We start from the raw sequence: 247,771 nt of genomic DNA, 5'->3' as shown, positions 1-247,771 counted from the left end.
GCTAAATAAATAAAAAGAAAATAAGATGAAATAAAAAATAATAATGAATAAATGAGAGAGGAAAATAAAACCAATTTGCTTTTTGCCTTTCTTCCATGTTTTTGAAATAAACTGCACCAATGAGCTCAGGGTTCAAAGGTTGAAATACTTGCGAAAGGCGTCTGAAAGCAGTGATGTCGCTCCAGATTTCAAAGGGTTAAAGAAATGCAAATAACCCAGTTGTTCGTAACTCTGGGAGTTTGTGCCCCTGGCCAAGAAATAGCTCAACACAAAATGGTTAAACATACAAATAGACTGTGTTTTTATCTTTGTAAATTGCAGTATATTTTATCACAATACTCAGCATATCACAACATATTTAAAATGGCAATAATATTGTATTGTGATTTAAGTATCACAATAATATCGTATCGTGGATCCTCTGGTGATTCCCACCCCGAGTGTGTAACGACACTGTTACAGTAACCTGTGGATAACCTTCCACGTAATGCAGCGTAACAACAAATTTATTTTCGGTAGCTGTCGACGTAACGTAGCTCTGATATACGTTAATGTGTGACAGCTTTTGTCTTCCTCCATGTACGCCAGATGAATCAGATATGTTTGAAAAACACTGGGCAAGTGTTGCAAGAAGAAAAGTTTTATAAGTCCTTGAGAGGTCACGTAAAAGTTTTGAAATTTTGTCAGTGAAAATGTGGGAACCCTGCTTGATGCTAAGCTAACCAGCTGCTAGTCGTAGTTATTCGTGTATTTCCCAAAATGTCAAACTATTCTTTTGTTCAAATTGTACTTAACATGTTTGCGTTGACGTGTTGACTTGATAAGTTCGCGATAAATGATCTGTGCACAACACAAAATATATAAAAACACGTCAGTTCATGGAGTGTCCACTTTATAAGGAACACCTTTACAGTCTAATACAACTGTTCCACTTTTATGACGCCTTTAATATTCGTTTTCTATTAACACTGTCAGAAATGTGTAACTTAAACTATGTATTTATTACTGAGGTCATAGTTAGAGATGGTGTTGTATTGGGCTACATTATATTCAGAGGCATTTCTGATATTCTAATATAATCCAGCACAACATCAGCTTTAAAGGTGGAGTGCAGAACGTTTGTCTCCCCCCTCTGGCAGGGAGAGTAATTACACAAACACTGTCGATGTGTGCCTCTGATATATGCCTAAAACTGAACCTCATAAAGAGAGATGTTATAGAACAACAGTTGTATTCACCGCATTAGATTGTAGAGGTGTTCCTAATAAAGTGGCCACTGAGTGTTCTGCCTCTGGCGTACTTGTGTCATAAAGAGATCCCTTCGCAGTCAGTACAAACAGGAGGAATCATTACAAACAGCTCATTACATATGAACATGTGAGTATTGTGTGAGGACAGACTTTAAAACATGTGAAATTGTCCTTTAAGTGTGCATGTCAAAGATTTTTTTAATTCTGTTTAGTGTTTTTTAATTTTAAGGGCCATTTATTTTCTGTCCATGTGTCACCACTCAAACTTTTCATAAAAACAAAAAACTCAATGAACTTGTTTTAAAAAAATGTTTTTAATGTCTCCTCAGTCTGTTGTGTCTTCCTCCAGTAACATACGACTCATATATTTTAGTACAAAGACTGGCAGCAGTCCAGAGCTGTGAGGTGTTGTAGTCTTTTCTCTGTGTGAAACCAAAGCTCTTCTCTGATATTTATATCTTCGCCCTGCACTGTACAGTTCAACACCAGCTTTTCATTGGTTGTTATTTTTTAAATAAAGTTGTTTTTTATATATAAAAACATTTGTTAAGTGTTTATTTATAACTGCGGCTAAATTATTTCATTAAGTTGGTGGGGTTTTTTTGGTCATAAAGGGATGGACATGGTCAGCAACAATACTCAGGTAGGCTGTGGTGTTTAAACCATGCTCAGTTGGTACTAAGAAAATCTCCCCCACACCATTACACCACAAGCAGCAGCCTGAAGCGTTGATACAAGGCAGGATGGATCCATGCTTCCATCTGAATGTGGTTTTTCCAATCTTCTATTGTCCAGTTGGTGAATTGTAGCCTCAGTTTCCTGTTGTTAGCTGACAGGAGTGGCACCTGGTGTGGTCTTCTGCTGCTGTAGCCCATCTGCTTCAAGGTTGGACAAGGTGTTGTTGCTTCAGAGATGCTCTTCTGCACACCTTGGTTGGAACCAGTGCTTATTTGACTTCCTGTTGCCTTTCTATCATCTTGAACCAGTCTGGCCATTCTCCTCTGACCTCTGGCATCAACAAGGCATTTTGGCTCACTGGATATTTTCTCTTTTTGGGACCATCCTCTGTAAACCCTAGAGATGGTCGTGCTGAAAATCCCAGTAAATACTCCACCAACAACCATGCCACGTTCAGTCACTTAAATCACCTTTCTTCATCATTCTGATGCTCCGTTTGAGCTTCAGCAGCTTGTCTTCACCATGTCTACATGACCAAATGCATTGAGCTGCTGACACGATTGGCTGATTAGCTATGTAAGTTAACAAGCAGTTGAACAGGTGTACCTAATAAAGTGGCCGGTGAGTGTATATAGTTGTAAAATGTCCATTAGAGAGTGTACACACTTTCTTGGCCAATAAACCAGTTTCTGACTCTGATGTTGTTGGGTGTCATTTTGCAGTGCCAGAAACAGTGTCAGAGTGAGACCTCCTGCTCCCGGTGCTCTGACAGCTGCGCTCTGTTTGCTCGGTGCCTTAAAACAGCGTCAGAGTGAGACCTCCCGCCTGAAACAGCGTCAGAGTGAGACCTCCTGCTCCCGGTGCTCTGACAGCTGCTCTCTGTGTGAAACGGAAGACATTTTGAGCTGCTGCGGTCGGTCCGGTTCATTATTCTAGTGTCAGCCTGAAGTCAGGGCTGACGTGCTGGAGAGTCAGTCTCCAGTCTCGAGCTGAAAGTCCGTGAGAAAAAGACGGAGATTTAACGAAAAGACAAGTTGTAGTTTAACCGGCGTATGTGTAGCACAGCTAGTTAGCTTCGAGCCAGCCTACAAAAGCTAGCAAAGTCCTAGATGCTCGGTAGTTAGCGTCACCTAGCTGGCCTGCCCTCCTCCTCCACCTCCTCCACCTCGACAGCCGCAGACACAATGGCTTTAAAACGAATTACCAAGGTAACGGACTTCCCCCTTTTCCCCTCACATTTAATTAAAACCAGAGTTTGGCGGTTGAAGCTTTCATAGCTGATGTTTGTCAGCCGTTAGCTTGTTAGCTAGCACAGTTAGCTTTGTGAGCAGCTGCTACCGATGACACAACATATGACACAAACCGTCAGATTACAGCTGGGCTTTACTTTGAGACGTGTCGAGTTATTTTCTGTGTGTTGTGTTTCGGTGTGTCTCTGTGAACTTGAGGCAGGTTTTTGGTAAAAACCCCCCGCGGCGGGTGTTGAAGGTCTCAAATGAAACAATAAACCGGTGTTAGCTTTAGCTTGAGGCCTCTCACTGAAATGTTTTGTAGTTCATTTAAATAATTGTGAGGTTACATTCATCTTACAGACACCTGCTTTTGTTTTGTCCACGTTGAGTTTCGGTTTTCAGTTACAATGAAGTTTGTCTTTCAAGTTTACAGTCAGTAAGTGGAGGAAGAGCTACTGAGGTATTTTACTAAAGTAAAAATAGTGTACAAATACTCTGTTACAAGTAAAAATCATGCATTCAAATCTCACTTTGGTCCAAAAGTATAGCATCTACTCATCTACCCATTTCATGTCTATCACTTTACAGATGCAGCAGGTAAAGGTGGAGATCATTTTAATTACATTTTTATATACTTCTGTGTAGTGCTGGTTAGGACAGTCAGGCAAAATTAAACAGTTAATAAGGTCATAAGGACAAAAGTGAGTAAGATTTATTATTAAGTAGATTTTCATTGACAAAGAATTTGCTTTGTTTTTTTGGTGCATACATTAAACATACAAAAAACACATTTAAATAGGCCAAACAGAAACACTCAAGAACATAAATATAGGTTAGAAAAGATACTACAAAAATATGACAAAGATATTAATTTTAAAAGTACCATAACATCAAATATGTATCATTTTCCCCCTTATGTGTTATTAAACTGAATATTTTTGTATTATTGGTCAGACCAAACACATGTGGAACCATCTAAACATTGTGTGAGGTATTTAAAATGCTGTCAGGGAGGTTTTGCCTGTTTAACCCTTTGGGAGACACAACAGGCTTTTTGTTCTATTTTGCACACTGTCATAACAGTGAACTTGAATTTAATGTGTGACACTGCAGATGAAATTCAGAGAGTACTCAAAATTATGTGATGTCATTAAAGCTGCATTTGAAATAGTTCGTTAAAAGTCCAATAGACAAGTATGATTTTTCTTTTACTGTACCAGAAAATAAGAACTATGTTCTTGTTCACCTTAGTGTGAGTTCATGATATCTACATATGGAGCACATCCTTGTTTATGGAGATCACCATGTTGCACCGCCATGTTTCTACAGTAGCCCAGAATGAACAAACAAAACACTGGCTCCAGAGAGGGCCATTCACATTCTCACATCAGCCACTATAGTGAGAAACCCATTTGCGACGAGCAGCGTTGGAAAAAGACAGATTTTGTAACGTGAAAATGAATGGACCCAGTTGAAATTACCAGGTCCGTTTGTTTTGGAGAAGTAAAGACCTCTGTGGATAATTCACCTCCTGGTAAAAACCTACTGAACAACAACATGATGGTGAACTAAAACCCTTTGGTGTGAGTACGAAACAAGACATTAGATGACATAATTTTGGGGTTTGGGAGAGACAGACCGACATTTTTCAACATTTTAACACATTTTTGGATAAAATGATTAGTTGACTAATTGAAGAAATAATCGACAGATTTGTCGACAATGAAAATAATGGTTAGTTGCAGCCCTAGTCGCAATCTGCAATCCTCACTGCTAGACGCCACTAAACCCCGCTAAATCTTACACCTTGAACCTTTAAGTAACTGATAAATAAATGTACTACAGATAAACACACACAAAGTATAATACAGTCAAACTGAAGTCAAACTTTTTTAAAAGGAAGTTTGGCAAGGTTGGAAATTAACTATATCAGGTGGATTCCAAAATAATAGATTATTGGTTTTTTGGCCTGTAAGAGAAACAAGCAGCCACTTAGATTTCTTTAACCAGCGTTTGGCTTGTGACTGGTGCTGATTTCCAACCCTGAAGGTTGGACAGGTGTGTAGCACACACTTACACATACTGTACATATTTGTAAGGGTTGGTTGAATCTTTATGTTTCAACAATGCTGTGGTTAGCATGTAGCCGGGATATCTTGGAGAAAAAACATCTGCTTTTTGAGGTGACCTCTCGCTCTACTAGTAGAGTGCACATGTCCTTTGCAGCGGCCCAGGTTCGATACCAACCCGTCGCCCTTTGCCGCGTGTCATTTCTCCTTTCTTGTCACTCTTCAGCTTTCAACACATCCACCACAAAGTTCACTGTATACCAGTGGATATCAGTTACAACTCATCTGATTAGGGCTCTGCCAAACTTTTACATTCGAACCATCTTTTGAATACAGCTTCAAGTGTCTGTTGTCACATTTTATGACGTAATTTAAAAAAAAAAAAATAAATCAGACAAAATCCTCAATTTGAATAAAGTTATACTATCATTACTACATGTGTGTGGGGAGAGCAAACAGTTTTTTCCTGCAGTGAAAATGTTGGTGTTACTTCTAAACACCAACAAACATTGTTTGAAGCAGGATGTTTTGTCAGAAGTAAACTGTAAATTTTGGAAATGATTACAACTATCTTCTTATCAAGAAATCTGGACATTTTAGCTTTACAACGCTCTGGAGTTACTGGAAATGCTTTGGTCACATTTTACCTTTATAAAAAAATTGTGGCTCCTGTGATTTGAAAATTGCATTTGACTATATTACAATTGCGATAATATTTCACCTAACTGTGCAGCCTTGCGCCACTGGAATCTAGTAAAATAGTGCAAATAGTTTAGTACTAATAATGTAAGTGTAGCCTAACCTTTGCAGAAACAACAGATTCAGACAGATTAAATTGACATGCAAAAATGCAGAAATCAAATGTCAGTGTTGTGATTGAAACTTCAGAGCATGGAAATATTCGGTACAGCCATAAATCCGATTCATGTGGGAACAATGATCTAGTTTATTGAAATGTTGTCAGCTGTATGACACCCAAAAAGGACAGATTTTTAAAGGTAATACTCATGACCTTAACATGTCAAGGAAATATTATAAGCACCTGTTTTTCTCTCTGGTTCACTTTGTGTGTGGCAGCATGTGTTTTAGTGTCTCAACTCTGGTAAATTTCAACTTGACTTTTACATTCTTTTGCGCAACAGAAACACTTATCTGTGAAAAGAATCAAGCAGTTTACCTTCTTGATATTTTTTAAATTAAAAACTGTCTACCATGACACTATTTCCCCTGGTATTCATTATAGCTGCTAAAAAATAAAGTAAAGGAGGAACCAGTGGATCGAAGGAGACGTATTTAGTGCAACATGTCTTTGTTTTTGTCGAATGGATTGAAAAAGTAATGAAACATTATTAAAAACACTGGTAATAGTGTGAGGACTTTAACACGAGGGTAAATGTCTGCTCTCCCAGCTGCTTCTGTCACAGTCAGTGTCTGAATTCCTGACCATTTTCTCTCCTCCTAAACTCAGTCAAATCTGAAAGATGAGCCGTGTGTGTGCCGAGCCTGTATGTCACATACCAACACACACACAGTTTGGCTTCAGGCAGACCTGCATGCTGGAAATACAAACCTCTCGTCCTATAAGCAGCCGTGTGTTTTCACCCCCGCTCCACTGATATATCCTGATCTGGCCTCCCGACTCTTCTGTCCACACGACTCGCTGAGTAAAAATAGGCCTGCTGCTTACACATCAATAATGACCCGTGTGTCTCAGTTTGTTTTTAATGCTGCATTCACATGGGAGACACAAGTTCAGCTTCGTGTCTCAGCTGCCGGCGTTAGCCTTCGAAATAAATATGTCTTTGTAGTACTGCGGGGCTTCTTGAATAGATTTCCAATCAATGATTTGGTCGATGCAATTTCAGAAGAGTGAGAAATGTCCAAGGGGACGTCTTCAGATGTCTTGTGTTGTCCGAACAACTGTCCAGAAGTCAAATATAATCAGTCTACTGTGATGTGAAAAAGCAAATCTGAGACATGGGAGAACAACTGGAGGTTGTTTAGTAAATGACATTATTGATTAATTGATAATGAAGTTGTAGATTAATGTAGATCTAAAATGAAGCAATAATCATTTTTAAAAATCGATTATTGCTTAAATTTTTTTTCTTCGTCTTAAAATATTATGCTGAATGTCTTGAAACAAGCACTATGATTGTATCAGTTTTGATGCCCATTGTTTACTACTTTCTGATAATTATGGACCAGTTGATTTCATTGAAATTGACTGGTAATGAAAATAATTGACAGTTGCAGCCATTAATTAATTAACTAATCGTGAGCACCATGGTGTGAAGTCCACGTATGTTTTAAGAACCCAAATGCCAGAAATGTTTTGGGAATTGTATGTTTCTGCAAACCACATATGTTACATTAGCACGTTATGAAGTCGTGGATATGTTGAATCTTTATGTTTCAACAATGCTGTGGTTGACATGTAGCCGGTATATCTCGGGGAAAAAACATCTGCTTTTTGGGGCAACCTCTAGCTCTACTAGTAGAGTGCATGTGTCCTTTGCAGCAGCCCAGGTTTAATACCAACCCGTCGCCCTTTGCTGCGTGTCATCTCTCCTTTCTTGTCACTCTTCAGCTGAGCTAATAAAGGCCAAGAAGCCCTAAAAAATAATGTTAAAAAAGTGCCACTGTGCTGCAGGAAATGCAGCAATGTCTTTAAAAAACAACAACCATTTTTTGTTCCACTGTCATGCAGGAAATGCAGTGATGTCTCCATAAAAACCAACCGCCTTTTTGTGCCACCATCCCGACAGGATGTGCAGCAGTGTCTCGGGAAAAACAAAGACCTCTTATGTCACTATTCCGGCAGGAAAACAGCAATGTCTCTCAAAAAAATGACCAGTTCTCATGCTTAAAAAGCTGCTGGAACTACAGTGAAGGGACACCCATGTTTGGTGGTGCCATTTGTTTCATGTTGATTCCATAAAAGTGTGTTTTGAATGTGATTTGTCGCAGTGAAATGTTGATTGTGACTTCAGTCAGGCTCTAAGTATGTTTGGTTTTGAGGCCTGGTCAGTGGTAAAGTCTCCAGGTTCTGACAGAGGTGACGGTTTGTTGCTTTTCATCCTCCTCAACAAAATAATTACATTTTTGGGGCCTCGGTATGTTTAGAGGTAGCTTAAAAAACAATGACGGTTTTACTGTATTGGTCAAATGCTCATTTCTGACGTATAAAACTTTATTAGAAACACATGATGTGAGGTTATATCTTGGATGTGCACCTGTTTGGTTTTGTTGAAATATCTCATTCATAAATTTTAAAAGATACCTGCACTCTTGATTCAACAGCAGGATAAAGCCGGCTTGTGGGTGAGGTTGACATGTTTGGTTTGTGGTTGAATGAAGCCGATCTGTTAACAGACATCCGTGATAGCGTGTTGACAGATGTCACATGTTGTTTGAACATGTGAAGCCTTGACAGACAGGCGCTGCTGGGTTCTTTATCTCCACGTAGTAACTCTATTTCCTTATCTCATCTGAACACAACTGGCTTTACTTGTCGTTCATGGTGTTTCAAAACACTCACTGACTTCTGAGAACTGATGGAGTTAAAAGAATTTCTGCAGCTTCAGACAACAGAGGAAGATGTCAGCTCAGTAAACACGGGGTCGAGAAATGCAGAAATAAGAACATGGAAAGGAGAAGTTGTGGTTTTAAGAGAAGTTGGTGTTAGAGCTCATTACAGAAATATTTTGGTTAACCCATTGTTAATGATTCAAGATGATGATGTACCAGCTCATGGGCTGTTTAATTTAAGGGCTTTTTTAAGGGTAAAGGGTAAAAAAAAGGAAGCAGTGGCAGGGCTCTCCCAGCGCTTTTTTAAATGATGTGGTCCTCATGGATATGTTTCTATGACAACAATATCTTGACACTAACATTAGCTAGGTAGCTAATGTGACGCTACATCAACAGAGGGTTGAGGGTCTTCTCCCTTAGTTGTGATGGTAGACAGCAGCCTAGCTAGATAACCAGCAGTGACGTCAGCAACACCTTTCTTAAAAGTTAAGAGATTTCCAACCAGAAGCACTTTGAGCAGCCGAACACAAAAGGCGTGGCGCTCTGAAAAATAACGCTGGACGTGGCTTTTTTTTTTCTTGGACATACGCTCTGTCGTTATCGGAAACAATTGAAAAGACACCGCCGATGAGAATAAAACACAATGTGCACACTGGCACTTAAGGGCCTTTTAATCCATGCAAATAACTTGTCAAAACCTTTAATATATTAGTCCACTGATTATTCATTAATTAACCCCACATGTGTTGTCAGTGTCTAAACTTTTACCGAATAACAAAGCCGCCCCTGAAAATGCACCTTACCTGAAACACTAAGGTTATTTTAAGGTAAAATTCAGAAGTGCTTTTGGTGGTGATTTGTACATTTTTAAGAGTTTTTCTTTTACATTATCTGAAGAAAAACACCTAAGTGGGGCTGGATGATATGGAAAAAATCAAATACCAAAATATGTTTGACTAATTACCTTGATATGGGTGTTGGTGCAGTATTGTAGGGTTGACAACTGGTGCTTTCACAAAATATTTACACACTGTGTGTAAAGGCAAATAATACAACAGATAAATTACATCACTTTGCTGTAATGCAGACTTTAAAAACAGGTAAAGACAACACATGGGACGTACCCAAAATCTAAGACCATGTCTAGACTTATCTTGCAGTATCTTTATAATATTGATTTATTGCCCAGCAATACTCTTAACCTATTAATAGACCTCTTGACAGAGAATTATGGGATCGTCAGCTTTGAACTCTGTTGTCATCTAAACCAGCTGACTGCAGCATGGACTCAGTCAACAACACAAAACATGTAAATCAGACAGAAGTAGACTTGTTTTGAAGGTGATGTTTCTCTGTTGATAAGGTCGGGACTTCAACAGTTAACTCTTTCAGTTAGTGGTTAGTCTTTCCCTTTGTTAGATGAGCTGCAGCCTCGTTCCTCAGTGTGTTTGTTTGTGGCACCTGGCGTTGACGTTTTCAAAACAGGAAACAGTCCAAGAGAACAAAATGCAAAGCAGCAAATAACAGCACACAAACCGGAAACAAATGAGAGATGTTTGTTGCTTGTTTCAGTGGCAAAACAGAAAACGGGAATACTGGGAGAATGACGCGAAAAGAGAAAAGACATTTTGATTATTAGAATAAAAAAAATTATATACATCTTACTGGTAAACAGCTCTTTTATTTTGAAGGTTTTCGTGATTGATTGTGTCTTAACTCTAGACTTTAAAATCATAGTTAATGTATGTGTAATGTAAATTTCTTCTTTATTTTAACTTTATCTTTCTTCTTCTCTCTCTGTGTTTTAGGAGCTAACCGATCTGTCCAGAGATCCTCCAGCTCAGTGCTCTGCCGGACCTGTCGGTGAAGACAGTAAGATCATTTTCTTTTAGTCTTTTCCTCACATGTACAGAACAAACAAAGACACATACAGACTCTATTTTCTGTACACCTGACCCACAGTAAATGCTTTTGTAACCATTTCCATCCCCTTTTTTTCCAGTGTTTCATTGGCAAGCTACTATTATGGGGCCTGTAAGTATCAAACTGCTCTGACTCAAGTGTTATGTTAAATAAATGTCATCATGATTACTGGATTCATTATGACGTGACTGGATACAACTCAGATAGATTTTGTTCTGGAGTCTGAAGGGAAATAATGTTTTTACTAGACTCAGCACAGCATGACATAAGTTGTATTTATATAGTGCTTTTCTTTTGACTTGTTAAATATAACATCGGTACTCTACATCAGCAAAACAGAAACAGTCTATTTCCTACCCGACCCCACCCAAACAGAGAAACTAGAAATAAAGAGTGACAAAACAATCATGAGAGAAGATAAACAGGTATAACGCCTTTCACTTCCACATTTACACCAAACAAAAATATAAACGCAACTCTCTTTTTAATATATGTATATATATATATATATATATATATATATATATATATATATATATATAAGCTTCCATTTTTATGAGCTAAAATAAAAAAGTAAGACTTTGTATGCACACAGACAACTTGTTTTTCTTAAGTTATGTGCACTAATTGAGCACTTCTCCTTTGCCAAGATAATTCGTCCACCTGACAGCTGTCAAGATGCTGATTAAATAACATGATAATAACACAGGTGTGTCCTGGGCTGGTCACAATAAAAGGTCAAATTTGTGCACAGGATTTGAGAGAAATTAGCCTTTTGTGTGCATGGAAATAGATATGTTTTTAGCAAAAACAAGAGTGCTTCATTTTTTGTTAAGTAAAATCCTGCCACTCATGAGAAAGTATTTTTTTGGCTTGTCTGTGTCCAAAATATTAGTGCCAAAACTTTTTGACTCACTGGCCACAGGGGCTGAAAATCCACTGGCCAAAATAGTGAATAGTCTTTTTGCCTCACACATACATTTGTTTTAGTAAATTTTATTGAGATAATCAGGTATTACGGTGAATACAAACTTAAAGAAGAGGCCAAAGCAAAATCTGAAGCAAAACAATTTCCGTATATTAAACAATTCATCACCACAGCCTCAGTATGACAGTAACTTCCCTCTAGTAAGCAGTGATGCAGTGTGTGTGTCTGTGGCTTTTACTCTGAAAGGTAAGAACAGACAGAGTGAAGCTGTAATGCACTGCCGTTGACAATGTGGGAGTCAATAAAAAAGTTTGTCGTTTTAATTCAGACTACAGATGGGAGCAACTCATAACTCTCAGCTATACTTTAGCATCATGATAGTGAGCAGCAGACCGGTGGCAAGTGATATTTTAGCAGATCAGCTGACATCCGGTATGGTAAATAGTGCCAAAAAACTAGGAGCACTTGAGACGATCAACTTGAGGCACCGTTTACACATGTGTAAAAACACATTTGTAGTGTGTGTGTGTGTGTGTGAAACTCTGACACTGACAGCAAAGGAGCCGCAGAGCAGTGCGCTTCTAAATGACACCAAAATGCGGTGCAGACGCAGCATAGTTTTTTATTATACGTCTGTTTTGGTGCGAACATTTACCTGCCTGTGTGACGGGTAGCCTTCTGATTTCAGCCCCTGCACACATCCACAGTGTTCCCATTTCTCGAGGGCCACCTTCTGCGTCCGCTAGAAAGTCTGTAGTGACGATAGAGACCTTCTTCACAGAATATAATTTGACTTGTCACGGCAGGGAAATCACAGTTGTAACTGATTTCATTAACAATGTCTCACTTCCATCAGGTGTCATAACAGTGAGTCAGCATACACAATGCCAACGCTCTGGAGCCAGCTCACCTGGATGGGATGCAGTTGTTTTTAATGTCATTAATTAAACCTGAGTGTTTCCTGCTTTAACAAACCAAATTATCTGCTGTGGAAAAGGCTTTTCAACAGACGTTTGCTGCAAAGTTGCAAAAACATTCGAAATACCTAGCTACGTCAACTTCCTAATCACCTGCAAAGCGCTTTGTTCAACTGTTGTAGATGAAAGCAGCATCAGTTCAAAGATGTCAGTACGAGCTTCTTGTTCAGGCAGTGAAGTGACTGATCTATGTTTGGGTCGGACAGTTCAGGGGACTCCATGAGAGGAACAATCCACTCTGGAGCTCCCTGAGAACAGAGCTGTTCTTCTGTTTACATTCACACTGCGTATAGGAACACTGAAGATGAGGCAAACTGGCCAGTGGTTGGTAAAGCCGGTGCTGCCTTGACAAATATGGTCAATCAGTCACCACTCAGTTGCATCACTCATGATTCCTCTTGTGCTGTGAGAATATCTACTCCTAAATAAGAACTAAAAAAGCCCCTTAAAACAGAACTACAATTGTTCCTTGTTTTTGTGGTGCTGACACAATAACAAAGGGGGGATTCTTGAGAACTATGAAAAACTTCCGTTGGTCCAAAAACGCGTCAAGTTATTATTCGTCATATGCAGTACAGAGTACAGAGAGGCAGTTGTTGCCAATGAAAGCCTTACAGCTCAGGCTCTGTCCAACAGAGTTCATTAAATAAAAGAAAAGAGGAAAAACATGCAAGGACAAAATGGCAGTCTTTGACATAAAATATAGCAGAAATGAACAAACAACATGTAATATCAGATATAAAATATATATACTGTGGTCGACACAACAGTGAAAGTTTATGATGTACATGTGTCATGTAATGCACAATTCAAATTCAGTTCAAAACACTTTATTTGTCCCCAGTAGTATTACAAAGTATAAGTATGACTTTACTAAAACAATTATTAAAGCACAGTTAACGTGAAGTATTCTGAGGAGTGATGGTGTGTGAACATATGAATGTTTAACCTCTGTTCTTCTTCCTGTGTTTTTTCTGCTGCAGCCTGACAGTCCCTATCAGGGTGGCGTATTTTTCCTGACTATTCATTTCCCTACAGATTATCCCTTCAAACCACCCAAGGTCAGTAAGAAGCTCCTCTCACTCATCTTTCTGACGTCTTCAGTGTCTTGTTAACACAGACTTTATCACCTCAAAAGACATTGTTTGTTTTATTTTTTTGTAAATTAGATGTTTTCAAATGTGAGTTTTGGGTTTGAATGTAAAAACACAGTCTATATAAATTTCTTGGAGTAGGAAAGAATGATTTAATAAACCTGAATGATACTTAAAATGGACATGAAAGGAAACTAGATGTGATTTTGTCCTGTGAGCAGAATTGGTTACGAGGTGATGTCATGTGCGTTGCTGGAAAAAAATGTTTTTTATATTTTTAAATTTTCCTTCCAACTATAGTTTAGCTGTCTGACCTGAAACCATCAGGTCCTAACGCAGCATCAGGCTCAGGTGTGGTCATTTAAAGCTCTTTTTACACAGAGATCTTTCAAAACTGCCACAACAAAGACCCTTCATCACTCCGGCTTCACTTTTTTAGACAGGACCAGACCACGCTGGCATCATGCCGCCACAGTGTGTGATTTTAGACAGAATGCCGGCGTTCTGGATTCAAAAGAAACGTGACGTTTAAAACAACGTCAGCCTCTAATGTGACATATGACATACGCGCCGATCGGTGTTATCTAAACAATAACAATGGGATAATGTGGCAATAACAATAATTTACCGTCCCTGTTTTATTGCGGTAGATCTCGTCCTCTGCTTGGAGGGTAAGGACCTTGCGGGCCTCATTTCTTCCCACATTTTCGGTTGCTGTTCTTCTTTTTTGAGTTAGCTGCTAACTGCTAGTGGTGGGTCGCACACATAATATACCGTCAAAACCTCACACCCAGCCTATCCATGATCCCCTCCTACCAGCTGTCCCTTTCACACAAACATCAATTTAGCACTGTTACTACCTCTGCTGCCGGCTTTAAGGCGAGCCAGCTCTGTCTTCCACATGGGAGAAGAGCTCAGACTTTGCATTTAGGTGACGTACAGAAGCTGCTCTGATCTGTAAAGATGTTTCTCAGTGTTTCTGTTTCTTCTTCCCGTCAGGTCGCCTTCACAACAAGAATTTATCACCCAAATATTAACAGTAACGGCAGCATCTGCTTGGATATATTGAGATCACAGTGGTCTCCTGCATTAACTATCTCTAAAGGTGAGATGTGTGTGTGTGTGTGTGTGTGTGTGTGTGTGTGTGTGCGCGCATTTTGGGTTTAATTAATTTGGCTTAAAGTGATATTCATAAGATAAGATTCATATCGGGCATTCAGGCTTTACAAAACAAAAATGAGTGAACAAGAAAAGTAAAAATCTTTGGCTTTTACTTTATTCAAAGTTTTACAAATTTCACCATCAGTGAAAACATACTTAGTCATGTCTCAGAAGCCAACTTTGATTTCAGTTGTAAAAATATTGAAATGTCGGTGATGTTTTAAACGCCTGTTTTTCTGTCTGCAGTCCTTTTGTCCATTTGTTCTCTGTTATGTGACCCGAACCCTGACGACCCGTTAGTGCCAGAGATCGCCCGCATCTACAAAACAGACCCTGTTAGGTGAGTTCATATCTGTGAAATAAAAAAGAATCAATCTCATCACGGTTACAATCTACCTACCTACCTTTTTAGATGTACTGTATATAAATGGCGACGCCCAAAAGAACATACAGTCAATAAATAAAAGGCAGTGTTTCCCAAACATCAGCTCCTGTTTGTCTCCTGAGCAGGAAGGGAAATATATATAAAATAAACAAGACCTTTGCAGATAAAAATTTGTGAAATAAAGTAAATGACCAGTAGTTAAGTTCAAAAATTAAATCAAGAGCAAAACTTTCATCCTCCCTCATCTTTATGACGCAGGTAAGAAATTAACATACAAAATATTTAGTGTTTTTATATCTTTTTTTTTTTTCTCTGGAGGCTGGTGTTCAGTTTTTTTCGGGACGACTAATCTAAAGGGATAGTTCTGATTTTTTTGAGGTGGGGTTGTATGAGGTTGATGTCAGTCAGCACGCGCCCAGTTTGGAGAAGCAGACAGGTGTACTACCACAGAAGCTAAGCCAGGAGGAGACAACCAAGACAGCAGTAAATGAGCAACTTCCACCTATTTTGTCAAAGGGGATAGTGGCTTTAAAGCGAATTATATATTGGCTTCAGTTCCCTGTTGGACAGGGCCGTCTGACGGTAAGGTAAGGTGGTGAAAACGTTCTAAAGCTTCCATCACGACACTCCTGTCTGCTTCGTCAGACTGCGGGCATGCAGACGGACATCTACTGTACGTAATAAACTGACTGTAGATAAGTACCTCATACAACCTCGCTTCAAAAAATCCGAACTAACCCTTTAAATCTACCCTCAAATATAAACACAGTATAAACCTGAGTCTGACGCAGCAGCAGCAGCGTGGAGGTTTTTAACCAGAGTGTCTGTCTCAGGTATAACAGGCTAGCCAGGGAGTGGACAGAGAAGTATGCCATGCTGTGAGGGGTAAGAGCTGAGCTGTCGTCTGATTGGAGCAGAGTTAACTCACCTGAGCTGCCTGCTGAAGGAAAATGTTTCTGTAAAAACTTGAAGCACGTTGATGCAAAGCATGGCTCCAGATATAAAGTCAGTCTGAGCTGCTGATCTTTCATGTTTTAGCCTCTCGAATTAAAACTAGAAATCTTTTACATTTCTGCAAGTCAACAAAACACGTTGAGAAGACAATGTGACACTTAAAACACAAACTGTGACTGTTAGTCAGCAAGAATGTTTAAAAACTGAACTAAACACAGTGGCTGTGTGGAAGGAAGGAGATGATTATAAAATCTGATTATTAGTTTAAAAACGGTTCAGCAGGAATGAAAACTGAGCTAAAACATGAAAAAACAGTGACGTCGACAGTTTCTGCCTCGTCTGAATTAACTGCCTTTTTTTTTTTACCTGCATGCAGAAAGAAAGAGACACTTCAGTGGGTTTATTTTAATCAATGAAAGCGATACAATACTGGTAACATGAGATAATGACTTAATTCAACCACAGCACTAGTATCACTTCCTGCCTGGACTTTTGTCTCTGAAATAATTTGTTTTTCTCTCAACTATCTGTGTTCACATTAAACGTAAGTCAGGCTGAAAGTAAAGGAAGTGAAACATGACTAAATACTTGGGCATGTGATGCAGCATCACCTGGGATCACATGCAGTGATGGAAGTGGTACTCAAATCATTTACTTAAGTTATATATATATATATCATAAAAAAGACTACAGTGCAAAAGTATGCCATTACATGTAAAAGTTCTGCATTCAAATAGCTCCTAAAGTGAAAGCACATAAGAATTAGCAAAATGTAATAAAAGTACTTCTTCTTTGAGCCTTAAATGATGATTTAAATGAAAACATTTGACATGCAGACACAGCAACACTCTTTTACAAGAGGTCACAGACAGAAAAGGTTTTGGTTTAATCTTTAACGATGTGTTGAATTTCAGAAACAAACATTGTTTTAACATAAAATTAACTGAAACGTAACTAAGGCTGTTGAATACATTATAGTACAGTTGCAGAAAATGGAAATACTCAAGGAAAGTACCTTAAAATTATACTTTTAAGATGAATTAAAATGCAGCATGTAAGCCCCATTTCCACCAAACTCTTTCAGTCCAGTGCCTTTGGAACCAGCAGTAAGCCTTCAGACATGGTACCTAGACCCTCGGTCTGTTCAGACAGTCCTCTTAAATGTGGGCGGGGTTGTTGTCACTCACTGCTCCGTCCAGCACTCGCTGTATTTCCTCATCAGCGGTGACACAGATGGAAGTCTGCACCTGGTTTATCATCCACAGAACGAGGCTGCACGCCCACATTTTCACAACAAAATAGAACAGGCTGCAGTGAGAGTCTCTCTCCATGGGATATTTAAAAATAGCAGGTTTGTGCATTTAGTCCTTCTCAGGCAAGCTCAGGGGTTTAGTGTTGCTGTAGCCCACAGGAAGTGAGGATTAGAATATGCAGTTTGTATATTCCTGTCAAAGTTCATATATCTTTTTAAACACTCGAAGATCCACTCAAGTTGTCACAGTGAAATTTAAGGTGTGCTGATGGATTCATGTCGTCAACTCATGCATTGAGTAACATTACAAGTTAATGTTCCACCTTAAAAGTTGCCGGCAGTCAGCCCAGTGAATTAAATAGTTTCTCAGACTCCAGCTGCTGCGAGAGGCAGCAAAACATCCTTTCATTTTATAGTTATAGTTCACTAATATATGTAAGACTTGCCACAGTATGAACAGTGGTTACATGCGCCTCAAAACCAGCCACAGCTCAGCCCTGAGCAGAGTGACCACCTCACACTGACAGCGGGTCATAAGAGATGATGAGCGGGATCACGTCTGTGTGCGTCTGTACATTGTTTTACAATCTGCAGCAGGTTGTGTTGCAGCACTGAGTGTGTGTTGTGTTTGCAGGCATGGCATCGTCCCTGCTCTCTGTGAACAGCTGACAGACGTTGACTCACCCGTGTGTTTCTCTACCTGCAGGTACAACAAGACGGCTCAGGACTGGACTCAGAAATACGCCATGTGATCCATCTTCCTCTTCTTCTTCTTCTTCTTCTCACTCACTGCTGGAATAAACTGATTTTCTCATGTGGCCACGCCCCCTCCCCTCCCTCTCATCAGCCAATAACAGCAATTTGTTCATTATTTCTTTTTTGTCCTAAATGCTTTTAAACTCTTGATTTTTCTCTGCTTTTCAAAATTAAAGTAAAAAAAAAATAAGTAAACCAGGTGAAGGGCTGAGGACTCTGAGCTGTGAATGTGCCAACTGCAAAACAAAAGAACATGAAGCAGAGTGGACTGAAGAGAGAACTGTTACAATTATAAAATAATTTAATGCATGTCAGTGATTGGTTCATGTGCTGCTGAGATAAAAAACAAACAAACAAAAAAATACAAAAAAAAGATGATGACAGCTTTTTTGGGTTTTATTCTGTTTTTGTTTTGTTGTTTTTAGACGAGAGAGCCGTTAGTTCATCCATCATCCAACACTGTTCTCCTCTTTTTGCACTGAAGATGAAACTCAAAGCTCTCAACGGCTGATCGATCAACTAATAGCTCTGTGATGGTTTTTTTCTCAATAAAGTTGAACAAATTGCATTTTTTTTGTTGTACTGTTTTTATTTTCTTCTTTAATTTGTGTATTTAAGGCTGCAACTAAAGATTAATTATCCTTTAATCTGCAAATCTCTTTCTCCATTAATTGTGTGGTCAAAAAAAGTTGAAAAAATATTCAGTTAAATGTCACAGAAGATAAAAATAATCAACTTATATGATTAATCAGTTCTCAAGAGTATCTCTGTAGATGAATTGACTGTTGCAGTTCTTATTTGTATTGATTATTTTGTTCAGAAGTTTAATGATGGAAAATCTTTTCAGTTTCACAAAGCTGCTACAGGATGGAGGCCAGATTCATAGGTACTGGACTGTAACAAAAGCAAAGTGTCACCAGAAATACTCTGATCTTTACCTGAGTAAAATACCACAGTGTAGAAAGTAAAATCCTGCATTCTAAGTTCTACTCAAGTAAAAGTATTCGAGTATTACCAGCAGAATGTAATTAAAGTATCAAAAGTGAAAGTACTCAATGCAAAATGTCCATTGATGGAATGTAATCAAGTACATTTACTCAAGTACCGTTTATTCATACCCCCTTCTACCTCTACTCCGTACACACGTCAGAGGGAAATACTGTACTTTTTACTGTGCTACATTTATTTGACTTCTTGCATGCACAGAAAACATGAAGCATTTATAAAATATGAAGACAAAGGAGTAGAAGCGCTGCTGGGTCTTAGTAGTTGTCACACAGGTGCTCTTTTCAGGTGCACTGTGTTGACTCCATCTTGTGAGGGGCTGGTTAAATGAGTGAAGTATACTCTCAATCAAAAAATACAAAAAGCAAGTCTTCTAATAATAAAAAAAACCCAAGGCACACTGTAGGCTGTGTGCAAAAATTAAAATGCCTTTATTTTACATGGCAACATATATCAGAAAGACCATGCGTCGTGACTCACAGGTCGTCATCAGGGTCATTTGTAAAATATGTTTTGTTATAACCAACAGTTTATGTAAGTACATCTTAAATGATAATGAAAATAATCGTTAGTTAATAGTTCAACATGAGCTCCACCTCAACCAACTACAAGAGAGAAATTCTGCTTTTACATTAGTGTTTGAGTGATAACAATCTAAAGATATTTATATATATATATATATATATGTATATATATATATATATATGTATATATATATAGTTGTGTACATGTAAGTACATGATGACCTCACATAAATCCCAGCAGTGTTTCAACCTGATTGGTCCAGTCAGCAACATAAGTTAACACACAAATCAGCAATTGTCTTTTAAATCAATATAACCATAGCTGTGAAATAAATGTAGTGGAGTATTAAGTATAAAGTTGAATAAATTTAATGTATAATTGAGTAAACTACAGGTGCCTCAATATTATACTTAAGTACAGTACAGGCCAAAAGTTTGGACACACCTTCTCATTCAATGCGTTTTCTTTATTTTCATGACTATTTACATTGTAGATTCTCACTGAAGGCATCAAAACTATGAATGAACACATGTGGAGTTATGTACTTAACAAAAAAAGGTGAAATAACTGAAAACATGTTTTATATTCTAGTTTCTTCAAAATAGCCACCCTTTGCTCTGATTACTGCTTTGCACACTCTTGGCATTCTCTCGATGAGCTTCAAGAGGTAGTCACCTGAAATGGTTTCCACTTCACAGGTGTGCCTTATCAGGGTTAATTAGTGGAATTTCTTGCTTTATCAATGGGGTTGGGACCATCAGTTGTGTTGTGCAGAAGTCAGGTTAATACACAGCCGACAGCCCTATTGGACAACTGTTAAAATTCATATTATGGCAAGAACCAATCAGCTAACTAAAGAAAAACGAGTGGCCATCATTACTTTAAGAAATGAAGGTCAGTCAGTCCGGAAAATTGGAAAAACTTTAAATGTGTCCCCAAGTGGAGTCGCAAAAACCATCAAGCGCTACAACCAAACTGGCACACATGAGGTCCGACCCAGGAAAGGAAGACCAAGAGTCACCTCTGCTTCTGAGGATAAGTTCATCCGAGTCACCAGCCTCAGAAATGGCAAGTTAACAGCAGCTCAGATCAGAGACCAGATGAATGCCACACAGAGTTCTAGCAGCAGACCCATCTCTAGAACAAGTGTTAAGAGGAGACTGCGCGAATCAGGCCTTCATGGTCAAATAGCGGCTAGGAAACCACTGCTAAGGAGAGGCAACAAGCAGAAGAGATTTGTTTGGGCCAAGAAACACAAGGAATGGACATTAGACCAGTGGAAATCTGTGCTTTGGTCTGATGAGTCCAAATTTGAGATCTTTGGTTCCAACCGCCGTGTCTTTGTGAGACGCAGAAAAGGTGAACAGATGGATTCCACATGCCTGGTTCCCACTGTGAAGCATGGAGGAGGAGGTGTGATGGTGTGGGGGTGTTTTGCTGGTGACACTGTTGGGGATTTATTCAAAATTGAAGGCACACTGAACCAGCATGGCTACCACAGCATCCTGCAGCGACATGCCATCCCGTCCGGTTTGCGTTTAGTTGGACCATCATTTATTTTTCAACAGGACAATGACCCCAAACACACCTCCAGGCTGTGTAAGTGCTATTTGACCAAGAAGGAGAGTGATGGAGTGCTGCGGCAGATGACCTGGCCTCCACAGTCACTGGACCTGAACCCAATCCAGGTGGTTTGGGGTGAGCTGGACCGCAGAGTGAAGGCAAAGGGGCCAACAAGTGCTAAACACCTCTGGGAACTCCTTCAAGACTGTTGGAAAACCATTTCAGGTGACTACCTCTTGAAGCTCATGGAGAGAATGCCAAGAGTGTGCAAAGCAGTAATCAGAGCAAAGGGTGGCTATTTTGAAGAAACTAGAATATAAAACATGTTTTCAGTTATTTCACCTTTTTTTATTAAGTACATAACTCCACATGTGTTCATTCATAGTTTTGATGCCTTCAGTGAGAATCTACAATGTAAATAGTCATGAAAATAAAGAAAACGCATTGAATGAGAAGGTGTGTCCAAACTTTTGGCCTGTACTGTATATAAAGCTTAGCCTGCTACAACACTAACTGTGAACTTTCAGACAGCTGTGGAGGAAGAATTCATATATTTTACTTAAGTAAAAGTACTAAAACTAAAATGTAGAAATACATTCATGTCATACATTCAGAACCTTAGGCTACTAAAAAGAACAAAAGTAGGCTATTAGCATGAAAATATATTACAAGAAGCACTCACATACCTAAAAATTAATATTTACTTATTTACTTATCAATACTTTGTTATGAACAGAAAAATGTAGTAATATATATTAGTAGGAAAAGTAAACAGAAATCCCTGTGAACAACTGGTGACTTTCCAGCCCCTGTCTTTAACCCTGCACCTTCTAAATATTATCTTTTTATTCCTTATTTTAAATTGGTTCATGTTTGGGCATTGATTAAGCTCCACCTCCAGGCTGTACCATGACCTCACTACACATATGGAAATATAAAAACTTTTCCTGGTAGTGCGCTCACTATGGGTTTTGAAATTAGATAAATAAATTAAAAGATAAATAGATATAAAATATGATATATTGGATTATGATTATTGATGCATTAATGTGTTCATCACTTTAATGTTACAGCTCATAAAGGTGGACCTCATTTTACAAGCTTAATCTGTAATATACCTAATAATTCATTAGTTAATTATATGTTGTAGAAATAACTTTGATGTGGAAAGCATCATTGGGTAAATGTAGTGGAGTAAAAATATAATAACTCCCTCTGGGATGTAGTAGAGTAGAAATATAATTAAGTATCAGAAAATAGAAATACTCATGTAAAGTTTAAACATGTCAAAAGTATGCTTCATAAATGTACTTAGTTACTGCTCACCACTGAAGTAAACAGGTTGATAAAAAGCTGTTGTCATAGGTAAAGAAAGAAAAAGTCCTTTAAAAGAGACAGAAGAAGAAGAACAACATGGAGGAGAAGAAGAAGAAGAAGAAGAAGAGGCACCTGATTGGACAGAAGCTGACCAATGAGCTGAGGATACAAATGTCCTGCAGGTGACCAACTATTTCAAAACACCGCAAATAACTGTCCGTCCGATGAGCACGGTTAGGATTTAATAATTAATAAGGGTTAATATTAATGAAACGGTCGATTCAAATGTTGATAGAGTTCATTAACATTATATTTAAAACGACAATATTAACTTTATAAGTACTGTAAACGGACAGAGGGGCTAACTGCTGCTAGCTAAGGTTAGCTAAACTAGCTTAAAATAAACATTAGCTAACAGTTGGTAAATTTTAACGTTATGTGTCAGTTATATGTCATTTATCTGTTGTCAGGTGTGGAAAGTGTCTTGTACAATTTACAGTATTTACTTATGTCCATTTTGTACTTAATTATTCTTCACTACATGTCTAAGGGAAATGTTTCAGCCTAACATTACTCCTTAACTCCCTGCGCTACATTTATCTAGCTAATAGCTTTATTTTTTACTTTGTAGGCACAAAACACCTTAAGTTAGGATATTCCTTAAAGTCCTAGTTAGGGTTTCCTTAAAATTAAATTTGTTGCACAAAACACACTTAAGTCTTCTCCTAATGTTCACTTAAGTATTTATGGTTTTCTTCTTATCTTGGTCTTAAACTTAAGGAATCCCTAGACTGTTGCACCAAAAGACCTTAGCAGCCAAAGCAAGGTAAAAATAACTTAAGGTACCTTTGACTCTATCTTAACTGCAACATGACCGAATTCATGGTGATAAATAAAAGAAGAGGGATCAAATTTACTTTGTAGTTTGTTCTTTCTATGATTATATTCCTCCAGAAGTTTAATCATTTTCCTCCTCTGACCAGTATAGTGTTCTTGTCTTCTTTTCTCTCGCCATTTTTTCACCATCTATGAGACAACTTTGTGAGACGGTAACAGGCGTCACAAGTGTGAGTCCAAACAAACAACCTCCATGGAATCTTTAACCTCTGTAAGATCTCTTTCAACACAGTAAATGAGTTAATGCTTTTCCTTAATTAAGGAACCCTTTTCAGGGATTCTGTGCAACTGTGTAAGAGTCTCAGTGTCAGAGTCCAAAGTGACGTCTGCAAATTTTTGTTTTGTTTCAACTCAGTGTAAGATAAAAGAGAGAAAACATTTCTTTATTTTTTCACTATTTCTGCTTTAAAAATGTCTGAAATGATTCATTGATTATCAGAGTAGTTGCAGATGATTTTTCTGTCAGTAATCTAAGCGTTTAAATTCTGCAGGTGGTTAGTGTAAGTGTTGTTAAAACACCTTCAGAGGTTTATTGTTCAGAAAATCAGGGGCTTTGTGATTTGAATGCAAAATGACTACTTGAGACATGAACACTGAATTAAATTTTCTTTTTTCCAGGACGCAGAACCAGAGAAGCTGCTTGTGAGGAGACTGAGGTCAGAGGTGGTGAAATGAAGTCCTCCATCACTGACAAATATCAAGTTTATTCAGGTACTTTCTTTCTTTTCAGAGCCACATATGACACTGAGGTCATTGTGATCATGTCTTCTTTGTTGTTTGAACAACCTAAAGAGCAGTATATATTCTGCAGTTACACAGAAATGGTACATGATAGATTCTGAGGGGTGATTCTGGTTCTTTTTAGACTGAATTTCTATCTTAAACTACCAAATTAAAATGCTGTATAATAATGGCATTTGTTGTTTGTCCACCAGAAGTAAACTTGTGTGTGGAGAACGTATTGATGCCACATTTAGAGTGTTGTGTTTGATGATAAAATTCTCAGAAAAGCTGATAAATAAGAATATGACACACTTGCAGGTTTATGACTTGAGTATTTCTAAAATTATTGCTTTATCTCTGTGAACTTTTACTGCACTGCAAAGACATTTTGTAGTTTTTCTCTGGTATATTTTCAAGTTTTTACATATATTGTTGCCCACAATCTGATTATTGATATTTTCAAAATAGAACAAATAAACAACACAATAACATTTGGCCAGTAGTGATGAAGCAAAAGGTGAAGGTAGTAAGCAATGTAGAACAATACAAAATGAAGACAGGACAAATACTGCAAACCAAAAACAGAATCCAGACCAAGACTAAGGACATAACATTGAATTGATAATAAATTAAAAGTTAATTTTAATATTCTGATGTCTTCGCTGAACTTCACAAACTGCTGGTCGTTTGAACTCTCAGCTGTAGTGTTGTAAATCAGCAACAAACAGGAGCACAACAGCTCCTCATCAGGAGGAAGATGAAACATATTACAGCAGCTCCACAGTCACAATCAAACCTCACAGCCTGTTAGCGCCACCTTCAGGCCAGAACAATAAATTCTCCAAACTCAACTATGTTTTTTTTTACTTTTCTTCTGTATTCATTATTTTTTTATTGACAGAATTGTTAGTTGATCTGAAAGTTTTGATTTTTAAATAACTGTTTTAATCATTCGTCTTTCAAAACTCTGACTATCGTCTGGGTCCAGTTTCTTCAGTGAGGACTTAATACTTTTCTCTGGTGTAATGTTGTATATCTTATCGCTGTAAACTGAACATCTTTGGACCAATGGACAAATACGACACTTGAAGAAGTTGCTTTGGACTCTGGGAACGGACCTTAAGACTGAATCATTATTTTTGATTGATTATTATTGATATTAAATAGACTTGCAGCTCAAATGTAGTGTTAAATTCTATTTAAGCAGGAGTGTAATGTGCTGTTTTCTCCACTAGATGGCACTCTTTACCTTCTTCAGATGTCTTCATAGCCAGTGAACCTGGTTTCTTTTTTTTCTTCTACATTTAACAAATTCAGTTAGAAATGTCAAACATCTCAGTTTCTACCTTTTTTAAAAAAATCTTTCTGTCTGTTTGTCTGAGGTACGTTTGAGTTTTTATCTGCCACGACAGCCGGGCTGGTATTTTTCCACCTTATGTGTGTTAGTGTGTGTGTGTGTGTCATCATGGCAAGATGTGGTCCTGGTGGTACCTGTTGTAGTGGGAGCTCCCACAGAAGTTGTTTTGAGTACTTTGGTGTCGATATGTTTGTCTGTGGACAGAGTTTTGTCACAGCTGTGCAAGATGCAGTCATGAACTTCACAGGTCAAGGTTCAGAAGTGGGTTTGTTTATTATCGGCTTTCAAAGAAGAAAGACTGAAGTTAGTTGTCATGTCATTTTATCCACTGCGACGGTCCTCCTGTTGCAGCAGCGCCTGCTGTGTGTGTTGGTCTGTCTGGTTTCTATTGTCTTGCAGGTCCTGGGAGGCGGAGCCAATGAGTGCAACTGGGAGCACCTGGCCTGTCTCCCAGGGGCAACTTATTCAAAACCTGGTTGTTTAGTTACGTTCCTCGCTTCCTTCATCCCGCACCATGTTCTTGTTTAGTTGGCTTCGGCCTGGTTCGTAGTTACATCACCCACTCATTCTAACGTCTGCTGACACACTGAAACAGATTCACACACCTCATGACTTTACTATGTTTTTTAAATTATAGTCTGTTAAATAGTACATTTGTACACCTTTCAGTTTTATAACGGGTGTCGCCATTTTCTGTTGTGTCTTATAAGCCAGGCCATGACACCGCTTTGCTCTCAAAGTTGCAGCAAACCGTGCAATACGTAATCGGAGTCTCGCCCACATCCTCTGTTGCCACCCAACTAAACTCCTGTTTCCAGGATAATTGAAATGCTCGCCTGTGCTTTGGCTTGTCAACTTTGTGTTTACCTGCTGCCATTTTCTTGTGAATGCTTGTGTGCAACTTTTAACATAGCTCACTCCTTAGCTCAGTGGTTTTCAAACTTTTTGTGCCCAAGGACCACCAATGGGCAAAGCCAAAATCTCAAGGCACACCTGTATTTATATCTGTGCACAACAGCTTCTATAATGTGTGCTATCACTCATATCAGGACATACGACAATGAAAATAAGAAAACTAAGACCAGTAGCTTTAATGATACTGATACAGGTCGTCTTCACTGGTGATTTCTGGAATTTTGATGTGTCACACACTTATAATTCCCACATGTGAACGGCAACAAATAGGTTCCCCATGAAGGTTTTTTTAATTAAATTAAATTACATTTTTTAGCTCGAGTTTGCCTCTTTATAAGGAAATGGGTGCACGTGATACAGTCAATTAAAAATTCTTTCATAACTTTTTGTAGAGGCCCAGATGACTGTTGCAATAACAATGTGTGGTTATCATAAAATCCCATGGCACACCTGGATTGGCATCACGGCACCACACCATTTGAGAACCACTGCCTTAGCTACTTCCATCATCAGCTCAAGAAAAATCAATGTGCTTCACTCTTTTTTTTACTTCTCCCTTATTGCATCAAATGAGTAGCTAGATTTACCAGCCTGACGTGGCATTTTACTTGCCCTGTGCAGTCGGGAACACCTTATTGTTGAGCCCTGCAGGTGTGTAGCTTCAGCCCAGCTCAAAGACGAGTGCAGTCCGAGCAAGGAGGCTGGACGTAGAGGAGTAGGAAGTAGGGAAATGTCATGGGCTCCGGCTCACGTTTGTTTTCGTAGTCGTGGTCGTAGTCGTAGTAGTGTGTGTGTGAGTGTGTTTGTGTTTGAGTGTCAGCAGTAGGTGACTAATGTATTTGGACAGACAGACTCGGGCAGCTGGTTAGTGTTGAGTGTCTGGAGGCCATTGTAGGATATGTAGGAGTGTTTAGGGGCGTCTCGGGGGTTAAATGCCCCCTCAGATGGTTAAAGTGGGGTCATGACCCCCCCAGCAGGAGGTCTACAGGCTGCAGGATCCTCTGATCCACTGAGCTGCGATTCAGGTTGTTACTTCCTCCATTAAAGACACAATTTTCTCTTTTCGCCATCTTATTAGGTGAAGTTTGGTCTGAATGAGCTTCAGATTTGATGTTTTGTTTTCCACCAGATTGTTCTGAGATGTGGAGCTTTAAAGTTTCAGCATCTGTCTGATTCAAATGGAGAGAACTTTTTGTTTGAGATGTTATGGATAAAAACAAGACTGTTGAAAAGGATTATACTATATGTTTAGTTTCATCTGGGTAAAGAGACTCAGAACAGACCATTTAAATTAAAAAGCGAGCAAAGACTGACAAGATATGGTAAAAATAAAAGATAATAAAATGATAAAAATACAAATTGATTAATGGCATGACAAACATGTTTATAACACTTTAAAACCACAAATTACTTTGACACTGTAAATTTTGTGTTAAAAATCTGCTTTTACGTCACAAACTAAAAGATGTATATGAAACCATACAGGACAAATGTCTTTAACAACAAGTAACTTCATGTCAGATTTTCCCGTCATAATTTATTTTCATTTAAACTGTAAATTATAAATTAATCAGCCTACACGAGTCACTGTTCCCTGTGTGCTTCAGGACTTTTCCAAAATGTATTTAGGAAACAAGTTCAGTGGGCTTGAGTGTAGAAGTTTGTTGTATCTCAGTATGTGTTTCAAAATAATCTCCACTCAATGGCCACTTACTAGAAGTCATTATTTCTTATCTGAAATACTTTTGTCACCACTGAGTCCTAGATATCTTAAAATAACTGAGGAGCCCATCAGTGAGAGGAGCTGGTTTCTGTTTCCAACACAAATCAGAATAGTTTGGTTTTATGTTGAGCTTTCAGTCACATGTCATGGTCTTCATCAGTGAGTGGAGCTCTGATCAAGCTTTGATCATGAACCACTGCTCTATAATGCTTATAGAGCAGTGGTTCCCAACTGGTGGGTCGTGGTCCAAAAGTGGGTCACGGACCCATCCTGAATGGACCGCAAGTGACACAAACATGTCACATTTGTAAAAAACACACTTTACTTTTGAGTGCAGTGAATTTCCAGCACAGAGCTTTTATTTTGAAATCCTGTTTCCTGCTCTAGATCGAGTGAATAATGGAGTATTCAGTTAATATGACGATGAATGTATTAAAATGTGTGGGACTTGAACTAATGACTGAGGACAAATCTGGACCCTGTGGCTGCAACAGTTGGGAACCACTGTCGGTGGGGTCTGACATGGATAGTTAATGTGACACACCTTCAACAAGCTCCACCCACTGATGAAAACCATGAGATGCAGCTGAAAGCTCAGGAGGAAATGTATGACATTGAGATTGTTTTGTCACACAAGTGAATTCATCATCACATTGTTGGATTTCTCACTTTATTTACGATATTTTTTAAGCTTAATAATGCACCCTACTGTGTCAGTAATGCACAGAAAAATAGTTTAGTTTATTTCGGTCATTTTCCAACTTATAAAACTCAAATACGCAGGTAGATAGACAATGAAAAACATTAAGGTTAATGCTTTTTTATTATTAAAAACAAAGATAAACAAAAACAAAACAGGACTGAAAGGGTGTAGGCTGAAGACGGAGCTTATTACGTCTACCCTTTCAACATTTATTATTTTTGTCAGCTTCCTTTAAATTATACAGAACAACAAAAGAAAGTAACAGACACTAAGTATACATACATACATCATAAAGGCCTATTGTGTACCCCAAAATTCCAAATACATTTCATGTACGCTCTACATTCAGCAGCTACTTTGATAATTTAAGAATTGTTTCAGTCATTTTTAAGCAGAAATAAAGAAAACATGCTGAACACGTATCAGACATTTGCTCCGACAAAGCAAAATATTGTTTTGACATTTCCTCGATCTAATGATTAGTTTAAAAAAACAATCAGGAGCTTAATTGATAGTAAAATATTTGTTAGTTGCATCTCTAGACTGCACTTTAGTATTACTTCTACTTAATGCTTCATTTCACTGTCTTTTGTGTTTGTTTCTTTATTGTTTGTTGTTTTTTTCATACCTGTTTTTGTGTCTTAATTTTGTATTCAACCATTTCAGGAATACAATTTTGATCACAGCACAATACTAAGGACTGTGTTTGGAGAATTACACTAAATTCTACCTCAAAATGTTCGAAGTATAGACATTTACAAAATATATTTTTACTAATTTTTGGCAAATTTTCCCCCAGGTTACATTTAAACATCATCTATAATTTTAGCTCAGTTGATGTGTTTTTCATCACATTTGCATTATCAGCATTTGTTTTATTATTATTAGCTGTATCTGCGTGGTTGTGAAGATCTAAAATAGAAATATAATTCTTTAAAAAGCTCCAAAAGAAGTGTCTCCATCCATCAGCAGTGTCTACCCTGCAGTACCCTGTTTTGTCCACTGTGTGGCGCTGTGTGCCTGCAGACTGAGCTCCGCTGCTGCAGCTGCAGTGTGACAGAACAAAGTGCCATCTGTGTTTCACACATGACAGATTCTGCTGTTTATTATGAGAGAAGAAGAATTAATAAAGTCATTAAGTTAAAATAGAAAATAGATTTAAAAGCAGGTAGGTCTAAATTAGCAGTGCAGCAGTCAGATGTCCCTCTAATCCTGCGGAGGTGGAGTGTGTGCCGTGTTCTCTAAGGTTCTCTGTGGGGGCCACATGGAGATTTAGAGAACCTTTGTGTAAGGTTCTGCTGAGATTAGAGAATTATGTTCAGGCACTATCCCTCTTTATGAATTAAATGTTTACATTTCTGTGCATTGATAATATTTATGTGTGTTTAAACCAAAATCGTTCTTATAGTTCCTCAGTGGTTCTGTAAAAACCCAGCTGAGCAGGAGATCTTAGACCGAGATCCTCCAGAGGGGTCCAGTGCGGTTCGCAGGAGGTTGAAGAGTATCCAAAGGGGTTCTGAGGGTTCCTCATTAGATTCCAGAAGTGCTTGAGGCAGTTCCAGGGGTTCCAGGAGGAGGTGCTACGTGTTTTTAGCGGGTTCCTAAACATTTGGAGGAGATTCTGGGTGTTCTAAGGGAGGGTTGGGTAATTTTTAAGGACTTTCAGGGGATCTAAAGGAAGGTCAACAAGCTCTCAGAGGCACATCATGGGTTCTGCAGACATTAGAGAACGTTCTAGGAGTTGTTAAGGGATTTCCAGTGTGCTGAAGGAGGTTTCAGGTTATCCAGAGATTTAAGGAGTTCTGATTTAAGGTTCTGATCATTTTAAGGGGCTTCAGAGGATCTAGAAAAGGTGTTGGGGTTCTAAGAGGGTTTCAGAGGGTGTTGAAGGAGGCCTTTAAGGTATCTGAGTTACGTTCCAGGATTTCCAGTCAGTCACGGTGTCCCACGGGATGTTCAGAACAGGTCATCTACATGAGGTGCTGGTCGTTTTAAGAGGAACCAGGAGATCTAGAAGTGATTCAAGGAGCTTTGAGGCTTGTGTCAGGGTTCTTTCGTGGGTTCCACAGGCTTGAAGGATGGAGATTTTAAGAGCCGATAATAAGGGGCCCCAGCGTTCCAGGAGGTTCCAGGTGTTCTAAGGGAGTTTTTAGGTAATACTTAAGGTCCTTCAGGTGATCCAGAAGAAGTGTTGGGGGTTCTGAGGAGATTCAAGGGGATCTACTTAAATCCCTTATTATGGGTCTTGAGGTTAAAGGAGTACCTGGGGCAGTGAAAGGTGTTTTTAACAGGTTCCAGGAATTCCAGGGGAGTTTTCAGTAATTCTCAAGGTGCTCCAGGTGATTCAGAAGAGATGTTTTGGGTTCTGAGTTGATTCAAGGGGATTCACGTAAATCCCTTATTATGAGTCTTGAGGTTCCAGGTGTACTTGGGGCAGTGAAAGGTGTTTTAAGGGGTTCCGGGAATTCCAAGGGAGTTTTAGGTAATTCTCAAGGTGATCCAGAAGAGGTGTTGGGAGTTCTTAGAGGATTTAAGGGATCTAGAGGACGCATGTCTTAATCCCTTATTTCCGGGTCTTGAGTGGGTTTCAGGACCTCTTGAGGGGAGTCTTAAGGGACTTCCAGGATTGCTTGAATACAGGTTCCAGCTCCAGAGGAGGTTTTAACACTGACACATCATCCAGATCAGAAGAAGAGTCAGTGACACCAATAAAATAAAAAAATGAGCTGAAATGAAATTCATTTAGAAAATGAAACACAGATATGACACACAAGTTGTTAAAATTACTCGCGACCTCCTGTTGTGTGAAATGTGATAGAAAATGTTATAATTCCAATTATTTATAATTTGTAATAATCATGATGACATTTTTATATTTATTTGCAGCACCAGTTGTAGTGACATTAATGAAGTGTAACTGTATTTATTAAAGCGTTATGACTTCAGACATATTATTATTATAAGAATTAAAATGATAAAATATTTGTAATAAATAATAATTTTTACGCAGCGGACCGATGCGCCTGTTGCCGTCCGGTTTCTTATGCGGACCGTCTTCCTCTTCATCATTTTCCTCTTCATCGCCAACATGTTTGCAGCGTCTCATTGACTTTTTCTCTCCCCGCACAGAAATATTTTTCCAGGCTTTCCAGACGTTTCTGTCTCCCTGGAGGAAGGCAGCGGGCTAAAGGAGGATAAATATTTAATCAGCGCTGCTCTGGAGTTTTTGCTTAATTAGAGGAATTCTGCTTCTGCCACGAAAATGAACAAAAATGACTGCTGGAGATGTCAAAACCTCCGAAAACATCAAGCGGGATGATCAGAGACAGACAAAAATACTTTTTTTCTTATTCTTATTATTATGATGAGTAGTGTTATTGATCGAAGCTGCGAGGCCTGTTGTGTTTCATCTAAATACTAAAATTAAAGTCATATTTTAAAAGCTGTGTGAAATATAACAGTTGTATTAAAACACAGCTTATTAGCGGCTTCTCCTCCTGGTGTGTGTGTGTGCATGTGTGTGTGAGAGCGAGAGAGCGCCATATGTCCGTGCGTAAAAAAAAGCGCAAATTGGTGCCAAATTTGCGCGCCGCCCGTGTCAGTCAGCCTGAACGCGGGATGACAGAGGAGATTATTCCACATGAAACCAGTTAATCCCCCAAAATCTGAAGGAAGTCTGTGAGGTTGGAGGAAGTGAATACAGATTTCTGTTACTGATGAGGTTCAGTATTACAGTCTCGTATCCACTGAAATAAATCTGGAGCGGTTTTTTTAAAGTGAGCGGGCCTGAGCGGAAACAGACTCTGAAGGTTTGGATAAAGGAGATTCAACCTTCTGTCTGAGCTGTTGCTGCAGCCTGTCAACCTCAACAACTCATTTAATGACGGATTCACGCGTAAAAAGCCCACATCTCTTTAACAGAGGTGACAGACGCTGCCCGAGAAACAAGACTCGGTGTTAAAATCAGTGCAGAAGTGATGCGTAAATCGCTCAGGATGACTTGTGACTCTCCTGCGCTGCGGAGCAGTGGTTTGTAGACTCACCACATCAACAGATTCCCTCACATGCTGCGGGTTAAAAAGAGGTTTCAAACTTCAGACATGACTGAATATTAGACAGAAGCATCATTCACGTTCGTGCTGTTACATTTCACATGTCGCTGTGTTTATTTAGCAGTTTAAGAATGTGTCCATCATGCAGCATGTTTGCACCTTCAGCAGTCAGATCTGTTTATCTCATTAACTCTAATCTCTCCAGAGTTTTTCCTTTTTTTCTCTCCGCTTTAAAAGTTTCATTTTTTACAGTGCGCACGGCCGAACACGCGGAAACCCTTATTTGGCGTGCGTTTTGAAAAAACAATGACGCAACGCGCGACTTCCGCCAATAACACGCCAGAGGTGCGACCAGTATTCAAATGAGCTGTCCTTATTTGGAGGTGTCTCCGCCCCCTCCCGATCCACGCCGGTCCCCCGGGAGCTCCAGAGCCTCGGACCCCGGGAGAAGGAGCTCTCCGCCGGGACAGAGGAGCCATAAAGAGCCGGGGAGGGAGGGGGATGAGATTTCTCGCTGCCCAATCCCCCTGTTCCCCCGGGAGCAGCAGCCTTCCACGGTCCGTCCCTCCCTCTTGTTTGCTAATCATTTCATTTTACTCCTTTTTGAAGCGGTGGCTTGTTTTTTATCCCACTTTTCATTTTTCCACAATCCGCGGCTGCTCGCCTCCCTCTGATCCCCGGCTCTCCACGCTCCGTTCTCCCGGTGTAAGGCTCTCCGGATCCCGGCTGATTCTCGTCTCTCTCTTTCGGCTCCTCTGAGATGCTCTCCCCGCTCTCCGCTCCTCTCTCCGCCCTCTTTTAACTTCACAGAGACGCCGGTTTAAAGCCCGGACTGCTGCGAGCCGGGGCTGGGATCTAAAACAACCCCGGAGAAACCCAGAGGGATCCCGGGCTCTTCTTTGGATCAGGACCCGGTACTTTGGGGAAGCTCGCTCGTGTGTCCTCCACCCCCTCCTCCTCCCCTCCTTCTGCATCGCTCCTCTTTTCTCCACCTTAATCCAGGTGGTCCTTTGGCATTTTTGAGTGGCTGGTACAGGGAGGATTATTCTTCTTCTTCTTTCTTGTTTCTGGTGAAGACAAAGTTCCCAGAAGGACACTTTGATGTTCTCCATCCAGGACAGCCTCCCCCGGGGGGCCCTGACCATGAAGGAGGAGCCGCTCCCCACCGGCATGACCCCGGTCCGCTCCTGGATGCAGGGCGCAGGGATTTTGGACGCCAACACAGCGGCCCAGAGGTAAAAATATCACCAAAACCACTTTTCATCTCTCTGCTCCGCGGTGCCAATCGGTCCATTAATGCCACACTTAGAAAAACTCCAGCGTGAAGGTGAAAATCATGTTTGCATCCTCCAGGATCCGGGTGGAAAGTGACTTTCACGGAGGTTCAGTCCGCAGGGCGAAAAGACGAGAAAACAGCAAGTTTTAAAGCAAAGTTAAAACCAATGCACCCACATGGCTCCTGCTGCTCCTGCAGACAGAGTTACAGTCACAGCTTCACTGTCAGGTTGTAATTTAAGAAAAATAACAAAACCATCAGATTAAACCGAGATGACGAGCAGTGCACGCGTTTATCTGGAAAAAGGATAAAACCACTAAAACACAGAAAAAGCTGAAAACACCGAGGTGCAAACTTTTAGTCTGAGCTGTCAGATCAGCCACTAAATCATCAGCTGACATTTTGGGGACGCTCATGGCGCCTGGTTTACTTTTTAAATTGATGCAAAAGTGACCGGACTCAAAAGTCAAGCAAAATGTATTTGGAGGGAAAAACAAAATCTCGAGAAGCAGCATCACAACATGAAATCATGTCAGTCACAAATTGTCTCTCCTCCTTTTCTGTGTAATTCAAACCAGCAGGGTTTAATGGTTTCAGCGCTGAGCCGCAGCTCCATCACACCGTCTCCCTCCTCCTCTCCGACGGATACACATCCACCAACTGCCCGGTGCGAGCGGAGACACGCGCCGAATCACTTCCCTCAGTTCACATATCTTTAAAAACCGAAAGTTAACTTGAAGTAATGTTTACATCTCCCACACCGCGGCTCTGACTATTCATTTAAACAAATCTGACATGCAGTTTGGTGCTGCACGAACACGCCGCGCGCAGAGAGCGCAGAGACGCGGCGGCAGCAGCGCGGGGCTGCAGCCGCTGCACGCGACTCTTCTCTGGGATTATTAAACTACATTTAAAGCTTATTTAGGAGATAATCATAAGAATTAATACTTCACTATTTAATGAAGCCACACAGCGATTTTCTCTCTCCCTCAAACGCCGTTTACAAATTTGCGGTGGGTTGAATTTCAGAAACGAGAATTTAAGCGATATTTTATTTATGAAGCAACTCGGGGAGGAAATAAATCAGAATTTAAGTGGATCACAGGTTAAATTAAATGGTTCTTCAGCTGCTCACATGCAGGATAAAATAACTCAACGTTTGACCTCCGTGATACAAACACGCAGCCCGGCAGACATCTGACACACCAAGTTTCACTTTGACATTAATTGATTTCAGCATTTTTTAAAATAAATTAAGTTAATAAAGTCTCACAGAATGGAAGGAATGTTTTCTTCAAAGTGGAAATATGAATGACCAAAATCATATTTTTAAAAGTAAAATAAATGTGCAATTTAAAATAAAAATAAAAATCTAATTTGAGTTTTAAAGAACAGAAAATTCTCCCGCGTGTTTGTCTCCAAACTCCAAAGTTATTTCCGACACATCATGACGTTAATGACGAGAGTTGTGAGCGCCTAAATTGCTGAAGTGTGTCTCAGGTGAGCTGAGGTGAAATTTGACCGTTTTACTGAAATAAATCAATGCAGGATTTTGAAGCGCTGTCTCGGATTTAAATGACCTGAACAGAAGAGAGAAAATCCATCAGCTGCTTCTGGTGAGGCTGAAACGACCAACGCCGCATCCATCACCTCCGGAAAGGCGCGCAGGTCAAACTTTAACATAGAACCTCCTGATCCCCGCGTGCTTTAATATATATTTAGATTTGATTCATGCAGGATTTTTTTTTCTTTTGCACAATTCTTTAAATAAATCTCTTTTCAGCTGCAAAACCTGCAACAAAAACTATAAACTAAATTAGATGCAGTTTAATTTTCAGTGTTTAAAATCTAAGTTTCACAAAGCATCAGTCAGTGTGTAAATCTGAACCCACAGTCTTGCTGCATCCTGCAGCTTAATGCACAAACCAGCCGAGTTTCTGATTAAAAACACATTTTAAGCACCTGTTTCACATCAGAAGTCATTAAAATCCAACAGTCGGGACCTGAAACAGAAACTTTATTGTTCAAATATATTCACACAAAATACAAGACAGAGACAGAAATAGACACACAGCTAACGAGTTGAGCAAAGACAGCAGAGGAAATGTAACAGCTGTGAGGTAAGAGGTTTATAAAATCATGTTTATATGCAAAAGTAAACAGCTCCATAACAAACACATTATTTTCTTGAATAACTGATTATTTCTTTGGCCTATAAAAACTCATTAAAGAGTAAATAAATCACCAAGTTGACGTCTTTAAATGTTTTGTTTTGCCCCAAACCCAAAGACACTCAGTTATCTGTTATAGAAGATGAAAGAGAGACAGCAAATATTTATATTTTAGAAGCTGCAAACACAGAATTTTGGGCATTTTTGGCTTAAAAATGACTTTAAACAATTATTCAGATATTAAAACAGCTAATATTCTGTCAATCAATTTATTGATTAATCGCCTAATCCTCTCAGCTGTAATCTGAATATAGATTAAACAGCTGGTTGTTGTGCAGCACCAACAGTGCACAAGTACACAGCTCAATAGATGTAAAGTTTCTGTATGTGCGGGGGTGGATTACGTGTCTGTTAGTGAATCATCATATCATATATACAGTACATGCAGCTTACATGTGCACGGTGCTGCACAGTGTCTGTGTTACACTTTAATATATCTGATATGCATGATGCAAAATGAAGTTTATTTCTGCAGCTCCAAATCCCAAACTTTACAGTCTGCAGAACAAACTCCAGAGTGAAGAACTCGTCGCTCTCGTGACGTTAAACGATTCAGAAAGCTGCTGAAAGTGCAATATTTTAAAGTGAAGATTTAACAGACAGGAATCAGCTCTGATGAGAGTAAAAACAATAGAAAAAATATAAAAACAAGCCGTGCATTTAAGGTAGGAAGGCAGAAAAGAGGCAAACAGAGGCTGAAAAACTTTGAGGACTCCCTCTCCGTCTTCACTTCATGAATTTAAATCTAATTGAACAAGTTTGAGGCAGAAATCGTCGTCAGAGTGTGTCGGTGTGTCAGAGCAGCGTCTCACTTCACTCTGCTGTACATGCAGAGACATTTAAAGCTCACTGCAGAACACAATCCCTCATTTAAACACAGAAAAACTGAACGTTAAATAAGTGTTTTTGACCCTGAACAGATGAAAATGAAGCCTAAAATAAATTTTTAAGGGTTTATAAAAACCTAAAGATGATTTTGGATGTTTTTTGTTTTCAGTATTTTTGTCGGCTGGTGTCAGTTTGATGATCTTGTTTATTGAGCTGCACATTTGTGTTGTTTTTTTAAAGACAAGTAATGAAACTTCCAGATAACTGAGTGAGTGTGTGTGATGTGTTTCCTGCTGGGAGTGACAGGAAGACGCTTGTTTGAATTGTGCGTGTCAAACACAAAATCAAACACCACAAATTTGCCTTAGAGGGCTTTAGGATCTACTCAACATTAGACGCCCTCTGTGTTTGAATGAAGGGAAAACTCTGGGATTAAAAAAAACTTTTAATGGCGGGAAAAGGTAGAAACAGACGAGGGGTCGCTCCTCTAGCACTGACGGACACACAGTAGATGTCACATATACAATAAGAAGAAAGAAAATGACAGTATGAAGTGAATAAAGTATGTTTTAATGTGAATATTAAGTCTAATAGGTAAGATACAGACTGTGACATCTGTTGTATAGAAACATAAAGAGCTGACAGGCTGCGTTCACAACACTTTGTCTCTTTAGTCTGAGTCCATAAAACAACAGGTTTAAAAAACAGCAGCAGTTTGTTATTGAATCAATCAGATAATCTTCAGTCCTGTTATTGATCGTTGAATCATCAGGTTGAATTAAATGTGTTGAAATGAGAGCTTTGCTTTAAACACAAAGAGCAGACGAGCAGGTGGAGCTTCACTTCTGATCTTAAACTCCTCTTTAAATTCGTATTAATCTATTTTACTGAATGCTGATATTTATTTTGACTTTTAACTTTTTAGATTTTGAAGGAAAAGCTTTAAAAATGGCAACAAGCACGTCTTTGCTTCATTTCGGGGTCACGAGAGTGGACGTTACTGACAGACTGTGTGTATTATAAATGAAGAAATACATAAAAATAAAGAGCAAATAGAAATGCAAATGTGGGAAACAGGACTGCATATACATAATCTTTGAAATCAGGAGCTTTAGCTGTTTTCTATTGTCTTTGAATTATTCCTGAAGGTCCAATCATACCAGCTAAAAAACCTCAAAGTCATTTTGACCTGCAGTATTTAGTATTTGAGATCTTTTCTCCAAGAAATAAACATTATGTCAGGAGACAAAGGAAATGCTGAACCACACTCTGGATCCACAGTGGTCTCACTAATGTATATTTCCATTTACAGTGAAGCAAAGTTCCCACTTTAGGTCTGCACTTCCAGCACCAATGGTCCATAATGTCATATATGATAATATCTGAAATGTCTTGTATATTTATATGAAGTTTCTGCTCAGCAGTAAAAATCAATCCAGACTGTTTGAATCCTTTAACTAATGCTTCAGAGAAGTCTGTAGAAATCAAGAGATTTCTCTTTGGATCATCATCTTTACCTGTAACAGCACGTCAAGCACATAATAACTCCAGACAAGATGCTGAAAGTGCAAAACTAAAGGACACTAATAATCTAAACTCATGGTAAAGTAACAACATTAAAAAAATTACAAATATTTAGGACGTAAATGCAATAAAAAAATGTTTGTAAGATGCAAATGGAGGCGTTAAAGTAGCAAAATGTCCAAACTGGGTTATGTTTTTGACGAAGTCATCGTCAGAGTGTGTCGGTGTGTCAGAGCAGCGCCTCACCTCACTCTGCTGTACATTTAGAAACATTTAAATCTCACTGCAGAACATAATCCCACATTTGAATAAATTGTGAATCAGTAACTTTGACCCTGAGCACATGAAAGTTAAGTCTGAAGCTCGTCAGTCTGATCTGACGTTAATGAGTCAGATATTCAACATGATGGAAGTTCAGGTTTATTAAAGAGATTCAGCTCTTAATTGTGTTTTTAAGGGAAGATGCGGAATTAAAAATCACTTATTTAGGAGTTTATGATCAGAATGCGGAGATGATGAGACGATGAACATGTTTGTGTCTGCTGGAGTCGTCAGTTTGATCTGTTCACGTGTTGTTTTTTCTAGATCTGTGTGGATTATTTATCTGCGGACCTGAAAGATAACTGAGTGTTTGTGTTTAACTTTGTGCTGGGCGTCGCAGGAAGACGCTGGTTTGAATCCCCGTGTGGTGAAATCTGGCTGTGATGGCGCTGAATCGATGTCGGTGTCGTCTTTCACACAGCTATTCATGTTTTCTCTTTTTTTGGTTTTGTTGTACAAAAAAAGTCACAAGTGTAAACTCACATTTGTATTTCCCTGCTTTCATATGTGAGGTTTGGTGTTTTATTTTATTCAAACTCTCACATTCAAGATATTTTCCAAATTAAGTGAATCAAGTTAGCGTTTGTGTCCCTGCAGACCTTCATCAGGAAGTTATTAGCTTAAAATCACAAAGATTAGACGACAGGTCACCTCCGCACAGGTGGAGACACAAAGTTTGAGACAAACAGGACAAAAACCAAAAAACGTCCAGTGAAGAAATAAAACTACTATTTCAAGATAAGATAAAACTTTTTATCCCGAGGGAAACTGTTGTGCAGCAGCTGTAGTGTGTGTAAAAATCAAACATACACAATGTTAGAAATGTTAACAGGTTAATGATAAGACGGTAAAACAGCACGTCAACTCATGTTTAAGGTAATTAATGAACTTGTTGGTGATTTCTATCAAGAAAAACAAATTACAAAACAAATTTTCACATCAAGATGATTTTATTAGACATTAAGTGTGTGTCAGTTTATCAGAAAGGACCTGAGAGATTAGGTCCCTGTCGGACTTGAACCTGGGACAATACAGTGACACGGTCAGCTTCATGAACGTCTCATTAGGCCTGTCACTGTAATTATGTTATCAGCTTATCAAGGTCAGCAGAAATTATCAGGGTCATCTCCTCACGTCGGACAATGTGTTTATATACATGTTTGTTTGCATGAGAACATCACCAACATTTTAAGCAACATGATGTCAGAATAAACAACAAAGTTTTCCCCACCTTTATAAGACTGAGCATTTTTTACAGCGTCTAATCTGAAAGACAAAAAACCCCATCTCTGGTTGTGCTGCTTCTGTCCTCTCGACTGCACTTAGTGGCACTATCCCTCTCTCTCTCTCTCTCACACACACACACACACACACACACACACATGCACACACAGTGAGAATGAACCAGGTGAAGTGACGATGACCTCAAGGCGCAAAGATTTTTTTCCATTTCCAATATTGGAGGATTCTTAAGAATTAGAAGTTAATTGCTCTTTGAAAGAGTGTAGCTGCATCATTACGCTATTATATTATTATTTCAGTGGCTTAAAATGGTCATAAAATGACGTTAATATTGTTTAACGCCATTATTTCTGGGGCAAAAATAGTTATCGTGACAGGCGTAGCCCTCAATCACCTGGACGCCATACGTGATCCATTAAAAAGAAAAAATCTCCATGTGTGAACATGAGTTCATGTTTCAAACTTTTCTCATGTGTTAAAGATTAATTTCACCTGCAAAGTGTCGATGGTTCTCATGAGAAAACTGAAACATGTCCAGAAAATCTGTTTGTTTTAATCCACCTGTGACTTTTCTTTTTGCTGTTCTTGTGAAGGTGTGTCAGAGGTCAGAGGTCAGCGCTGCGCTCAGCTTTGCTGTTGTGATTTTAAGCCTGTTAGTGTCGCTTTAAAACACCTGTGTGTGTGTGTGTGTGGGTGTGTGTGTGTATGTGTTTCACAAATTATATTTGTAAGTGTGAGTGTGTGTCTAACAGTACATTGAGAGTGCTGAGGTTGGAGTTTGTGTTCATTCACAAACTTGCAGATAATGTTGTGTTATTTTTTTGCAGCAGTTTGTACCGTTATTAGAAAGTGGACTGTAGAGAGTAAACATGGAAAGAAAGACACGAGGAATAAACTCATGTCTGACTCAAACAGGGCAGACTTTTGAAATCCTAAGACACCAGGATGCTTTTGTGAATGAAAATATGTGAAACCTGTTATAAAAACAGACTCAGCTCGGCCTTTTTAGAAGTCAGAAATACTTTGATCCCAGGTGGAAACTGGGACATGTGACAATTTCTCTTATACTGTATATCGGTGTAGAGAAATGACAAGAAAACAGAAATAGAAATAAGAAGTATGCAAAAAATAATTAGATTATGCTGCAATGTAACACAATATATGAACATATAAGAAATAAGAGATAGAAGTAAGTATGTAACTGCTGACCTCTCGTCACAAGTTGCACGCCTTCGTATGAGCTGTGAGCAGTTGTGAGGTGTACGGTGTTTCACAAAAATTAAACTTGATAAAAACTCGATTTGGTGCAACTGAAATTGTGAAATTCAGGCAAATAAAACACGTCCAATGTGTCGCACCTCAGTTCTCACCTTTCCTTCATCGGGGTGGTGTTTGACTTTCTTCATATGCAGTGTTTTTGATGAAGCTCACACCTGTCTGCACCTTTCTGTGTGTGTTCTTAAGATTAGAGATTCAAATGTGATGATTTCCTGCCCTGGTCGTCAAAGTGAGACCCCTTGTTGAGCTCCCAAACCCAAACCATCATGTGTAGAGATGTGCGCAAGTATAAATCCCACGTTGTAAAACAATACGATCTCAATAAACTCTCTTAGTATCAGTCAGATTATTAATCTGCTTTTCTTCTTCTTTCTTCTACTACTTGTTGAGATAAAGACCTCGTAAAAAAAAGCAGCTTTTTGTTTTGTTCTTGACACCAAAACTTCTTTTTATCAAATTATTATGTTTGTAACTGAGTCCTGACACATTCATTGTTTTATAAAGCAAATAATATCAGCATTTAACCTTCAGGTCATCGTCTTAAAACCGCCTTTGTGTCTTCTTATGATTAAATTCTGTAGTTTCTACTTTCTAATATTTGCCATCCGCCATGTTAAATGTTGAGAAAACACAAGTGACATCAATGAAAATAAATCCAAGACCTCATCGTTACGTCCATAACAAAGTTTGATGTGTTGTATTATTTAAATATTTTGTAGTGATTTCAATAAAGCTGTGTGTTAGAGTATAAAGCAGCGTTTGTCAAGGAGTTTTCAGGATGAAACGTCACTTGTTTGATGCTCGTGCAGATCTGAAGCCTTAATATTTCTTCTTTAATGACACTGAAGTTCATTGCTGATTGATTTGTGATGATTTAACTCTCGCTTGTAGATTTTTTAATTTGTTTTAAGGAAAATAGACTTTCAGGAGTCAATAAGAGGCAAAGATGATGTGTAATGATGGAGGTTTTTCTTGCTGTGTTGGCAGGTGTGTGTGTGTGTGTGTGTGTGTGTGTGTTGAAGCTTCAGGTGAACAGATTTCCCTCGACCCTCCCTGACACCGCTGTAGAAATAAGAAAAAAAGGGAAGAAGAAAAAAGAGCGTGCAGAGTGAGCGATCCTGCCCACCACTCCCCGTCTTTGTCCGCTGGGGTTAAAGGGAGGGTGGTGGAGGAGGTGGAGGTGTAGGGGGGGTTATAAACTACAGGTTCCCAGGCTCAGTGGGGGGAGGTGGGGGAGTTCAGGTAGTGTTTGGATGAGTTGAATAATCGTCGACGAGGGGATTCCCCACTTCGTAGGCGGCGTCATTCGTCACCGGCTCAATCATCGGGGGCGTTTGGCGTTCCACTCGGTGCTCCCCGGGGGCCGGCTGAAGAGCGGGTGGTTAGGGGGATCAGGAATTTGTACGTGGAGTCTGTAGAGTCTGGCAGTGATGGATCTGAGCGCTGAGAGACTTTTTATCAGAGAGCTGTAACTCATGACGGCGGCCGAGGAATGATGGAGGAGGTCAGCCAAGGCCTCGACCGCACACTACCTGTTTTTTTCCTACGCCTCATTTTAAACATCTTTATTCTCCCACCCGGGTGAGAACAAATGCACTTCCTCCTGCATTTGCATTTGTCAACACCCTCCCCCCTTCCTCCTCCTCCTCCTCTTCACGTACACACAATTAAACTCTCCTGAACGCCGCCTTAAGAACGTGTTAGATAATTAAACAGCCAGCAGATGCCGCGTCAGCCTCGTTACTGTAAATCCTCCCCGACACGTCGTCCTCATCGTCGTTGCCGCCACAATGGAAGTGAAGTTGACTCGTGTAAATAAACCGTCGACACTCGAGCCCGGCTCTTTTGTCTCCTCGTGGCCTCTGTAGAGTGTCAGCCTCTGCACGCCGCCACTCGGCTAATCAGAAGCAGCCACGCAAAAAAAAAGCTGCAAACAATTAACCTCGAGCTGCGTCTGAGAGGAGCAGGTGACCAGGCTAATGGGCTCGGCCGGGGCGTGTGTGTGTGTGTGTGTGTGTGTGTGTGTGTGAGAGAGAGAGATGTGTTTGGGAGGAAACAGCTGAGTAGAGAAAACATGCAGCTGCATTAGTTCGTCTCTCTGTCCTGAGAAGTAAAATATCAAACCATCACAGAAGAACCTCAAAAATTCTTCTTGACATCCAAATCTGAAGAGACTGTGGCACCAAAGAGAAATAATTTCCAACCAAGAAAACATTTGGAAACAGCGCCTTGACCAAGAAAACCCAGATTTACAGAGCCCTGAATGCACCACCACTCTGCAGCAGCTTTATTCACTGAATTCCCAACGCATCACAGTAACCAGTGTGTTATGGATAAATGTAGAAATATAGACTTTGAGGAGTGTTGAGGGAAATCTGATGGCAGAAACTACTAAAAATATTATTAGTTTCAGTTTGTTAAACCTTTATTCACCAAATTCCAATCGAAAACTCAGCCTTTTTACATTTTGTATCAGACTTACGTCTACTTTTCTTCTTTTGTCAGTTGTATTAATATGCCAGTAGAGCAAACAGATCAGAGAAGAGTCAGATTACATCACTGGAGCAGAAAAACACAGATATTCTGAACCCTGAATGCACCACAGTGAACAGAATAAATGAATAAGTAAATGAAGAAAATGTTCAAAAGAATCTGATGACAAACTGTTCTAATCAGCATTTTTACAGCTTTATGAAGACATTTTGTTTTTACTCTTCTTCTTTACTCAGTTCATTTTAATATGTCGAAGAACAAATTCATCAGAGATTAACTGGAAGAAAGCAGGTTACATTTCTTGAGAAGGAAAGTCAGATTTGCTGAACCCTGAATGCACCACAGTGACCAGGGTGTTATGAATAAGTGAATAAATAAAGACTCTGAAAGATGAAATAAGTCTAATGACAAAAACTTAAAAAAAAAACATCTATTTTTCTTTTGTCATTTGTTTTTAAAATCTCGGCCGAACAGACCAATGAGGGAGTAATCAGATTACATTGCTAGAGCAGTAATTCAGATATCCTAACCTTTGAAGGCACCACAGTGACCAGAGTTTGATGATCAATGCAGAAAATAAAATGTTTAAAAGAACCCGATAACTTCTTTTACAGCTTCTTTCACCAAAGTCCACTGAAAAAAATCAGCATTTTTATATCTTTATTAAGACATTTTAGGGTTACATCAGCAAATCAATTGTCCTAATACATCAAGCACAGCAAACAAAAATCAGAGGACTTGAAAGTAATCAGATTACGCTGCTTTATCAAAGAAACCCTCAGATTTACTGAAGCCTGAACGCACCACACGGACCAGAGTTTGATGATATCAGGCGAACAGATGCTCAGTTTTACTCCCTTCACATGACTCGCTGTGTGAGTTTAATGCTACAACATGTTACTGGACTGTAAACGTTAATGATTTGATTGTTTGACGGAGCAGCTTTGAGTTTTAGTATTATTAGTATCGATGTGTGTGTTAGTGCCATCACTGGTGAAGCTGCAGAACAAACAGCTGCAGGTCGGAGTTTGACGTCCACGAAACCTGCTTTTACAATGTATCTTCACACATTGAACACCTCACAGAACGTACTAATTAGCACACACACACACACACACACACACACACACAGTCGGTCAGGAGTGTGTGAGTGCGTGCAGAAGCCCTCAGTCTAAAGACTAATTTGTTGGTAATTGCAGCATGACAGGAGCAGCCATTTCAGCATCGAGCCACCGTTTCCCCGAGCCAGTCGCCCTAATTAGGAATGACACACGCTATTAAGGTGCACAAATGGAAATCAGTCAGCGGGCGTTTCCTCCCCGACGGCACCGCCACCGCCATCGAACCCACAGCGGGCCCCCAACACACCAAAAACCTCCCACAATGCACTTGTGGATGGAGACAGCATCCTCAAATCAACATAGGAAACAAGCGTCAGTTTGTTTCCGCAGCAAAGCGCCTTAGACATATGAATGAATACATAAATCAGATTTAGTCATGTAATCTGATTACTTTTAGTTACCCTCAGATTCCTTTTACTCTATTTGATGACAAAGAAGCCAAACCTTAGAAAGACAAGAATTTCTTAGAAGTAAAGGAAACACGAAATGTTAAATTGGTAATTTTTCCACTGGAGTTTGGTGGTTAATTAACGAATAATTCAGAATGCAGAATGTTCACGTCATGTCTTCATAGTGTGATCACACTGAGACGATCATTGATTAACTGAGCCGTGTATCACTTGATATTCATTGATTGGTGTTTAATTATTGATTAGTGAGTTTGGCTGTTGTTTGAGTGGAGTAGATTTGATGTGGAGTCTGAAGACGGAGGAGAAATTTAAGTTAAACTGATGAACTTGATCAGTGTTTTGATTAATCAATGAAATCAGGAACAAAGGAGGAAGAGGATGGGTGATGTGGGCGGTTAACAGTTTCATCCAGTGACATAACAACACACACACACGCTCACACCCACACACACACACACATACACACACACACACGCTCACACAGATACACACCTGTTTGGTTAGCTCTTATTAACCGTGTAATATGAACTAATGAGTTGAGGCTGAAGCATGGTGGGAAGACAGCATGCCCAGTGTGTGTGTGTGTGTGTGTGTGTGTGTGTGTGTGTTTGTGTGAAGGAGAACACACAGGCCTGATTGGATAAATGTATTCATGTGTAATTGTGCAGCCCTGCATAAATCAACACACACACACACACACACACACACACACACACACACACACACACACTGTACATGAACAATATGTGCATATTTTAACCGTCCAAACTCAACTTCCATAGCAATTAGGGAGGAAGGTGTGTGTGTGTGTGTGTGTGTGTGTGTGTGTGTGTTCAGTACTAATTACGTTCATACTGGACGATCAGCAGGACACATTAACATCTAATGTCAACACTCAGAGCCAAAAACAAAAGTCATGTGATGTCAGAAAGTTAAAAAAGTGGGTCATGTGTCGGCTCCTTCTAAAACCATTCACATGATTATTTTTATATCTTCCACTTCTATTAATAATGTTTGTCCATATTCTTCATACATGGATAAACTACCTGTAAGTTTGTCATCCAGACTGTTCATACTGTAATTTTATGAAATGATTCTTGGGGAGTTTTTCCTTATCTGAATTAAGGGTCAGAGGACAGAGGGCGTTGTGTGCTGTGCAGGTTATAAATTAACCTGTAGGCAAATGTGTGATTCGTGATATTGGGCTGTATGACGAAAGATGACTTTGTGTGTAAAGAAATTAAAGCTAGAAACATTTGGACAGGGACTACACATACTTGTGGATATAGCAGCCACGTTTTAAACCATTTCCCCTCCTCTTTTTCAACAAGTACATTTAGTTTCAAGTTATTTATTGTCGCATGTGGAACAATTACAGAGAAGCTGGAGCGCTCAGTGGCTCAGTGGGCAGAGCAGGCGTCCCATATATGAACTAGTCCCTGCCGCAGCGGCTGCAGGCTTGACTCCAGCCTGTGGCCCTTTACTGCATCTCATCTCCCCCTTCACACTGAGACTGTCCTATCTGAAAAAGCCCCAAAAGATAATCTTTAAAAAACCCAATGATCATTAAATATGTATAAAAAGAAAATCATGCAAGTAGAAATTAAAATCCAAGAAGTTAAAATATAGGGATAAAATTTACAACAATTAAAAAATAAAATAATACATATGTGTGGTAGACAGCAGTACAGTAATTGCAAAATGAGTAAACTGTAATGTAAACAGGAATTTTGTGAATGTATATTTGTAATAAGATGGTTTGATTTCTTAGCAAAAAAAAAAAAAACATTTTGATTTTACATAGACTTTAAATAAATTCAATTATATTCACTTTATTTGTTCCTCAGTTGAAGCCAGCGAGCCTCCAAACAGGAAGTACACAATTCTGTTATACACATAAAACTAACAGAAAACAATAGTTTGTTTGCGTCTGCAGGCCACAGGTCGCCACATGAGCAGCATACAAACGAAACTTCTTTGTATAAGAGCTTAAAGTAAGATGGTGGTCATGGTGAAAAGAGACTAACGTTAACTTGTTGGTAGCGCTCAGCAGTGTTTTCCAAGTTTTCACAAATGGCGGCCATGTTTGTTGGAGTTAGCTTGGTTTCAGTTAGCATCTGTTAGCATCCAGTCAGTCTGGTTTGAATTCTGCTCAGATTAGATTTTACATTAAGGACTCGGTCACACGTGGGACTTTACCTCTGGCAAATATTCACCTCCTGTTAATTTCTGTAATGTGTGCGAATAGGTAAATAATACATTCACTTCCGACGGAAAAGCAAATTAGCATCTTGGCGCATCTTCGCATCTCATGAAGTTCAACTGTAGTGAAAATGAATTTTGGCCAGTGAAGTCGCAGCCTCCACCAACAGGGAAGATGTGGTTAAACCTGCTCGACTGTCATTGGCTGTAGTTTTATGAGAGAGCCAAGATGGAGGAGACATAGATTGTTGCTGATATATTGTTTGATATTGGCCATGAAAAATTCAAACTGTGTCACATGAGAGATGCATTCGCTCAGTGCGAGAGTCAAGCTACAACCTGGAGTGTGTGTGTGTGTGTGTGTGTGTGTGTGTGTGTGTGTGTGTTCCTGTCAGGGTGTGTTTGCTCAGAGTTTGCTTCCCATTGAATCAGATTTAAATATCTACTGTTTATTTGATTAACATCCTGGCAGCCAGCCAGAGTGTGAGTGTGTGTAAATGTCTGTGTGTGTGTGTGTGTGTGTGTGTGTGTGTGTGTGTGTGTATGCTGTATGGCTCATTAGGCTGGTGTGTGTGTGTGTGTGTGTGTGAGAAAGGCGGCAGGCCACGCTGGTTAAAGACTCAAACAGTGGTCACACTCCATCTCCTGTTTGATTAATGCCATGGTGTGTGTGTGTGTGTGTGTGTGTGTGTGTGTGTGTGAGAGAGAGAGAGAGAGAGAGAGAGAGAGAGAGGTATGTAAGTGAGCGTCCAGCAGTCGGTTTGAAAATATCTGGATATTTTTCAGTGTTTTCTTTCTGATAGTTTTAACATGAATCAGAGAATTTAAGGTCAAAATTAAAACTGTCGTCTTTAATTTAAAGACGTTTACATTCACGTTGGATTAACAGAGTTCGACTTGTGGCCAATTTTTAACACACAGTTTTATTTGAAAGCTGCTGGAGTAGCCTGTATGTTTAGGATGTCGTCCAGAGACTTGGACTTTCTGGCCTCACCGAAAACCAAAGAACCAAAGCTGGTTATCAGCTGCGTCAGTTAGTGTAATTACACGTCGAATCAACAGATGAAGGACAGAGTATTTAATCTGACATAAGATGAATCTCTGGGGAGATTAACAAGGATCCCAGCAAGTGTCTGTGACCATAAATCTGTGATTTGTTTCCACAAATTCATAAATTTTACCTCTATATATTTCATTTTGTTCCTTCAAAAATAAATATGTGTGCACATGTGAAGGTTCTGCCCTTAAATAACTGCATTTCTCAAATTAATATGTGACGTTCTCGCAGCAGTACGAACTGTAAAAGCTGTTTTTAAGTCACTTTGTGGAAAACTGCCTACAAATGACTACAAATGTTTAACACACAGTCTGTGGAGTTTGAAAGACATGTTTACAGGCAGGGGGCTCTAATGAAAGACACTATCCAGGTGCATGATGGGAAGTGTAGGATATAGTGTTTTCGGACTACACGTCAGGATATTTCCACCTCTGCTGCTCAGATATGGACCGTTCTAATCCGTCTTTTGTAAATCCAACACCTTTATGAAGTGCCATGTTCAGTTTCTGTTCTGTCAGAACAGAAACAACAGAAACAGAAACAGAGTGCAACAGAGACAGGGCCTGGGGCAGGTTCACTGTTTTACTTATTTTTCCCTCATTCAGGATTTTGTCAAAACCTGTCCAGTATTTAGGAAGTCTCAAGTCCTCATTTTGCTGACTGACATCTGACTTGAGTCCAAGTAGTGTCGTCATGATACTGGAATTTCTGGCTTTGATACAAATGATTTATTTGTACATGTTGATTCTGAATATTCAGTTGATTTTAATACTCATTTTCTGCTGTATAGATACGACTTCTTTGTCCTCGCTTCTCTCTGACAGCGAGTAGACACACACAAACACACACATTGCTGCAGTTCCCCCATAGCCCTGCCTCCTCTCACTCACTCCTTGCTGTCTTCTTGTCACTCATCTCATTTGCTCTGACAGCGTATAAGCTTCTGTAGCACAGTTTTGTTTTTTACTTGCACTTTATTGCCTTTTTAGTGTGTGACAGTCTCAGATGGTTTTTAACTTGTGCACGACTGCAAGAAGAATATAGTTTTTATTAATGAAAACGTGTTTTAATTATTGTTAATGTATACAACAATTATTCTGCTGTTCTCTACCTCTAACCAAGAGAAGAAAAGATGTCATCATCATCTTATAGCCCATATTTATCTTTTAATCGAAATCTCAAATTTTATACCCTCACTGTCGATTTTTTTTCCAGTGGTATTGGAAATAGTTTTGAATATGTTTTGAGAAATGGCAGAGCATAAAGGTCCAGGTGGAAAAAAAAAAAAAAATCATTTAGGATTTTACTAAAAGAAGGAAATCACCTGTTGATTTGTATATATAGATCCCAGGGGACATTTGTTTAAATGTGTAATTTGTGGTAGATTTTATTTAGTTTAACTATAAATATCGTAACAGAATCTGAATCTCACTCTGAGTTACTGTTGTTTTTGTTCACAAACTAAAGAAATGAGAGATCATTTTTCTTTAGTTTTACTGGATATTTGAAGGGAAACTGTAAACAACAACAACTTTTCTTGTCTTGGCCAGTAGCGGAGAACAGCAGCAGAATGACTGTAGTAAACATTAACCATAACTGAAAGCAGACAGTGCAGCTGGTACTGCTGTATCTATACTGTGGAAAATCAGTATTGTTTCCAGGTCTGGTCAGTTATGGAGGAACACAGGCTCGCAGGTGTTTACATCAGTAAAGTTGAGTTACCTCCTTCATTACATTTGTCCACAGCCCACAGTCCTGCTGTTTCAGACAGCGTTGGTGCTACAGAGGATGTTGTTATAGCTCTTGTCTGTTTACTGTTCTCTGGTCAGTTCTGGCTGCTCACATGCTGCTGCTGTTTCTTAAACTGATAAACAAACTAAAGCTGAACAGAGAGCTGCTCCAAAGAAAGCACATCATATTTGTTTTAGGCCTGTAATGTTTCCACCAAACCTAAAAGCCCTGACACACCAAGCCGATGGTCGACTGTTGGTCATCGGTGGGCTGTTGGTGAGCATGTGTTGACCTAGTCAGTGTGGTTTGTCCTGCACTGTTGCCCCCCTTGGCCTTTTTTTGGCTGATTCAGCATGTTGAATCAGCGACAGTGGAGCCCATTGGTGAATGAAATCCTTCTGATTGGCAGTTCAGCTCAGCGCAAGAGAAGAGAAATGGAAGTGAGGAAAGTAAACAAAGAGCTTAAGTCAAGAGAGCGTGAGATCAAAACAAACTTGTAATGTAAAGTAAGATTTTCTTTGTGATGGTTTGTGTTGTTTCACTGTCACAGTAAATATGCTTTGTTCTTTCAACATTGTTAATGTGCTAACTGGCTAACATTAGCGCATTAATGCCGCCAGTAGTCTTTGCAGTGTGTTCTTGTCCAACTTTTTTGGCTGAGACAAGGCGACGTGAAGACATGCAACAGTGGGCTTTCATTGTCGCTAGCTCTTTAAAGTCGGTTTGGTGTGTCTGGGCTTTAACAACATCTCATATATTTTGGCCATCATTGAAGCTTCATGTTTACGTTGAATGAAATAATCAAACCACAGACTCAATGTTTTAGATGTCTGAATCAAGGGGTTATCTCCGTGTCTGAAAAGTGAAGTCAATTTGAGGCGACTCCACTGGTTGCAAAACCAAGTCTGATTGTATAGAAGTCTTTGAGGAAATACTTCTCACGTGATTTAATACCTCAGGAAACATTTTCCTAATGAGTTGATGATCCAAATTGCTGGTTTCAAGTCTTCTTCGATACAGCATGATGTTCATTTAGTAAATTATGGTCCCATTTAGAGTAAAATAAACAACAAAGCAGGGTGTGCTTTAAGGCGTGGCGGTGTCTTTGGGTTCTCTGTCAGATCCACCCCTTCCTTCTCCGCACCTCCACCCTCTCGTCATAATGTGGTCATCTCTGGCTCCAAAACAAACAAAATGGCAACGACCAAATTGCCAAACTTCAAAACAGGAGTCTACAAACCAATGGATGACGTCACAGTGGCTACGTCCACTTTCTTTCTACAGTCTATGGGCTGCACCAGTCCATCAGACGGAAACATTCCCCACGTCCTCTGCACCATTTTATAACCATTATCCCAATATTCAACTTGAAAGATTTGATCTCTCTGAAACCTCTGAGATCTCAACTTGAGTTTAAAATAAAGTTATGTTGCTTTGAACAAAATCTGGATAAACAATTTGAGTTTAATTACGCAGGTGTAGAACCAGTAGGAGACATTGTTTGCTTGGATCTCTGTCTGTTGGCTGATCCTCCTTTTTAATCTGAGACAAGAAAAGATCAACCTCACAGGTTTTATTGCAATATTCAGGCGCTGAATTTATTCAGCGAGTGTGTGTGTGTGTGTGTGTGTGTGTGTGTGTGGATATGAACTGACTGCACACAGGACCGGCTGTCTTGCTCAGTAATTGTTTGCAGAGTGCTCGACACGACTCCCGCTGACCTTTAATTTCAGGCTTTGTGGTGGAAACGTGCAGATCGCCGGCCGCGGCCCTGTGTTTGTTCTGAGTGTGTGTGTTTGTTCTGAGTGTGTGTGTTTGTTCTGAGTGTGTGTGTGTGTTTATTTTTTTCCTCTGGCTGCTGGCGTGTGATTTACACTCCGGGCATGTTCGAGCGAGCCGTGTGCCATCGATACTGTTTTTATTACACCTTGTGCCAAGTGCTAACAGCCGGATACGAGGCGCTGCGACGAGTGGATGCAGCCGCAATTAGCATAATTGAAATAATAATAATGCTAACGAGCTTTCTGAGTGGAGGCAGAGCAGAGAGGAGAGGAGAGGATGAGCGGCGGTGGCGGTGGCGGCTTCGTCAACGTGGCGATCGGCTGTCTGGATGGCCGCTGCAGAGCATTGTGTGTAATTGGGATAATGGGTGGTTTAGTGGTGGAAGTGATGCTTTTGATGCTGGATGAAACAGGTGCCAAATTCACTGCAGTCAGTTTGTTTTATAGTTAAAACCTAAATTTGTATCAGGTCTTTGTCTCCATCAAAAATCAAAATGAGAAAAATCTGAATCAAAGGTACTTTTGTCAGGAAGCTGAAGTTTGGGATGCGGTGCTATAATACTGATATTAAAGGACCATTCTGTAAGTTTTACACACTTAACCACAACTGCTCTACATTTCTGTGTATATGTGAGTTCTAATAGCGCTTAAACATTTTAATTTGTATTCTTAAAGGCAGGAATATTCCGAACTCAATAGAAATCTGCTTGTGTAAAGAATTTTCTAGAATTCAGTGTCTTAATCTTTAAGCAAGAAAGTCAAGTTGCTTCACTACAGTTCACAAACATAAGATGAGATAAGATGAGTTAAACTTTATTGATCTCACACATGGGACTTGATGTGTCACAGCAGCAGAAGTACCAGGGTGTCTACAGGTCCTTGAAAAGTCTTAAAATGTCTTACATTCAATGTTACAACAATAAAGCCCTTAAAAGTCATGATATAGCCTTAAATTTTAATTTGTGAGGTCTTAACTACTACAAACAATCTATCTAATTTAATTTATCCATTTTTTAAATTCCTTTTTGTGAAAATGAGTGAAGCCTTTCTATAACTCCGTTTCCACCAGACTCTTTCAGTACAGTACCTTTAAAGTGACATTTAAGGTGTGCTGATGGATTCATGTTGTCAATTCATGCATAGAGTAACATTACAAGTAAATGTTGTGGTAGTCAGCCCGGTGAATTAAGTTACAATTTTCTCAGTCTACAGCTGCTGTGAATGTGGAGACAGTAGCCTGGTTCCAGAACTCTGAATCAGATCTGGTGTTCTTTGAGCTCTCCGTGGCAGAGAAATGTCTCCAGTGTGGGTGAGATGCTTGCATCTGCACTGTTTGTCACAAGTTGGCTAAATCCACTTATCGCTTTGATTGATACTTATTAGTCTTTGTGTTTGTGTCCACCTGATGGATTTGACTCCAATATTCTCTTTAAGCTCTACTTTTGGTCTCCACCAACTCCTGAGGGAAATGTCTGTCTCTTTAGCTGCTAAATGCTCCACTATGTTCAACAGCTAGTGTCTAACGGTGTCTGTCTGCTGTTTGCTGCTGAGCAGGTAGTTTACAGTGGCTTTTCACAGCTATTATCCTGAAAACGAGGCTATGAGAGCAATGACAGTGAACCAGAACAGGAAAGTTGCAGCCAGACAGAAAAACAATGAGCTGAAACTCACTTTAAAGCCGAGGGAAGCTGCAGATTCAGCTGATCAGTCTCTGGAAGTTTATCACTACAAGAGGCGACTAATTTATTTTCGTTTCAGACATTGTTGAGAATGAATGAATGAATGAATGAAGAAAAACAAAACAGACAATAAGTTTGATTATTAGTGGAAACTGAAAATACACAATTGCTTGAATGAAATCAGGTGAAGTGTTTCTGAAGGCAGCAGTATTAGCAGCATGGAATACAGCTGTTGCTCTTGGAGCAGAAAAAACAAAAAAGCAAAGACAGCAATTAATTTAACGTTACAGAGGTTAGGTTAAGGCAAGTAATGTAACTGTGGTTAAGTTTAGGAAAAGAAACATGGTGAGGACGTACCTTAAAATGACTCAAAGTTCAGAACAATGTGTAGGATCCGTACTAAAAATATATGTACAGACAAAAGCCAAAATACTGTGTGCCAAAAAATATTCAACAGTCTCTACAATCAGGCTTCCACCTCACCATCTGCGTCGCCAATTTCTCGTCTCCAAAATGTTCGTAAGCACGGGTCAAAGTTTCTCCCATCAAGTCCGATTTTATAGATCACAACTTTTTTGTAGAAAGTGGCGTACGCCTCTTTCAGGCCTCGTTATGTGCCCACACAATGTTTATAAATGAGATACCTGGTGAAAGTCATGGGGGAAAGTCCTGTGTTTTGTGATCCATCCATCGCCCAACCTGCCACGTAACTAGACTGCTCGGGACCACGTCCTACTTCACTTTCATTAGCACATCGGTCATGTGATTGCAGCACTATGTATGTATATGTAAATGTATCTGTAATATAAAATAGTTAAGATTTACTTCACCTTAACAAGAATTATAATGTATAATATTCAGTATCTTATACCATTCACATGGGAAATATCTCTGCATAATAAGTTCTTTAACTTTTGATATTTTAAGTACATTTTGCAGATGATGTGTTGTTTTACATTTTCAATGCTGGACTTGTGATGAGTATTTTCAGTGCAGCATTACTAAAAAGATGTTTCCTCCTCCACCACCGGTAGTATCAAAATAGCAACATGGATAAAAACAGATGCTTGTGGATGTTTTTTTTCTCACAAGAAGTCATTGAAAATATCTGGAAGTGAAAGTGTTGATGTCTGCCGTGCTGTGATTCCTCTCGGTGTTATTTCTTATTTTAACACTGTTGTTGTTTTCTGACACTCAGCTGCTTTATTCCCACCGAGCCTACTTTAAAACAGACTCTAACCTGACCGACTCACACCTGAGCTGCCATCCTCCTCCTCCTCTTCCTCCTGAGTCTCTCTGCAGACCCTCGACGCCATCGTCCTCCCGGCCAAACACTGCGAGTCGGAAGAATTAGCTTCCAACAAACTGGCCTACAAATGAGGCATTAAGCATTGGTAATGGAGGTGCAGAAAGGTCACGGCTGTATTAATCTGCCGTCTGGGGAATACACCCCTGAGCTGGGAAACACAGAGACTGAGAGAGAGCAGGCAAGCTTCCAAAAACAAACCCTGAGCATGAATAAATATTTATCATTGCCCGGGCGATCATATTGATCATAAAGCGTTTTAGGAAACAAAACGAGCAGGGAAATGAGATTGATGTAAAAATATTCAGCTGTTGTTTTGAGTGTTTCCCCTTTAGATGCTTTTAGGTTATGCGGGCTGAGAGCAGAGGTCGCTTCCTGCAGGAACATTGATTTTATTTCATGATCAACAAGGATTTTTATTCACTTTTTCCCAAAATCAGCCGCTGACATTGACTCACTGATGTTTTTCTCTTTACACACCAACTAAGAGCCTTTTTATAGTTTTGCAAATCTGATCCTGAAGCACATTCTGAGACAAAGACATTAAATCAAAAGTGTGATGATATCTGACCTCATCAATGAAACGAGTCAGCATTAGGAACAAAAATACATGTATAATCACATTAAAGGATGAAAATATTTTCTTTCTTTTTTAAATCAAATTGGCAATGAAGTCCATTTTAATAAACAAATGATTTCATGGTTCTTGATAAGTAGATTTGTTTAATTTTGAAGTTTAATTAGTATTATCTGTATGAACTCCTGCATGCTTGAACACAGTAAATAAAGGTACAAGGTGTGCAATGTGCCTGATTTAAGATGTCCTTAATTTTAGAAATAAAGTAGGGCATTTTACCTTGACATTTTTGATTTGGCATTATTTATATGTAGTTTCTGTAAAAACGTATTTTAGCAGACTTTGCAGATTTGTTACATGATTACTAAAATTATGTCGTCTTCAGAATTTTAATTTTTTCCCACAGTGTCCTTCAAATTCTTATCAGAACAGAAAACATGTATATCATCTGCATATAGCATAATTGTTGATATATAATTTATGTACAAAACATACAATGATGGGCTTAACATGGAGCCTTGGGGAACCCCATAAGTAACTTATAATTATTTTGAATAAAAGGTATTTATTTGGTGCCTTATCTCGAGGTAGCTACTGAACCAGGATCAGTTCAGATGATTCAAAAATATTATCAGCCTCCACATAAAATCACTCAGCTGGCTTTTAGTCCAGTTTATTGCTGTGTTTCATTTCTGTGGAGTATGAAACCTCCCCATCGGTGATTTGTCTTTGTCACAGCTCAGGTTTTGCTGCCAAATCACACATAATAATTGAGTAAACTTCATGTAACAAGTTAGTGCATGTGAAAATGAAAATGAGTTTAGACTGTCAGTTATTAGCAGGCATTACAGCCACCAGATATGGACAGAAATAAAGGAGATTTTTGAAGCATTCAGTTATTATTCAGTCCTCTGAAAATATATTATATTACATTCATGATGAGTTTATAGTGTAAACATCTAAACTTTTTAATGGATTGGCAATTTTTATTTTAACCTGTATACAGACAAAACACAGTCAGCCTGTTATCAACTCATGTCCATGTCCAAACATAAAAACAACCTTTATTACTTTTATTTACATGCTTTCAAATAATTTATTGAACCATTCTTTGATTGACAGAAATGCATCTGTTATCCTGTCAAAACAAGAGCATGTGTCTCAGTTTGTGTTTAAATTATTTATATTATGTGGCGTGATATGTTCAAACAGTTGGAAATGTGAGTTTTTAACAGATGCAGTGAGTTGGGAAGCGTCATATTTCATGGATGATAGTTGCTCACAAAATGCAGATACATTTAGGGGGTCCCATGTTTGCTCTGACCATGCTCATACATGGGTTGCCTAGTATGAGTTTTGTTTGAATTCGCAATATGTGTCAAAATAAGCGCAAGAAAATTATAGCATGTAACTAATACTGCTGTAACTTCCATAAAACGGGCACGCTTGCTGCTCCTTTCCACCTTCAGACAAATGTTAAAATGAAAAAGTTTTAAGTTGAACGGACGATCCCTTTCTCTAATTTCTCTTTCTTGTTTGTGATTGTGTCTCTGTGCATTCAAACTACTACTACTACTACTTATATCATAATAATAATAATAATAATAATGATAATTAATAATAACAATGATAATGATCATACATTTAATTTATAGAGGGCTTTTCATAGTACTCGAAGACACCTAACATTGGTTAAAAATGAACACAACTTAGAATACAGTAAATTACACACAACATTATTTACACATTTCAAACCGTTTTGAAAACATGAGTTTTGATGAGTGACTTGAATTTGGAGAGGTCGGTGCAGGCTTGAATGTGTTTGGGGCACTGCACTGCTTTGTGGCAGCATGGTGTAGGTGTGTTGTTTCACCAGCAGGTAAATACTTTACAGAGTCACGTAGAAGGAATGTGAGCTTGTACGTGTTTTATCAGCCACTGCATTGTGGCAGAAGTTAAATGTTGGTACCCACACTGTATTTTTACCTCCGCCAAGGAAATTTGTTTTTGGTTCGGTTGTTGGTTTGTTTGTCAGAAGGATTACGGAAAAACTATTGGCCCAGTTTTCCATGAGTTTTGGTCCAAGGGTGAAGCACGGGCTGAGGAAGAATGTGTATATTTTTGGAGGAGATCCAAGTCATGGGGTGGATACACAAATGATTTTTACTTTTGTTAACATTGTGTAACATCGCATAATGGGGCTTTTGGCTTTGGTGGAGGTCTGTGCTCTCTGAGTGCCCTTCTGGTTTTATGAAATTTTATTTTGATTTCTCAGTGATATGTTCTACACACTTAACACAGCAATAAAACAAAGGCCCACGATGTTAACGACAAAGCAAAACAAAACATGCAAACACATCTACTCCACATATAAAACCAACAAGTCAAAATCAGTCTTGTCATATCTGATCAGCTTAAATGAAATCTGTTAAATCTAAATAAACCTACATCATAAAGAACTCTTCAAGTACTGTTTATTTCCATGAAGTGCCACCATATTTTATCTTTCACCAACTGAAACTTCCACAACACAATCAGGACCCTTTAGAAACTGACTACGCAATTATCATCAGGTGTCCTCAAATGCAAGAAAGACAGAACAATAAGTGTCAGACACTTAATTTCCTGCATTCTGATGAATTCTATGCACCAATTTGTGCCTTTTTTGCGTCAGTTTATGGTGGAAATGTCTTTAATTTCTTCAAACCACACCCTCCTCTGCTCCTTTCATGTAGCAGATGATATACACCATGTTTTTATGAACTCAGTGCGGCCATTTTTACTTCAGGTGGTTGTGATGTCAAAGAATCACCTGTTTGTCCAAATGAAGATTTCCTTTTTTCAGGACTCTGTGGTTGTAAACAGCCTCCAAATGTCCCTTTAAGGACGTTACGATGCACCACACAGACATTTTATATATAATGTATGGTGACACATAATGCCCCCCCCCCCCCCCCCCCCCCACTCCCCACCCTCCTCCTCCTCCTCCTCCTCCTGCTCCCCCCTGACTGGAGGAAGAGTCTCGTCTCTCCTGGGTTTTGGCCTCTGTCTCTACAGTTTTTCTAGCTTTTATGTAAAAGGTCGCGCTTACAGAGTGGAGGACACACACACACACACACACACAGACGATAAATCAATTCAGTGCAGTTACCTCCCTGTTTCACTCACTATTATCACCTGAGTAGTTTTCCACTCGCTGCTCCTCCTCCTGCGTTTTATTTCAACTTTACACATAAATCTTTTCCATCAATTTTTTTATTCTCAGGTTATAAAATCTTTCCTGACGATGTTTCAGTTCCTGTCATGATTATTTTTGGTGTCATGACGGATCATATTTTCTCGGCCTCTCGGTCGTCTTTAGCAACTGATTTACAAATAAATGTGTTCGGAATCTACAGCACACTGCTGTCTCTCTCTTTGTCTTGTTTCCTGTGACTGTTTCACAATAAAAGCAACCTGCTGGTAGAGAGCTTTTAATGTGAAACAGCAGCAGAGGAAATAGTTCATTTGCATTAACAGTAACTTAAAACTCATTTACAGCTTTGATACTGCTGTAGGAAAAAAATAAAAAGTTGTGAAAAAGTCAAAAGTCAGCAGTTATAGAAGAGATGCTGAATAATACATACAGCATACAGCATCAGCATATGTTGATTCGACCTGGAGTTGTTTATGTGTATTATGTGTGTAATTATCTGAAGTTTAAGAATAATGAAATATTGTTTCTGTGTGTGTTTCAGTGGTGTTGGTTTAGCCCGAGCTCACTTTGAGAAGCAGCCACCGTCCAACCTGAGGAAGTCCAACTTCTTCCACTTTGTGCTGGCGCTGTACGACAGACAGGGTCAGCCGGTCGAGATCGAGAGGACTTCCTACGTCGACTTTGTGGAGAAAGACAAGGTGACGTATCCGACCCAATGTGAAAAATTACAGTTTACACACCAGTTCCTTTGGTACTGTGAACACACACACTGTAGTTTATTTTGACTCAATCCCACATACACTGTCCTGCTGACACAAATACTTACTAGAGCAACAAATGTGGATCAATCCACCAGTGAAAATAGTCCCTAATAAATGCATTATTGTTTAAAAAAAACTGCAGTGATCAGCTGTTTGAGGGAAATAATAAGACATTTTTTTAAAATCTTAAAACTTATAAATCCTTTTTCTACTTTAATAACACTTAATTGTTTTCCGAACTAAAGAGTTATGGTTTTAAATTTAACTTAGATGATTAACAGAGTCATATTAAACCAGCAATTTGCCGTTATTATGATGACTGGACAACAGTGTGTGTTTTAAACATAGACTGTATAAAATAATGGACGTAGCCACTGTAATGTCACCTCCTGGTTCGTGGACTCCCACTTTGAAGCCTTACATTTTGATCATCACCACGTTGGATCTTTGGAGTCAGAAGTGACCATATTTGAATGCAAGGGTGGCGCTAACCTTAACGCTAGCTGCTAGCTTAGTTAGCATATTGCATTTACAGCTGTAGTAAACTGTGGTTATTCTAATGCTAATATTTGCTAACCAGGCGCAACACCATTAAAAGAAAATATACTTACTGAAAAACTGAATATTCGACTGCTTAGAGTGTCTTTTAGTTCAACCAAATGCTGAACATAACTTTCTAAGGCAACCAAAATATTACAGTTAATGTAATATCTTTATATTATATTAGTCGTGCATTTGACATTTGGCTAAACTGGCTGTTTGGGAAGTTTGGGAAAATTTGAGACTTTTCTCTGAGGATCTTAACAACAACCAGCTGCTTTATTTAATAAAAACATGAATAATTTTTGTGGTGATGGTCCAGACATCTTGTGTGGAATTATGTAGACCACAAATAAGAGCCTTTAGTTAAATTTATAAAGAATAACATAAATATAAGTCAGGAAAATCACAGTTTTTTCCTCAGTTAAGTCCTAAATGAAACAATATATTTGTGTTTATAAAGATTTACGTTTTCAGGAGGAACCAATGGACGTGGGACCGAGTGACACAGACAGGAAGTCAGACAGTACTAAGAGGCAGACGAACATGACGTTGGTTCTGGAACAACAGCAGACTTAAAGTTACACCATATAAAAACACATACTACTACTATAACTACTATTAACACTAATAATAATAATGATAATGATAATAATAATAATAATTATAATATCCAGACAGGTTGAGGAGTGTTTGGTGTTTGATCGGCTGCCAGCTGGCACCAAAATCCTCCTCTCCACTCCACCCACTCACTCACCTCACCTCTGCTTTGACCTCTAGTCTCTCGCCCCGATACCCCCCCAACACACACACACACACACACTGGGACTGAGCCAACACTCCCAGGCACAGTTGGCACCAAGCGGCCGACTGACGGAGACTGAAAGGGGGAGAGAGGAGTGAAATTAAAGGGGAATAGAGGCTGAAAATAAAAAGAGAAGAAGAAGAAGGAGAGGAACGAAGACGGGGTGAGAGGGGGTCAAGAGAGAGAAGAAACTAAAAGAGACATGAGGAGGAGATGCTGAATAAAGGATACGCTCAGATATTTTCGGCTCTTATCTTAACACAGCTCTCACATGGGGTCTGTAATCATTCCTCCTGTCTGAAGTGATCTCTGTGAAACATGAAAAACTAAATCCACAGTTCTTCTTCTGAAGTTTAGAGCTGAAGATAAAATTAGACTTCTGTCTGAAAATCAAGGAAGTTCAACGGAGACTATATAACCAAAAGGACAATAACTTAGAGGCACTAATAACTCCTTCAATGCACATGTGGCATATTAATGTATTAAGTGTTATTCAGTAGTGAAAAGTAATTAACGACATTTACTCAGCTACTGGACTCGTTGAGGTTCTTGTTCCTTAAGTATTTCCATTTTAAGCTACTTTATACTTCTATTCCACATCTCAGAGGGAAATATTATACTTTTTACCGCATGACATTCACCTGACAGTTGTAGTTACATTACAAATAATTAATACAAAACATAATCAACTATTAATTGATGATGTATTATTATAGCTTAAATGACCCAGCAGTACACGAAGCGATTAAAAGCTTCACCTTTATCAGCTGGAACATTAAAGTGATGCACATGTTAAAGGGCCGTACACATGCTGCGTCTTTAACCGCCTGGAAAACGCGAGGTTGGACGCTTGGCACGACTTTTGTGCCTTTTTTTGAGCCATTTTTCATGAGCGCGATGGCAGGTTGCGTCTGAGGTTGCTAAGCAAGCACCGCATCATAGCCTATTTACCTAAAATCCTGAGTGCAGAGCTGATCTTCTTCCAGGAGCTGTTTATAAGTGTGTAGGCCTATTGTCTGTGGGACAGATATAAAGCTCTAGGTAGCCCTGCACTAACATGATCAACTGTTATTTAATTATCAGAATGATATTTACGGAAGAAGGGAAAGACATCGGTCAGCTCTGATTGGTTGTTCCTTGTCACATGACATGCGGTGCACGCTGCAGCATTCCGAAAGTTGAACTCGGTTTATCTGAAAGCACAACCAGCGTGCCCTAAAACATGGGCACTTGGGAATGCGTGCATGTCGCCACTGCGTCACTCTGGCAAATGTGTGTCTACATTTAAAACAATGAATTTGAAGGCCCAAAAAACGTGGCATGTGTACGGCCCCTAATGCATCAATAATTATAATCCAATAATATTTATTATTCTTCATAACCTTTTGGTACTTCAGATATATTTTGATGCAAATCACTTTTGTAGTTTCACTTGAGTAAAGTTTTGAATGTGGACTTTAACTTGTACAAAAATACAAAACAGGTCCGCACGCTAGAAACTGCTCCTTTCGGAAATTTTAATCGTATCACCACATGTGACTTTTCGGACACCAGCCCTTTATCAGACATGAGCAAGATAAGGAGACACACCTCTATATATACAACCAATGGTGGTCGCCCAACAGATCATGTGACAACACGTGTAGCTGTACAGAAACCGAGTACGACACATTGCACAGAACAAAATTACAGTTATTTCAGTGTTACAAAGACAGAGATGCAGAGCAGACAGTCAGGAGAGAAAGAGGGATGTCTGTTGTCTTCATGCCAAGTGTGAATCACATGACCACCTGCTTGTTGTTGGTTAGAGGTCAGAGGTCACAGTGACTGTAATAGCTGAAAAATTGAACTGAAAAATACATCTTGAGTTTATAAAATACTTAAAACAAGTTGAAGATTTCTGAAACATTTTTTCTCCACTTGTTTAAAATATAAGTATATAGAATAAAGTTATAATAATAACCAAATTGATTTACACCCCACTTTTCAAAACGTTACAGAGTAATTTACATGGTTTAAGGAAGAACAGAAGTATTTCAAGTGTGAAATTAAATAAAATCTGACAATCACAATATACAAAATAAAATGGGAAAAATACACCAAAGTAATATAAATAATAAAATAAAATAAAATGAAATAAAATAAAATGACAAAAAAAAGATAAGATACTGAATCAAAATTGTGATTTTGAAAAGAAAAGGTGACTTCTGAAGTCAAAAATAGAAGATAATGTTCAGAGAAAAGAGTTTGAGATTAAATTTTTTACTTAAAAGTTAAACATGATACTTTACTGTTGTCTATTTTTTATTTACCATGTAAACATGTTACTTTGTGTTTGATTTCTTTTACTAAAATTAATCGTTTTGATTTTGTCTCATAATCAAAACAATGAAAAATCTATATTTAGACATAGTAGCTTGTATATTATACTTTGTGAGAGATAATGTTCACTTATCTTGTATAATTTTAATAAAAAAAAGTGAATTTATTATTTATCTTTACTCTTTATCAGTTAGTCAGTCGTAGTAAGATAGATTATGGGCAAACAGTAAAAGTCAAACTTTGATCTAATGTGTCATAATTTCTATTTTTATTATCCCTTGTATTCTGTTTGTTGACAGAAATGTGCTACCATTCCTCAAATACTCAAACTACAGACACAGAATACTTGACCATAGTGAGGTTCTTACAGTACTGCAGCGTGTCCATGTACACATGTTTGACTTTCACAGGAACAGCTCTGACTGTGAGGACTGCAGCTGCCTGCTGAGTGCAGCATCACAGCCTGCTGCTGCTGGACGACTGTAAATGTTTTATCACACCTTCATCACAGTAACTCGTGTGAGTAAAGTGTGTGTCTGTGTGTTTGTGTGACAGGAGTACAACGGAGAGAAGACCAACAATGGGATCCACTACAGGCTACAGCTCCTCTACAGCAACGGTCAGAACACATCACCATAATATCATATTGATATATGACAAACCACACACACGTGATTTAACTGGTTTCACAGCAGTGAAGCAGTGTTAAGTTTGTAGAATTACTGGAAATTTGGTGAGTAGTTGTTGAGATATTGGATTTAACGTTATTGTTATCGCACAGATTAAAAGTACGGAGACTGCAAAGTTTAGCATCTAACCTGAAGTGCAACAAGCTGTAAAGTGCAGCTAAATGTACATAATGAACAGTGATATATAGAATAAATATAGGATAAGAGATTTAAAAACATATATATGAACATGTGTAGCAGTTACAATAGGCAGTATATGCAGTGCGGGTACGGGATGAGAATATATGTGACTTTATTGTGAAGCCCAATGAACAACACAGTAAGTTGAACATGGTGAATTTCCTTTATCAGGATATTCATAAATATGGTGTCCAGCAGCACCCAAAGAGAACGCTGGGTCTGTGATTAAATAAAAGACCCTGCAAAAACAGCGTGCACACACACCTACCTTAAAAAACACAAAAGATTTTAATCAAGCATTGACATATTTCACATCTCAAGATATGATGCCATTTAGTGTTGTAGTCACGTCCACCTAATCTGAGACCAAGTCATGACTGAGACCAGAGTGTATCGACGCTGAGTCATGACCGAGACCACACCAGCGCGAGTCCCACACTGCATGACACACTTAGAGTAAAATATGGAACATGCAAACCACAGATATTCCTCAAACTGATCTGAAATACCCACTTTCACATAAAAACAGCCACAGAAAACAAATGAGGGTCCATTTTCATTTACCTCTTTTATTGTCATATACTGTACATATGTGTGTATGTATAAGTGTAACATGGGAAATCTCCAAAGGCACTGCAGAGGTGAATTTTAAATATAAGAATTTTGCTTTGATTTCTCAGAGCAAACAAATACAAACAAACATTAGGGAGCTGAAATCAGTTTAACTGTCTTTATTCAACGCTCCTTTCTTGCACAAGGCAATTTAGAAATGTCCCCGCAGTGGTGGTCTTGGTCGATATTGAAATAAAATCCTGAGTCTTCTTTGTCCAAGATGAAGACGAGAGTAAAAATGCAACCAAGTAAAAAGTTAAAAAGTACTGCAGGTATAAGTAAAAGTAAACAGACTATTAAGACATTACATCTTGCTAAAGAGCTCCTATAAATGATGAATTATCTGGCAAGTTTGGGTTTCATTGTCAACATTAATTTCAATAGTTTGGCATCACTTTATCTTGATATTCAACCCACAGTTAATTATATTTATTAGTAACATTTCAACAGCTTATTAGTTGAGATCCAACAATTCAACTGTTGCTTTGTCTGTAGCTGTTTATCTATAAAGTATATGAGACAATTTACCACATATTCTTGTAGGGCCGGACGATATGACTTACTGTAAAAACAATATCACGATATGTTTAAGCTGTATCACGATACACAATATATATCTTGATATTTTTAAATTACTAGAGACTTTTAAATACAAAATCACTAAATGAACTACCGTCATGATAAAGTTAAAGTGGTGTTATAATTAGACAAGTCAAAGTGGAACTATGGTGCTTTTATTTTGGAGCGCCTGGCTTGTTTCGGGCAGGATGTGTCGATGTTTTTGCTGCAAACTTGAAGCTTCCCATCAACAGTTACATGTTAGCAGACAGTTAAACCCCTCTGTGCCTTCAAACATGAGTTTATTCACTGTGAGCTGGAAACAGACAAACACCGCTCCACCTCATATATTAATATTTGCAAGCCACATTGGTGCTCCATGTTCGCAAAATGTGACTAAATCGTAGTGATCTGGAGCCCTGCACAAACAACACACACACGCCTTGCTTGCTAACACACTCTCGCTCTGGAGAACGTTGTATTGATGGGCGGAGGAGTGTGTGTGATGTTTGAGAATCTTTCTTTTTGTGTCTGTGAGAGGGACGGAGTGAGGGAACTGAAACACGACCAACGCAGGTCTAATGCTGCTACCAGACACCCAATGTTTGTAACATTGTCATTTAATACATCGCGTGTGGAACAAGCTGTGATACATGGAATATAATCCATACAAAGCCCACCCTTAGATTCTCAGAATAACATTGTTAAACTTGAACTATGAATAGTTCAATTTAAAATTATTCTGAGAGTATGTTCATGAATTGTCACATCTACTCTGTAGATAATCTGTTAAATGTCGGCTGTAAAAACCAAAACAATTGAAGTGTTGTCTCAGTATATAAGCTGTTGAAGTGTTACAGATACTCCATTAACTATCTGTATGAGGACTGTCCAAATTAAGTGTTACCGATGGTTTTTCCTTTAAAATACTGGCTCCTGACAGCTAAACTTAATTAACGTTTTAATGGTTTTATTCAGGACTCCTGAATAACCCAAACCCTAATCGCTGGTTCTATCACTGCGTTTAATATCTGCACGAAAAATAAGAAGTTCCTGAAGGTAGCGTCACCTTCTGGATGGCTATCTGGAGAGAGAAACAGCACTGCAGAGTGATTTAATGTCACTGAGCTCACACAAGAAAATCAATCTCAGAAATTAAGAATGAGAAATTAATATACTGTCAAATGTTTTATCCAACTTGTTGTTGGTTTCTATTTTGCTTCCACTGTTGCCTGTTTCCACCTGACGAGTCCCTGAAACTAAACCTGGACTCTGCTGAGTTACTTCTACTGTTTTAATTAAGGTGTATCTGAAATTTGTGAAATACAGCGGAAACACAAGGAAGCAGTGACCAGCCTCGCAAAAGCTGAACGCGAATGATACTTATACAGCGTCTTCGATTTCGTGTTTGTGAGGGTCAGCGTGGAACAAAATGTTAACACAAATCTGCACACCTGTGTTCATCTGCTTGTCCAGACCTGAGTGTAACATGTCCTGAAATGTTTTGTGAGCCTGCAGGATAAAGAGCTAAATGGTTTCTGTTTGGTGTAACGATGTCACACTTTCTGGTTTGTCAAAAATGCTGCCAGTAACTGTAATGTCATTGAAGCAAGTTAGTTGAATATGAAGATATATTTTGAAGGATTTCCGTCCCTACGACCTGCTCACAGTGGTGGTAACACACGTTGATTGACAGCAAGAAATTAAAACTAAATTCGCCTTTTTTTAAATGGCAGTTGTGTAGGTCAGGTGAGCCTTTGTTCAGGTGTGCGGTATTGATTGATGAAGTGGAGGTAATGACTGCTCTCGCTCCCACAGGTGAAACTGTCTGTGTTGGTTTGCAGTTGAACTTTCCTGCATGAATTAGAGCTCAGAATTTGTAGAGAAGGAATTTATATTAAAGGTCACCTCAGCAGACTTATAGTGGAAGTGAACTGTGCAGTTTTTAAGACTGTGAGGCAGGAAAAAGTTTTTCATTATCAGCGCACACACACACACACACACACACACACACAGACATCTGGAATATCTGACAACCAACCAAACCTGAACTCTGTTTTGTCCATTGGGGGGAAAGTGGAGGGATCTTTTGCTGATTCAAAACACACAGCTCGGCTTTGTGCTGGCACGAGTCCAGAGCTGCAGGAGGAGGACGGCCGTAATGCTCTCAGACCCCTGCAGAAACACCAGATAAAGTGGGACATAAAAGAGCGTTTTCTTCCAAAGGGGGATAAATCACTCTAATATGAGTCGGCATCGTCGGATTAGCATCGTACGGAGGTAATTGACCTCATCTGCAACCCGGGACGGATAGCCGCCATTTAGGCTGCAGACTGCACAGCACTCAGAGCGCAGAGTGAGGAGTGAATCATGTCAATTAGAAAGCACAGGAAGCTGCGAGCAAACGGCCCGCAAAACAAGAAGAAGGGAAAAAAAAGAACCCCACAGCATCGAATACAATTAGAGCGACTCCGCCGCTAACAGGTGTTCCCTGCAATTTGCTTTCCTCCACCCCATGTCGTGTTTGTGTCACATTTACGCTCGGATGCATAGCTAATAAAAGACAAGCAATCCTGATTGATATTTAATTTGTCGGAGAATGAGGATTCCTTGTTATCCTTGAGGAAAAAGGCAGCGGGGGGGCGGCGGAGGGGCGGGGGGAGCTCGGCAGTTAAAGGCGGCGTGGCCTATAAATAATAAACAGCTCTGGAGCCGCGCTAATGTTTGTTTTTGCTGAGGGGGGTGTTAGCGTAGCCGGGACGAGATGACAAGAGCTACAGAAAACATAAATACACTACCGGGACATAAATAATAACAGAATTCATTTACAGAACATTATTAGGAATCTCTTCTTTCGTTCTTTCTTTCCTTTTGCATACTGAGATAAAATTAGCATAACAGGCTAATGCATGTATGTATGTTGGTGATATAAATGTGTCATCATGCAGTCAATTCTGCTCAGAGTCACAGATAATTATGACAGCAGTGTGTGTGTGTTTGTTTCAGCAGACTTATGGGTCTGTTTTGTGTTTTTGTTTCAGGCATCAGGACAGAACAGGATCTTTATGTTCGGCTGATAGACTCCATGACCAAACAGGTGAGAACTCACAAACTCAAATCCACTTTTTTTTTGACCCAGGAACGTTTTAACATGCTGCAGAATACAAACACTATAATATAGGTAGAAGGATGGTGCCTTACAGGAAGGAATGAAAAGTGTTAAATATATTTTAATTTGCAGCTTATTTAACTACATATAAGATGGATTCAGTTCATGTTCCATTATCATTTATCAGAATCAGGTTTATTGCTAAGTAGGTGTTCATGTACAAGGAATTTGCCTTGTTTTGGAGCATAACAATAAACATAGTAAGAATAAAGTACTGCAAAAGTAAAGAAACGTAAAGACATTTTTAAAAATCAACAATAAAAAATATAAAAAAATCGATTAAAATATGTAGAATATATGTCAGAGCTGTACAGGTTTACACAAGAATGTGCAAAGATTCAAAATATCTGAGATCCGAGCATTTGTTTGGTATGCATTTTTAATTTCTCCTAGTTATTTAGGATTAATAGGACATGCTAAGTATAAAAAAATTGGCAATGTCTCTGAACAGGAAGTAGATTTTGAAAAATTGATGTCCTGATGTGGCAGGCATGTCCAAAGACAGGCCCGGGCGCCAATCGTGACCCAGAGGCTTGTCTTTCAAAATATACCACATGTGGCCTAGTACACAATATTAATAAGTAATCAAGCAAGTTAATTTTGCATTTTTTTTGTCCACCTCACAATGACAGGACTATCCCACAGTCTGTAGTCTTAAACTAAGTAGAAACAAAGCAAGCAAACAAACAGTTACCAAGCAGCAGAAATTTGCTGCTCAGTGGCACAAATGGCCATAGCAAAAAAAGTAAAGTCGACAGCAAGGGCGAAGTTTTCTATATTTTAGTAAAAGATGAAACAGTTGGATTTTTTGTTTATTTTTTAATGACTAATGTGATGTGAGAGGCAGCTGCCCCCAGGTTTTCACATTATCTAATCTGGTCCAGTTTGGACACCCCTGTCATATGGAGACAATGGGTTTATTTTTTAATATTCACCAGTGTGTATTACAGTATAAAACTGTTTATTTGAATGTCTGAATATGATTGTGCAAAAAGAAAATTACAAGCAATGCAACAGTTGTTCAAGGTCTTGTAACTCTGTGAGTTAGCGTTCACTGTTCAAGCACAAAACCGTTCATTTCACTGCCTGAACACGGCTGTGCAAAAGCAAAATTGCAAATATGCAGCATATCTAAAAGCCATGTGATTTGTACATTTTGTAGCTCTGTTTGAATTTACCTTGCCCCATACTCCGAGCTAGGAATGTCCTTTTGTCTGTAGGAACAGAAATGCTGCAGAAGTCCCAGTGTCCTCAAATGAGCACTTCATAATGAAACAGCTTCGTACCTTGTTGGGTTTACCACAATTGGTCCAATTTATATGCCATATCAAACTGCAAACATTATTAAGCAAAAATAAACAGTTTTCAACCATAAAATTTTTATCAGGTTTTGTACTTGTCCTTTTCTGTGTTGGGACTGGCTGTGGACTGACCTGGCAGTGATGGCCGCCACCTTGTTTTTACACAGCTTAGTATATTTTGCTTTTTTTACCAATAGGTGGCACATTAAAAGGGTTCACAAACGAGGACAACAGGTCTGTGTTAAGCAGAATGAATTATAAGGTGCAGCAAACCCAAAATATAACATCTTCATATGAGAGCGCAGGAGGATATATTAAAGAATATGTGCAGTGTACAGAGATAATAATCCAAAGGAGTGTGTGTTGTAATGCATTGTGACAGACGTGAAGAATTTATGTTACAAAGCCAATTGATTATTTTCAAGCACCAATCAGTCAGTTCAAAGTTAAAAATGTATGAACTATAATAACTCATAAATTCACACACAGTTTTATGCATCTGATCTCTGGAGCCTGGTTAGCTTAGCTTAGCATAAGACCGGCAGCATTTAGCCTGGCTCTGTGCAAAGTTCAAAAACACATCTACTAACACGTCTAAAGCTCTGTGATGGACATGTTTATATCGTTTGAGTCTCAGCTGGTTTCCTGATAAATCGCTCCAGCATGTGACTCCCACTAAAACCACAAATTTCTCTGTGACTGTAGAAACATGTTCTTACCTTGTTACCCATAAGTCCAATTTTAAAACACAAGGGAAGTGAAACACTCATCAAATCAATCCTGTTTCTAACTTCAGATACTTTCGCAAGCTCTCTGGCTTTCTCTTAACCCTAAAATATTCAAATCAAATCTGGTTCTCCTTCTTCAGACTTAAACTAACTCTGAAAAACTCCCCTTCACTTGAAGAATCTCCTCAAACCCTTCGTCTAACTCTCACACCTCCTCCTCCTCCTCCTCTACACCCCTCTTACTTTCCTAAACTCGAGCAGCACTGATGTGTTTTCCTTTCCAGCTGTGTAGCTCGGTCTTTAGCTGACTCCCACTTTTCCGGTTTTCACTCACTCAGAACCCCCGTGTGGGATTTGAACCTGTGAATGGTTTATGTGCCAAGAAAAACCCCCCAAAATATTTCCAAATTCCAGTCGATCCTGCCAGCGACCTCCCGGCTTCATTCCTGAAGTCCACTCGGCTCCAGATCTCCCCTGTTCCTCACGCCTATGGCTTTACTGTACGAATATTCAACAGAGAACAATAATGTAAATGTTCTTTGTGCTTTAAACGACAACTTAAAACTTAATATTGGAAAATAATTAATGACGGAATTAAGAAAATCGATCATTTCATATATGTACACTCTCATTTCTGCAATGTTTCTGCACACTTCAACAAGATTAATGTAATGAGTGCAGAAATTAATCATTTGACGTAAGAGTTTATTTAAAAAAATACCTGAATACAAGTTCTCTCTTGGAAATCCTCACAGCTGAAACCCAGAAACCACCATGCACAGAACGCCTACAGTGGAATAACACTACCCGGCTCCAAAACACAACTTTTCCTTTTTTTCTTTAGGAATATTTCCCACATGAGCTCAAACTAAAACTAAAATAATAGAGGTCTGTGCAGTAGATTAAAGATGCAGGGTCCCTCTACAAGACAGGACCACGAGATTAAATAATAATGCTTCATATCTTGGTTTATATTGTACTTTATTGATACAAATTCCCAAACAGAATTGCAGTTTTTCAAATTGGAAAAAACAGCTGACACACAGTGAATCTGGAGTTCTGCAGCCACTGGGGGCTGTAATCCAGTCATGCTCTGAGATTTACAAAATTAATCATCACTCACTTACAAAAAATCTTCCAAACATAGATTGTTTCCAAACACCTGTTTAAGCCTCTACCCGTCCTCCCAGCTACACCTCCTACTTATTTACCCCCCCCCCCCCCCCCAAGTCATATCACCCCCCCCCCCCCCCCCCCCCCCGCTGGTTGGCCCTGTCGGCATGTCACCGATCGATGTACCAAGCGGCTCCTCGACAAAGCGTCAGCCATGGAAACCGATCAATAGGCCCTAATGTGGTGCAGCGACGGCACACTGGAGACAATAATCCTGACATCTCCCCCTCCATGACACCCCTCTGCCCCCCCCTCACACACACACATGTCTCCACCTTCACCTCCCACTACATGACACCCCATTGGTCGACAGTCAGACCTGACAGACGGGTTGGCAGGAGTCCCCGCGGATCGATAAGACCCCGTCGAGGGCCTGTTAGGGGCCCCGCGTCCGTTGGATTGTCAGAGCGAGGAGCGGCTGAATTAATGCAGATTGGACCGCAGAGCGACGCCGCAGCCGCCATCACAACTTTTACACAGCGAGTTACATCACACAGAGAGGCTGAACGGCTCAGTGTGACTTCAACTGTCACATCGAGAAACACATTTGTGAGCAGCAAACAAAAAGTTGGAGAAACAAATCTGAGACTCACTGAAGGCTGAACGGCATCAGAGTCTGCACACACTCAGCCAAACATGGAGGACACGTGTTTAAACTGGATATTTGTGGGGACACCCAGTCAAACTCTGCTGGAACCTGAAACCTCAACCAAAGTCTAAACCCTCAAATGGCCCTCGAAAAAAGTGCAGACAAGACAAATGTCCACACATTCAAAGTGTCCCCTCCTTCTAAAATTAATTTCCTTTTTGAGAAAGTGAGGACATTTTGGATAATTGAGAATTTTGTTTCTCTCGGAATTTTGTTGATTTTCAAAACAGTCCTAATTTTCTGAAAATAAATATTTTATATCTAAAATATCATTTTCCAACATTCCACTTTTGTGCTCACTTTCTAAACCATCCCCTTTTTAAAATCTCCTTACTTTCCAAAAACGTCTTAACTTTTCACAAGTCCTCACTTTTCGAAGAATATCCTCGATTTTTGTATCACTTTCTAAAATGTCCTCACTTTTCAGAAGATTTTCTAAATTTTCAAAAATGTCCCTCGTTTTACAGAAACTGCCCTTTTCCTGAAATAGAAACTTTACAAAATTGACTTTCCTTTCCAAAAGCTATTCTGAATTTTCAAAAATTTTCTGACTTAAATAAAAGATCTAGTAAATGTTCCAAATCAATCCCAGTTTCCAAAAGATTTCTCACTTTCCAGAAACGTTTTCACCAAAAAAAAAAGTTCCAAAAATGTCTTTCAGAAATTGTCCTCACTTTCTGAAATATATCCTCAATTTTTGTATCACTTTTTCTCAGTTCCTGAAAAAATTCTCCTCACTGTCCAAAAAATGTTCTCACTTAAAAGGAAACCCCTCTATCCTTACTCTCCAAAACAACTTTCTCAAAAGATGTCCTCACTTTTTGAAAATGTCCTCACAGTCCAGGTCTAAACCTGAAGCCGGTCCTCACAGAGATAGACATATACAGGGCACATTCTCACAGCAGAGACGTGGACGTTAACCCACAAACAAGCATGAAAGTGGACGTGCAATCACACACACTCCTGGGAGTCTTGCATCAGGAATGATGATGTATAAATATCGACCACCAAATCTACACACAGTATGGGGTTTGTGTGTGTGTGTGTGTGTGTGTGTGTGTGTCTGATGCAATCCACATCCCTCCTGGTCAAACTGGAGCATTTTAATCCAGAGGAACAGAGCCAGGATCAAGATCAATAATGCAGAAGTGGTCGTTATCCTAAAAGTATTGTACCCCAGGGGTGTGTGTGTGTTCGTGTGTGTGTGTGTGTGTGTGTGTGTGTGTGCGCAGGGCGGAGGTCTGTTTTGACTATAAAGGTGGATGAGGTAGTGGTAGGTCATCGTAGGAAAAGAGGGGAAGAAGGGGGGAGGACGCATACACACATACACACTTTCTCTCTTACTGGAGTTCATTTACAACCACCAGGGTATTACACACACACATACACACACACCCACACACACACACACACACACACAGAGCGGTCATCCGTCATCCGGACGCTGACATGACAGCTCGGTGGGGGTGAGGAGGGGTGGGTAGGAGGGGGGGCTTCATCCTGGGGCGCCGCCCGCCATCTGGCAGGGAATTCTGGGAAGGCCGGAGAAGGCTGAGACCACCAAAAGGGGAGGTGGTGGTGGTGCTGGGTGGAGGTGGTGGTTGGAGGCCATGTTTGACTTTGTTGTTGGTGCTTGGGTCCAATCACAGTGTGGCGAGGAGAGAGGAGGGGTGGACAAAATAAAAGCAACACTCGCACATATCAACACATCAGCTGTCTCATTAATTCACATAAACCTGACCTGCATAAAACAACACAACTGGTTCAACTGGTCCCAGTTTCAGTAAACTGGTTTATCTAAAAACTGAATTATGGATTAACTGGTCTAAATGTGCACTAAATGGATTTACATGGGCACTTAACTGGATCATAAGCTGGTTAAATGTCCAATAAACTGGTTTATCTGTAAATTAGTTTATCTGAAAAGTTACACCCAAAAACCAACACATTGTCACTCTGACCTCGCCACGTATTGGTTGTTGATGTTCTGGGATGCCGTGTCAACTTCAGCCTGTTACATGCATTGCCTGTTTTCAAAATACACTTCTGTTTTCACAGGAAATGTACAGTTTGCATTCAGTCTCTTTCAAAATAAAAGCACTACATCAGTACAACACCGCAAATTGACCAACAAATGGATGTTTTGCCAACACGCATGTAGCTGGGTTTAGGAAAACAGAACAGGATTTGGCTTTACAGTCTTACACAAAGCGAACACTGGCCTCCCGTGTGAAAGTTGGTGGTTGTTGGACCCATCAACCACCCCTCCTGCCCATCCTACTCGAACCTCCGCTGCCTTAACTTTCGTTGTTGTTCAAACAGTAGTGGCGGCTGGCTGTGTATCACCGATGTGAAAGGTATTTTTTTTGTCGGTATCTGACGCTGGAAGTGACTGACCAAGCACTGGATTTTGATGACTCTGGACCGGGTTCACATGTTTCAGGCAGGAAGAAATTCTTTGTAACATAGGTCACAGGAGACACAGGACTCTGTTTACTAATCAGTTGCCAGTATTCTCTGGCCCACAAAAAAGCTAAACTGTCCCCAACTTACTTTGCCGCAGAATCAAACGGCTGCAGCTCAGAGCGCCCGTAGCAGCTCTTAGCTCACAGCAGGCTGCACTTTGCCGCTGCTTGGTGTGTTTTTGGTATAAACTGGTTTAAATGCTTCTTGCCTCTCTTCAGCTCCCCAGAGCCAACAGTGTGGAACACTAGCTACCGTTAGCTTAGAAATCAAGTCCGCTAACGTCATCTTATATAAGCACACACCACACTACAGAGTCCACACATGCTGTGTTTCTGTTACATACATTTTGCAGCAGTGGCCTGGAGACGACCTCCACTTAGGGCTGCAGCAACTTGAATTCAGCTTCACACGACTGAGTGCCTTGGCTAGTTAAAAACAGCGCAGACTTATTGTGTTTCGAACACTTGCAGTAAATTTCCTTCACTGCCTTAATATATGCACACACAAGCGTGATTGCTGGCCTCCTCTCTTGGGGAGGGTCATACAAGTCAAAATAAGTTTGACTGATGCTTTTTGGACCAATCACTGGAGAGAAATCATGAAATTACATGACAAGGTGTCCGGAGCTGCAGTGAACACAGTATTCTGGACGTGTGCTGTTTTTAACTCACTGTATGCTGGACAACAGACATTTCTAATGCTCTTAAAGCATTAGTTTTTGTTATCAAATGTTTTGTCTGATGCCCAGGTGCTCACTCACACCTACGGACTATGAGCACGAGCAACGGGATGTTCACTTAATGGCTGACAGTGTCTCTAATAACAAGGATTTTCTAAAAGTTACATGCAGAAACTTTAACAAGTTAAAGCCGATCATAATCGTGTTAATATTTGACACTTTTGTAAAAAACAAACATTAAAAACAGACGAACCCTACAGTGTGCCTTAGATTGTTTTTGAAGGAGACTAGCATGTTATATTTTTTGATTCACTCCTGCAATGAGCCCTTCACGAGATGGAATAAACACAGTACACCTGACGTATCCAAAGAGCACCTGTATGTGACCACTGAGACCCAGCAGCACTTCTGCTCCTCCGTCTTCACATTACAAACAGACTATTAGTCTCTGTTATTTACTGTGAGTCAGAGTTTCACCCTCCTGTCTGTGTTTCTGTCCCATCAGCCGATCCTGTACGAAGGTCAGGACAAGAACCCAGAGATGTGCCGCGTCCTCCTCACCCACGAGATCATGTGCAGGTAAGACACAGTCATTAATGAACCCTGATAACGACCTCACTGGGACCCTCCTCAGTTGCTCTCTGTGCAGAACAGTTGCAGCTGTCGGACCTTTTTGTGGGAATCAGACCTGCAACTTTTAAATTCTTATTCTCAGGTGATGTGAAGCATCATTTAAACACAGCACTGTGTAATTATCCACCCTCAGTGTGATGTGTATGTGTGAGGTTTTTGTTGATGCATGTACAGTATGTGTGTGTGTGTGGAGTGTTAATTATGCCGCAGAGGAAGTGTCTCTGTGTGGTTATTAACAGCGTAGTTGTCACGTGTTTGACTGTCAGAGATGGAGGATAAAAAACAAACATGTTTTGGTGTTTCATGGTAGAATCAGTAACTGAACCTTTTGTACACGTTCAGAATATCAGAAATACTAATTCAGATATTTAAGTACAGTACAGTGTTGTACGCCTTTTTATTTGATTTTATCCAGCACATTGGTTTTATTTTATTCTCTCGTGCTATTAATTAGAATGTGTGTGACTGGAAAGACACCCAACAATATTTTTCAGTTTTTCAGGTTTAAAATATTTACATTTCTGCCCAACATAAAAATTTTACAATTATTTTACTCTCTATTAGGGATAGACCAATATGGATTTTTTAGGGCCAATGCCGATACCGATTTTTTTCCATCACCCTTAGCCGATGACCGATTATGGACTGCCGATTTTCTTGAGCCGATATTTGGGGCCGATACTGCTTTTGCTCCCTCAATTTACATCAAAAAAATGAAACAATAATAACAAATATTACAGGTCTCAAGTTTAAAATAAGAAACATTTATTGAACAGTAAAAAATACTAAAACAAGATGGAAAGTTGAGGTAGAACAGGTAGAATATTATTATTATTATTATACATTCAAATAAAAAAAAGAGTTCAGTGCTCTTAAATCTTCCAGTAATGTCTTTATAAAATAAACAAATATTTAAGCTGAAGCATAAATAAAACAACAACTACTGTACACAGTAGGATTCAACAGCTTTATTCAACTTAACCACATACTTTCAAATGAAAAAAAGTGCCAGGGAAAAATAAATCCGCGAACCCACGCGTGTATCGGCCGATGCCGATACAAGTAAAAAACTCAAATATCGGCCCGATATATCAGCCGGCCGATGTATCGGGTCTATCCTTACTCTCTATATTTTATTATTATTTTACGTCTGACTTTTCTTCAGATATTATAAATAATATTAACATCAAAGGCCTTTGAACTGTATTTTATATATCAAAGATGGCTTATAGATCATTTAAAGAAGTTACCGTGACAACACTTGTGTGTATGTTTGTTGGCTGTGTGTGTGTGTGTGTGTGTGTGAGAGTATTTATAAGAGAAAAAAGAGCAGCTGTTGGTTTGTCGTTCATCACACCAATCAACACGTTTCCTGCCCTGCGTGTCTCTGCTGTTGTCTGTGAGTTAATGGTTTTACTAGTTCAGACTCAGAAGTGAAGAAGAAGAAGAAGAGAAGAAGAGGAGCGAGGGGGAAAGGGATAAAAATAGGACACACACACACACACACACACACTTGGAGCTGGGGTCTACATTTTACATTGAATTTATTCAGTTCAGTTCCAACGTTCATGAATCAACCTGATCGCAGTAAAACCAACTGGTTTATCAGTGAACTGATCCCAGTTACAGCAAACTGGTTTAAGTGTCAAGTAAAACTAGTTTCATGTGCAGCAAACTGGTTTATCTGTACGTAGAATCATCTGCTATAAACTAGTTTACATGTGCATGTGTAAATTTGTGTACATGCAAACTGGTCTAAATGTGGAGTAAACTGGTTGACTTGTAGTGTTCACTGTTTTCGGAGGGTTGTTGTATAAGTGTGCAGTGAACTGAGTAACCTGCAGCTCAAACTGGTGGTTTACATTTAAATAAATTGGTACAACAAAACAGGAATAAACTGGTTTATCTTCAGTAAACTGGTGAATTTGTTGAGTTAAGTGGTTTATGTTTAAAGTAGTTTAAATGTGCAGTGAATGGATTTGCATTTGAATAAATTGGTAAATATATTGGGAGTAAACTGGTTTATATGTGCAGTAAATTGGTTAATCTTTAGAGGAAACTGGATTATGTGTGAACTGGTCTAAATGTGCATTGAACTGGTTAATCTGTAAACTGGTTTACATGTGCATGAATCAGAATAAACATGCAAAAGACCAGTTTAGATCAGCAGGGAACTGATTTACATGTTCAGTTATCTGGTCTGACTGTAACATAAACTTGTTGCATATAAACTGGTCGTGGTGTCCAGTAAACTGGTTTCTGTAAACTGGTCGAGGCGTGCAGTAAACTGTTAAACTGGTTTACATGTAAACTTGCAGATGTGCCTTAAATGTGAAGTAACTGGTTTACATCTGCAGAAAACTGGTTCATCTGTAAACTGGTTTTAGAGTAAAGCAATTTGAATGTTGAGTAAATTAATTTACATTTAAATAGATTAATGAATATATTGGAAGTATACTGGTTTATATGTGCAGTTAAGTGTTTAATCTTTAGAGGAAAGTGGTTAATCTGTAAACTGGTCCAAATGGGCATGAATTTGTATAAACATGCAAAACACCTTAAGGACTTTAGATCAACAGGTTTACATGTTGAGTTTTATGGTTTGTCTGTTGAACAAAATGGGCACTAAACTGGTTTCTGTACACTGGTTGAGGTGTGGATTAAACTGGTAAATACACTGATTTACATGTAAACTTACACCCGTGCAGTAAACTGGTTTAAATATGAAGTACATTGGTTTACATTTGCAGCAGAGTGGTTGAAGCAAAGTTTAGTCACTAATGTTTTAATGTCAGATGTTACACAGATGAAAGAGTCAGAGAACAGTTTGTACTTCACTCTTGGAGCTCTGTATTCAGAAACAGGTCAGCTGGTCTGTAGTTTGACCTCCTCCTGTTTTATCTCCTCCTCTTCTTCGCCCAAACTTCAGTATCTCTAAACTTCCCTCCTCCTCTGACTTTTAGTGGGGCGTCGAGCTCATTTCCCCCCTGCCAGATCCCTTCGATACGAGCTTCATTTCCATAATGACGGCTGGCTGTCTGCGTCTCTGAGCTTCAGTCATTATGTGATTGAGTGCGATTATTAACCAGCTTTCCCCCTGATGGATGCTGTGTTTCCATTCGCTAATGAGAGAGGGATCAGAGACCGGCTCACTCTTTCCATCTCTCTGTCTCTGTCTCTCTGCCGTCATGTGTCCCAGGTGAGCTCGTCTTTATGGGCATCCCTGTTGGTTTGTCTACCTGGATTGCACTCGGCAGGTTGCGAGCATGGAGCGGAGCACCTGTTTCAGGTGCAGGAACACCCTGTGACTCTCTTATGGGATTAACAGAATAAGAAACAACCTGAGTGCATCTCCTGTGTCCATGTTGGAGAAGACATTTTGTTCTTTTGGTTGACGTAACAAGGGTTAACATAGGGTATAGGGTTAACATTTTAAATCAACAGGAGATAGATTTTAAACTTTTAGGCACTTCTCTCCACTGGTTGGTGGACCTGAGAAGTGACAATGCTGGTCTTTCATCTCAGGCATTTTAAAAATTGGTTGTTCATATAACGTTTGTACTTATATTTGTTGTTTTTTCCTCTTTTATTTTGGTATTTATGTGTATTATACCAGTGTTTGGGAAGGACAAGTCTTTCATTTATTATCAAAATATATTAAATGTTTCAGTCTGAATTCATTTACTTCAGATTTTGATTTACTTGCAAAAAGTTTTTCTATAATTCTAGAGGTTTTTCAGCATTTATAAATGTCCCTGAATCCAAATAACCAAACAGTTAATGATCCCTCCCTGCCGACAGAGAGCAGAGTTAGATCCAGACAGCTTATCTCACCTTACCTTACTGCCACTGTGCAATAATTATGTAAACCTGGCGTTTTTTTTGTCAGTTTAGGTGAGATGTGTTGGCTGCTTTGAAAAATATATGTGTGTTCCACTTTGCTTGCCGTTGTCCTGTCATATCAGCATTAGTATGATCTCATTATACACTGTGACTTTCCTTCAGTTGCCTTCCCACATCCCTTTGGTCATACGTGTACAGTATGTGCACAGATTTGTTCACTTTTATTTACCTTCAACTCGTAGAAGTTGTTTTTTTAATTACGACTGTTTCATGACAGAAAATACGTTCTGGAGGAAACTTAATGTGCACAGATACATTTTATCAATCAAAATAATGAGACGTTTTAATTAACTGACAAGTTGCAAACATGACACTGAACACATCACTGAAAACATTTGGTTTCTGACAAAATCTCTGATCTTACAGCACAATTCGTGCAGGTAGTGACTGCAGCATGATTAAACTTTTTTATGTTTCAGTTTAGACTCACAGCTCCTGTTAAAGGTCAAACAAAGATGTTGGACCTGGTTAAATATTGGAACAGTTGACAATGACTCATAACATGAGACATGTGTTGACCTAATCAACATTAAAACAAAAACTACAGTCTTTTACTAAACTAAAATCCCTCTGTTGCCTCAGCTTAAAGGAACACTTGACCCCTAAAATGATTATTTGTATATCAACTACTGAATTTGTGAAGAAAATTTTGTTTTTCTCGCATTCCCTCAAGGTTGAACAAAAAATCTAAAAGTTGAGAGAATAAGTCATGGAGGACTGCGTTTAACAACAACAACAAAACCTTATCAAACTCTCTCTGAACTCTCGTGATCCACTTGTTTGCTCAGTACTAACACATTCATGTTTATTAAAACCTTACTAAATAAAACACTTTCACGTAAACAGTCTCACACACAGAGGAGTAACGCGCCTGGGCAAGAGAGTGCATTTGAACTCTCCTCAATGGAAGATAAATGAGACCTGGATTATACTGCATAAGCTGTGTCAGAGTTTGTAAACAGATGTTTTGATAAAGTTCTGCTGTTGTTTAACGTGGTTCCTGTTTACTTCATTTCATCAAGAATTTTCTTCATTTTTGGATTCTTCGTTCCCTATGGAGGCATGTGAGGCATTTTAACGCAACAATAGATGAGTAATTGATACACAAATGATCATTTTGGGCGTGAAGTGGTCCATTAAGTCTGACCTCTTGTGTCAAAGTCTGAAACTTTGTAAAACCGTCTCTGACCTACGACTCACGTGGGTTTTTTCTTCACACTTATTTGTGAAAAACAAAGATGTGCATTCAAACCAAATTTGTTGGGGACCAGTGAAGTTATATTCCTCATGTTCTTCAGTCAGTTTGTTTCAGAAATCCTTAAAAAATATTAAAATATGAAAACATCTTTCTTTAGTGTGCAGAAGAGGTTTAAGTCAATTTTTTATCTGTGTGTGTGTGTGTGTGTGTGTGTGTGTGTGTGTGTGTGTACGCGTGTTTCAGCTGTGACCTCTCCATCATATCATTGCGGCACATTAACCATTCTTAAACGGGCCTCTGCTGCTTTCCAAAAACTACCAATCACAAACCAGTGAGCAGCCAGGTTGGCACGCTGGCGTTGCCAGCAGGCTCCCGGAGGCTCGCCAGCTCCGGGCCGCTCTCCTCGCCTCGCGGCCACCTCGCTCTCCCTCGCTGGCTGCCAGGCTCCGGGCGATGCTGAGGAAAAAAAAAACAAAAAACCTGCTGCCGTGCTCACCGAGAGGAAGGGCGGCTTCCAGGCCAGGCGGCGCCGGCTGCTGGCTGGCTGCGTCGAATCATCAGGCCTGGCTGCTGCTGCCGCCGAGGCGTTCCAGGCCTTCGGGTAATTACAACACTTGCCCTTTGAAAGCGAGCCCTGCGCTGCCGGCCCCGTCCTGCTCGGTGTTATCTGGACGCTGTGATCCGAGCGCCGGCCTCTGACGCCGTGCTGCACCATCCTCAGGGAGCCTTTGAAGGGCTCTCTCAGCTTTTTTTATTTGTGTGATAGTGGAGCGCCGACATGCCCGGACAAACCTTCCCTTTGTGCCTTAAGTAGATTCCACTTGTGGCGACGTCTGAAGTGGCTGCTGAGCGCCGAGGAGGAGCAGCCAGCAGTAATGATGCTTGTGTGGCCCGGCCGAGGCTCGCCGGCCAAACTGGCTCCTGTGGCTGAATTATTTTTGGGGCTTGTGTGTTTATGTGTGTGTGTATGTGTGTGTTGCGGCTGTACAGCGACCTGAGGAGGCTCTCTGCAGCGGCGACCAGGGACGAACTCTCTGTGCTAAAATGAGTGACAGCGGCAACAACACACACACACACACACACACACACACTGTTTGTTTTATTTTTGCTGGTTTTTAGCCTCTCACATAAACACACACACACTCTCGGTTTCACACTCCCTCTCAGGTTTGTGTGTGTTGTTCCTCTCAGTCATTAGCCGGCCGTGGTGTTAGCCTGTTTGCGGCCCGGGGGGAAACGTCATTAAGGCGATATTGTGGACGCTCAGCCAAGGTTTGTTTTTGTCTTTGGAAAGGGGCCCCGGGTCCCTGGAGGGGCCCCGGCAGTGCTCCTGGGGTCCAGTTTGTTTATAACACTTCTTTGGCAGTTTGGAGGAGGTTGTCACCACAGCAGCACCAGTGGGTTTCCAATGCTAATTGGTCTCCTGGAACTTTCACTAATGGTTCCAAGTAGCTGGGGGAATAAATTATTGTGGCGCATTCTATGGCAACAGTCACACATACACATCCATACAGACACAGAGAGACAGCGGGGACACAAACACAGCGCTTAGTTTATGATTTTTCTGTACTTAGAGATCAAACGGCGTGATAAATGATTCATAAAGCGTCTCATTTGGCATTCGCAGCCTCGATTTGACGCTTGTTTGTCAAATGGCAATTTGATTCAGGACAGCATGGGGCGAATGCAGGAGCGTAATTGGACGTCGCGGGTCATATGCGATATGATTAATTTTTAAGAATTACCGGAAGATATGTTAATGACCCTCGCAGCGATAAGAAAGATGTGAATCCATTGTGCAGAGCAGCTTGTCAGACGGAAATTAGATCTAATGTGGAGATGGTGTTGTTGTTATTAATGATGGATGGATTCAAACATTTACGTCTCAGAAAGCTCGACTGATGTTCAGTGTTACAAATTCATTTTGACAAATTTCTCACATTGGTGTCTCGTTGGAGGATGAAAAATGTGAATATTTTGTCTGAGGCTGAAAGAGTGTTACTGACTGTGACTCCTGTCCTTTTCTTACATAAGAGTAGAGATACTATGGTTTATAATTGAGTAACACAGTTTACAGTTTATACTCCTCTGCTGTGTGTAGAAATCCTTTTATTTTACATGAAAGTATTATTTGCAAAAAGCATCTTAAATATAAAAAATAAACTCACTGTGCTGCAGTTTGGCTCCTGACAGTGGTAAATTATCATATATCATAATAAGGGATTATTACTACTGATGAATTTATGCCTAAAACAACATTTGTTGTATCGACTGAAGGTGAAGATTATTTTAACTTGTATATATACTGCTTAGTAATTTAATCTGTAACATTACGGTATAGTTTTTGAGTTGATTTCGTTTTTTTGATCTGAAATCGTGTCCATAGTGAGATTTGAAACCCTTTGATGAGTTTAGATTTGATAAAATAAACAAACAAAAAAAGAAGAAAAAAAATTGCCAGTCTCGCTTCACACAAAACAATAATGAAATTAGAACTAAAGTTGGATTTAAAGAAACAAAAAAAGGAGAAACAGAAAGTTCAAAACCTGAGTTTAAAAGTAAGAGCACTAAACAGCCTTACTTTAACTAGATACTCATCACATATATTGTATTTATATTTGTAGTTATCAGACAACAGATGAAACATCAGATTCAGATTTAAAGATTTACACAGAAACAGAAGGCAACATGAAACACAAATTATAAATGATACGGGAATGGTATTTAATTAGGTGAATAATAAATGAGTTCAGGATTTTTACAAAACAGGCTGCAGTGTGTTTGTTTTTGCCACTGACTGGTTCTATAAATGTTATGAACATTACATAAAGGACTGTGCAGGGATTCACTGATCTGGTGTGCTTGTCACTTTGTATAACCAACCTGACATCTCGCAAGAGGCGACTTGTTGCAGCAGTAAAACAATGGAAATGTTAGTGAGAGTTGGAGAAAGGAGCGCTGGGAAGAGTTTGTCCCATTAGTTATGTACGCTACATTTACACTGCCTCTTCAGGGTGGGAATTTTAAACCCTTATGCCGCCTCGTTGTTCTGTATAAATGGTATGATTAAGGAATGATTGGGAAAAGTAGCTGATAGCAGTTAGCGGCTATCTCAAAGAACAGCAGTTGAAAATGTCCGCAAATTGGGAAAACAGTGAGGTCTGAGCAGAGGACGAGATCAGCCCCCACATAAGAGAGATGGTAGATGACTGATATTGTCGTGATATGCCAATGTTATTGTTTATAAAACGCTGCTGAAATATAAAGAAGGGACTTTGTAGCGGCTCTATAGCGCCACCTCTGTGCAAAAATAGCTGCTTAGACACAAAAACATGGGACAATAGAGTCCAGGCTCAAAAATACCAAAATGTCCCTTTAATTATTGACTAAAAGGACAGTGTTTCCCTCTGACAGTAGCATTAAATGTAAATGTTACACAGAGCTTTGCTTACATAACTTGAGTAAGTGTGCTTGGTTACATCCCCTGACTGACTCTGAACCATGTGGTGCGTTCACTGACCCCCTCCAGCCGTCAGAAACTACACACAGAACATTCAAACCCTCTCTCTCCTCTCCTGTCTGTCTGATGGATATTAATGTGTTGGATTCAGTCTGCTGCTGTTCAACATGCCACACTGACCCACGACACCAAAACCCTCATTTGGCTCCACCCGTCCCCCGTGGAGCTGAAACAGAAACCCAGCGCTCCCTCCCTCCGGATGCCTCTACAGACTGCCGACCAGCTCCTGGTTCGGTTTCATGTTGGAGTCGGCGGGCCGGTTGGATAAAACACTCGGCAGCCAGTTTGCCCTCTGGCTACCTGGATGGCTGTTTTGGCGAGCAGCTGTCCGGCTGGCTGGCTGGTTGTCAGGGGCGACAGCACCGGGGGTCGGGGTGTGGGGGGGTCCACAGTGGTGCCTCCAAAGCTGGGCGTCGTCCAACTGTTAGTGACCTTGGCTTGGACCCCTCCCAGCTGGACAGAGAGAGACAGAGACAGAGTGTGTGTGTGTGTGTGTGTGTGGGTGTGTGTGGAGAGGAAACAAGGCTGCTTTTCAAAATAAAAGAATCTGATAATTTGGAGCCATTTTATTTTGCAAGTCTGTAATTTCCTAATAATTTGTTTGGTGTAATTTGGTATTAATTAATAAAAATAGACATCAAGTCCTGGTAAATTAGTTGTGCAGGTTTTTAAAGCAGTTGTGGATTTTTAGGCAATTTTCCTTAAATAAAAGCTGCAGGTCGCTTCTGGAGTTGAAAAGCTTTTAGCCTTTAGCTGCTCTGAGTTTTTGGAACAACGCAAGTGTTTTATGATGAATTTAAAGGTCCAGTGTTTCGAATTTAGAGGCATTTATAGAATATAATATTCATAACTACGTTTCCAGAAGTTTTTACCCTCCTGGAAATATGAGTCGTGTTTCCGTTACCTTATAATGAGCCATTTATATCTACATACAGGGTCCTCCTCCTCTACAGAGTCCACCATGTTGTTTCTACAGTAGCCTGGAATGAACAACTGCATCAGCTGCTGTAGTTCTTCTACAGGCTTGGCACAAAGTAGAAGTTTAGGTTGGTTGCTGCTAGAGTCCACTAAATTGTACACACTAGACCTTTAAATCTTCACTGTTTTTGCAACACAGTCTCACTCCGACCTCGTCACACATGGACGTTTGGTCATGGACTTTACACATCAATATATGAGGTGTACCCAGGTCACTGTTCACAGTGCTGTCACAGCAACCTGTCTGATTGATACTTGCTTTAAGATGAGAACACAGATTTTCTAGAGGTTTAAAATCTGTTACCTAAAGTTTGTAACTGTCTGAAATATTTATGCTGCTCTGTCAGATTTACTCTCTTGTTTTTTTTCATTAACAGAAATGACAGTGTAAGCTTCGACTGTCACTTTTTGTTTAAAGTTTGAATGTGTGAAAAAAAAACAGATATTTGATCTGTTCATGCACAACGTCTGCTCCTCAACAACACTGTAGTTGTTTGTGTTTTTTGTTTTGTTGATGCTGTGAGGAAGAGTGATGCTACGTCAGCTGGTCCACATTTAGTCCTGCCTGTATGAATGAATTTCTCTCTCGTGTAATGTCATTCAGAGATCCTGATAGGTAGAAAAAGTCAGATTAAACTCTTGATGTAAAATGTTTTAACACTCAATGTGTCATTTTCTCTTTCAGTCGGTGTTGTGACAAGAAGAGCTGCGGAAATCGCAACGAGACGCCGTCTGACCCCGTCATCATCGACAGGTAGGGACTCACCTGATGAGAAACTTGCCTTTCTCTCTCTACCTCTGTGTATCTGTCTGTCTTCTCTGTTTAAACACAAACACACAGTTTCATTCACTCTTTGAGAAATCGGGTTCAGGTATTTGTCAGACGCTCATTTCACATCAGGTGGTGAGAATGTGGAGTTTTGGGTTCATGTTTTCAGAGGACGTTATACAACATGCAGCTGGTCGACATCATTAAATCTGCTGGGAATTATTTGCTTTCATGTTTAAGATCATAAAATCTTTTGTTTCTTTATATATATATCGGCTGTTGTCTCAAGATGAATCTTGTTGTTTAACGCTCTCTGGTTGATGCCAGTGGATCGTTCTAACGCTGCTCACAAGACCAAACTCTGGTGGTTTTCAGCTTGTAACTACTGTTAACTCACTGCTGATGATCTCACAAATCATCAAGAATTCTTCCTCCCTGGTTTCACTAAATTTCAAAGAAAATCAACTAGTATGGTAACTGGCTGCAGAAATCTAATCCATCACACTCGATGTTAAATCAACTCTTCTCTTCACGAATTCCAGTTGACTGAAGGTCTGCTGACTCTCCACCATATTTCTCTTCACCCAGCTGTCTTCTTTTTACGAACACAGCCGTCATCATGTCAGATTTATTGTCTCTTCCTGCTTCTGTTTTTCTGGTGTCTCACTTCTTCCTCACCTCTCACTTCCGACACTCGACTGTGTGAATTGTATAATCAACACCAGGCGGAAAAATTCCGTTTAAATGAGGCAGTATAAGCGCAGACCTCTGATCAGATTTAATGTGACAGAGAGAGCTGCTTATCACTGTTATGTGGACATGATTTCCCAATATAACCTCTGTCATAGTAATAGGTTTCTATCAATGAATATAAACCTGGTTGTATTGGCAAAGATTTAAATTTACTGTGGTTATATTTGGAAAGTCCTGATTTGATTGTTTTTGAATCACTTAAGTTCACTGGATCCTCATTTTAAACAACATCAGACTTAATTCTGTGAACTTTATTCTTATTTCTTTAGATGAAAGTGTGAACATATTAACCTGGAACATTTAAACCAAAGTAAAACTTATACTCACATCCTCTCTGACAGAAGGCACAGTTGCAACAATTGAAATCAATAAAGGATCTTTTAACTGAAATCACAAAGGGAAAATAGACTTTTGTTTAAGTCCTATTTTAAATAGATATTTGCACACCATTTAATCTCTAATCCAGGAGGTTTTAAATTTCAAATTGTTGACTTTATTTGCCTGTATGTGCACATTTTCAACCCAGGTTAAATACAAGATGGGTGACAAGTTAAAGGAAAACCAACATGAAGTCTCTCAGTGTTGAGTCAGATCTTCACAACAGCTTCAGTGCTCCTCACCAAGTATGTGGATCTCTGTTGGAGGGATCATCCACAAGCTATTCCCACCTTTATTTGTTTAGTTAGTCTCCTTAAGATCAAGAGAGACCGGAGGACAGGAGACAGAAAGATCAACAAACATTTCTTCAAAATACATTTGAAGATGTCCCCCTCGATATTAAGCACATGTGCTTTTGTGGTGGTGCTTTGAGATCCTTTTAATTGAAATCTCATATAGTCTCATATTTTCGGGGCAATGGGGGGCGTGAGCAAGTAACAAAACGTGTAGCTCAGCATGTGACGTGGGAGGGAAGCCACGGCTGGTCAGTCCTTCGGCAACTCACTTGTAAATCGGCCCATTCTTCACTGTCCCCATCATCTGACGGTTAATGGCCTCTTCGTTTGCGAGGACAAGGAGGGCGCGCAATTCCTTGTCTCCCCAGTTGCTCATCTTTACAGTGTCTGTCAGGTTTGTGTTTCCCTCTTGCTACTAGCTGCTCGCTAATTCCTGCTATCAGCTGTTTCCTGTTTATCCACTGCCAGTGGCTCGCACGTGCGGCGTCATCAACAGCTCCTCCCACAAGAAATCAACAGCCCCTCCCGTGGCGGAAGGACGCCTCGTTCTGTTTAAACTAAAAGGGTTCCGCCAATGTGACTACTCTATGAGGCGGAAAATTGGGCACCTCAGATCAACTCGCCAGTCCAGCTCTGTGTGTCTTAACGCTCGCAGATTGCCGGCAAAACGGCCCAAAGTTCACGGAAAATCTGGCAGTGTAAAAGGGGCTAGATAAACCCCTCACTCCTCCACAGCTCCACCCTCTCATCCAAATATGGTTACTCCTGGCTCCAAAAAAAACCAAGATGGAGACGGCCAAAATGCTTCAAAACAGCAGTCCACAAACCAATGATTGACGTCATGGTAGCTACGTCCATCATTACATACAGTCTTTGGGTATAACATCGCCAAGGAGTCAGTGAGTTGAGCTGGGAGCTACAACTAGAGCCCAGTTTTTCCCCCTTATATTTGTTTACCTTTAGTCCAGCTGTCTCTAATAAAAGTATGTTGAGTAGCTATTAGTAGCTCCTGTTAGCAGTGTATCCGTGGACGTACAGATGACTATCACTGAGCTACTTTGATACAGATTCTCAGGCAAGTTCTGCCTTTAGAAGGAGCGTCTTTCTTCTCTGATTTCTAAGTGGATTTATGTGTGTTTAATTTAGATAAATGATGTCCTCGGGAAGTGTGAGTCAAACTGAATCTAAAGATGAGTTTCCTATCTGTGTGTTCACACACGTTATGAAGAAGAGCATAAGGACACTAAGAGTTTTAAAGTAGCTTAATCACCTCCGTGAGTTTTGTGTTGGTGAGCGGTCACATCAACAGCCAAACTACAATAATTAACTTGTTGTTTTTTAAGAACACCTGCGTGCACCTGTCCCTTTCACCTCACCCCTCCTCATCTCTCCCCCACAGCTTGAACTCCTCTGTTATAATCCTTTTAGTCAGACTACAGTAACTAAACCTGCTGCATTGACTTTCTGTATTTTAAAACTGATGCTTCATTTATTTTTTATCCAATGCCGCATAAAAAAAAAGAAAAAGTCCCTCAGTGTGAATATTTACTCCGACAGCCAATCAGACGATTCAAAAGCATCAGCATCACAATCCTTTATTAACACAGGGTTCGTCCTCTCCGTCTAATCCCTCCGCCCTCGGTGTCCTTGGAGTCGGCGGCTGTCCGTCACAGCGCCCGGCTGTGATTGGTCGGGGTCGCAGTGGTGGGAGCCAATGACCTCAGAGGGGGTCAGGAGGGAGAAAGAGGGGGGAGGGGTGGGGGTCAGCAACAACTCCATGTTGGCTCGTTAGAGAGGCCTTGGACTGCGGCCAGGACACACACTCACACACACACAGGTGATACACACTCATTCACTGTACCAGCGCAGACACACACTCTCTACATACAGTATATATGGCACAAACATGTTCATACATGCTAGAATGGGCATAAATCAGTGATCCTATATGCACATGAAATGTACACACCTATATACTGTATACTGTATATACACACACACACACACACACACACACACACACACACACACACACACGCACACTCTGGTCCGTCCTCTCACCTTGGGCTGAAGGTGTGTTCTGGTGTGTGTGTGTCTGATGGGTGTTTTTAGAGTTTTGTCACCTCTCTGTGTGTTCTGTCACACATGAGATAGACTCTATACATCCAACTACCCCCCCCCCCCCCAACACCTACAGACACAAGGCATTGTGGGTACTGTATGGTGGCACTCAATTGGGACTCTGTTGTGTCAGAACTGTCCAATACACCGTAATAAAAGAGATAAAATATATACATACATATATACATATACATATATATATATATATGTAAAAATGTGACTGTCAATACAGGTAACAAATAGTAAAAATAGTAATAAGTTACTTTATGAACATAGAGTACGTTGTTAATGTGCTTGAAGGGTCCACCTGCGTTCTTTTTTGGGTTTTTCAAATGGTAACTCCTACTCAGCCATTAGCCAAAAATTGGTTAAAGCGCTGACACCCCACCCCACATACAGACACCGTTCCCTGACAGTGCATGGAGAGAAAGAAAAGTGTTAGCTTGAAAGATTTAAGCCTTGAGTTGTAACGTGGTGCTATTAAACCTTTATTAAACCAGGTGAAGACACATTGAGATTCAATATAATACTGAATTTGTATAAACACATTAATAGATCCATAATCAGTAAAATTACTGTTTCTGTCAAAGGAGTCTGGTGGCTGTGGACGGGCAACACATTCTCACTCCGACCTCGTCACATATTGACGTTTGGTCATGGACTTTCCATGTCGAGATACACGTAAACAATCAGCCAAGTCAAGTTTACCGTTTTCGGTTGAAATTGTTGTCGTATACGCACATACACATAGTTGGGTTTAGGAAAAGAGAACACGGTTTGGCCTCCTGGCACCGGCCTCCTGGGTGAATTTGGTCCATCCACCATCCATCCTGCCTGCCCTAGTCAGACTTCAGCCGCCCTAAATCTCATCGTTGTCCCTCCGCATTTCCCCCAGATGCTGCCAGGCACAGTAAAACATTGACGGCGACGGACTGCGTATCATGCCTTTAGTTAGCAGCTTTAGCAACTTGAATTCAGCCAGCTTTTAACTTCAGATGATCCCAAACTATCTAATTTCTTGGCTCCTCATTATATTCTCTCTCCACCTCCATTTTGCATATCCATGTTATGAAATCACATCACCTGTCCACAGCTTGAGTGCATTGTGCGACGGTAATAATCATTTGCATGAAACACAGTGCGTTGATGTAGTTATATCTAATGAATAGATTCAGCTGCACTGCTCAGTTTGTATATCTAACTGTGATACAACCTGTTCAGTTTTATAGTATAATGCTGCTCATTCAGACAGCAGCACCGTGTTGTTCTGTTCTGTTCTGTGTTCACACTGATGTCAGTTTGTATTAAGTGACGTTCAGAACAAATTCTCTCTTTCTTGGTTTCACTCTCTGCAGTTCGACCGCTTTAATTAGGACACGACAGGACACTGATACTAGTCCACTAACCCAGGGAATATACACACACACACACACACACACACACACACAGTTATTGTGTGCATATTAATGGACACACAGTAACATGGACACACACATATATGTGCAGACACACACTCTGTGATTTACTGCAGCGCTGCTTGTTTCTCTGCATTTTAGCGCCTGTTAAGAAATGCAGGATTTATTACTGTGACCCCTCTGATTCACACTTACACACACACACACACACACGCACACACACACACACACACACACATAATATGGGGTGGGGGGTATTTTAGTGTGTTTAGTGACCCATCATGCAAATGATGTAGCTCAGTAGCTACAGTAAAGCAGTTTAATGTTGTGAATTCACGTCTCGCTGGAGTAAATCAAACTGACACACACACACACACACACACACACACACACTGGTCTTTGTGAGTTTCATGCTTTATCTTTGAAGATGATGCTCTTTTACCATCTTATTTCCCTTTTCTTCATCGTCTGTGATAATTTAAAACTTTTGTTTGAGGATTTTTAAATTTTCTGAGGATGATGACGTCATAAAATATGATGACAGACATTCCAAACTTTGTTCAAAAATCTCAATAGAAGCTTCAAATGGCATTTAGTGAAGCTCTACTGATTTTGCTTCATGCTTCAAAGCTGTGAAGGCCGACAGAAACCTCAGAGACGGAGAGGTTAGAGAGTGAATATGTATCTTAGTGATTTGGATGAACTGACCCTTTAACTTAAAACTAACAGAGCTTTACCCTCAGAACAGGAATCTGTTTCTTAGTTTTTAAAACTGAAACTGAAGCTAGAGTGTCACTGACAGGCCTGTGTGTGTGTGTGTGTGTGTGTGCATATAAATGCGTGGTGATGTTCCTCTCAGAGGTCGCTTTGTTTCCTCCGTTTGCCGGTTAATGGCCGAAATCCTGCCGAGGCAGCAGAACGCGGCGCTGACGGATCGCCGTAACACCGCCGTTATTACACGCTAATATTGCAATTAGATGGGTGGACAAGTTGCCCGAGCGGGGCAATAAATTGCCGCAGAGTGTCAGAGCGTACGAGGAGGCCGAGCTCTAATTACCCAGAACACACCTCTCCGCCCTCCCCCTCTCCTCCTCTGCTGTCTGACCATCACCCTCCTGCTTTAATGGCCGCGCCTTACATGGAGGTCACGACCCCGCCTTTACACTCAGATCACCACTTGTTCCTCCAACGCCATTTGCGGCTTTGATGTCATCTGTAGAGAGGTGAGTGTAGAGTGATGGAGAGAGACCTTTGACCTCTACACACACCATCAGCCTCCCAGTTCGTCTCCACCCTCCTGCTTCACCTCCTACAGGGACACTGCTGCTGTCAAACCCCTGATGTTCCCAAAGACTCTGAGCAGCAAGATTTATCTGTTATTTCCTGCAAAATAGAACAGAGTCAAATTATTGTTGACCGTTGAAAAGTTTATAATCTCCTGTCACAAAGCTTGATGTCTTGATGTCTTGCCAGTTTTGTTAATTAGCAACATTTCCTCATCGTGTTAATAGAAAACAAAGTCACACTACGCTTTCCCCTAAATGAATTTGCTTTTTCAAATTAGATGTAAAAGAAAAAAAAGAAATTCAAAATCAAACTTCAAACATTATTCTCGCCTGTTCTGAGACACTGAGGACATCGACTGAATGGAAGTTTGAATCATGTAATTCTTTTTATGGGGCTAAACGTTTTCAGATTAAAATAATAAGTTTTTATTTCTGTTGAAATAGTTATTATTGAAGGAAATAAGAGGAACATCAGTATAACAGCTGATTAGAAACATTTCATCAGTAGTTTTTAAAACATAAAAAGCTCAGTGACTACATTTCCCATCAGCCCTGTTGCCCCCCCGCCCTCTGTCTGTGAAGAGAATAAACACATTGCAAGTGATTTCCTTCATCTGCCATCTGAAGCAAATTAAGGGAAATTTAAGGGGAAACTCAAGGCCTCTGAGTTTTTATGTGAAATGGGTGTTTTTATTTTTGAGAATTAATCATCATTTGCAAAAAGAAAGTCCTGCGCGTCGTCTTTGTCTCCCAGTTAAGATGCTTTATCGTCTCCTGGGAGCAGGAACAGCAGCGAGGCTGCAGAGCGAGCGTCAGCACAGAGAGAGGAAGCTTTGATTTAAAGAGCAAGAAACAGCGCAGGGTTTTATACAGAGGACACCTCAGAGGTTTCTGTTGTTTTTATTAGTGTGTTCTCCTTCACGTCAGCTCTTTACTCCTTTATTTCTGTCCATGGAAAAAGTCTTTTGTTGGTTCATTCAGAGTTACATCTTTTTCTTACGTTTAGTCTCTTGAATCAAATGTGGATTCACTGATTTGTTTTGAAGAGTTGGACTTAAAATACCTGCTTTTGGTGGCACAATCATGGCAGGAGACGTGGTGATGTCTCTGCAATAACTGCACTTTTTTGCCACTATACCTGCTTGAAAAACAGCGAAGCCTCGTTTCAAAACACCTATATTTGGTGCCTAAAAAAAGCCACTGAAAACACAGTAATGGTTTGCTAAAACTCCATCAGTTCTGTTGTCTTTTCGGCAACTTGGCAGGCGTCTCGTCAAGATGTCACGTCCTCCATGATTCTCCTGGTGGAATTATCAGAACAGAAGTTGAAGAACTGTCTTGTTCTTTAAAAAGATGACTCAAAGCTACAAGAGGCCTGTGGACTTACGGCAGCTACGACTCCCAGGGTGCATTTCACCAACAAACATCCGATGAGGAAGCAAACAGGAAACCTTTGGAGCCTTCAGTGTTGTTTAAAAAGATGCATTCTGGGTAAAAATCTCTTAGTAATAGATACCGAGGTCTCGGCCTCAGAGTGGAAGATGTGCAGCTTTAAGTCATGTTTCAGTGAGTATATGTGTGCGTTGGACCCTATGGAGGGTTAACTCCACAGGGGGGTGGGTGACGGTGGAGATGGGGGTGGGGGTGGAGGTGGGGGTGGGGGGGTTATCTGCCCCTATGGACCCTTCCCAGCAATCGTAGCGTATTGATCGGGGCGAGCGAGGCCCATCGGAGCCGGCCAGATTAAGAGTATAGATTTACAATAAAAGCAGGACATTACTGGGCAGGAGAGGCTAAAATTGAAAGGAGAGGGAGAGGGGGGTGAGGAAGAGGGTGAGGAAGAGTCAGTCAGGGGGAGAGGAAGGCCTGGAGGTTGCTGCAGGGGGTTCTGGGTAGTTTGAGTGGAGGATGTGGGTGCAGGTCAACTGCTGCGACGCAATTTCAGGTTTATGTCGGTTATTGAAGGAAGCCGTTGTTACGGCGACGTGTTAATGGGGTTTTATAGCCCCGACATGGACCGACGACCTGCAGGGGCAATGCATCATGGGTAAAGTGGGATCAGATTGGACTGACAGTGTTTTATTTTGAAGGTCAATTCGTAGAGAGAGAGCTGCTGATAGATGAGAATTCATTCCAATATTCAATGTCTCCAAACAATTTTTAGTATTTTTAGGCAACAAAGAGGCGCTGATTGTTCCTCTGAAACTGTCAGTGATTAGAATTTGTATTTTGTAATTAAAGTATTTGAACAGAGGCATTGTGATTATATTCGGTGTCTTAAACCTTCGAGCCACAGGGATACTTTGTCAGTAATTACTTTGATATTCAACATTTTCAAGTGAAAGTAATTAAATCTCTAAAAGATGAAAATATAAAAACGTTGAGTTCTTGACCCACATTGGAAAAAAAAAATCTGGAGGCATGGGGACAGTTGATCGACGTGGCTTTAGTGAAAGACACCAGGTGCATTATGGGAAATGTAGGACCCAATGTTTATGGAGTAGAAGTCAGGATATCTCCACCTCTGCTGCTCAGATTTCTATTTTCAATTTAATTTAATTTTAACTACTAAATTACTTACATGCAGCTTTAAATAATCATTTTTACAGTGCTAAAATGTATTTAAAGGGAAACTTTATCGATTTTCAACCAGGTCTGTGTCACCGTGTTGTGAGGACTGTGCGCAGGTGAACGTTGTTCAGGTGCCCCTCCGTGCCGGCTGCTTTCTGACCTCCCTGCCTGGGCTGTGAGGAAAAGTCTTCTAGGTGACACGAAACATGTTGTGTCATTCAGTGAATATTGGATGGCACGGGTGGCGCCTTCACACATTCCCCACATCCAGGTGACACAGAGCTGGTTCAGAATTTGCAACGTGTCCCTTAAAGTTATTTTAATTGCTGCTTGTGTTTGGACAGCATTTAACATTTGACAACTCTGACATCTTTTGCCACTTTTTATCACGTTTTATCACTTTGTTGTACTTTTAGTCTTCCTAGTCTTCATTTTTGTTAATTGTTTCCCTAAAATCTTATTAACTTCTCTAAGGTGTTGTGATGGATCATAATAATAAACCAAACAATGTTTTCTGCATCAAATCCATGATTTCATGGAAACTCATTGATGTTTAGAAAGAGACGAGTTCCTCCAGAGAAGATCAGAGGCATTTTGCTGGTTCTGTTCAGTCTATTTATACCCATCATTTCCATTTTATTTTAAAAACATTGTTGTTTTCAGGAGCAGAAAACAACAGGTTGTGCAGATAAACAGATGCCGGCCACTGTCTTTCTTGCTTTCTTCACTGTGTGGGGTTGAGTCAGTGTTAAGACGTCCTGCATGTGGTGTGAGTTTAGGTTAAGTTTGTGTGTTTGCAGGTGACTGTGGGCTGTAAAATATATATATGGTGGCTGGACGCAGCAGCAGGTGGCCTGATGTTCACGCTGAATTATTCACCAACACACACACACATGAAGACACACACTTGGTTTACTTCTAAACGTTTTGGTTCAGACTCTCGGGTTAGTTGGGCACCTCTGTGAGTTGTAAATGATCTTTTGTTTAAACCCTTTGTGTGTCTCTTTGAGCACGACACTGGTGATGAGATTATTTTTGCAGCATTTTAAAAGTTGACTTTGAATTTGTACAGAAACAGAGAGAGGTGAGAGGTCAAGTATCAGCCCTGTTTTTAGAGTCATGTTTACTTTATGTGACCACGAAACGAGAATAGCTCAGAGGAATGACTAATGCTGTGTGTGTGTGTGTGTGTGTGTGTGTGTGTGTGTGTGTGTGTGTGTTTGACCTCTGCCTCTGTTTTCCAGAAACTTTCCTCTCTAGAAAAATGCAAGCACGAGTTGTTTGTTTATGTTCAGTAGAAGTGGAGGAAGTGAGGAAGAAGTCTCTTTTTCTTTCTTTCTTTCTTTCTTTCTTTCTGCCGAGCTTCTCTTTGGTTTCTCAGATGTGTGTGTGTGAGTGTGTGCTGGTTTGTGTGTGGTGGTTTGTGGGGCGAGGGGGAGTAGGGGGGTTAGTAACCTGTCTCACTGTGTCTGGGTGTCTCCATTAGGCCCCAGTGTAGCCAGGGGGGCCTGAAGGGGCCCTCGGGGCTCACTCAAGTTTGATGTGATCCAGGGAGAAATGTTCAGTGGCCCGGGGGTGCCCACAGCCATGTACCACAGGGGAGGAGGGGGGTGTTTGCATTCAGACATGATGGATGATGGAGGTGAGGTCACCTGGTGGACTCAAGAGTTCCTGAATGGATCCACATGAAGTCCAGATTTGTTGCAGTTTTTTTTAACTTAGTTTGGACAGATCATATCAGTCTTTCTCTGTAATGAAAAGGAGTACCAAAATCATGACTTTTAGTTGTTAATTTTACAAGCACTCAAAAAATGTATGGTGCAAACACATTTCTGAGCATTAGGGCTTCAGGTCACAATTCATTTCTCAATCAATTCATTGTTGGGTCCAAAGAAAGTGGCAGAAATTGGTGAAAAAAGTCTATTTTAATTTCTCAGAGTCCAAGATGAAGTCTTGGAATGTCTCGTTGTCTCAGACCAACAGTGCAAAACCCCAAAGAGATTCAGTTTTTGCGAATTAAAACAGATTTAACGAAACATTTTTATACAGTTGTTACAAAAACAGCCATCCGAGAGAAGTATTTATTCAGAGTATCAACTACGGATGCATTAGGAGAACTGATGCAGTGTTTAACGTGGGCCCTGTTCATGTTTATAGAAGTTGCTCGTTGGTGCATGAAGCCAAAATGGTTCAACTGCAGCGTATAACATTACCTGGATGATCTGGGGATTATCGGCACTACTTTGGCCCATAGAGCAGGCGCACTAGAGATTTATGGCGGCTCAGTGTTAGTGAGTGCGGCTGAGCATCTTACTTCCGCTGGACGAATGGTTAACTTTTGGTTTAGCGCTCCACCAACTTGAATAGGGATAAAATGATTTCAAAATGTCTTTAGAGTGAATGGATCCAACCCTGATAGTAAAACAAGTCATTTCGTAGGTTTTGTTGCTCAAAAAATGTATCCACTGATTTACAGACATCTCTGTTGCCATGTAAGTCAATTGGAAAGAGTCTTTTTAGTCCGCAGGTCATCACCTGACGGACCCCAGTTGTAATATCACTGTTTTGCCACCATAAACATTGCGTCAAAGCCCTGCGCACTAACTGGGGGCCTGAGATTGACTTCATGAATTTACAGCCAACCTTGGCTAAAAAACAGGAACAGAAATCCATCATTCATATCTGAGAGAAACTCCCATCATCTGGTCAAAGTGATGACATCTTAAACACAACACATGTTAAACAGAAAGAGCTGACTTTGGTGAAGGCCCTGAAGGCAGCATGGTTAGAGTCTGGAGTCCTGGTTCAGAGTCTTGAGTCCTGGTTTACAAGGACCACAGACTGAACCTGTCCCATCCCTGGGCCATCAGCTGGTTCCCACTTCCTGTTGCCTCTTAATTGGATTGAGGAATTACATCACCACCTGCAGGTTCGTTAGCCTCCTCAGTGTCAACATCTAGCTGTGCTCAGCTGGAAACACACCCCACACCCAATATCCTCCACCACCCCCCACCCCGAGCCAGGGCGGGGCGCTCACTAGGGGATCATGGGAACTTTGGGAGTCCCCCCCCCACCTCACACACCGTCTCCCCTCTTCCTTCCCTTCGTCAAATCCCCCTCCCAGCATGCACCTCACCCCCTCAAGGCAAATCACCTTGTTAATCTCAGTGCGTGCACACACACACACACAAACACACACACACACACACATACTACACACATCCGCTGGTGTAAACATCAGTCCTCTCACCATCACTAGTAGTTGTTTTTAAACACACCAGTCACACCTCTTCTCTCTTTTATCACTCAAAACAATTTTAATCCCTGAACTTGGACAGCTGATAAGAAATGCTCTATATTCCCCTCTAAATGTAAAATGAATAGTGTTATACAGTACAGGCCAAAAGTTTGGACACACCTTCTCATTCAATGCGTTTTCTTTATTTTCATGACTATTTACATTGTAGATTCTCACTGAAGGCATCAAAACTATGAATGAACACATGTGGAGTTATGTACTTAACAAAAAAAGGTGAAATAACTGAAAACATGTTTTATATTCTAGTTTCTTCAAAATAGCCACCCTTTGCTCTGATTACTGCTTTGCACACTCTTGGCATTCTCTCCATGAGCTTCAAGAGGTAGTCACCTGAAATGGTTTCCACTTCACAGGTGTGCCTTATCAGGGTTAATTAGTGGAATTTCTTGCTTTATCAATGGGGTTGGGACCATCAGTTGTGTTGTGCAGAAGTCAGGTTAATACACAGCCGACAGCCCTATTGGACAACTGTTAAAATTCATATTATGGCAAGAACCAATCAGCTAACTAAAGAAAAACGAGTAGCCATCATTACTTTAAGAAATGAAGGTCAGTCAGTCCGGAAAATTGCAAAAACTTTAAATGTGTCCCCAAGTGGAGTCGCAAAAACCATCAAGCGCTACAACGAAACTGGCACACATGAGGACCGACCCAGGAAAGGAAGACCAAGAGTCACCTCTGCTTCTGAGGATAAGTTCATCCGAGTCACCAGCCTCAGAAATCGCAAGTTAACAGCAGCTCAGATCAGAGACCAGATGAATGCCACACAGAGTTCTAGCAGCAGACCCATCTCTAGAACAACTGTTAAGAGGAGACTGCGCCAATCAGGCCTTCATGGTCAAATAGCTGCTAGGAAACCACTGCTAAGGAGAGGCAACAAGCAGAAGAGATTTGTTTGGGCCAAGAAACACAAGGAATGGACATTAGACCAGTGGAAATCTGTGCTTTGGTCTGATGAGTCCAAATTTGAGATCTTTGGTTCCAACCGCCGTGTCTTTGTGAGACGCAGAAAAGGTGAACGGATGGATTCCACATGCCTGGTTCCCACTGTGAAGCATGGAGGAGGAGGTGTGATGGTGTGGGGGTGTTTTGCTGGCGACACTGTTGGGGATTTATTCAAAATTGAAGGCACACTGAACCAGCATGGCTACCACAGCATCCTGCAGCGACATGCCATCCCGTCCGGTTTGCGTTTAGTTGGACGATCATTTATTTTTCAACAGGACAATGACCCCAAACACACCTCCAGGCTGTGTAAGGGCTATTTGACCAAGAAGGAGAGTGATGGAGTGCTGCGGCAGATGACCTGGCCTCCACAGTCACCGGACCTGAACCCAATCCAGATGGTTTGGGGTGAGCTGGACTGCAGAGTGAAGGCAAAGGGGCCAACAAGTGTTAAACACCTCTGGGAACTCCTTCAAGACTGTTGGAAAACCATTTCAGGTGACTACCTCTTGAAGCTCATCGAGAGAATGCCAAGAGTGTGCAAAGCAGTAATCAGAGCAAAGGGTGGCTATTTTGAAGAAACTAGAATATAAAACATGTTTTCAGTTATTTCACCTTTTTTTGTTAAGTACATAACTCCACATGTGTTCATTCATAGTTTTGATGCCTTCAGTGAGAATCTACAATGTAAATAGTCATGAAAATACAGAAAACGCATTGAATGAGAAGGTGTGTCCAAACTTTTGGCCTGTACTGTATATCTCACAGGTAACATGAAATGTTACATCATCTCTGACCTATAAGAGCAGATGTTCATGCACTCAACAGGGTTCTTGTGTAACATGCAGTAAATACAAGAGCATATCCCAGCTGACATGGGTATTACGTTAAGTTAACAAACAGTTGTTAACTAGCTAACGGTTAACTGTTGTTAATATTGCTATTAGCTAAAAGCACAAAGCATAAACAGTCTTAGTTACTTGAAAACGGTCCATCAGCCTGAAATATATCAAACGGCGGTGAATCATATCCTCAAGTATTAGATTAAAAAAATATATATATATTATAACAATCTCTGGGTCCATGATTTAGGGCTAACTAACTTACTAGCTTAAAGGGGCTTTATTCTTGTGCAGCAGACCCTACGCCATAGCCTACACACGCGGCCTACTGTGTTGAGAGCATTTATACTTGTGCGGTGATGTGTTTGTGTCACTCTGCAGTTACACCTCCAAAATTTCAAACACATGAACACAAATCAGCTTCACTATAACTCACAGCATTCACAGACAAACACTTGTCTTTATCTGGACACATTTTCCCCACAAATATAACATTCTAACGTTATTAGCACAAGCCTATGGCAGTTTATATTGTATAAATTAGCCTAGCGGCTAGCAGACTTCTCTCTACTCATATGAAGCCAGGGACAACAGCAACATTTAACAAAGGTAACGTTACAAAATTTGCCTTTATTACAACTCACAAGGTTCACTGACAAAACAACTGTCTTATACTAAACATCTTTTCCAAAGAAATACAACATGCTAACGTTATTAGCACAGGCCTATGGCATTTTACATTGTATAAATTAGCCTAGAGGCTAGCAAAGATTTCCTCTGCTCATATGAAGCCAGGATAAATCACACACAAGACTTAAAATGATATTTTTGTGGAGGCTTTATTGTCTTCACAATTTATTCTTTCCCATCTTCTTTAATATTTTATTTTATTTTATTTTAATGTCTACTTTAATATTTTATTTTATTTTATTTTAATGTCTACTTTAATATTTTATTTTATTTATTTCATTGTCTATTTTAGTATTTTATTTATATCTTCATCTTTATCTCTTGTTTCCATTCATGCTGTATTTCTATTTCTACTTTGCCTGGAGCATTGGAACAAAAACAATTTCCCCCCGGGGATTAATAAAGTGTTCTGAATCTGAATCTGAATCTGTATCTGTGAAATTAAAGTAAATAAAAGCTTTGTTTCCACTGTAGTTACATTTCTGGGGAGGTGTTTGTCAGGTTACAGCATAGGGTATCGCGATGATTCGATGCAGAAGTATAAATTCCGCCTTACCCCGGGTCGGGGTGAAAACAACTGGTGATGCAACCAGGAAATATCTCCGCAGACCAGACCGTCCCATATTGGAGACCATTCAGTTTGGCTGATGCGGTCTTCAAAGGACGTGGCCAACGTTAACCTCGAATGCCGCATCCTTCAAAGGCTGCAGTCCCTGATGAGACACAGCTAAAGTCTCTCTCTACTGGAGATATTTGTTTCTACTAAATGCACTTCATTGTCTCTTTTGAGTCGTCAGAGCAGCATCTGGTGGAATCTCCCCTCAGTTATTTTACATTAACTAAAGGTGGAGGCTGGTTGTTGTAGATGTTTCCAGAGAGGGATGGGGGGACCTCAGAGCAGGTGACTGCAGCCATTACAGTAGCTGAGATAAAAAGGTGAAGTGATGTCGGAGACTTGAGGTCTGAGTTTATTCAGCATGTTGTTGATCGGAGCTGCTTCAGTATTCAGAACATCAACTCTCTCTCTCTGTCTCTTTGCCACTCAGTCTCAAGCTCGCTCGCCCTTCTTCCTCCTGTTAATCACTCGAGTGTTTTCCCAATTAAGAATGCACTGATAACCTTCCATCACACACACACACACACACACACATACACACACACACACACACACAGAGCGGTTTAATCAGGAATATGAGTGCGGTGTGGCTAATTAAGGACGACCATCCGTGGGCTCCTGCCTCGCCAGCAGATGTGGGGGAGGGGAGAGTCTGTGTGTGTGTATGTGTGTGTGTGTGTGGAGGGGGGGGGGGCATGTTAGTGTGTTAGCAGATATTTGTTTGGCTCCTCTGCTACTTCCTGTCAGAGAACAGGATGATCACTGGTGATTGGTTAGTGGTCGGTTACAGACGGAGGTGCCGCCATGTTGGGAGCTAATTGTCTGACTCTCCTTCGTTGTTTTTGTTGATGTTCATCTGAACACTCAGATCAGTTTGGGGAGGTAACATCTCTTTCTTATCGGCTGCATATCATGCTGCCGTGAAAGGATAGCTTTTGGTCGGTGTTTGATGCCAGTGACCAAGCACCGATTTTCGACAACTTCGGAGTGAGATTAGGTTGGTGTGTAGCATGTTTTGAGAATTATCAAATACAGTCACACAAAGAAACCGGCTTTAAACAGTCTATTTTAAGATTCTATGTAGAACCAGGTGAAAGGTTCTCCAGAGAAGCTTTGAAACATATTAATTCCAATCTTTATTCCAAAAAAGAAAACAAAAACAAAAGAGCAAACAAATAAACAAGCAAACAAACAAAAAAAGCATTTCATACTCAAGACTTTTCCAGGAGACGTTTAAACACAAAATAAGAAAACACAAAAACACACAACCGGAGGCAGGAAGAGAGTGTGTAGATGAAATAATAAATAAACAAAACTGGTGTGTGTGTGTGTGTGTATGTGTGTATGTGTGTGTCTGCGGTGTGAAGAGTGAAATGTGAGGCGGGCGAGTCCAGACACGACGACAGCAGGAAGAGAGATGGAGATGGAGAGATGGGTGAGGGGGGTGAGGTGTGGATGGACAGGTGGGGGGAGGAGGTGGGGGTTGATGGAGGAGTGAGAATGAGACAGTTGGGGGGGAGACAGAGAGGAGGAGGAGGAGGAGAGAGAGGGGGCAGAATAAGAGGGTATTGATTTCTATATAAAGATGGGGGGGATGTGATATGGGGGGGGGGGGGTCGCAGGAGGAGAGGAGGTCACTGGGGAGGAGAGACGACGGTTTGGGTTACATAACGACTGAACCACCCGTCTGTCTGACTGTCTGTCTGTCCAGGCCTCTTTCACTCTGTTTTCTTGCTTTGGTTGGAAGAAGTGGACTTTTAAATCGAAGCTGTTTCGTCTCCCAGCAGGTGTTCAGGTGTGTTAAAGTGTCATCAGGTGAACTGTGTACTTTCTTTTTAAGGAGTATGTACTTCAGAGTGCTAGCTTTAGTGCTATCTATCTTCTCCACTTGCTCTGGTTACCTTCTTACACTGTAAGTAACATTGGCGTAGTTTGAGGCAACCGAAACGTAATCTACAGCTGTCTCTACCTGTCAGCAGGCCCTGGAGAGTATTTGCGCCTTTGTACACCGAGTCTGTGTTTTTCACCTGAAATTGTCGCACACCTAAAAATAAACACGACCTCACAGGTTTGATTTTCTGCATTTTTTAGCATCTGTCAAAAACCTTCAGAGACTTGTTTGACCATGCAGCAGTAAAGAAAACGTGGCAGTGATTAACATCCACAATAAGAAGGAGGAAGAGGTCGCACAGAATCACTTTATCACTCAGGTAGCCTAATTTCAGCATGTCAGGATGTAGGCGTTGACAACAGGACGTAGAAGATGACGACAGGACATAGGAGATCATGACAAGATGCAGGAGATGACGACAGGACATGGGCGATGGCAGTGGCATGTAGAGAGGGTGATGGAACACAGTAGATGACAACAGGATGAAGATGACAACAGGGTTTAGGAAATGATAATAGGACATAGGAGATGATGAGAGGAGATGGGCAATGATGATGGGACATAGTAGATGACGAGAGGACACAGGAGATGATGAGAGGACATAGGAGATGATGACAGGACATAGGAGATAATGAGAGGACATAGGAAATGATAACAGGACATAGGAGATAATGAGAGGACATAGGAAATGATGACAGGACATAGGAGATGATGAGAGGACATAGGAGATGATGACTAGCCTGACTGTCAGACTGAAGCTCCCAGAACCTTCAGTCTGACATGGCTTCCATTGAAGGCGATTTACAAGGGGGAGGGAATTTGATTTTTTCCCTAACCAATCAGTAGAGATCAACGACTCACCCAGAATCTGACGTCATTAGTATCCATGACTCGGGGTGCCGAAAACAAGCGAGCATTGCCCGTTTAAAATGTCTCTGTCGTCGTGCACGCCCAGCTGCATCGCCGTTAATCCAGTTTAGCAGCTTCCTTAATTTGGTCCTCCATTAAGGCGAGTAGTGGTGAAATACCTCGATAGCATCGTTAATGTGGTCTGTAGGATCTGTAGTGGTCGCCATTGTTGCTATCCTCACCAGTTACCCACCGGCGTACAGCTTGACATCAGCGTGGCGCTGATTGGCTAATCGCTAGACCCCTGGCGTTCATTGGTCCGTCCAGCGTTTGGACGAGATAAATTGCAAATTCAGTGAAGTATGCCAGACCAGAGATGCAAGCCTACTCAGTTGAGTGGGCGGGGTCTATGGTCTGGAACCAGGCTAGATGATGACAGGATATAGGAGATAATGAGAGGACATAGGAAATGATGACAGGACATAGGAGATAATGAGAGGACATAGGAGATGATGAGAGGACATAGGAGATGATGACAGGACATAGGAGATAATGAGAGGACATAGGAGATGATGACAGGACATAGGAGATAATGAGAGGACATAGGAGATGATGACAGGACATAGGAGATGATGAGAGGACATAGGAGATGATGACAGGACATAGGAGATGATGAGAGGACATAGGAGATGATGAGAGGACATAGGAAATGATGACAGGACATAGGAGATGATGACAGGATGCATAAGATGACAACAGTACATGGGCTATGACGATGGGACATAGTAGATGACAACAGGATGGAGATGATGACAGGACATAGGAGATGATGAGAGGAGATGATGACAGGACATAGGAGATGATGACAGGACATAGGAGATGATGAGAGGAGATGATGACAGGACATAGGAGATGACAACAGGATCCAGAAGATGACAAAAGGACATAGTAGATGAGGACAGGAGATGAGGACAGGACGTAGGAGATGTCAACATGATATAGGAGATGATGACAGGACGAGAGTGATGACAGCAGGATGTAGAAGATGATGATGGGACAGACATGAAGACAGGATGTAGGCAATGATGACAGGACGTGGGAGCTGACCACGGTATGTAGGCGATGACAACGGGACGCAGGATATGATGACAGGATGTGGGCAATGATGACAAGAAGGAGATGGAGGCAAGACGTAGGCTATGACAATGGGATGTAGGTGTTGCCAATGGGACATAGGAGATGACAATGGGACGTAGGTAGGTCATGAAGACCTAATTCCTGAGCTGGCATCACAGTAATGTAAAACTGACCAAATCAAATGTTCACAGTGAAACAAAAGCATAAACTGTAGTTCAGACTTTAAGGTGTAAAAAAGCTCCAACACTCCGTCTGCAGACGGTTTGAAATACAGTTTAATTTACAGACATTTAATATAATTACACATACTGAATCAGAGGGATGACATCATACATACAACTACACACACAAACACACGATCACACACTCTCAGCAGCACCTCTGAAGCATGACAGAGTGTGTTTCTACCTGCCGTACGGAGCCGTGTAATCCCTTCGCACCGCAGCGGGCGACCATCAGCTTCACTATCAGCTCCAAGCTAAACGCAGCCAGGATCAGCTGAGAGAGTGTGTGTGAGAGTGTGCTGGTGTATTATGGGTGTGAGCGCAACACGCCAGGGGGGGAGGCAGCGTCATCTATATTTGATGGTACACACACACACACACACACACACACACACACATACACACACGCTAACATGCAGCCATGAAACTACAAATCCACAGACACGAGGGTTTTTGACTGCTGGCCTCTCTTTGGACGCGTACATGCACACTGTGACATGTTTTCTCATCCACAAGCAGTAACACTGGCAGCACATAGAGTTGGTGGTGACTCAGCAGGTAGTTTGAGAGATCCTCTTCTGTTCGGACTTCAGGGAGCGTTTAAATTCTCCTGTTTGTCAGTGAAATGCATTGTGGGTGACGTCAGATTTCTACACATGGATAAAACAGCTCTGTTTCAGGAGGATATTGTCTCTGTGTAAAATAACTGTCAGCAGCTTTACTCAAAGTCTTTGCTTGTTATCGAAGCCAGACACATTTGGGCTGATGAAAGAAACATCACCGCTGGTTTTGGATCATTTTTCTGGTGCCAGACGTCTGAGTCATCGGCCACCTCCTCAGACAGATAATGAATGACAGGAAAAAAGAAACAGAAATTCAGTTTATTAGGACTCAACATCATGTTTTGGTTAATCTCTTTTTCACGTGAGCTTTATAAAGTGGATTTGAAAACAACCCTTTCCATTGCATATTTCTTCTGTATTCACATCTGGCAAGTTGTACACAAAAATCCACCTGATTATAAGGTCAGAGACAGATCGTTTCCATGGTTACAGTATGAGGATTATGAAAGTGATGATGGGACGTGGTCCACGGTCACCTGTCTACCACCACAGAGAGAGAACTGTAGCTGTTGCGGACACACCTCCCAAATTTAATGACATTGCGAAGCGCCAGCTTTGCCCCCCCCCCCCCCCCCCCCCCCCCCCACACACACACACACAAACAAAACACATAAAAGCACAAACAGTCATGTGATCGTCTCTGAACATCACCTGTGTGTTCACTCACCTGCAGCGTGAAGAAGCTCCTGGAACTGAGAACCAGCGTTAGAGGGGGTTTGAAATTTTGCTCCGACTAAAATCACATTAACACATCTACACACAAGTATATATAGTGTGTGCACGTGCCACACACACACACACACACACACACACACACACACACACACACACCTTCGCCTTCCCTGAGTTTTTCCAGCGTTACAAACTGTTGCCAAACAAGCAGCTCCACATTTTTTTTTTCTGTGAAAGCGTGAAAACAATCGAGCAGCTGAGCTGAGCTGCATCCTGCTGCTGCACACACACACACACACACACACGCACACACACACACACACACACACACACACACACACTGCAACTCACTCACCCACAACACAAATCAATACCAATTTATAATTCAGGATTGCTGGAGTTTGGGTTTTAGGGCAGCCTGGCTTCCAGCCTTCATAAATATTACAGTGTTATTGACTTGATCTCAATGAATTGGAGATTTTCTTCTTCTGCGTTTTTTTTTTCTTCTTCATTGCACCCCCCCCCCCCTTTCTCCCCCCTCCTTTTCTTTCGGGTCTTTCTGAGGAATAAAGTCTTCTTTATTTATTCTCTTTGAGTTGGAGATGAGACGACTAACGGGAGATAACGTGGTGGCTAATAGCCGACGGACGGGCTCAGACCCCCCTGACTGACCCCTCCCACCTCAGCGCACACACACACACACACACACACACACACACACACGCTGCAGCCTCGTCCGTTCATTCATCAGATGGAGCTGAGAGGATTTGTCAACCTCAAATCTCAACAAAGACTGCATCGTGTCGGACACTGATCACCAGGATCTGTGTGTGTGTGTGTGTGTGTGTGTGTGTGTGTGTGTCTGTCTGTCTGTCTGTCTGTCTGTCTGTCTCTGTGTGTGTGGAGGGACAAACACACGATAACACACACACACACACACAGTCAATTTAAATCAGTTCAGTGCCATTTAACCGATCTATTTATTGATTGATTTCTGTAAACATTCATATATCGTTGACACAAGAATTATACACATTATGGCAAATACACACATGCATGTACACACTGCACGTAAATATACTGTAGACACACACACACACACACACTCACACACACACACACACACACACACACACACAACAATAATGATATATTTTTTGTTTTTTCAGCGTAATTTGAAGACAGGATTTACCCAGAATCCTCTCTTCCTCCCCCTCCACTTCTCCTCTCCCTCACCCACCTCCCCCTGTCCTCCCCCTCCTCCCCCCTTCCATACAGTAAAGATGGAGGTATTGATTTTCCTCCTGACCACCAGCACAGTTTTCTTATTTTTGTCTCATCTGATCCGCCTGTTGACAGACACTAATGACAGACTGTGTGTGTGTGTGTCGGTGATGTCAATAAAGTATAGCAGTATTATGCTGATAAATGTAAAGCTCCCTCCTCTGCACCACTGACCTCGTCCCTGCGGTCTGGAAACACTGAAACACATTGTGCCATTCAAAAACGGGTGATTTAACACAAGACCAAGTAGATAACGTCCCGTCTCTTATCTCCCAAACAAGTAGCTCAGATGGGGTTATATGTAAAACTCTCACAGAGACTCGTACTCACATGTTCAGTGCCTGTTTTATCTGGGTATCAGATTCATGGAAATGTGCTGTTAATCATAATATACTAAGGAAAGTCGACCATCTAAATGACCTATTGACATGGAGAGTGATTCCTCTCCTTAGTCACTAAGCCTGCAGTCCTAAATGAAAGGCGTAGTGGTTGCAATTGTTGGTATGAATCCAAACCGGACATAAATATAAGAACAGGCTTGATTTGATCGACTAGCGTCCCCCTCCTGTGGTTATCAGACGAGAGTAGGAGCCATACGACAGGTGGCTGAAGTTCAGCATGTCCTCTGGGATGTGAGCAGTTCAGGTTGTCAGACAGCTGAATACTCCCTGCACCTGAGACTATACTCTTCATGGTTGTAAAGAAAAGAAGCTGTTACAGGAACTCTGTTTTCTTTACCAGCAAATAAATATAAGATGTCTTTAAATATTTGAGTCCTGCAGACATTGTTAATATAATTGATGGGTTCAGACACAGCATTTCAAATGTGTGTTGAATACTGATATCAGACTCAGTCCGACTGCGTGAAGCATCTCCAGAAATATTTTCCTCACAATTCATTAAAATGTATCTAATCAATATTGACCCTTCAAAATAAAAGCAGAGCAGAGGGTGGAAATAAAACCAGAAAGGAAAAAGAATGAAAATAAAATCAGGAATTTAAATAGAGACTAAAAGACCAGATACATAAACGTTCAGCTGATTGATCAGATGACCTTTATTGATCCTACAAGGAAAGAAGGTTTGAATAGAAATGAGGTTATTATGAGTGATTAATGAGATAAGAAGGATTTATTTTATGTGTTTCTATGTGTTGTAACCAGTCAACATTTAGACTGAAGTCAAAATTCCTGTCTGAACATTTACAAAACTACTACAGGGGAGGTCTTGAATTGTCTTGTATCGGATGTACTCAGGTATCAAAAATGTAAGTATATATAACTTAATGAATTAAACTAAATGAAAACAGCTTCAGTAAACAAGTAAAATACAATAAAATAAAAATCCAAGATCAAAAGCTGTTTGTAAAACTCCTATAATAATGAGGAAGACAATTAATTTAAAAAAATCCACCCGCTCTCACTCCAAAGTCGTTGAAATCTGGTGCTTGGTCAGTGACTTCCAGCGTCAGACAAGTAGAGTGGGCGGGAGGGGAAGACAGGTCCAACAACCACTGACCTTCACCCAGGAGGCCTGTGTTCACTTCCTCTAAGATTGTAAAGACAACAAACTCATAATGTGTTCTACAGTATTTTCTATGCAGCTCTTTATATCTTCCAATAACTTCACTCTAAAAAACTGCCTTTATTTTGGTTTTCACGCAGCAGATACTTTCTCAGATTGAGCTCTTGTGATAATTCTGCATAAATATCACATGCCATCACAACTCTGAGCTCAGTTCGCCATGTTTGCATGAACTGATCTTAACATCAGCTGATGACACTTAAGTGAGAACCGGAGGTGAGACAAGCCACAGTCATCCAGTATCTGCTTAACCTGCAAGAGCCGTGGTGACACATATACACCGGTATTACGCAGGCTGATTCTTCTGATATTATTTACCTGCGATAGAATTGGACTGTTTGGCCCATGAACTAAAATGAGTTTGACACCCCTGCTGTCGACCATATTATGGCAAGGTGTCATTTTAGCTTTAATTGTAATACCATAATCTACAGCACCAACATAATCAATAAATAACACACACCATCGATTAAAATAGTCACAGTGAGCTCTGCAAAGCTTTTCCCCAGGTCAGGAGACTCTCTGATGCAAACATGTTGGGATCAATGTAGGAACAGGCAAACAGTTTTTGCTTGTAAGGAGCCGGATTATATATTTTTTGATTGACAGTAAGGCACCAGTTGGTTGACTCTCCAACCGTGGGAGCAAACTGGTGTGTTGGTGGATTTTCATACTGCAGTAAAGTATAATGTGTGAATCCCTATTGTCACAGATGTGCACACACCTGTCAGGTCCATGAAGTTCATATTTGTGAATAAATGAAACCTGAATAAACGTTGTGAAGCAGGAGGATGTTGTTGCAGGAGGGATTGAAATTTGGTCACGACACCAGCACGCCGATCCTCCGGCTCTGCCCTTTTGGCTGATCGAGGATCATCTGCTGCCGGATAATCATGACTGAAATATTGAAGCGGCGGCGTTTTGGAGGCGAGTGGAGCTGAAATTTGGCACTTGGCAGAGCGATGCAGGAGGAGGGAGGTGGGGGGAGGAGGGAGGGAGGTGTGAGTTCATCCTCTGCCCGCCCGCAGTCGTCTTCCTTCAGCCCCGCAGTAAAACCCCTCTTAGTGGGTAGTGCCATCTGGCCGGGGCCCCTGGCGGAGGCGTAACGGCGCCCAAAAAACTCGGGGTCGCGATGCTTTACTGCCCAAGCCTGCCGCCTGCAGATGGCAGCGGGCGTGCCGCTGGAAAACGCCAAGGTCGCTGCGGCATGTGGCGCGGTGGAAGGGAGAGCTAAATGGCAGCGGGGACTGTGAGGGAGGGGGGGGACGGAGGATGGAGGTGGGGGGAGGCACCGCTGGAGCCATAGCAACATCAGGGCCATGCTATGCTACATTAAAGAGCAGCGCTAGCTCGCCATATGGGAGGGCTACTGCTATCAAAGCTAATAGCTATGTTAGCTTAATGCACACACACACACACACACACACACACACACACACACACACACACACACAGAGTAAGGTGGCAGCTGGTGGAGTGAAAAGCCTCCCAGTACAAAGGAATTTAATAAGAGAACAGCTGAATGAGACACAGACAGACAGACAGACAGACAGATGTCTCTCCTCATTGTGATGAGCTCCACACCTTCACTCTACCTGTCTGTCTGTCTGTCTGTCTGTCTGTCCATCCCACCTTTTCAGTTTCAGTTTACTTCATCTGTGAGACGTGTTTACACATTTGTTGCCAAAAGCACATGAAGAAAAATGATGGAAAAGATTGTGATTAAGATTAAAGAATGATTCTATTTAAATAGTCTTATCAATATAAACTAGAGGGGCCAGAAGAATACGAACATCCAGAGATGTGAGTCATGTTAAATGTCTCCTTTAGGACGAATAGTTCCAGTAGCCACTTTTCGACTGCAGAAACTTTTCCTCAGGACCCTTTTGAGGAACTGACTGCAGGGACCAGGTCAAAATTAAATTCTTGCGCCAATTTTTTACCCCTCAAAAAGTCCCTGATCAGTGTGTTTATACTTTCTGAAACTACAAGAACTTTCGGGGCGGGGTTTGTAGGGATGAATGTTGCTGATTGGTCAAACACACACAGCTGCTGCAGCTTCAACTCGTGCTCCACTTCATTCATTAAACAAGGGAGTATCGATTCAGGACCATTTTAGAAAGAACATTTCTCTTTGTTTGAAAACATTAAAAGTAAAGTTATGTGTTGGCTTCCTGACTCGGTTTTAGAAAGACAGGAAGACTGTGAACTGAGAAACAGCGCTGTGGTGTTGTGAAAGAAATAAAACTTTATTTTCTGATTGTTTCACATTCCAAATCACATATAAATAACCATTAAACACTCAACAGATGATTTACTGTGGAGGCAGACATTCTTAGTTTTGTTTTTCTCCTCTGCATTTCATTCATTATGTCCAACTATGCTGCAGCATGCAGCAGTAAATGTCACTGCAGGGTAACAAACAGACGTGCACGAACTGCAGGCTGCTGAGTGTGTTCACCCCTTCAACTATCAGCTCCTTCTTGTCCTGTAATGTTGCCCTTCATATGTTAGCGGACTAGTTTGTCTAATATTCACAGGTCGTTTGACTGTGGACTGTGTGTAATTTCTTTGAAAAGTAGTTCCTGGGATTAAATGTCCGGGGAGTTTTTGGTTGACACGCCGCTGAAGGCAGAACCAGATCAACCCACTACAGGGCCCATCAACCCCTCTGTGTTTCCAACTGTCTAACAATTTACTTTATTGTCCTAACGTGGAAACTGTTTTTGGTTTGACTACATGTTATTAAAAACACAAAGGGGTCAAACAGCAGGAACTCAGCATCAACAAACATGATTTTAAAAACATAAATACATTACAAGCACAACATATACTGAAGTAATAAAGCGCTTAAACTGGATTTTAACCCAGTGTCCCTCCTTAAGACGAGGCCCTGCTGGAGCACAACCAAATATTCAGTTAAATTAACACGGACCCTTTAAGGTCCTCTCAAGGGTCCCTGTTGTCCTCTTTACCTGGTTAATAATCCAGTTTTGGCCGCAGGAAGTTAACTCGAAAATAAGAGCTTGATTTGTGTTTTCAACACATCTAAAGAAGATTCGGCAAATCAGATTGGTAATAGAAATGTAGCACTTGAAGCAGTTCAACATTTTTGCTGAAGTTAATGCACTTGTGAGAGATGAGTGAGTACACCATTATCTGTATCTGTACATGTGCTCGAAATGGGCGGAGCTTAAACTAGAAGTGGGCTAATGAGAAGTTAGTCTTTCAAGGCTGACACTGATATTGGGTTGATCAAAAAAATCATTGCACACTGATTCCGATGCGTTTTATCGTTCGATTTGCTGTGAAAATTTGCAATACGTGACAAAATAAAAGGACACATTTCCTCCTTTGCCTCTCTCAACTGGAGTTACCTATCTGGCTGTCACCACTCTCTCCCTGTCTTTAATTTGGCACCACAGCTGCATGAAGGGGCGGAGCTGTCCTCCCTTTGTGTGTGCGGTCCACATCCTCCTCCTCTTCATCACCATCATCCAACTGATTATTACCATCTGACCTGTTGAAAGTGAGCTATTTGATTTATCAAATGATTCTGTGCGTCTCGTTCCTCTGACTTGTCGTGGATGTGTCCCGCTGCCACATTTTCTTCAGACGTCAAACGTCTCTAAAGGCTCTGACGGGTGCGAAAAACGAAGGAAATCGAAACCTGTTCTGGAAATTTCTATGACGGACAAAAATTTCGGACTTAAGCGTGATCGACACATCGTGAGGTCATTTTTATTTTTAGATGTGCGACAATTTCGGACGAAAAAACGGACACAGTGTGCAAAGAACTTAAGAGTTTGAACGCAAATGAGGATGTTCCTGTGGCTCAGAGGTCATCCACCAGTCGGAAGGTCAGCGGTTTGATCCCCGGCTCCTCCAGTCTGCATGTCGAAGTATCCTTGAGCAAGATACTGAACCTGACGGCTGTTCCATCAGTGTGTGAGTGTGTTAGAAACTGAGTAGCAGGTGGCGCCTTGTATCGTAGCCTCGGCCACCAATGTATGAATGTGTGTGTGTGTGTAAATGGGTGAATGTGACTCGTAGTGTTAAAAGTGCTTTGAGTGGTCGGAGGACGAGAGAGGTGGGATACAAATGCAGGTCCATTTACCATGACAACTACAGATAATGACGTATTTTACTTCAGTGAAACTTGGACATTATGTGAACCTGATTAGTATTAGACTTGACTCTAATTCTTGTAATTCACGGACCGTATCCACTCGCCAGAACGCACATATTTTAAGTTGCTTTAAATAAAAGCGTGAGCTAAATAAGAGAGTAGAGTCAAGGATTATGAGTTAGCGATTAGCCATTGACAGCGTTTTATTTTAATCAAATCTGGGTTTTTGCAGAATCGTCTTTCGATGTTCGCCGCTGCTGATGGGTTTCTGTTGCAGTTCTTGTGGTCATTTTCCACCTCTGACACAGAAGTATGGCGTCTATATTCAGACGTGTGTTGTTGGTTTCTCCCTCCAACATTTACCTTCAGAGTTAAACTGGTGCATTCAGACAGACTGAAGCTCCACCTGTCTTCTCTTGGTTCTGCTCACGTGTGTTCACTGGTCCCTCTTCGTCTCTCCTCCTCGTAGTTTCTTCTCTCCTTCCTCTTTTGTTCTGTTCATCTCTTTGTCTCCGTCTCTACACCTGTCTCTCTCTCTCTCTCTCTCTCTCTCTCTGTCTCTTTCCTTCCTTCATTCTCAGTGTCTCTCGTCCCAGGGCTCCGTCTCTCTCCGCCTGCAGCTGAAGATGAGACTGAAAATTAATTTGGGGGGTTTCATTAGATTCACTTTTTGGCCCATTTCCCCGGGTTTGGTCCCCGAGCACACACACACACACACACACACACACACACACACACACTGTCCATTTCAGCTCTGGGATGAAGGGAATGAGGAGGAGGAGGAAAGAGAGCTAAATTACCAAAAAACAGAGGTGTATGCGTACATGTGTGCATGACTGTGTGTGTCTGTGTGTGTGATGCTGTACTTTAATGATCAGGACCAGGATGCCCCGAGGAATCATCAATACTTCTGTCTCCAAATGAAGTTATGTGTATCTGAGTTTCTTACACACACACACACACACACACTGTTGTGTAGTCGAGGTGTTCTCGTGAGCTGTGAGAAACACGAGGCAGTGCAGCAGGTGAAAGGTGTTGTTACCGTGGTGACATGTTGCACAGAGGTGTGCTGCTGCAGTAAGAAAATGTCGCCTACCTGCTCACTGCTGGAGGAAGTACTCAAATATTTGACTGCAGTAACAGTAGTATCACCACAGTGTATCTGTTACCTGTAAAACTACTGCATCACAATATTACTCAAGTAACAATATTAGATATATATAATATACTTCAAGTACTAAAAATAAAACTCCCCCTCATGCAGAACGGTCCCTTTCACAATAATATATATTATATTATTGGATTATTATTATTACTGATGCATTAATCTGTTCATCACTTTAATGTTGCAGCTAATTTTAATACTCAATATACTACTGTATGTTTTAATCTATAATAATACATCATTATTTATTAGTGTAATTATGTTTCTAATAATCTTAATCTGCAAACTAAGTAAAATAGTAAAATTAAATGTAGTGCAATATTTGCCTCTGAGATAAAAGGGAGGAGACGTATAAAGTAGAGGAAAAAGTAAAATACAAGTACCTTAAATTACATATTTCACACATTGGCTCTATTTTAGACTAAAAATCTTCGAATCTTACTGTTTTATAGAGATAAAAATACCTAAAATAATGGAAATTAAGATGAATTGGTGCTTTTCATCGATGTCAGTCGACAACTTATGGAGAAGGGGTCAGATTAAATAAGTTTATACTTCCTCCACCTCCTTTTCGGCTCTGTAAATCAAAGTAACTATACACTGACAATTCCTTTTACATTATGCTTTTCATTATCTGTAAATATTATTATTATTTCTGTCTGTCTACTTGTTCATGTTGTTTTTCTCTTTTTACATGTTTGAAATAAATATCAAATATTAAATATTACACACCTGACAGTTTAGGGAAACATTTAGGCCTTAAAATAGGGGGATGAAATGTACAGAAAATATATGAATGAATAAATATTTTCAGAGATCTTGTAGGGTTTCTTGAATGCCCTGAAAATTGCAAATTGAGTTTTTTTGGTGACTCGTCAAACGTCTCTCAGGTGGTCGAGGTTCCTCTGAGGGAATCTGGACTTTAAATCCTCGTCTGTTTATAGATCCATTGATCAGCTATCTGCGTTTTTACTCTAATTGAAATCAGATCTTTGGTCTTCTCTTAGGCTTCAGGTTTTAGACACAGAACTCACCGTTCCTTAAAACCTCTTTCAACCAAAAACAGGAAAACACAGATGTATAAAACAGCAGAACTTTGTCCTCGTTACAACAGCAGATTTAATGAGCGTGTTTTCTCCGAGATGAAACCAGGTTTGTTTCTGCTGACCTTCGTCTGAACACACACACAGATCTCTGCTCTCGTTTTGTTTCTTTTAACACCTCAAACACTGGTTCAATATTCTCTCTGTCCAATCTCACCTGCTGTCACCCAGCACCACCTGCTTTCTGCTTTTTATTCTTCAAAGAATTTATTTATTTTTTGGGGGAGAAATCTTCGGCGTCTCCTCGCAACCTGCTCCGTCGCTCGCTCTCGGACTCTCACCTCCTCAGGTAGATTGAGTTTTCAAGGTGAACGTCCCATTACAGGAGAAGGTTGACAAATTAATTTGGTGGGCGCCTTGTTGCAGTGTGGGTAGCGATAGTGACCGGCCTGTCAATTTGAGAAATGAGGTGTAGCTCAGCAAGCCAGATGGGAGAGAAATTGAACAGCACATTAGCTAATTACTTATGCAAATCACCGCCAGTCGCTGCACCTTAACTTAAGCAGGCTGGATGACACTCGGGGAGGCTGGTGGAGAGTTTTAGCTAATGCTAATCCAGACGTACACCCCCCACCCCCACCACCACCACATCCACCCCTCAGCCCCTCACCTGCTGCAGGAGTGAAAAACCTGCAGCCGAGCAGAAAATAGATCACGCCATGTGAAACAAATATTACCTCACCTCAGTGAAGGAGACGGAAACACTGGGAACAAGTTAAAATGCTTCTGAAGTCTCAACTTTCTGTTTCATGTAGAGTCTATAGAGTAAAGACCTGATGAAAAACAAACCTTCACAACAAAGGACATAAAGTAAATGAAGGTAAAAACAGGTTTTGAGTATTTTAATTAAAAGCTTCTACACTGTCCACGATAACATCTTGTTCTCACAGTTTTCATGACTGAGTTTAGCTGTCATAAGTGCAGATTTGAACCTTTTCCAGGTTCTTTAAATCTTAAATCACAGAGACTAAGCTGGTATCTGATTCTTAGTGAATTAGTTAAAATTGTTGGATAGAAAACTTCATCTTTGTTTGTTGTTTGTCTTGTAACAGAAAAAACAAACCAGTCGCCAGAAGAACATGTTGGTGTTGTACGTTTCTGCAAACCATGAAAACTACATTTGCATGTTTCATACGAATCATATTAGCTTTTTAAAAGTGACGTATTATAGAAGCTTTGTCACTGGGAGGTTGATGGATGGTGTGATACTTCAGGGAGATGCCTGCCAAGCTGCAGACCACAGTTTGGGACCAGTAAACAACAAAACCAGTTGTGTTTCATCGAGACATTGCTGCGTTTCCAGGCGGCTTTTTAGGCCTCAAACATGGGTGTTTTTTGGGGACCTGACACTGTTTTTCCAGCTGTGATTGTGCCACCGAAACTTTATATTTAAAGTCAAACTATGATCTTTTTCTAACCATAACCACGTGGTTTTTAGGTCTAACACGGCCACATGTTAACTACACAATGTCAGTGTATCAGCTGGTTTGCAGAAAGGTACAACATATTTTCTGGCCATTTGGTTGAAAATACTGAACTCAGGTATTTAAGTAAAAGAAGAGTTTAGTTTCATTTTGAATAGAATAGAGGAGACTTGAACAGATGTTGACCAAAGTGACCACAGAATTTTAAGGCCCCCAAGTAAATCATTGTAGTTTGATTTTAGTACAATATGAACTAATAGCTCATTAGCTCATTCTTTGGCTTTGTCTTATAGAAGAACTTTGTGTGGATATCCAGGTATTTTACCGTTATTATTTTAGTTTAAGTGTTCATGTCGTGCAGATTCCTAAAGAAGAGTGTGACAGAAAATCTTTGGCCGTGATGTTGCAGTGTAGGAGTTGTGGTTGATTATTGGAGCTCAGTAGCAATTTTTTTGCCCCAGGCGCCTCTGACAGGTTAATTGGCCGAGGTCAGGATGCTCGTGGCTTTAACTCCAGTTTAAACAAATTTAATTCTTTCATTTAGATGAGTTAGGAAACAAATAAATAAAAGAGTGATGAAGTCCAACCTGGTGTCACTCCGAAGTCGTCGAAAACTGGTGCATGGTCAATGACTTCAGCATGATATGTGGCCGGTCGCCGTTATTGTTTAACGGCACCTGGTGCTGCCAGGGAGAAACAAGTTAAGGTGGCGGAAGTCCGTGTAGGACAAGCGTGAGGGGTGGTGAAGGGTCCAACAACCACTGACTTTTAAACAGAAGGCTGGCGTTTGCTTCCCATCAGATTGCAAATCCAAACCCTGTTCTTTTTTTCCTGAACCCAGCCATTTGCGTTTGTTTGCATTTGTTGTTGAAGGGTAAAAACATCAGTTTGCGGTGTTGTGCTGACGTAGAGCTTTTATTTTGAAAGAGACTGTATGCAAACTGTACATTTCCTGTGAAAACAGAAGTGTATTCTGAAAACAGACAACGCATATAACAGGAAGTTGACACGGCGTCGAAGAACGTCAACAACCGACACACCCAGGGTACCTTGGACGTCATATGTGGACGTGGAAAGTCCATGACCAAACAGGGACATGTGACGAGGTCACAGTGAGGATGTGTTGATGATTATCAGTTTTTTTCATCTGATGTGTGGTGGATGAAGAGTAGAAAGTGTCCTAAATGTAAATCGGTGAGTCGCAGTAAATATCTGAATAACTGCGTCACATCTGCACACAGGAAACACACACATGCACGTACGCACACACACACACACACACACACACACACACACCAGTCAACCTCCATTAGTTTATTAAGATTCCTACATTGACCATCAGGAGCCTCCTGTGTAGCTGATCCCTCCCCATCTGCAGACTAACTAAAACCTCCTCCTCCTCCTCTTCATCACTACCCAGCGTCCCGGCCTGAGACTCGGTGGCCAGGTGTTCATTTAACGCCTAACGGCAGCTCGGTAAGGACGCCCCTGAGTCTGCTTCACGCCGCCGCCAGCCGAGCGAAGACTCCGCTCTGCCAAAACTCCCCTCTCCCCCATAAACCCCCGTTACTCTCCTCCTCCTCCTCCTTTTCCTCCTCCTCCTCCTCCCTCCATCCTTCCCTTCTTTCTTTCCTTCCCTCTTTCCATTGTCTAAACTCGTGTACATTAACCTCTGCGGTGATGTCACCTCCACCTCCACCCTCGTCCTCTTCCTCTGCTGGTGATAAACTGTGCAGACGTCCAGCAGCTGGACACTAAAGGCTCCTTTACAGCTGGAGGTACGGGAAGCAGGAGGGGACACATTTGCTTCACATAGACAAGCAGTTTTTTATAGTATTAAACCATCCTGATGCTGAATTTTAAACCCGACTGACCCACGCAGCAAAAGATACAAACACTGATACAAATCCTTCAATAAAATCCACTCATGTTAAAGTATTTCAAGTTCAAATATACAGTTGAGAAATTATTGTGTTTTTGTTAATTTATACAAACCAAAGACATCATTTCTTTAGTTTGTAGTTATTTAGTGAAACATGAGATTCATTATGAAATAAAAGGTGAATAAAAGGAGAAAGGGAAGCAGTCTTGTCACTCATACAATATATACAACATCAGATTAAGTGTTCATCTCAACAAAAATATGATAATTTGAGCTCAAACATGCAAAACGAAAAATGAAAATTTGCCTCATAGTGTATAATTATGTCTCTTAGACGTTGTGCACTGTTCCGTGCCTTGGTGCTTTACTGGAGGAAATAAACTGCATTTACTTCCCAAAGTTTAGAGCAAACACACACATTGTAATTTTTTTAAACTGTTGATTTAATATATTTTACTCGTGAAAACCAGATTTTTTTTTTTTTAGTTTTTTTGTTGTTTCAAGTCTTAATCTCTACAAAAACATTAATGACTGTAACATTAGATTTTTTGTCTTTATTTCTCCCTTTGAAATCAAAACCTCCTTTTGTTCTAAAACTCCAAATATAAAGCAGTGATTGCACCATGACTAAGGTCAAAGTGAGAGTTTGATGTTTTTGCTGAACACTTCTTAATTTAAAAAGTATAATTCAAACCGTTTCAAATAGTTTTGAGGCAGCTTCACAAGGAATCAGAAACAAAAGAATGAAGCCTCAAAATGAAATACTCAAAATCAGTTACTGTTCTTGAACTCTTTTAACTGCAGAGATGATCCTGAACTCATCTGAAAGGAAACTCTTCGGAGTCTAATCTCAAAACTCTCAGACTCAACGACGTTAAACCAATTTGGAAAAGGTGCAAACATGCAGAAATGTGTTCTGTTGCGTACGCACTCTTGTTACAAAATACGCAGCTGATGTCACAGAGATATTTGGATGTTAAAATGCTTCACAGATACATAATTGTGAGGTTTTGTGCTTTCAGTCAATGTTTAGTTTGTTCATGTGGAGCAAGGATTCAACCAGATATCATCTTAAATAAACAGCTCACATTCACCCCAGAAACATCGCTGTATAGTTTATTTGTGCACGCAGCTTATTACGACACATCATTACGTTTGTTAGGCAGTGATCTCCAGTGGCCGTAGCAAGTATGACAGGAGCAAAGGAGGAAGTCATGCGGTGTAGTGAAAAGAGTGACAGAGTTCAAGTAGGGAGGAGGCTGAGGTGGATGGTTAAAAAACACAGGACTTTGACCCAGGAGACGGCTGTGTAACATATGTTACAAACCTACATATTTTAACCCAAACCGTGATATTTTACCTAACCCTAACAAAAGTGTTCGGACCTGTGAAGGTGTCACAATATGAAGCGCGTGTTGTTTAAAACTGTGACCGTTGGTTCAGTCATCATAAATGTCATTTTGGGAGTCATTAGCAAATTACCTGTTCTGTCATTGAGGTTTGAGGAAGTGTGAATTAGCATTAAAATAAACATCCAAGTTCTTTACATAAAAATGTTTAAATCTAAATATATATATATATACAGTATAAACAGAAGGTTGTTGTGGGTGAAGCAGGAGGCATGGAGGGGTTGGGGGTTGGGGGGGTTCTCTCCCAGCATGCACGGCATTCCCTCACCGAGCTTTACAGCGAGGCTTAGCGTTTTGTACGCGGACCGTCTTCCTAATCACACCGCGCTAATCCGACCTGTCAAAACCAAACCTGATGCTCCAATCAAAGACCCCTAGATCCACCCGCTGCATGGTCACCCTTTAATTAGCTCATCTAGGCCCCTGCTAAAGGATGCTGGGAAAAAAAATGGAGTGAGTGAAGGAGACAAAGACAAAGCGTGCGTTGGAGCTCCTCGTTCCTCTGGAGGCTCCGTGTCCGTTAAAATCGAGCCGAGCCGGGGGCGCCAGGCCACCTAGTTCGGAGAGCAGGTGTGTGTTTGTGTGTGTGCAGGTGTGCATATAGGAAGTGGGAATGATAGACTCGACCGTGTGTGTGTGTGTGTGTGTGTGAGAGAGAGTACAAGCATTGATCCATCGATCGGTGTCGGTGTGGCCCCCCGAGCGCCGGCAGGCTTAACTGTTATTACTGCTGTGGCTGTTTAGCCGTCAGTCATTAATTAATGCACTCACACTGTTAGCTCTCTCCACCTGTCAGTCACACACACACACACACACACACACACAGCTCAGTGTCGGGCCGAGTGTTTGATTCCTGCCTGTTGACGGTAATGAAGTGTGTGTCTCTGACTGGGGACTGAGGGTCAGTCTGCAGCCTCCCCGATCACCTGTCTGTCTCTCACCTGTCTGTCCGTCTGCAGCCTCTTTTGATTTCCTCCGTGACAAAGACGAGCAAAAAGCCCGAAGAACTACGTCTCTGTACTTGACATGTTTCATAATACACAGATAAAGATAAAGGCCCAGACGCACTGAAAGCATCTGACGTGCACATTTTGAATTGCACCTATCGCTTGAAATGGCCAAACACACATCAAACTGCTTTGTCGCACCTACTCCTACCTTGTTTCGATTTTGGAGCATCTTTAGACAGTGCTGGTGCCATTATTCTGGGTATTCAGCCACTGATAATAACAGCTCCTCCATCTTGACTTCTTGCTGCTTCTGTGACGCCCACTATTGGATTGGCCCAAGCCAGCCAATAACTGCCAGGAGTTGAATTAGGTGCTTCAGCTGCTTGTTTAGAGTCAGGAGAATATTGTGGTTACATGAAAGCAGCATTGACTGTCAGTAGGAGAAAAGAAACGACCTCTCCAACTGCTTTCTCATGAGTTTTCGAGACTCTATGATGTCATGATACATGTTTCAACAATGTCCAAATTGTAATTATGACTGGGGAGTTTATATATTGGATGTGAGGCTCAGAAAACTGCCTTCACATTTTTACACAACAAAGAAATTAGAAAAACAGCCAAAGCATCTTTTATAATCAGATCATTATTGAGTAGAACAGAATTAATAAATCACTCACACAAACACTCACTGAAAATCAGAATGAATACTAATTAAACAATCTGTCCTGCCACCTTTTCCAGGATTTTTGAGACAAAGTTAACAAGTTTAAACGCCTCAAAATTAAACATCCATCCCAGTTTTTGCTCATCTGAGCATCAGAATATGTTGGGGCTTTAGTCGAGCCATTTCATGAAACATTAACTCTCTCTAGTCGTCATAGTTTGTACAATACAAAAGAAAATGCCAGAAAACCAAACACAGTCAGATGTTCAACACAGATTTAATGAGTGGAGTGTAGCAGGATGTTTAACCCTCACACGACCAACGCTGCAATTGTCGTCCACTAACAGACGACGTCGACATTCACAAGCTGTAAACATGGCAATCTTGTTATGTCCATCAACCAGCCCACATGACCTGGATGTGGCGACATATTAGGCGTTTAAAGACATTCGCACGTACTTAACAATGTAAAATCTGCTCTGTAGGAACCAGACAGGAACACTGGATGATATTTATTACGATGCAGTTTTTTCTTTTACAGTATTTTACAGTAAATCTCAGACTTCATCACTTCTCCTTCGTCGTCTAAACACAGCGAGGATCCACTTCAGCTCCTCTCTGAGCAGGACAGGCTGAAGCTGTGTTCACAAGCTCTCTGTGTTCGTGCTCTGCTTCATGTCACAAATCACTTCACAACATTTGTCAGCCCTCGACTCTCCAAACTCCCTCGGGACGTCCCGAACCTCCCCGCCTCAGTACCCCTCCTTGGTCAGGGGAAAACATGTGTGTGTTTCTGTTTCTCAGAGACGCCACGGATCACGTCGTCTTTCTCCTGTGCGACTCCTGAACGAGTGCCGTTACTCTGCGCTCGTGTACAGAACAAGAAAAACAAACCTGATTAAGCTCACAGTGACTCTGTAATTACACCAATCTGTTGTTGTAAATAACAAACAATTTGTGTTACATGTTGGAAACATAATTACATCATTAGAGTCCTTTTCTTTTTCATTCCTGCACAATCTTGACTTTCCATAAAAAGCCGTTCGTTGCTCCAGTTTCCAACAGGAAGAGACCCGAGACAGCGGCCCTCCAGCTGTTTCTCGGGGGACGTTTGCGAGCGCTGCACCGGTATGCAGATTAGCCGTGACCTTGGGTTCACCCGCTCTGGTTTTCCACCCACCGCCTCACATCCAGGCTGCGACCTGCAGCTCCTGCAGCTGGATGCTGCAGCAGAGACAACCTGCTGCAGGTTTCAGATTCAGATCTGGATTATACCCACTGAAAACTGCCCGAGTCCACGTCAGTCCTTCAGTCCTGTTCAGAGGCTCTGACTTGAGTATTTCTAATACAGAGACCTTCTACTTTAAATCCACTGAATGTGAGAGGGAGTTGTGGAAGATCTTTTTATATTTATCTTCTTGGTTTTAATTGAGAAAATCTTGAATAATTCTTTCTTTAAAGGAATATTTCAATATTGTAGAAAATACACATGGTAGATGTTCAGATTGATACCACTCTCATGTCTGTACGTTAAATATGAAGCTACAGGCAGCAGCTGGTTAGCTTAGCTTAGCATAAAGACTGGAAATGGGGGGTAATGGGTTGCCTGGCTCTCTCCAAAGTAGGGTTGCAACAGTATGACATGGTAAGATAACCGTCTCAGAAAATATCTTGGTTTCATGGTATCATGGTACGCAGAATTTATATTGTTATCAGCCAGAATGAGCCTTAAAGGGATGAAAACAAAAGAGTTATTTTTGGTTAACCCAACATTTTATTACTATAATTGAAACTTTGTGTAAATGTGTAAATAGACTCCCCTTTGAAAATAACTAAAATAAAGGGGTGGATAAGTGCCAACTTTTATATCATGGTATACCTTGAAACCAGTGTATTGCTGCAACCCTAGTCCAAAGGTAACAAACTCCAACTAACATCCCCTTTAAAGCTTTGTGATTAACATGTTGTGCATCATTTGTTTAAAATGTACAAAAACTAGCAAGTAGAGACATGATCTAAACATTTAACTCTCAAAGAGCAAAAAATTGGTAACAGAGAGTTTGATTTAATTTGGAAAATCTGGATTTTGGATATCAGCTGTAGAGATGTCAGCCTTCTCTCCAATATAATGGAACTAAATGGCACTCGACTTGTGGTGCTCAAAGTGCCAAAAAATAATTAAAAAAAACCTCAACAAACAAAAAACTCTTTCCAGAAATCATGACCTGGTTACTCAAGATAATCCGCAGACCTTGTTGTGAGCGAGCAGTTTTACTGTAGAAACTATTTCCTTTCTACGGAACTAAACCTGTGAATTGAATCACTGTGCAGAAGGAAGCGTGTATCTACTGCTGACTCACCGAGCATCATGGGTTGATGCATGCTTCCTTCTGCTCGATGACATGGTGGTTGGTGGGTTGTTCTGCCACTGTGGGCAGCGTCTGAAGATCCTTTATCGCTTTGCATTGTGGGACAGTGGTGTCATTAACACTGCACTTTATTCAGACACTTCTTCAGTGTGAACACAGACTCAGAATCCAAAACTGGATTTAATTTATTTGACAGTAAAATTCTGTCTTATTGTTGGTGCTTTTACTTTGAGTACTAAAGTTTTTACAATTTACTGCTTTTATACTTTTACTTAAGTTCACATCAGAATGCAGTTTTGTGAGGCAGTGTAGGCATAGATTTTGGGGGAGACACAGGGGACACGCCCCTGTCAATATTTAGTATGTTTGTCCCCTTAAAAAACATGAAAGTAACAGAGGACTTTTATTTGGATTTACAGACATATCCAGCATAAATTGATGCAGAAAAATCACCGAAATGCAGGAATGATGCCTGGGGGAGGAACCTCTCTATTTCATACGTGTCCCCCAAATGTTGAAACAGTGCTTGCGCCCTCGTTAGGCTGCACTGTAACCACTGTGCTGTTGGTATTTTTTCACCCGTGCTTTGATTACTAGACAACTAAACTCGCCTGAAAGTTCCTGCACAAAGATCACCATCAGCGTCAACATTGTGTCTGCTTTTATTGCGCAGTAATGTTTCTGCAGTTTCGTGTTCGTCGCAGCTCTTTGAGCCGCTCAGCTTCCTGTTCCTCCCTGTCTTCATGTTTAGAGTGTTGCTGCATCTGTAAACACCGTGTCTGATGTGTAGAAACACAAACCTGCAGCGTTTAACTCATCTGATGATGTGTAATTGATCCTTGGAGGTTTGCAGCTTCCACCAACTTTATGATCCATGATGTGCAGCTTCCGGTCGGTGATAGAGCGACATATGTTTTCTATTTAAAGAGAGAGAGACAGAGCTGGATGTAGTGGGTGGAGGAGAGAGAGGAGAGGAAGTGGATGATGGGAGTTTCTCTTGGGAAACCTCATTTCTTCCAGCTGAGTACAGATGTTGCACCACCCGTCCAATCCCACAACCCCACCCCCCCAAAAAAACTCCTGACCTCTTCACCTCTGCACAAACTGTCAGCCGCAGCTCTCACTGTTTATTTCAGACACAAGCCAACACTCAGGGTTTAGTTTCTTCTGCATCGTTTTAACTTTTAAATACACAAAACATGATAAAGAATTGGACAGAAATCTTTAGAAACAGGTGTAGAGGAGAGAAAAAGTACAATCTGTTCATAAAATTACGTTTTAAGGTTAATGAAAAGTTTCCCTCCAGGTCATAGAGACTTATTTTCTTTTTCTACAGTTTGAGATGCAAAATGAACATATGTAAAAATCTAATGAATCTAATCTGACATGACTGACGAATCTAATGTCCTGTTTAGACCAAAGATTTCCAAACATTTGCAAGATGAAACAGGCAACTACTTGCAATGTGCCGTTCTGCCTGTTCACACCAAGTCAACTAGATGAGACAGCGTATCATCTCTAGTCAACAACTCTCTGTGCTTCTGATCTGTAACGTTGACAGGAAGTGACCACCATGAGACGGCGTATCATCTCTAGTCAACACCTCTCTGTGCTTCTGATCTGTAACGTTGACAGGAAGTGACCGCCATGAGACGGCGTATCATCTCTAGTCAACAACTCTCTGTGCTTCTGATCCGTAACGTTGACAGGAAGTGACCGCCATGAGACGGCGTATCATCTCTAGTCAACAACTCTCTGTGCTTCTGATCTGTAACGTCGACAGGAAGTGACCACCATGAGACGGCGTATCATCTCTAGTCAACAACTCTCTGTACTTCTGTTCTGATTTGCAGCTTTTCAGACTTATTTTGTGGCTGAATATAATTTGTAGCTTCTTAAAATCTGAATGAGGATAGTGATAGTGAGATACTGGCTACAGTGATGAAACAAAACCAGCATCAGATGGACTGTATTCATAATCAATACACCACAATAATATAAATAACCAGTGCCAATTCATCAGAAGGCCCACCTCTCAAATCATCCCATTGGACAATAGGAAAAAGCAGAGATGATGAGGGCTGCTTTTACGCTCTGAGTTGAAGTTCTTTCAACTTGAGGAGTTCAGAGCGCTCCGGCAAAAACATCAGGCGCCTAGAGCTCAGAAACACGAGGCGTGTAGCAACGCAAAGACAGCGAGCAAAATGATTCATTCTCGTTTAAAACAATTACAAGAAGCTGCCTCCAACTGCTGAAACAGTGTGTGTGTGATTGAGGCCTGAGTCTGTTTATTATTATGAGATATTTCACTTTACACGTCATAATTCATGAAGCCAATCTGATCGTGTGTCTAAAAATACCCAAACAGAAAAAGTGTGTGATCCAGTAATCAGTGTTTTTATTCCGGCTCAGCTTCATCCACTGATTTTATTGGCTGCAGTAACAGGAACAATGAATTATGGGATTTCATTGAGACGAGGGGTGGGGGGGTGTTGATGGGTGTAAACAGAGATAAAAGCGAGTTAATGAGCCGGAGCCTTTTATTGGATCTGACTGTGTAACTCAGTGTGTTTCTGCTGTTCAGCTAATTTGACAAACTGGAAGTCATCATTCAGAAGAACGGCTCAAGTCACATGATCCCAACAAGCAGCAGATCAACCTGTTAGGGGTCTCCCCACTGACCCTCCCCCAACACCTCCCTCTGTGCTTTGTGTGTGTGTCCCCTGTTCATTTCCATCAGGTCCAGTGCACACAGCTGACTGTAGACATGGTGTCAGGCTGCCTGTGTTAGTGGCAGCCCTCAGAAACATTTTGTGCGGCCCCCAGTCATGCCATGAAATGCATGCATTATATTTTAACTATTTTAACGTTTTCAATAGCTTGCATTTACTACTAGGAGACTGCATCAGACTGCTCCCCCTGAACAAACATCTGTCAAGTTTGCCGATGACAACTTGTAGAAAGCTACTAGAACTAGAACTAGAAAGCCTTTATTGTCATTGCAAAGGAATAAAATGAAATTAGTTGTGACACTCAAGTGATGCATTCCAACAAAGAACATCAAAACACAAGACACAGGACATTCAGTGAGGGTAAAAATGCAATAAATAGATACATTTAAAAGTATTTAAGGTGCAGCAAAGTTCTTAGTGGATGGCAGAATGGCAGTAGTGTCATTCTGACGTCAGAGTTAGTGCTGTTAGCGAAAGTTAGAGAGTTTAGCGGATAACTTTGCAAATGCAGTTTGCTTGTGCGGCCCTCAACCATATGTTGGCTCTCTTCATTGTCACTGAAGCCCTTTTTATACAGCGATTGCGCTAAAGAGCCGCTACAAAGTCCCCGTCTTTATGCTGCCTTTGTAGTTTTACATAGAACCAAATAATTGTATCAAATCACTCCAATGTTTCTAGTGTGACATATACCATACGCATCGGCAGAGTTTTATAAACAATAACAATCATTTACTGTCCCTGTTATATGGCAGCTGATCTCGCTCTCTGCTCAGAGGGTAAAGAGCTCCCAGACCTCATTGTTTTCACAATTTTTGGACATCTTTTTGTCTGCGAGTTAGCTGCTAACTGCTTCTAGCTGCTCATAAAATCTCCCAGTGGCAGGTCACAAACATATCACGTCATTATAACATCACACCTTTACACAGTCATCGATTTGGCGCTGTTACTACCTCTGCTGCTGGCTTAAAGGCGAGACAGTTCTGTTGCCCCACACTGCAGTTGTACCTTTTATAAACAACGATGAGGCAGAATAATGTTCCCACCTTGAACAGGCCGTGTAAAAGAGGCATCAGAACTCTGAGTGCCCCTGCTGTAAACCTTTTTAGGGCACTGGAGGCTGTTTGCACACGCCTACTCTGCCTGTGTGAAAATCCAGTCATGATCTGTTGATCAGCTTTGTCACTTTTCAGTTGACTGATGCCCTAATTATATTATAAAAACTACCCTCAATCTTCTGTATAATCAGTAACATAAACATAGTATGTGTGGTTTGATAATAAATGGACAAAGTTAATGAAATAGAGAGAGTAAAATATGTATGGTTATATATGTGACACCTTCAGAGTCAGACTGGTTTGGTTCTCTTGTTTGTCTGTCAGTGTTTTTTTTAGGATAAAGTGTGACTTTTGGTCCTGGCTCGGTTCAGGTTGGCTCAGCTCTGGTCCAGCTCTGGTCCAGCTCTGGCCCGTGGGGGCTGGTTGTGTCCTTGGTGTGTTCTCCTTTGGCCGGCCTGGTTCTTCTCTGTGGGCCAAAGCGACTCTCTGCCAGGTCGCACTTTCCCACTGAGAGACGATCAGCAGTGGAGCTGGCTGCACACTCTGTCTCGCTGTCTGTCTCTCTCTCAGTGTCTCCCTGTCTGCCTGTCTGTCTAACTGTCAGAGATTTGAGTCGATCACAGACAGATTCAGGCAGTTTGTTTGCAGGATTCTGGATTTGGGACAGTTTGAGTTCTTTTATGTGTCAGAAAATAATCCAAATAAACCTGAATTATGAGGAAGTTTTTCCTGGTGTGACAGGATATTTGACATGAGAGGACGCAGTGCCGTGTTTCGGCTCTGTGTTGGTAACTTTTAAAAGGTCAGACTCTGCAGGTTTTGTTCACTTCATTCTTCACGTTACGACTGATGAGTCATTCATAAAAGTACAAGAAAAAGCTGCAGTTAAAGCTCTGCTGTGTGCTGTGAAACTGGTTTGGACGGAGGTGAGAGCGTGTGTGTGTGTGTGTGTGTGTGTCCATGTGTCGGCCTAATAAACTGTGTCTCTGAGGAGGAGGCGGAGCTGTGATCTCAGTTCATTAAGTGACTCGGTCCTCTAACGTGTCACGGCGCTTGCTCACACTCGGCTGCTTTTTAATTAATCTTTATTTTTCCTCAGGACTCCCTCCCATTCCTCCTCCTCCTCCTCCTCCTCTTCCTCACACCCCCACTCCTCTCTGATCCTGCGTCGTGTTAACACCTCGCAAAACGCCGTCGAAGCTTCGGGGGGAAGTGTCGGTCTGCGTTGCAGTGCAGAGAGGAGGGACACGAAGCTTTTAGGGAACTGAAGCCTTTAGGCCTGATGAGCCGCCGTCAGGGAACCGTCGATGTGAAGGCGTCTCGATAAAGATTTGATTTGACGAGAGTTTCAGTATCTGCCTGAGCTGCTGCTGCTGCTGCTGCTGTGGAGGTTTTCCACTATTTATCAAACATTGAAGGTCCCAGCCTCCGGTGTGTTCTGACAGCAGCAGAGTTAAAGAGGGAAGTGTTGCTTTTCTCACCTGTAGGCTCTGCAGTGTTGAGTATTCCCTCTAATGTCTCTGACGGACTTTTCAGTTCAAACAGAAACTGTAATTCTGTGTAAATGATGTTCAATTTCTCCCAAAAGCCGCGCAGCATTGTTGGGCCTCTCGACGGCTGGAGTCAGGCTTTCATCTCCTCCACCAGGAGAGGATGGAGCTGATCTGGGACTCTGCCAACCAAATGGGGGACCGGGCAGCTCCTCCAACATTAAAACAACTCGATTGTCTAAAAGCAATCCTGAGAAAACGGCCTACAAATTTAATGACACTTATTATCTCAAAGGCTACAAATCTGCTTTGTAGTCTTTCCCCTCCAGTATACCTCCCCCTCCTCCTCCTCCATCTCCTCCTCCTCCTCCTCACCCCTCGCAGTCAGACATGTTGAAGTCTTTTCAGGTGCTTTGAGTAATAGTTTAACTCGTCTGTCGGTCTGTGGAGCTGATTTCTCTCAGGAGAAGACAGAATATAGGTCTGAAAAGCTAAAGATAAAAATACTCCTGTTAAGTCTGACTTCAATTCAGTCAGTTATAAGATCATTTTGTTTGTCTCTAATAATTTGTATTTAGTGGTTCTTACGTTTTAAAGGTTCAATGTGTAGGATTTAGGAGGATGTATTGGCAGAAATTGAATATAATATAATATGTTTGTTGAAAATAAAAACCGTTGTGTTTTCGTTACCTTAGAATGAGCGGTTTATATCTACAAAGGGAGCGGGTCCTCGTCTTTGGCGATCACCATGTTGCACCACCATGTTTCTACAGTAGCCCAGAACAGACAAACCAAACACTGGCTCTAGATAGGGCCATTCGTGTTTTCGTAGTAAGAAGCACCTTTGCAATAAGCAGCGCTAGAAAAACAGCCTGGTCTGTTTGTTTCAGAGAGGAAGAGACCTCTGTGGATAATTCATTCCTGGTAAAAACCTCCTGATCAATGAACACTAAAGGAATTCTAACCAGGAGAAGTTTTAGCTGGTTGCAATCTGTAGTCCTCACCACTAGACGCCACTAAATTCTCCTTAAATCTTGCACATCGGACCTTTTAATTACTTGACCTAAAATGGGATAAATCTTTTTTTTATAAATATAATTTGGGCTCGTTATGTCAAGTCTTAACTTTTTTTTTTTTTACTTAAAATCTGGACAGGTCACCAGACTATCACAGGGCTGACACATAGAGACAGACAACCATTCACACTCACATTCACACCTACGAACAATTTAGAGTCACCAATTAACCTGCATGTCTTTGGACTGTGGGAGGAAGCTGGAGCACCTGGAGGAAACCCACGCTGACACGGGGAGAACATGTAAACTCTGCACAGAGGGACTCATCCACCCTACATTCAAACCACAACCCCTTTTGCTGTGTGGCAGCAGTGTTAACCACTGCACCACCATGCCTCCCTGTAATTCCTATAAAAGGATACAAATGTGTAAAAGTAAAATTGTAAAGAAAACTGTGATTTGCCAACTCATACTTTGACATTAAGGCTTCAGAACTTTGACTCGTATCCCTTTAAGTTTGACTCAACAACTATAAATCAAAAGGTTTATTAAAAAACTTGACTTCCAATAATATTTCGATTTTTTTATCTTGTAGTTTAAAAGCGAAAGGTCATAATTCTGACCTAAAAAGTTACACATTTGACTTAATATCTTATAACTTTGGTTTACTGTGTCAAAATATGACATATTTACTTCAGATCTGGATTCTCACACTGAAGCTTAAGAAATATCATAAATGTGACATTATGTCGCATAATTTAGACTTTGAAGTCGCAATTTTGATATAGTATCTCTAATTAAAACCGTGACTTGCCATCTCATACTTTTGAGGTTGGCTTCCATATCTGACTGGCTACAGCATCAATGGCGTGTGTTTGCAGTGTGTGTTAGCAGCAGTGTGTGTGTTGGCAGTGGCGTGTGGTAGTGGTGGCGTGCAGGTGGCGGTGGTCGAGGTGCGCTTGGTTCATGCTGTGTAACACTCCTGCCCTCTGTTTGCGCTGACGGTGCAGTGTCACTGGTGACTGCTGGCAGCCAAAAGAGCCGTGAAAACAACAACCAAAAAAAAAAAAAAGAGAGAGAGAGGGATGGGAAGCTGCAGCAGCAACACTTCACCTCCATACGCTGAATCAAAGCCGGGGACAGGAAGTGAAAAATAAAACAGAAAAATGAAGCAGAGATTGACACGGAGCGCGCAGCACTTGACAAGCGTCCTCGTGGCGTTTGTTTAGAAACATTAAACACTCAGGACTGTTTTCACCTGCTCAGGCAGGCAGCCGCGCATATGGCCCGCAAGTTAAAAATAAAGACAATGCGCATACATTAGCATACATAATGCAGAGCGACCCCCATTTAATATGCAAATTCCCTGAAATATTACTGAACACCTTCTGTTCGGAGGGAATACATTTGAATTTGCAATTAGAATTATCCTGTATAATTAATGAAAAGCGTCAATTTTTGGCTGCCTGCTAATTTGATTAAACATGTTGATGAGGCGTTTAGAGGCGCCGCCGGATCGCAGGAGAAAAGAGATCCAGAGTGAAGCTCTATAGGATCTGGTGACCAGGTGACACCGACCTCCAGGAGGTCACAGAAAGGGGAGGAGTCCTGACCCAGGAGGAGGAGGTGGGGTCACTGTGATGTCAGCTGCGTCTGTGTGTGTGTGCGTGTGTGTGTGTGTGTGTGTGTGTGTGTTATACTGACAGCATAAAGTTAAAATGAGAAACCAGGATGTTGGCGTTGTTGTGAGGTAAACAGGAAGTACCTGCAGTTTGTAAACAGACAGGCTTCATGCTTTGTGTCAGCGCTGACTGTTTCACTCTCAGGGTTGTTTGCTGTGTCTGGATTTACCTCATACACACACACACACACACATACACACACACACAGACACACCGCAGGTTGCCGTGGACAACACACAGTATCTCTGACATCACCGTTTCCTTTTTTCCTCTCCTTGTCCTTTCTCTACTTTCCTCATCTCCTTGTCTTCTTTCTTTGTTTCCTCCTCTCCTCTCCTCTCCTCTCCTCTCCTCTCCTCCACTTTTCTCCCCATCTCCTCTCCTGTCCTCTACTCTGTTTCCTCTTCTCCTCTTCTTGTCTCCTCTTTTATTCTCTCCTTGTGTCCTCTCTTCATATCCTTGCCTGCTCTTTTTGTTTCCTCCTCTCCTTGTCTCCTCACCTTATCTACTCTCCTTCATTCTGTCTCCTTGTCCTCTCTCTTTGTTTCTTCTTTTCCTCTCCTTATCTCCTCCCCTCTCCTCTTCTTGTCTCCTGTCCTGTCCTCTCCTCGTGTCCTCTCCTTGCTTCCTCTCCCCTCTCTTATGAATATTAATGATATTTGTAATAAAGTGCGTCTCATTGATTGAGGTCTGTTTGTATTATGGAGACCTGATTATTATGGTCTGTAATGCCTCAGGACCACTCTGTGTGTGTGTGTGTGTGTGTGTGTGTGTGTACATGTATGTACAGTACATTAATAATAACAAAGAGAAAATTTATTTTACTTGAACATAAACTGTGAAGAGTTTCACATTGAAATAACAAACACAAGAACACTTGTTTCCTGTTTCTGTGTACGTGTGTTAAATCCATTTTTCTCTGTAAAAGAATGATATAGTTAGACATAAAGATCTGATTTTAGCACATAATGTATCACCTGGTGTTTGTTCATGTTTCCTCTGATCCTCTCTTCAGTTTAACACATGGCAGTGGTCTGTGGTGTCTGTGGGAGTGTCCGAACATCATCTGGTTCATGTCACTTTGTCAGTGTGTTGATTTGGTGGTTTGGAGTTTGGACGTCGTTGACAGTTCATCCCTCCACCTGTTTCATTAGAAAACACCCGGCCACATGTGTTAATCAACCTCAGTAGCATCACACTGGTCTGTGTTTAACATGAGCTGCTCACAGATGCTGGCTTTACTGCTGTTGGTTCACATGTTTCAGCATTAAGGGTTAAGACAGTCAGTGAATTCTGGAATCAGTGTAACTCTGATTTTTTGGGGAGAAGGATTGCGGTTCATTTTACTGTTGGGAGGGATCTGATGATGCAGTGTCAATGCAATTTCTCCGTTTTTTTTTTTTTTTTAATATTAGAGTGACGTGGCGATTTTGCACCTGTGAACAGTCACCCTAATAACTTTCCAAGGCTGGACTTTAGTATAAAGACAGTTGCATGGAAGCTTTGTTGAGGTTTGGCCGAGGTTTGGTACACGTTAGTCTTCAGTGAGTGAACACACACACATGCTGAGAGTCCCTCTGGTATTCTTCTTCAGAAAACACAGCAACAAACACTTCTGGAGAAAGTTCTTGAGAAATTTGTTTCTCTATGCTCAACTCCAGATATTGTTTCTGTCTTTATCTACCAAGTAGATGAGATGCAGATCAACACTGTAGGAATCTGTCCATCTCTCTTTGTCTCTCTCTGGTTGTCTGTCTCGGTGTCTCCCGGCCGTCTGGATGCCATTAGCTGTGAATGATTTCATCAGTAATCCACTTACAGCCGGCTGGAAATATGAAAAGATGGATGCTGACATCAGTCTGCTCTGTGGACGAGGTGTCTCTGTCTCTCTGGGCGGGGTAATAATAAATAAATGAAATGTGATATAAATTCAGATCGGCTGTGTTGTTTGACGTGCGGTGAACAGCTGAGCCGAGGTCAGAGTTGGTGGCAGAGTTTAGACGGAGTTTTCATGTATGATTTTATTGATAAGTTTTATTCTGTGTTTTGCTACAACTTTGGGGAGAAAATGTCCTGATAAGGGTTCAGCTGGGAGAGGAAGACAGAATTTGAAAATTACAGACAAGAAAAATAAACTTATTTTATTTAATTTGTATTTTTTATGTAGTTGGTGAATGCACAAAATCTAGATTGGCAGTTGAAATGTACCTCTTCATGTGTACCTCTTTTTACACACATGCATTAAATGAGAGGGTTAGTGCAGAGTCAGCTATAATACGGCGCCCCTGAAGCAGTTAGGGGGTTCAGTGCTTTGCTCAAGGGCACATTGGCAGTGCCCAGGAAGCGAATTGGCACATCTCCAGCTGCCAGTCCACACGCCGTACTTGGTCTGGATGGGGGCTTGAACCAGTGATCCTCCAGTTCCCAAGCCAAGTCCCCATAGAGCTGCTGCAGCTGTGTACATGGAACACCAGGCCTTCCTAAAAGGGTTTCGTTTGGCTGTGATTGAACAGTCTGTACTCACTTTATAATCTCGATATTTCAGTGGCCTTAAAATCTAAAAAACAGCAGTAAATTGAAGCTGATTGGTTCCAACTGGAAACTTAAATCTTAAAAAACACAAATAGGTTGTTTCATTTTGTAAGAAGTCTCAGTAATTTACCAAAACAGTCGGACACTTAAGATTTAATCAAACGAACAAGAGGAGACATGGACGTAGTTACCATGACATCCCCCACTGGTTTGTGGACTCCAGTTTTGAAGCCTCAAGTTTGAGGGGTGCCTGTCATAAATGGGGAAACTAGCTATAGAGACCAAAACCGTTTTTTGCACCAGGCTGTAGACATATTAATTTCTGCTGTAAAGTTGGACATTTTAACATGGGGGTCTGTGGGGATTGACTCACTCTTGGAGCCAGCCTCAAGTGGACATTAGAGGAACTGCAGTGTTCTGTGTTGGCTTCATTTTTCAGCCCTGGAGGCTGACGCTTGGTTTTGAGTAACAATGGAGCTCTAAAGCACCGAAGAAGATGATATATCAGGCTGTAAAGAACCCTGTGAGTCTTCAGTACAAAGTTTTTCCTCATGTTTTATAAACCAGTGTTGTGTCAGTGTCATCGATTTGTGTTTCCCATCTCCTGAACCTTAACAGTAACTACCACCAGTCATGTCAGTGATGTCTAACTGTGTGTCTACACAGGGAACACTTTTAGAGAGGGAAACAGACTTTAACACAGCACCAGCACACACTAGTCTGTGGCTCAGAACAGTGTCCAGTGTATTGAACCACTCTTCTGTTTGCTCCTCTGCAGCATCGTGCTGCTTTATTTTTTCCATGCACTGTTTGTTTTTAGAGTTTGTCCTGCTCCGCACAGATTCAGCAGTAAAATGGAGGTTGCTGTCACTGACAACACTGCTGCCAACCCTTTAAAAGCACCTACACAGTGTTTAGTATCACCTCCTGAGCACAGCCCAAATTTAGTTCCAGGAACTTGTCCTCAAAGAGGGCGGGGACCCGAGAAAACAAAAGAGGAATGTGGCTGCACATCGTGTTATGTTCCTGCACCCCAAACACACACATTTGTTCCAAGAGCCAGTCACTGGTGACGCCTCAGAGGGAATAAAGTCAGATATTAGTGAGTAATTAAATATTTTTGGTCTCTGTCCAAAAGAGACTCTGGGAGGACAGAAGAAGATAAAAGCGACTGAGGGCAGATCAAGAAAAAGCTGTCAAACCATCAGTGTTTTTAGTTGATTCACAATCAGGAAGGTTCGTTGTTCAGAAGTGAACAACAGGCGAGATGAAGCTTCACATCTGCTGTAGAACAAACACTTTAAAAACCTGATAAAAGACTCGTAGATGAAGCACGAGCAGCACACACAACATGTTGATTTAACAGGATGAGGATTCCTGTCCCGTCTCTCTCTTTTCTCTCTCAAATCCTGCCTCAGATATTCAAGCCTCCGTTGGCCCGAGTGCGGCCCAAGGTCAGGCCAGATGGTGCGGCTGGCTTCACCTTGCTGCTGACCGCTGGTCCCAGCGCAGCAGAGTGGAGCCGCCGCCAAACAGATGGAGAATAGCAGCGAGCTTTAAAAAATCTGCAGAGGAGATTCAGCAGGAAAACACAGTCCACGAAAAAACATGTTTTCTCCGAGCTGTTTGTGCCAATTAGGTGTAATTTTTTCTTTACTCGTTCTTTTGGATACATATATATATGTGTGCGCGTATGTGTGTGTTTAATTTGGCCGCACCATCCGACGTGGTTTGGTGTTGACGCCGACTTCAAAGGAAAGTAAATTACATTTACTTTGTAATGCTTGCATCATTATTCCTCCTCTTTATCAGCAACCAATCAGCACTGTGTCTGTGTGTGCGTGTCTGTATGTGTGTGTGTGAGAGTGAGTGTGTGTGTGTGTGTGTGTGTAGATTCAATACACTTCCTCTGTATTTAAACAGTATTATCAACACCACTACTATGACTTTAAGTACTTATACTTAAACTATCTCCATCTCTGCTTACACCTCATTGTGATCGATCTGGTGTTCAAGTCAGAAAGATTGAGTCCCAAGAAGCTAAATTCCCTGCAAATAAAAAACAAAATAGAAACTAATATTAAAAAATCAGTGATCACATCACATGAAAGAAAGTCTCTAAATATTAGTTATACCTCTACAGACTGCTCGCCCAGCTGGATGAATATGCAGAAACACATTGATTATATTGAGTAAATAAAGGATGAAGTAATAAGGCAAAGGGACAAAAAAAGGGTGTTGTCTATTGTGTACAAATACTGTAAACTTTACTTTATTGATGTCCATTTTTCAAACCAGACTGAGTTTGAAATAACACTGATACAACATAATGAAAACATAAAACAATTTGAACAAATTAGAATTTGATTTTCCATGAATGTGTGCAGGATGTGTGACAGCCATGAAATTTTAAAAATCAAAACTTCATTTTCATGTTGAATTTACATGACTACTGCCAAAATTAAATTGAATAGCAAACTAGACTTTTTAAACAAAACTATTCATTGAATATGCAACATAATTTTACATGCTTTGACGAAAAAACAACAACAAGTAAATAGGGTGCATTAACAAACAGTCGCGACAAGGCACCAACTGGACATTGGTTATGGACTTTCCACGTCCAGATTCGATGTGCAAGGTACCCTGGATGTGTTGGTTGTTGACGTTCTTCTGTGTCAACTTCAGCCTGTTACATGCATTGCGTCTTTTCAAAATACGCTTCCATTCTCACAGGAAATGTACAGTCTCTTTCAAAATAAAAGCACTACGTCAGTACAACAACGCTAATTCAAGTTTTTTTCCTTCAACAACACACACGTGGATAGGCTCAGGAAAAAAGGACAGGTTTGGCTTTGCGATCTTATCAGAATCAGAATCAGAAATACTTTATTGATCCCCGAGGGGAAATTATTTGCGTTACAGGTGCTCCTTGCAAGAGTGGAAAGATAAGTGAAAATATAAGAAATTTAACAATGGGACGTGAACGCCTGCCTCCCGGATGAAAGTCGGTGGTTGCAATCTGCAATCCTCACTGCTAGATTCCACTAAATCCCCCTAAATATTACATACTGGACCTTAAAGACTGAAGAAGCCATAAATGTTACCAAGCCACAAGGACACTCAATGATCACCTTGCCTTATCTTAACATTGACATTTATTTATTACTACTGTATTGAAGGAACTGACAACTGTTTGTTTTACTGAAATCATATTTATAATTTCATGTATCAAATAAATTGAATTGAATTTAAAATGAAAATGTGATTTCTATAAAGCATTTCTATATTAATAAGATATAATGAGTCTTTTTAAACACAATATAATTAAATAAAATGTAAAATCTAAATTAATGACACAAATAGTAAACACATTTTAAATAACATTAAAAATGTGTTTCTTTTGATATTGGTTGCCATAGACTTCCATAGGTGGCTGTTTCAAAGGAAGGAGATGATATAAAATCTGATGTAGAGTTTATAAATGTTGAGGAGGGATGAAAAATGGAAATTATTTGCATTAAGCAGACTTTTTTTTACATGTTAAACGGTGAGTTGTTCCTTTAAGAAACAGCAGCCAGAGCTCCTCAGAGACATAAAAAATAAAAAGGCTCAGTTTCCTCTCGGTGTTTGTAATTATTGAAGTTTCCTGTTCAGGTGACACACAGCAACATTTTATTTTCCTTCAGTCTGTGAGTCGTAGCCGCCACAGCAGCAGCAGGAAGAGGTTAAAGTGGCATGAAGAGATATTGAAATGAAATGGTTGGAAGGCAAGCCCCAGGCGATTATTCAAATGACCACGTTTTTTCCTTTAATTTTGGTTGAATAAAGCTGGACGTTCAACCATCAGCAGTCAGACACTTAATTAAATACCTCAGCGAGCCGAACAAGCCGACTGAAGCCTGTTCTGAATAGTAATGCACATAAAGAGAAACATTTGTCAGGCTGATAAGTGAGAGATAAATCTGCCGCTGCTCTCAACATCTGATCACATAAATAAACTAAATCATACCGACAGATCATCAGCACCGCTGCTGACTGACAGGTAGTGGGAATATTATTACTGCTGGTGCGAGAAGTACTGAGGAATTTTAAAAATACTATCTTTATTCTCATGTTGCTCTCACTTTGTTGAACTTGCAGTGGTGGTAGTAATAGTAGTTGTTAAAGTGACACTAGCAGTAGTAGTTGTACTGGAGGCAAAAATACTAACAGGTTGATTAGCAGTGGTAGAGGCTGAAATACTAGGAGTCGTATAGCAACAGCAGTAGTGGTAGTGGCGAAAATACTGTAGTAGTAGTGCTTGTAGTTGTTGCTGCTGTAGTAATTTATATTAACAAACTACTATTGAGTTTGTTTCTCTCTACATTTAATCCCATGTTGCTCTGTCTTTGTTTAACTGCCACTACTACTACTAGTGATGGTAGTAATAGAAAGTTGCAGTAGTAGTTGTTAAAGTAACAGTAGCCCTAGCAGTAGTATTAGAGACAGAAATACCAGTAGAGTTAGTAGCAGCTGTAGTAGTAGGGACAGAAGTATTAGTGGTCATAGTGGCAACAGCAGCAGTAGTAAGTGTAGTAGCAGTAGCTGTGATAGTGACAGTAGTATTAATAGTGGTAGTAGAAATAGTTATAGCGGTAGTAATTTAGATTTCAATACTACATGTAAGATGGTAGTAGAAGTATTGATGGAGTTTTAGTAGTAAATATACTAACTTTACTCTCATGTTGCTCTCACTTTGTTCAACTGGTAGTACTCCTAGAGGTGGTAGTAATAGAAAGAAGTTTGTTGAAGTGACATTTACAGTAGTAGTAGTAGTAGTAGTAGTAGAGACAGAAAAACTACTATGGTTAGTAGCTGCAGTTGCAGTAGTGACAGATGTCGAGGAATAGTAGTAGTGATCATAGCAGTGATGGCAGTAGTAGTAGTTTAGTAGTAGTAATGATGGTGGCTGTAGTAGCAGTAGTAAAAGTATGCTGCTGACTGATGGACTAGTTGGATTTTGTTGGATTTTTATTCCCTTGTTGCTTTGACTTTGTTCAGCTGTAGTGACAGTAGTAATCATGGTAGTACTTGTTAAAATGTCATGAACATTATTAGTAGTAGTAGAGGCTGAAATACTGGGAGGGTGAGTAGCAGCAGTAGTTGTAGGGGTGAAGTAGTAATGGCAGTGGTACTGGCAGTAGTAGTAGTAGTACCCTACAAGTAGCAGTCTAGTAGTAGCGGAGGAGGTAGTAGTAGAAGTAGAGGAAGTGGTGGAGGCAGTTTGGTTGTAGCAGTAGTTTTATTTGTTAGAGGAAGTTTGTGTTATTTCTTCTTTAAAAAGTTTGACAGTCTTGCTTTTAATGGTGATGTATTATTTTTCCTTTGTGGTAGTACATCAGTATTTAAAGTATTAACGGTATTCAAAGAACAAGGCTGGTGTTTTGTTGGACAGTTGCAAAGTACTGATGTGCAAACTTTTTTTTAATTAATGAAAATGAATGGCTGTCTGGAACAGGAGGAAAATACATCCCAAAACCTTGGAAAGAGTCAGTAAAAATAAAGTCTACATGATTCGTACTGAAGGAGCTAAAACCTGTCGAAAAAAACCTGGACTGGTCCTTTAATAAAGGATTTTTTTTCTCTGATGGAGTGAATGCAAAAGAAAACATATTTCACAGAATGTAAAACATTAATTAAAATCGTTAGCTTCTATCTGGGTTTGAATGTGGAGCAATAATTTAATCATGTTGTACATATTAAGAATTTACTGCTCAGGCAGGCGTGAGCAGCAAGTGTGTTAAATGAATCATAAAACTGGAGAGGAAGATGTTTTTTATAAATGAGATAGAAGTGCTGCTGAGAGGAACCATTACTGTGTGTAATCTGACCTTTAGGCAGATGTAACAGCAGGTTCTTCGGGGCAGGTGAGGTCACAGACGCCAGGTTAATATTTTATTGTAAAGAGCAGACATACAGAAATAATCACCTTTTATTCCAGTTCTTTTCTTCTGATGTGAAGCTTCTACATTAGCCTCCGCCTTCAGTAAACTACACATTTGACAAAGTCCCCCAAAACAACCAGGGATGCACCAATTTACCAGCCGATATTTGCCTCGCTGACTGCCATCGGTCTATCGGCAAATGAGGTGAAATTCACCGATGGCAGCGGCTGATGTTCTTCTGTTTTGTCAGCAAATTTATGCAGGTTAAAAAACAGAGCCTTTGTTGTAGAAGAGTTGTAGTTGTAGAAGTAGAAGTAGTACTGATGTTGGCAGGAGTAGTAGATATTAATAGTGGTAGTAGCACAGATACTACAGGCTTTGTACTACATTGTATTGTGGGGTTGTTAGCAGGAAGTAGTACACGCTCAGAAATCAGACCTTCAGATAAAATGCCTGACAGTAAATAAACTGTTGTAAAAATATGAACAGTGATTGATTTCAGCCTGTGGAAACATTAGTCTTCATGTTTATATCCCCCAAAGAAGGAGGGACCGTCCGAAACAGAAAACAATAGCAGATACAAGAATCAATATATTTTGTTTCCACAATCAATCCATTCATAAAATAAATACAGATACAAGTCTTATAGATGACTGAAGCTCAGGATGTCTCACCATCATGGTTCCAATAGTCTCAGAGCCCTGACACTCTCCTCTATCTGCTCATATACAGATATTTAGTGTGTGTGGACATGCAGGCAAACAGTGTGTAACTTTACTTGTTTGCAGCTGACAGCAAACTGAAGGAAGCATTCTGGGATTTCCAGGTCAGAGAAGAGTCGATGGGTCACGAACTCGTTGAGGTTTCACGTCTGGAAGCTGAGTCTGTTTTCCCCAAAGAGCTGCCTCACTTCACTGTGTGTGTTTTGAACTTACTTTAATAAGTTGATCTTTGATATTTGGAGGTCTGACCTTAATTTTGGGGGCTTTAACACAAGCGCTGCTTCTTTACATCAGAATTCAGCGCCTGATGCGAGCTGCCGACGTGCCTTTGAGCCACAGGCCGTGATGAAATTCATGTCAAACCTCACGTCTCCCAAACGTCAACTTTTCAGGAAAGAAATGGTCCAGTTTTTTTCATTTTTTAGCTTCAGGCTGTTTGGAGTTTATCTGCTGGATTTTAGGAGGATTTCATCAGACTACAAGTTGAAGGATTCTTCTGCGTCCAGAGAGAATAAAGAAATCCTTCAGTTCAACACCAGAAACTGGAAAGATGAGGATGGTGATTTCAGGGTTTCTGCAGGATTCAGGCACATACCTGGAGTTATACTGTCGATAACCTAAAAAAAGAAAAAGGCACCAAAGTCCAGCTGTGTGTGTTTAGCATTTCAGATAGAGATTTGGGGATTTGCAATTTGTGAAGAAGGGAAACAAAAAGTTCAGAGTGAAAAATTGAAGCTCAAATGACATCATGGTGTTTTTAGGAACCTGAGTATTTCCTGGAAATATGTAGTTCATGACCTGTGACCCACAAAAATCTTCACACTGACCCTCGGGCCCCGAATTGATTAGTTTCAGTCCCGCAGAGCTGAATGTGGAGACTTTAGCTGCTGACCCTTTTAGTAAGTCTCAGTGGAATCTGGTTTTAGAGTAAATTCAGCTCTGAAATTATTTCACACAAACAACACAAAGGAGATGAAGAAAAGTGTAGAAACAAAAAAAATCTGCTCAATTAAAACCTTTAAAGATAATAATTTTCTTCCTTCAACATTTTGTTCTTGAGTGCAGGTGTAATAGTTAAATAGTTATCAAACACACCTGAGCTCGGTTCTTAAAGTAAATTAACAAGCGTTAAATAAATTGGTATAAAAACTGACAAATATAAAACATGTAAAGTCTGTGTGGGTGTGGATTAAACATGCACACTGGGAAGTAACACTGCAGGTAATTAAACATACACGTCTTTAAACTGGGATCATTTCTGCTGAATTAAATTCTAACATTAACATGAACATAACATGTTTTGCCCCTGGAACTCCCTTGAAGGTTGCCTGGAGTTTTTCTGGACTCTCATATGAGAGCCACCAATTATATTTGCATATTTAATGGGATAAATTGCAGGTAGTGTGTTTAAATGTGGCTGTGGAGTGATTTTATTAATTTAGAGGTGCAGGGCTCTGTCTCCCCTGAGTGAGCTGACTGTTTCCAGGCTGTTTCCAGGATGGTTCTAGCCCACTCTGCCAGGTTATTTCCAGACGCTGCTTTAGCAAGGTGATTCCAGGCTGTTTTTAGACTGTTTCCAGGTTGTTGTTAGGCTGCTTTACCACGTTGTTTCCAGGTTAGTTCCAGGCTGTTTGTAGACTGATTCCAGCTTGGTTTGCTTGTTTCCAGGCACTTTCCAGGCTTCTTTACCACGTTGTTTCCAGGCTATTTCTAGGTTGTTTCTAAACTGCTTTACCATATTTATATAGGGTGTTTCCAGGCTGTTTGTAGGGTGATTTAAGCTTGTTTCCAGGTTGTTTCTAGACTCTGTCTAGGTTGTTTCTAGGTTTCTTTATCAAATTGTTTCCAGGCTGTTTCCAGGTTCTTCTTCGGCTGTTTGAAGACTGGTTTAAGCTTGTGTCCAGGCTGTTTCTAAACTATTTCCAAGTTGTTTCCAGTCTGTTTGTAGACTGCTTTACCAGGCATTTTCTACATAATTTCCAGGTTCTTTCAAGGATGTCTCCACATTGTTTCCAGGGTGCTTGACCAAGCTGGTTCTAGACTGTTTCCAGGTTGTTTCCAGTCCACTTTACCAGGTTGTTTCCAGGCTATTTGCAGACTGCTTTACCAGGCTCATTCTACATCATTTCCAGGTTCTCTTAAGGCTTTCTCCAGACTAGAACCAGCTCAGTAAACCATCCTGGAAACAACCTGAAAACAGTCTGTTTCTAAGATGAATTATCAAGTTGTCTCAAGACTGTTTCCAGGGTGTTTCCAGGCCTCCTCTCCCATATTTCTTTCTGTTTGGGTCGTCTGCTGAGGTTTATCTGGTGGCAGCTGCTCGCTCGACGCTCCCTCTGGTCGACAATATGCTGCCAAGCTGTCCACATATACTGCACAACATACACTACAACTCCCATAATCCCCCTGGGGCTGCAGCCAGTCTGGTTGTTGATGGGGGGACAGCGTCTTTTTCAACATGTTTTATAAACTGGGAGGACTGGGTGGTTACTGGAGGCAGCGAGGTGATGCCTGCTGTGTGTTTACTGGTGGTGATTCAACTCTGTGGTTGTTTCTGAGATTGTAGTTTGTGTTTCAGTTATTTTGTCAACTGGTAACAGGAAGTATACTGGGTGTACTGGTGGCGGTGACTTTATATTTTCCTCTGGCCTACAGCCGGGGTCAGGCTGTGCATTAATGTGTGCCGCGTTATTAGAATCAGTTTTAATACCAGTGTCACTGTTTAGTCATCTGGTGGTGGAGCATGGTTCTTTAGACTGTGTGTGTGTGTGTGTGTGTGTGTGTGTTTGTGTGTATGTGGCTCTTAAACACATGGGTGTGTGATAGTTTCCATGCGTCTGATTGGCCGGACAGTTCAGTGTTCACTGTGAGTATTTTATGGAGGACGTGTGCTCGGATGTTTTTCCCTGAATTTTGAATCTTACTCCGATTTCCACCTCATTTTTAAGTCATGATGTCACACACACACACACACACACACACACACACACACACACACACCTACTCTCCGGCTGCAGCGTTGCATCACACGGATGATTTTTCGATCGCAGAGACAAATATGGTGATCGTCATGACAACGCTGCCAAAATACAGCTGAGGAGTAACCCGAGTTCAGTGTGTGTGTGTTTGTGTGTGTGTGTGTGTGTGTGTGCATGTTTTATTCTTACATGACAACCTATATGATGTTTTTATGGTGTGTGTGTGTGTGTGTGTGTGTGTGTGTGTTGTAAAGGAAAACTGGTTTACTCGACCAAAAGAAGGAAAAAAAAACCTTGCCTTTTCCTGCCTCTCTCTCTCTCTCAAGCAGTATGAAATAATTATGGGATGTTCTGTTCGTCTCTGCGCTCCAGGAACTCAGCATGTGTTCTTCTCCCTTTTTTTTTTTTTCTCAACATCTCTGCACACAGATTCCCGTCTCACCTCCAGCTAACAGGAAGCAACAGAACACAAACAGGAAGAATCTACAACACTTTCATGTTAAAACATCTCTGTTCCTGTTCCTGTCGGCTCCAACACCACTGTTACACACTTTATTCAACTTTAACTGTTTGTGGCTCTGAACGCTCACTGTCTCATCGTCTCTTTATTAGGCAGAGAAATACTTTATGTATCCACATGTCACAGCAGCAGTACATGAACAAATCACACAGTGAGAACACAATATATAAATGTATGAAATATAAAAACAAGTACTTACATAAAAGTAAGAAGTTTAAAGCGCCTTTATGCATAAAAGTGTCCAAATTCCATTAAGGTGTGCAAAACTAACATCATCATAAGAGTTATAAAAACAGAAATAAGCAATAAATTGTCACCAGTTAATATCCAGGGGAGCAAAGACACAGATTTCCATGTTTTTGATGCAAAATTCTGATTTTCAGACATCTTCAACACATTCTCACTCCGACCTCGTCACATGTCCACGTTTGGTCATGGACTTTCCATGTCCACATATGACGTCCAAGGTACCCTGGGTGTGTTGGTTGTTGACGTTCTGGGACGCCGTGTCAACTTCAGCCTGTTACATGCATTGTCTGTTTTCAAAATACACTTGTTTTCACAGGAAATGCACAGTTTGGATACAGTCTCTTTCAAAATAAACACACGATGTTGGTACACTGCAAATTGATGTTAGTTTCCTACAACAACAACAAACACACGTAGTTAGGTTTAGGGAAAAAGAACAGGGATCGGCTGCACAATTTTGCGGAAAGCGAACAGCCTACCACGTGAAAGTCGGTGGTTGTTGGAACCATCCATCACAGCTCCCAACCAGCCTAATTGGACTTCCGCCGCATTACCTTTCATTGTTGCCCCACTACGTTTCCCCATGACGCAACTAAGCACCGTTAAACAATAAAGGTGACTGGCTGCATATCATGCCGATGTTAAAGGACGGCTTTTTTGCTGCCTTAATGGAATCATAATTTTGTACCAGTCTCACAAAGGACCCTTGAATACTTTACCTGAAATTAAGATGAACAGAAAGTGTGCATGAGTCAGTGTTGGAGAGTTTTAATCTCTCAGTAGTAGATGTAGCTGATGTATTTATGCGTCAGCCTGCACATTAAAAAGCTCAGTAGTTTAGAGTTGTGACCACACGGCCTGTCCTGAAACAAATCAGGGTGTTGCTTTTGAAACTGCTCAGCATGTGTCTGCATTAACTGCAGCGTAGCAGGCACATAATTAAGTACCTAAATACATATACTCAAGTACTGCACAATTTTGAGGTACTTCTGCTTCTGCCCTAGTGTTAAGGCCCAGACATACCAAACAAACATCAAAAAACTAGTGTGGACGAAGGCGGACTGTTGCGTCACCTCACATCGCCTGTGTCTTGGCCAAAAAGCAGCATTTGAACACACCCCAAATAATACAGCCAACAGCCAACATCCAGCTAGCACATATGTTCTGTGCTTGCATGAGACAGTGGTAGTCTGTATTCTTCATTCAAGTAAACTGGAGGACCAACGGGATAGATTCAAGATGCTAATTAGCCAGTTAGCACATTACGTCAAAAGAACGAAAGATATTAACTTTGTGCTAGCGAACAATGACACAAACAGTTTCTGCTAAAGAACTCAGTAGCTTAAAAAATCTTACCCAACATAATAAATATGTTTCGATCCCATGCCTGTTCTTCTTTCCTCATTTCTGACTAGTCCCAACTGTGCAGAACACGCCGTAAAAACTAGGGCGACAGATTCTCACTGACGCCCCAGCATTAGCCAACGGTCGACTGTCCGCTTGGTGTTTCAGGGCCCTTAAAGTCTGGAGTTATGTGGACTCATCCATTCACTTCATCTTCCTCCACTCCTGATGGACAAGGCTCATGGTTCTATTGACCACTAGAGGGCGCCATCACTTGAATAAACAGATGTTTTTTGGACGTTTGCTGAAATGACCGATGCTGTGATTCTTCTTCGGACAGATTGAGAAAAGACAGTTTTAATAAGAAGACTTAATAAAACCATGATGTCAAACGATTACCAGCTCAGATATTCCTCCCTGCAGACAAACTCCTTCATGTGTTTTTAGACTTCGTCATCAGCGATCGATCCTGCGATGGAGTCATCACGTTCTACACTTTTTTTTTTTTTTTTTTTTTTTTGGCGATGGATTTTGTGTCACATTATTTTTAATGCAGAATAATTTCCCTCCAGTCACAGAGGAGGAGGAGGCATCTCCTGTTTTTTATTGCAATCGATTCAGATTGATTAGTTTCAGATATTTAATGCGACGCCCTCCTTCTCTTCCTCTTCTTCTTCGCTTGTTTGCTCTCGTCACTGTCGCTTTATTTGCAAAGACAAAAAAAAAAAAAAAGGAGGCGGCCGGCGATCTGCAGCCTCCCAGAATGCATAATGGTGGCACTCAATATTTCAGACGGAACAAATGAATTGCGCGAGGCTCTTTTAGCAGAATAAACTGCTTTTGCGTGTCAAGACAAAGTCTGGGGAATAAGGGACCGGGGACCTAATGTGTTGTGACAATAGACAGTAGAGAGGCTGTGTTTATGTGTGTGTGTGTGTGTGTTAGTGTGTGTGAGGCAAAGAAAGAGACAGAGAGAGACAGAGGCAGATCTGTTCCAGGGACTGTTTTAGTGCCTCATCAAATATTTAGTTTGATTGTACATGGTCCTGTAATTGCCATCTTGGCTTGTGAATTATTGATGGCCTGTAGCAGAGCCAAGGAGGGCCCTCATCTACACAAACGCACACACACACATACACACACATACACATACACACACACACAGCCCGCTCATGTGCTGTAATAAGGCCAGACAAAAGCAAACACACACACACACGCGCGGTGGTGCTGAGGCCAGTGAATCATCATGTAATGGTAATGGGCATGAAGCTGCTCTTGTTTCATATCCTAATTAGCAGCAGAGGAGCATCATCTGAATTCCTCAGTAATTATTTGAAGAGGGCGTTTCAACAACACGGCAGAGTCAATATTAGACTTTACTCGACCTTCTAATGAGGCGACGCCTTCCCCTCCTTCTTCATCTTCCTCTTCTGATGTTTTTTTTGTAGCACAAACTGCCTGCGAGCTTGTTTCTCTTCTGGCTTTTGTTTCTCCTCCACGGTTTGTTCGTTAGCTGCAAACAAATGAGATGTGACGGCGAGGCAGTTAGCGGGTTAACCAGGACGGATTGTTGTTAGCTCGGCGGTGGCCTCGGCTCGCCACGCTTGCTTTGTGCTTTGTTTCAGTTTGTCACCCCGTAAGATGAGTCGATGGCGGCGTGCTGGCCCGTGCTCGCCGGGCGGTCAGGTGGTAAACTGGTGGCGGTGTGGTGGCTTCTCGCAGAGAGCATCAAACTGTGAGGGCGAGCAGCGGCAGCGGCGTCAACACGGCAGCTTTTAAAAATACTCCTGCTGAAATATTGATTTTTTTTTTCTGCTTCTTTTTCTTTCTTGCCTAACGTAATAAGTGAGAGACTCCAGGGAGTGTGTGTGTGTGTGTGTGTGTGGCGTGCATCCTCCCTCAGCCCTCAAAGTGTGTGTGTGTTCATACGAACTGTGTGTGTGTTCATCAGGGCCTTGTAATCTGAGCCCAACGTAATTGCTTCCCATAGTGCACTGGGTGTGGTCGGGGGGGTGACATCATCTGGAGTGGCCGGTTTAAAAACGCTGAAGTCAGACCAGCGCCCCCCCCCCCTCCACCTCCCTCCACCTCCACCACCCCCCTGATGTGAAGCTAAATTGGCTTTAAATCCGCTCCACTGGAACAGTTACACCAGCCTCCACCATGTTCCTGCTTCCATTCACAATTAAAGAGCTGATGACCGACAGACCGAGTGTAAAAATGTTCCCCGAACTCTTTGCCTCAGAGGCAAACCAACCAGGTGAAGCCCAGTTGTTGAAACTTTGAGATGTCTTATGTCCACCACACACTGGAAAACTGAACAGACACCTCTGGTTCAGTGTGAGTCCAACATTAATCAGTCAAACTGAATGTGAAATAAAGACAGTGAGATGCAGCCACAAAGAAAAACTCTTGTTAAAGTGTATTTAAAGAGAACATTTACAGTCTCCCTTCTGTCACATGCAGCTGGACTCACAGTTTTCAGTTTATTAAGTTCACCTCACAAAAACCAAATTGGTCTAATCCCACAGTCCTGCACTGAATCCTTCTTTTATGGAGGTTGTTATGTTCAGTTTCTGTAACAGAGAGCTCTACATGTATGAAATTTAAAGGAGCAGTGTGTAGGATTTAGTGGCATCTAGCAGTGCGGGCTACAGATTGCAACCAGCTGAAACTTCTCTGTGTGTGAAGCGTGAACTCCTGGTTAGGATTCTTTCAGTGTTCATTGCAGGAGGTTTTTACTGGGAGCTGAATTATCCATGGAAATCTTTTCCTCTCCAAAACAAACAGACCAGGGGTTTCATTTATAAACACTGCGTACCCAGAAAATGAGGCCCACCACTTCCAATACTTAAGTTATTATTTATAAAAACATACTTGTTGGGAGAAACTTTGACCCTCGCTTAACGAACATTTAGAGATGGGAAATTGGTGACACAGGCAGTGAGGTGGAAGCCTGATTGTAGAAGCTGTTGACTGTTTTTTGGCACACGCCATTTTTGGCTTTTCACTGTACGCACATTTTTAGTATGGATCCTATGCATTGTTCATAAATGAGACTCCAGGTGATTTAAACCGGTAAAAACGCTGAGTAAAGCAGTTTAATGTTACAACTCTCTGATGCTGTTTGTCTCGTTGGATATGAGCCACTAGCCCAGCTCCTGCTAATGTGTGCTCACCTTTTTTCCCTGTCAACTTAAGATCCGAACGTTCAGGAGGTTTTTACCAAGAGCCGAATTATCCGCAAAGGTCTCCTCCTCTCCAAAACAAACAGACTCTGGGATTTAAACCGGTAAAATCTGTGTTTTTCCGATGCTGCTCGTCACAGAGGGGCTACTTAGTATGGTGGCAGATGCAAAAACCCAAATGGCCCTTTCTGCAGCCTGTGTTTGGTTTGTCTGTTCTGGGCTACTGTAGAAACGTGGTGGTGCAACATGGTGGACTCTGTAGACGAGGACCTGCTATGTAGATATAAATGGTTAAATTTAAGGTGACAAAAGCACAAGGATTTTAATTTTCAGGTGATTAAACACTAAAGAAAACATACTTATTATATTATATGCCATTTATGCTAATATATCCCTGTAAATCCTACACAATGAACATTTAATATCCAGTTTTCTAGAGAAAACATTTAATATTACCCATTAAACTTGCATCAAAGTATATTTAAGAAAACAAACCATATAAATGTGATGTTTTGGGAGACTAGTGTTCAATATTCTGCCTTCATTGATGCACATTACAAAAACTTCAGCTTCTAATGTGACTTTGTTTGTACATGACATGTCGAAAAGTATGAGAATGTCATTCCAGCTCATATTAAAGGGGTCAGAGGTGAAGTTGGACGGGGTCAGAGGTGAAGTTCGTCCACACAAAGCTAAGTTAAAGCGAACACTGTCTTAATTCTAACAGACTGTACAGTGTCAGGTCTTTTCCCTGGCTGTGACTCCAGCAGTGATTTCAGAGCTGCATTAAGCTCCACTCTCCGTCCTCCTGTAATTGATTGTCGGGTGGTGTAATGAGGTGACAGCTTACACCGGCAGACTCCGTCTCTCTCATTATCTTTACCTCCTTTTAAAGAGCCAGAGAACAAGAGGAAGAAGGAGCAGGCTGAGCTAATGACTGAGCTGCTCCTCGTCCTTATTTATCATGTTTGCATACGTTTGTCGAGGTGGACACTCTGACTGCTGCTGCTCTGATGATCACATGGTGGAGTTTAGAGTCTGCTGGTGTTGGTCAGATCTAACTGGTGCAGTATGGGTGGTGGCTCAGTGGATGAAACTCTGACTCTCTCCTTACGTTGCCAGTCAAGAACATGACACTGTTTGACTCTAAAAACTTGCTAGATGTGCTGTTACACTGTCCTCAAATAACGAGACTGTACTGTAGTGTTCAGACAGAAGGTAAAGTGAACTGAAGATACAGCTTCACACAAAGAAAACTCATTATGCATAATGGTCCACTTCACAATATTTTGTATGATGTCACTGGGGTATAATTATTGATGCATTAATGTGATCATCACCTTAATGTTGCAGCTGGTAAAGGTGGATTTTAATGACTTAATATACTGCTGAGTAGTTTGATCTATAATAATAATACATCACCATTTACTAGTTGATTATATTTAGTGCTATTAATCTCAATCTACAAAGTAACTGTCAGATAAAGATCCTTTCAGGGCCGACGTCACAATGACATCATGTTATTATCTGGAGGTGCAGCTGCCTCTCCCCCACAGGGCTGTAGGCTCCACAGGAGTGTTAAAATGTGTTTGTCTTGTTGTGTTATTGGGAGCCAGAATAGAAGGAGTCATGGCTCAAAACCAGCCGCCACTGCCCGTCAACAAAAACAAAGACAACTATGGTTAAATGTGACAAGACCAAAGGACTGGACGGAGGCCATCATCAAAAATGCTCACATGTGCAGCGCACACTTCATATCAGGTTAGGGAAAAAGTATTTCCTGTTGTAGGGATGAATAAGGTTATGTGTATTAAGGGTTATCATGTCCACCTCATCAGAAACTGGGGAGGGATTAAGAGGAAGATTGAATTTCTCTGGAACGCTAACTTTTTAGCACATTAGCTAACGTTAGCTTCCATAGCAAAACAAACAAGTGTGGTCCTCCTTTGTAAGATTGGCTTCCTGTGACATCATCCATCCACTGAGTGAGAGCATACGGGTCGGCCAGTCTGGTCCCGTTGGTCAGTGTTTACTTATTCAAGTAACACTGGCGGTCCCGGAGAGTGAGTGACCTGACATGGTGCGTTGGTAAATTCAGTCTGACGCTCTACACTAAAATGAGAGCCCTGTTGGTGGAAGAAACGCAGCGTTATATTTCTACATGAATGAACCAACGGTTAAGTTAATCACACATTCACTCCGCTCGGCGCTCTGCTGCTCCGTCTCCACAGACAGAGTGTCCAGAGTGCGCTCTGCCACTCTGAGTGAGTATTTCTGAACGCACCACCCTCATCATCTTCCTCCATTATCTAAAACAAGCTAACAGAACTTGCTAACTAGCACTAACTAATGTCTGTGGAGAATTGTTTGCCTCCAGCTAAGCCCCACCCACCAAAAAATGTCATACTGTTTACTAACAGTTAAAGAGTCTATACCTTTAAGTACAGTGCTGAGTCAATGTTCTTCATTAGATGTGATGTGTTTACGTGCACAGATGTAAAACTGGCTTTTGTCTTTGTGTGTGTTGCAGTGTTGTGTGTTTGAACATACAGTGCGTGTATTAGAGTGTGTATGATGTCTGTCTCACAGTGTATACTTTTGTGTGTGTGTGTTCATGTTTGTTTATGTGTTTGTGCTTCTATGTCTGTTGTTGCCAGTGTGTGCACACCAGTGTGTATCACTGCATACTTCTGTGTGTGTGTGTGTGTGTGTGTGTGTGTGTGTGTGTGTGTACATGTTGTGTCTCTCAGCAGCTCCTCGTATCAGTGTTTATGTGTTTCACTGTGCATTTCTGCTGTGTGAGTGCGTATTTGTGTATGTGTGTTTCTCAGCAGCACCTTGTCTGTGTATCTTTGTTTGTGTATTTCTGTGTGTCAGTGTGTGTGTTTAAAAGTGTGTAAAGGTGTGTATCATTGTGTATTCCTGTGTGTTACTAGGTGTATTTTATGTGTGTGCGATTGGGTGTGTGTTGCAGTGTGTATACCCATGTGTATGTTTTTCTGTGTGTGTGTGTGTGTGAGTGTGTGTGTGTGTGTGTGTGTATATAGCAGCTTGTTGTGTGTTTGTGTATTTGAGTGTGTATATGTGTATAGGTGTGTGTCGGTGTCTATTTCAGTGTGTGTATGTCAGTGTGTATTTCTGTGTGTATATCTGTGTGTGAGTGTGTATGAGAGTGTGCGTATTTCAGTGTACATGTAGTTTTGTGTGTGTGTGTCTCTCTCTGTGTGTATGTCAGTGTGTGTATTTTTGTGTATGTGTGTGTGTGTGTGTGTGTGCGTGTGTGTGTGTGTGTGAGCCTCTGGTCTTGTCTCCAGCTGCGTTTTAATTCAATCCGTATTGATCCATATCAGCTCTCTGAAGGACTCAGTATCATCTGAATGGAGCTCCATATTATTCTGTTCACTGCCATAAAGGGCATTAGAGCCTCCAGAGCAGCAGATCAGCTTTCAGTCGATACACACACACACACACACACACACACACACACACACATCAGACACACACCTCTCTGCCTCCTCCTCCACGCTCACTGTGTCTCTTTAAAGGGTCAGTTCACCCAAATAATAACAACCAGTGGAATCTATTCATGCAGATTTGTCTGTGAGATTTCTGCTGATCCGATGGAGGTGAGGGGACTTTAGTTTTTTCTGCTCGCAGATTTTAAACATTTAAAACAACATGTCTGTTTCTTGGTCATTTGGATGAGTCGTCCCTTTATGTCAAAATTAAACCTAAATCCCAGTTTACTGAAACCTGACAGTTTGCTTTCTTTGACAGTAGAAAAACATTTAATGGGGTTTCTGAACCAGTTAAGGGGTTTGAAATGGTTCAAAATAATTAAAATACAATGTGACACATACCGCTTATTTTTTACCTTTTATTAACCTGGTGTAAAATTAAAAAAAATTACAACTTTACACATTAAAATAACCGTAAGTTAGGGTTTAATTAAATATTAATGGATTATGATATTTAAAGAGGGGCTTTTAAGGGTTAAAAAAAGTCTTAAAATGCCACCAGATGCAGATATATTCCCCTTAACCTTAGTATTTCAATTAAAATGCAAATTTGGAATTAATTGATAGGTAAATGAATATATTATAATATATCAATTGTCTTTGGGCACGGATAAAGTGGTTCATAAGGGTTAAGTAAAAAAGTAAAGCCTAGTCGAGTGTTAAATACAAAAAATTACAATCTTAAGATCATACCTGTCAAGTTTTGGATTTGAAAATAAGGGAAATTTTCCGGCGCCCGCCGCGAGCCGTCCCACCACCCCAACCAAGCTCCAGTATCCCTTACATTTCAAGACAGGTGTACAGGAAATCTAAAATAACCACTTGTCAACCACTTACTAACTACAATTAGGTGAATCTGATAGGCCTACCTTTGTTGACACTGAAATGCTGTGAACATTCCTAAGTTATAATACAGGGTTATTATGTTATTATAATACGGGAGATTTACGAGAAAATACTAATACAGGAGGACGGCGGGAAAGAGGGGTAAAATACGGTAGTTTCCCGGCCAAAACGGGAGACTTGACAGCTATGCTTAAGATACAGGTTTCTAATTTATACCTTAATATAATCTAATGTTTATAGATGGTGATATGTGGTGTTAAAGGGTTAAAGATACCCCTTTGTTTGACATGACAGATTCCCCTTAAATTAACCTTAATATTTCAGTTAAAGGGCAAATATGGGATTAATGGATGGGTAAATAAATATAATATATAAATTGTTTTTGGGCATGGATAAAGGGGTTCACAAGGGTTAAACAGAATATGCACAGACTAAATAACAGGTATCCCCCTATTAACACATAAGATAACCTTAAGTTGGGGTTTATTTAATGGGTCATAATATATAGAGAGGGAAGTTAATGGGTTATCTTAATTGTTTTAAGCATTTTAAGGCAATATAGTCGGAAAACCTAAGAACTGAGGTATGAATTGAAGTCATGGCTTTGTGTTTTGTGGTCAGTTTTAAGAGGTGTTTACGAAATACTTTAAACTGACCCGATATCTTTTAAAATCTGTTTTAAAGCACACTTCAAGTACAAGTAAAGAGGTAATCTGTTTTTTGTACATTTTATTCTTTACCTCTAAAGTCATGAAAAAGCTCTGAAAAATAACTTTAATATATTATAATTCATAATAAAAGCCACCCAATAGGAAAACCGTAGTGACATCAGTATTAATGTGTAAATTAAGGGGAATTTTAAGGTAAAAATTCAGTATCTTGTATAAAACTGTGAAAATGCCATCAGACAGAGTGAAAAGCTGGCTGAGCTCCCGCTGTGTGTTTTTAAAGATATTGTTACTGTCTTATTAAGGTGGAAATCGATGCCGACCTCACAGAGCCCCCATTAATATCTACACGTCCCTCCCCGTGCACTCCCAGCATGCCTTGCTGTAGCAGGCAGAGGAGGAGGAGGTGGAAAAGATGGGTGTGGGTATTCTGCCGAGGTTATCCCCTGGTTAATGTGACATGTCTGTCTACGACCTTGCCGCTTGTTAACTGCCCGGATTATTATTGTGATAATGTGGCAATTAAAAAGGAAGCGCTCCATCAGAAAGGGAGGGGGGGCTTATGGTCCGAGAGATGGATGTGCACAGATTACAAGGCAGTGGGAAATGCATTAAGGTGGCCATCCATTCTGACCCCCCTCCCTCAGTGTCCTCCTCCAAAGCTGCGGGTTATTACCGCCCGTTCTCATTGATATCCATTCCCAATCAATACTCCTCTGCTGCCGTAAAAATCGCCGTAAATCAACGTGCGGCGGACGAGAGATCAGACGTGCAGGAGGAAAAATCAAAAGGCGGTTCCTAATGAGACGCCATAAGTCTGCAGGAAGTGTCGACTGTCTTTATCAAGACGCCGCCGCTGAATGATAATTTCATCTGCTGCTGAGAGACGAGATGTGACCTGACACTCAGAAACTCCACAGAGATAGAAACTGAAAGGAGTGTTTTTACTTCACCACCAATAAAAGATTAACGCACGTCTCATTACACCTGAATCAGCTGTGTTTTTATTATCTCATAAACTACGTCTTATTAGTAGACAAGAATTTATGTTCAGTAAAACTGGGAATTTGTTTGCGCCTGGTTTGGATTTTGACTTTTTTTACACATGTCCACCTGTAATAAGATGATATATAGAATTTAAAAATGTCAACAATAAATCTACATTTTGTCCTCCAATCAATTCTACATTTAATAACTGCCATTTCGAAACAGAGTAAAAACACTCCATACTTGGTTTATAACACAGAATAATGCAGCTGTCAGCAGATATAAGGACTTTTTAGGTGTTAATTAATGTATTTGTCAACAGCTATAGCATCTAAAGCTGGTGCATAAACAATAAAACATAACTGAAACCATTTTTAATAATATATAACTACACAAATGCTGTTAAAAAACATTCCTTATGTGGTTATACACATTTATAAATCACTGGCACGGGGGATTAAAACTGGTTAAAAATGTGTTTATAACAACAGCAGTAAATGAACATGCTCACATATGAATACACTTTGTATCATCAGTAGCTACAGAATAATATCTGTGTTATTATAAGTATGTTTCAATAAAGATTTATTAAAAAGGAAGTGTTTTTGTTTAATTTCTTGAAGCAGTTTATTCATTTTCTTTGAGAATTATGAGACAACAATCTTTCCTGATGTAAAATGAGCGTCCTGTAAAGTCAAACTGAGCCTGACTTCATAAACCTGCAGCATTCTCTCTGATCCTGGATCTGCGTCTCTGTGGCCCAACACTAATCTGTCCTGTTTTTCTTGTCCTGCAGATTCTTCCTTAAGTTCTTCCTCAAGTGCAATCAGAACTGTTTGAAAAATGCAGGAAACCCACGAGACATGAGGAGGTTCCAGGTAAGAGACACACCTGATACACCTGAGTTATCCTTCAGACTGCTGCTGCAAGTGACCCTGATGTGTTTGTGTGTGCAGGTGGTGGTTTCCACTACAGTCAACGTTGACGGCCACGTGCTGGCGGTGTCAGACAACATGTTCGTGCACAACAACTCCAAACATGGCCGCCGCGCCCGACGCCTGGACCCCTCTGAAGGTTAGACGTCGCTCAGAGGTTGAGGCGTCCGGACTCTTTGGAGTCTCATGAAACTCACAGAAGTTACTAAGTGAAAAGATATGAGAGAGTACAGCAGAATTTATACGACACATGCTCAGAAGTATTCAGAGATCAGCACAAGTCTCTCTCTCCTTTCATACTTTCAAAATAAGGCAGATTTCCTTTAAAATATCCATACAAATATAAAAAGTGGACCCTGGGACTGCTCTGCAATCACAGAAGTTACATAGAAAGAAGTCAGAGGACAATTTGGGCCGATCACTTCAATATATTGGTTAATTCTAAATTATTTTACATCAATGAAACATTTAAAAGCTTTAAAATTTCCAATGATTTAGTTTTTAACTACTATAAAGATGTTAGATTTGCAAGGGGCAGATTAAAAACAGAACAGCCCAAATCTGAAGAGGTGGAGTTATCCTGACTTGGAAGTCCAAAAATACTGGATCCTACATATCCCATAATGCAACTGGAAGGTGTCTTTCATTAAAGCCTCCCTGTCTGGTAAGCAGACACATCTTTGTAGTCTCTGACCCACAGAGACTACAGAGTCCTCAGCCTCACCCTGATGAGTTTCATTTGTAAAATCAGTGGAATGACAGTTAGAAAAACCTCTTTATATGAAGCCAAACAGGAAACCTGGCATTTCACTGATTAAAAGCAAAACTGGCAAATATTACTTGTCAAAAAAGCCAAATATCATCTACAGTAAAATAGAACAGTAAGTAAATTTGAAGTAATAGTCCTTTAAAGATTAAACCAGAGACTTCAGGTTTGCATGAACCCCACCAGCTGCTGGCACATCTCCGTCCTGCCCCATGTTCCCCTTGGACGTCCCGCACCGCCGAACAAACGCTCCGTTCTTCCACCGTCCGCAGCGACCAAATAAAAAATGCATCACTCGAGTATAAACTTCACACGATGAAACTCGACTCTGAGAGCCGGAGCTCAGCGGTAACATTTCCTCTGAAGTGGTAAACTTTAATACCACTTTGCCCTGTCCCCACTCTAATAAAACCCTCCGGCCTCACTGCGGCACTTCCAGGAGCGATGACATAAGTCAGTCGTTCGATTTGGCCCACTTGGAGTGCCAGATGGGTGGAGCTTAACCAACACCAGCACCAGGTTTTTCAGATGGCATCACAAAAGATGTGGGTCACTACATCGACTTCAATATGCTTTTTTTGAACCTTCCTAAACTTGGGAAGTTCCCACCCACCTGGCACCTACAGGAGACTAAAACAAACTATTCTTGCTAAAATTAATCAAGCAAATCAATACATCTTCAAACTTTAACTTTAAACCACCTTCCTCTGCTGTTTTCCCTCATTTTGCTTTCATGTTTGACACCTTTACAGAAGTGTTGCTTGTTTTGTCTACCAGGAACACCAGACGGGTGGGGTTTATGATATAAAGGCTGTAGATTGTCTCAGGTGAGATGTCAGACAGCGGAAAGTTAAACTAAACTGACTCTCTGATACAGATCATGTCCATCTAAAACCCTCAACACTTATGTGTCATCCTGTACGGTAAACTCCACCTGTCTGGCACACCCAGACAGTTAAATCAAACCCTTGAAAGTGCTTTTGGTCCCGACATTAACAAGCTGTTGTGTCTTCCATCTCCCTCCTTCCTCGCTGTGCAGTTTCTCTTGACTCAGGTAAAAGTTTGAAGCACTTCCAGGAGAGAGGGTATAAGTGTTTCACTTGTTTTAACCTAAGTAGGATTCCGGACGGGTGGGGCTTACCGTACCAGGACATTTGAAACTATCAATTAAAGGTGAAAGTCATTTAAAAGGGACTACATGATTTTCACTTTAACATACTTTTGTCTAAACTTCATGGCAGCTGTCATTTCATCCTGTGAGGTAAACCCCACCCATCTCGGACACACAGTAGAATAAAACAAACTTTTTGACAGCAGTCAGACACCAGAAGTAGGTCCTCATTCTGTCACCTCCCAAACGACTAATTCTGCACTTTCCGTCGACTTCTTTAATGTTTGTGGCTTTTCCAGGAGAGACAGTGAAACTCGTGTTTGTTTTAAACCTACTTGGAACACCAGACGGGTGGAGCTTACCATTTCAGGGCATCTGATAGCATCTTAGTGACATAAAAGTAGACTGAACCAACTTTCACTTTCATGCACTTCTGTCTGAAGCTCCAGACACTTGTCATGTAGTTTTAGCCGAACCATTCCCACCCCTCTGGGACGTCCAACAGAGTGCAACAAACCCTTTTGGCACAAGTTACGGACATCAAAACTCTGTTGTGTCCTCGCTCTTTCACCTTCCAAACCAACTCGCGCTGCAGTTTCCCTTAACCAAAAAAGTCCAAGGCTTTTCCAAGAGAGATGGTCTAACTTGTGCCCTTTTTTTAACCTGCTGGGAACACCAGACGGGCGGGTCTTAAAATGTCAGGGCATCAGACAAGTATGCGGTAAAACTTTCAGTCACAGAAAAGTCAACCAAACAGAGTTTCATTATCTTCTGTCTTAAAGACACTCATCTTTTTAGTCCAGTGAAGTAAACTCCACCCCTCTGGGACATACAGCACAGTTAAACAAACTCTTTTGAAACAATTTAGACATAAAAACTGTGTTGTGTCCCTCCTCTTTCACCCCCCTAACCACCTCGCTCTGCAGTTTCCCTTAACTAAAAAAGTTTAAAGCTTTTTCTGGAGAGATGGTGTAACTTGTGCGCTTGTTTTAATCTGCTGGGAACACCAGGCGGGTGGGTCTTACAATATCAGGGCATCAGAAAGTATCAGGTAAAACTTTCAGTCACAGAAAAGTCAACCAAACAGAGTTTCATTAACTTCTGTCTTCTCGACACTCATTGTTTTAGTCCTGAGAGGTAAACTCCACCCCTCTGGGACATTCAACAGAGTAAAACCAACCCTAAAACAATTTGCCACCAGTCAGACTTCAAAAAGACGTCGTGCCCTCTCTCTTTCACCTCCCATACGACTACCTCTGCAGTTTCCTTTGACTTGTTTTAAAGTTTTGAGGCTTTTCCAGAAGCAGATGATGTAATTGTCTCATTTGGTTTAACCTACTTGCAGCACCAGACGGGTGGTGTTTATCACACCGGGGGCATTTCAGACAGGATAAGGTTGTTGATCAAAGAAAAAAGCAGAGTAAGCTGCCCTGCTGTGATTGCCCAAACTTTCTTCACTCTCACTGGTTTGTCCTGTGTGGCAGACCCCACCTGTCTGGCACGTCCAAAGGGATAAAACAAATGCTACTTGACACTGATATGTCATTCACCAAGCTGATTTCTTACCTGAGACAACACCTCGAGACCCTAATCAGCTCTTAAACATTCATGTAGAGGAGCGTTTTCACTCTGCGTACTGTACGGTGTCCTGCAGGGGCCAAAAGGGGCCCGTTGTTTACCAGACGGCCCTGTATCTCAGCCCACGGAGGAAACCTCGGGGCCTTTCATCTCATCTAGACTGGGATGTTTTCAGAGCCGATAAAAAGCCCCAACATCTGCTCCCGCCTTTGTCACCAACCCTCAACCCCCCCGCGTCCTCGATAAAACTTTCCACCGCCTGCTCCTCGCCTTTGTGCTCCACTCATTTCCACCAACACCACCGCCACCCCCACCCCCACCCCCACCCCAGATCCATTGGACTGTTTGTTTACTGCTGTGACAAAAGGGGGAAATTAATAAGGAGATGACAATCAACTCCTCGGGGCGGGAAAAGCCTCGACCCTCTGCTGCTGCTGCTGTAGGGTTCGGGGTTTTCTTTTCTTTCATCTTGAAACTCTGAGTGACTTTCAGAAAGTTGATACTGGAACCAGAGGGGGCAACAAGGATCCTTCTCTTTAAATATCAGTTTGGTCTTTCAACTTTGAGGTGACTGAACGAGTTCTTGTCAGTCACAATAACATTAAGAATATAAAGCTTTCAAAGGCCAGGATGCCAAAAAAAGTCTTCACACTTCACTACTTCATCACCTGTTATTCCAAGATTAGAAAGATCTAAACCTACAACCATGGATGGATTACTGAACTGGCCTACTGGAGAAAGGCCCAGGGGCCCAAAGTGTCAGGGCCCCAGTGCCCTTCATCTGCAAAATGTCACTCAAATTACTGTTACATCGACCAGGACAAGATTCAAAATGACCACTGAAAGATGCAAATAGCAATAACCTTTTTTGTAAGGTGTGCGTACTGAAAACAATCTAGGGCGCATGAAACTTAAACTTAAAAACTATTTGATGCTCCATAAAAACTATTTTCTGTGGACAGGAAACTTTTCCTGCTCAGTAGGAAATATCTGGTCACTGGTGCACATTTCCGGTGCTCTCCAGAAACTACTAACTAGTTCCACAAAATGGCAGGTACCATCTGGTGCACAGCAGAAAATGTCTGTGGACACATCAGGGCCTTCGTACTCTTGAAGCCATAAAGAACCAACAAAATAATGAATAAAAAGATTATGTTTAAGAGTGTTTAATCCATATTTATACATAGCCTCCATGAGCTTGTACTGCCAGTAACTTGTAGTAGAAGAACATTACTCCACTAATAGTGGTAAAATAGTAACTGTAATGTTTAATAGAGTCTCTGAACGCAGCTTTATAGATTAGATCACATAGTAAACAAAAGGAAACTCAGAGCTCTGACTGGAATATCAAATCATCCTCCCAATAAAACGACTCTCGGTCCGGGAAAAGGTTGTAAACGTGCGGAGCCTCGTCTTGTTTCCTCGCAGCTCTGAGTCCGTCCGCCTGTCTGACTCGACTCAACAACAGTCTAGTCATCATAGAGACGCTGTTTATGTGGAGCCCCTTATTGATCTCTGTGGTATTGGAAAAACCAATCATTTTGCATGTATTAGTAGTGGATGAGCAGGCTGCTGGTGGATCAGAAATCTGACTGAAAGCTCTCTGTGAATTCAGTAATTAGCTGCAGTTTTGTTAAAGATTTGTTTTATTCTGAAAATCTAACATTGAGTATTGAGGGGTCAACAGGGTGGTTAGAGGTCAGAGGTCAAGGAAGGGATTTGCTCAAGGACACCTCAGCAGGCTGGATGATTTCTCTAGTTCAAGTTCTTTATTTATCATATGCACAACAGTTACAGAGAAGAAGTTGTTGGTAATGGAAATCTTAAGTCTCAGGACTCCTCTTACAATACTAATTAAATTTGTATAAAAAGGAAATAAAATCATGTAGAAACAAAATGAGGACCTAAACATGAAATAGTATGGGGTAATATAAGAGATAAAATAATTAAGATGTAAAACAAAGTCATATAAATTGGACAGTAATTGCAGATAAATGATCAAAGTCTAAACAGGAGTGTAGTAAATGTATGCATAATGATATATTTTTTTTAATATACAGAGGTGTAAACACTCAGTGTAAATCACAGTCAGTCAGTTCTGACACTGTGATAACAATGCTTCCCTCAACAAAAACACTATGCAAATATTCACATAAGCTGGTAAAAGTATAGCCCACTTTTGTAGTTTGTAAAATCTTTTAGGTAACTCTTTCTTTCCATCTTCAAAATATGACTTTTCCTATTAAAGTACAAGGTTTGATACAAAAATTGTGAATTTCTCCAGCAACAAATTGCAGAGACACAAGTGGAAACAGGAAATAGTTTGAAAATAAAGCTGGTGGTCTGAATTAAGACCCTGACTCATTACAACAAGATTTCTACGAGGCAGGGAAGATTTTAATTCAGTAAAGAGAAACCAAACTGTTCTGTCACGTAGTATGAAACAAACGGTTTTAGTTTTAAAACTACACTGTTAGCTTAGCAGAACCAAACTGCTCTAACTCAAACATTAGCTTTTCTGAAACTGTAGCTGTAGCTGTAACCAAACCATTAGCTAAACATGCACATATCCTAACTGAAACGTTAGTCACTGCTAACAATTTGTTTCTGGTAAACTAACTGTAACTTTAGCTACATGGAAACAGCTATAGCTGTTAAACTGAACTTGAATATAGCCTAACTGAAACGTTAGTCACTGCTTTACCTGTAGAAGTAAACTGTTAGTTTACGACAAACAAACTGTTCTAACTGTAACGTTAGCTACTCTGAAACAGCTTTAGCTCTTAAACTACACGTTAGCTAAACCTGAGCCAAACCTAACGTTAGTTCCTCTGAACCAAACTGTTCTAGCTGTAAGCATAAACTGGTAGTAGTATGCTGTTCTGAAACATTAGCTACTCTAAAACAGTTTTAGCTGTGAAACTAAACTGTTCGCTAAATCTCAACCAAACTGTTACTAATTTAAACGTTAGCTGCCCTGAAACACACTGCTTAAGCTGTTTAACTAAATCGTTAGCTAAACCTGAAGCTGTGAGCTAAACCCAGCAGATTGTTGAGCTGCTAACATGCACCAACTGTTCTACTGCTAAACTAAATGGTAAGGTAGCCTGAATCTGTTGTAGCTGCTAACCTTGACTTTGAGCAATCTCTAAAAATGTGTTTGAGTTGATTAAAGTCAACTTTTTGCTAAAAACAAGCCTTTTTGACTGAAAAATTAAACAGTTTTTTTTTCTCTTCAAACCTTCTGTTTGCTAATCTCTAACAAATTGTCTAGCTAAAACTGAAATGGTGATATATCACTAGCAATCTGTTTTGGCTGCTATACCAAACCATTAGCTATCCACAAACAAACTGTGGTAGCTGTTGAACTATTAGCTAACCTATGTTAGCATCTGCTAAACCAAACTTGAACCAGTGTTTTTATTTAGTTGTTGGCTTTTCACTTTGTGGGATGAGTGAGTTAGTTAGTTAGTTAGTTACAAATTTATTAAAGTGTCCTGCACACCAGGGTGCCCAGCCCGCACGGGCTTACAAGACACTCGCTTAAAATACACATATTACAATCCAAGACAGCCAAAAAGGATATAGTCAATATACTCGGAATGCGGCTTACGGATACAGAGTTCTCCTTCGTAGCTGCCATGCCTTCTCCAAAAACTTACTTAAAGTAAACACTTCTTCCTTAAACAGCCAACATAACATAGAACATTCAGATATCCAAAACAAATCAGGATTCTTTACCTGGATCTTTTCAAATAAAATGTTTCTTAAACCATGATAAAGTGGACAATGAAACACAAAATGAAATTCATCCTCCACAACTCCTAGGTCACAAAGCACACACAATCGCTGTTCTTCAGGAATACCTTTATACCTACCTACCTCAACTGCCAAGGGTAAAACACCCGCTCTTAGTTGAGCACAGAGGGACCTCTGTCCTTTCTTTAAATTAAAAGAAACACAAGGTTCAGTGGAATACTCACTTTTAATCTGAATATAATTTCTCAGTTTTGCTTTTTTCCAAATATCCACCTTCCATTGCTGTTGGTGTAACAATGACAGTTTCTGTTTGACCACCTTTAAATTACACTGTAAATTATTCATAAAATATGCATTTAAATCCAAGAGTGAAAAAATTGAAGATATCTCTCTGATCCATGCATGGTTGTGTACTTTATTCCAATTAAATATACTTTTTGTTAACCTCTCCTCTGGCATGTGAAAATGGTGTGAAAACGTCTAGATGTTTTCACACAATCTTTAAATGGTGGAAACATATAATTTAACCAAAATGAGATGTTAACCAGAACCAAGCTGTTTTAGTGTTATTTAATCAGTCTTTTAATGTTGGAAATAACTCATGTGATCTGCATATTTTGAGTTTTCTGAGATTATTTAAAGTGATTTTATTTCTTGGCCATGTTTCTAACTGTATCACTCAACGCTGTTGTGTCACCTGTGTATCCGAAGCAGCCACGCCCTGCATCAAAGCAATCAGCCCGAGCGAGGGCTGGACGACTGGCGGGGCCACCGTCATCCTCATTGGGGACAACTTCTTTGATGGCCTGCAGGTTGTCTTCGGCACCATGCTGGTCTGGAGCGAGGTGAGAGGACTTTCATTTTATTTGTTACAAGATGCTTTTGGAAACCTGATGTTGCTCTTTATGTTAACTGACTTCTGACTGTTACGTTTGGCTCTGGAAGAGCTCAGAGTGAATTATTTTTAACTGTGAATCACAAGTCAAATCTGTTTTGCAATATTTGCATTTAATTTATCCGATGAAACCAAACAGACGCAGCAATTTCATAGAAAAAACGATATTTGGCACAGAGTCTGTGTACTGAAAGCAGCTGCACATACTGTACATCATGTTCTCCATCTTCTTCATCTACACACACATTCATCCACACACACACACACACACACACACATTCATAGAAACACCTGCATCTGTATCTGTACAGCTCCACCAGGTCTGCATGCCCCCAAAAATATGTAGATTTAGTGCGTGTTGAGGTGCAGGAGGAGCTGCGCATACGGCGCGCCATGAAATATTGAAGCTGGTCCAGAAGAGCAGAACACCTGGCGGGGGAAGGAGGGAAGATATATATCTCCACACGCTGTTCGCTTCACATCACACACCGCTGACGAGATCCTCACTTTGATCAGCGTCGTCTGGCGGCGAGCAGACGGACTCCAAAGCCCAGAATCCCTCTGAACGCAGACTGCACGCTGACCCAGATTGGAGGAAGACGATTGGACTGTTTTCCACAAAAAGTTTGTTCCAGAAAGACAGAATCTCTCGTGCTGCAGGTTTCATCACAATACTGATAATTTAGAGCTTCAACTTCAAAACCAGCATGAGTCCCTAAATGTGCAGGTTTGAGCAACAACTGTTAAACAGGAGTCACGGTTTAATTCAATTACTCAAAGCACTTTGAGCGTCAGCGGAAGTTTAGGCAACGTATGAGGTGTTCAGGTGTCACTGGCAACGTGACAGCTGAGGTGCAAATTTTAGTTTCAAGTTTGAACCCTGTAGAAGTATTTGTGTGTGAACACTGGAATAAGCTGAACCCCAATGTTCAGCTGAAGAAGTGAAAGCAGTTGAGGTGTCATTACAGAATAAACTGCAGGTTTCATTACAGTGAGCACAAAAGTGTTACCTGGTGTACACAAGTACAAAGAAATGCCTGCCAGCTTTGACACTTCCTGTTCTCCACTTGTAACTGTGTCCTGACCTAGATTGTATCTGTATCTGTGTTTCTCATCTTCCAGCTGATCACCCCTCATGCCATCCGGGTCCAGACTCCCCCTCGTCACATCCCCGGGGTCGTGGAGGTCACGCTGTCCTACAAATCCAAACAGTTCTGCAAAGGAGCGCCGGGACGCTTTGTCTACACCGGTAAGACCTAAAGACCATATAACATGACTGTAGCGATGTCTGATCGTCCTGTGACTGGAGAACACTCAAATCTCTACATCTTTCTGCCATCAAACTGGGAAGTTTATTGGATTTCATGTCAGGATTTGAATATCTTATACAAAGCTACGTGTGATAAGAATAGTTTTGAGTGAAAAGTTGTACATTTGTGACAAAAACTTAATGTTTTAGCTGTTACTGTCACAAACGTCCACAGGCTTTACTCACACAGTCTGTTCTGGCCTTGTGTGGGAGAATTTGTCGTCCTTGCTCGATAATTTTGGGCACATTCCTGTTTTAAAGGAGAGTGTGAGAACTGAACAGTTTTACCTGTTAAAGAGGATGTTGTTAGAGGTTTTTGGAGTAAGAAGACAAAATAAAGTCCTTACTCTGATATATTATGAAGTGAATGTTCAAGGGTTTATTGGGCGCCATCCTCAGCTTATAAACTCAGATTTTCCCCTTTAAATTTCCACTTTAGCAGCATTTATGTTTCAAAAAACATCTTTCTCTTTCATGGTATCAGATGAAAATGTTCCTCATTGTGCATAGTTTTAGTCATATTAACCCAAAATGCAGCAGAGACTGAAACTTTAGGTTTGAGAATTTAAAGTAAAGTTCTGTGAACAAACAACATGTTTAAAACAGTTTATAATGTTGGACCAAAGTTCTCTGGGCTTGAAGAAGAGCTTAACGTGAAGGTTTAAGGTTTTTAGACTGAAGGCCTGGTTATACCGACCAGGATCAGGTTTGTTATTCACTGTAAACAGTTTTCTACACGCTGAAAGTGAAGTAAACATTTTCCCCCCGATGTGTCAATCCTCCTCTTCTCTCCAGCTCGTCCTTCAGACTCATTGTCTGCTGTCCAGAGTCAAACCATCCAAAGACTTCTTATCTCTCTCTTAAATCGGTGCTTTTACTGTCCCGATTATTCCGTCAGAATATCCAGATGTCATTCAAAGTAGCAGAAAGGTCAGATGGAAGGCTGTTTAGTGCGATAAGTAAATGTCATTGCGTCGGGCCGTGAAAGAGGCGAGCGTGTTCAGGCTTTCTGTTTAACACCAGTTTATCACCGCTTCCTTCCTTTTGCTCTGGTCTTTGTTGGAGGCGCCGCCTCCTCTGACGGCGGCCCAACGCAGAGGAGGGACAAGACGAGACGCTTACAATGGACGGTCCGGCCGCTGCCTCCTTTTGCAATGCTAATCTGTGATTCCATTTACAGATACGACTGACAAGAGCTGCAAGCTTTGCTTTTATATGGAGGTGTGTTGTGAATAGAGCCTGTTGTTATCTTGTTGTCCATTAGAGTGTGTTCTCCTCAGAAACATGCTGCAGGGGCCTGCAGGAGTTTAAAGGACCAGTCCGACATGTTTTAATCCAAATCACACAGGATCCATTACAAGGACAAAACCAAGTGTTCCTCAATAATCAGATGGTACAAAGACACATAGAGCAGAAAAATAAAGCATCAGTGAACAGACGTTTCCAGAGATGCTTTATTTTTACGATACAGTTCCAGACATCCTGCACAGTGTCTTGGCCAGGACTCCCTTGCAAAAGAGATTTTTAATCTCAATGGGAATATTTTGGTAAAATAAATTGACCAAAATGCAAAAAAAGGATTCCTAGGAAAGAATTTCATTTGGTGATTCATTTAATTTTTGACTGATGTATTTGTCCTCCCAGGTGTCCATCACTTTGCTTTCATTTCAGTACAGAAAGAAATTTCACCTACAGAGACGTGATACCTGATGCTCATGTTATCAAATCCATCTCAGTGAACATCATGTCTGAATTTATTGTTGTTAAAATCAACACAATGTGGATTTCTAATATCCATCTGTTATTATAAAAGCATCACAGTGCCACAGTTACATAACTAACACATATAAAATAATATTAACATACACAATATTGGCTGTAGTGGATTATTTCTTACACTGTCGTGTAACTAGTAACAGAGTTACCTAATTAAAAATACAATAACTGAGAAAAAAATATGTAATTGAATTACAGTTACAGTACAAAATGTTGATCATTACAAATGAGTTACATCTGAATAGTTTATATAATGTTACATTGATTCTGTTGCTTTGCATCTTCTCACTGTGCAGGAATGTCGTCTCTCGCGGGTCATCAAAGTCAGTGGGACAAATTTGAATGCAACACTAATGTCATAAGTTACATTACTTTCATGAAGTAATGAAATAGTTACATTACCTATAACATTTCTTACTGAATAACTAGTACAGGGTGTCTGCAGGTCCTTAAAAAGTTATAACAATAAGGCCTTCAAAGCCATTAAATAGCCCTACATTTGAATTTGTGAGGTCTTAACTACTTTGAGCATTTTATCTTTTTTAATTTCATCCATTTTTTAAATTTCTTTTTGTCAAAATGAGTGAAGTCTTTCTATGTAAAAGTCCACCTTTCTAATGTTACAAATCTTTAAAAAACTACGACACTGTTATTTTATTTCATGTTTGCACTTACCTGTTGGTAAAATGTAGATTGACTTAATACACTCTAATAACTATATTCCTACATAACTCTTACCTCTGCACAAGACCACATATATACTACTGACCTGTATTGTTTTAAAAAGTAAAACATGATTTGTCCAAACATCTATCCTTAATGTAGTTAAAATGTGTCTTGAACGAGTCGTAAAAAGCATTTAATGTAACTGTAGACACCCTGTAGTAATCTGTAACCTATTACATTTCAAAAGTAACCTTTCCAACATGATCTGTTGCCAGCAACTTTGCACGCAAGTAAATTGTCATAGAAAAAGAACAATTATTTATTAATTTAAAATGTGGTTAGAAAATTAAATAAAGAATAAAATGATAAAAGAAAAATCAAAGCACAGATTTGAGATGCTGTTCATGATAATTTCATATTTTTATAAGAGAAAAATCTTGTTTTAATTTTATCCAAATGTCATATTGTTGGTGTGTTAAAAGGAAAAGCATCTCCATACAACAATATGAAATCATTTGTTAGGAAAGGAGTTAGTTTTTGTAATGACGGTAACAAAATTAAATAATGTAGATATGACCTGAGAGCACTTCTGCAGGATATAATAATTAAAAACACACAGTACAACATGATCTGTAAAATGGTCAGTAGTGAAGTGAAGTACTCAGATTTGCAGTAGCAAACTGTAAAAACTATGGTTTGGTCCTTTAAATCTCAGACTTGGTGTTTTGTGAGCATCAGCAGACACATTCCACAAATCGAATGAAGAAACATGAACATCTGACTTCAGTTTGATTGATAGGAGACAACAAAAACTGTGCGTCCCTGAAGGCATCGTGAGGCTGAACCCCGACAGGTGGCTGCATCATAATGTCGTACAGTTTCTTGTAATTCTCCCAAGTCTTCTTCCCGCTCATCCTGCCAGAGAGGCGGCCATATTGTGCACACACATCGCCAGTTCATCTGATTTACACATCCATATTTTAAGACCGAGAGTCGGCGTAGTCGGTGTGCGTTTCCAGAGCGCACTCGTGGTGCCAGCAGTGTGTTGTGTTCATGAATGTGAAATGAGCCGAGCTTTTAAATACTAAACAGGCGAGCTGTGGATAATTGAAGAGGAGAAGAGAAAGCTGATGTCATTTCCTTCTGGAGTTTAAACTCACACTCGTTTTGTTTTTTACTCGCTGGAAGCAGAAAAAAAAACACATCACTGCTTCATCAGGCCGAAGAGAAACCAGGCTGCCACTCTGTGCACACAGGACAACACAGATTCAAATGTTTTATTAGAAACCCTTTATAGACAGAGGAAAATATAAAGATTGGTGAGTGTTCTTATGAAACAACCACAATCTGTGTCAGCCTCAGACAAAGTTCAGTCCTCTCTGTAATCTCAGACGTGTCCTGGTCTCAGCAGGTCTGTCTGGATCAGAGAGCATCAGCTGAACATACTATAGACGGACGTATCACAGTTTAATCCTCCTCAACCTAACTACTGAGAAAAGAGGCTTTAATCAAAATTTTGAGCCCAGTTGCAGCGTTGTGATTCAGTAATGATGGAGGTTCAAGGTCCAAGTTCACACAGTATCTCCTCTGTCATGAGACATTGTGGGGACTAAATGGAAGTTTGAATTATTTCAGTCTGCTTCTTTTGGGGCCAAAATATTTTCAAATGTAAATAATACGTGTCTGAAAAAAGAAAATTATCAATATAACAGCTGATTCAAAAACAGCTATTATCCTCAGATGTGTGGAAACATATTTTCATAATTTTTTTAAACAATGTGTAAGAAAATTTTGTTTCTATCATAAGTTTGTGGGAGTGGATCAGCTGGACACTGAATGTTGCTGGTGAGTGTGGTGCTTTTTTCACCGTACACTTTGTCAGCTTGGTTTCAGCTGTGCAGTCAACTCTCTGTTAATGTAGCATTACCAGGCCCCCAGAAGTGTGCCAAGCCTTGAAGCCAATTTTCGTATTGGCCAGACAGTGGTACTACGACTTACGGGGTCCGTCACATGATGCTATTGGGCCCAAAAAGACTTTTTCCGTAGCCTAAAACTGGGAAAGAAACATTTATAATTCAGTGGATACATGTTTTTTTTTTTCAGTTACAAACCCCCACAGAATGACTCGTTCCACTATCAAGATTTGATCCATTTGGTCCGATTTCGAAAGTCTAAAGGAGCTGCAAGCTTTAATTGTTTTTACCCTATTCAAGTTAGCGGAGTGCTAAACTGGAAGCCACTCACCGTGTAGCCCTGCTCGGGGCTGTAAGTCTCTAGTGCACCTGCTCTATGGGCTCAATGATGTGGAAGCAGCGCTGGTCATCAGAGTAATACCATACTGTGGACTGAAACAGTCCGATTTTGGCTTCATGCCCCACTGAGCAACTTCTATTGGGATGAATGGGGGCCTGTTGATATTTGATCAGATTAAACTACACCACTAATCATTTAGTGTTCCTATCACTTCTATATGTCCTAACGACTGTACTGAGTGACTGAAGCCATGTCACAGTTGTTTCTCAGTGGCAGGGGTGCTGTTTTTAATTTTTTTGACTCAGGAAACATTTGTTTATTTTCTATAAATATGACATAATATCATTCCTCTGTTGTTGTTTTAATAAGCTTTATTAATTAGTTTTACCATGCTGTGACATTTTCCTTCTCTCTCAGCCAAAGGAGTTTTGAGGAGGTTCCTGTGGTCTTGAGCAGGTTGCAGAGGTTCTTAAGTTGGTTGTAGGCACCTGGAAGAGTTTTAAGCTGGTGTAGATGGTCTTAATGAGGTTGTTCCAGTGGCTGTTGAGGAGGTTGTAGAGGACCTTAAGTAAGTTTTGAGGTTCTTGAAGATGTTCCTGTGGTCCTTGAGAAAGTTGTAGGCCTTCAGTATTTTCCAGGAGGCTCTGTGTCTTGGTGGTGTGATGTGAGCATCAGCTGTGTTGCAATATCTCCTCCAGCAGAGGTGCGGCTGAAGGTGCAGCTGAAGGTGAAGTGACGAGCGGTAAGATCCGAGTGTTTTCCCAGAATCCCCTGTTCTCTTCCTCTCTGTAGCTTAAAGCAGCTTCAGGATTTGATCCGCCGGCTTCGCTCTGAAAAATTGGCCAAAGGCAAAAAACCGTCAGCAGAATGACAAGAAGGCTGAGAGAAGAGAGGAGTTAAAGTGACTCCACCTGCACCTGAGACACGTCTGTCTGTAATGATCTGCACCAGAGACACATTAAATCTCATTATATGAATGTACGAGTGCACACAGTGCTGCTGCTCAGGTAGAACCACATTCTGATACCATGAACACACACTTCCTGTCTTCCCTCTAGTGGTTCCTGTCTGTCCGTGCACACTGTTGGTTGTATTCATCCACATTTAGAAAAATCTGTCTCTGAAAAACAAATTAACATCCCAACAGTCTTAAATGGCCGATTACAACTATTGTAGTTTATTTGTGCTCTCCAAGATTTGCTTTTTGGGGGAGAACTCTTTTTTTTCTCTCTCTCTCTCTCTCTGTCTTTTTGTTTGAGCAAGTTTTTTTTAGTCTCCGTTTTTTATTCTATTGCTTTGTATTTTTTTCTTTCTGTGCTCTCCAGTTTCAGTCGTTCCTAATTTCTTGGTTCAGCAACTTTGTATGTTTGTGTTTGTTTTTGTTTTTATATTCCAGTTTGTAGCTTTTTTTAAATTCTGTAGGTTTGTGGTTTTTCAGTTTTGTAGCTTTTTTGATTGTGCAGGCTTGTAGTTTATTGTAATTTTTATTAGTTCTGTAGTTTTTTGTAGTTTCTTGGTTCTGCAGGTTTGTTGGTTTTTTCCTTCGGTTTTGTCTTTTTTGACTGCAGGTTTATATTTTTTGTAGTTTCTTGGTTCTGTAGTTTTTTGTAGTTTCTTGGGACTGTATGTTTGTAATTTTTTCATTGATTTTGCAGTTTGTTTTTTTTTTGATATGCAGGTTTGTAGCTTTTTAAAAAAATTCTGTAGTTTTGTAATTTTCCAGTTTTGTAGTTTTTTTGATTCTGAAGGATAATAGTGTATTGTAGCCTACTTATTGGTTTCTGTGCATTTGTAGTTTTTAATTACTATTGTAGTTTTTTGTAGTTACTTGGTTCTACAGGTTTGTAGGTTTTTCTTTGGTTCTGTTGTTTTTTTTTGTTTTTGTTTTTTTATAAACCAATTTGTAGCTTTTTTTAAAAAAATTCTTGACTGTGCAGGTTTGTATTTTTTTAATTTTTATTTTTTTTTTAGTTTGGTGGCTCTGTAGTGGGGTTTTTTGTAGTTTCTTATGTGGATTTGTAATTTTTTCTTTGGTTCTGTAGTTTGTTGGGTTATTTTTTTTATATATGCAAGTTTGTTGCTTATTTTAAATTCCATAGTTTCCCAGTTTTGTTTTGTTTTTCTGTAGGATTCTAGTTTATAGGTTTCTGTAGATCTGTAGTTTGTAAATACTATTGTAGTTCTGCAGTTTTTTTAGTTTGTTGGATCTGCATGTTTGTAGGGTTTTTTTGGCGCTCATGTTTGTTGGGGTTTCTTTTCCTGATCTGCAGGTTTGTAGTTATTTTTTATTCTGTAGTTTTGTGGCTGTCCAGTTTTGTAGTCTTTTTGTTGTGCCAGTTTGTAGTTTTTGTAGTTTGGTGGTTGTGCTGGTTTCATCACCTTCTCGTCAGCAGAGCTGCTGGTGTTGAACGAGCTGGGCGGTGCTGCTGGGTCCACACCGCCGGCCTCAGAGCTTGTAATGCACGGATCAATGCGGCCTGCTGGGGGGGAGGAGGAGGAGGATGGGTGAGGAGGGGGAGGAGGATGGGTGAGGAGGGGGGTGGTGTTGTGGGATCGATGGGTGCTGAGTTATTGCGGCGCTCTGCCACTGATTTTTAGAGAGCTGTGTTTTCCCAGGAAAGTCAATACCTCCAGGCTCCTCTCATTAATTTTAACCCCCTCCATCCCCCGAACACCTCCCCCCTCCTCCTGCAGCTGCACCAGGGGATCTGCAGCCCCGGAGAGGGAGAACAGGGGGGAGGAGGACGGGAGAGGGGGTACTGGAAGGAGGGAAGGGGGGAGGAGAGGGGAGGGAGAAACTGAGATGATGGAAGTCAGAGATTCAGATGACAAGAAGAGGAGGAGGAGGAGGAGATGGAGGGGGGAGAAAAGAGATAAAAACAAAGAAACTAAGATGATAAAGTCAGATTCAGGAGAAAAGAAAGGAGGTGGTGGGGTGAAGAGGAGGAGGAGGAAGGAAGGAAGGAAGAAGGGAGTGAGTATAAAGTAGAGTAGAAGAAAGCAGAGAGTGTTTACGAGGGAAGGAGAAAGAGGAGGAAAGACGATGGTTCCTGCTTTAGAAAACAGACAGAAGGGAAAATATTGATTCCTAATATGGAGATCATGTTTGCAGCAGATTATTGATGTGGACTCTGTTTCTGTTCCCAGTCTGTTCCCAGTCTGAGCCACACTGGAGTTTATCTGTGTGAAACTTTTACTGGTGCAGTCAGCTGTTTGTTTCCTCCGCAGCGCTGCATGTGTGTTCAATGAGTTTAATATAAATAATGTGAAGAATATGGAGCATAATTCTTCATCATTTACCCCACAGTGATGGTTCTGCTCCCCCTGAAGGAGGCTCAGCTTTCAGCTTGTGTTCAAGATACACTGATGTGTAGTGTGTGTGTGTGTGTGTAAGGGGAGGGTTGGGGGGGGGGGGGGGGGCTGGCTCTGGCAGGCCTCAACATGCCTGAACCCCCACCAGAGAGGAGGCGTGGCTGGGCTGTGAGGCGATGGTAAAGAGGGATGATATCATATCAGATCTGCTGCATCTCTGTTAGATGAGTGTTCAAAAAACACCATATGGCCAAAAGTATGTGGACGGGTGAACATTGCAGCCATATGTGACAGTGACACTATGACCATTAATCTGCCTCCACTCTGCTGGTGTCGGCCTTTCCACCCGATATTGAGCATCATGGAGCCCTGGAGCCTATCCCAGCTGACACTGGATGAGAGGCAGGGTTCACCCTGGACAGGTCACCAGACTATCACAGGGCTGACACATAGAGACAGACAACCATTCACACTCACATTCACACCTATGGACAATTTAGAGTCACCAATTAACCTGCATGTCTTTGGACTGTGGGAGGAAGCTGGAGCACCTGGAGGAAACCCACACTGACACAGGGAGAACATGCAAACACACAGAAGGGCTCCCCATCCCGGGGTTCAAACCCGGAACCCTCTTGCTGTGAGGTGACAGCACTAACCACTGCATCACTGTGCCGCCAAAAAATCCAGAACATGATTTGTAAATAACTAAATGATAAATAGCTTAACCAAGGGACAAAATAAGCACACAAATAACTAATCTGAAGAAGCAATAAGTCAAAACATCTGACCCCTGCTGGCAAGCAAAACGACCACAAAGAGTCACAGGCCTACCATAAAGAGACGAAAAATGACCGCAATGATTAAAACGAATGCAAAACGACTACAACAAGATGCAAAATGACCACAGAGAGAACAAAAAAACAAATAAAAATGATTCAAGGCGACCTTAAAAAGATGCAAAACGACCATGCAATGTGACAAAAAACAAATGCAAAACGACCTTAAAAAAAATAATCCAACTAAACTAAAACTAATGCAAAACGACTACAGAGAGACAATAAATGATTAAAAATGATGTAAAACGACCCCAGCGAGACTAAGAATGACTAGAAATGATGCAGAACGACCAGAAAGATGCAAATCAAATGGAAAACTACCAAAATCTGATGCAGAACAACCACAGAAAGGCACTCAAGAAAACACAAACTGTGTCCAGGTCTCATTGTCCCACAGTCTGTCCATGGCTGTGAGATATTTGGAATTACAAATACCAGGTAATAATATGAGGGACATAAACCTAAAAGTCTCTCTCTCTGACACTTGCTGTGTTTTGTCTTTTATCATTCAATAGAAGACAATGGTTTAGATTGACTGCTGCATTAAAACCTCGTCTCTGCATTTTTGGGGGATTTAGTTGCTCTCAGATCAGTTTGTGGAGGAAAGGAGAAAGAAGTAATTAGCGTCCACCTCGAAGCTGTTTTTAAACTGCTGAGTAAATGTACTTTCCACCTCTGGTTTTAAATGACGCCTCCGAGGATTGTGGATGTCAAACATGTTAATGGATGCACATGTAGCTACAGTACACACGCACAGTTCCAACACGGAGAGGAGGGAGGTCGGACAGAAAGAATATGACAGAGATAATGAGCTCTTTTGGCTGCAGCGAGGAAATATTCTAAAAAATACAGATGGAGCTGTGATGGAGTTCAGAGGTCAGTTTATGGGCCAACACCTAAATAGAGTCTGTTCTCTGAGTGGCTGGTGTAAACATTCCTGACCTGAGCTGTTATTCTGTCTTTTTTAATTCTGTTTACACAAATTATTATTCTGTAAGACTGCGTGCCATCGCTCCACAGTCACACATAAAAACAGATGATTTACCCTTTATCCTTCCTCGCTCCTCTTCGTGTTGGTTTTTGTTGGTAGTGTTGCAGTGTGGGTGTTCAGCTCCCTCTGGGACTGTCACTGAGATTAAGAAGCTCTACAAATAAATTCTGCTCCACTTAAACGCCTAATTGTTTTGCTCAAAGAACTAGAGTGGATTTAGTTTTTATGTCTTGTGGACATTAAATTAAAATTTTATTCATCCTCGCTCCCTCCACTGAGAGGTCAGAGGTCAAACATCAGGGTCATCACAATCTTGTCTACTAGCACAGGTGTTCCTGACCTTAATTTACTGGTGGCGTCTTCACAAAGCAATATTTTGACCTTTTCTGAAAGATAACGCGTTTATAAAATGTAGTTTAGTCAAAGAAATTTTCTCAGATGAGTCATTTCAGTAAGTTTTAAGGCAAAATGTAAAATGTAAAACTGAACACTTTTTTTTTTTTTTTTTTAGAAAAGTCTGAATAATAATTCTAATTTTGTGCTTTTTTTTTTCTTTAAACCCGCGTGAGTATTGTGCACCCCTTATGGACAGGATGTACCTGAAAAGACCTTCTAACCACATCGGACAGTAAAAGGGTGTTGCTGGTGTTCACATCACTCGTCCCCTCAGGGCTCTTTGTGTGGCTGTAGGTCGGTGTGCTGTAGAGGACAGTCAGATCTCATACTCAGTGTTCGCTGCCTTCTAAGGTCCATTGAGGTTATTTGGAAGAACACAACTCCAGGTCAGACCTGAGAGTGCTCACTACTATCATTAATTTTTTCCCAAATAACCTAATCGGACTCTAAAGGGAAACAAAACTGCCACAAAACATGCAGTGCTTTGAGAAATTTAATTTATTAATCCCAAACCTCAAAGGTAACTGACATTCAGCATACTGACCTGCAGGATATGTGACTGCACGTCACAACCTGAGGGACGCATGACGAATAATTGACACAGCATCTTGACTTAATACTTTATTAACACACACACAGACACACACAGACACATAAACACATACATTCAGATGGTTTTGTGTTATTGTCGTTGTATACTGTATTTTATCAGTGTTGTGCTACCTCTGATATTACTAACGTTTTCTAAATATTTGTTCATTTCGTACTTTAATGCTTTTGCAAAACAAAAAAAATGGCAATGCCATTAAAGAAACGGAACTGGATTGAGACTTAAAATGACCGAAAAAAAGACGCGAAATGACCACAAAGAGACTAAAACTTACTGCCAAATGATCTAAAACTATCATAAAGAGACATAATACAACCACAGAAAGATGCAAAACAACTGAAAAGAGACCAAGAACAACCACAGAGATGCACAATGACCACAGAGAGACTACAAACGAACACAAAAAGATGCAAAACAATATGAAGAGACCAAAAACAGTGACATAAAGATGCAAAACTACAACAGACACTTAAAACAACCACAAAAAGATGAAAAATGATGACAAAGAAAGTTAAAAAAACAACAACAAAAAGATGCAAAACAAGGGTGACGAGACTAAAAGAGACCACTAAAACATGCCCAACGACTGAAGAGACTAAAAATCACCGCTAAAAGATGCAAAACGACCATTAAAAGACTTAAAATGAACACAAAAAGATGCAGGATGACTGAAAAGAGACTAAAAACAATTACAAAAAGATGCAAAATGAGCATGAAGAGACTAAATAAGGCCACAAAAAGATGAAAAATAGCCACAGAGACAAAAAACAATGGCAAAAAGATGCAAAACAAGCATGACGAGACTAAAAAAGACCACAAAAAAATGCATAATGACCACATAGACGTAAATCCACCACAAAAAGATGCAAAAAGACGAAAATCAATGAAAAATATCCTCAATAGAATTCAAAATGACACGATTCTGTGTCTCCTTCAGTCCTGGCGTCTTGCTGCCATGTTAATCCGTCCATGGCTGTTTATGTATATAGGTTCGTATTGGAGAATCTAAAGCATTCATTTATTACACTGAATAAAAAATGTAACTGTTAATTATGTGCATTTTATTGTTGCCAAGAATCACAGCTTTAAATTTAAAGTCTCGACACATTTATTTTTTTAACTTTAAAGTTTGTGCTCGGCATCGACGCTCTGTTTCCTCCGAGCTGCAGCGCCTATCAGGAAATACAATGAAGCACTTTGTACGTTTTGTTCTTCCCTCCCGACGCGCACACACACACACACACACACACACACACACACACACACACATGGAAGGCATTAGCAGATTGCTCCATAAAGGTCTGCTAAAGGTCTTGTGAACATGTAACCGAGAGCCGAAAGTTAAACCTCGAATGTGAAGCGCTGTAAAGTTTTGTGCAGGAGAACTTCTCTCCCCCTCCACCTCTTTATCTCCTCACACTCTCCCTCTTTGTCTCTCCCCCCTCTCTCCTCCCGCCCTCTCTCATGTGAAGCAGCGTTCACTAATTGACTTCTGAATTTTTATTGTTTAATTACTGTCACGGTAACACATGGAGGCAATTATCTGTAACTGTCTCAGGATCAGCTTCTATACCTATAGACAGAGAGAGACGGAGAGGGGAAACAAAGAAACACTCATCATCGTTCATTCTTTTATGGTTCCTCTCAAACTGAGAATGTTTCACTGCTTTATTGGGTTCAAAACGTTTCAGCCTGAAAAACCTCACGTTTCAGTTTGTTTCAGTTTGGCTTTAAAACAGGAAAGAGCTCATTCTTGTGGTGGATTTAGAGATGTGGTGGATATTTAAAGAAACAATTCACTTAAATAAGTCAAATTTTTGCTAAATTCACTCATTTCCTTCTCTTCAATTAGTAATTCATGCCTGGAAATGACCTCATTAATTCACCAGACGTTACTGTCCGTTAAATGCAGAGTTGCGTTGTAGACCCCAGATGAGAAAATTAGTTGTGATCATAATTTAAGCATACGTGGGATATTGAATGATTTTACAAAAAGGAAATTCTTCTGAACAGGTATTGGCCAACTTTGAGCAGGTGAAATTACACTGTTGCTCTGTTTCAAAGTGCTAAAAACAACCGCAAAAAGATGCAAAATGAGTATGTAGAGATAAAAAAAGACCACAAAAAGATGCACAACCACCAAAAAGAGACCAAAAACTACCACAAAGCCATCTTAAAGAGACTAAAATATGACCAGAAAAAGTTGCAAAAGAACTATAAGGACACCGAAAAGACCACAGAAAGATGCACAATGACCACAAAGAGACTAAAAACAACCGCAAAAAGATGAAAAAAGACCACAGAAAGATGAACAACGATCAAAAAGAGACTATGAACTACCACAAAACCATCATAAAGTGGCAAAAATGATCAGAAAAACGATGCAAAATCACCGTACAGAGACTTCAAATGACCACAGGAAGATGCAAAATTACCACAAAAAAGGTGGAAAACAACTGCAAAAAGATGCATGATGACCAAAAAGGGACTTGCAACTACCACAAAACCATCACAGAGACTAAAAATGACCACAAAAAGATCTACAATGACCACAGAGAGACTTGAAATGACCAAAAAAAGTTGCAAAACAACCATAAGGAGACATAAAAGACCACAAAAGATGCATAACGACCACAAAGAGACTGAAAATGGCCGCAAAAAATGACGACAAAAAACGATGACAAAAAACAATGAAAAATTACTACAGGAAGACTCAAATTGACTAAAATCAATGAAAAATAGCCACAATAGAATGAATTTTTCATTGATTTTAGTCAATTTAATGGTAAAACCATGCACAGTAATTATTATTTAAAGCAGAGTATCTATTTTTGTCGTTTGTGCGGAACGACACCGTGTACTGTTTGTTGAAGCAGCTGATTGAAGCATAAACTTAGAAAATTAAAAAAAAATAAAGATAATTTAGACTATTTTTAAGCAAGAAAACAGCAGGATCACATTAAACTGATAAAAAAAAATTAACATTTGTGTTTCTCTTCAGTCCCATGTCATTGTTAAACTCTCACTTTTTTCTCTTTTTCTTAAAAAAAAAAAAAGAGGACAAATAACATACAGCAAATAGCACCACACAGCACGGTACACATATACACATTTGGGGGTCACGCAGTCGTGGCTTTTTAGCTAAGCCTCCCTCTGGCCACCAGTGTAGACCTGCCATTAGCATATTAACTGATTCCCCAACTCACAAGCATGCGCCTACACACAAGTGCATTGAACAAGAGTATGTACAGAGGTGGGTGAGTGGGCAAAAAAAAAAACAAGTAACAGCAAAAGGTTTAGGAAAATAAAAATTATAATATTAATAGATATGATGATTGCAACAGTAATGAAATGAAATATTCATATAAACATATGATACATAATTCTTCATCAGCAATATAACGTGGTGCTGACGAGGCTGAATCTGATCCATATGTAACTTTTTAATAATTATGTCAGCCGAGTCAAAACCTTCCTTCCTCTCGTGATGTTTGTGTTGAAAGTTCACATCTGTCTGTCGTTTTAAAGAAACTTTGTGAAGACGATTGATGATTTAAAACCTCGCACCTGTTTTTAAACCCACAGTCACACCTGTGTTATTTCTGCTGCAGCTTCAGTTTCACACAAACGCCTCGCAGCGTGTCAAAGTGTTTCGCAGCAGAGGAGGGCGAAGTGAGGAGAGGAACTCAGAGCAAGACACTTGATCAATCAATGGAGTCACTAACACCCCCAGCTCACCCCACACCTCCTCCTCATCCACCTCCTCCTCCTCCACCCGCCTCTGCTGCAATCGATGCTCATAGAAATTTCATGAACTTTAAACTGTGATTGACAGGCAGCTCTGAAGCCCCGGCCCTTAAAGACGGTGTGAGGGATGGAGGTTTGGTTTCAGAGGTGGAAGGGTGCGATGAAGTCTGGGTTCAATAGCAACAACAGTAATAAAGATAATAAAAACAAGCAAACAAACAAATAAAACAGGTGTGTGTGATCTTATATCCTCCATTTGTATTCATTTAAATCAGTCTAGCAAATAGTTTTTAATTATGTCAAATTATGATGAAATTGGTTCATTATTAGTGCTTCAATTAAAGTTAAAATAACATTTATTTTCAATAGAGGAGAGCTTTATGAACGATAAACTGTTTTTACAGCTTCACAAAAAAGAGCTCTGTTCTTGTACTGCCTTACTTTTGAGTCATGTCAAATTCTAGTTGTTTTTTTTGCATCAGAGTCAGCTGTCATCTTTCATCTCCTCATTATAAGACTCAAGGTGGTGCCATAGACAGTCAATAATATGACTATAAAAGTCTTTTATTTTAACTACAATCAGCATTTTAAACACAAACCTTTAAAAACCTGAGCTACAAATACTGCTACTCAGATTTATATTTTGTATTTTAAAGTTTTATGCTTCGTTTTAGCGAGTATTTTTTTTAAACGTGTATTATAGTGTATTTTAGACATTTTTGTCGTGTTTTGTCATTTCAGCAGTTTCTTGTTATATCTGGTGGACTATAAAGTTCTATGATATTCTACTCTAGAAGAAAAATAACTGTAAATAATGTAATCAGTCAGTCAATCATTTATTTGTCACATGGAATCATACAAGGTATAACTCCAGTGAAATGTGATCCCATCAGGTGCACTGTAACTTAGTCCTTTTTGCGATATCTTACATTGTTGGCTGCTGTTTCATAATTGTCGATGTTTCTGGACGATTTCAGTAATCCATGGTTTCTGGTTGTGAGATGATTTAGCTGTCCACACATCAAAACTCAACAAGACAGCCGCATGGTTGCTTCTCCCGAGTTTCTTCTGTCTGTGAGTTGTATAAAATGCTGGTTTTGTTAAAGACCGTTCATCCAGAAATAAAAAGTGCATATTTGTCCTCTTACCTGTAGAGCTATTTATGAACCTAGATAGTTTGGATGTGAGTTGCAGAGTGTTGGAGATATTGGCTGTAAAGATGTCTGTCTTCTCTCCAATATGCTAAAACTAGACGGCAAATGGCTTGTGGCCCCGACTGTATCACTGCACAGAAGGAAGAGTACATTTACTCATGCATGCACGTAACTGTACATATTTCTTATGTTTATTCTTATTCTAGTCTTGCTTTATTCTCACACTCTGCAACTCACACCATAAAAAGCATGACAGGTAAGAGGAAAAATATGTATATGTGTTTATTTTAGGGTGACCTGTCCCTTTAACACTGTTACAGCTGAGTTCCAGTTTAAAAGTGACAATGTCATAAAACGAACCTTAGAATTTCTATTTTTTCTTAAAATGCAAACAACCTGCAACAGGCCAAGATGCTAAAAAGAAGCATGTGAGCTGGACTGTAACAGGTCTGAGGAATGAATCATTTATTTCTCATAAATTGTATATAAAGTTTATTGATAAAGAAACATCAGTAATAAATATTTATAAAAGATAAGACACTGAACAGGCAGGAACCAGAAACACATGACAAGAAGTCAGGTATTCAGTAGAAAGTGGCAACTCAGAGTTCAGTCCGCTCATTAGTTATGTTCAGGCCTGACCTGTGTTGACCTCGGCCCAGCTGACGCTCAGAGAGTTAAACTGCGAGGTGGTTAAACGTCTTGAACCTGACGTGTGATGTAACGAGGCGTCGGTGGCGTCTCTTATCACACGCTGTAATGAAACAACTCAAGTGGTTCCTTCTTCTCCTCGTCTTTGATCTCTTGTCTCGTCTTTTAATAGACAGCAGAAGTGTGTTCTCCGCCGGGGGAATTCCTCCGACTCTCAGCAGAGACGCACCACATTTCATATATCAAAGAGCACAGCGGCACCGCTCCACTTAGGAGGACGGGGACTTGTGGGGAACTAATGTCGGGTAATTGGCTGTTTCTGCAGGGGCATTTTCGGCCGCGACTCCAGAAAATAATAACTTCTCAGGTGGGGGGCCTATTTCTTTGAGGCACTCTCCTTCTCGCTCAGCTCTAATCAGGAGGAGGTAATTATTCACTGATTAACATGCTGGATCTGGGCGGATGTTCGCTCTAATCACTGAGGTTGTTGCGTCAGCGGTGGCTCTCGGAGGAGGAAGCAGAAGGGGAGTGGGTGTTCTTCTGTTGCTCTGGTCCCGGGAGCCACCAGAACGACAGGCGGCGAGATGTTCATCCGGGTTATAGATGCTCCATGGAGAGAGGCCGTGTCACTCCCATGACAATCGTAGATGAGGGAGAACGAGACGAGGTTACCTGCAGTTCTGAAAATACCTAGCAGCTGTCAGCAGGGACGAGTCTGATCATGTGTTCACGAAAATCTCTCGGTCCTGCTCTCACATCACTTCATTTGTCTTCATCTGTCACCACGAGGAGACACTGACTGTCCGGATATCATTAGAAGCTGTGAGCTGAATTATTACAGCTCACTCATATTTAATATTAAATCATAAATCAGCTGATATCCTCTGTTTTTCTTCTTGTTAACAAATGTCACGAAAATGACCCAAACCAACTATGAACGGACCGAGGGAAAGCATCTAGTTTCAGGAGTCATTAAGACAAATTGAGGTTTTCCCAAACAGAAAAGTTTGTCTAGCAAAAAATGATAAAGTCTGTGTATTTGGCCTTTTCTTTTATTGGATAATACAGGCAACAAGTGACAGGAAAGTGGGGAGAAAGAGGGGACGACATGCAGCAAAGGGTTGCAGTCAAACTCGAGGCACTTCAGTAAGCACACAACCTGATTTATGGCAGGGCTCTCACCACATTTGATGAGTGTCACTCAACAGGAATTAAGGAGCCACACGATGTTTTCAATTTATGCTTCGACAAAAGGTCTTAGTTGTCTCGATGGTAAAAACAAAACAAAACACTACCCTCCGTCCAGCTTGTTTAGTTGCATTATATCATCCCAACCGGTGCATATACTGTTTCTTTTGTGTCCATATTTGAACTACTTGTTTCCTTTTGCATTTTGATAATAAAGGGATTTGAATGAAGTTTATTGAAGAGGTAGAGATTTTAAACTTCTATGAGAAAACATTGGAGGTGGTCAGTGTGTTAATTGGACCAAACAAAGGAGCTACAGGGTGAATATGTTTTGGTCCAACAAATGCTGGACGTGGACGAGGAGATGCACTTTTTTTTCCGGATGTCTGCCAACTGTTTCGATGATCTGGTAAACTGGATCCGACCCTGTGTTGCTGACACTGGGACACACAAAACTCCAGTGGACATGTCAGGCAGGCTCAGTGTGACGGCCCAATCATATAACACAACAAAATATGACTGTGTCTGAGACATAGAAGAATTCTCCACAATTCTCTCTGACACTTTTCTGTCAAAAGAGACTTTTCAAAAGTGTCGATTGCCCTATCATACATCAGGCGTTAGTACACTGCGCTCACTCTCTACCAGGTGAGCTACCTGGGCACCTCTGAACATTAGGTTTGTTGACAAGAAGAAAAATATAGAATTACATCAGATTGTTTCTTTAAATTTCATGTTCATGGTCAACATAAAGATAAATCTATAGTTAACAAACCAAACGTAGCGTCCCCTGATGTTGTGTTTGTTTCGGCGTCCTCTCTGATGACTGAGTGATGAATTGAAAGTCAGAGGAATAAAACAGCAGATCAATAAGCCGGTGAAAGGATGCATACAGGGTGTTATGGCTGCTTGTCAACAGCCTTGCACCCCCCCCTCCTCGGCCCCAGCTGACGCCAGTTGGCCACTTGACAAGCAGCAAAACAAATCAGCCCGTCCACTTAAGGCTCAGCATGTTGAGCTGTCTGTCAGACCCCCCCACCCTCAAGGAAGTGAGGAATGATCAGCAGTGGCGATCTGCGGGCAGCGAGGCCAAACGCCGCTCTGACCTGCATCAATCATACAGCCGGGGGAGATGGGAAATTGCAGCACATGTTGCTGTGGGATGGAGACGTGTCGGGGGAGTCGCCACTCAGCCGCCTGTTTCATATGGAATATATGGAGTCTATTTGAAATGATAAGTGTAATACAGAAGGAAGCCACGCAGAGCTGCTGCTGATAAAGTCTATCGGCGGCTCATCGGGGACATGACTGCGCCTTCGACAAGGCCATCACCGCAAAACAAAAAAGGTAAAGGTGAGGAGGGATCCCCCCCAAAGTGCATATTTCATCTCCGGCTGGTAAATATGTACAAAGCAGCCGCGTAGAAAAACAGATTCCCACTCAGAGAGGCCCGACGGCGGTGAGAACCAGCAAATGAAAAATAGCGAGCGATAAATAAATGTAAACAGTTGTGAGGAGGAGGATGTAAACAGAGGCTTAGTGGATGTATACATGCTCCTCTGAAGCATGGAGGCCTGTGGAATTGTGGGAGCTGATGTGAGCGGGGTAATGAGCCTGCAGAGATGTTCCAGTAATCCAGCATCCTCCCTCCCTCCAGACCTCTGATCCTCTGATCTGTTATCAGCCGGCATCTGCAGCACCAACACAGGAATTATCACAGACTGAACAGAGAGAGGAAGAGGAAGGTTCACCCTGACTTCATCTCTCATTCTCTGTCAGTTAGATACAGAACAGGTGAGCCTCACCTGGAGTTTAGTTTGACACAGAGACAAAATTTATGACACAGAAAGACAAAGGAAAGAATAAAGACAAAGAGCACTCCACTATATTCTACACTATAATGTTAAACTCATCGTCATTTTTATTTGTTATGATGATATTGTTGCAACACGTTAATCAGTAAAATTGGGGAAGACTGTGAATCACCAAAGCTGGAATACAAACTGAGCAAAGAGGGTCGCTGCCAATGGACTGTTGAAGTTGGAAAATAAAAATATTTATGTATATAAATAACAGAGGGCCTAGAATTGATCCTTGCGGGACACCCTTTTTTGCTTGATTTGAAACCACTGGCAAAAACTGTTGTCCCATAATGCAATGTGTCTTGAAGATAAAGAAGCTGGACAAATTAGCTTCAGTGAGGAATGAAGTTGGAAGATTTTTTTCTTTTGGTGATGTCTGTTTCAGCACAAAGTAGATTAGTAAAGAAAGTTCATTTCTTGACTAAAAGACAAAGTAAACACTGTTAACGTTAGTATTTTGTGTATGTTCTATAGTAGTACATCATAGTAAACATGTTACTCAAAGAACCAAACATTTCATCACCCTGCAGCCCAATGTTACCCTTCATCAGGAAGGTGCAGGGTTCTGGATTTCAGGGTATCTGGGTTCAGGGTTCAGACATATGTTGAGGTTGTTGGTTTCAGGTCTGTCTCATGTCACTCTGATGGCGTTGTTGGTATGACCCTGATTTGACATCTGACACCTTCAAGGTGGGCTGTTTGAGTTTGTGTGTGAGAGAGTCCAGGTGTTACCATGGGAACAGGCTGTTGGGCAGGTGCTGTGGTTGGTCAGTGAGGCATTTTGTTAATGAGTTTGGACAGCAGAGACTTTTGGGAAGGTAGCCAGAGCTTTGGGTCTGTGTGAAAATATTTTACCTGCTTTTAATTTGAAAGAACAGTTAGATCAGAATACAAACATGAGGCAGAGTAGTGAGTAATTAATACTAACTTCTTCACTTTGTTTATTGCTGCAAGTACTACTATTACTGTTGTTTATGTTGAAAAACACTGTAGGTGGTGGCAGCAACTGCTCACTATCTAAAAGAAATGTTATGACTATAACTACTACTACTACTACTACTACTGCTATGACTTCTACTACTACCATCTGTAGTTTTGGCACTTCTTAGAGCCATAGAATATTCAGTCCCCCAAGATTATTGGTAACGATTCTTAGTCATCCGGGTCATGGTAATCTTTAGGGCTATATCGTAGTCAAAAGGACTTGCTTGACTTTCTTGAAGACGTTTCACCTCTCATCCAAGAGGCTTCTTCAGTTCTGACTGACAGAGTCGCAGGCTTTAAACCCTGCGTGGGTGTGTTAGTGTTTGGGTGTGAACCCTTAGCCTTAACCAGTCCATTAGAACTGGAGAAGCCTCTTGGATGAGAGGTGAAACGTCTTCAAGAATCTCAAGCAAGTCCTTTTGACTACGATATAGCAGTCAAGATCCCCCAAGTTTACTAAAATCCACAAATTCCCGGAAGAAATTCAGAGTACATGACCTCAGTGTCCACAATAATACATTCAGAAGACAGTAAAAGCAAATAATGTGAGTAAAAATGGAGTATTTATAAAACCATACAGACAACAGAGGATTCACTACAGAAGACTGCAGTAGTACAGATAGAACAGTGGATGCACTTCTAGTGTTAGTACCAATAACAGGGCCACAGCCAGGATTTTAAAAATGCAGAGGTCAGGATTTTGTAGCCCCTCACCAACACCAAACACAAAAAATATGTCATTTATTGAGTAAAATGCCAAACATTAGCTGCTCTGATTTCTTGAATTTTCTCCTTCTCTCTGTTTTAAACTTTCACAAATTGAATTTCTTTGGGTTTTTGAGCATTGCTTGGACAAAATGAGACATTTGAAGACACCAGTTTGGACTCAGGGAAACTGTAGAGGGTAGTTGTCACTATTTTCAGATATGGTATGTACTAAACAATAAATTAATGCATCTGTAAAAAAAATAAGTATATTTATTTGGATTGGATTTTTTAGTATTTTATTTATGCAGTTTGCCATTCAACAATATTCAATTCCCAAAATGGAGGTCTTAAATTTTTAATAGATATTCTAACACTACTGGAATAAGCCGACTAAATACCCAGTATGTGTAATGGTTTAAGTGTAGTATATAAACTCCCCCAAGATTGGAGGTCATGTACTCTGAATTTCTTCTGGGAATTTGGGGTTTTTAGAAATCTCTGGGGAGTTTATTTTCTACAAATGAAACATTACACATAATGGGTATTTATTTGGCTAACTCCAGTAGTGTTATACTACTCATAGATGCATTTAGACCTCCATGTTGGAGGGCTATAAACTACATGAATAGAATACAAAAAATCCAGATAAATAAAAAATGCGAATGCAAGTTCTTTTATTGATTAATTGATTGAATTGTTTATTTTATAAAATATCAGAAAATAGTGGCAGATGCCTTCTACAGTTTCCCAGAGTCCAAGTTGACATCTTCAAATGTCTTGTTTTATTTAAACCAGCTGCCAAAAACTTAAAAAGATTCAGTTTACTGAGATACAGAACAGAGAAAAGCAGAAAATCTGGGACACTGAATAAGCAAGAAACAGCAAAATGATAATTGTTTCAAAATTAAAATGGTGTCTGGGTGGTGGTGGGGGGCTACGCTGGGGGAAGTCAAACTGATGATCTCAGTATGTATAAGCTACTGGTACTAACACTATAAGGACACCCACAATTCTGCCTATGCTACTGCATTCTTCTGTAGTAAGTCCTCTGCTGTCTGTACGGTTTTATATATATACTGAGTTTCTACTCGTATTATCCCCTTTTATTGTCTTCTCATCGTATTATTTTATATTGCCTTCTGGTTTCATTTTACTGTATGTAGAAGTATATTTTATATATGTGACACTGTCTTTTATTTGACTGTTAAAGTTCCTTTTAAAACCAGCTATTCTGATTATTTGAAAGTTATTAATCAAGCAGGACCTTTTCGATCATTATTATTCCGGTTTTCACACACAGTTTTAGTGTTTTTGTAGCGGGTGGATGTGAACGTCTCTGCTCATAAATGTGTAAATATTCACAGCTCTGACCCGCCGCTCGCTGCGTCTCCTCGTCTCCTCTGATGCTGCAAATCTGCCGTCAAGAAATTAGTTTAACATGTAACCCGCCTCCCCTTTCTTCTCCCGTCTCTCCCCCCTCTTCCTCTCCTCAGTCACTTAGTCGCCTAATAACAGAGCGCTTCGATCAGCAGGACGCCAACCAACCGTTTGATCACTTTCACAGTGAGGAGAGAAAGGAAAAACCAAACGGAGAGGGAGAGCGATAAATACTTGATTAAATATATAAAGAATCCCCCCCCTCTCCTCTCACCTCTGAATTATCTTCCTCTCCTCCTTTTCTGATTTATAAAAAACATCAGACAGCAGGAGAAAACGACGGCCGCACAGAAAAAAGAGAGAGAGAGAAAAATCAATACAAATTACGATGGAGAAAGTGGCACTGATGCCTGGAATTGCAGCATATGTTTACACTAAATCAGGCAATCTGTCTTCATATGGGCGGTGTAATGCGTGGGGGTGGGGGGTGGGGTCAGGGTTCGCGCTGCCAGCCGCCGCTCTCCAATTACTCGGGCTCTTTGCAGGGAGGCAGCCGGTATCGATTGGCTAGGAGGGAGTACAGGGCCCTGCAGGCAGCCAATGGGGCGCTGGGGTCAAAGTGCGGCGAGATTTTAATAAGAGGAAGTAATGGGCTTAATTTCTACAGAGGGAGGGGAGGGGGGGGAGGGGGGGATGGGGGCGGCTCTGTCCAGAGGTTCATTAAAAACCTCTGTCTTTGTTTCTGTCTCCATCTGTGATCTCCTCTTCCTCCCATCATGATGATGAACAGATGATGAACAGAGGTACATATTCCTTCTCCCTCTTTTTAATTCAGAAGGTTGTCAGTTCGAATCCCAGCAAGATGCAGGAACAAATAAAATCACATATCATTTTAGACCTAAGTTTCCAAAGATCTTAAGGTTGAATTCTGGGAAAATGTGTCTAAAATGATGCACAGGACATCAAGAATGTTTCCATTTGATGCAACATCAACTCTTATTTTAGATTCAGCAACATTTCTCCATTTATTTCATGTTATTTAAAGTGTAATTTAGTACTGTGCACTTCTTCTGGTACATAATTTAGTAAGATGTATGTACAGTCAACAGTGTCAGGGGAAGTTTTTTGGCAGTAATTCTGTCATCCAGACCAACAACAATCAAAATCAGTGAAGAAACTGTGGCACTGCCTTGTTCTTTATATCCCCCAAGTCCAACATAGAACCGTAGTTATATATGTAACTGTCACTCTGAGTTTGGATTCCTAAAGAAATCAAGGACCTGGACCAACAGTTGTTGGGTCGGAGGCAGAAACCAATTACTTGGCCAAAATTTCTTAATGTCGTTTGAGTAGGCCACCCTGCTGGATCAGCCTCGTCATCGTGTTCTGAAACATGAGGCCATAAAGGCTCAGAACAAAAACGTGTGATTTATTTAGGCCCAGGAATAAAAACCACATTAGATTATTCCGCAGCAGTCAGTACTGGTGTGTTTATCTGGTTCCAGACCCTTGAATTCACCCACTCCACTGGGTTGACAGGTTTGTCTGGTATCGTGACGTGAAATGGTGGTTGCTCGGTTGACAATCCATTGATCTAATGAGCACAGTGACTGACTAAATTCTGTGATCATATTACAGTTAATAGAAAACAAATGTTGCATGCTCTGGCTCCAGATACATTTCTTTTATTTTGATGACGTTTCGGTCTTTTTTAACATTTTTTAATGTGGTGAATTAAAAAATGTGTATTATACTGGAAAGTGGTAGAATATGTAGTAGCTGTGATGACATGTGATTGGCTGTAGCTCCTGACACTTGGTTTAAAGGTCTTGATCTGTTGAGGGCCTCGAAATTGTTTTTTTGCTCTACCTAATGGTGAAGTATGATCACCTGATCATAATCAGCTGTGTGACGAAGGTGTGGCCTGTATGTTCCACGTTTTTCTCCTCACTGACTTGGTCAATCCATGTGAAATTTGGCACAGTGGTAGAGGGTCATGGGAGGATGCCAATGAAGCAATATTACATCAATTGGCCAAAGGGGGGCGCTATAGCAACCCATTGAAATTGCAGTCTTTGAATGGGCATATCTCATGCCCCGTATGTGGTAGAGACATGAAACTTTGCACAGAGATGCCTCTCCTCATGAGGAACACATTTGCCTCAAGAACCCATAACTTCCGCTTATATAGATTTTCCGCCATTTTGAATTTTTTGAAAAACACTTCAAATGGATCTCTTCCTAGGAAGTTTGAGCGATCTGCATGAAACTGGGTGAACATAATCTAGGGACCAATATCTAAAGTTCCCTCTTGGCAAAAGTTGGAAAACTTACTAAAACTGAGCTTCTATAAGGCAATGAATATTGCGGAGGGCGTGGCTCATCACATAAAGGTGTATAACATCTCAAGGGTTTCACCCATCACCACGCAACTTTGTAGGCATATGACCACACATAATCTGAGGGGACCCCTCCATTATTGACCCCATCAAACAAAATGGGGGCGCTAGAGAGCTCATTTCTTATCTAGGCCTAACCGCCATATGGATTTTTACTAAACTTGGTAGATATGTAGAACAGGACGCCTCAAGGTGACTGGAGAAATTTAACTCTAATTGGCAACTGGGTGGCACTATAACAACAGAAAAATGCTTCAAAATGGCTAAAATGCGACCGATCACTGTGGCTCCCCCTGTGGACCAATGTTGGTGTTTTTTCTTTTTTTTTTTCTAATTTTTGGTATGACTAAGTCATGGTATGGTATGCTGTACATAATCATGGAAACTGTCAGTGTGTCATTCTGTCTGTCAGTCATTCTGTCTGTCCCACGTTTTTCTACTCACTGACGTGGTCAGTCTATGTGAAACTGCACATAGGCATTTAGGACTGGCATAGGTAGAAGGTGACAAAGCTACCAATAGGTATGGACTAGTGATTGATGATCTTGAAGAAGGCCTGAAGGCTGAAATGTCTGAAGCCCATATGGAGCCAGAGTGTGTGACACTTGTTTTCTATAATGAAGTCTACTGTGAGTGATCAGCCCCTGGTTATAATTCTTGGTGTACGTTACTCAAACAATCAATGTGCTGACGACAGGAACGCCGTCCAGTGTACCAGTGAAAAGGCCCCTCAGTCTGTGCTGACTCTGAGACTTCTCCTCATGAGTTTAACCTCTGCGTAAGTGATAAACATGTCAAATAAGCTGGACCAGTCTGCTATAAATGGATGGTTTCATGAGCGAGTAAGTTTTTTTAGCCTGTTAAATTACATTTATTTGCCATTTGAATGTGTTTTATTCCTTTTAAGTCTGTCATCATCTAATGATGTTGCTCTATGTGGGGATTCATGCTGATATGTGTGCATATGAAAGGTTTAAGATCATGTTACTGTTTACTGGCAATTCAGTGACAGTGCTTCACAGGCGATGTTGCGGAGTAATGCCAAAGTAATGAACGGGGTATGTATGTTACAGGGAGTACGTAAATTAAGTCATGACATTACTTTTCTTGAGTGACGATCCCAACCCCTGTTACTCACTGTCACATCCTGAAATCACTACTCACCCCCATAATCAGTACAACATCCATCCTTCTGAGATTTCTTTGTAGAGAAACAGACAGGGATCAGACAGCTGGAACCAGAGGGACAATATGGTTAATAAAGTACGAACATATGAAATCACATAAATACAAAGGATTGAATCTCTCAGATAAATGTGCCACTGAGCAAGGCATCTTCAGTAGATCTGCTCAGAGCCCACGAGGTCACAGATCAGAAACGTTTCCTCCTGAAGATAAAGAGTTAAACATCACAGACTTCTTTCTCCCTCTCCATCGCTCGCACTCAGAGTGTAAATGGGTTTTTATTCAATTGCAGCATTTCCCATAGTGCCTTTCACTTGTTTTATAAGTTGGGTGTATGTACGCAGCGTTGAGAGGCAATCCGGTTTGGGACTCGCTGCTGATTGCTGCTCGTGTCATCCAGACGCATTATCTCCATTCATCCTCTGCTGCTCTGCATCCCCCCAAAAAGTCTCTTTGGGATCCAACAATGAAATCCCTCTTTCATGGGCGGCGGGCGGAGGTAATAGATTCACTCTCTGCTTCCTCTCGGGGAGGCAAGAAAATCCAACATGGCAGCAGCTCCTGCGGCGAGGGCCACGTCCCTCAGCGCTCTGTCACCCTTCAGATATCATCCCCACCCCAGTCGCAGCCTGAAAGCCCTTTTTCTCCTCTGCCGCCGCTCCGACAAATTTGATTTAGCAGCTCGCGGTCGCCCATTCCCGGGGAAAGAAAACAAATATTGTTATAATGGTAATAACATCTATTTGGGAGCGCCGGCAACAAACGGTGGCGGAGCCCTTTTGAAGGAGACCCCTCTGCGCTGCCGTATATAGCTGCCTTATTCTTATTCATGAAAGCCGCGGTTATGCATATTAGTGCAAACTAGCTATTCTACTCACTGGCATTTGGTGTGTCAATCATCCTTACAGAATACAAGAGCCAACGGTGACAAAAGCGGAGTGGGCAAGATCGGCTGACAAATTGTCCCCAAAGTCAAATTTGACAGCCTTTTATGATTAATGGGCTTGATTATGGAGAAGTATCTCCCCGAACTCATTTCCGGGTGTTTCTCCAACGTATGAAGAGGAGGAGGAGGAGGAGGAGGAGGAGGAAGGCAGATTGTTTGCGGAGGTGAATGAGTGGAGGAGAAAAGAAAAGAAAAAAGGGAGGGAAGGTTGGATTGAATTAGCGGTGAAAAGGCAGAGTGAGGAGGACAGATGGAGTGTGAGGTCTCACACTTAATAAACAGCAGGAAGATAAGAGATCAACTGACACTGCGCTCTCTGTTAGTGTTCACTGTTAATAAGAACCAACAGACTGAAGCTGAAGATCACTGAGAGGTCGCACTGTTTCACCAGCAGTGAATCAAAGTTAGCATCAGATGTTTGGTCAGATTTATCATCTTGTTTTCTGGTTTTTATTTTAGTCTTTAAAACCTCATTTTCTTAAAACAAGCATTGTTTCCAAAAGTGACAAATTTCCTGCGCACTGTTTAACTGCTGCAGGTTGTATATGATAACCTTTTACCTTTATCAGGTGTTGAACAAGCAAAACGAGTTTTAATGCATTGGTTCCCACAGAGTCCAGTGTTCTCCTCAGTCATCAGTTCATGGTCCAAAGAATTAAATACATTCAGCATCATACTTGTGTTTGGCCACATCGTCGAGCTAGTCTGCTGTCTGTTAGTCACTCACTCTGCAGCAGGAAACTGCTCTTTAAAATAAAAGCTCTGTGCCAGAAATTCACTGTACTTAAAAATAAAGTTTGTTTTTGACAAACTTGAGATATTCATGACCCACTAGTTGGGAAACACTCTTTTAATATATACACATATTATCCAATCACTTCGCTCACCTGGTAGGGCTGGGTATCAGTACCGTTAAAGCATCTACCAAAAAAACACAGTACAAGAAGTATCAAAACTTCTCCAGTCAAATGATACCTGCGTTTGATCCTATTTGTACCTAAATCTAGAAAAAAAAGACTATTTGTATGATTTTGTTTGTAGCCAATCACTGCAGTTAATCTGACGTGTGATTGGGCCACTACCTCAGCAGCTACAACCCAAACAGACTGTGGTGTAGTGAAGTTGAGTGTGGTGTGTCTGACAGAGCTGGCAGTAAAGCATGCTGAGATGCCACCAAAAGTAGTAGTGAATGTTTCAATTGACATGATGGGTTTCAAATGAAGTACAAATCAAAGGTATTTAACAAAGTACTCTTTAAGGGTACTGTTATCGTAATATTGAAGCCCAACTCAACATCAACTGGTGATAAAACGCTTTAAACACACACTCGAAATGAAAGAAGAAGACAAATCTATTGTTTAAAATTCTGTTTAAGACTATCACACTGTCAAAGTGTAATGAGACAACAGGTAAATAGGGACTTAAATACTAATATTCATTATAAATTTTTGGAAAAGTATCATGTAAACCACATCAATGTAAGAACCCAGACTGTCTGAAAGTCACAGAATTATAAAAAAAATAACAGAGTTTGTTTGTATCTTGACATTATCGGACAGCTGCTTGAACTTTGGCTACTTCTGTTCAATTAAAAAAGGGCTTTATATAAAGTTAATGTGTTGGTACCAAAACGCAGATACCTTGATTTGCTGGTTAATAGAATATTCCTGGTAGATCTGAGGAGGCTCAAGGATTTAATTAACTGTAATTAACCTCAACTAAAAAAAATGAAATGAGTTTCAAGGAAAGATCCTGAAGTTTCAAAGAAGTTTCAAGGCTTGATTGAAAAGTACAAATATATTGAGGTTGAATATTTCTCTGAACCAACCAATAACAAGACACAAGAAAATAACACTGAAAGAAATCTATTTTTATTATTTTTCCTGCTTTTTTCCCCCAGTTTTTATTCTTTTTTAAGGTGTGACTAAAATATGATTTCTTCCCAGAACGTTGAGGCTCATTAATACAAAATTTAAGGTGGAAATTTGAATTGAGGGTGGTCAGTAATTTCCTTAGTTACCAACATGACCATTAAAGTGATTTTAAAAATACTATAAATTGCCTCACTGTGAGGATACCCTGAGAGCAGTAACAAGTAACTTTAAATTATAGGATTTTATTTTATTTAAATGTATAATCTTTTCTTGTTTTTTGGTATTTGGGTTTCATGTTTCTGTTTCTAATATTATTTAAATTATATATACAATTACATTAATTTCTCTAGAATTGTTCAGGATGTGACGACTCACTGTTTCGTTAATGAAAATGTTCAGAAAAAAAACACGCGTACTCTTGAGCAAGGCATCACCTCCTGCCTACAGCAGGTGGAGCTGCTCGTGGTCACTCTGCTAGATATTAACTAAATTCAATGACAACCTGTCGGATGTTTATAACTCTGATGTCAGTATGTGTGTGTGTCTGTGCTACTCAGTTTGTTGGTGTGTGTGCCGGTTTGAATTCGTCTCTGTCGTCCTCACCGCCGCTCTCTGTCTGTGATCCTCCCGCAGCCTTGAACGAGCCCACCATCGACTACGGCTTCCAGAGGCTACAGAAGGTCATCCCTCGCCACCCCGGGGACCCCGAGAGGTTACCTAAGGTCAGTGGAGAAGAGTCATTAAGTCACTGCTGCATGCTCAGGTCAGAGGTCAGAGGTCACATTCAAGGCCAGTGGGTGAGCTTGGTTTCGTCTGGCAGGTACTTCCCAGAATGCACCTGTCGGTCAGAGCTGCAGTTTGGTTGTTTAATCAGGTTTTACAGCCACATTAAAGGCTGATTTAAATCTGAAGTGGCTGTTTGTCCCTCTGTGGACGCCGTAGACCACCTGCACTGCATGACTTTAAGGTTTCTTGTATTATTTAATGCAGCTCAGGACCAAGTTGCCTGATTGGATTTGTCGGTTCTGCTCGGTACGCTCTTTGGCACCGCCGGCTCTCCTCGCTGCCAGCGGGCAGATTGTTCCCTTCAAACAGGAAACAGCTGTTTATGGGAGCAAATCCTGCCGCTGCTGCTCTCGCTGCGTTTTGTTTCCCCCTTGACTGGCGAGGAGGAAGGTTTGGACGGCGGTGAGTCGCTGGCTGAGACACAGAGAGGGAAGCCATGATGTTAGAGTGTGACCTGATGAAGGTGTCAGGGTGGTGCAGGCGATGAGAGCTGATTGGTTCATCAGTGTTTCACTTCCCGGACAGACTCATGAAAACCAGCGGAGGAATGTAACTAAGTTTGTTAAGCATTGCACTTCAGTACAAATATAAGGTATTTGCACTCTGCTTGAGTATTTTCTTCTCATGCCACTTTATACTTCTACTTCGCTACATTTACCTGACAATTTTACATCACAGATTAAGATTTTAGCAAACAAAAAATGAGGAGAGTTTATAAAATAGGATGTTTTGAAATAAATTAAACCACCCAACACTCTGTATTAGCACAGCTGAAACAATCAGTCATTTAATTAATTAGTAAAATCACAGAAAATTAACGTAAAACTGTTTTGATGGTTAAGGTCATTTTACATTTCATGGTTCCAGCTTCACAAATGTGAAGATTTGCTGCTTTTTCCTTTTAATATTGCTAATAACTGTAATATATTAGTAATAATGTTGAGGTTTGGACTGTTGGTTGGACAAAACAAACACAGTGAAGGTGTCACTTTGGGCTCTGAGTCATTGTGACGAAATAATCAGTCGATTAATGGAGACAATAATCATCAGATGGATCCATAATGAAAATAACCATTAGTAGTTCAAAATGAGCTCCACCTCAACCAATCCTGCTTTTACATTAATGCATGAGTCACAATCATCTAGTGATGTCATATATAATGGTATAACAGTCACAGGGAACATTTTTATTTTACTGGTTATACTTTTTACTGGAATAACATTTTCCCCTTTTAAGGTTTTTGGAGGGTTTTCCTCATCAGCTGTGAGGGTCCAGGGACAAAGGGATGTCGTTGCTGTAAAGCCCTCTGAGGCAAATTGTGATTTGTGATATTGGGCTTTAGAAATGAAATAGAGATTGAATTGAATGCAGGACTTTTACTTGTAACAGAGTATTTTAAAGAATAGTTCACCCCAAAATCAAACATACATATTTGATCTTTTACCTGTAGTGCTGTTTATCAGTCTAGATAGTTTGGTGTGAGTTGCCAAGTGCTGGAGATATCGGCTGTAGAGATGTCTGTCTTCTCTCTAATACAATGGAAGTAGATGCCACTCAGCTTGTGGTGCTCAAAGCACCAAAAAATACATTTTAAAAACTCACAGCAATGTCTCTTTCCAGAAATCATGACCTGGTTACTCAAGATAATCCACAGACCTTGTTGTGAGCAGTTTCATGTAGGAACTATTTTCTTTCTACTGAACTACACCTGCCAACTGTATCACGACGCAGAAGGAACAGGGTTCCTGTAGTCATGGACAATCTGGAAAAGTCATGGAATTAGTAAAGATCATAAGATCATTGAGAGTTTTGGAAAAGTCATTAAATTTTATTGTGTAATGAAATTGTTAGAGTAATCCTTCATGGATAACCTTCCATGTAATGTAACACATTGGCAAACTTATTTTCTGTAGCTGACGACGTAATTTTGAAACTTAACTCCTTATTGTCTCCCCACGTTCTGTCTCATCCTCCATGCATGCCCGCTAGCTGAAATTATGCTTGAAAAAAGTTTGAATCTTGTATGTGTGGAAAATGCAGAGCAACTAGGGCAAGAAATAAATAATTCAGGTCCTTAAAAAGTCATGGAAAGGTTTTGAAATTTTGTCCATAAAATATGTGGAAACACTGAAGGAAGCATCATGGACAAGAGGCTCGTTCTCATGACAGTACGAGATTTAAACATTAGTAATGTCCATCTTGGCTGAGCTGTAACATTGGCCAGCACAGTGATGCTAGGTGAGCCAACAGTAGATGCACGCTTCCTTCTGCGCTGGCTTACAACAAGGAAAATGAATATTACATTGCAAAACTATTTTGATCTTTAGTTTACGTTTAAAGGTTTTCAAACAAGAATGTGGATATTTTTTCCGTAATTTTTTGTTTTGTTTTCACAGTGAACTAAATATTTTGAGTTAGGACTGTTGGTTGAACAAAATCAGATATTTAAAGTAAGGTTGCAGCAATATTCCAGTTTCAAGTCTTACCGTGATGTGAAAGTTGACAGTTATCGTACAGTGCACATTAGCTTATTTACAATATTGAAAGAAATGCAACTGGACGGAGAGTTTCACCTTAATTTTAGTTCTTTTCAAAGGGGAGAATCTTTACACATGCTGCCATTAAAAAATGGTTTCAGGTTTCAATTATAGTAATAAAACATTTGTAAAAGAAAACCCTTCCATTTTCATTCCTGACAGTAACAATAATTCTGTGATACCACAATACAGTGAGACAGTTACTATACCCTGAAAGTCTCATACTTTGTGACCCTATTTGAAGATATTTATGTTTTTTAAGGGAAAAAAGTCAGACTTTTTTTAAACAATTTTGGCAAAAAGTATTTGTCAAATGATTCGATAATGAAAATAATCATTTGTTGAAGCAGATGGATGTATGTTCATGATAACAACTTAATGTGAAGCAGGTTTTCAGTCTCTGCAGGTGGACTTTTTTATCTGTAGTGAAATGAAATGAAACCAGCTGCCTGAAAGCAGAGAAAAGCACATTTAAAAATCTATTAAACAACAGCAGGCTTTACAAACAGTGAAGAAAAGTGCCTTTGATTTAAAGTTAATGGTGTAAAAAACACAGGAAGCTCCTTTAAGATTTGTGTAGGAAAACATCAGTAGTGAAATCTGCCTGGTTTCAATATTTACCCACAGAAAGACATTAGTATGCACTCACACACACAGATACACACACACACACACACACACCTGCCCTGGTTAGTATGAAGAGATTATTTTGGCTGCTGCCGGCTGCGAGGCTAACTGAGGCAGATTCTTTGAGGCAGCGAGCGGCGGCGGCGAGCAGCAAGCGTCAGATGGGCTCTGACACTCGAAAGCAGCTGCCAAATTGAAACCATTTATCAAAATCTGACAACGGAGATCCAGTCACCAAAAAAGCAGTTTATTTGTAAATTGATACTAATAGTGAGCATACATTGTCTGGCCCCTTTGATGGCCTGATTTGCAGCCAGAGTGGAACGTCAAACACCCTCCACCCTCCTCTCCACCCTTTTAAATATTTATTTATTCAAAAGAAAACTCAATAAGACCACAGGTTTTTTCCTCCCAGACGTTTTTGGACATGAGAGAAAATCACAGCGATGCAGCGAGCTGTTGGCTCGCAGCCGGCGAGGCGACAGGATGCCGTGTTTTAGCGACGGGGATCATGTGACCGGGAAAGCGACGGGTTAACTCAGCTTGTCACTTCTCTTTTGTTTTCACCTGCCACCACTCTGTGGAGGACAGGAGGAGGAATGGAGAGAGATGTTTGGATGGCGAGGTTTTTTGTTCTTTAGACAGGCGGTGCAACACAGAACAGATTGATTCGTTGTAGGGCGTCAGGTGGTGCATTATGGGTGCAGTGTGGAGTGATTGTTCACCTAAACAAGAATGGTGAATATGGAAACCAGGAGGCAAAAAAAAACACAGCTGATTTTGTCTGAAAGATGAGAAACTGCTCTGGAGTTACCTCAAAGATAGGGTTAGCTTAGCTTAGCACAAAGGCTGGAAGCAGGCAGAACCTGTTAGCATAGCTCCATCAAATTCACATCCAAGTCTCTCTGATGTTGGCGCTAACAAGCCACCTTGTATCAGCTGGGTTTGTTGACCAAAGCCAAGGGTCAAGACAGAGAAGCTGAACCTTTATCTCAAATGAATTTAGCCTAGCTTAGCACAAAGACTAGAGGCAGGGGGAAACTGTTAGCCTAGCTCCATCAGAAGAGCAAAAAAACACCTTTAAACAACTCAAGGTTTGTCTGAGCTAATGAACATGTTTCTCTTAAGCTAACGATTTCCAATACATTTACATTTTTGTTTCCACACCTGATCAATAACATCAAACCACCTGTGAATCAGACAGGACTGGAGATGCTAACATGCTAACAGTGAGCAGGAGTAGCAGTGAGCCTTGCAGGTCGTTTCTGGCTGCATGAGTCCTCTCTGAGGCTACTGGACGGACGCTGAGGTGTCCGCTTGCAGCTGAGCCAGACTGGAAATGAAATTAGAGGGCTGAACCTGATCCAGGAGAAACCCCAGAGGTCATCAGTGACCAGTTGGTCTCACAGCCTATCAAACTGCCTGTTAGCTGCCTGTCTGTCTCAACTGTGGACAGACAGACATTAAACATTAGTTATAAATACTTGAAACGAATGACTAAAATATCCCTTTATTTGTAATGTAAAGGTGTGTAGCAATATTTGGAGCTTTACTTTGCTATTTGAATTATTTCACGAGCACCTTAATCTGGTTAATTTTAGGGTATAAAGAGTTTCTGTTCAGTTAATATAACGATGGAGAGTGTTTGATGGCTTTACTTCTGTCTGCTGCAAAGATAATATAAAACTATGCTCCCTTAATTATCTGAAGATATTGCCTCCAATGCCCCTTAATTTTAAGATGAGGGTCTTCTTAAAAATCCTGTTTCACTTTGTGTCTCAGTTTGCTCTTCAAGACTTTTAAAGTACTGATTTCGTAACCACCTTAATCTAAATAAGAAAATTATAATTTTAAGGTTAAGATAAGAGGTTCTGTGTACTTAATGTAAAACTGAGACTGATGGTTTTACTTTATCTCTGCAGCAACGATATTATATAAGTATGCCGCCTTAGTATATTAATGTAATGCCTCAAATGTCCCCTAATTTGTAAGATAGCTTTCATTAAAAATGGAAGCTACTAATTCTATCTTAACCCTAGTTTGAAAAGGGTAATTCTAAGGTGTAAATAAAGAGGTTCTGTTTGGTAAACACAGTATACAAGGCTGTTCTCTCTGTTGCAAAGAGAGTATAACGTCACGCTTTCTTAAATGTCTCTTAATTTTTAGAATGAGTCATTTTAATTTTAAAGATGAATTTTTTTTTGCTTTTATTTGATTGGACAGTGGTAGCATGAAGGGGGGAGAGTGTGGGGATGACATAGCCTCTGTACACGGGGCGCCAGCTCTACCAGATGAGCTACACGGCGCCCTAAAGTGAGAGTCATTTTAAAAATGTGACTCATTAATTTAGGAGCAGAAGCAACATTTAAAGCTTCACTTTGCTTTTAAAAGCCTTTAAGTTACTGATTTCACAACCATTCCTTAACCTGAATATAAAGAATATGCATTTTAAGGTATAAATTAAGAGGATTTGTTCAGTAAATACACAGACACATGTATAACCTTTATCTAACTACAAAGTCACATTGAGATTAAAACCTATTTTGCAAGTGAGACCTGGTCAGGGTCAGATAGCAGCATCAAATCACATCAGCGACAATCGGTGTGTCAGAATACGTCACATGGTACAGGACATTAACAAGGACGCAATATTTACTTTAGAAGTTGTGAGTTAATTAAAGCAGCTGTTGCTCGCTGTGACCACTTCCTTTATCTTAAGTTTAAATAACATAGATGGAGACTGTTTGGTGGCTGAACCTCTCTTTGCTGCTCCCTGAACTCTGAAATATGTCGATTTTTGTGAAGTAAGGGACGTTCTGTGGTGAAAAACAAACCAACCTTTAAAAACAAAACTCAGATTTAACAAGAAAATTAACGGCAGAAAAATGAGACTTCCTTTTTCTTCCCTCTCCTTCCTGATGATTTGTGGAGCATAAGGTGGAGATTAAGCGTGTTTGGCGTGTTGCGGTTTGCACCTTTAGCTCTGATCATTGACCCCCATCCCGACTGTGAGGGGGGAGGAGGGAGTCCGTCCGTTCAGGGATTATTAATTCCAACCCACTTCATGAATGAGGAGATTTCCTGCTCTCATTGAGAATAATGAGCAATATTCAATTCATGAGCTGAATTTCAATCCATTTCCTGTGAATGGAATTAACCCCACACCATGTCCCACATCATTAGAATAACCCTCTGCCTGATAATCGCTAATCTGGAGATCCGGCGCGATGCGGCTCTGCTGCTCCTGCACAGCGCCACGGTCCATCCATATTTTATAGAGATCAGCGGGGCGGCGGCTGTATCTGTAGCTCTGCTCGGGGTGATTTATCATTGTTAAGGCCGCTGTCTGATGGCTTCTCCTCCAGGGTCACACTGATCCCTGTTCGCCCCGCACCTCCTCAACCACGGAGCCGCCCCCCCGTAATTAAGCCCCTAGAAACCAATGGAGGAAAATAGAAAAAAAGAGAGCGAGAGGAGGAATATGTCAAGAGATGGACTGAAGAAGGGCAAGGTCACGAGGGTGCAGCCTCTGAGAGCTGTTTCTGGGAGCAGTACACTCTGATACTGAGATGTTTCTTTGTTTACAGTGAGAATATTTAACCTGCAAAAATATATTAATCATTACCAGGTCATTGTGTCCATCACAGAGAGGGTTAATTATGTTTAAAAAGTAATACTGTTTATTTAATATTTCTGATTTTATGCAGCTTTTAAAGGAGGATTAGTATTTCATTTCTGGAGCCAAGAGCCAAACTCTAAAAATTCTAAGTATTTAAAAAACACAGTGATTTCATACTTTAGTAATTTAACAGTTCAGTCATATTTTCAATAGATTTTTACTATCTCCATTGATTACACAAGAAACTAGAAAGTAAGGAGGTAGAGTGGGAGGTAAGGGAAGGACAAAAGGAGGTAGTGTAAATGTTCCCTTTTCCTACATTATGGTCTAAATGTTTTTTCAAAGCTTTGTTTTAATTTTAATAGTGAATACTGAATCACTCTTATCCTAATTTATTTGGGGTTTTATTTCTGTAAAAACGTGACATTTTAAGATATTAAGTATATTAAATAATATTGCATTATATGAGAGTAATCATCATATAAACTCCTCGACATTTTTGTGATTTGATTTGATTTGTTAAGCTGTTCCTCTTCAGAAAAATACTTGAATACAGTAACTGACTTGTTGGGATGAATATTATGACTCAGAGTGTCTTTAGGGCTGAATATGAAAGCAGGTGGATTCTGTTTATTTTTCTCTCTGATTTTCTGGTTCTGATTCTGCTAAAATTCAACAAAAATAAAAATATAGTTCATTCATTCATTAACTCTAACAGCTTATCCTGTTAGGGGTCGCAGGGGGGCTGGAGCCTATCCCAGCTACACTGGGTGAGAGGCAGGGTTCACCCTGGACAGGTCGCCAGACTATCACAGGGCTGACACATAGAGACAGACAACCATTCACACTCACATTGACACCTACGGACAATTTAGAGTCACCAATTAACCTGCATGTCTTTGGACTGTGGGAGGAAGCTGGAGCACCTGGAGGAAACCCACACTGACACAGGGAGAACATGCAAACTCTGCACAGAAGGCCAGTGGTTTCAAACCCAGAGCCCTCTTGCTGTGAGGCGACAGTGCTAACCACTGCACCACTGTGTCGTAGTCAAAGATATATAAACCTAAAGGGACAGTGTAACATTTTGGGGGATTTCACAGTGTCTAGTGGTTGCAAATTGCAACCAACTGAAGCTTCTCCTGGTTACACTTCCTTTGGTGTTCAGTGTTCAGGAGGTTTTTACCAGGAGCTGAATTATCCACAGAGGTCTCTTCCTCGACATAACAAACAAACCAGGGGTCTAATTTATGAAACAATGTGTAGGATCCTTACTAAAAATGCCCGTATGGACAAAAGCCAAAAACAGCATGCACCAAAAACATTCAACAATTTCTACAACCAGGCCTCTACTGCACCATCTGTGTCACAAATTTACCATCTCCAAAATGTTCGTAAGCATGGGTCAAAATTTCTCCCATCAAGTCTGTTTTTATTGATCACAGCTTATGCGTGGGAAGTGGGGTACGCCTCTTTCAGGCCTCACCCTTCAGGCAATGTTTATATGTTTATTAATGGTGATTAAAACAGGTAAAAACACCAAAATAAAGCAGTTTCACGTTAAAAAAACCCAGTGGTTTTCCAACTGTCTCATCGTGGAGGGGCTGATACAGTACAGTGGCCAACATGGAAGCATAAATGTCCCTATCTAGAGCCAGTGTTTGGTTTGACCACTCTGGGCTACTGTAGAAACATGGCGGTGCAACATGGTGATCACTGTAGACGAGGACCTGCTCCCTATGTAGATATAAACCGGTCATTTCAAGGTAACAAAAACACAACAGTTCTTATTTTCAGGAGATTATACACTAAAGAAAACATACTTATTATATTATATTCCACTTTTGCCAACATATCCTGCATCCTTCACACTGGATATTTAAAATAAATCAGAATTTGTTGTAGTTTTTTGCAGGATTATTGTAGAGGGTCACCTCACAAATGATCCTTACACAGGTTCACCTACGGAAGCCTTGTTAGGACTTTTACTTCCTCTAGATAGACAAGTTTGATCGTCTTCTCGGCACTCACATATCTGCTGCTCCTGGTGCATGATGGTCCTGAGAGTGACGGCACCAGGGAGACATAACCTGAGGAAGAACTTTAAAAAATATCCACTTATTTTTCTATTTCACATGAACACACACACTCTGGCTAAGATCAGTTTTTCTCAGTCTGAAGATGTTTTACCATTACCAGTGAGTCTAGGACTCCTCCTTCCTCCTCCTCCCCCTCCTCCCCCTCCTCCCCCTCCTCCTCCTCCTCCTCCTCAGTGCTGAGTTGATTAGACCCACTGAGGATGAACCAGAGAGAGAGTCTTGTTTCTCTCCACCTGTAAACTCCCTGTAGCTCCCTGTGTGGGTGTATGTGTGAACATTGTATTCATGTATCACACTGCTACAGTCACAGACCTCGACATGAAACACTCCTTTTTATTTTTAGTTTTCAGCTGCTGGTGGCTCCGAATGTTTCCTTATCCTCTGATATATTTTTTTTTAGTTTTTAAAAATACTCTTCAGACAATCAGTGGGGAGTAAACAGCTTGCAGGTAGCCATAGAGCTCTATTGTTGTCCAAGAACTATTGAAAGCACATCAATGGGCCACTCTGTTGTACAGGGTGACATGTCCCTACATCACCATGAGCACACACACGCACACACACACACACACACACACACACACACTCAATCAGACACACACCGTCCTGCTGCCACAAATACTCACTAGAGGACCAAATGTGAATTAATCCACTGCTGAAAATAGTCCCCAACAAATGCCCTTTTTCCTCAGCTGTGAAATTCCTGAGCCTTTCAAAGCGTGAAACTAAATATCTTCGAAGTAATTTATGAATTAAAGTTAATTCTGATGTTGTGACTCGTTCAAAAAGTCTCTAAAGAAATCTTAAAATGAGTAATTAAGTCAGGACCCAGCTGGTGTTCAGACATGATGAATTTATTTTTGCTCTGAAAACATTTAGAGACGTCGTATTAAAGGATTGTTAATTAAACAGAGAGAGAAATGTTCAGGTTGTTGGATTCCAACCAATTGAAATTAATTTATCCAAACTGCAGGAATGTGTTTTAATTTCCTGCGAATATTCTCACAGGAAGTTTTCACATTCTTCTTCTTCTCTCCATATTTTAATTTTCAACCCGACTTGAACTTTGCGGGGAGACGGATCAGCCAGATTATCAGATTAGATTAAAGTCTCATTTCTGTGTTTATTTTTAGTTTCTATGGATATGTTGCTCAAACTTAAAGGAGCATTCCACCAGTTTTACACATTAAGGTGTGAAAACATTCTGTGTCTCTGAAGGAGAAAATAAATGTGAAACAGAAAGCTGGCGTTTAAATCTGAAGGTGTGGAGTTTAGAGGACGTGTTCATTCAGAAGGCGCTGCCCGGTTGCATTATGGGAAATGTAGGATCCAGCCATCAGTAGTGATATGAGATACTTCAAACATAAATGTGAGATGATTCTGCTCTGGATCAGCAGCTTAAACACAAAGATCTTTTAATTTAAAATCTTCAGTTTGTAAGATTCATCATGTTTTTATGTTTTATTATTCAACAGTTAGTTCGGACCGAGCAGTTTGATCGAACATGAGAGCAGAGTTTAACAGCACAGAGACGTTTAACTACGCACGTATCACTCTGTTTTACAGGTGCTCAGAACTGTTAATCATGTTAATGGTTAATTAGTCTACATTAATGGAATCATAGTCACGCTCCTAGTCAGTACAACAGTATTCTGTATTGTGTGATATAGTGTAAATAATATGTTACAGTGTAATTAATAACTGTTCCACGAATGGCTCCTATTTATTATTTTTTGGGGGCTTTTTGCCTTCATTAGATGGGACAGTCTGCAGCAAGGACAATGCCTTCACACATGGGACTCTACCCACTAACCCACTGGGGGCTCTGGCTCCCAATTTCTAACAGAGATCCAAACCTAATTCTGAAACATATTGTCTCATGCATATATTTTATTTTATCTAATTTTATTTATGTATATATTTAAACAAATGTTAACATCAGGTACACTACTGTCAGCTATAGAAACAGTTTGGTTTGGTTTCCATAAGGAGAGAAGACTTTGCTACATAGGATAATTGTAATTGATATTTAATGTTTTTTTATTCATTGTATGATGACCAAACTTTTTTTGTCTCCACTAAGTAGATCATATATTCAGCTCAGTTTGTGCGTTTGTTTTAAAGCCGAATTACATAAAAATTACACACCCAATTTCTATAAAACTTGGTGGATGAGTGTAACATGGGCTAAGGAAGAACCTATTGAATTTTGGAGCAGATCCAAATCACTGGGCAGATACACCGGTTAGTTTTTCTCTTTCCAATACCCAGGATGGGACAGCGCTATCAGCAGTGCTAACAACAGCAACAGTGCTGACAGAGCCAAGAGTGACATCATACAGGATGGTATGAGAACCACCGTATGAGCACTGCTCTCGTGTGCACGCCCAGCATAGGCAGAGGGCAAAGCAGTGCCGATTAGCTTGCCAGTGGGGATATAAATAATATGATTGTGCAAGTAAACCATTATCTGTATCTGTATCTGTGTCTGTTTAACCAACTGAATTAGCTGTTTTCCTGACACCATGAAAAGTTGACTTTTTGGAGATACATGGTTCTCACAGGACAGCCACACTACAAACATATGACGATCTTACAGAATATGATGCATCGCTGTAGATTAAACTACCCAACAGGATATAGAGGTGTTTAAATGAGCACAACCTTAAACACCTACAGCAGTGATATGATTCCCAAAACATCAGATACAAAAGGAAAACACTGACTGCACAATGAATGGATGAACAGATTTTACTTTAAATACTTAAAGTACATTTTGCTGACAATGCACGCATACTTTTACTTAAGTATTTTGACAGTGTCCTTTTAGTACTCCTACTTCAATAAAGGATCTGAATATTTCCTCCACTGATGGTCTTCACACACTCGGGTGACCAATTCAGCCAATCATTAACCACATGTACTGAACGCCAACCTATCATTGGTATGGAGGAGATTATCCAATCAGCTGCCTCCATCTCGAAGCTGTTTTAGATGTCCAGTTATCCACTCTGACCCCCCCACTCCTCCCATCACTCCCCCATGAGTCCATCCATCTCCTCACAGCTGAAGGGAAACACCCAGAGACCCTCTCCTCCTCATCTCCCATCCCTCTCTCCTCCATCTTCTTCTCCCATATTCCCTCCTCTCCCACCTCCTCCCCCCTCTTGGAGGTGTGGGTCAGTGATAAGAGATGATGATGATAACCGGGAGCCAGTGCATTACCGTATCGATCGGGGCAGGCCTTTCAGCGCCGTTAAAGCGCCCAGCGCTCTGATTGCCGGCACTCGCGCTGACAGGAATCCAATGGCGCTGTCTGTGTGTGTGTGTGTGTGAGGGTGTTAATATGTGTGTGTGTGTGTGTGTGTGTGTGTGTGCGAGAAGGGTGTGGCCGAGCAGCTGATGTGTGTGTGTGTGTGTGTGATGGTGTGAATGGGGATGTATAGCGCAGCAGCAGCAGCAGCAGCGTTGAGGCAATTAGACGCTCTGACAGATAACAACACATCCAGCAGCAGCAGCAGCAGCAGAGTGAAACTGGATCTGATGCATAAAAACAGAAAAATCAACTTCACTTTGTTCAGTTCAGAACAGGAGGAAAAGAAACACTGATGCATCACACGGAAACTGTGTCTGTTTTAATGTTTTAAATGACTTAAGTCATTTTAAGCAGCTACAGAAGGGACGTTTTTTTGACAATTTATAAAATAATTTTTGTAGTTTGTAGATTTATTTTCCTCCAGGTTTCAGTTTTGGATGCTGGGTGCTACTTTTGTGGCTTTTTTGAGACAGTTTTCAAGAGTGCGGCAGCAGCTTGCATCTGAGGTTACTAAGCAACCTTAACAAGCACCGTATCATAGCCTGTTTTCCTGAAATCCTGAGTGCAGAGCTGATCTTCTTCCAGGTGCTGTTGATAAGTGTGTAGGCCCATCATCTGTGGGACAGATGTAGAGCTCTGGGTAGCCCTGCACTAACATGATCAACTTCTCCGTATTTATCACAGACTGATATTTACAGAAGAAGGGAAATATATCTGTCGACTGCGATCAGTTGGTCCTCATCACATGACATGCAGGGCGTGCTGCTGAGTTCCAAACATTGAACTGTATTGAAAACAGTGAATTTGAGGGTGCAAAAAACGTGGCATGTGTACGGCCCCAAAAACAACTGTTGACCAAAGGCTTCCAGTTTACCGCATAAACTTCCTGCCTGTGATGAGCGAGGTGCTTCAAAATAAAAGGACTAGTGGTTCCACTTTGAATTATTTCATTATAACACTTTCCCGTTTAACTTTATCGTAGCAGTACTTTATTTAATTTTATTAAACAGGAGCCACTTCTTTTTAACTGTACTGTAGCTGGAGTTTATTTAGTAGTTTAATATCCATAGATTTGGAGGTATTTTCAAAAATATCTAGGTATATATTGTGTATCACAATGTAGCCTAAAAATAATGGCAATATTATCTATATCTCATATCGCCCAGCTCTGCTGTGAACTGTTGTATACTTCTACAGTACCTCTACAGGCCTCTAACATGCGGACTGAGGGAGGAGCATGATGGGAATTATTTTCATTATTAGTTTCCATTTTCTCTGCTGATCAATTATTCATCTGGTCTATAAAATGTCAGAAAATACTGACAATTATGTAACAACGTTTTGTTCAACCAACAGTCCAAAACCCAAACAGAAAAACAAAGTGTTTGGTGTTTTTGCTTTAAAAAATCTCTGAAACTGTGAAAACATTTTCAGAATACTGCACCATTATTTTTCTGTCAGTCAGCTAATCAATAATCGACTAATTATTTCAGCTCTAAAGTGAACATAGATATTTAATTTGTTATTTTCTTGTTTTAAAAGAAAAACTGACTCTTAAATCTCAGTAGTTAAAGTGTCCTTGAATACAATAACAACAGTCTCCATCACATTTTCATGGAATAATAATATAAAATCTGACAGTAAATATGATATAAATTATATTTATTTTTTACTTTAAGACACTTAAACCCTGAAAAAGCTTTGATTTTTGATCAGTGACCAATCAGAGCAGAGCTTCATGAGACAGAAACACCTGCAGAGGTTCATCTGGAGTCAGATTTTACTGCTGGGAACGTGCCCCGCTTCACCTGCTGTGTTAGAACGATCAATACTGATGTTCGATCAGGACATTGAAGAGTTATTGATTGATTCGCTGCTCTTTTTCTGTGGTGGATTTGTGAGGGTTGATTTTTTTGGAGGGAAAGAATCTGGGTAGTTGTAGTTGGAGTGCCTGATTCACAGATCAGAGAGCTGCGGCCAAGAACAAATGAACAAGTACACACACACACACACACACACTGAGCAGCAGCAGCTCTTCAGCAGCGAGGCCTCGGAGGCGTCATTAACTTGAGAAGGCTGTTGTGTCTGTCAGGACCTAATGAAAATAGAAGGAGGACACACACACACACACACACACACCCACACCACATTCACACACAATGTGCACAAAATACACACAAAAGAGGTAAAGTCTTTTGTGTGTGTGGCTTCAGTGTCTGTGAACTGTATTTTTCAGGTGTGTGTTTCTGCATATGTTTGGTATGTGTGAGTAGCAGTTTGCGTGTGTGTGTGTGTGTGTGTGTGTGTGTGTGTGTGTATGACAGGCAGCTGCTGCCTCGTGGCGTCTCGCTGCTGCAGCCGAGCGAAGGAGACATTAACTAACTTCTGTTTTCTAATGGAGATTAATGAAGCCAGAGGAGGAACACACACACACACACACACACACACAAAGCTACACACAGAAGTACACAGACAAACACACAGAGACACACACTGGCAAACACACGTCCTTTCACCTGCTGATTTTAGGTTTTACTTTAAAAAATAAAAGGAGACAAAAGAAAGGTAATTTAAAAAAGAAGAGAGGACGTAAAGGAAGGAGTGAAAGGAGGGAGAGTAAAGAAAGTGAACAAAAGAAAAGAGAGGCGGTAGGTGAGTGAGGAAAGGAATGAATGAAGGAAGGCAGGAAGGAAGGAAAGAAATAAAAGAAGCAAAATAAGGGAAAAGGGAAGGAAAGTAGTCACGTAAGGAAGGATAAAAGGAGAGAAGGACAGAAAAGAGCGAAAAGGAAAGAAAAGATAGAAAATAAAGAAAATAAAGAAAAAGGGAGACAAGGAAGGGTGGAAAATAATACAAAGAAAGAGAGGCAAAGTAATGGGGCAAAAATAAGGAAGTAGCAAGTAAGGAAAGGAGTGAAAAAAGGATCAATGGAAGTAAAAATAGAGTAAGAGAAAATGGGAAGAGACAAGTGAGTAAGGAAAAAGAAATACAGAAAGAAAAGGACGTAGCTATGTGCAAACACAGAAACTGAACATACACAGATATATACAGTATTCATATGTGTACACACACACACACACACACACACACACACAGTGTTGGCAGGAGCAGGCTGACAGATTGTCTGACAATAGAGAGGGATGCTCCTGGGGGGGTTTGATTGACAGGAGGCCATTCATTCACCGAACACACACACACACACACACACACACACACACACACACACACACACACATCTACACAAGTCCAGATGATGTCACACAGACAGATTCACCCTCTGGACGGTCAAAGTTAAACAAACACATCCGACATGAAAACAGAGTTTTAGAGTTGTTATAGGCCAACAATTTACCCTGCTTCCAGTCTTTGTGCTAAGCTAAGCTAAGCTAACAGTCAACCCTTCTTCCCGTCTTTGTGCTAACTAAGGCTAACTGTTTTCACCTGCTGCCAGTCTCTGTGCTAAACTCGGCTAACAGATTCCCCCGTGTCTAGTCTTTGTGCTAAGCTAGGCTAACTGTTTCCCTCTGCTTCCAGTATTTGCGCTAAGCTAGGGTAGCAGTTCACCTGTACTACCATTCTTTGTGGTAAACTGGGCTAATTGTTCTCGCCCGTTTCCATTCTTAGTGCTATGCTAGGCTAACCATTTCCCCTGCTTTCATCTTTGTGCTAAGCTAGGCTAACCGTTTCCAACTGCATCCAGTCTTTTTGCTAAGCTAGGCTAACTCTATCCTGGACCTGTCTCTGTCCTGGGGATGAGGCTGACTCTTGAAATGGTAATCAAACACTATTCCAGGCAGCCAGTGAGCAACAAGGGATGTTTGTGTTCATGAACAGGACAGGGGAAAGGCTGTGGCTGTATAAAGATAAAGGCAGCGGGAGTGAGAGCTAATGCTAATGTGCTAATGTGCTGAACTCCACAGAACCTTGTCAACAGTTTTTCTCCAGAATCGCTGACTCCATCTTTAAACATTGCACTGTTCCTTTAACTGATCAGATGTAGTACAGTGCAGGAAACTACAAACATGGCCTCCACACTGAACCAAACCAGTTTGATGCTTCAGTTTCAGTTAGCCTTTATAGCACCAACTGTGACACTGTGACTCACCAGACCTCATACACATGATTAATAGCAAAATGGGTGTTTTGTACATGTGTTGATGTAGTGAGTTTTGGTGTTTCCTACAGTAGATACAGCACAGGGTGATTAATTTGGATTTGTTTGACTGAGACTGAGATTTAACTGTGGATATTAATAATGGTCAGATAATCAAAGTAAATGAAAAGTTTTCCAGATCAGTTCAACTTAAATTCTTATTAATGACCTTTAACCTCTTGTTCTGTTTAGAAATAACAGAAATAATGACTTAACACATTGCAGTATAATAAGCCCAAATAATTAGTCTAATTGCAGATGAAGAAAGTGTTGCATTCACTGATAAGCTCTGCTGTGGGAAAATCCACTGAGAGAGCAGAAAAGGCACAAACAGCTGATTCAACTGTCAACAAATACACACAAAAGTACAAACAGTGACACTAAGGGTTTATCACCCAGTAAACATTTCCAGTGTTTATTGTAGCTCACTGCTTCTACTGACTGTTTCTGTGTTAAGTGTTTTTTTTGTTTGTTTTTTTAAGTTTAAGTTTATTCACTTTATCAATCCCCCTGAGGGGAAATTCAATGTTTTCACTCTTGCTTGTCATTAACACACAGGTCTGAAAGACACACACATGCACAAACAGGACCTATACATGCACAAAGTGGAGAGATCTCAGAGTGAGGGGGCTGCCCTTTGGTCAGGCGCCCCAAGCGGTTGGGGGGTTCGGTGCCTTGCTCAAGGGCACCTCAGCAGTGCCCAGGAGGTGAACTGGCACCTCTCCAGCCACCAGTCCACGCTCCATATTTTGGTCCGGACGGGGACTCGAACAGGCGACAATATTTTTATTATTTATTTATTTTATTATACAGTGTTATTGTTGTATTTTAGAATTTTATGACTATTTTACGATGCATCTGTGATTGTTTGTTTTGGTCGACGTGAAGAGTTTTGGGGAGAAAAATCTCTGGATGTCGTTCATTCCGTTTCCATCTCAGTGTGTTGGATCGCCTCCTTCGAGGTCATCGTCTGTCGTGGGAAATGAGAGCTCCGTGTGTGTGTGTGTGTGTGTGTGTGTGTGTGTGTGTCGTTGCCAGCAGCGAGGCAGCGCTCTGATTGGCTGGGAGGAAAACAATGTGGTTAATGGCGAGTGTTTCTCCTCTGAGTCACTGGAGACGTTTGTTTGGACGCTGCTGCTCCAGCAGAAATTTAAAATAGATTAACATAAAAAAAAAAAAAAGAAAAAGAAACGAGCCACAGTAGAATCCAGAGTAGAAATCCCCTGTAATCTCTCCCCATCAGAGCAGCTCATATTCTGTCTTCAGAAATAAAATCCACAGATGTGAGGTGACGGAGCAGCAGGTGATTCAGTCACAGCCGAGAGGAGAGAAGACATTTCCTTTGAATCTCTAATGTTCAGTTCAAAGACTTCTATAGGAAAAATACTTCTGGGTCAGTGTACACAATAATTATCTGGTCCTTTATTTAACATTAGATAAGTATTAGTAGTATTAAAACACTTCAGTACAAGTAAAACTCCTTAATTACAAATTTGAATCAAACAAGAGGACCAAAGAATTTGAATTCTTTTTGCTGTTTTGGTTACATCAAATTACTGTACTAAACAACTGCTACTACTGGATATATGTGTGTAGTTTAATTAAAAGAAATGTATTAAATTATCTGATTTTATCAAAAATTGAATGTGCAAAAACTCAACCTGCAAAGTCATCAGTTATTATGTATAAAGTCAGATTTTTTATGAAGTGGAAATACTCAGTAGAAACACTTAAAAACTGTACTGAAGTATTAAAGTACAGTACTTGAATAAATGTCTGATAGCGAGTTTTTAACTCTGTGATAAAATATGCATATATATTTATTAATCAGTTTTCAGACAGGTGAGTGCAGCTCAGAGTACGTCACATGTGTTGAACTACTCATAATTACACAACAAAAACATAATCAAGTAAAACTATGGCAGGCTAATGCTCATGGAAATAAAGATACCAGAATAAAAAGTCTACGACAAGTAAATAAAATGGCAAATTAATGAGTATGAAACCAAGTAGATGATTAGTGATCTACGGAGGCCCTGAGAGAGTGTGTCTCACATCATATACTTTCATTAGCACACTTCATTGTAGTACACTATGTACACTACGTACTTCCTGTGTGGTGCACTAATTACCACCTCTTCTTCTGCTTCGTCTACTTTTTAAACAGCAAATTGCAAACAGATGGTGGAGCATTATCGCCAATATTGGACTGCTATCTCTGCCCACACATAAACCAAACTTTCGCCACAAAGCCAGAGCTGATTAAAATGTGCTGCTATAGCTAGGAGCAAGTTAGCTAGCTAGCTACAATAATGTGAGTGCTAACATTAGCGAGCAAGCTAACGTTAGCACTCCCATTATTGTTCGTTACAGACCCCACAGACATTACTGACTTCTTCTTTTCAACAACAGTTGTTGCAAAAAACATGTATAACTTACATCTGTATAGCGACAGTGTTCACTGTAGCTAGCTCTGGCTATGTCACAAAGATGGCGACTATTAAAGGTCATTAAGTGTCCATCATTCCACACTCAACTTTTAGACCATTTTAAGTGCACCAGTAGTACACTGCATTTTCCTGTAGTATACAGTGTGAACGCACTTAGCACACTAAAAATATTTAGTGTTTAGTACAGATGGCGCCCCATTTTCTTAATGTGATCGAACTTGTTCTCTCTCCTGTGTTTTTGACTTTCATGTGTAAAATCAGGTAAAAAAAAAAAGAAAGAAAGAAAAAGAAAAGGTTTGTCTGTAGAAAAAAAGATTGGTCAGGTTCATTTTGGATCCTGACCAAGTGTGTGTTGTTGTAATACTCATTTTCACCAAAAGAGGCTGACGTGCATCACGACCCATATTCTAAGTATGACTAAAAGGTCTGTAAAGGTACATAATATGTTTTATGTACTAGCAAGTTATGTAAGGTGGAAACATTTCTGTCATGTATTTCTTTTGGCTGGAAATGTATTTTTAATCGGCACTAATATGCTGTTGGTGTTAGAAACTGAAACTCAGCTGGAAGAAAAAAATGAATGAATCTGCCAGAACTTTTTATTCCACCTGTTTTCACAGATGGAAAAAAGGTAAAAAAAAAAAAAAAAAAAAGATTCTGGCAAAACTTGTTTTTCACTTGGCAAAACTTTTTTTCCACCTGTTTCACAGATTTAAAAACAAAAGAAGAAACTTGGAGAGTTATCCTAGAGAAGTCTTTTCTTTCACTTGTTCTTAAGTCATAAACACAGGAGAGAAAACAGTTCTGATCAGACTGAGACAATGTACCACCAGATTTAATTCCTCCACTTGCCTCTCAGGGCTTCCGTAGTAATCAAAAGGTTCCCTGTCAGAAACAGAGACAGAGAAAGACAAACAGAAACACTCAGGTGAAGCAGGTGAGATGTTCTGAAGTTTAATCCCAACTGGTTCTCACTGAGCCGAGTCCAGCTGGTCCAAACGCTTTATTCTGTATTGTGTTCACGTGCTGAGGAAATCCAAATCCTTTTTCTATTAGCTGTTAATGACTTGGTGGACATAACTAAATAATAGATACCAGAATCAGCTTTTTAGCAGTGTGTGAATAAATATTATTTTATTTATTTTGCATTGCTCTGTGTATTTAAACTGTAAGAGACATAACTAAGAACAGAGACAAGAAATGTGAACAAATAAAGGTAAAGAATAAACAGGACTATCATCAAAAGTTTAAAAGTTATTTATCATGTGAACAACGATTGCAAAAGCATTAGGTGCCAATAAAAACTTGGGTCACATATTCCTCAAACATTCCAATTTAAATATTTATAAAAATAATAGTAAAATCACATAAATAGAAATACAGAATATAGATATATGGATATAAAGTTAAATTAAAAAAAATATAATGCAAATAAAAAAGTGAATATAATAAGAAATAATAGTAAATAAATGAAGTAAACTAAAAAATAAAATAACATAAATTAAAAATGTAAATTAAATATAAATAAAATTAATAAATAAAAATAAATAAATAAAATTAAAATAAAATAAAATATATTTAAAAAAGTAAGTGAATAAAGTAAAATAAAGTAAAATATTAAGTAAGTTATATATAGCCTATCACGTATATCATTTACACAAGTATATGGAAAAAATAGATGTGTGTGTATATATAAATATATATATATATATATATATATATTTAAACATATATGAATCTAAAAAAAATATGGACAAATTAAGTAGTTCCGTATGTTGTAAAATTTATATATATATATATATATATATATATATATATATATAGTCACCATTTATTTATGTTCACTATATATATATATATATAGTCACCATTTATTTATGTTACAAAAAGGTGACGAGATATGTGCAGTTAATGCATGTATACAGGTAGAAACTAGGGTGAGAAAAAAATACAATCAAAATGACAGATTATACACAATACTCAATAAAGGATAAACAATATAAAAACTGAGAATAGAGACTAAAGTGAGGGCTTTAACATTTACTGTAACATGGAGATGTTTCTAAGAGCTGCAGAATTGTTCTTGAATATTAAACAGATTTAAATTTATGTTGAATATATGTGCAATATAAATAATACATGTATGATGTTCACCATGTATATATTGAGGGTGTTTCTCTTTTCTCTGTCTTCCTGATGATGGTGGTGATGATGATGATGATGGTGGTGATGATAGTGCTTCAAGATCAAAGTCACTTGTTTTATTTTCTTCACATGCTCAGAGGACCAGGAGCTTTCAACCACATCTCATGGTCTTCATCAGCTTTCAGAGGTTCTTCAGTTTCCCTCGTGTGTTTTAACGTCTCCTCTCTACGGTCATCTTTACTCCTCTCATTCTCCTTCCTCTCTGTGTTATTAATAATATATATAAACTATACAGTAATGATACTTATTGCACACACACACACACACACACACACACACACACACACACACACACGATCTGATGGTCAAACCGTGTCTCTGAGTGTCTCTTGGCCTCCTTGGTGCTGTAATACCTCAGGGAGCTCCAGCAGAGGCCTCCACCTCCCCACTGCTGCTCCTCAGGGACACCACACCTCCTCTTCATCACCCTCCTCCTCCTCATCTCTCTGTCAGCTGATCATCCTCAGGTTTCTGTGTGTGTGTGTGTGTGTGTGTGTGTGTGTTGTCACCTGAGGCTGTAGTGTGAAAAACACACCTTCATTCACACTCCTGGGAGTTTGTTTACTTTCTCTTTTTGTGTTTCCTCCCTTTGTTCCTTTATTTCTTCGTTTCCTCTCTGTTTCCTTTTTTCCTTCCTTTTCTTGACTGACTGTTCCTACATTTCCTGTCATTACCTTCACTTTCCTTACTTACTTCCTAGCTACCTTTTCCTTTTCTTTACTCCCTTAATCCCCTCCTTTACTTCCCCTTCCTTTCTCCTTCCTCTCATTTACTTTCCCTCTTCTCTCTTTCCTTTCTTGAATTTCTTTCATTTACCTTTTCCTTATTTCTCTCCCTTTCTTGTATTTCCGTCCTGACTTTCTGTTCTCCCTTTTCCTTGTTTTTTATTGTTTCCCTCCTTCCTTTTCTTCCCCCATTACTTCCCCTTCCCTCTCCCCCTTTTTCTTATTCCCTGTTATTTCTGTTCTTTACTTCCTTTGCTCTCTTCTCCTTCCTTTTCTTTCTCTTCCTCTTTTCCTCTCTTAATTTTCCACACCTCCCTTTCCTTTCCTTTTTTTGTTTCCTTTCCTTTTGTTCGTAACAATACTGGCTTTCTTTTCCTTGTCCTTCATTTTCCCTCTCTCCCTCCCATTAATTTCCTTAGTTTTCTTTCCCTCCTTTACTTCCCTTTTCTTAAATCCTTCCCTCCTCTCTTTTCCTTTCCTTCTTCCTTTTGTTTCCTTCCTTGTCCTGCTTTTCCGTGTCTCCCTCCCTCCTTTTAATTCCTCTCCTCCCCGTTCTGTCCCCCTTTAATTATTTCCTTTCCTTTCTGCTTTCCAGATTCCCTCTTTTCTTTCCTTCTTTACTTTTCCTCATTCCTCCCATCATCCTTCCTTTTCCTTTAACATCTTCCCTCTCTTCCTCTTCCTCCTCCTCTGACCCTCTCATCATCCTCCTGTGTGGGTGTGTATTTATCTATTTATCAGTCCTGTTATTGTTATTAACAGCCATCGCTGCAGCGACCCGCTGCGCTGCCGGCGCTCAGATTGGAGGCTTCCTCTCCTGTGGGCTGATGGGAAAACAGCCCCGGGGCCTGTGTGTGTGTGTGTGTGTGTGGTCTGCAGCCTCGGTGTTAATGGCTTCCTGCTGATTCTTTTTCTCTTTTTTCCTCCCCTCGGGTTACAAACATTCATCCGTCCATCTCTCTGAATTCGTGTCCATCGGCGGCCATTTTGGATCTGATCAGTATGTTCTCAGGTGTTACAGTGAAGTTGGAGCCCACAGAAAACACATGTCCCCAACCTGAGAGTGACTTTAGTATTAATGAGACTCAGGTTGCTGTTTTCTGAGCATCTGATTGGTTGGTTGTGTGGTGTTACCTGTGTTGATGGAAGATTGTTACGTCTCCTTGTCTGCTCAGTTTTCATGCTTTAATGATGTCTCACAGTAAAAATATAAATTATTGAAAAGTTAAAACTCACAAGTGTGAAGAAGCTCCTCCAATTAAAAATTAGGTGAAGCTGTTTCTGTGTTTTGATTGGACAAAACAAAACATCCAATAATTTTGATTTGAAACTGGAGCTGAAACAATTAGCTCTATAATGAATTAGTTATGAACTATTCTGAAAATGGATTAAAAATGCTAAAATTTTACAGCTTCCAGCTTCTCAAATTTGAATATTTGCTGTTTTTCTAAATCATCTTTAATAGTAAATTGAATATATTTTATTTTTAGACTGTTGGTTGTGTCAATTTTGGCTTTGTAAAATTCGGATTATTTCTATCATTCTATGGATTCATGGAGAAAGAAATTAGCATGTTAATCGATGAAAAATAAATGAACTGGGGCATTTAAACTTCAGAAACACGTCAGAATAAAAAGTCTGTTTTTCTAAATTAACGATGAACTCTCTGTGTCTGTCAGGAGGTGCTGTTGAAGCGAGCAGCCGACCTGGTGGAGGCTCTTTATGGGATGCCACACAACAACCAGGTGAGTCAGTGGCTTCACTCTGACCTTTGACCTCCACTGAAATCTGCAGATTTAAACACACCCATGTTCTGCACTTTAAAAACAGACTTAGTGACTTTTTAATTAACTGTAATTATCTTTCCTAAACCTTCACTGTACTGTTGAAAGAAAAAGTGTAAAAAACATTTGTCACTGACCATAATCTGGTTTTATAGAATCCTCCAGTACTGATGTTTCAGTCTGGTGATGGTCGGGGATTTATACCCTCAAATTAGTCGTCTGCTTCCTCAAATGACTCAATTAATCCCCTGAAAGTCCTCCAGGAGTCGTGTCCGTCAGTCCGTGTGTGAGTGGGCAGTGTAGGAGAGGGTGGTGGTGTTTTACCTGCAGGGCTTTTACAACAATTTATTCAACTCTGTCAGGTGATTCAGTTCTTAGATTTAATGACACGGTGTGTTCACTGACTCATAGATGCTCAGAAAAAAACCAACTGCTGATATTTTTAAGGATCAGATCTCATCACTGTGTTGTCACTGAGTGAGGAGTGCCTGTAGTAGTGAGCGTTAAACACTGTCAGGATGGGATTTAAATCATCGTTTCTCCAGTTTTAGACAGAGTTCTTGAGCAGATGCTTCTGTTTAGACAACATTTAACAACTTTGGCTTCTTTTGTTAAATGAAAAAATATTGGAGTATCATAAAATACTAACTGTTCCTCCTCAGAGCCAGAGGAAAGAGTACTATCAAAATACTGTACTACTATTTCCCCTCATGTGTCAAAAGTGTTTTACCTTGAAAATAAATGTTGGAGAAGCAGGTTTAAGTTACAAACACCTCCCGACCCTCTACTGAAATATTAACAGAAAAACAGAATATTTATCTGGTGTTCAAGAATTACAAATGCAGTCCATCACTAATAACTGTGGACTCTTTTCTCTTCACTCTCCGTCTCCCCTCCCCCGCCTGCAGGAGATCATCCTGAAGCGAGCGGCCGACCTCACCGAGGCCCTCTACAGCGTCCCTCGCAGTCACAACCAGCTGCCGTCTCTCACCGGCTCGGCCGCTCACTCGGGGATGATGGGAGTCAACTCGTTCAGCAGTCAGCTTGCCGTCAACATCTCCGAGGCCTCACAGGCCGACCAAGGTGAGAGCTCGCCGCTACCCAGACTCCCCTGGGCATGTGGGTCTGAGGGTTTAGAGCAGAATCAGAGTGAGGAGGCACCTCAGACACCAGGGGCCACAAACCAGGCAAAAAACTGTTTTTGGTCAAACTGTATCTGAGCTCTGAGGCTCTTCAGTAGAGTCCACTAGAGCTCAGGAGAGTCCAGTAGACGTCATTAGAGTTTAATCAAATTCAGTAGTGTCCAGGACTCAGGCAGACCTCAATGGAGTTCAGGAGAGTCCAACAGACTCCGATATAGTCTAACAGATTTCAGCTGAGTTCAAGACAGTCCAGTAGTCTCCCATACATATCAATAGAATTCTGTAGACAGCAGTAGAGTTCACCTGAGTCTGGCAGAGTTTGGTGTGGTCCAGTAGAGTCCACTTTACATCCGGAGAGTTCAGCAAAGTCCAGCAGACTTAATCAGAGTTCAGTGGAGTCCAGACCTGTCAAACGTTCAGTATCCTGCAGTCCAAGAGGAGTCAGCAGAGTAAACCTGAGTAGACTGCAATAGAGCTAGATAGGTTGGTCTAGTCCAGTAGAGAAGAGACCAGTAGACTCCCTGCAGCCGTCATGTGATCACTGTTTTATGGGTTAGACCGGGTCTTGCTGGTTCTGGTCTCTCTGCCGGTCCTGGTTCTGGTCTCAGCTGCTGTGTAGCGACGTCTCTGAGGGGCAGAAACACAACAAACAAACTGTCTCTGCAGTTTGAAAAGTGTCGATGTCAGCTTCACAAAATTAAAGATGTTTGTCATAAAGTTCAGAGCGAGCACGCACACACACACATGCACGCGCGCACACACACACACACACTCACACTCATCTCCTTACAACAGCATTATTGTTTCCTGCATCAGGGTTATTTTATCTCCCTGACGCTTCATTTCTTTGTCTTTTTTTTTTTTGTCCATTTCTTCTTCTCTGAATTTTGATGTTCATGTTTCTGTCTAATTTCTGGGTTTTTGGCTTTTCATTGTGTCAACTCAGATCACTTTTCTTCTTCTGTCTGACGTTATATTTTTCTCAATTTCAACAAATCTCACATGCAGACACAGTTTTATGTTTTAAAAAAGTCTCCTAAAAGTACTTCCCTAAAACAGCTGCTCACTGTACTTTTTTTCAAACAAACATTGTGTGTTTGTTGGGGACTATTTTCAGTGGCGGATTAATCCACATTTGGCACTCTAGTGAGTTGTTTGTGGCAGCAGGATGACTGTATGTAGGATTGAGTCAGAGTAAACTACAGTGTGTGTGTTCATGGTAATAAAGGAACACGTCAGTGTGTCTCACTGATGTGTTTTTAACAACAGTACAGCTCTGTGGCACACAGGAAGAAGATATATCAGGCTTTGATACACACGTTGACAAGAAGAAAAATGTCGAATATGAGCAGAGTATGAGAGCAAAGTTTCCTTTCAGCAGTCGGTTCTGCTTCTGTCACGGACGCTCAGGAAAACGTGCAGCAAACAGCTTGTGAACACGCGTCGACAGGAAGCAGATAGAGCTGCTTTTACTCCCCGGACACCCCCCTCCACCTTCACCCCCACCCTCCGCTAAACCTTCGTCTGCTTTTCACATCGGCTAGGCAGCGAACACCTTACAGGAATCTATGAGGTCATGGGAAACGAGGCTGCAGCCGCGCTGAAAATTCATAACTCGGTAGTTTATGTGCGTCGAGCTCTCTGGTCGGAAACATTACACCGAGGATCTGACCGCCCTCCGTCCTCCCCGCTGGTATGAAGTATGAAACGGCTCTTTGTGCCCCTCGCAATTATCCGCCGTGATTAAAACATTAATAAAAACAGCGGCTCCCAAGCCCAGGCCTTATCAGACGGACGAGGCGAGTAATTTACGGCGCTAATTCAGAGCAGCTCGGCCTGCTCAGCATCATGTCATCCTCCTGCTTCGGTTACTTCCTCTGGAGTTTGTCTTGGTTCTGCTGCTTCACACTGACAGCTGACGGGTGGAGGTGGTAGAGAGCAGAGTCTGATGCCCCCAACCATCTATTCACATATCAGAATGTAAAACAAACAGAGCTGGACACTGCTGTGAATCCTGTGACAGGGAAATCTGAGTTATGAGTCTGTGGTAAAATATTCTGGACTAGAGTTTACTTGTTTTCTCTGGAGCTTGACTTTATCTTACAGCCTTCTTCAGTTAGTGGAACTTGCTCAGGGGACATAGCATGCTTTGGTCACAAGATGGTGGTCATGAAGGGAGGGGGAAGCTGCACACCTGAAAGAGTCCCTTCACTTCACTTCACTGAATGGAGCAGTGGGATGTGATTAGAAGCTGTGTGCCACAGATTAGTGTCCCAAGGGTCAAAATTTAACCTCCACATTTATGTTTTAAGATCAAAAAACAAACAGACTTTTCCAGTTTGGATCAACTTGTATAACTTTAACACAAACTAACAAACTGCTGCTGTGATTTTAAGAACAAACGGTTAATAAACACACACACAAATAAATAAGCTATTTGTGTCCGACAGAGACATCAGAGGAACAAACACACTGACGTCATCGGACATGCGGCCAGATTTTCTGCTAACAAACATCAATTATATTTTATGAGAACTCCTACAACTGTTTTACCACAAAAGAAAACATCTTTATATGATGGACTCAAAAAAAAAAAAAAGCAACAGTTTGAGAGAGAAGTGTGTGGCCCTCACCAAAGGAAAAATAATTGGGGATGTTTTCTTTTTAAGTACGACTTTCGGATCTTGTAATCGTGAGTTAGTGCGTCACAGTTATGTTATGACATCTGAATCTCATAATTAGTATTTCCGCATCTCGTAATTCAAGTCATGTCCATTTTATTTATACAACCTAAAATCATACTGGGCACAAGAGCAAGTACAAAGCATCCTTAATCTTCTGCTAAAGACCATAAATTACCTTGAAATATGTTTAAAGATGTCATCTCTCTGTATCTTGGATATAGAACTTAAAGAACAATATAGAAAACCAGTAAGACAATGTAAAGTAAATGAGAAAATTAACAATAAAAGTTCGTAGGTTTGGTGATCATGAAATTATTAGTCATATTTACTGGATAACACCTCCAAAGTTTCACAGTTTCACAGCTGCAGTCTGCATGTTTTCAGCCCACAACATCAGCTGTGGTGTTTGTTTGTGACTCGATGACACTTGACTGAAAACTCAGAGCTGAAAACCTGTAAATGATTTGATTATTGTCAGGAGGTTTCGTCTTCACAGTCGTTAAAGTCCAGTTTCTAATTAAAACCGCGTTGAACAAACCGTCCACCTGCGGGGAGTTCTTCAGTGTTTGACGGTTTACTCAGCGAAACCAAACTGTCAGTCAACCAGTTAATCAGCGGCAAACCCTAACTGCTCCTAAAGCGAGCCTCTGCTGCCAACACATGTTTCCATTTGAGTCGTCAGTGTGAGGTCGAAGGATGTGATCTGCTTCCCACGCTGCTGTGGACGAGGACGGGCAGGGAGCGGGAACGCCGCAGAACAAACAGTGTACACTGGGTTCCATTTGTTACACATGTATTTTCTTATGTTATTAAAGAACAATCCTGACATTTAGTGTTGAGCTGTGACGTGCTGCAGCTCGCGGCCGCTCCCTGCACTGTTTTCTTCGACATGTGTTTCCCATCGCCGGCTCTCCTCACCCTCCTCGTCCCCGGGCAGCGCTCCATCAGCCGCTCCTGCTGGGAATTGCGTTGGCCCGAACCAGGAAGTGGGGGAAAGTGGACGAGGGTGGAGGATGGAGGGGGGGGTGCTGTAATGTGCTACTTGGCACACTGTTGGCTCTGCTCACTGAGCTCGGCCCGAGGTCGGTGGGAACTAGGGAGCCTCTTGAGGGGGTTAAAGGTCAGGATGAGTGCTGCAGGGAACATTGGTATTCAATGCATCTTGGATGAGGGTCAATCAGCGGGAGCGCAGGGGGGAGAGGAGGAGGGGATGTTAAGGTAAGTACAGCGCAGCAGCGAGGTGAGAGATGAAGGGCAGACTTTGCCTGGGGGGGAGGCGAGCTGTTGGATAACAGGAGAGCAGCAGTGACAGGCGTGATGATGTCATCGCTGAGGTCACAGCGAGGAGGTCAATGAGATTAAGAGGAGACACTCCTGCAGTGTTACAACACTTCACTCATTTTTGAGCAAATACACACAAGTTCATCAAGAGTGCACTGGATTCCTTATAACCAAACTCTGACCCAGTACCTGAGTCCTTCATTAGCTCTGATCACACAGTGCCTCATCATCATCATCATCATCATCATCATCATTATCAACTTTTTGTGTCTGAGCTGTGTCACATGATGGTTAGTTGGTCAAGCTTCATGCTGCTGTTTGGATCAGCTCTGGTCATTCTTATGTGTTTTTTCAGATCTGGTCTCTCTTTTTTAAAATTTATAAATTAATGCATTGGGTTTGGTTCTCCAGGTCTGATTTGGATCAGGTTCCGAAATTTTCTTGAGGTGGAAAAGAGCTGCTGGTTACTGTGACTGTCCCTGTCAAGGTGTTTAATTATCAAGTCATCGCAACAATAACAACAACAATACAACTACAGCATTAAGATACAACAAGATTTCATAATGTTAGATCAAGTGTTTGAGTTCATGTGTGATGGGGACATGATTGAGTTGATTTTAGTCTAAAACGTTCACGGCCAGTTTTACGTAGTGTATCTCAGGGTCCGTTAAACTCACCTGACTCAGGATGCAGCAGGTTTATAAAGACAGGAAGAAGAACTGATCCTCTCTGACAGTGACGTGTTCCCTCCACGCAGGTTATTCCCGTAACTCGAACAGCGTGTCTCCTCGCGGCTACGTGCCAAGCTCCACGCCTCAGCAGTCCAACTACAACACCATCACATCCACCATGAACGGATACGGAGCGGGGATGACCAACCTGGGCGTACCTGGATCCCCCAGCTTCCTCAACGGCTCCACCAACTCTGCTTACGCAAGTAAGTCCATTAAAACATTACATATAAACCAAACCTCATCCATCTGAGAGGCAGTTAGCAGGACGGATCCTTTGACTGTCTGAGAGCGGCTGAAAGTGCAATCCAAAACACACTTCGCTGTTCATCATTACGGGGAACAACGTGATACTTTGAATTAGCTAAAGGTTAAATCTTAAGAACATGAATCTGCTGTCACAGGTGAAACATTTGGAACAGTTTAAATGTTTCAAAGTGTAAATTATTATGTGAAGAAAGTCACAGCTGAAGTTAAAGCGCTGAAGAAATTGAAGTGTCAGTCAAAGCACCTAAATTGTTTGAAATATAAGTCGACGTTTGAGCATTGAAAGGAGTGAAGGTGTCATTTCAAGTGTAATCTTTAAAGTGTCTGTTGAAGTAAATGCAATTAAAGCAGTTGATGTGTCAGTCAAAGGTAAATCTACACATTTAGCTGAAGTTTCAGATGATGTGTAAGCACTGAAATGGTTTCAGGTGTCAGTGTAAACACTGAAAGGAGCTGAGGTGTCAGTAAAAGTGTTTGAAGTCAGTTGAAGTGTGCAAGGTTTTTTAAGGCAGTTGATGTGTCAGTTGAAGGTTACCTCTCACATTTAGCTGAAGTTTAAGGTGATGTGTGAGCACTGAAAGGAGTTGAGGTGTCAGTAGTATCAGTGGAAGTGTTTTTGTGTGAAAGTATAAGTCATGAGAGCAGCTCATGTGTTAATTGGAGACTGCAACATGCTGAAGTTTCAAATGAAGGTGCTGAAAGCAGTCAAACTGTTCTTTCTTAACCCCGAAGCTACGGGGGTGCAGTGAGGTAAAGTGTGTTTACTAAAACAGTTGAAATGTCAGTCGGATGTTGCATTTTTTATATATTTGATATGAGCCTTTGTGCTTTTAGATTTGGTGTATTTGGCTGAAAGCTATTGAAGCGATGAGCTTTGTAGAACTATTTGATCGTGGAATAATTAAACATGATTATGGATTAGTTGGTACCAAAAAGTGCTGAGGTTTGATTCCTAGCCCTACCTGTAAGACAGGGTAAGATAATTGAAAGCCGATAAATCGTCCAGTATCAGCTCACTGCAGATACATTGGTATTATTGTGTATGTTGATCATTCTAAAGTTTGTGAGAGCAGTGACAAGTTTGTTTTCCAACTTTAAAATGTCCTGCTCTGCACATTTCTTGGTCGTGATTGTCACAAATTAAAGGTAACCTCAGCAAAACTGTTTATGTTATGAGTTGTGTGAGTTGTGTTAAAAAAAAATTAAAGGGTAAGTTTGTTATTTTCCGACCTGGACCCCAGTTTCCCGTGTGTTTGTGTCTAATGGAAACAACAGTTTTTGAAGCTGGTCCAGTATTTAGTGAGACCATTGCAGACAGCACCTACAAAGAAGGTTGCATCGTGATCCTTCGGAACAATTATCCACTGTCAATTTAGGTTGACTAAAAGTGTTTTTTTGCCACTGACAGGCTCAGATTACTATCAGAAGTGTCTGACAACATTATGGAAAGGATCCCTACAGAGACATCCCCAACATAGCCATCACCAAACCCACCAGACTCCATTTATACAAACAGTGATTTTAGTGTGTATAGAGGCAGCATGTTTTCACATCTACCTGGGTGAATTAAGGGTTTATTTCAAACAAAGCAGATTTGGTGATTGTTGGAACAGTGGAAAGACAAAGCAAGACAGAATTAATGAGTTTCATTTTGTTTCTGACAGCTTTGAATGAAGTGTGTTTTACAATGAAATTGCTGCTTATTTAAATGGAGTCTGGTTGGTTTGGTGATGGTGATTTCAGGGCTGTTTCCGATGAAACAAAATGGGTCATACTCTTTGACAAAAGGTCTTTCTCTGTAGGGATCCTTTCATAATGTTGTCAGACACTTGTCCACCTATAATATAATAATAATAATCTGAGCCTGTCAGTGGCAAAAACTTTCAGTGGACGTACATTGATGGTACTCATGCCCCGAGTGGATACACTGCAGCCTGTCCTCAGCACACTCTATCAATACTGGACCAGTTTCAAAATACGCTGTTCCCCTCAGTCACTTGAACACAAAAACATGGGAAAAAGAGTCACGGTTGAAAAATACTGGACTAAGATTGGCAGATATACCATCATTAGATTCTTTAAAGCTCAACTATTATTATCAGTATCAGCCATAAACATCCTGCCGTGGTCGGGCTGCAGGCTAAAACCAGGATATAGTGATACTGACAACTTGAATATAAGATAAGCTGGAACTGAAGTACTTGTTATATGTTTACTAGATGCAGAGTAGTTGTTGTTTCTTTCTGTTGAGGTTCACGGACCGATGCAGGTGATGAGCAGTCACGGTTGTGGTGCACAGAATAATGAAAGTGAATAAAAGTGAAGCGTTTCCCGCTGCAGGAGACGAGTGGATGCTTCAGTAGTTTTCAGTCAGCCCTGTTGTTCCTCTGAAACTTTCCTCTGATTAACACGCCTGGAGTCGGAGCTGCTGCTTGGAAGGCGCAGGTGTGTTTTGGAGACCGGTAAAGTCTAAACTCGCCCGCGGGGAGCGCTCCATTGTTTTGGCTTCTGTATCAAAGAGCTCAGCGAGTCTCAGCGAGACTCGTTTAGAAGGTAGTGAGCTCAAACTCTGTGCCAGGTGATGTTGTCGTCCCTGGCGACCAAACAAAAGGTGGGCTCACATCTCGCCTGGCTGAGCTACAGTTCCCTCCGCCGAGGGTCTGAATGTGTGTGCGTGTGTGTTTGTATGTGTGTGTCGACCGAACACCGCCACGCATTGTTCACCTCCTCCTTCCTCTGACTGTCCCCCTGTCCATCCTCACCCCCTCCCCCTCCTCCCCGACTAACCCCACTAACATCCTCACCGCATCCTTCATGCATTCATGCTTTGGGCCGAATCCATTAATATCAGCTGGAAAAAGAAGCAGAAAAACAACAAGAAGGAGCCAAGAAAGAGAGGAAATGTGAGAGGAAGAAGCAGCGATCCAGGACACACTGATAGTTGTTGGCATGAAGCGATAAATCACATTTACATTCCCCCGTTTCATTTTACAGTTCCATTTTCAAATGCTGTCCTTGAATCATTTACAGACTCACTGTGGTCCATAAACTCTGTGGAAGCTCTTAAAGGGACAGTCCGACATTTTCTGAAGTCCTACTCTTCTCTTTCTCTCAGACAGTGAGACCTTCAGATGTCAGTCTCTTGTCTGTGTGTTCAGTAACAAGCTGGAGTCTGGATGGAGTTAGCTTAGCTTAGCTTAGCTTAGCATAGAGACTGGAAGCAGCTAGACTGAGCTTAACCAAACTGGATATACACCTACCACCTATTTATTAGTTTTAGTCCAAGTTGGAAAGTACAAAGAATATAATTAGATTTTTAATTTCAAGGTCAGTTTAAAAACTCTCAGCTCAAAGTCTGTTTAGTAGCTGTTTGGTGGCTTTCAGTCATATCACATGATCTTCATCAGCCCAGTTGTTTTAAAAAAATTAAATTTGAACTTGATCTTTATTTCTGTGACAACTGGGCAAACTCTTTTTGCTGAGAAAGATTATGGGAAGTAATTAAAAGCTTCAGCTACCGAAAGGATCATTTAACCGAATCAAATGGTAAACAGTTTGCATGTACACAGCACATTTCTAGTCTTAGCGACCACTCAGAGCACTTTACAACACAAACACCATTCACTCATTCACACACACTCCTGCTGAAGAAATCAGACTCTGAGTTGATCTCACTTTAAAGAATCCAGGACACTGATAACCTTGAAAAAGGTCAGTAAATGTATTTTAAGACTAATAGTCAAATTAACTTACTCTCTGTTTCCTAGATTTTTTTAAAAGTGAGATGAACTTGTCAGATTGTCAGAAGCATCTTCCTCCTGAGCCATGATGCCCCAAAAAGGAAAAGAAAGAAAAATCAAAATATGTAAAAACGTTAAGTGGAGCGTCTGGAATTTATAAACGTATCATATGATCTTCATCAGCAGGAGAAGTAGGTGTGAATATTTGCCTCCTCAAAAAGAATATTGTTTTCATGACAGCTGATTTGCTGATGTAAAGAATCAAAACCTCTCTTTGTTTATTAACCAACCTACCTGAGCGTTTAATTTAATAAATAAAATATGACAAATCTGAAGTATTTAAGAGAGTTTATTTTGGCCACTTTGCCTTTTCTGTAAACGTTTTAATTATTTAAATTTTCCCTATTTCACTTTTAAGTTAAATATTCAGTTACATCAGTGAACAAAGCAATCTTTTTTTTTTAATTTTGTCTCAGCCCTGTGTCAAATGTCCTCTTTAGTTTTTATCATATTTAATCACCTCATCCTGCTCTTTTTTTTTTTTTTTCAAGTCAGGTTCAAGTTGATGAAAAGTCTGGGTATGTTAATCTCATCTTAGTTTTTTAGTTAAATTAATTTCATTCTAGTTGATGAAAATTTCTGATATGTCCATTATTTAGTCAAACTTATTCCATGTAAGATTTTCTCTTATCATTATCTGATGAAAAACACAGGTTAGACATTGACATCCATCGGCATATAAGACACTTGCGACGCTGACTGACATGCAGTGCACACCCACAAACACACACACACACACACACACACACACTTTAGTGAATTATCAACATGTGCATTTACCAACACACACACTCTGTCGCTTCTGTCTCTCACACACACTCACATGCTGTATTCGTCGAACAGTCTATAATATTTCATCTTCTCTTTTTAAATCAACAACGAAAGAGATTTCAGTAGTTTTTTAAAAGTAAACATGAAGGCATGCACTTTATTTTGTCAGTCAGCTCCTCATCGTCTCATCTTAGCTCTGGAAAAAAGGTCACTGACAAACATAAGTTATTTTTGTTAACAAAATTAACAGCACTAAAAAAATGCTGAAAAAATGTTAAAGATGTTTATCATGTAACTCCACCTAAAACCAAAAATTGTTGCTTTTACACTTCTTTTTTGGGAGATAAATGTTTATCAGTGAGTTTCAGAGGTGCTGGTAGATTTCTGAACAGTGGATGAGGCCGTGCTAGCTGTTTCCCCTGCTTTCAGTCATTATGCTAAGCCAAGCTAACCCCATCCTGACTCCAGCTCTGCACAGAACACAGACAAGATGCTGACATGTGAACGTCTCGCTGTCTGAGAGAAAGAGAGGATGAGAATTTCAGAAAATGTCGGACTGTCCCTTTAATCAGAATCAGAATCAGAATCAGTTGTAGAACAAAAATAAACTGTTTTATAGCCACAAAAGACTGAAGTGGTGGGTTTATTAGGAAACTAACATTGTAATCTCACACACACACACACACACACACACACACCTGTACAGTCTGTGTGGATGACGCTGCTGCCGCTCTCAGGTTGGATCAGGTTGGGTTTTCCTTTTCACCAAATCAAAGTCCTTCAAGTTATGGATCAACTTTGCCAGATGTGCAGCTGTTTGTGTTCGGAGCATGTTTGTTCCTCCAGACCTCTCGGCCCGATCTGAGGCAGGGACCCATCCCCCTCCTCCTCATCCTCCTCTTCATCCTCCTCCTCCTTCTGCATGATCCATCCCCATCAGATCACTCACCTCCTCTGTCCGTCTGCCTGCTCGTTACCGTCACCTCCTCCTGGTGGACCCCCCCTCCCTCCTCCTTCCTCACCTCCTCCTCCTCTCTCTTCCTCTGCTCCCATAGGCCCTTATTCATTCTCTCCTGTCCATATGGTTTCTGCAGTCAAACAGAAGAGCGCCTTCGCCCCTGTCGTGCGGCCACAGACCTCCCCGCCCCCCACCTGCACCACCACCAATGGCAGCAACCTCCAGGGTGAGCATCCCACCCCCCCTCCCGCCTGTCAGCACCCCCCGTCCTCTGCTGTCCACCTGTCCATGTCCCACCTGGACACACAGACAGACAGACGTCACTGTAATGATAACAACTCTGTATTTGTTACATGTGAAGACCTGGTTTTAAACACTCAGAGGTCAAAGTTGATCCATAACTTCTGGCACACGATATAAAAACTGCTCTTTATTCATCTTATGGAGTAACGTTGGTTCATCACTGATGACGACAAACATCCAATAATTCAACCTGTTTCAAACACAAAGCAAAATGTTTCAGGAGTTTTCTCAAGTCAGGTGATTTTTCATGATAAAGTGGAGCAATCTGCAAAAAACAGGTATAAGATATTCTCACTTCTTTTAATAAATAAATAAATAAATATTACTGCGGGGAAAAGACATTAAAAACTGATGGAAAGTTGTATCAATTGGCCTGTAAGCCATCAAGTAAAGCACAGACACACATGTATGATATTTTATTGTTGTAACTTTGCAGGAGGCTGGTTTCTTTGTAACTTCTGGCACTTTTTGTGAAGTTTAAGAGCTTTTAATTCAAGTTTAACACTCCTGAAGTATCCATATCATCATGTGAATTCAGCCTGTTGTTGAACCTTGCACGTCTTATTTGTCTTGACAATTAAACAGACAAAAAAAAATTATTTCGAAATGTTCCTAAAGCTGCTTTCACACCGCCACGCGGCAACTGCCCTGACAACGCCCAACCTGCAAGGGTGTTTCCCAGAAAAGCAAAGTGTTTTCAAAAGTGGCTGCTGGTTCATGGCTGCGATCACAGGCAGGTGCTTCAGTGAACACAGGCAGAAGTGCAAGCTAGCTTCTAGCTGCATTCTGTAGCAAGACAACGGAAATCACTGAAATTACCAGTGGTTTCTACATATTTGGACAATTTACAATTCATTGGAAGTTTGACAGACATGTTATCGCAGGCCCAGTTTATCTCCAGGTTGTCGTTATAAGTTGCTGACGCCGTAACTCTGGGTATCCCGACACCAACATAATCAGCTCCTCCGTCTTGATTTGTTTTTGCTTCAATAATGCCCACTATTTGATCGGCCAAAGTCAGGTGTCAACTGCCAGAAATTCCAGACAGAACAAAATCTGTGCACGTTTACATGGGCAGCAACATGTATTACTTGTTGGAAACCACTTCCTCTCATCGAAATGACTTGAGTCAGTGAGTTAACACGCAGTGGTGTGTAAGCAGCTCAAAAAAAGTTTTCACAAAGTCACATTTTTCGTGATTCTATAGAGTGGTTGTTTGTCTATTTCCAGTTTCTGAAAGTAACACTTAAATGATTTTCAACCAGGTCTGTGTCACTGCGGTGTGGTGAGTGTGTGCAGATGAATGGAGTCTGGCCTCCACCCTGTGCCGCCAGCTCCTGGAGCTGAAAACACGTCATCCATGACATGAAATAACAGGTTTTATGTCATTCTGTGGATTTTTGCTTAAGGCGTGGGCGTGAGTTCCAGCGCTGGTGGCACAGAAGAAAGCCAAGCTCCCCACAACACGGTGACACAGACGTGGTTTAAAATCAGATTATCCCTTTTACCTCGAGGCTGGGACCCCACATCAATCAAGAGATAGATTTTAATATTTACATTTTGATGTTTGATGATAAAAAAGGCAAAATTTGTCAATTACTTTATGTAGTTTTGAAAATGATGAAATTGAAATGACGGTCACATTTCCAAGACATCAGTCGGGTTCTGAGGATTTCAGGGACTATAAAGGCTCACAAGAAAAATACAGTTAAGAGACACTTAATTTTGGTTTCAGAAAGATTTTGGAACAAGTCTTTAATTGGAAATTGGCATTTTTTTCCCACTAATTTTAGGATCATAAAGTTTTTATGGCTCAATAATGTAACAGAGTCTGTTACCTGATGGTGTGAGAAATAAAAGACTGGAATGAGAGGAAAAAACACTCATGCAAAATCAAACATATAGAAATGCGTACTTTAACCTGCAAACACACTGATACTGTTTTGTGTGTATTTTAGTTTTGTACTCAATAATTAATAGAATTAAACTTGTTGCAGTGAAGTTTCCCTCATCATTTAACTTTAGAAGGTTAGCCTATTCATTCACATTTCTGTCTCATATCAGCAGAGACGAGTTCGTCCTGTTTGTTGTGTTTTGAGTTTATTTTTCGTTTCAATCAAACTGAATCTGTTTTTCTGATCATCTCTCAGCTATGGCAGGCCTCATCGTCCCGCCCATGTGAGGAGGATTCTCAGCCAGATACCGTCAGACCCCTCCCCCGACCCCCTGAGCGCTGATGGCCCCGCCCACCTGAAACGCCACAACAAGAACAGCAGCGAAAAATCCTTCCCGTCATCCCCCCAGACCGACCCAGAATCCATCACTGCAGCAGAAGAAAAAGTCTGACTCTTCATCGATTCATTCAGCGCCATCGTGTTCGATGTGGAACTTTAAATCAACGAGCAGCCGCTCCCTCAGAGGAGGTCAGAGGTCAGAGATGTGAACTGTGGGAGGGAGGGCAGGTGTCTGCAGTTACTACATGTTGTGTGAGTATTTGTTGTGCTGAGTTAGTTTGACTTCAGAAGTCTGTGGAGACTCAACAGGTCTCAGATCAGTTTGAACCACTGTGAGACAGGAAGGAGGCGTGTCCACCGGCAGCTTCTGATCACCACCACGACATCACCAAGAAAGGTTTAGATCTCATTGGATAATAAGCCAATCAGGTTTGATTTAAAGGGCCAGTGCTCTTGAACATTTTAGCCACTACGTACAAATCACAGGTGAACATTTATTTTTTCATTCCAGGTCTCCGTTGACTTTCATTTATTTCCATATAATAGGAATTATTAAGAAGACTCTAAAAAGTTGCACATCTTTTATAATCTATCACAGTCAAGTTGTCCGGTGGCGGACTTGTTCAAGCCTCCATCTTTCATTCCTTCAGCCACCCTCCTGAAAAGGTCGCAGTTGAGATAGTTGCACGTATTCAAAAATCTCTTGATATCCAAGTCTTTTATAAAGTTTAAAAGTAGGTGTGCATCACTTTTGAGCATACCTCTCTGACCCACAGCCCTGCAAACTGGCAATGCATGTAATTCATTCACTGTGCAAAATTAGAAAGAACATGTTGGCCGATGCTGATAGTTCATTTTAAAGCCAAAAGTGATGTTCACTGTGATAGATTACACAAGATAGACAAGTTTTAAGAGTCAACTTTAAAATTAACACGGTCAGTCTATTATATGGAAATGAGTCGACACTACGGAGGACCTGAATGGCCAAAAAATAAAACGATGTTTTTTTTAAAAAAATACAATCAAATGTGCAGACAACATTAAAATAAAAAGCAAAATGATATATACAGCAGTTGAAACTTACCACCTCACTGGTATGGTGCCTGAAATATTACAATGAATCATAATTTTTCTCTGCATGTTTTAGTTCATTTATTTCAAACTCTCCATCAGTCTTTGGATTGATATTCCCCCCCAACAAGCTTCTGTTGCTTTGAGTTTATTTCTATGAAAATGAACCTGCAGAAAGAAAATTGTTTCATCAACATTAAGTCAACTTTTACATTCCTTATTGTTGCATGACAAAAGTTCAGACTTCAACTCATTCTGCACTTTTTAAACAACATCAGGCAACAATGACTGACGTGATGGAAAATATTCGTCTCTGCAGATTAAAGTTCAGAACAAATGAAGATAAATTATCTTTATGGTTGTTCACAGGTGATGTCAGCATGTGGTCGCATAGTCAGTGAGCTTAAATGTGAAAAACAGCGGTGCAACCCTTTAAAGCTACAGTCAAATGTGTAACATGTGACTCTGGAGAAAGATCGTTGATTGTTGAGTCAGAGGACGTTGATTATGGACAAGTTGAGTTTGTAGTTGAACCAAACCACCGACCCAAAGCATCGATATTTGACAAGCAGGGAATGAGTCTCAGCAATCAACTATCTTTCTCCAGAGTTACATAGCAGCACTTTTAAGGTATTAAATGATTGAGCGCCCAAAATAACCATATTTTGGTTATAATATGTTTTATAAATTCCATGTTAAAATCTCTAAAACCTCTGATTGGTTGTGGCTGGATCAGAAGCTTTCGGTGGACTCTGAACCTGAGTTGGACCGAGTCCAGAAACCAGGAAAAATCAAACTCTTCAAACCTTTTTTTTTTCTAATCTGGAAAAACCGTCAGACGGTTTCCAGATTTTCAATCAGAAAAACTAAAACTCCCCGAAGGACCAGACTCCTTAAAGACGTCTGATAAAGATCACGTCTTCTGGCATTTTCCTTTCTGTACCATAGCTTTTAACGATATTTGTGTCTCATAATCTGAAAAGGAGGAAAATGCAGTAATTTTCTAAGCTAAAGAAAGAATTAACAAACATCCTGCAGAGAAGAACAAATGTTACACTAACATTTGTCTGAATAAAGTCGAGGCAGCCCAATGTTTTGTTTTTGTTTTGTTTTATTTTTTAATAATTTTCAGTTTTTTTTGTTTCGGTCATTTGTCAATTTTAAAAATCCAGTACAATAGTTTCTGTTTCGCGGGTGTGTCGAGTGGTAGATTTTAACCAGAAAAAGCTTGCAGCAGTTTTAATCACATTTAGGTACCAGATTTTCTTGTTATTCTTCTGATTGTGCTTATTTTATATGTATTTATAAAAGTATGTTTTGGGGAGTTCCTTTTGTGATTTAGGCCTGAATGATAGTCTCAAATATATATGTAAACACATTTGATGTCTTAATACCTTTTAGATATTGTAAAAAGAGTGAACAAGTGAGAGGAATTAACCCTTTTGTAAAAACAAAAAAAAACGTCACGACATGGTCACCCTGTTTTTGAAAGCAGGACGTAAAAAAAAACGCTTTCATCACTTTTGTATAAAAATGCTTTTCCGATACGATATTTAACTTTTTGTAAACAGCATCATTTGTGTTTCCCCTGGTTCTTCTCGTCCTTTGTGTATTATTGTGAAATGTATAATCATGGTTATTTCTTAATGCACTATTTTTGTTGGGGCACTTAATAAGAGCAATGCATCTTAGCAAAAAAGAAAAAAAAAAAAAAGCTAAAAGTTACAAAAAAAAGATGAAAGCTAGAACGATATGCACCGATATGTTTTTTCTGCCGTTCTGAGACGGCAAAAATCCTTGTCATGTGAAATTTTTATATTTCAGAAGCTTATAACGTCATAATATTCCTCCACTCTTACTTTTGGACCGAGCGTATCTCTTGGTTTCGGTGTTTAGAAGACAATATTTTATCCATCTTAATATTAGACCCGATCCTCGTCTTTGTGTTTTTTGGTGAGAATGATTGTACGATTTAAAAACAGGCAGCAGATTTTAAAACCACTCCGAAAATGAGTTTTTGGGTCACTGATCTCAAGGAAACTTCCATCGATGTTGGTGTTGTTGTTGATGGTGCTGTTCTCGTCGTCGCACACAATCTGGATCATTTACTTATGCAACTGTGTTCCTGTTCTGTAATGCAAGCTCGTCTTCCACGCTGCCGTGGAAACGTTCGGAAAAATTAAAAGAACTAAAAGTCGTGTTTGATGCCTTACGATTGACAACACAAAGTCTTCTCTTTGACAAAGTTTTCATTCTGCAGGATTTATCGTAGATCGTTTTCATTTGGTTTTTAATTTGTTTGACGAGTCTCCAGTTAAACTGTGAGGACTTTTGTTTTGCACCAAACGTTTGTCCCTCAGGTTTCCCTAAAAAACATGAGGTTTGCATCATCAGCACTGACCTGAAACTGAAAAAGCTACGTTAGCAGTTAGCCTTCCAAACAGCCTTTCAAGCTAAAGCAGGATTTATACATGTTCGTCAGCTCTATGCAGAGCCTACGCCATAGCCTACACACCTGGCCTACACCGTTGTGAGCATTATACTTGTGTGGTGGTGTGTCTGTGTCACTCTGCAGTTACACCTCCAAAACACTAGTTGGCGGTGGTGTTTCTGTGAAGTGCTGTAAAATTTAGTTGATTCAAAACACACATTAAACATGGCAACAATTTCAAACACAAGTACACAAATTGGCCTCATTATAAGAAGCAGCATTCACAGACAAACACTTGTCTCTATCTGGACACATTTTCCCCACAAATACAACATGCTAACGTTATTAGCACAAGCCTATGGCATTTTACATTGTATAAATTAGCCTAGCAGCTAGCGGACTTTTCCTCTACTCAGATGAAGCCAGGATAAATCACACACAAGACTTAAAATGATATTTTGTGGAGGTTTTATTGTCTTCACAATTTATTGTTTCTTATCTGACAGGAGGTCTGCTTCACCACAACGTGTAGTTACATCTCTGGGAACGTGCATGTCAGGCTCCTGCGTAGGCTCTGCATCAATGTCAATTCGACGCAGAAGTGTAAATCCTGCTTAAAACTCCTTGATTCTGTTGTTGTGTCATATAGCATTTACAAATCACACAGGAAGGTACCACAACACAATCTGGGACATCACTATAGAAGCGCACCTTGTTCAGGAAAGAGAAAAAGTTATCTGGAGTTACCTTGTAATTATACTGTCAGCAGCATGTAATTATAATTTAACATTTCTGAATCGTAAGAAATTACAATAAAACCATTTCATATGACAAGATTTGTGTGTAAAAGTACATGAAAACCCATTATGACATCATCTATGGAAAAAAAATATCAGAATTTCAAATTTATGAGGGAATAATCCCATATTTACAAGATTGGTATCTCTATCTCAGAATTACGAGATCTGTGTCCCACCTCTAAGACAAAACCATCGCACATATCTGACACTTGAATCACAATTCTGACAGTTAAATGTTTTGTACAATAAGTTGAGGTCAAAACTCTCCGACAGTATGCATGTCTCAGGATCACAATCAGGAGGAGACTCTCTTAACGTAATTATGAAATCAGAATCTTACAGTTACGAAACCCATCTCATGAATTCTAGAGAAAATGTTCTGATATTTACAAGATCCATATTTCATCATTATGAGAAAACAGTCTCATAATTTTGAGACATGGATCTTAAATTCAGAATATACAGATCTCATGAGGAAAGTTATAAAACAACATCTCAGTTTTCAGCGTTGACTTTAACGACTGTCGTAGAAACAGTTTTTCCAAACTTTGTGCTGAAAGAAACAAGACCCATCTCACATCCCTTTAACTCCTGAAAAATAAAACCACATGAATCTCTAAACTCTCTGAGTGGAGGGCAGGAATCTGGAGTTTGGACGGATTAAACTTTTGACTTTATGCAAATCCAGTAGGACTGACAGAAACCTTCAGTCACTGCACAACATCAGCCAGACGCCATCGTGTTGGCCTGTGGTTGAACATCTGTCCAGTGTCTTTAGGAAAAGCCATTTTTTTCAATTACACTAATGAAACGCAGCCGGTGAACAGTCACACCTCGCACTGAACGTTTCACTTCAACATGAGCGTCAGTCTCCACGTTTCAAACAGCTTGCTATAATACTGTTTTGGGTTTTTTTTGGTCACAGTTGTAGAAAGTTTGCTTCTCACCATCCTGGTTTTCAGCCGAGGTTTTAAAACTGCAAAGTATACTTTTTTCGATGTTTTACTTCAATGTGAAAGAGGGCAGAGGTACTGCATCTTTGTGAAATATGAAATATATCATCAAAGTATATCAAAGCACAATGTTTAATTAATGTCTTTAGAATACAAACGGGGGGGCGACACCCCCGGCTTTTTTCTTTTCTTGTCTCTGGCCATGCTGTAAATAGATGCATGTTTTTTTTTTTGTTTTTTTCCCTGTGATCCAGTGCTTTTTGTACAGAAACAGTCTAATAAAGATTACATTTGGCTTGAACTCTCAGCTGTCCAGTGTTTTCATGATTCTGAAGAAAATCTAAAGGTCAGCAAATAAAAATGGTAACTGATTGTGTGTTTCATGTTTGATTGCAGTTGTGTTCTGTTTTCCAGGCCTGGAAATGATCTGGAATGTTTTGGGAAAGTTTTGGATATACATTGTTTGGCTAAAACGTTTAATTTTATACAGTGTTAAGTTAAAATTCTAGTGCTGCGCTGTATGACCCTTGAAACGTCACATGATACACATGAGCATATGCCAGTGGCGTAGGAGAGATAGGATGGGCCCCAGTGTACGCCATGGTGCACATATCGTCTCATCACATGATCAGAGACTTGACATTGGAAAACATCAACACACATATTTCCCAGGAATCATCATGTCATATCTGTACATGACGAAAAATACCAAAGAAAATAAGACATTAAGAAATTATTAATGTAATTTATCAGTTTTAATAGTTGATTTATAGTTATAGAATTAGCATTTAATTTTGTTATAGATGACTATTTTACAAAAAAAGAAAGAAAAAGAAACATGACAGAGATGGGTTTGCCTTTTTTTTTGGCATATACAGCAAATGGCACTTTTTTAATTTAATGAGAGTTCTTCTTTGACAGAAAGTGGCCATCTTGAGAAGATTTTAAGAAGGTGACTTTCTGTTGTGTCAGAAGCTAAGGGGAAGTGGGAAGACAGAAGGAGAGACAGAGAGATGTCTTTTCCATGTTGAATAATTCCGAAAATGTTTTAAATAATGTCAAAAAGTTATTGGGCCTCATGGAAGAAACACCTACAATCAGATTTGTTCTTAAATGGTAGATACAAGATATTTAAGAGAATCTCTTTCTCTTTCATATCAGACATTTCTATGAGGATATATAACCAAAGAAAGGGGCTTTAGAAAGTTTAACACAAACAGAGAATCAGTGGAGGAATATGAAAGGAGTTTGTGTTATTGGGCTGAAACAAGACTGTTTTCAAGAGTAAAAGTTGGAGGTGAAAAATACAGAAAGGCTCCAAATTAGTCGAGTGAAGAACCCGTAAACTGCCTGAAGGACGCTGGAAGTTTAAAAAAACTCAAGATAAAAGGTAAAACAATCCTCATCCTATACTACAAAAAAGTTTCGAGACTTTTCCAACATCAGCAGAAATATTCTCAGAAAGAACTCCATACGTTACAATTAATATTGAAATTGTTGGTGGGGGATCGTGAAGAAGGAGCTCTGACTGACATTTGGAGTCGAACTGGTGTGGTCAGCCCAGAGCCAAAACAAGAAGCCTTCAGTCAGAGTGAGAGCTCTGTGGCAGGTAAACACATCAGCCGAGACGAGGAGAAAAGTACGAGATAAGGTGGGTTCAAAGTACGCGACAAAAAAGTCATAGTATAATACCTCATGAAAAAGGAAAAAACTAAAACTATACTATGACGTTTTTTCATAATTTTTGACGACATACTATACTATGATGTTTTTTCATGATTTCTCGACGACATACTATACTATGACGTTTTTTCATGATTTTTAACGACATACTATACAATGACATTTTTTCATGATTTTTAATGACATACTATACTATGATGTTTTTTCATGGTTTTGGACAACATACTATACTATGCCGTTTTTTCATGATTTTTGGACGACATACTATACTATGACGTTTTTTCATGATTTTTAACGACATACTATACAATGACATTTTTTCATGATTTTTAATGACATACTATACTATGATGTTTTTTCATGGTTTTGGACAACATACTATACTATGACGTTTTTTCATGATTTCTGGACAACATACTATACTATGATGTTTTTTCATGATTTCTCGACGACATACTATACTATGGCGTTTTTTCATGATTTTTAACGACATACTATACTATGATGTTTTTTCATGGTTTTGGACAACATACTATACTATGACGTTTTTTCATGATTTTTGGACAACATACTATACTATGATGTTTTTTCGTGATTTCTGGACAACATACTATACTATGATGTTTTTTCATGATTTCTCGACGACATACTATACTATGGCGTTTTTTCATGATTTTTAACGACATACTATACTATGATGTTTTTTGATGACTTCTGACGACATACTATACTATGACGTTTTTTCATGATTTTGGACGACATGCTATACTATGATGTTTTTTGATGATTTTGGACGACATACTATACTATGACGTTTTTTCATGATTTTGGACGACATGCTATACTATGATGTTTTTTGATGACTTCTAACGACATACTATACTATGACGTTTTTTCATGATTTTGGACGACATGCTATACTTTGATGTTTTTTGATGACTTCTGACGACATACTATACTATGACGTTTTTTCATGATTTTTAACGACATACTATACTATGACGTTTTTTGATGATTTTGGACGACATACTATACTATGACGTTTTTTCATGATTTTGGACGACATGCTATACTATGATGTTTTTTGATGACTTCTAACGACATACTATACTATGACATTTTTTCATGATTTTTGGACGACATACTATACTGTGATGTTGTTTCATGATTTTTGACGACATACTATACTATGACATTTTTTCATAATTTTTGACAACATACTATACTATGACGTTTTTTCATGATTTCTGGACGACATACTATACTATGACGTTTTTTCATGATTTCTGGACGACATACTATACTATGACGTTGTTTCATGATTTTTGGACGACATACTATGCTATGATGTTTTTTCATGATTTCTGGACAACATACTATACTGTGATGTTGTTTCATGATTTTTGACGACATACTATACTATGATGTTTTTTCATGATTTTTGGACGACATACTATACTATGACGTTGTTTCATAATTTTTGACAACATACTATACTATGATGTTTTTTCATGATTTCTGGACGACATACTATACTATGATGTTTTTTCATGATTTCTGGACAACATACTATACTGTGATGTTGTTTCATGATTTTTGACGACATACTATACTATGACGTTGTTTCATGATTTTTGGACGACATACTATACTATGACGTTGTTTCATGATTTTTGACGACATTCTATACTGACATTTTTTCATAATTTTTGACAACATACTATACTATGACGTTTTTTCATGATTTCGGACGACATACTATACTATGATGTTTTTTCATGATTTTTGGACGACATACTATACTATGATGTTTTTTCATGATTTTTGGACGACATACTATACTATGATGTTTTTTCATGATTTTTGGACGACATACTATACTATGACGTTGTTTCATGATTTTTGACGACATTCTATACTGACATTTTTTCATAATTTTTGACAACATACTATACTATGACGTTTTTTCATGATTTCGGACGACATACTATACTATGATGTTTTTTCATGATTTTTGGACGACATACTATACTATGACGTTGTTTCATGATTTTTGACGACATTTTATACTATGACATTTTTTCATAATTTTTGACAACATACTATGCTATGATGTTTTTTCATGATTTCTGGACGACATACTATACTATGACCTTTTTTCATGATTTTTAACGACATACTATACTATGACGTTTTTCATAATTTTGACAACATACTATACTATGATGTTTTTTCATGGTTTCTGGACGACATACTATACTATGATGTTTTTTCATGATTTCTGGACGACATACTATACTATGACGTTTTTTCATAATTTTGACAACATACTATACTATGACATTTTTTCATGGTTTCTGGACGACATACTATACTATGACCTTTTTTTCATAATTTTTGACAACATACTATACTATGACGTTTTTTCATGATTTCTGGACGACATACTATACTATGACGTTTTTTCATGATTTCTGGACGACATACTATACTATGACCTTTTTTCATGATTTCTGGACAACATACTATACTATGATGTTTTTTCATGATTTCTGGACAACATACTATACTGTGATGTTGTTTCATGATTTTTGACGACATACTATACTATGATGTTTTTTCATGATTTTTGGACGACATACTATACTATGACGTTGTTTCATGATTTTTGACGACATTCTATACTGACATTTTTTCATAATTTTTGACAACATACCATACTATGACATTTTTTCATGATTTCTGGACAACATACTATACTATGATGTTTTTTCATGATTTCTGGACAACATACTATACAATGATGTTTTTTCATGATTTCTGGATGACATACTATACTATGATGTTTTTTCATGATTTTTAACGACATAATATACTATGACGTTTTTTCATAATTTTTGACAACATACTATACTATGACGTTTTTTCATGATTTTTGACGACAAGCTATACTATGACGTTCTTTCATAATTTCTGGACAACATACTATACTATGACCTTTTTTCATAATTTTTGACAACATACTATACTATGACGTTTTTTCATGATTTCTGGACAACATACTATACTATGACGTTGTTTCATGATTTTTGATGACATTCTATACTATGACGTTTTTTCATGATTTTTGACGACATACTATACTATGACGTTTTTTCATGATTTCTGGACGACATACTATACTATGACTTTTTTTCATTATTTTTGGCAACATACTATTCTATGACATTTTTTTCACGATTTCTGGATGACATACTATACTTTGATGTTGTTTCATGATTTTTGACAACATACTATAGTATGACGTTTTTTTATGATTTTTGACGACATACTATACTATGACTTTTTTTCATGTTTTGGACAACATACTATACTATGACGTTTTTTCATAATTTTTGACAACATACTATACTATGATGTTTTTTCATGATTTTTGACGACATACTATATTATGACGTTTTTTCATGATTTCTGGACAACATACTATGCTATGATGTTTTTTCATGATTTCTGGGCAACATACTATACTATGACCTTTTTTCATGATTTTTAACGACATACTATACTATGATGTTTTTTTATGATTTTTGACGACATACTATACTATGATGTTTTTTCATAATTTCTGGACGACATACTATACTATGACGTTTTTTCATGATTTTTGACGACATACTATACTATGATGTTTTTTCATGATTTCTGGACGACATACTATACTATGACGTTTTTTCATAATTTTTGACAACATACTATACTATGACTTTTTTTCATAATTTTTGATGACATACTATACTATGACGTTTTTTCATGGTTTTGGACAACATACCATACCATGAAAAACCTTCATAGTAAAGTATGTCCTCAAAAACCATGAAATAACATCATAGTATAGTATGTCGTCCAGAAATCATGAAAAAATGTCATAGTATTGTGTGTCGTCAAGAACCATGAAAAAACATCATAGTATAGTATTTCGTCCAGACATCATGAAAAAACGTCATAGCATAGTATGTCGTCCAGAAATCATGAAAAAATGTCATAGTATTGTATGTCGTCAAGAACCATGAAAAACCATCATAGTATAGTATTTCGTCCAGACATCATGAAAAAACGTCATAGTATAGTATGTCGTCCAAAACCATGAAACAATGTTATAGTATAATATGTTGTCAAAAATCATGAAAAAACGTCATAGTATAGTATGTTGTCAAAAATTATGAAAAAACGTCAGAGTATAGTATGTCGTCAAAAATTATGAAAAAATGTAGTATGTTGCCCAAAACTATGATAAAACGTCATAGTGTAGTATGTTGTCCGAAATCATTAAAAAGCGTCATACATAAGTATGTCATCAAAAATAATGAAAAAAAGTCATAGTATAGTATGTCGTCAGAAACCATGAAAAACCATCATAGTATAGTATGTCATCCAAAATTATGAAAAAACGTTGTATTTTGTCCGAAATCATTAAAAAACGTCATACATAAGTACATCATTAAAAAAAAGGTAATAGTATAGTATGTCATCCGAAGTCATTAAAAAACGTCATAGTGTAGTATGTCATCAACAATCATGAAAAAAAAATATATATAGTATAGTATGTCGTCAAAAATTGTGAAAAACGTCGTATGTTGTCCAAAATTATGAAAAAACGTCATAGTGTAGTATGTTGTCCGAAATCATTAAAAAACGTCATACATAAGTATACCGTCAAAAATCATGAAGAAACATCACAGTATAGTATGTCGTCAAAAACTGTGTAAAACGTCCTATGCTGTCTGAAATCATTAAAAAAACGTCATACATAAGTACATCATCAAAAATAATGAAAAAACCTCATAGTATAGTATGTCGTCAAAAATCATGAAAAAACCACATCACAGTATATCATCCGAAATCATTAAAAAAGGTCATAGTATAGTATGTCATCAACAATCATGAAAAAAAAAATTTTGTCCAAAATTATGAAAAAACATCATACATAATCGTCAAAAATCATGAAAAAAGGTCACAGTATAGTATGTCGTCAGAAATTATGAAAAAATGTCATAGTATAGAATGTTGCCCGAAATCATTAAAAAACGTCATAGTATAGTATATCGTCCAGAAATCATGAAAAAACGTCATAGTATAGTATGTCGTCCAAAATCATGAAAAAATGTTATACTATAATATGTCGTCAAAAATTATGAAAAAACTCCATCATAGTATGTCATCCGAAATCATTAAAAAAGGTCATATTATAGTATGTCATCAACAATCACGAAAAAAAAATCATAGTATAGTATGTCGTCAAAAAATCTGAAAAAACATTGTATGTTGTCCAAAATTATGAAAAAACATCATACATAAGTACATCGTCAAAAATCATGAAAAAAGGTCATAGTATAGTATGTCGTCAAAAATTATGAAAAAAAGGGGCACCAGTGACTTAGTGGTAGAGCAGGCGCCCCATGTACAAGGCTGTTGCCGCAGCGGCCCGGGTTCGACTCTAGCTTGTGGCCCTTTGCTGCATGTCATTCCCCCTCTCTCTCCACCATTCATGCTTGTTTATCCTATACATTAAAGGCGAAAAAGCCCCAAAAAATATCTTTGGAAAAAAAAAAAATTATGAAAAAATGTCATAGTATAGTATGTCGTCAAAAACCATGAAAAACCATCATAGTATAGTATGTCGTCAAAAATCATTAAAAATTGTCATACTTAAGTATGTCGTCAAAAACCATGAAACAATGCCATAGAATAGTATGTCATCAAAAATCATGAAGGAAAGTCATAAAAAGTCATAGTATAGTATTATGTCCGAAATCATTAAAAAACGTCATAGTATAGCATGTCGTCCAAAATCATGAAAAAACGTCATACTTAAGTATATCTTCAACAACCATGAAACAACGTCATAAAAGAGTATGTCGTCAAAAATCATGAAAAAACATCATAGTATAGTATGTCGTCCAAAACCATGAAAAAACGTCATAGTATAGTATGTCATCCAAAATCATTAAAAAATGTCATACTCAAGTATATCTTCAACAACCATGAAACGTCATAAAAGAGTATGTCGTCAAAAACCATGATAAAATGTCATAATATAGTATCTCATCTGAAACCATGAAAAACCATCACAGTATAGTATGTCGTCCAAAATCATGAAAAAACGTCATAGTATAGTATGTTGTCTAAAA

The 247,771-nt window shown here is 40.3% G+C and overlaps 2 protein-coding genes across 5 annotated transcripts; both read left to right on the top strand.

The window, feature by feature from the left end:
- Positions 1–2,790: 2,790 nt before the first annotated feature.
- On the top strand, positions 2,791–18,758 carry ube2d2l (ubiquitin-conjugating enzyme E2D 2 (UBC4/5 homolog, yeast), like). 2 transcript variants are annotated; one of them, XM_033633631.2, is made up of 8 exons: positions 2,791–3,136; positions 10,569–10,632; positions 10,763–10,794; positions 13,572–13,649; positions 14,682–14,787; positions 15,090–15,183; positions 16,062–16,113; positions 18,141–18,758. In XM_033633631.2, the coding sequence occupies exons 1-7, from the start codon at positions 3,113–3,115 to the stop codon at positions 16,108–16,110; spliced, it is 447 nt and encodes a 148-aa protein (XP_033489522.1). In that variant the 5' UTR covers positions 2,791–3,112; the 3' UTR covers positions 16,111–16,113; positions 18,141–18,758. The 2 variants fall into 2 exon arrangements, with proteins under 2 accessions (XP_033489522.1, XP_033489523.1); XM_033633632.2 differs by lacking the exon at positions 16,062–16,113 and having other exon boundaries at positions 2,838–3,136; positions 18,141–18,259.
- Positions 18,759–33,561: 14,803 nt separating this feature from the next.
- LOC117261049 (transcription factor COE3) lies at positions 33,562–234,735 on the top strand. 3 transcript variants are annotated; one of them, XM_033633252.2, is made up of 16 exons: positions 33,562–34,205; positions 59,765–59,921; positions 64,207–64,270; positions 68,732–68,787; positions 76,361–76,434; positions 86,773–86,841; positions 157,698–157,779; positions 157,858–157,975; positions 165,765–165,895; positions 167,068–167,194; positions 196,806–196,894; positions 220,370–220,435; positions 221,383–221,557; positions 226,339–226,518; positions 232,245–232,334; positions 234,562–234,735. In XM_033633252.2, exons 1-16 carry the CDS (start codon positions 34,072–34,074, stop codon positions 234,591–234,593), a joined length of 1,644 nt encoding a protein of 547 aa, XP_033489143.1. In that variant the 5' UTR covers positions 33,562–34,071; the 3' UTR covers positions 234,594–234,735. The 3 variants fall into 3 exon arrangements, with proteins under 3 accessions (XP_033489143.1, XP_033489142.1, XP_033489144.1); XM_033633251.2 differs by having other exon boundaries at positions 165,762–165,895; XM_033633253.2 differs by lacking the exon at positions 232,245–232,334 and having other exon boundaries at positions 165,762–165,895.
- The last annotated feature ends 13,036 nt before the right edge of the window (positions 234,736–247,771 follow it).

Source organism: Epinephelus lanceolatus, chromosome 7 (assembly GCF_041903045.1).
Source record: "Epinephelus lanceolatus isolate andai-2023 chromosome 7, ASM4190304v1, whole genome shotgun sequence".
Taxonomy (NCBI): domain Eukaryota; kingdom Metazoa; phylum Chordata; class Actinopteri; order Perciformes; family Serranidae; genus Epinephelus; species Epinephelus lanceolatus.
The sequence above is the reverse complement of the archived record's forward strand: the minus strand, read 5'-3'. Positions and strand labels throughout refer to the sequence as shown.

Bases quoted from the DNA above. Each gene is read 5' to 3' on its own strand.
- ube2d2l (XM_033633631.2), top strand. From the start codon at position 3,113: ATGGCTTTAAAACGAATTACCAAG. The intron at 3,137-10,568 runs GTAACGGACTTC...TCTGTGTTTTAG, and splicing joins CTTTAAAACGAATTACCAAG to GAGCTAACCGATCTGTCCAG. The intron at 10,633-10,762 runs GTAAGATCATTT...CTTTTTTTCCAG, and splicing joins CGGACCTGTCGGTGAAGACA to TGTTTCATTGGCAAGCTACT.
- LOC117261049 (XM_033633251.2), top strand. From the start codon at position 34,072: ATGTTCTCCATCCAGGACAGCCTCCCCCGGGGGGCCCTGACCATGAAG. The intron at 167,195-196,805 runs GTAAGACCTAAA...ATCCTCCCGCAG, and splicing joins GGGACGCTTTGTCTACACCG to CCTTGAACGAGCCCACCATC. The intron at 232,335-234,561 runs GTGAGCATCCCA...ATCATCTCTCAG, and splicing joins CAATGGCAGCAACCTCCAGG to CTATGGCAGGCCTCATCGTC.